Source organism: Pseudopodoces humilis, chromosome 5 (assembly GCF_049639895.1).
Source record: "Pseudopodoces humilis isolate 2021_Gansu_Grassland_sample_001 chromosome 5, ASM4963989v1, whole genome shotgun sequence".
Taxonomy (NCBI): domain Eukaryota; kingdom Metazoa; phylum Chordata; class Aves; order Passeriformes; family Paridae; genus Pseudopodoces; species Pseudopodoces humilis.
Window position 1 is genome coordinate 14289722 of NC_142204.1, and position 283973 is coordinate 14573694.

A 283973-nucleotide genomic window follows, 5' to 3' on the forward strand; every position below is an offset into this window, starting at 1 on the left:
AGGTGGAAGGCGGCCGACTCAACCAGGGGTGAGCAGAGTTGCTACAAAACAGTTTTCAAAACCAACAAACAAACAAAACAAAGTAAAAAAAGTTAGAGTTTTAAAACCCCCCACGTTTCAGAGTACAAGAATTTCTTTGTTTTGTTGAAAATCCTTTTTGTCTTCTTTCTGTGAGGAGTACCTGTGCCAGACCACAAATGGAAAGCATCTGGATTCAGGCATTGCAACTTGATCACAGCCACACACATCTAATTCTAGAGAACTCCATGTTTGCATCTCAGGTTTGCTTTCATTTGGAAACTATTTACAGTGTTCCTTTCAGGGAAAATAAAGGTTCAAGTGAACACCCAGATATAATTTCTTAATCTCTTTGAAGATTCTGTTGCATGCTTTACCCTTTCTATAGGCCCAATCTGGGGTCAGTCGTGAAACCTCCACATGTGAATACACAGACACTCAAACTCGAGTTGTGCAAGTTCTTTTTTCCAACCTCTTGATTTCCTGACTCTTCCCTGGGAGCTGGATGTTTGATTTTACTTACTATCAGCTGCATGATTCATTGTAATTCAGAATATTTTACTTATGGCTGTACTAAAAAATACCGTTAAATACTCAGATGTTGGGAAAGCATTGCTACATGTTAAATATCATTCCAAAATCCTATTTTACTTCTTAGGTTCTGTAGCAAAAGGTATAGAAATTGTGGGGTTTGTCCATGAAACTAGTGATATATACAATTTTCTATTATTATTGCCATAATAACTAAGTTGTGCAGTATGTATTGATGTTGCAATGCTTAGTTTTCTCCAAAGTACTTTACACTTTTTTATAAATACATAAATAAAAATGTATGAGAATATGAATATATATATGTAGATAATATGAATAAATATACCTATATACACACAAATATATAGAAGAACAAGAATAATCAGGCTATGCACATCAGGTAGAGATAAAGAAGAAAAAGGGAACTGGTGGATTGTTGCTTGTGCCTGTCTGTTCACTTTGCCCAGGTACAGACTTATACATCAGTGCTACAGCTTTGCCTTATATAAAATGATAGTAATAACACTTCTCTGCTAGGGGCAGTGTGAGTCAGCAGTGTTTGCAAAAACCTTTTCTTTCTTTAGCTGAGAGGCACTTCAGAAGTGCAATGAATTGGTGTTTTTCTCAGTGACACTAGATTAAATGCTTTTTGATTAAGAATTCCACAGTTCCTGAGGAAGTTGCTGAATTAAAATGACCTCCAGAAAACCATGACCAAGTAATTTGCTTTCTAATCTCTAGGTTTGTTACCTAATAGTCAGGGTTTAGTGGAAGGATTGCAACAGCCAAAGACAACTATGTGACATTTTACAGCTTTATGGGGAGGAGGCCCTTAGCACTTGATGCTGGTTCACACTGTGGACATTTCAGAACACAAAAAACAAACTCATCCTGTGACTTGTAGTGTTATCAGCAGTAACTGACTCTATACACAGTTGTCTCAGAGCAAATGAAAACATGGATATTTGTTTTGTTTCAGCAAAAGAGATTTAAAAGTATGCTTCAGACTACAGGATGTTAAAAATTCAGCTTGACGCTGACCTAGCTGTCCTGTAGCAAGTCATTAAATTCTGGTGTCACAGCTGTGCTGCAGAACCCTAAAAATACATCTGCTTCTCAGCCAAGTCAGGCATTCATTCAGATGCTCCTTAAAAATCCTTTCACATGATAGCATTCTGCTCTCAGTCAAGCCAGAGTATCAAGAACACTGCCTTCAGTCCCAAGAGGAGCTCTCACAAGGGCTGGCCACTTGCCCTCTTTGCCATGAAGAGTGGTCCAAAGTAACTGGGATGGATCTGGAAGTTGTTGCACAGGGTCAGAAATAGCAAAGCAGCTGATGGTGCTGAGGCTGAAAGGACTGTGGGATGTGCTGCTGGAAGTGAGGTGTGCGCAGCCCCCACGAGGACACAGAACTCAAGTGCGGCTTCGCTCTTGTGCCCAAGCAAATCCACTTGCTAATTGCCTTATAGAATAAAGATAATTTTTTATATTTTACTGCTAATGATGGCTATAGACAGTTTTTAATGATTTTCCCAAACTCTGTGTACATTTGGAGTGCTGTAACAATGATGACGATTAAGGCAACATTTGTGTATAAGGTCTTTTGGCTCACTATGACCTTATTTTCTTAGAGAAACAATCAGAATGTTTGTGTAGTCCTAAATTCTGTCCTAAAACCACATAGTAGACAGGAGATTCTGAGAGACACCAGAAACTCAGAAGCACAAAAGCCTTCATGCTATTTAAAGGTAGTTTCAGTGTGGGAAACAGGAACAGGTAAAATTCAATCACTAAATTCAATCATTATAGGGATAGTCTTATTCCCAATTAGAACTCCATTTTCTTGACTTTCACTTTCAAAACTATATAAACTAAAACAGAAAAAACTCAAAAAAGCAAAATCCTCAACTCTTATTTTGAATGGAATATCTATAAGGGCAGTCCAATCCCTGTGAACCCAGTGGTACAATTATACAAGTAAGTTTTCCCTTACAGATCACCTTAATAAATACCTTCACTAAGTATAGATAACATGTTCTTTCCTGTATAATAATGGTAGAGGAATACCTGTGAATATGCACTGGGCTCAGATGACTTAATAATGGCTTCCTGAGTGATTTCTGTTGTTCTTGAATTGGGTTTTTCACAGCATCTAATGCAAGGAAAATCTGATTGCAATAATCAAGAGGCTTTACCCCTGAAGCCAACTGGCCTAAGAGTGGTTTTATTTCTGGGTGGGAGTTGGACCTTTTCCATACTAAATAGACATTGGGAAAGCTTAGAATATTTGAAAAGAAAAATTTGATTCCATGACAGGGCCAGATCAGAAGTGTTGCTGTCCATCCCAGTGCAAGGCTCTGTTTTGTGGGTGAGGAAAAGCAGGATAGAGAGGACAAGGCTGGCTGCCTCCCAAACTCTTCTGTGGGGCTTCATGGCAGCTGCAGGATGGGAAAAGGGGTTGACTCATCTGTTCTTTCTCATGAAGAGCTCTAGCATTTAAAACACAAGGATTTAAAAATCCAAAATGCAGATTTCAAATCAGCAAGGTCCTGTGGTTGGTGAACCATACTTCTTCCATTCAGTTTGGTTCTTCTGCCGTGGCTGTTGCTGTGTCACAAGGTATTTTTTTTTTAAAGCAATGAATTAGAAGCAGTACAAACAAGCTATGTTCAGGCACACAGTCAGCTGTCAGAATAGCAGTGCAGAATTCATGTTGATATCCTCCCCACTGCATTTCAGGTCATTGGGAATAGCTCAGGAACAAGTGACACTCTGGATTACTGTTAGAGGAGAGATGGAACAGGCAGCCTCTCCTGGTAAACTTTTGTTCTCTCATCCTCTTCCACTGCACTCTGAGTCGTTTGGCAGTCAGGCCCAGTGCTGAGCCTGAGCAGTGGGGATGCTAAAGACAGGGATTTAATTCCAAAGGCTCTCTCACCTGGTGTCAGCAGTGTGGGTTATTATGTCCCAGCTGCTGTCACAAGCAGATTGCAAATGTGTGGGACGTGTCTGTGGGTGTCAGCTGAGCCTCTGGTAGAGAAGCCACCCCTCTGTGTGCTGCTGGTAGCAATCCCAACAGAGAAGGCAGAGACTGCACAGGCAGAGAGCAGAAGCAAAGCTGTGGGACAATTTTAAGACAAAATAGATGGATAGCATAAGAACACAGTTTCTACTGCTTACCCTGTGTTGTGGATTTATGAATTAATGACATTTACTCTCCAAGGCTAGCTGTATGGCTTCTTTTACAAGCTAAGACAATGTCAAGCACCCAAAATAGATCCAGATATTTCTAGACATCTGTGAAGACAGGCTCGGTGTAACTTTATGCCATTCAGTTCTTCACACACACCTGAGGCTGCTTTGGACACTGTAGGATAAAACAGGATATTTCAAAAGAAGGAAATTAAATCTGCACCTTATCTCTGATCCCTGTATTCCCTAAAGTTTACAGTTCTCCTGATATGGAACTCCTCTATCTAGACTTACCCCACTTAAGTAATATGGGGCAAGGTCACTCTATATTCTGTCTTACTCTTTAATCACAGAATCATGGAATGGTTTGGGTTGGAAGCGACCTTAAAGATCATCCAGTTCCAACCCCTAACAAGGGCAGAGACACCTTCCACTATCCCAGCTGTCTCCAAGCCCCTCCAACCTGGCCTTGGACACTTCCAGGGATGGGGCAGCCACAGCTTCTCTGGGCAACCTGTGCCAGGGCCTCAGCACCCTCAAGGGAACAATTTCTTCCTCATATCCAATCTAAACCCACTCTCTGTCAGTGTGAAGCCATTGCCCCTCATCCTGTTACTCCAGGCCCTTGTCAAGAGTCTCTCTCCATCTTTCCTGTGGGTTCCCTTCAGGCACTGCAAGGCCACAATGAGGTCACCCCAAAGCCTTCTCTTCCCCAGGCTGAACAATCCCAATTGTTCCCTCAGCCTTTCCTCCCAGCAGAGCTGCTCCATCCCTCTGATGCCCTTGGTGGCCTCCTGTGGACTCACTCCAACAGCTCCATGTCCTTCCTCACATGCAGCAGCCACGTTTGCCCACAGGTCTGGCCCTCAGCACTTCATTTTTGCAGGAATATCTGGTACAAGTTCCAAGCAATCAAAGGACATCCATGCCATCCTTTCTGGAATGATTGCACAATCACAAGGCAGGGCACGGTTTTTGGAGAGTGCCCTGTTTTCTTTCAGTCTGCCTCTTCCCTGTTAAACAAAACACTTGGTGAATCACAATTTTGCTGCCTGCTCCACCCAGGAGACACTATAACACAGAGTGAACTCCCCCACGGGCTGGAGATGAATGTTAAACATTTATTGTCCAATCTGTAGGCTGATATTACTGTGCGTAATCCCAGGCAGTTGGGACATGTCTGGGTGTCATGGCACATCTTCTTTAGACACAGCTCTGAAGGCAGTCTGGAATCACATGCTATTTTTATCACAGTTATTAGAAAGACAGGGAATGTAATAGAGCTTAGGAAGACAACAGGGGCTCCTGTGAATTTCAGGGTATTGTAGAAGCCTGGTTTGCAACCTTGCTAAGAGAAAATGCATTCCCAAAACCTCGTGAGAGGTCTCTGCTTTTGACAGGTTCCCTTTTCTTCTCCACGGTGCTGAGAGAAACTTTCATAACAAAACTTTAAGCCAAAAGAAATCAGTCACTGTGCACATCTTTGCAGTTTCAAAGATTAAGTCATCCTGCTGAAGTGATGTCCACATGTATTTTTTGACTTCACCTGTTCAACTCAGGGCCCATTTTTAGTTTTCAGTGGCAGTTTCAAGTGGGACGTAGCCAATGAAGGAAAGAAGGATTCTACTCTAAATTTTATTGCCAAAATATCTCAATGCATTCTACCAGTGAAGTCCAGGCCTTCGCAGTGTTACAGTGGAAGGTTACTTAGGACAGTGAGGTAAACATGCATAAAACTTCTTGTGAAAGAGCTTCAAAGGAAGATATGTTCTCTGAGTTCAGTAGGGGTAAATTAGGCTTCACTCCTCACTTAAATGAAAAATGACAGTATACAGAAAAAGCAACAGCAAGAGATTGTTCATGATGCAAAACTCTGTGAAAAAAAACTGACCAATGCCAGAATTAGGATTTCCTGTACAACCTCAGTTTAGATCCCTGAGGAGTTAGAGCTCTGCCCTCCATCCTGTCTCACTCAACTCTCAATGTGTGCAGGTTATGCCTGGACCAAGCTTTTCTGGCAAGTTCCAGTATCCTCCAAGTGTTTAATCAGGGAGTTCCTACCTCTGCTAGCTGGATCCTGTACTGGATTCCCAGCTGGCTCCCTTGTTTCTTATCAAAACTTTATCCAGCTACTCAATCCTTCCATCCTCCTGTGGGAAATTACTGACTCCCTCCAACGTGTGTGGATCTTGGTCTCTTCCAGCTCTGTGTTGCCATCTCTGCCTTCAAAATATTTTGATTTGCATCACATTTCTCACCAGAATATTATTTGGAAATGGTTTATGGAGAGGTAAGGTGTAAAGCTGGTACCTGTGTGCACACTGGAAATCCCATGGATGGAAGATTCATTGCAACCACTCTGAGGTCACTGTGCTGGCTATTGATAAAGACAGAGGAGTCCTCTGAAATCATTGATCCACTCTATATTTATGGTGATTGAGTGAATTAATGGCAAAAAAAAAATTGTTATTTTTCATAGTCCCTTGACTCAATCAATCAGTCAACCAATATGACTCAAACATTAGGAAGTTGGTTAGGGTTTTTTTTTTTTTTCATGCCTCTTTTGGCTTTCAACACATGGGATTGGGTCCATTTGCCCTTTGGCTGCATCCTTTTCTGTCTTACTTGGGCATCCATTTGCAATAGGATGACATTAGTGCCTTCTTTCATCACAAAGAAACTTTATTTTTGGTGTCCCTTTATCTTGAAGAAACTGAAGTGCAGCCTGTGGAACAGCTGGCAGGTGAACACACCACATAAATGGCTTTGATTCCTTTGCTGACATTGGGGTTTAAGGGTGGGTGCTGTGTTCTCCTTGCCTTCCTTTCTGCTGTTGTAGTGTGTGCTGAGTACAAGCATATCAGATGGCTGCAGAATAGAAACTAGACAGAAAGGAGGCTTTTTTCCATTTCTCTAATTGCAAAATACACTTTGGAAAGGTAGGTTCAGTCTATCTTGACCTTGGAAAGAGTTCTTTTGGAGTTGTACAAGATTGCCATATTTTAAACTACAACCTTGCAGCCCTGCCCTAGTGATCATGGGGAGGTGATTGTGCTGGCTTTAATGGTGATTAAAGAGATTATGTTTCCTCAGTCTATGGAATCACTAGAACAACAGCAAGAGGTGCTGGCTGCAAACCAGAGGCAGCCTGGCATGACATGAGGCAGGAGGTGTAAAGGCTGCAGGATGTTCTCTACACACACAGGAACAGAGCCTGAGAGCTGGGCTTGAAAATCATTGATTTATTTCCTCCTATTGACAACACTTCATTTTGTGTTCTTTAATTTCTCTCACTTAGGAGATTTTTGTTTTACTGTCTTACAATCTCTAAATAGAGCTCATCTGGCAGCAAGAAAAATCTTGATCATTCTCCATTAGCTGTGCTGCAGACAGAGTGATTTCCCTCTGGAAGGGCAGTCAGTGCTGTGGTCACATGTCCTGTCATTTCATTGCTTTCACAACAGCCTGCTACACAAGATTTAATGACCCTCTATGAAGTGTTAGTACAAATCACAGAACCACAGAATCTCAGAATTGTTTGAGTTGGAAGGAACCTCTGGAGATCACCCAGTCCAGTGCCTCTGCCAAGGCAGGGCCCCTGGAGCAGGTGACACAGGAGCGTGTCCAGGTGAGTTTGGAATGTCTCCAGAGACAGAGACTCCAGGCCCTCCCTGGGCAGCTGTTCCAGGGCTCTGCCACCCTCAGTGTAAGAAGTTCTTCCTTATGTTCAGGTGGAACTTCTCATATTTTTGTTTATGGCCATATACTTAATGCATAAACCTAACCTTACAATTCAAAATAAATGATGCTGTGATACCATCAACTCTTTTAATCATGGGGGTTTGCCCTCCTAGTTTGCAAAATCGGTTAAACTTCAGTATGTGCAAAACCTGTGGCTCCTCAGAGTTTCCAGACTGGTCTTCCTTGAGACTGCTTTTATCCACAAATCAAAGGGAAGCCTGAGAAGTGACAGGATGAGTTTCCTCTGAAAACTGATGATGGTACTTGAGTCTCTGTGCCCTTTCATTTGTAAGTGCCTCTGCAGAGAATGTCCAAAGAGATAACAAATAATACCAGATGTGTAGTAATTCTACTGAGGATAAACAATGTCTCAGTGAGGGTGGGGTGAAGGGCAACTAATTCACAGAGGTCACCAAATAAGCAGGTTACATCGCATTTCCGAAGCACTGGGTGAGTTGTTTGTTTTGGGTGAATTATCCAGTAAACTTTGGCCCTGGCTGATTTCCATGCAGGCCCAAATTTCCATAAATATGTCAGTCATACAGATGAGTTTGCAATGTTTGTTATGAAGAGAATATTACAAATGCACTCGGTACAAATGCACTGGTATGATTCACAGATAGTCTGTGGACCTGCCCCTTTTATTCCTTATTCTAGCAGTGATGAAGCACTGGGGAGCCTAGGTAATATTTCAGTCTGTAGGGCAGCCAGTCAAACTTGGGGTAACTTAGACAGACTCCCTGACCCTGATTTGTCCCACTTCCCCATAAATCATGACTGGGGCTTTTCCATCTCCCAGGCAGTTCTGAATTGAGGTGTTATGCAGGCTGGAAGAGACAACGTAGAGTGCTGGGGACTGGCCAGCAGTAGAGGTGGGAAGTTGTGTATGATCTGAGTTCTGGTCTGGAGGTCTGTGGGGAGCTTGACAAGGTGCCTTCATCTCATCCTTCCACTCCTCACTTCTGTTAATGGTTGTAAATCCTGCCCTGCCCTGGCAGTGTGAAGGGGCTGTGTACTGATCTCATCAGGACACACATCTCAAGGGTGGGTGTCAGGGGAGGTGCCAGATTCTTTTCAGTGGTGCCCAGGGACAGGACAAGGAGCAATGGACAAACTAAACATGAGAAGTTCCACCTCGGTAAGAGGAAGAACTTCTGTACACTGAGGGTGGCAGAGCCCTGGAACAGCTGCCCAGGGAGGGCCTGGAGTCTTCCTCTCTGGGGCCATTCCAAACCCACCTGGACACGCTCCTCTGTCACCTGCTCCAGGTGACCCCGCCTTGGCACGGGGGGTTGGACTCAATAATCTCCAGAGGTCCCTTCCAATCCAAGCCGTTCTGTGATTCTGTGGTGCAGTTGCCAAAGCAGGGTGAAGAAAAGCCCAGACCAAAGGCACTAACAGTGCAACAGAAATAGAGTAGCTTGATTTTCGTTCAGTCCAAATCTGATTTTTCACACCTGAAGCCAGCTCCAGCTGATCAAGCAGCAGCAGATACAGCACTTGCCACAACTTCAAACCAACCCTTTCTTGATCCATCCTGTGAGTGAGTGGTGCTCCATCAGACACAGCAGAAGGAACCCTTCCCATGTGGTGTGTGCCATCACCTTTACCAGACCTCATGTCTCCTGGTCCTCACTTTGTGCTTTTCCTGCAAAGCCTGGGCAAAAAGCAGGATTATTGATCTATTATGAATATATTCCCTCTGAGGAAAATATCTTGATCTCAGGCTTTATTGCTGGAACTTTGGAGGATAATTGGGTAAATATTGGCCGTGGATGGTTAAACATTTGAAAGCAGCTAAAAAAAATCTGCTACTTTCCATTCTTTCTCTTCCATAGACCCCAGCAATTGCCAGGGTGACCATCCAGATAGACAACACAATGGCTTCCCTTGCCATGTGATGTTTTCCAGCCCCTCCTCATGGGCAGCGTATTTCAGGCAGTGACTGTGTGGCTCTAAAGCAGCTCTCGGTGCTAGAAAGCACCAGTTTGTACACAAAAGTGTAAATTCAAATCCAGTGTAATGAGATCTTGTCCTCTTGTGATGTTCTGTTGGCTTTAGAGGACAGACTCTGTTTTACTTTGCTTGAGGAGTAGCCATAGAGACCAGCAGAGTTTGAAGATTTGTAATTTATAACCTAAGAAAATAAAACAGTAATTTCATAGAAACTGCCAAACTCTTTTTTTATCTCCTAATAGAACAAATATATATATTTATTGTCATAAAAGTAAACATATCCTTCAAAATTGGTGAGAGAGAGTAATTCTACTTAATATTGTATTAGATTTTTGTTCTTTTACAGACACTATCTTTTCAGATATGAAGTGCACCTCATTTCCCAATTGCTACTTTCTCTTTCCTATGACAGTTTGTTTTTGAAAAAGGGAAGGACAGCTGAATGATCTCCCAACATTTCCTTGCTCTGCTTTAATACATGTTATTTACCTTTGCTGCCCCTGTTCTTTCATTTAAGGTGTACATGGAATAATCTGTCACTTCTTGCACTTGAGAAATATCTGCACAAAACAGAGACTAGGCCCTAATCCAGGCTTTATTTAAGCTAGGGCGAGATTTCAGTAGAAGACTGTGCATAAGGTCCTAAATGTCCCTTACACAAAGGTTCTCCACAGCTGGGAAACCACTTAATTGAAGACGTGCCTCTGATATTTTAAAATCTTTGTTTTCCTTTCCCCCTGTCCATGGTGGGGGCCACAGGGCTCAAGGTGGAGAGTCAGGAAGGGCAGGGTGCCAGAGATTGGTGAGGGCAAAGATGGGCAAAAGTGTCAAGAGACAGTGGGGAACCCTGGGGTCAAGGCAGGCAAGGGAACAGGTAACCCAAGGCAGGAGAGATGTGGGTAAAGCAGGGCAAGGGTTGTGGAGGGTGAGCTCAGCCTCTCAGAGAAATTACTTATCTTTCCATTTGCCTCAGTGGACCCATTTGAATACAGGGCATAATGTCTTTGTGAAGTTTAGATGGTGCTTGTTTTTAAAGCACCTGAAGCAAAGGGAATTAAGTGATACCAAAAAAAAAAAATTGTTTAGAAAGATAAATAAAGTTCCATAGCATTTTCATAAGTCTGAGGAATAACAGAAAAGGTTTTGCTAAACACAAGCTTAACGCCAACCTTGGAAATGTCCTTTTACTCTTTCTTTGGCATCTCATAACAAACATGCCAGGTTCATCATTTCAAAGAAATTATGTAATGAATGAGGATCTCACCCCTACTCTAATCATGCTTCATGGTACATAAATCAAGTAGATTGCCTATTAGGCTCATGTCTCCCCAGAAGAGCAGATGCAGTCTTACTCTAAATGTCTTGTCAGATGCATCCTTTTGGGCCAGAACATTGTGTCCTCAGTCAGAGCCTGAGCCTATGAAAACCCCATTGCAAATGGGGAAGTGCAGCACAGAGAAACATCATGTTCATCCTGTAAAATTAGGGATTGCTGCAGGAACCTGAAGAAGGAGTGAATTGATTCAGCAGCAGGACACCATGCTGCAGAGAAGCCTGAGAGCACAAGAAGAGGGGTGATTGCTTCAGCCTTCACCTGCTGAATGACATTTCACTAAATCAAGTGCAGTGTGGCTTGCTCTGGTGGAAGCACGGGGAATTGACTTTGCCTCCGTGACTGACAAACTCTCCATGAGTTTGGTAATACCCATACCCTTTGGCACCCAAGGCTGAGCTGGATACATCACAGAACATTCCTATAAATGTTTACTCCCAAATTTACAACATTTCTGTCAAGGGCAAACCCTCCTGTGAATGCACCTCAGGCAGCTCCCTCCTGCTCTTCCCAAGTGGTGGCATTGGACTCCAGGTCACCTAGAACTAAAACAACACATGCTTTGGTGGCAGTCACAGGCCAGCTCTTCTAGCTGCACATTTAAATGTGCTTGTGGCCAGTGGTGTGACTGAAGGTGATGCTCAGCCTGTTGTGTCACCTTGATAACTACAGTTGAAGCACATGATAAAGGCACTGTGAGATGAGTTGGCAGGAGGAGGTGAAGGACAGGAAAGTTGGCCCACTTTAGATGGCACAAGACTAAGACTGGAGGTCAAACACCCAGTGCTTGTTGTGGGCTTCTCTGGATTTCAGTGAAAGTGTCTGATCTTTCATTCCTCCAGTCCCAGGGTAACAGCCTCTCCTTTCTTAGTCTTGATGCTTCTTTAGGACGTTGCATGTGCCCAGGGGGCTGGAAAAGAAGCTCTCAAATCATTATTGCAGTGGGCATGGGCAGAATCTCCCAGCACTTGAAAGCTCTTACAAAACAATATTGACCATCTGCAGGGCTGCAGTATTTCCTAAGGACAGCTGGTTCTTCTCCAGCTAGGATAGTGGAGAATGAGCCAATAGACTATTTGAGGTTATAGAAATGCAGTGGGTTGTGTAGGGAAGCACTTTAGAAAGACACCTGAGTGGTGCAGGAGGGAGTCTGCTGGGATTGTTCAGAATTACAAAATCATTTAGGTGGGAAAAGACCTCCAAGATCACCAAGTCCAGCCTGTGACTGATCCCCACCTTGTCACCCAGCCCAGAGCACTGAGTGCCACATCCAATCTTTCCTTAAAAACCTCCAGAGATTGTGATTCCAGCACCTGCCTGGGCAGTCTCTTCCAATGCTTAACCACCCTTTCCATGAAGAAATTCTTCCTGAGAGCGATGCTGTGCTTCGTTAGAGTGCACGAGCTCTGCCAGTCTCAGGAAGGCTTTTCTCCTGGTATTCCTGCACCTGCATCCTGCCCTCTTCCACTGGGTACTTATGGCAGAGCCACCCACAGTAACACTGAGTGCTGCCAGCTCAGGTTTGTGGAGACAAAACAGCTCAGCCTCAGCTCTTGGCACAGCTGTTTCTTCCAGTTTTTGCACAGTTCTCTTCCAGAGAAACCAGTGCAGCTTCATCATGAGGGCTGTGCTCTGCAGTGTCCCAGAAACTGCTTGGATTAAGGGAATCCACGGCACAACATGTGCCATGAGAGGCTGCCTACAGAAAAGGGAGAGGTGGCTGTCGTGCTGTCTCTGTGCAGGAGTGGCACAGTCTCATTGCAAGGATGGGGATACCTTGCCTTTTCTTGATTAGTTCTGTGGGAGAACAGGGGAACTTGAGATTCAAGCAATGTTTTTCCAGCACGTTTTAATAGTGCTGAGATTTCTCCTAAATGATGGAGGAATGGGATGAGGTACAGTGAAATATGATTTGTTCTAGGCAGCTGTGGCATCACTAGCTGGATTAGTTTTCATGTCATCCAACTGCACTGTTTCAATAAATTAGATAATTTTTATGGTTGAATTGAGCACTGTGGTGCATAGTCTAACTAGAGATAATTCCACATATATCTCCTGCCAAGTAGAGAGTATCTACACCCAGCTTGAGTATCTCTGTGTTCCTATTGTAATCTGTCAGCAAAATAGCATGATTTATTTTATCCTAATGATATGGAGTATATTTGGCTCTTCTGAGTATCCTCTGGGATTTTTCATCCATACATACACACACACATCCTTCCCCACAGTGAGATGCTCCCCCTTACTGTGGGATTGTACTAAAAGTGTGAAGCACATAATTCTTCCCAGTCCTAGGATATCCTGCTAGAAAGAAATCCTTGGCTAGAAACAAGCCTGTATATGGTGTTTTTTCAAAGTAGCAGTGTTCATGTCCAATTAGATAAATAAATCAGAGGCCAGATTCTTATTTGAACCTCCTCTGTTTGCAAATTTAGTTAAAAAGAAGCAGGAGAGTCATTGTACAGTGATTTCCTCTTTTTCTCCTAGAATTCAGCAGTCTCCTTAAGCATCTGGAAGAAATGGATGGACATTGTCACTAATCTGGTCCAATTTCAGAGCTGCTTTAATTTCAGAGAAAAATCATCCATCTTTAGACCTGCTGAGTCTCCTGATAAGTATTATTAAATACTGAGTTCTTACCATGGGCACCTATTTTCTACTAACTCATTGCTCTCTATTTTTGTGTCATTATTGCTGAATCAACAAGATCTGTCAATTTCTGCTTCAAAAATAACAATTCTTAGTTATGGAGAAGCTAATGAGAGTACAAGACTCCCCAAGGATTCCCCTCTCTGTACCACCAGTGGGACTGGACTCTGTTGGGAAGGGAAGAAAGTGGGATTGTCTTCCACCTCTCTGTCAGGAACAGAAGGCTGCAGCTGCACGACCTGGTAATGTCATTATTTTTTGGAAGTTCAGCATTCACTTGGTAAGCAAAGGCAGGATGAAACTTTCAGTTGGTATCAACCAGCACACACCTTTGTTGTCAGAAATGAACCCTGCCAGATCACTCCATCTAAAGAATTGACCTAAAGTCATGGGAATTTGCTACTGGAATATACACTGAATATTTTTTCACTGTAGTCCTTCTCTTGAAAACTCACTTTAAGGTTGGTGATACTCCAGAGGCATTCACAAAGACTGTTTCTTGAATTAGTCTGAGATCTGAGTTCTGTCTGAGACAGAAAAAAGATCACTGGAGATGGCTGGAATTTCAGCAAGGAAAGGACTTATTTAGAGGGAAGGGAAGGGAAGGTGCGGGAAGGTGCGGCAAGGCAAGGGAAGGTGCGGGAAGGGAAGGGAAGGTGCGGGAAGGGAAGGGAAGGGAAGGGAAGGGAAGGTGCGGGAAGGTGCGGGAAGGGAAGGGAAGGTGCGGGAAGGGAAGGTGCGGGAAGGGAAGGTGCGGGAAGGGAAGGTGCGGGAAGGGAAGGGAAGGGAAGGGAAGGGAAGGAAGGGAAGGGAAGGGAAGGGAAGGGAAGGGAAGGGAAGGGAAGGGAAGGGAAGGGAAGGGAAGGGAAGGGAGGGAAGGGAAGGGAAGGGAAGGGAAGGGAAGGGAAGGGAAGGGAAGGGAAGGGAAGGGAAGGGAAGGGAAAGGGAAGGGAAGGGAAGGGAAGGGAAGGGAAGGGAAGGGAAGGGAAGGGAAGGGAAGGGAAGGGAAGGGAAGGGAAGGGAAGGGAAGGGAAGGGAAGGGAAGGGAAGGGAAGGGAAGGGAAGGGAAGGGAAGGGAAGGGAAGGGAAGGGAAGGGAAGGGAAGGGAAGGGAAGGGAAGGGAAGGGAAGGGAAGGGAAGGGAAGGGAAGGGAAGGGAAGGGAAGGGAAATGCTGCTCCATTTAACATCCCTTTACCTGCCTGGAAGGGAGGGCAGGAGGCTGTGAAATGAATGATTGGAGCCAAGATGTTTTACTCCAGTTCTGTGGGGTTTTAGTCATTGGCATCACTTTTGTGGAGCACCACGAGGTTTTAAGGCAGCTCACGCAGCCCCTCCAAGGCAGAGGGAGGCAGAGGGGCTCTGTAGAGCTGGAGACAGAAATACAGCCTCACCCACAGGCTGAGAGCTATGTGCAGATGGGCTCCTGCCAAGAAGGGTGTAGCAGCCTTGGAAAGCTTCTAAAATCCAGCTCAAGACACATGGAGTGGGTGTGTTGATTCCCTAACCCAGCAGTGATCAGTTCTTGGGCTGTTCCTTTTCCCAACCCCTCTGTGCACAGAGTTCTGTGTTCTGGCTGCAGTATCCATGAAGCACAGAGCCTTCTGATGGGATGTGCCAAGTTATAAAAGCTGTGTGCACTGACTACATTCCCCACATCTTTTTGGGATGCTCAACTCAAAGCTGACAAGTATTTTTTTTGAAAAAACAATACTTCTTTTGCATAAGGCAGCAAATCAGAGGGTAGCCAAAAGCTCACAGGACTGATTTATTGATTCAAGATCCCAAAGGGGCACCAAGAAGTTATATACATGTGACATATCAGGAACTTTATCTTGTATGCAAAGATCACTTTTGTTTACCATACTAGGTACCAAGCCAGAGGAATAGCAAGGAAATGCAGGAGGTAGACCCAGAGCTTTTACTGTATTTGCAATGAGGGAATGAGAGCACAGCACCAACATCTGGCTTCTTTTACTGAGGTTAGAGATTGGCACGTATCTTTCCTGAGGAGGTCCTAAGCCTTGATCATTCCTACTTTTTAACTGGCATTTCTAGAAGAAATTATACCCCCTATTTTATTATCAGGATCATTACAATTTTCTCTGTTTGATTGTGTGACAAATTGTTGGGTTTACTCCATGAAGATTTAACAATAAACTGTTTAGATTGAAGCATAATAATACTGTGATTTAGAGTAAGACTTCCTTCATTTAACATCAGGCATAAAAAAATCAGTTTTAGTCTCAGTCTGGGCTCTATTGGCAGCCTGTGAAGAGAGAGGTGCTTCTAGAAGATGATTCATCCTGCCCAAAAATAGGTGCCTAGGGCTGACTGGATGATTTTCCCAGTGGAGTTATCTTTCTCCATACAGCCAGGGAAAATCTGTATGACCAGCTTGCATGGGCTAGCTATCTTTTAGCTGGTTACATATTTGTGAGAAGGGTGTGCAGAAAGCTATTTGGTTACAGTCCTATGGGGCTTCTCTATTTCAGTTGAGGCTTTGGACCCACCTAGAGGCCGAGTAAGGTCATGGCAAAGTGGACAGAAGTCGATAGTAAAGATAATTTCATTCCCAAAGTAAAAAAACAGTTCATGAAAGACCTGGTTTTGCAATGAAGTGCGCACTGATTGATGACACATCCTTTGTGTGGATGAAAGGGAGCAGAAGGGCCCTAATACATCTCTCCTCTCGAGATGCTGAATGTTTTGTGGGAGCTGGGCTATCACACAGCATGACTGGATATCGTGGGAGACTCTGAAAGATGTGGTTTCCCACTGGAGCTTCTGAGATGACAAATTATGACTGTAAATTGTTATCTTCCACATCCAATTTATTAGACCAACTTGTTGACATCTGGAGGTTCATTAAAATATTCTGATTTCTCCCCTTTTATTAGTAATTAAAAACTAAAGCAGTACAACCCTCCTTCTAAGTGTGCTGCTTAATAATTACCCCTGCAAGAGTCCCTTTGCTGTCATTAACAGATGGTTCTTGGCTAGGCTTAAGCTGATCCATGTATTAGGTTGGTGTTGACATTTTTCTGATTCATCCCTGTTTCTGTCCTTTTAATGTGGCCATAAGCCAGGCCACAAGAGCACATGGCCATTTCCCTTGGGTGACCACCCAACCCCTCTGTTGACACCAGGAGCAAGAATGGGGCAAATGACAGAGAAATTGGTGATGGGGAGATCAGTCATGCAGGTTGGAACGCCTCCAAAATTAAGCATTGGCACCCTTCTTGAATGAGGGAGCTTTTCTGACTTGGTGGAGCATCACTGCAGCTCTGGGAGCTGCCTGCCTGGGGACACTCAGCTGCAGTGGCTGCTGCTGCTGCTGCTGCTGCAGGGAGTCACTGTGCTGCAGACATTCCCAGAATCTCACTGGCACAGCTGAGGGGATCCACTGCCTCTGCTGCATTTGCCAGAGGGAAGAATTTGTAAATTTTTCATTGTAATCATTAGCCACACCCTTCCTCCCCCTAAGAATCACAATCCCAGCAGAGTGGTGATTTTATCTCGGGCTAATCGCTCCAGATTTAGAGATGCCCTCGTTCTTCCAGAGCCAAAGCATCAGCACAGAGGGTTGTTCTGGGCAGTGTCCCATGCAGGACAGCTCTGTGTCACATGGGGCTACATTGATCACAGATAACCCCAGCTGAAACCAGCCTGGATGAACATCAGCTGTCCTTTTACTGCCCTCTTTCTTCTGCCTGCAAACTTCTCTGCTGCATGAGTTAGTTTAGTCACTTCCACTTTCACCCAAGGGACTCAACACTTAATGAATTGATTTGCTTAAAATCAGATTATTTCAGAAAGATTCACTGAAGTCAAAGCCTCTTGAATTTGCAGCACTACTAAACACCAGAGAGCAGCAGTTTGGGGTTTTTTTTGCAGGCAGCTTTGAAAGGTGGTTTCATGAATGTACAGAAATGATCTGTTCGGAATATCAGTCCCAGCAGATTCCTAGAATAGATCTCCTTCTTTAATAGGTAAAGATAATTGTGTTTTCCCTTGTTGTACACAATGGAATTTATTTTCCATCAAAATCCTGTCATTCTTCCCCGGTACATACTTAAGATTGCTATTTTAATAAAGAAAAAATAACTGAACTGTTTGGATGGGCGCATTGTGCTGAAATACAGAGATCAAAAATACCAGCAGGCTGTCTTTATGTTCCAAAATTTTGTCATTTTAAGGTCTAATGCAATTTGGCATTAGGAGCATAAGGAGAATAGACAATATTAACATAAGATGAGAATCATCTGAGACTTTTCATGCAGCACTCCTTATTCAAAGTACTTTTTATTTAATCTCACAGTGCCAATATCTGAGACTTATTTATCGGGTTCCTTGTAAGCACCTTAAACAAAAGTCAAATTACTACTCAGTCTTAGAAATTAGATAAAACAGAGAAAATAATGTGTGAGAAAATTAGACATTTTCACTTTGGCAAAGGATTAGAAGCAGGTGTTTTAATGATCCACGTTGTCAGATGTATTATTTGCTGTTTTTATGAATGGTCTGGAAAACTGAGTGAGCAGCAAAGTCAGAAATTTTGGAGATTACACAAAGTGGTTGAAAGTCACTGAGGACCAGGGATGGCAGTGAAAACTTTTAGAAGACTCTAGGAAAGCAAGATGAGATAGAAATATAAGAGCAGGCAAAATCTTCTGTTTGGAATAAATACAAAATAATCAGAGTTTAGTGGAGGAAAAAAAAGAAGCAACACCACAAGTCAGCTATTCATAAAAGCTGAAAATTACTCAGGAAAAAGAAAAAAGAGTGGGTCATCATTGATGACAGTGAAAATCCTTACTTAAAATGCAGAGACATCCAAGAACCAAGCTGTGTGAGTACTGCACAGCCCAGGATGCAAAACAGGCTCTGCAAATATTACAACACTCTTTGATAAACCAAGCTTATTGGCATATCTGAAATGCTGTATTAATTCTTGGTTATCTTCTTAATTGAAAGTATTTGGAAGAAATAGAAAAGGTCTAGAAATGGGACATTGAAATTACCAGATAAAAGCGTTCATGGGAAGTGAAGCTCAAAAGATTGAAGCTGTCATTTAGCAATGAATAAAAGGAAAAACACTGGAGAGAAGGTAACTCTTTTAGTTAAGCTTATTCTTTCTTCTCAAGAAGAATAAAAGGAATTTAATTAAACTGAGCATTTAGAACAGATCAAAGAGGACTCTCCTCCACAATGCACAGTTAATGATGAGATCTTCTCACTGCAAAGGATAATTTTGCCTAGGAGTTACCCTGTGGCTGCTCCATCCACTCCCACCTCTGCCCCCATTTCCTCTTCTCCAGGAACTTTTGGTGCTGTCCACTCTCCATGGCTGGCAACTTGCACAGTTCTGCTGCTAAATTCCACAGCAGCTCCCCATGCCACAGCCTGGGAGATCTTTGAATTATACTGTGGGTTCATTTACAGCTAAAAATACCTGCACCCAGCAGGGAATTGGCACAGGCCAGCTGCAGGGCACCTGCCAACACATCCTTCTTAAATCACTCTGCCTATCTGATCCTGAACACAATCAGCTAGAGGGCCCAAATTATTGAAATAACACTGATTTTCACCTCCTTTGTCTGGGTTTGGAAATTCAAGGCTGTGATTAATTAAGCCTCTCTACTACCCCTACATCCTAGGTATCACCAGCCTGATGCCTCCCGTAACCTTTTGAAGGTCACAGTGCAAAGAGCCACCAGGGACAAATCTCTGAGTCTCTCCTGAAAACCACACTGTTCCTTTAGCCACTAGCCCACATCCTTCCACAGCAAAGCCCCTTCCTTAGCCTTCTATGAGTTCCCAGGCAGGACACTGCAGTTGCTGCAAGCATAAAAAAAAAATCTTGCAATCTCATATTTGGCAGTGACTCTTGGCCAAGACATTTTGACAAATGTGTCAACTTAGCTGTGTCTTACACCTTTTCTTCTGACTAAATGGACAATTGCAGCTGGGTTGGACAAAGTATTGGAGGGACTCAGTGTGATTTAACATTGTTTTCAATCTTACAAGGCCTTATGGAAGCTAAATTAGAAGGAGAGCACAGCATTTTTGTATTCAACCAGGAGCATTGCTAAGGTGCAAAAGCCCACAGGAAGCAGTGGAAAGTTGTGTTGACCTTGACCACTCCAAAGTTTGGATGTTCCCTTTGTGAGTGCTTTGGCAGTAATTGCATCACTGAGTTTCTCCTCAGTGGTTCAGGAATTACATTTTTTGCTTCCTTGGTGCTTCTTTATGCAGCTGTCTAAAATTCCTGTTACAGAATCACAGAATAGCCTGGGTTGGAAGGAACTTTAAACATCACCTCACTCCAACCCCCTGCCATGGGCAGGGCCACCTGCCACTATCCCAGCTTGCTCAGGACCACATCCAACCTGGCCTTGGACACTGCCAGGGATCCAGGGGCAGCCACAGCTTCTCTGGGAAACCTGTGCCAGAGCCTTGCCATCCTCACAGGGAACACTTTTTTTCTAATATCTCTTGTTTTCAGCTGCTTGCATGCTACCAGAAGCACAGCTAAAGACTGCAAGGTAATGAAAATGTCAATTTGTTGGCACGTGTTCTTGGGTGCAGTGGCTAAATTCGGGATACACTTTTTTTTTTCTTTTTTCCCACTGAAGAGAGAAAAATGTAAAGTCTTGAACTTCAGAATGTTACCTGAATGCCATTTTTTTAAACAGTTTAGGTCCTTTCTGTGTAGAAAAATACCACTGATCTACAATGCTTTGGTATTCTGCCCAGAGATGCTGTGGCTGTCCCATCCCTGGAAGTGTCCAAGGCCAGGTTGGATGGGGCTCTGAGCAAGCTGGGACAGTGAAAGGTGTCCCTGCCCATGGCAGGGGGTTGGAAATGGATGGGCTTTAAGGTCCCTTCCAACCCAAACCATTTTATGATTTAGGTGATCACCTTGAGTAGCCATTGATTTTTCTAAAAGTGAGTGAATGTTTGTACTCAGGGAAAACCAGGCCCTTTTGCAATACCATCATCATTCTCCAATATCAGCAGCACACTTGGAAAATCTCAATTTCTCTTTTTGCTCCTTCTCTTTTGCTCTGATGAAATTCCAGAAAAGAGGGCAGGGACAATATGGGTCATAGAACAGGGAAAGACAGGGATGTTTATACTACCAGGGTCCTCACCTGACTATTTTTTTCAATAGAATTTACTGGTAATGATCATTTTACAGCTTGGAAAGTTAAATACACAATCCTGTGCAGTCCAATGCCCAGAAAATGAATGCAAAAAAATAACACCATGATCTTCTCTAACACCAGTTATCCTCCCATAGAAGTCTCAGGAAAAGGACCCAGAAACAGAGTGGGCATCTCTTGCCAGGGCCAAGGCAGCAGGAATGGCACAAGGAATATTTTTGTTATTGCTCTGCATGCCAAATACTGAATAAATAATCAGAGACATTGGTGAGCAGTTAGATGATTACTAAGAGGAGAAAAAAAAAAAGTTAAACTATATCAGCAGGGATCAAGTTAAAATTATTGATTGTGTGCACTGCCAGTACTTACAAGACTTTCTTGGGTTTTTTTTCTTCCAGCATAGTTTTGGTAATTTTTGTAGGGTGTCACCCCATCTGTCACAGCTCTCTGGGAGTACTGTCACTCCATCTTACATCTCCATGCTGAAAATACTTGCTTTAGCTTCCAGAACCACTTCTATGAACAGGAAGAGATTGTCTGGGCTTGAGTTTTTGACTTTTTTTTTTTTTTAATCCTTTGCAAAACAATAATTTCCTCAAGAAAGGAAGAAATTTGGCTCTGTGGTGACACCAGAGGTTGTCAAACTTATCAGCACAGACTGATAAGTGTATTTTAACAATAAAGTTTATTTTAATTCTTCTCATTACTAGCATTGCTCAGTAATTCCACATTTGTATTGATGCACACTGAGGAGTGTATGATTTATAAATTTTCTAAGTACATATGCCTGTATGCAATATTTAAGAGAAAAAAACCCCATTGCATCATAGGTCAGTGATTTTACCTCCAGAGCTCTTCAGAAGCAACGTCCATTTTGCATATGGAAGGAAGGGGTATTGAAAAGATTTTGCAGGATGCTTTCCCTCTCTTGATCTGCTTTCTTCTTTAGCTTTATAAGCCACTGGCAAGTCACCTGCTGGATGGGAGCTGCTGGGATATTCCAAGGGGTCAGCAGAGCTGGTCAGATAGGGTGACCTGTAGGCCAGCAGGAGGTAATGATCAGATTAGCTGAGTCAGAAAGGCCAACCACAGCTCTATTTATACCATGGCTCCTCTTCAGAGGAGCTCACCTAATCAGATCTGTCCCCAGGAATATGTTTATCCTGTCTAGAGCCTGGCTTTCAAAGCAATTTTTTTTTAGATCCCAGTTCCCTGTAAACCCAGGAGTGCCAAGATCCCAAAGGCCCTTTGATTTCCCTCATTATGAGAGTGTTATGAAATTTAAATCCAGACTCTAAATGCCTAGTTTTAATCCAGGTATGGAAAGCTGTGCTTCTGCCTCAATCCTGCTGTCAGCAAGAAAACCTCGCTCCAGTTCTTTCTGCAGACCTGTTTTTTCCACAGACTTTCATAAATTAGTCCCTCAGCTTTGAGCATCTTCCTTGGACAGAGATTTGTTGCCCTGCAGGAGGCCAGGAGGTGTGTGATTTCTGCCGCCAGGAGAAATGCCTGTGCTTCCCCTCAGTGCTGAAGGATGCAGGCAGCATTCCTGGCCTTGCAGTCTGCATCCCCAGAGGTGTGTGGTGACCTCGCTGATTTTTACATTCTACTGAACAACCCAGATGGCAGCAACAAAGCCAAAGCAGCCCAAAGCTTTCAATGACCCCAAAATCTGAGGAGAAAGTCCACTGAAGTCACATACAAAGAGACAAAACAATTCCCATTTCCTGCCTCTGAGGTGCAGCTTTCTCCCAGGCTGATTACATTTGTATCTTTTGCTAGAATTAACCTATTCTGGTGACCTGATTTGATGCTTTAAGGCATTATGTGCAGAAACGTTCATGAATAGGTGTTTCTGGAGCTTTTCCTCCAAAATCTGTGTTTGTGGGTTGCACCAGCACATCAGGTGAGTTCTGTCCTCCTTCCCTGCCCATCCCAGTTCTGCAGGTGATGCTTTTTACAGGGAATATCACAGCACAGCAGTGTCAGGCCAATGAACTTCTCTTTGCTGCTTCTTTGCCAAAAACAAAGTCAATCTTTTTGTTTGCATTTTGAGCAGTGCCTTTAAATCCTAGGTCTGTCACATAAGGAAGCCAAAAGAACTGGGAAGGGTGAGGGTTTACCCCAAAACTTAGAGATATTCAAAGCACAGCTTTGGAAGCAACTTTAATTGGTAAGCCAAAAATCTCTGCTGCACTTCAGTAGCACAGAGGGAGCTCCACAATTGCTATAAACCAGGAAGGAAAAGTGCATCTCTCATCAGTAAAGCTGTTTGCTGTGCTTCGCTTTGCACTGCATTTGTATCCATGCATTTGTCAGCTTTTCTTGCCTTTTGCCAGGCTGTTACTGCAGCAGAGAAGTCAATAAACACAAGTTTCAAGTACTTTTCAGATTATGATTATGATATAACATTGCCATTAAATCCTTTTTTTCCATATGCTGTCTCATCCAGAGAGATCTTTTAGCTTCTGTTACACTCAATTTTTACAGTGAACCACAGGCTCACTAAAAAGAGCAAGGACCACAAGACCCAGTTCCCAGAGGTGGTGGTGGCACCTGAAGGGAATGGACAGCAGGTGGAAGATGGTTAAATCCTTAAGACAACCCTGATGCCATTCTACCCCGCCTGTCCTCATTCTTTGTCCAAAAGATGATGGGTAAGTACTAATCTGTGACAACTCTGGCTGGAAATTATTCTGCGGGATGGACTGAAAACATGTTTCTGTGTCAATCACCCCTCCTTTTCTGATATGCACAGTATCAACACAAGGAGGGGAAAAGGAATTGTTTAGGCTGGGACGAGGAGTAACCAGGGGCAATGGGAGGAAACGGAGCAAAGCAATGTCTAGGCTGACTATCAAGAAAAACATCCCAACACTGAAGCTCAAAAGGGCTGTTAAGTATCTCCCAAAGGAAGCGGTGGGAACCTTTATCAATGAGTCATTTCAAACTTTGAAGGACAAAGCCTGAGTGTGGGGAACAGTTCTGTGCTGGCAGGGCATAAAGGGTCTTTCCCATTCCTCCTCGCTGACTCCCTGCCCTCACCCTCCTGAGAGAAACAGAGCCTGAAAAACACGAGACCGGTGGTTTCCTAAATACAGGCACACAGAAAGAAAAACAACATCCTTTGGGATTGGGAGCCTGGGAAGTGTTTTTTAAATTAGCTTCAATAACATGACAGATGATAATAAGTTTTAGAGTAATTTTCTTTCTTTTTTTCAGCCACATGTGTCTGTTCTGGCAGGAGCTTTCTTGTGAATTAATGAAACATCAAGGCTGTACAGTCAGCCAGATTGGAGTGGTGTGTTTCCAGGAGAGAGCCTGAGCTGGCAGACCCTCAGCTGCTACAAATCAATTAACTCCCTCTGATTCCAGCAGAGAGGGCCACCAACTTACAGCTGCAGAGGATCTGGCCCATTCCACATTGGAATAGAAAGACTGCTTTCATTTTGCCGAGAGCTGGACTATTTAAAATTTAAATGCCGTTAAATTTTAAAATCCCAATTTAATTTAAAATTCCCTTTGCAGTCTCTTTTAGTGACAGCATTCATTTCTGCTCCAAAGAGCTGAGACCTTACCTTTGCCTGAGACTGCCACATCAGGGTTTGCAGGGCTTCACTGTCCTGTGGCCAGCAGGTGTGATACGTCTTGCCCTCAGATTTTTGATGAGCCTAGTTTCTTGCTTCTCTTGGTCAAATAACTGTAATAAGAATAATCATGGAACCACAGAATCATGGAATCAAAGAATGGGTTGGGTTGGAAAGACCTTAAAGATTCTCCAGTTCCAACCCCGTCCCACAGGCAGGGACACCTTCCCCTACACCAGGCTTCTCACAGCTCCATCCAGCCTGCCCTAAATAGCCCAGCACTCCCCAAATTGCCTGAATCCCTGGAAAGCAGCAGTGTGCCTCGGTGCTGGAAGGAGTGGAAGCACGATGGAGAAGGAGCCCCTTGTCCATGGCAAAGCCCTGATGCTCAGGCAGGCTGCAAAGACATAAAGTGCTTCTAACAAGTACAGCTCAGCACTGACTGCACTGCGTGTGTGCTGGAGGCTTCAGTTTTGGGAAGAGAGGATTCTCCCAGCTCCCTGGACAGACTTCTGGACATGTTGCAGGGCTGTTGCAGTGCTTGTATTTGTGGGGAGTGAGTTTGACCACAATGTGAAGAGAAGCCCAGTGTCTGAGTGTGTGACCCTGGCCATATTTTGCTATGCCAGCTTGACAGGTGAGTGTTTTGCCTTATTAAAAGTTATTTCATGGAGTCTGGTCCCCAGTTAGTTGGGAAGCAGTGAAGAAGAAAATCCTCTTTTCCCTCAGCTCATGGCCATGAGGGAAGGGGCTGTCCTGGAAAGCTGCAGAAAAAAGCAATAGAGAAGAGGTGACAGTGTTGGGAGAAGAGAAGGAGGCCAGGGGTTAAAGCAAGAGGAATGAGGGTTAAAAGGACTTTGGAGGGGCTGAGGAGGTGTTGTTAGACCTGGGAGAGCAGTGCCTGTGCCCACAGGGAGAGCTGCACCCAAGAAGGCAGCACCACATCCCAGGCTGGGAGACATCTGTTCAGCTCACCCCTTTTTTTTTTGTAAAGATGGGCAATTTTGAGCTTCCAAACAGCAACTGGGTTTGTAATTTGGCAAAGAAACCTGAAAAACACCAAACCAACAACTCAAAGCACGTCATCACAAAGTGTTACAGCATATGCATTTAGCACCTCGCTGCAAAGCCCAGCTGAGAGCCAACTTTCCAGTGTAATTTTCCTGCACATCTGCCAAGCAGTGCATGGAAAGAGCCATCTGCGTTGTCTTATGGGGGCATTTCCCGGTCACAGCTTCCAAAGGATAACTAAAAACACGGAGTTCTGTACATGTCATTGCTCCAAAGGGCTTGAGTTTTCACAAGAATATAAGTTAAAGCTGAGAGAACAACTGATGACTCCTGCTGTTTGCTCTGTCTGGATCTGGAGCTAATCAGACCACTTGGTAAAATTAACATCTCCTAAGTACTTCATAATCCAATTTATATTTTAAAAATTTTGCTTTAAGGAATTAATAGCATGCCCATCAGGCACAGTTCATGAAACATTTTTGGGTCAGGCGGTATCTTGGATGACCAAGATCCTGATGGTGTTTACATTTCAATCTCCAAATGATTGCCCATGGGAAAAAGTGATTAAGGGAAATGGTGCAGTACCTGGGAACACTGGTCCAGCTTGAACTCCTTTTTGGGATGCAGGCTTTCGCCAGGCACATCTTGTGTAGCTCAGAACGTCTGGAGGAAAGTCCATATGCAAGAGGCCAAGACTACATGATCTAATGGTCCTTTTGGCCTCAGAAGCTTGAATCACTGAATTGGAATCTGTGAAAAAAGTGTCCCCAGCTGTAGGAATGAACTGGCTCGGTTGCAAATGGGTCAATTAAATTCAAACCGACAACCCTCTGGGGTCATCTTAAAAGTTACAAATTGGATTGAAAGGCATGTAAGTACAATTAAACTTCTGTAGTTTCAAGCTAATGCAAAATGTCTCATTTCCTGTCCAGCACTCCTGTGTGATGTTCCTGTGCTTGCCCAAAAATCTGATGCATTATTTTCATATCTGTCTACAAAGGTCTCTAGTTGGGATGCAGTGTGAGCGTGAGGCTGGAGCTGGACTGACCAAATGGAAGGCCCATCCTGCTCTGGGCAGTCACAGATGTCCCCTCCAGGTGTTAAGCCAGATGATTCTTGTGGTGAGCAAAGGAGGGACCCTGTCACCTTCCTTCCTTCCTTTGCTTTCCTCTCCTCTCCCACTGCTGACACAAGTCCTACTCCTGGTCCTCCCATCTGCTCCTCCTCACAACTTCTCATCCCCTCTCCCCCTCATCCCCCTCCTGTTTCCCATCTCACTTTAAAATACAAAGCTTCTCCAAAACCTGAGTGATTGGATTTTACAGGAAACAAACACTGTCTGAACCAAGCCAGGCTCTGATTTGCTCTTTTTTCTGGGACAAGGATAATCAGCTATGGAAAATGCTGTAAAAAGCCGGGTGCCACAGCAGGGTGGGCTGCGAGATCAGCCCCCAAGAGCTGAGCAGGGCCAGACCCAGGCAGGAGCAGAGTGTGGCTGCAGTGTTCACAGTGCCATCTTTTGGATAAGGTGGAAAACTGTAATAAGTTCCCAGATCCATCCAAAAACTCTCCAGACAACCCTCCCACAGAAAAAGATGCTTTTTATCCTGGCTGTTGCCAAAATTGCTGCCTTGATTCCCCTTGGAGTTTTTATGGGGAGAAGTTATTCTTTCCTTCAAATTCAGAGCTGCTCTGTGGTGTGTCTGCACTGCATCCAGCCTCTCTCCAGTCAGCTGCATTTCAGCAGTGCAGCACAGGGAAAGATACTTTGGAAAGGATTTTTCTGCAGGAACTCGGGTGCCTGATGGAAGCCTCTGTGGCTCCTGATGCTGGAAAGCCTGACCACCGGCAAGAGCAGCATGGATGCAGAGGAGGCATCAGTTCCAAATTTGCCTGGGCTGATTCAGCTTTAAGGCTGAAATAAAGAAAAACTCTAAAACCCCAGTATACCCTGGATGTAATCTTATACTTCCCCATGTAGCACACCAATGATGCTGTGGTAGAAATGAATGCTGCACCTCCACTAGGCTTTTGAAATTCCATGAAAAGACCTGATTCCTGAAGGGGCCTTAACTGAGAATACACTCATCCTCAGCAGTCATGCTAATGCTAACTATGTCTGAGCCAAGATTCTGTAAATCCAAGTCAGCTCTGTCTCTTGTGCCTAATAATATGAAGCAAGAAATAGCCTAGCCTTAGAAAAGCTGTGGGGTTTGGCCCCAGCACATATTGATTATCTAGCTCAGTAAATGGAGCCCAAACTTCTGGTTCTTGCCAAAACAACAATCATTTTAAAACTCCTGCCTACAACTCAGACTGGCTGATACTGGCTATGCTGGGCTTGTTCAGACTCACATCTCCCAGTTTTAGCTGAGCTCCCTTTTGTTTACAGACACTTTTCTTGAGCAAAGTATTTTTCTAGTTGCATGGAATCAAAATACTCGAAGACTTGTAGAGATCAGATCCTACTGCCATGAAATTAATGGCAAGATGCTGCTGATTTTATTGTGATCAACTTTTCCCCACTGGGAAACTCTCATCTTTGCAGTAGCTGCCAGAAAGCAGTGCTGTATGAAACCAGGACTAACTAAGCAATGTGATGAAGCATAGGGTGTTCAGCCAAACCATCCCATAAATGGGAGCTTAGCAGAGACATCTGAGCTACTTCTATCAGCTCAGTGAGGAGAAATTGTAACTCTCTGGTCAACCCTGTGTGCCAGACTCTGTCATGGACCTGCAGCAAGTATTGCTCCAGCCCCTGACTGTTCCCATTGAAATCAGGTTAAATAAAGCTGGCAGAACATAGCCTGGTTACCCTGAGCAGAAGGTTAGGACAGCTTCCCCACATTTACATTACTGAAAATTGCCATCACCAATTGTCTGCACCCATCTGATTTTCCCTCTCCCATTTGGCAACTGCTGTCTTTTGCTGGGTGTTGATAAGAGCATTTTGGCCACACAGGTTTGTGAAGTCTGCCAAGAGAAACTATGCCTGCCTAATCCTGGAAGTGTCCAAGGAGCTGGATGGAGCTGTAAGCAACCTGGGATAGTGGAAGGTGCCCCTGCCCATGGCAAGGGGTGGAACTGCATGATCTTTAAGGTCCCTTCCAAGCCAGGTTACTCTATGGCTCTATGATAGCCCTGTAGCACTAGGGCCCCTCTCTCAGCACACCTGTGCCAGCAGAACAACCCTGTCTGGAGGGCTGCTTCCTTCACCTTCTCATCCCTATTTCCCTGCCACACTGAGCTGGAGATGAGGGCTAAGGGGTGGAAATACCCTCACTTGATGTGGTGGCATGGAATAGAAAGCTCTTGAACACAGCTCTTTCCATGCAGATGGAAAGCCCTTGGATTTGGAGAAGGCTGGATTAGTTTTCTCAGGACTGAATGCCGGAGAAAGGACAACATGTTCACCAAGTGGGGAATCAGTCAGAAGAGGGTACAGGTGCCTTTGAAATAAAGTTGCTCTATCTGGGCAACTGAGACCCCCAAAAACCCCTTGTGAGTAAAGGAGTACATTGAGCTCTTTAGTGGACTTTGAGGGAAGCCCTCAAACAGGTGGGGGCATGCCTGTGCTGTTCTATGTGCACAGTAACCCTCTCTCAGCTGTTTCCTTGGTGTGCTGGCTGAAGTACTCTTTGATGCCTTGGGAAAATGTGTGCATCCCTCCAGCCTCACAGGTCCCTGCAGACATGGGTTGTACACTGGGACACCAGAGATGATGTTCTGAAGCCATGTCATGTGAGCAGGTGAGAGAGAAAACCCTCCTGGGTTTCATGAGGATGATTTTGTCGGGAAATACCATGTCCTGAGTGTGGATGCTCTTTGTGCACAGCAAATGTGTCAGGAAAAGCAACCCTAGAGACCTGTTCAGATGAAGGGAAGCCTTAAAGAAAACCAGTCCAGCAAAAGGAGTTTTATTAGGTCTCTGTGGCAGATGGATTGAATTATTTGAGCTTAAGCTCATACAAACTTTCCATGTCAGACACTCTGAGTTTCACTTCATGAGGACTGAAGTGTTTTGGGCAGTGTCTCTTTAACGTGCTGCTGAAGTTTGCACAAGCAGATACACATATTTGGGGCTGCTAAAATAATCCTGTGTGTGAGGGAAACTGTGAGAAACTGAGGAAGAAAATGACACTTTTGAAAACTAAAAGATGCTTCAGAATCCGATGCATGCTTTGAAAAATAAAAACATTTTATCACTGAAGGTTCCTGGCTTTTGACCAGGTGCCAATCTGAATCTGGTGTTTTGCAATTTCCATTCTGCCATCTCAGCTCTCGCTCTCAGTGGGATTTTTGCCTGAGTGGGAGCAGGAGAGCTGGGCCCTTGGACAGCAGAGCTGTTCCTCCCCCAGGGACAGCCTGAAGGGCAGGGTACAGCAGTGATTTTTCCTACAAATGTGACATTACAAACATCCACATCCTTTTAGGAAATCAACTCACCCTGGCAAAGCACCCCATGTATTTTTGACCATGTTTCTTCAAGATCCCTGCTTAACTTTACTCTTACTCCTTGAAACAAAGCTTTGCACCTGCTTGTGTGGTTTGCAGGACAAGGGACAATGCTTTTTTATCACCCAGAACCCAAATAACAACTTTTTGCTCTATAAGTCTCTGTGCTCTTGAGCTAAACGCTATCAATTCAGCTGATGGAGTTAACAGCAAAAATGTAGAAGGAAACAGAGCTGGCGAAATAGCTTGTGATTATTATCTGAGGGCTGGGTGGAGTAGCTGTTGGAGAGGCAGCAGCTGGGAGCTGGCTCTCCAGAATAGAGAAGCTGACATTACAGAACTTCTTTCTTTCTTAAATGCTTTCGTTTTCTCTGAACTTTCCAACTTTCCGGGAGGGGTGGCAGCTATGTGACCTGCAAACCCCAGGGAAACTGATCCCAACTTTTAGATCAAGGAACTCAAAGTGACAGTGGGAACAGAGAGGAAAAACAAATGCTTCTTTTAAGGAATGCTCTTTGAATTATTTATCTGCCTGTTACTGAAGTCTGTTTTGTTCCTCACTGTATAAGGCAGTCTAATTACAAGTATTTAAGACACAAATAAATTACCTTGCCAGCCATGATAAATGCTGCTTGTAAAGCCCAGAAGTACTGTTTCTGCAACTGCAGCCAAGAAACCTTAATAGACCACCTGTTAGGTGAGATGCAAAATTATCACTAGCATGCTATGAGTAATCTGAATTCCAGGGAAAATAGGTGGTACTTCTTTAGTGTCCTGGAAACTTGTAGCCCTCCTTATCTGTTTGCTACATACCTACTGCCAGTTCCTCAGGGATGTAGCAGGGCTCATCTTTAACTGGATGCTTTGAGAACCAGCAAGGTACTGTGAGGACAACGACCTGACTTTGGGTGAGTGTCCAAAGCTTTGCTGCTCAAATGCCGTGGGAGCTTTGTACCTGTTTTTTCCTGGCACCCCAACCCTTCATTCTTTTTTTCCAGCCTTCAGAAAGCATTTTGTGACATCCCCACTGATAGACGGTGGTTGTGCTGGGGAAAAATGACAACGTAGAACATAAGCACCGACACAAAGCGACTCCATGGGTAGAGATAATGTTGATAGAGGCAGACTTCTGAAAATACCTGACAGACTTCAAATGTCAGGCTGCTTTTTGAGCCCTAAATAAACCTGCTTAGACTGCTGCTTTTGTTTTTTCATGGCTGCAAATTTAATTCCTTGCAAAGATGTCCTGTGATCTTTCAGCTCAAGATACGGCTGTCTTCCAAAAGCATCAAAATGGCCTGGAGCAAAGGTCTGTGGTGGCAGAGGAGAAAGACCAGTCACAAAGTGATGCCAAAAACCATCTCCCTGCAGCTGCAATTGGATGCTGAGCCATCAGCCCAGGCTGCAGCCAGGAGCTCTCTGGCTATGAGCAGCTAGGAGGAAACAAAGTTCAGATGCAGCCAGAGCCACAGGTCCTGAATCTAAAAGTGCCTCTCTCTGGGAGGAAAAACATTTTTGGCCCACACATGTCTGCTTGGTCATACAAGGCAATGCTCTAGGCTTCAAACTAGGCTTACACAGGGCAAGAATGGAGCCTAGACTTGGTGTGAGATATATGAAAGGACTGGACCTGCTTAGCTTGTGTAGGGTGCCAAGGGATGGTCACCTGCTCCCTAGAGTGATACCTCAATCCCTGAGCTAAAGCCTGGAATGTGGGCTGGAGGAGGAGCTCAGGCCAGCATGGGGTGTGTTAATTATCCTCTGTTTGCACTGGGACCTCAGGGAGGTGGGCAGGGCTGTCCCTCCATCAGCCATGAGCAGGACTTTGCAATTTAAAGTGTTAAGCCAGACTTTCACAGAAGTTTCTGAGGACTTTTTTCTGGGGCACACTGTGCTTCCTCAGCAGTTTTGGGATGCCGACGAGCTGACAGCGCTGAGCAGCTGGAAGCACCACTTGAAAGCTCTGTTCTGCTCTGTATTAGCACTTCAGTGGGAAAAGGCTACAGGAGAGGTTTACCTGCTGCAGCTCCCTGGGCCCAGCACAAGCTCCATCTCTCTCGTCTGCCTGTCTGCAGCTCTGTACCTTGCCTTCAGAAGCCACTTCACGCACCAGCACAACGAGGGCTTTCTAAGGATGCAGTAATGTCCTGTGGAACCATCTGCATGGAGCATTTGCCAAAGCAGAGGTCAGGGGTGCTCTGCTTCCCGCAGAACACCTGCAGATTGAGTGGCAGCCCCTGAGATCACCTCAGCAGTCAAAAGGATGGCATCAGACTGTTAACTCCTGTGGCACCACTGCTACGGTTTCCTGAGTAAAAGAGCCCATTCTTGCTGGCACAATCTGCAGCAGTGAGCAATTGGCCAGGGCCTGTTCTCTTCCCTGAGGTCAGACAAGCATGCCCAGAGCCCAGCTCATGTCCTCAGGGCTGACCTCATTTTCTCCCCAGGACAGGGTGAGCTCACCCATTCTGCGGTCAGCACCAGCCCCAGAGCTGCCAGCTGGGACATCCCAGGGCACCATGGGCCAAAACAGTGGCAGAGAATGTGCTAACACTTAAAAACCACATAGGGCCCTGTGTTGCTGCTTGAGGCCATACCTGTACTCTGGTGCAGATATCATCACTGGAAATAAGAGGAGAGACTGAAGTTATGCTCTGCTCAATTATAAACGAGGCAAAAGCTTAAATTATTGTCCCTTCCCCCAGGAAACAGGCTGCCTGGGGAGAGCCTTCTGTGCTACAGGGATGTGTGGTCTCTCCTCCGTGACTGATCACGAATTGATGGGAAATGTGGCAGGGGCATTGGGCACGGCAAGACTCATCTCTCCAAGCCCAGAAAAGATGGGAAATTTACAGCTCTACCCTGTTTCCGGAGGAGCTTGCAGTGGAGTTGTGTGGTGTGGCTGAATCCAACCCCTCCGGTGAGCTGCCTTTCCACGTACAATCCTGCCGGGCAGCCAGAGTTCAGAGCCTGGCGGAGCTGCTTCCCTGGGATGACAGCAGCATGAGTCAGTGATGAGCTTGGTGTAACCTACTTATTTATAAAGACTGTGTACAAAGACGATTTTTTTCCCTCCTTGGCTGCGGCAGACACTTCCAGCAGGGAGAAGCCTCCTTGCTCTGAGCTCACGACGAGTTCCCCCAGCGCTGATGAGGCCTCACTTCTCTTTTCCTTTGCAGGATCCCCTCGGACATTTGGAACCAGCAGTGAAGAACACAACCCATCTGCACATTCCAGCTTCCAGGGAATGGCTGCAGGGGTTGGCCGTGGGCAGGATCCTACTGCAGGTGTGTGTAGGTACCTCAGGCACGACCTAGAGGTAACCAAAACCTTCAAGCACAAAGTTGTGACCCCTCCAAAAGGCCACACCCTTCCAGTTTCCACCTGACTAATCATTCCTTCCCCACCTTGTTTTTTTCTGAGCACTGCATCAGTGTGATGTGTGTAGCCCAAGGGACCAAGTCTCCCCCCTGCCTTGTGTCAGGTACCAGAATGACAGCACAGGGCAGGGTTTCAGATGTGCCAAGGCAACGTTCATTTGCCTAAATGTAGTCATGCAGTGCTATTTTAAGCACATTTGTTTACCCTGCCCAGCCTCTGACTGGCTGTTTTATACATCCCACAGTGCCCCACACACCCGTATGGGCCTGACATGTCTGACTCGCAGCCCCTGAGAGTCCTGTGCCCTTCTGGACTGGCAGGGTTGGACATGACACACACACACATGACTAAAATAGCACAAGACACATCTGCTTCAAGCAGCTAAATCTTTCCCACCAGAAGCTTCAGTGTTTCCCTGGATGGTCTGCAAAGTCCTACTAGTCCAGCTGCTGAAGTCTTGCTATCCAGGGCTAATTTTCCACGTCAGTGCAATTTTAATTTTCCAGAGTTGTGCCTAGTTAGGACTGGTTATTTATTGTTCCAGCAAGAGAAGGACTTGATGTAATGTTCAAAACCATATATAATAAAGTTCAAGATAACCTGGCACTCACAAGAGCATTGAACAGCGTAGAAATGCCAACAGCAATATAGGATTTGATAGGACTTGGCTGGCTGCACGGTGTGAATACTTATAGATCACAGGTCTGAGGCTTTATGGCACTGCCTCTTGTGTGGTCATTTATTATGCCTTAAAATGGGTGAGCAGTCAGCCTTTGAAGCACTTCATAGCAACTTTGCAGTGGAATGGGTGACTAAAATGCATTATCATTTGGTGCTTTAAATCTATTAATGTAACAAGACCTTCCTGCCCTAATGCTTGCATTTTCTCATGACCAGGTTCTGGTTCTATCTGCCTTTTGGAGGAAAACTGGCATCTCTGGATGTGCATGTAGACACAGGCAAAGCGATAAGCTTGCCTTGCTGGTGGCACCACCTAAGTAGGTTTTGATTACAACACAAGAAGTGTTTCATTACACAAACCAACTGCTGTTGTGGTAGAAAGAGCAAACAGAGCTGTGGTCAGAGTAGGTTTCAGCTGGTAAGGCAGTGCAACTCCATGGGTACCATGATGATGCTGCTCCAAAAGGTTTCAGCTTCTGGAGCTCTTTGACATCAGCTGGAAGCAAAGCAGGAAAAGGGCAGCTACACAAGAGTAGCTCCCCCTTCTTAACCTGCTCTGCTCATCCAGATTGGCTTTTACTTCTGGGGTAGAGGGTCAGTGCTCAAGATGCAAAAACGCACCCCCTTGTTACACACAGGGAGCACTGGGACACAGGGATTCAAATCCAGCCACAGCACCACCACCCTTAGGCATGTGGGACTTCTCTGAGGTCAAGGAGACTCCAGAGCCAGTGCAAGCTGGCCCATGGTAGTGGGACTTTGTGGGGCAGGGGGGTGGGAAGGTCCCTGTGCTGAGCAGATTTTTCCATCCAGCCCTCCCTCAGAGCTGTGCCTACTGGGACCTACCCAATCTTTGGCTGCATAAGGAACTAAGATTGGTGGTTTGGAAGCAGAGAGATGGGCAGGGTTAGAGGGGTACTGAGAGTGAGTCTGACAGGGGTTATGGCACATTGCCAGAGCAGGACTGGCCTGCAGCCCTTTACAAAGTCCCGTCTGCAGATGTGTCTGAGTCCCTTACAAATCGATGTCACTTCTTTGGGATAGAGATCAGAAACGGCTCATTCTTGCAAGCAAGGGGGAAAAAAATAATAAAAAAAAAGTGGTTTTAAAAGCCTGGACTCTTTGCCAGCTGAAATGGGAAAATCAGGAGAGAGGGAGAAACATGAACTGCCCATTTTAACTGTTATTTATACAGGAACCCAGCTACATGTTGGTCTGTGAACTCATTCCCTGCTTTTCTCTGGCGCAAATGCAACACAGCCATGAAACATGAGTTAACATGACAACTGAGACCTGCAGCCTGTGGGTCTTGGCATTTTCACTCTGTATTCCCTTCCCTTGCCCTCAGCACACAAGCTCTGTGAGAGCCCATCAGGCTCAGACAAGTCCCTGGGGCTGCAGCAGAAACAGAACCCCAAGGTTCCACCAGCAGCAATCAGGGATGCAGGAGCAGCTGCCATTCACTCTCACTTATGGCCCAGCTCTTCTTGTGAAAGTCTTCACACTGAAGGCCAAATACCAAGGGAGCTCTGGATGTGTTTAAACAAAGCTAAGCTTAATTACAGCTGCTCAAAAATTAAATGCAGAAACAGAGTGTATTTATGTTTGCACTCAGGAATATATAAGGCTCTCAGGCAGATCTAGGTCACCTCAGCTCAAGCGGAATTACTGAGGAACGCAGCGTGTGGGCAAACATTGTTCTACCTGTTCAGTGGGAACAGGGGAACTCCTACAGGAGCTGCAATTCCCCCACTCACAGCACTGGCCTTCGGAGCTCGATGAGGCACAGCCGATGCCAAGAACTCAAAAACCTTGAGTGATTGTTCATATAATAGATTCTGGCTCCTTTTGTCTTTTGGCTTGTCTTTTCTCTCTCCCCCCTACTATGTGTGTCTCCTTTACAGCTACCACAATGCATCTTCCTGCACAGTCATGAGATGAAGAAACTCTTCTGTAATTAAAGCTGAGAGTCTGTTATAATCAGATAACTCAGAGTACCATCGGTCTAAGAAAAACACCCCACATATGAGCCTTGAGATCAATCCCCATATATTTCCATCTCCAAGTTGCGCTGCTGAGCTGTTACTAAACAAAAAGGGTATTTTGTATTCTAAGGAATACTCAGGCTTCTGATTTTGTCTGCTGCCTTTCAAGCAGCAGTCTGCAGGTCTAGGCTCTGCCTAAGGAAGCTGCTTGCCCCTGAGTCACTATCTGTGTGGATCTCCTTGCTCAGGGGAGGTTGGGATGTGGTGTGGTGGGTGTAGCACAAATCTGGAGGCACAGCAGGAATTTGAAGACCCTCAGATCAAAGGTTTGGGAAAGGTCGATTATTTAGCATGGGTGGGCTTTGGGGTCAGCTGGGCTTGAAGGAAGGCCCTGTGACTGCTGCAGGGCATGGGAAATCTCTCTCCTCTTTGCCCAAGAGATTCCTCCTCCTGCTGGTAAAGCAGAGAAGGTCTGTGTCTTGCTGAAGAATCAGGGCAACTCTGTAAATTCCAGGAGCTGTCAAAATTCCAGATTTTCATGCCAAGAAATATGAACATTTTCTAATATTATTTCAGGGTGAGTCAGCAAAAACTCAACAGCACTCCTTGTTCTTAATTTGGCCTCATTTGAAAGATATTCAGCTTGCAGCAATGATGACAGACCTAAAGGAGCTCTCTGAACAGCCCCTTGGGATATGAGAATGCAAAATCCTGCTTCCATAAAGCACCTTGCATTTTTTTTTTTGCCTGGAAACTCTTTTTGGAAGGGGAGCTGTGTTCCCAAAAATTTTTGGGCAATTCCAGTGAATACATATCACTCAGTTCTTCAAAGGGCAACTCTACAAGAAGCAGGTGCTCAGAGCATCCCGCTATCCTATTTTTTTTAATAATGGATTTGGGCCAGAAGGGACCATAAAGATCAACTCATTCCATCCCCCTGCCATGGGCAGGGACACCTTCCACTATCCCAGGTTGCTTAGAGCCCATCCAGCCTGGCCTGGAACTGGCCTCCAGTCTTCCACACAGCTGGTCCAGCCCCAAGCTGGCTTGGAGTGACCTCCCCTGAGGTCTGTCTGCTCCACTGCTTTGTGCCCAGCTATGGTTTGCATGGGCATTATTGACTGTGGTGTGACATGCTCTTGACACCCACAGTTCCAAGGGTCTTTTTTGTCTTTCCCACCGCTCCTAATTCCAGAAACACATCACTGGGACATGCTGCTTGTGGTCCAGATCTGATTCCTCTCTCAGGCAGGGGGACAGCACTGTGCTGAGCATCAGCATAAGGGTGGGGAGGTAAAGTCTAACAATTTATCCTCTGTTTTGCTCCAGACACTCACAGATTTAGTCTCCTTTCCCACACCCTTTTTTCAGCACATAAAACCACGGTTAATTTCCATGACACTCTTATGACCTGCACCTGAAATGCAGATAACATTTTCTAGCCTACAGGGTAAAGGCTTTGCTTGTCAAAAGTAGAAACTCAAATTCCCATGCTGAGGCTCACATTTTTACAGTAAACCCTTCACACCCTTTATTACCTCCTTACTAAACGATTTGGTGCATTAATTATGATTATCATCCAATACATGGAATGTATTTCAACAGCACTTTTGGGTGAAGAAGCAAAACACAATATACCAATGTAGGAGTAATTTTCATGCAATTTGCCTGCACCCGGGTCCCATGAGGTGGGGGGTACTACTTTAGCTTTAGAGCCTACTCATTCAGTTGTCACTGATAACATTTCGGAGGCTCTGAGGGGCGGCCCCGGGAACACGACACGGACCGAGGGGTGGAGAGCAGTGCAAGGCAGGGCAGGGTAAGGCACGGCCTGGCCAGCGCTGGCCCGGGATGGGCGATCGGGGCTCCCTGGCCGCTGGGGGGCGCTGCGGCCCCGCCGGGCAAACCGCACCGCTCGCCCCGCCCCTCGCCCTTTGGCCACGCCTCTTTATGCAAATCTAGCGAGCGGCTCGGCCAATGGGAGCGCGCGGCCGGCGTTGTATTTATAGCCGCTATTTAAGGAGCCGCGTGAGGCGCTGGCGGCCGCGGGGCCGGGCCCGATCGGCGGCGCCGGGGGCGCTCCGGCCGCCCGGGCTCGGCTCCAGCTCCAGCTCCAGCTCCAGCCCCAGCCCCAGCCCCAGCCCCAGCCCCAGCCCCAGCCCCAGCCCTAGCCCTAGCCCTCGCCCTCCGCGCTCCCAGAGCCTCGCCAGCCGCTCTGCCGAGCGCTGCTGCTCTCACTTCCACCCCGTTTCATTCTCCTCCCCTCAGGACCGGAGCTCAGCGCTGTGAAAAGGCTTTTGTGACACGCGCCCCCCCCCGATTCCCCCCCGCCCGATAAAGGTTCAGCGGTGAGGGTTGGAAGGGAGACTCGGTGATGCTCCAGGGCTGGCGGAGGTGGCCCGGCATCTGTAGGTGTGTCAGATGGCATAATCCCCGGCACTGCCGGGGCAGCAGGGTTTTGGATCTGTTCCGCCCCGAGAGCGGCTCTGATGATCAAAGCCCGACTCGCCAGCTCGGTCTCAGGCCTCTACAGAACAGGCACCCAGGGGTTTTCTATCACGAACAGCAGCTTTGTGTCTCCATAAGCTACACTTGTCATTTGTCATACAGCTTGCAGTGCTACTGAAATCAGCAGCGTTTCCCCCTTCATTTGGAAGCCCAGCCTGCTGTTTCTGGGTGTATTATGTGTTTGCATACGTAGCCTTTCATCTGGTTGATACCTGTGCTTGTCTCTCCTTCCGGTAGCACAGCTGAGCGCTGATTCTGTGAGTAAGAATTGCAAATGTCTTTACTCCAGTTTTAAAGAAAAACGTCACATTAAAGTATCACAGAGTGTGCAGAGCTGTAAGGGACCCACAGGGATCATCAAGTCCAACCCCTGGCCCCACACAGGACGCCCCACAAATTCCTCCCCATCCCTGAGAGTGTTGTCCCAATGTTCCTGGAGCTCTGGCAGCCTTGGGGCTGTGACCATTCCCTGGGGGAGCCTGTTCAGTGCCCCAGCACCCTCTGGGGGAAGAACCTTCTCCTAAGAACCAACCTAAACCTCCCTAAGCTGTTGGCAAGGCAGCCTGGATACTTTCCTAAGGTATCACAGAATAGCCTGGGTTGGAAGGGACTTTAAAGCCCATCTCTTTCCAGCCCCACAGCTTGGATTGATCCTGGGAGTTTTCCTGACCCAGGTGCAGCAGCAGCACTTGCTCTTGTTAAATCCCGTGGGATTCCCATGGCCCAGAGCTCAACGTTGTCCGGGTCCCTCTGGATGCCCTCCCATCCTTCAGGTGTGGCAGCTCACCACACTGCATGCAATTAAGAGGAGGATGTGAATGTGAATGGGGACAGGAACTGCTCTAACTCTTACTGCTTGACACAGCAGAGGCAGACTGAAGTTTTCCTACAGCTTTTATCAAGATTTCCTTCAAACCAAGAAGAGAAGAAAACCCCACAGCAACCCCAAACCCTATGTATGTATTGAGAGCTGGCTGCCAGCAGGGCTCTGGGTAGCCTCATGTCCCTGCTGCCAGTTTCTTGCCAGCACTCTGCCTTCATGGTGCTTCAGGGGCACAGATTGACTTGACCCCTGTTCTATTAGAGCAGGACAGTGGTTTCCAGGATGAAACTGTAATGGATCTGGGCCAGATGTTGGGAGTAAATCAGGAAAAAAGGCAACAAATGACTCATTCTTGTTGAGCATTTAAAATTATGACCAATGCCTATTCAATCAGTGCAGAGACTTATTAGAATAGTAATTTTAAGATCATGGGGGTCAGGCCCTTGAAGGAACTGTGTGCTAAAGTATTGTGATGGGTAAGTGCATTTTACAAAGGCTTTCTAGAATTGTTAAGCAGCCACAGTAGGAGAGAGGGAGAAGTGTATTTCATAGCTGGAGTGTGCTTCAAGTGACCTGGTTTTGTTTGGTTGGTGTTTTTCTGTTTTTCTAACTGCACTTTTGTAGACATCTGCTTGAGAATTGATTGCAAATATCACATGCAATTTTAAAGCTGTAGGTTTTACTACCTTCGGTGGATAAATCAATAGGGAATCCCTGAATATAGGGAAGTTTATGTAGCAATGCATCACCAGTGCATGAAATAGATGCCAGTAATTCTGCACTTTTTTCATGCTCTGGATTATATTCCATAATAAATGAAAACAAAAACCAGCCAGATCCACAAAGAGTGGAGTTAGGCTGGGTGTGAAGTTTCACCAGCAAATATCATCTGCATGCTCACATTGGGCAGGAATATAAAGGATTCCCAAATCCCCGCCTCTCTACTCACTGTGTACAAAGAAAGGGACTGCTTTCAAATTGAAAACGACCAGATATCAGCAGGGAGCAAAGCAAGGAAGGAGGTTTATGCACATCCCAGCTGAAATGGGATGGAGCTGGGCAGCAAGGCATGCACAGCAGTCCCCCACGGCTGCTGAGCAGGAGGCTTTTGTTCTGCAGGGCAGGATCAGGTGGAGAGGCAGGGCCCGTGCTGGCACAGAGAAATCGAGCTCCATCTGTGACCAAGCAGCCTGTGAGGGTGACGGGCTTTCTGAAAGGCTTGGCAATTTAGCAGCCCCTGGTGTGTTCTGGCAGGGACTTGTACTTGTTGGTGAGCTGCCTGAACCCAGGAGTGATTCTGAGGTCCCCTTGTCCCTCTCCCAGGCACTCGCCTGCGTGTGTTTGCCTACCTGTTGTCCTACTAAAGTCTCATTCTAGTTGTAACCTCTGATAGACTTGTGATTTGTTTGTTTGTTTGTTTGTTTTTAAATCACTACCCCTGATGAAAATTGAATAGCTTAGTGAATGCCTCAGGCTGCTAATGGCTTTGGCAGCAGCACAACCTTGCTTTCCGTAATTGTGTCCACACTGGGACTTGTGCCAATAAAGATCTTTTACTAGATATATTGGATAGTAATCAATGTAGTTATACGAGTGTAGAGGTGCATATACAGAGATGTATGTGTGTGTATATACATATATAAAGGGAAAAATCCTTTGGGTTTTGCTTCTTCGACAAAGGTTGAAATTTGTGACTGTCTAAACGTTGTCTGCTATGAGCAGTGTTGGTAGAATTAAGCACTCTGGGGCCATGGCAGGGATACCATTACATTGATGTTTCCAATTAATATTGACTGGCTTAGATCACAACAAAATAAATGCAGTTCTCTGGAGTTTGTAGCTATCTGGTGGGGACTGTGCAGATCTAAGGGCTTGCTGGCAGCAGAAGGGAGGTGATCTGCTCTCAGCCATCCCCATGAGGGCTCCAGGGTAAGTGCTACCAGTCTGTCCCACACATTCACTCTCTCTGTTGCTTGTCAGTCCACAGGCAGAGCTGGCTGAAGTCACTCGTGCAGCACAAGGCTACTAATGTTGAGCCAAATCACTGAAAAAAGTCACTCCTATGCTTGATGAATGAGCTGAATTAATTCCCACGTGGTTTTGGTGAGCAATAGAGGAAGTGAAAGACCAGACAGGGCACCCTGGGGAGAGAAAAGGGGACACACTGCCTGTTTAGGTGGCCAAAAGCATCTGGCTAAGGTGCAGCATCAGAGAATCACAGAATGGCCTGCACTGGAAGGGACCTTAAAGACTACCTAATGCCACTCCCCTGCCATGGGCACCTTCCACTAGACCACATTGTTCAAAGTCCCATCCAATCTTGCCTTGAATACTTCTAGGGATGGGGATGAGGCTGAGCAGCACAAATAAGGTATTTTTTGTCCCAGAATTGCCACATTTGCTTTCCCAGACTGATTATTTCAACAAGGCTGTAGAAAGATGCCACTTTTCACATACAGCTTTCTGGCTGTCTGTAATTGTCTCCTGGCTGAAAACTGCCATTCCCAGCAAGCTGCCAGTCTGTGGGAGCACATCCTAATTCTTTTCAGGCAAAAATCAGGCAGGCTGGCTTGAATAGTTGCAATAGTCGGTCTGAGCTCATCTGAAGGGAAAGGAGGAGTGCTCACTGGAACTGCTCCACAGGCAGTTGGAAGAGGCCAACATCCAGCAGAGGGGCTTGGGGTGGTAACAGATTTTACCAGCAGAGCCAGATTCACAAGATGACATAAGTTCACAGGCAAAAGAAAGAAAACAACACCTCTAGATCTAAAATGCACCATACCCTTACAAAAAGCAGTATTCGAGCCTTATTTTTATTTTTTTTTTGAGTAGCACTCACACTACTTTAATGTACATTTTGATGAATTTTTTCCACCTGTAAATTGCACTAATCTTTGGAGCCTTCCAGCAGCTTGAGACTTCCATATCAGTATGAGAAAGAACATTAAAGCCTGTGAGCCAGAGTCAGAGTACAAAACCTGGACTTTGTGTGGTGGAGTTTGCCTTGCCATCTGCCTGACAGTGCCAAGGAAGCACAGCAGTGAGGGCATGCTGAGTAGGATCCCACAGGAAACACAAACCCAGGGGAGTTGCTCAGGAAGGTGGTTGCCTTTTTCACGTTGGCTAGGAACCCAGACAGGGTGGGTGTCCCGCTCAGTGGACAGTTCTCCACAGCAATATTGCAAGAGTGGCTTTGGGCCTTCTGGAAATGTGGCTCTCAATGAGTTCATTCTTTTCTCTTCTTTTTTTTTTTCTTTTCCTGTCCTTCTGTCTGTCTTGTTAATTATTAATTCAGTGTGTTGAGAGCCACATTCTTCTGAGCGGCTCCTCCCATGTTTCCAACCTGGGCAACTTGTCTTGCCTTATTAGTCTGTGGACTAAAATTGCTCCTTCATAAAGGTCTGTACTCTGGAAAGGAACCCAGGTGTCAGAGTGTACAGAAGGTGTGTCATCCCAGCCTTGTGGCATGTTATGAGAGCTGCCTGCCTTACCCATTATGCAGCTTTTTTACATGACCTCAGCAGCGCTCAGTAAAACGGCCTCAGGTTGTCGGGGACTCTGCGGTCTTTTCAGCACATGCAATTAATCAGGAGGGGAAAATAAACCCAGCATCAGAATGAGCATTTTACTGGAATGGAATCGCCATTTCTGTGCATAATTTAACACTTTGGGGAGGAAGCGTTCTCTGCTTGCCTGAAATAATTTAGAGGCGGTTTTGAAATAGAACACGTTTGTGTAAATATGTCTTGGGATTAAAGAGCTCACATTTAGTTTCTGCAGCATTACATTTCTGTCTGTGGAATACGCCATACAGTAATCTCTAGACCCTGTTCTGCAAACTGTTTCTTATATGAAGAGATTCAAAATAGTTCTTTTGGCATAGTTTCATTTTTTCCCTCCTAAATACGGGTCTGTAGCATAAAACCCAGTGCAAGGTAACTCTGTGCCTGTTTTATACATGGGAAAACTGAGGTGAGGTTTGGCTGAAAGCGGCCTCAAGCTAGTGGTTCACATTTTTCAGTACTTAACAAGGAAAGGAGCTGTTTTGACATGTGGGTTTCCCCAAACAGCAGCCCTTGGAGTTACAGCTTGCTTTTTAAAGCTGTCCCAAAGTTACCTGATTAATCTGCTTTAGACCGCAGTGTATAGTTCAAAGGCCACATCTGTAGTTCATCCTGTGTCCTGTATTAGTAACACAGACCAATTTATGGACCCTCAGTGAGAAATCCCGCAGTGACATAGTGGATAATGCTTTTTTGTATGGAATTTGTAAATATGTTGGAGCCCACTGACATGTCCTATTTACAAACACTTTTGCATTGCCCTTCTTTCTCATTTCCCCTGAGACTGGGGAGCTTGTTTGGGATCAGGTGGTGTTGGCTTTACTCTTTGAAAAGTTCACCAACTCTATGTTCAAGGCCTAAAGGATCTCTGGGCATGTGCCAGCGCAACAGGATCAGAATCTCAGGCAACAAGCCTTAGTGATGGCATTTAGAGATCCCTTTTTGCTGTGACAATGCTGTGACGTTTGCTCAGCTAAGAATAGGCACTTGTAATAAGTTTCCCATACGGTGCTTTCAACACCAGTAAACAAAAGCTCTCTCAAGTAAGTGAGGAGTAGTGGTTTGGGTTAGTATTTTTAAAGTCAGGGCTCATTTATTTTACAATTAACCAAAACCTGTTGGGTAGGTTGGGGTGTAGGTTGCCACACTTCAGACTCCAGTCATTTGTACTCCTTGGACTCAGCATTTTACCTTCATGCATGTTATCTATAGGAGGGCAGAAGAGTTTGGTTTCTTGGGATGAGGAACCTCCTTGGTTAGTACAAAAAAAGCATTTTCAGATATCTGGGTCAGGCCTATTTCATGCAGTGTCAGGTCCCCTTGCAGGGGACTTGTATTTGGGACTTGGAGACCTGCAGAGGGCAGAAAGAAAGAGCCAGGGAGTCCATTCTCCTGGAGAGACTAGGGTTCCAGATGGTTTAGGGGCCACAACAGTGTTTAAGTGGAACTGAAGGGTCACCTAAAAGTCCCTTGTTCAGCTGTCACTGAGCTCCAGAGTTGTCCATGCTCATGTCACACTGCCCTGTTCTGCTGGACTGTTCTGGAGTTTTGTTTTCTATGAGTTCCATTTTTTTCACTCCAAGTTTCCTAATGTTCCTCTTGCAGACAGGTAATCAGCCCAGCTGTTGGGCTTGGCATTCCTTATCCCATTCCAGGAACAGGCCCCTGGAGGGGAGGCATGTGAGGCTTCCTCTGAACCAAGCTCAGTGCATTTTTGTTTGATGCATTGAAGCTGAATTGCTGCTGCTCCATGGAAAGCTGCAGCTATGAACCTGACCCCAACAGCTTCCTTGGGGGTTATGCAGTCAGGTCCCTGCTGCATCAGATAAGGCTTACCTTATTTTCCTATCCATCAGCTAAACAAGAACTTGCAGTCTGTTCAGTTCAGGGTATGGGATATTTGGGCTTGCAGTGAGGCATGCTCCTGTTTGGGGCAGGATGAGGAATTCGGTTCTCCCCTGTTTGTCTCCCACTGATGTCCAAATCTACGAGGAGCTGTTTTGTTTTGTTCTTTTCCCCATTTCGTGCCTCTGTTGGAGGAACATCCAGAGCTGGCTCGATTTCTGCCCCACCCTTGGTACAGCCCAGAATACATTAGTGGCTCCTGCAGAGCCCCAGAAGGGAACCACAGGATTGATTTTGGCTGCAAGTGATCAAAACAGGGATTTTTAAACAGGTGTCAGAACTGCTACCAGTAACAGGATTTGGAGGGGGGTGATTGCATCATTGTAGAGCAAGTCATAATTTTGCCAGGAATTAATTTGGCCAAGGGTTCTTACTAAAACTCATAGCCAACAGCAAAACCCCACCAGCACAAACCCCAGCTTAACCTGGTGAGCTGTTGTCAGTAGTCAAGGGAAAGGCAGATCTGCAGAGCAGACAAAAGCTGCATTAAACCACCTGCATGTCCTGGCACACCAAGGACAGAGAAGGTTTTACATGCTTGGGAAATGTTTTGTTCAAAACACTGTCTGATTTTTGTGATTGATTGAACACCTTGAGCGCTCTTCCCTTTGCCTGGCTGGATTGTGTGCATGCATTTGGTGCATGGATTCTTGCACAAGGTAATCTGAAATTAATTTTCAGCAAAGGCTTACATGTATGATGGAGGAAGTGCGCTGGCTGAATGTTTTTTTTGCCCAGGCAGCTCCAGTGCATGCAGAAACCTACCACAAAAAAAGCTGTGAAGAGTGACAAAAAGATTAACTGAAAAAGCTGAGTGTGTCTTAATGTATGTATTTTGCCCTCAGCCTTCACTATGACAACACCTTGTAGCTGGCATTTGCAAGAAGAATACACAGGCATGGGACTCAGAAACAAAACTCAGCACTTTCCAACTGCTTCAGTAAAGTGTTCACACATCCAAAAAGTGAAGGCTAACAATATGACAGGGACAGCTGCTGTTCTGTAATGTGTTATCCCTCATCAAACTGTGAAAAAATTAGAAAATGACAGTTCCTATCACTATCTCATAACTCGTGGGCTTTATTGCTGGGCTCTTGCAGCTTTACTGTGTTGTTGTTGTGGGCAAGTGATTTGTGGTGCCTCGGTTTCCCCCGCTGCACAATGTGGGGAACACCCACTGCACAGGACTGACAGGACAAGGGGGAATGGCTTCACACTGACAGAGAGCAGGTTTAGATTGGGTTTGGGGAAGGAATTGTTCCCTGTGAGGGTGCTGATGCCCTGGCACAGGTTGCCCAGAGAAGCTGTGGCTGCCCCATCCCTGGCAGTGTTCCAGGCCAGGCTGGAAGGGGCTTGGAGCAACCTGGGATAGTGGAAAGTGTCCCTGCCCACAGCAGATGGAATGTGATGAACTTTAAGGCCCCATTCCAGCCCAGGCCATTCCGTGATCTGCCCCTGGGAAGCAGTTCGGGTAAGCAGCACCTCACGAGTCTTTGCTGGAAGAGCCCACCTGTGAGGATGCAAAATGTTATTCTGCAGGATTTTTTCTCAAGAGATTGCAACAAAAAATCAGCCTCATTGAGTCTGGACACCATCCCAAGGTGCTGGACAGTGCCAGTTCTGTTCTCCCTGTGAAGGGTGCAGTGAGAGAAGTGAGGTGCTGCTGGAAACACCGCTGATGTCCCCCTTTCTGCCCATTAACAGCTCGTTCATCAGCACAGAGGCTCTCACAGCTATAGAATCAGACTCAGTTCTTCTGCTTGGTTTGCTTTGTATCACAGGAAAAGCCGAGCTGACTTTTCCTTCCTTCCTCTCTTCCTTCCTTCCTCCCTCCGTTCCACCCTTCCAACGAAGTGGTGGGGGCAGGGCCTGGTTTCTGAGCTCACCAGAAAAAATTTCAACATGTGTAAAAATTTAAATGTCTCAGGTCATTTAGAAATACTGCTTTTTGTTTCATGATGTACCAAACTAAAATAATTGCTAGACTTAGCTAGACTTAGGACTCTGGAAGCAAAAGCCTGTTCTCTCTCTCTTTTTTTTTTTTTCTTTTAATGAGACATTTCCTTGATCTCAATTGAAGGTTTAGGGTTTGAGTGTTTTTTCATATCCATACAATATGAACAAATTAAAAAAATCAAAAATGTGTGCTAATCATTATCAGGTGTTTCAAAAAATGTACTTACACCAATGGTAAGGGAAAACAGAGCCTGAAAATAAGAGTTAATTCAAACCAGAACCTGAGATCCAAACACTGAATGTTTTTGAGGACTTCTGAAATCTAAACATTGGTACTGCAGACTTTTAAAAAATAAGGCAGAACTATGTGAAATGTCAAAAGTTGAGATTGTTTCTTCACATTTGTCTCTCTGTTCTTCGACCTTTTGTCCTTTTTAGTCTAACTCTTTTTCAGTAGCTACAGTGGCCACTTGGGCAGTTTTTTCTTTCCAAAGAGATGATACAGAAGCACAAAAAAAAAAAAAAAAGGTGGGGACTGTTCTGTCAGAAGGAAATTTCTCCAGGATTTCTGTCACATGATGACAGTGCTACTTCAGTCAGCAGTCTTCATCATCTGCTGCATCACAGGGGTTTTGCACAGTTACTATTTCAGAGTATTCCATATAATACCAAAAACACCCTACTATCTTAAGTTATGGAAAACCTGCTGTGCTTCTGAGGTTTTGGAGCATTGTAGGGATGATTTCTCATTTATTAAATGCTTTTTTGCTTATGATGTTACCTGTGATTTTAAAGATAGCCCAATGTCGTGGTTCAACCCCAGCTGGCAATTCCTTTTATTTATGTCAGACCTTAACTACAGCTTTTCACAGGCTTCAGTTTTAAATGGAGATGAAGCAAAAAGAGGTTATGGCTTATCTTTCTTATGCTGTTGTTTTTTTAGAAGCATAATTTAGGCATGATAAGGGAGGGAACATCACAGAAAAGTTCTCTCATGGGGACTTCAAAGTCTTTCTAGCACCCTGTGGCATCCTCTTGTGTGGTTTATTTGGGGGTGAAGGTTGGGAAAATGCCTTTGGAGATTTTGTTATAGTTTGGATGGCTAAAAAAGAGAATGGATGTTTGACTGCAGGGTGGAAGTAAGAAACAAAGAGAGCAGTTCACCCCTCCCCAGCACCGTGACCCCTTGGAGACTGTGCAGCTGTTCAAAGGGGACATCACATGACAGAACTGGCTTTCCTTGGGGTTTGTGCTGGAAGCGAAGGTAAAGCAGCCTGTGGAACTTCTGTCTTGCTCCCAACATGGGCACATGCCAAGCCTGGGGAGGGCAGAGGTTACCCTGAGATGGTTTCCCTGCTCCTTTGGATGCAATCCTCCAGCTGCTTTAATTTATGCTGAACACAGGGCTGGTCCTGCAAAGAGCCAAACATGAGAGGCCACCATGGTGGTCTAGAACAAGGGAGGTGCCTTGATGTAGGGTCTGATACAAGCCTGGAACAAATCATATGAAATCCTTTCAGCTCTTTGAGCTTAATGTGAGGGTATTGAGGGTGAAACTGATGGCATTAAAACCCTCTCTGCTTCCTTAGTTGCAGAGCAGGCTGTTTACAGCAAAGATTATAGACCATGGAAAATCGATTCAGGGGGTGCTGAGCTCAAATCACGCTGCAGTGCTCTGCTGAAATCATCCCAGGGCCATTAGAATGAGTGCTAAGTGCTTGTGTTTTCAGTGCTGCACAGGACCTAGGGGGACTTTGCCTATCCAGAGGGAATTGCCCAGATGGAGACATTACAGAGCTGAATTTCCCCAAATTTGCAGAGGGTTTGCAGTCACACCCGTATTTCTGACAGATATCTTAGTGCTTCCAAGTTACATAATAAACACCAGTGGATGGGTTCTCCTTTGGTGATGTAGCAGAAAGTGGTTTTCTCCCAGGGCCAGCCGTACTGGAAATAAGTGGTTTGTTCCCACATATCCACACAGAAACTCCTGCTCTCCTGTAACTGTACTGGTTTCATTTTTAATTGCAGTCCAGGACAAACACTTGGCACTTTCACAGTTGGCAGCTGTGAACAGATATGATGCAAAGACTTATACTCATTTAAAGTTCTGGTTTATGCCTAATTTACATATACTGGCTGAGAAAATAAAAGAACACGTGCTTCCTAAAATCCATAAGGTAAATTTTCTTTGGAATGAGAGTCTGAACCTCCTCAGTGAGACTAAAGTAGGACATGCCTGAGCCCTCAGAGTTTAGCACCAAAGCTGCTAATGTTTCCCAGAGAGCTTGATGCAGTTGGAGGGGAAGGTTGTAGAGATCAGGGATGCTCTGTGGTGACTCTCACATTCCATAGAGGAGCTGCCAAAACTGTGGAGGTTCTGGTGTTACACTAATGGTGAACTAATCTGTGACCTTTACTTTGAGGCAAAGTCATGTCAGTTCTTTGGACATCCACAAGGTTGGATAAGTCCAATTGGTTTTTAGCTCTGGCTGCTCTTGTTACTGTTGCTTTGCAGAGGTCATCTCAGCTGCAGGTCTAGATTTCAACTTCCCTAGGTTTTTTGGTGTTTTTTTTTTTTTTTTAATTGAGAGTCAGGTGCATTGTTCAGCCCATCACCACAATGGTGGAAGAGTAGAGAACAAAATGGGACAAAGTGTTTAAGCACTGGAGGTGAAATACTTGATTCTCTGCCTGTGGGATGTTCCATGATAGGAGAAATCCTGCTGTTTGGCATGAAAGATGGTAGTAATGAAGGTGGGGGTGATGCTGTAGGGCAAGAGACCGGTGTGGTCTCTAGATAATCTCCAAGTATTTAGCAGGACTGTGGAAACAGCAATAGATGCAGGAGGGGACTGGATGAAAACCAGCAAGGAGGGAGTTCTGTGAGACAATTAGATGAATGCACAAAGCCAAGGAAAGCAAGGGAAAGGAAAACAGGGAGCAGTCATTCTTGAGGAAGACCTCATTAGGAGATACTAGGAAGGTGCCTCCTGTTCTGCCAAGGGCACACACAGTTCAGGTGGGGCTGGAATACAAGTGCATGGTGTGAAACCTGCCCCTAGAGCCTTCCCATTTCCTTGGGAATCCGTCCATGGCTGGGAGGTACAGCCTTTGGCTCAGCTTCATGACGGGGAGCTCATGGGCAAGAACTGTCAAAGAAAGCACAAAGTTTCACTTCAATCAGCAGTGGCTTGTAGGTGTAGGAGGTTGCTTGCCTGCTTCTGATTGTAGGATCTGGGCCTTTGCTGTTAGAAGTTCTTCTGAATTGTTGCTACTGGAATCTGTTATTTCTTAATCTTTCAAACATGCCAGAACTTGGCTGGCAATAAAACTGTTCTCGCCAGACAGGAGCATATAAAACTTTCATAGAAACTTCTGATCAAACTGATCACTTGATTAGATTGTCTCCCAGGGAACTGATCCAGTGTAACCATCGTAGTGAGAGGAAGTGTTTCTTGCTACACCAGAACTGTATTGTTCTGCTGCAGATGTGCTCCCTGGCAGGACTCATTGATCCCTTTTGGGAAATTACCTGGTGTGTAACCAGGTGGGGAGTAGATATTGCCCTCTCAAGTGCATTTTTGATGAGGTAATGAAGAGGGAATGTGACTTTGTATTTTTGCTCCTGTCTTCTGAGTAATCATGGTGCTCTTCTGCAACATTTAGAAAATCTAGCCTCTGAAATTATTTGTCTGTGAAATATCTGAAGTAACACACCCAGCAGAGAGAAACAAAAGGTTACAGCAGTGACCTGGGTCCTGACTGCAGCTCTAACAGAGATGTTTATGTCCATTTAAGAAGTTTACATACAACTTCCTGTGCCTGATATTTCTATACAATGGGGATAGTTTTATTTCCTTTATTTAAAAATAGTGATTGATAATTGGATAATGTGCTATGTAAGAGTACTGTGCATGCACATTAGCTTGTAAAGCTCCCTTAGGACTGGTCATAAACTCTTCCCTGCATTTTGGATGGGCCAAAAGCATAAAATCATAGAAAGACTTCTGTTGAAAGGACCTTAAAGCCCAGTTCCAACCCCTCCTGCCATGGGCAGGGACACCTTCCACTATCTCAGCTGGTTCAGAGCCCATCCAGCCTGGCCATGGACACTTCCAGGGATGGGGCAGCCACAGCATCTCTGGGAAACCTGTGCCAGGGCCTCAGCATCCTTACAGGGAACAATTTTTTCCTCATATCCAATCTAAACCTGCTCTCTGTCAGTGTGAAGCCATTCCCCCTCATCCTGTCACTCCAGGCCCTTGCCAAGAGTCTCTCTCCATCTTTCCTGTGGGTTCCCTTCAGGCACTGCAAGGCCACAATGAGGTCACCCCAAAGCCTTCTCTTCCCCAGGCTGAACAATCCCAATTGTTCCCTCAGCCTTTCCTCCCAGCAGAGCTGCTCCATCCCTCTGATGCCCTTGGTGTCCCTGCTCTGGCCTGGCTGCAGCAGCTCCCTATCCTTCCTGTGCAGGGCCCAGGGCTGGATGCAGCCTTGCAGGTGGTCATTTAGAACTCCTCCACCAAATTAGAGTCAGAAATCCCCAGTCTTTCGCCAGAGTACAGTGAGATACTCCCAGTCCAGGATCCCCTCGGTCTGAAGGGCAGGAAATCAGCCCGGCAGGGGTTAATGCAGCGATGACCTTTCCAGCTGGACTCCAGCTGCCGGTCCCAGCTGCAGAGAAGGGAAAGGGGTGGAGAGAAGTGCTGCTAGTCCAAAGGTAGGAAAGGCCTCATGTTGCAGAAATTAAAGGTCTCTCATTTTGCCAAGTTCATTTGCCTCCTGAGAAGTCCATTCTACTTTGTTTCCCTCCTCGCTCACTAGTAAAGAAAGAATCTTTTCTAAATTTGGGAGACCATCCTCAGTAATGAAAGCAAACAGGGCACACACTCTGCAGAAGTGCCTGAACATGAACTACTGAAACATATTGAAAACTCACCTGTGCCTGACAGCTTGGGATCAGCTCTGACTTCAATCTAAGCTAAAAGGGGTGGTCTTTGTGCCTGTTCTGTTCCATTCACTTAAATGCAAATTTTTTTCCCCTGAGGACAACTGAGAGACTTCCTCCATAAATGTGTATTTTTTAGATGTGTTTCTGTAGCGGCTGCGTAGAAAAGCCTAATTGATTTCTGTAAAGTCTAGGAGTCAAAAACTCTAAAAAATGTTTCAGAAATTATATCATTATCCATTTTCACTGTCAAACCCTGTTTCCTTAGAGACAAAGAGGGCTGACAGCCTCTCTTTAACGTGACAATCAGTTTTCACATCTCTCCCCAAAGCTCTGAAAGCAGACTCTACCTTCACTGAAATTATGAGTCAGCTTTTATACCGAGGGTGACTCAAACACACAACCCTGGCACCTGCTCCCTGCCTGCCTGGCTTTGGGGAGCGCTGGTGGTGGCACACAGAGCAAAGGTAAACAGGAGTGTGTCCCTTCCCAGAAGCTGTTTGCCTTGGGTGATAAAGAACAAAAGCTGCTACTCAGAGGTGCTTAGGACACTGAGCTGGAGGAGTGGGGCCTTGTAGGGAGGTCTTGTGTCACTTCTCTTGAAGAGGGAGCGGCCTCAGGGATGGATGCCAGGGCCTCTCACACTTCCTTTGACACTTCATTTTGCCTGCTCTGTGCACGTTCAGGGGGAAGGAGGAGAGAAAATTAAGTTAGCTAGTTGTATTAACATTACTGAGGAACCTCATGGATGAAAAGCACTATTCAAGTTGTTGTTGTTGTTATTATTATTATTATTATTATTATTATTATTATTATTATTATTAAAAATTCCTCAAGAGAGGAAGCTGCTCTGCATCTTGCCCTGTCATGCCACTGCAGACGTGTGAAGGGGGGGAAAAACAAGGCTTCACTTTACACGAACAAGGAGGTACCAATGTTAAATTTAGGATGTGTAACACTAGTTTTGATTTGTCCTGGCAAATTTACGATGTGAAGCTGCAAACAATATCCCCAAACCGAGAACTGGTTGCTCAGCTTTCCCATGTATGTTATTGTCTGAAATAATTAATCACTGTCACGTGAAATCTCAGCCAGGATGCCTCTCAAACAGGTATCTGCCCTCAGTGTGGCTGCCATGTGCGTATTCCTGTGAAAAATAAGTGCAAGTGTAGGGAAATGCTGCTCACTGACTATTTGCATTTGGTCCTGTCAGGTAGAAAAGGTGTTTTACATATCCTCAGAGACAGCTCTGACACATCAGGCCTTGCACAGGGATTGGTATTTCCAAAAAAAAAAAAAGGTACAGTTTCAGGAGGTGAGGTTTGAAACCAGGAGGCAGGGCCAAGTTGGGAGAAGCATGAGATCTGAATCTGAGTAATTCCCACACAAATTCCACACAAAGGTGAAACTACAGAGCTGGTGTGGTTCCACCAACTGTAAATGCTGCCTGAAGGCAGGAGTGTGTACAGGGATCCAGTCTGACCATGTGGGTTAAGAGTGGATCTACAGCTTATCAGCTTAAGGGGGAAGGAGGAGAGGAGGAGGAATTAAGGATTTCATCACATGATAAATGTTTTTTTTCTGTCTTTTTTGTCACCTCTGTCTTCATAAATCTTTACAAAATGTTATGGATTTTGGATTGCTTATGTTTTGAGCTTATTTGGCTCTTATTTGCTTTTACCTTACTCTGGCTTATGCTAAAGACAATTGGACAATTGCAAGGTAAGGGTGTCCCATAAAGAGACATGCTACCTGCATGAGTGGAAGTGTTGAAATGAGGGTACTGGAATGCTGTCACTGTGGCCAGCAGCTCAAAACCTTTCTGCAGGACAGCCAGAAGCTTTCCAGTATAACTCCAGTGATCCACATGAGGCTGTTTACATCTCATAATTCAGGAGCCCTGGTACGGGTGTTTTCTGGTGGCTGGTGTTAATCATGATAGTCAGAACAGTGCCAGCAGCCCAGAGCCATGGAAGGGATTTTCTGATTGTGGCAGAATCACGTAGGATTTGTGTGTGTTTGCCAGTGGGCATGAATCACAGTCTATTCCTGATAAGTCCAGTGACAACCATAGTGCTTCAGTGACAGGAAGGGAAAATTACAGTAGTTTCATTTTTCCAGTGTATTTTGGGTGTACACCTTTGCTAGCAGAAAACAGTCTCAAAGAGAAGCATTCTGCCAGGACAAGGAAGGCAAGAGCCTCCCCGGATGCTTTCAAAAAGCACTACCAGCAGGTTCAAAGGGGTGATCTTTCCTCTCTGTTCAGCACTGCTGAGGTGTGTGTGGAGAGCCAAATCCAGTCCTGGGGTCTCCCAGCATTAGGGAGACATGGAAATACAGAGTGAATCCAGCAAAAGGCCAGTAAGGTGGTTAAGGGATTGGTGTATCTGTCCCACAAGGAGAGGCTGAGAGTGTTGGGCTGATGAGGCCTGCTGGATTCCATCCATGCATATAGAGAACTGACAAGAGGATATAAAGGAGATGGAGCCAAGCTTTTCCCCAGGAACATGGCAAGGGCAAATATGGGAGAATCTACCATAAGCAGAAAAAGTCTTTTTTACTGGAAGGGTGATCAAATGCTGGAACAAGTTGCCCAAAGAGGTTGTGGAGTCTCTGACCTTGGAGATATTCAAAATCTAGCTGGACATGGTCCTGAGCAGCCTGATCCTGCCTTGCGCAGAAGGTAGGATTAGTTGATTAGTGAATCTCTGGAGGTGCCTGGAGAAATGATTAAGAAATGTAAGAGAAATGTAAGACCAGGTAGCCAAACCTTGATGTACCACACTGGAATATGTGCGGGGGCAATAAACCATACTAGGAAAATGGTAGGAAGCTCTTCAGAGAGCCACTGACAGTATGAGGAAAAGCTCTAATGAGCTCAGAGTGCTGCAGGTTGCACGTGACCCTACAGAGGCTGCCGGGTCAGATTCATCCCTGGCTGCTCAGCCACGATTTGGGACACACAAAAGCACCTTCAGCTCACCCGTCTGGTTGTGTGGCAAAAGGGTACCAAAGGAGGCAACATGGGAGGCTTAAACTATTTTAGGTCAGGTGTGGGAATGCAGACAACCCACCGGGAAACCTCAGGTTTGGGTTTTGGGGAGGTCAGTGGAGCTGCGGCAACAGGGAGGAGGAGCTAGACAGGCCGAGTGGGACAGGTTGCAACAGAGGCAAATTAACATCCAACATCCCAGGAGCAGCTCAGCTGTTGCATCACCTGTCTGTAGGGTACTGTGTTACAAGGAACACTCCTGTGGGGTGGCACCCCACACCTTTCCAAAGGCTGGGAGATGGCTCCACACCACCTAAATTAACTCACACTGAGTAGGAGCAGGTTTGGCTTTTTCAGGCCTCTAAGTCCAGAACAGGCATTACTTACAGACCTCCTTCTGCCAAAGTTTTGCATTATTTCAGGGACATTTCACAAGAAAATCTGAAGCTTCAAGAACTAAAACAATGCCAGTATCATGGCAGTGTATGTTAAATTCCATATATTTGTTGATAAATTAGTTAATAACAAGACAACAATAGGAAACAATGCCTTTCATTTTTGCCTAAACAAGGGACAGAAAGGAAAGAAATATAAGGTTATCTACTCTCTTCAAGGACACATCCAGACAGAAAAAGCCCCTTGCTCTTTATCCTTTTCCAGCTGAGAAACTTCCTGATAAATACATCCAGACACTCAGTCCTGGAGTACATCCTATATCTTTAGATTGTGTTCAGAGAGTAAAAAAATCTCAGAGAAGAGATTCCAGCTTTCCTATTTCTCCTCACATCTATTTATGCCCACCATATTTACCTCCAGTTTATATTTATGGCAGGCAACAGGATTGAATTCTTCCATTTCCACCCTTTCCCTCCCCTCCCAATATCGATCTGTGAGCAATTTCATCGTTTCCCATTGATTCTCCAGGCTCAGTCACCTTCTGGGCTTGATCCCTGCTAAGCTGGTAACCCTTGAAGGTTCAAGCTGTATTTCTCAGCAGCGTGCTGACCTCATTCTGAGGTGTGTCCTCCCTCAGTGTACAGATGTGTGAGCTGATGAGTACACGTCGTGTACAGTCATATCTGGGATCCAGGCAGCGAGCTCCTGATAGGAACTGCATCCCAGGGCAGTCGGCCCTGTCTCGGTGACAGAGGGCGTGGGGTGAAGAATGTTCCATTAGAGAGACTTGTCCAAACAAACAATTGGTGTTTGTGCCACGTGGGTGGGCTGCTCGGCCCTTTCAAAAGGCTTTCCAGAGCACAGAAGTGTTTCCAAAGCATCGCTGTGGCTTTCTCTGGAAGCAAGAAAGGAAGGGACAGAAAGACCTTCATGCTGGGGGCACCCCATTAGCTAATTAACAAGAACGATGAGCTCCAGATCGTTGCCTTGGCCACACCTTTGCCCTCTGGGCAAAACCTGGGGAACACAAGGGGACACTCATTGAGCTGCACTGTGCGTACGTGGAAAACTGCCTCTGAAGTCATGTTTCCTTATGCTAAAATATTTTCAGCTTACTGAGATTTAATTCTTCCCATATACACATCAACAAATAACTTTATCCCACCCACCAATATGCAAACAAATGCATAAGTTACGCCAAGTATTTCTCCCTCTCGCTGCCAAGTAAGAAAGGGAGATTGTTACTGCGACTTCTGTTTCCAAATACTTGGGAGGTGCTCCAATTCTGCAGCGAGGGGGACTATATAATACCTAGTCTGGAGCTGAAAGAGCTCCAGCAGCAGCTCAAAGCCCGGCTGAAATAGCTGACTGGTGAGATTCTCCCCCTAAATGATGTTAGCAGAGCCCTACCTTTAAGTGAAAGCACACATCCACCTCCTCGAGCACAGCTACCTTGCTAATTGCAAACAGGCTGCGAACATCCCAGCTGCTGCCCCACGGCTTTGTTGTGAAAAAACACCCCACGGTGTGAAACTGAGCCCAGCATGGCCCAAACCTGGCCCAGCCACCCCCCTCCTTGCTCTATTCTATTTTGGGCTGTGGCGAGGTGCTGGGACCGAGCCGCTGAACAGCAGCTGGAAGAAAAGGCCGGTTGTTCGGCAGGGGAGGTGCGCGCTGTGACACGCTGTAGGAAGGATGTGTGCTTGGAAGATGTGCAGAAATCATTAGGAGGGTGTGTGCAGCCCAAAGGGGGGGACCCAGCCACAGGAGGAAGGAGGCAGGGAAGGGAGAGCAAGGAAGGATGAGGGTGGAAGGAGCAGGGGTGGAGGGACAGAGACTAAGGTAGTAATTGGGACTACAAAAGTCACCGCTGGATGTGAAACATCTGAGGATAAACTCAAAGACCTCCTTTGGGATGAGAATTGCTTTTAAATGTTGATTTGGTCACCTCAGAAGAACTAGATCTTCTGGCCCAGATGGGCTGAACTGAAAACAGACCCTGTGGTCAGAGTAAAATCTGTCAAAGTGGTCTTTCTGGTCCCTCCAAACTTTGCAGGGCTGGGATCAGTTTGGCTCCAGAGTATTTAAAGCCATAACTTCTCTAAAATGGTCTCATAGGGGTTGTTCCATTGCGGGGGGTGCCTTAGGTCTGGCCCAGACAATGTCCTAAAGAGTTTCCTGGTCTGAGCTGGGAGCAGGTGGATGAATCATCTTTATACCGAGTCTGGATTTCTCTTCGTGTCAACTAAACAGCAGCTGCTCTTTTAGGACACCCCTTTGCCATACAGGGATAGCACAAAGAGGTGAACCCCAGCAGCCAGAGCTGCATTTGGCCCACAGTGTTAAAGGGAGCCTAAATCACAGTAGAGAGACTGTGCAACACAAAACACACAAGAGGGTGTGAGTGAAAGGCCAGAAATGAACCTTCCTGTTTGCTCTGTCTGCTCCACACCTTCTCTGCCCCCCAGCTTAGCTGTACCAGTGGCACAGCTCCTGCTCTCCCTGGAACCACTAACTCAGATCCTGGCAGGATTGACTCAGCCTCTCTGTAATTTTGAGGCTGAAGGAAACTGTGAAACGAAGGATTCTGCGGCGAGGTGTTTGCCCCAGAACATGTGGCCAAAATTGTCCTGATGCTTTTTGTACGTGGCATGCTGAGCTGACTGGTCTCTTCTCATTGGGTCTTCATTCCTTCCGGTGTATCAATTACCTTAATTACTGCCTCAGTATTGCTGGATTAGTCACGTGTTTGGAGGGAGGGAGGGTAGTGTATATTTACCACCCACATCTCCAGCGAGTGCTGGTTGATGTAGTGCTGTTGCCATTCCCAGAGTTACAACGATCTGCACAAGCTGAAGATCTGCTAATTAAACCCAGCCATTAAAATTCACAGTAGTCCCTTGATTTCAGCTTTTTATGGGTTATTAGTTGAGATGGACTGTTTACTCTTGGATATGAAAAAAGCCTGTGGGCAGTTTTTAAAAGGATCAATCTGAAATGTCTTTTATTATCTATCAGGGTGGAAGCGTGTTGGATGGGATTTTTGTTTCTTTTCTTTAAGGGAAAATAAAACAAACACGGGTGTCAAAATGTGACCCAACCCATACTTTTTAAAACTCTCCCTTTAACTTTCTAGACTTAAAAACAACATTTTATGGTTTTCTTTTTTTTTTTTTTAATGAAATGTTGCTAAAAATAATCTCCTGACCTGAAAGTTTTGACTGCCAATATTCAAGGCTTCAAATATGCTTTTATAGCCAAGTTACAAATCTAGAAAAATAGATTTATCACCTAAGTAGAAATTAACTTGAACTAAGCCAAGATCCACATGATTCCTTTATGTTTCAGGATGAATTTTCTGTTGTTCTTCCTTTTTCCTCCCAACTCTTGTAAAGGCTTGATACACAGACAAATGCTTTTAAAAAAATATGTCATAACTTAGGTTCTTAAAAGATAAAGCTCTCAACATAAAACAAACTCAAAGGACCTTATCATTCAGTTCTTTCTCTAAAGGTTTTCCATGCTCTAAATGAAATTATGATAAATAATTTAAGATGTTGCCAAATACAGTGATGAGTAAGTGGACTCCTGATCAGTCACAGCAGCAGCAGCATTTAACTTGTTGCTCAGAAGTCCCTATAGTTTCTGCAAATACAATTCCAATCCTGTGGGACAGAGATTTCGCTCTTTGGGTCTGTGGACAGAAACATCTGCATCACTCTTTTGACATTGTCTATAGAGGGAGTGTCCTGGGGAATCTCACAGCCTGAATCCCCTTGGATTGCTGTGGTTTCCCAGCACATAAAGCTCTCCTTTTGCTCCTTTTAGAGTGTCCCAGCTGAACTCATGTTCAATTCTGAATTCAAAAGTCATTCACAAGCAGGTCTGTGACTCACACAGCTCTGGGGGAGGCCCTGAACCCCTCAAGGCTCCCCAGGACCTGCAGCAGCCAGGGTAGTCAGCTCTGCTGCCAAAATCCTCCGAGTTCAAAGAGGCCCCAGCAGCAGCAAGCACAGAGCTTTAAGCTTTAAGGGCTCCTGCCTTCCTCACAGCAAATGTGAAGATGAGGAAGGTGAAGGTAATTGACCCCTGTTAGACTGCAGGTGTAACTGGGAATGCCTGTGAAGGAGTACATCCATGGTGAATCCAGCTGTCCAAGACATCCCTGCTCCCACTCACCTCATCTCAGAGCTCTCCTGCACCCCCCAGCCACAAGTACTTCTGTTCTGCTTGTCTGCCACAAGGTTTGTCCCTGCTCTACCCCTCCAGAGCCTTTCAGCCCTCCAGCTCCCCACTTCCCACTCCCTTCTGCTGGGACTGTCTTCGCTCCAAAGCCCTTTTCCCCAGAGCACACTCCACTCCTTCCTAAGCCCAAACCCCTTCCTCTGACCATGCCCCAGAAGCTCCAGGCTCTCACTAACTATGCACTCCCTCTGCCTTGGCTCCTCCAGCTCTGCCTGATGAAATGCTGTTGCCTCACACCTTGGCTCTCCTTACCTGCTACCTGCTCCTGTCACCCCACTGCTTCCAGGCTTAGCCTGAAGTGCCAAAACACCTGGAAGTTTCTGTCTTTTTTTTTTCTCCATCACAATAGCTGAAGTTATTTATTAAATTAAGGCCATTTATATTTTAAGTATTTATATAGCAACACCTCATCAGCATGATCTTTTCTTAAAAAGATCTGTGTCTTATCTGTGGTATTCCAGTAAAATCTATAAAATATCACTCACTGAGGGCATTTCAAAATGCTCGTGAAAAAGGGTAATCAGGGAAGTTCTCATTTTATATAGCTGGGTAGGGCTGCTTGCAGTTGGTAGTATAAAAGAGATAATAGAAACAATTTCTTATATAAAACTACCCAAGGTTTCAGTAGGCAATTCCAAAGGGTAATTAGGGTGGGAATAACCATCCCTACATTGGAAGAATACAAGCTCTTACAAGCTATTTCAAGCTACTTTTCCATGTAGATATGTCCATGTGGCTTTAGCATAGGTTCGTTTGGAACTGGATCAAATCAAACCACAAAAAAAAAAAAAAAAAAAGGCAGAATAAGGGTGTCCACGTGGGCAGTTCAACCACAATAACTCCGCTGACACCCTGGCAAGTGTCACAACAGCTTCCCCAAAGAGCAATGCGGAATTCCTGCGAGCTGCAGCCGGGCAGGGACACTTGGAGGGCTCCCCTGATGGAGAGATGGCTGCTGTCAGTTGTAGCTGAAAGAGCTCCAGGCGACGGAAGAGGAAATGACTCAGGCTACAAGAGGAAAATCATCCTGTGGCCCTGTTTGTTAAAGGAGGTGGAGGGAAACTGTAACATCATCAGCCCCATGCAAAATATTTTCAAGGTATCAAATTGCTGGTATGAATGACATATCAGTAGATCAGAGGATTCTGTATTTAGAATATAGATAGACAACAGCTGAATTGGTTTTTTTCCCCTCAGCCTCCCCTCCCTTTTCCTCTTCTCCCACCCACTCTTTTCCTTCTCTGTAAACTTTGGTGGTTCAGATAAACTGAAACAGGGGTCTTCCCTCGCCTCCCTTTAGATGCAAAAGGAAATATCTGCAAGCAAGATGTTATAAACCCAAGGCTTAGCCATGTGCATCCTTCCCTTACAGTATTCCTGGGTTCAACCTTCAAGTTATACATTCTCAGTGCCAGTAGGATGTGAAATTTGAAAATGAAAGTATAAACAGTTTAATTGTTATTTATTCATAGCCCAATTTGTAAATGCACAATGGTGGCATAACTGCTTACATTAGCCTGAGACAATAAGCCACCAGAAGAAATGCCTTTAAATGAACAAAAATAGGTTTATACATAATTTATAGAAATTCCTTCACACAAAGACATTTCAGAGCCATCAGTGTGTGCCATTCACTGAGCAATTTCCCCTCCTCACTTTTGTGGCTGTGTCAGAAGTAGGGCACATTTTGGCAAAGACTTGGTACATTTACATTGTAAAAACTTTATAAAACACAGCAATACGGAACCTGCAGCATGATTTTTTCCTACTGAAACTAAGTAGGAGAGCTGGGTAGGCAGAGTACATTTATTTGATGAAGTTTGGGTAGGGTTTTGAGGCTGAGATTACTCCTGCTAGGTTAGGGAAAGCTAGGAACAGGCTGGGAGGTAGGATTTGGGTAAAAGGTACAGCGACCTTTCTGTAGGAGTCAGCATCCTCCATAAGGGACCAAAGGGCAATTGGGGAGTAAGCATTCACAAATAAAAGCTAAATCTAAGCCAAAAAAACCCTGTGACTGGAAGTTCTCATGGACAGGAGCATTTCACACTGGGTTCAGTCAATCTTTTTGAAGGAGAGTACCCACCTTCCTTCAGCATCATTTAAAACTTGTCCCCTGTTCATGAGACTTTGTGGCACTGGTTTCTATCCTCAAGTTTCACACAAATGGAATGTTTCATGTATTGAAAATTCTCTGTGCCTTTCACACTGGTTTTTATCATGAGTTTAGCAGCAAAGGAGTATGCTTTGAAAAAGCGTGTTTGAAAAAGACAATAGCATCTCTTAAGGGCTGAGGAGGGAGTCTTGATGTGGCTTCACTAAATGCTGCACAAAATATTTCAAAAATTTGTGAGAACTGGTTCTTGAAATACTGTGGGAGAAAAGATGCATTCTTACCCTGCCCCCACATTGCTAAAACTGTGCTTTACTAGGTTTAACCTTTGTAGCTCATGCCTTCAGTGTGGGATTTTAGTACCTCAGCTTACACTAAACCCCAGAAAATTCAAATAGTGAAATTCCTTCTCCTCCTCATAGAACAGCTTATTTGGATGAAAATATACATTGCTATTCTACATTGTTATTATACATTTTTCTAAAATGTAATCCTCTATTTCTGCTCGAGATAGATCCTCCCTCATTCCCTGTTTCTGTCACAGTACAACTGTTAAGACACCAACCCATTCCAGGAGAGTGGCAGCAATTAAACACAGCAGGGGTTGATTTCATTGCCAGGAGAAATGTGGATTCTTTTTTCAGTACAGTCAGGGTTGAAGTGCACCCTCAGCAAATTGCAGATGCCACCAAGCTGAGCGGTCTATTACCACACCTGAAGGATGGGATGGCATCCAGAGGGACTTGGACAAGCTTGAGCAGTGGCCTGTGGACATTTCATGAGGTTCAACAAGACCAAGTGATCCCTGGGATCAGTCCAAGGGGGATAAACAGATCCAGAGCAGCCCTGGGAGAAGGACCTGGGGGTGCTGTGGGTGAGAGCTGGACATGCCCCAACTCAGAACCCCCCTGGCTGCACCCAGAGCCCCAGGGCAGCAGGGGAGGGAGATTCTGCCCCTCTGCCCGCCCCCTGCAGGGCTGCATCCAGCCCTGGGCCCTGCACAGGAAGGACAGGGAGCTGCTGCAGCCAGGCCAGAGCAGGGACACCAAGGGCATCAGAGGGATGGAGCAGCTCTGCTGGGAGGAAAGGCTGAGGGAACAATTGGGATTGTTCAGCCTGGGGAAGAGAAGGCTTTGGGGTGACCTCATTGTGGCCTTGCAGTGCCTGAAGAGAACCCACAGGAAAGATGGAGAGAGACTCTTGACAAGGGCCTGGAGTAACAGGATGAGGGGGAATGGCTTCACACTGACAGAGAGCAGGTTTAGATTCGATACTGTGAAAAAATTGTTCCCTGTGAGGATACTGAGGCCCTGGCACAGGTTTCCCAGAGAAGCTGTGGCTGCCCCAACCCTGGAAGTGTCCATGGCCAGGCTGGATGGGGCTCTGAACCAGCTGAGATAGTGGAAGGTGTCCCTGCCCATGGCAGGGGGTTGGAACTGGATGATCGCTATGGTCCCTTCCAACAGAAACCATTCTCTGAGTTTATGACCTTGTGCACTGCTGTACGTATGAAGTGCCACTGCAAGACTTGCATCTCAGTTAAATGTGCGCATCTACAAACACAGGCAGGACATACATGTACACATGTGCAGCTGGGATCTGCAGTCAAGGGAAGTCCATGGAAAGACCAGCACTGACTTTACTTTGCTTTGTAATCTAATCTTCTGTTAAAGAGATTCATTCTCCCTTTTGCCTTTATGGAGCTGCCAGGCAGGAACTCTGTCTTTGTACCATGTCTTGCACAATAGGCTTTTTGAATAAGATTTTACTATCTGATTACTGTATATTAATGTCTGTGATATAAGTTTATTACTCACCTAACCAGTCTTTATCTTGTTTTGCCTTGAAACAAAGGAACTGCAGAGCAGGCTTAAAGAGAGTCAGTTGAGTTAGATTTCTGTAATGTATTCTAATAGTACTGTTCGGCCACACACAACCTCCTTTTCTGCCTGTGATGTCAGATGATACTAATTATTTCTCTGCCTTCACTAAGTATTTTATTAATGCACACTTAAAGGAATGGTTGAGCACAAGCTGCAAAGTTCAGCTTAATGTTAAATGAGTTTATGTTTTCAAAAAGTAGCATTAATTTTAGCCCAAACCAAGTTTTCTTTTAAATAAAAAAAAATAAAAAATAAAATAAAAAATAGAACCCAGAACACTGACTTGAACATCATATAAAAAAAATAAATAAAAAAAAATCAGGGTGATTCCTCTCACAAAGCTCAGGGAGACTTTTATTTGAACTTTTGCTACAGAGCATCTCTCTGTTAAAAAGAAGGCTTTGATAAAAATGGAAGAGTGAGGTAAGATGAAACTGGCCCATAAGGAGCACAGGCTGTAGAAATATCTGTGAGACACGTGCAGACTAAAGAAGAAAATCAAAAGGCAAGCAAGTCAGAAATTGCTCTTTCATTTAGGACTGTATGTGCCAAGAAGGAATTTTCATCTCAAAGAGAACTATTGAGGAAAATAGCAAGGTAAGCTCATTCCCTGCTGCCTTCTGTCAGTCTGGCAACAGGCTCTCAAAACCAGTTTGAAATGGTAAGATCTTCCAGCTTTAAGACGATACAGCAAGAATCAAATGGAAGGATGGTAGGCAAAAGGGAAGGTAGCAAAAAAGTCTTGCACAGCATGTGCTGTAACTGGATAAGGTGATGTTTGATTTGATTTTGTGATAGAAAAAACATAGAGAGAAAAAACATAGAAAACAGAGAAATTATTTTACTGCCTTCATTATTGCCCTTCCCCCGCCCCAGCCCCCAGATTGCTATGTTCTATTTTTCACAACCACAAGCCCTAAATAAACACCAGCATCCTCACTAATTACGTATGACAAGGTGCTCTGAGAACTGCTTGGAGGTCAAATATATTCCATGGTGTTCTAAAAGCTGTGTTCCACGGTCACTCCCTCCCCATAATTGTAGGGTGATGACAGGGGTAAGTCTTCAGGGTCTTACTTTTGGTGAACTACACCATATGTACAATGGGATCTCACAGTCCTCTGTCTTCTTCCTTTCCTGGGTCCCAAAGAGATTTCTAAGCTTTACCAGCAGTGCTGCTTCATGGAAATTTCAGAGAAATTCCCCAAAAGTGTGTGGGTGACATTGCTTGTCACAGAATCACAGAACAGCTGGGGTTGGAAGGGACCTCTGGAGATCCCCCAGTCTACCCTCCTACCCAGGCAGGTTCCCCTAGAGCAGGTGACACAGGAGCGTGTCCAGGTGGGTTTGGAATGTCTCCAGAGAGGGAGGCTCCAGGCCCTCCCTGGGCAGCTGTTCCAGGGCTCTGCCACCCCCAGTGTACAGAAGTTCTTCCTCATGTTGAGGTGGAACTTCTCGTGTTTAGTTTATGGCCACTGCTCCTCATCCTGTCTCAGGGCACCACTAGAAAGAGCCTGGCATGGTCCCATTGGCACCCTTTGAGATATTTGTATACATTGATGAGGTCCCCTCTCAGGCTTCTCTCTTTGAAACACATCAGTTTAGCAAACTGTGGTAGAGAACTTTCCTCTGCAGGCACTGAGGAAGAAGGAAGACCATCTTCTCCGTTCTTCTGATCAGCTGCAACTCTATCCTCACTTTGCTTAACACACTCTCTGGTGACTTGTCTTGTCTAGTTTTGAATTATTCATACAGTCAGACTTCAGCATCAGATAAAAGAGCAGCAATTTCCTGGGACAAAATTTTGGAAATATGTCCATATTAAACAGCAATTAGTGAGAATAAATGAGGATCTATAAACTGATCAATTACTCGATCATATCCTTTGCTTTACTTAGGAAGCAGTTCCTTGAGGCTTCGTTCTTTTCTCACTGCCAATTGTGTAATTATTGAGCAACTCTAACTGGAGTCACCCCAGAGTAAAACTGACTTCCGTGAGAGCTGAAGGAAGCAAACTCTCCAAGAAAAGCAAGCAGCAGTCAGGCCTTAGCTAGAATATTTCTGCCCCTAGCCAAGAGACAGCAAATCTTGGTGCCTTGTAGGTCAGGTTTCCTCTCTCACAGCAGGATACAGAGATGCTGACTTGGGTGTTTCCTTAGGGTAATGTGTCTATTTAAAGAACATACAGACACTTGCTGATCACCACAAGGGTGGTTATAAACAGCACACAGTCAATTCCCCTTTGCAGAAACACCACAGCCTTGTCCCAAGGAACAGATGCTTTGGTATCCTTTTCTTTGGGCCACTCACAAAACCAAGAGGCAGCTGTTTGGACACATCCAGCACCCCTTTCTGTCCCCCACCCCTGACTGTGAATGGGGGGAACCTTTGCCCGAGGCTCTGACCCCATGGTGTGGAAAAGCATCTGGATCATTAAGCTTGGCTTTTATAAATCTGGGCTCAGTTTCACAAAGGCTGCTCAGAAAGCTCAGACAGAGGCAAGAGCTTCAAGCCACAGAGCATCCTTAATGATTTTGTGTGTGTGGTTACTGCTTGGGATTTTTAACTTTTCAATGAAGAATTTTGTCATGGGTGTGATGCATCATGTGCAAACCATTAACTCCTCTCACCATAGCTGTACATTTTCAAATACAATGGAGCTCTTTATTAAAGCACTTAAAAATAGCGTTGTGGTGCCAAAGGTTATCCAGTTTTCTGCTGCAGAGCATGTCAGCAACTCTTTGACAGTTTGCAGTGCATGGTAGTGATTTATTTGTGGAATTCCTAGAGAGCAGGGGCAAGCTGTGCAGAAGCCCTGATGCATCAAATTCAATGATGTGTGATAAAAGATGTAATAGCTGATAATGCAAACGTATTGAGGAGGTCACAAAGAACATGCTCTCAGTCTGCAGAGCTGGTGAGAGCTGGGACCTAAGGACAAGAGAATGAGAATCATTGCTGCAAAGCTCACATGGTGCTTTAATGTGGTCAGGGAGGGTCTTGACAGATTGGTGGGAGGAAGAAGATGCTGGCACATGACATGGGACATGTTTATTGACACATAATAAGGGACAAGGACCCCCCACCTGTCTGCACAGTTCCACTCTGGTTGACAGCTGGAGCTGATCCTAACACAGAACCCTGGGCAGACTCTGATGCAGGATTCTGGTAGTGCCAGCTCCTCAGGGCCTCAAGTCACCACTGCCCTATTGCCTTCTATTGGTACAGAACATGAGCTGCTTCCAATAATTTCAGCCTAGCCTCAGATTTACACCAGCTGAAAACCTGGCTCCAAGCAGGCTGTGAGGGAATTTCCTTAACTTTTCTCCCCTTTCCCTTTAGAAATAAATTACTGCTGCAAGTTTTCCATTTTCCTATAGGTTTTCTATCCAATAATCCAAACACTCCAAAATAAATACATACATTTCCTTCCCTGGTACTCTATGTCAGGATCTGTTTAGCTGCCTCTACAGGAGCAAGCAATCCTAAAAATCCCAACATTGGTATTAAACAGAAGTTTAACATCTAAAGGTATTACACCTCAGCAATACTTCTTGCTGTGCTCACATCCCCCATCCCTAGCAGTGGTCCAGGCCAGGTTGGATGGGGCTCTGAGCAACCTGGTCTGGTGGAAGGTATCTCTGCCCATGACATGGGGTGGAACTGGATGAGCCTTAAAGTCCATTCCAACCCAAACCATTCAGTGATTTTAAGATTCTAGGATGATTCTTGCAGTGCTTCCGGATGCATTTCCTAGGGCTGCACACTGTTGTGGACTTATTAACCCCCACTAGACATATTTTGCTGTAACTTATTCTAATTCAAGTTTGGAGTAAATGCAGCCACTCCCAGAAAATTCTGCATGTGTAAGCTGCTGAATGGACAGTGGAGTCTCCTGAAACGAAGCCAAATGAAAACTGAATTACTGCACAGCAAAGCAGGACCTGCAACCTCGAGTACAGTGAGCTTTTCTTGACATGAAATTCTAGCCCTGGCGTGTGTGTGTATGAGGAAGCAGGTAACCAAACTGCTGCTGCTGCAGACAGATATTGTTTCTTCCTGTGTTTGTTTAGTTATTATGGTAGTAACAACCAGAGGCATAAACTAAGAACAAAAAAAAATAAATTAGATTGATATAAAATTATGTAATATATATATTAACACATATCATTTATTTAGGCTGGCCCCAGGGGTAGAGTGAGGACAGCAGAACAGGATGGGAAGAGGCAGGAGTAGTGTGGGCCCTCTTTTTTTTTGCCTATGGCTCTGGCAGAGTGTAGAAGCTGCTGTGCCAAGAAGAGCTTTGGGATACAGATGATTAATCTGGTTGGCACTGGCCATACTCAGAAGCAACCACTGTCCTATGCCTCCTTGTGCCTGGGCAGCAACAGGAATGAAAAGTTTAGCTCACCAGAGGTTTCTATCCTAGTCACATGTCTCTGTCTCCCACTGTAGGGATGGAAGTGTCCTCTCTGCCTCTGGCCACACATTTAAGTTGCAAAACTTCATTCCAAATATAACCTTGTGAAGCCCAAACCTGGCTGCAAGAGGTTTCATACGTATCACTCTACTCACACTTCACTCCTTTATGCTGGTGGAGGATCTGGCTGCAGGGGCTGTCCTAGACCATCTACCACCTACCAGAATGTGCTTTGTAATCAAGAGGAATGACCAGAAAATTTGAATATTCATGCTTAGTTTCAGTTCACAGAATGATCTGCTCAGAGACCAGATGTGTTTTAAGCTCATGCCCAGGAATGTGGGTGTGTGCTTGCCCTTCTCCCCATGTAATATCCCACCGCTTCCATGTAGTGGCCTTGTGTATGTGCCCTGCGCACACAGATTCTGACACTGTGCATGAACACAGAAGTCACAGGGCACAGGGAATACAGTCTTGCATTACTTTGACAGGCCAAAAATGCCACTCCATATTTTAGCTTTCAGGATAGCAGTGAATGAGAATCATTGACAGTCATGAAAGTACCGTAGCAAGAGACGTACATCTCCATGGAAGGGGCAGCACCCCATTTTCCATGGGAAAGGCCATGTAAGATGAGCCCAGCATGCTCTTTGCCCTCTGCATTCAGGGCTCCCTGAATTAACACAGCCCTGTGCTAAACAGCCTTCTGATGGCAAATGACTGCACTCAGATGATGGCCCTGATGGAGAAACACAGATTTGCCACCTGGAATTTTCTGTGTCTATCTGTGTGGAACTGGTGATTTCAATTTAAACTACTTGCTTGCTTCATCAAAGCCACCAGGCAGCTCCCTGAACTGCAAGCCTGGGTGCCTTTGGCTTTTCAGGCTCCAAGCTTTGAGAGGTCTGTGGATCCTGAGGTCAGAAGCTTCCAGCCTTCCCTAAGTCTTCCAGTTGTCCAGCATCTCCAGAGGCTGATTTTCCCAGTCTGGCTCATACTCCCCAAACAGCTGACGCCCAAGCACAGCAGTCAGTGAGAAGGGCTACCCTGGGATTCTGCCTCAAGTTTCCCAGGGGAGCTGGGGAAATACATCCTGTCCAAGAAAAACGTGAGCTGCTACTGCTGCTGGAACGTTTTTTATTTCTTTGAAAAATATTAGCTCTCCATGCCTTGTCCTGAGCTGTAGCAACATACTCAGCTTAACAGGTCTAGGCAAAATAGGCAAAGGACTGCTGAGGTGGAAAAAGGAACATAGTTTCTGAAGTGCTGACAAGCACCTTCTTTTTTCCCCCCTGAAGTAAAAATCCAGCAGTAAAAGTCTTGGAAAGAAAATATTTCTTTTTTTTTTTTTTTCTCTTTATGAACCATTTTAATATTTTTCCATGTGTTTTTGATCATCTCAGGGCGATGTATAGTTTTTCCAAACTCCAGAGAGGTGAAGCTCTTGGTGAGGTAGAAATCAGCTTGATCCCAAAGACTTTAATAACAGCAAGGGATGCCTGCAGAGGCCAGCGATGCTGAAGGGCAGACAGTGCTGACGTGTAGGGCCAGGCACAAACAAGTGGCAGCAATGCCATTCACTGATAGCAGGACTGAGCTCTAGGCCATGCCAAAAGGCAAAATCAAACCAGTGTTTTACTCTGGGCTTGGCCTCAGCCTGGATCAGCCTCACACACGGATTCCTCTTGCCCACAGACAGGGTGCTTTGAGGCAGGATGGACTTAGCTGGAACCCAAGGCTTTGTTCACAGCCTCTGAGCCCTCGCTGCCTGAGAACACACACTCTGCCAAGGCACCAGTTCTCCTCCACAGCCCTCCCCACTGGAAGAAAAAGACACAAAACTCACGAGGAGAGCATCAGGGGGCAGCTGATCAAGGTGTGACACGGAAACCTAGGATGGAAGCAGGTTATGCTGCAACCCTCCTGCTCTTCCATGCTGTCTTAGGTAGCAGAGGTCTATCTAAGTCCTTCTTCCTTGTGTTCCTTTTAGGGAGCAGAGGGATGGTGGACTTCTACTATGCTTATGCCCTCTTTTCCTCTGCACAGGAGGGTCCTCACTCCCCTGAGGAAGCCACCAGCCCTGCACCCTCAGTTTTGGGTGCTGAGCTGCTGGTACCAACAACAGAAAAGAGGCATAGAATCAGTTTAGAGAGGCAATTTGGACACCCCACTGATTTTTTCCAAAAATTTCTGGGCCTCATTGGATGAAACCCATTAACTTCAGTGGGCTTTGGATGGTTTCCTACATACACAAAAGTTGAAAAATCGTGCTTTAAAAGAAATGTTGAAGTTAAATTGGGAAATTTTAATGATTCTCTTTTTATTTTAATTTGGTGGCTGTATGCTGACAATATAATTAGAGAGATGCTATGTTAATTAATGCCAGATGACATTAGTGGGATGGCAAAAGCATCCAGTTTTGTAAAGAATAGTTCGCAGTGGAACTGTTCTTTTCTCCCCACCCATTTTTAGTAGAGAACTATATTCAAAAAGTCAGGGACAGCTGAATTAAACCAAAAATCAAACCATTCACAAATACCATGTATCTTAACACGTTATTTCCAAGCCAAATCTAATGTTATTGCAGAAAAAATACATTAGCCATGTTTCCTTTAGTGCCTACATGTTTAAAAAAGAAAGAAGGCTTGCAAGACCTCATGCTATTCTTATGCTTAAAGTGGGTAGTGGCCAACCAAGTTGCAACTGAAGCCGAAGGAGCAGGACCTAGACTCGTGCTTTACATAGCTGAGGGTTTGAAATGTAATTTTTGGTTTAGTGTCTGTGGATTTCTTGTGGTCCATCAGATAATTTGAAAGAGATTTGCAATGATGGGACAATACATGTTCCCATTCAGTGTTAGCCCATACGTGCTGTATTCATATTCTGGGTGAGTTCAGCTTTGTTAGACTTCAACCTATACTGTAAAATTACTGGAGCCCCCCAGACCACTCCAGGAAATTTGACAGGGTGTAAAAGTCACCATCTCATGAGAACTATAGCCTTTATTTTAATATAAACTCACGTATTTCAAATTGCACATGGCGCAATATTTATCTATAGATGCAAATATTTATATATTTAAGTTCACTGTACACTGTTGTATAAATGTCTTGTAGATCCTGTCTTGAGTAGAGTGAGTTAAAAGTCTTGGGGAATATAATTGTATCCTGCTGTGTCAGCAGACAAAAAATTGCAAGCACATTTGTACTATTCTAAATAGAATTTAAAATGAAAAATCTTCTGTAGGTGATCTCAGCAAGACAGCAGCAGAAGGAAGTTGGCAGGACTTCCTTAAAAGTCTTGATTTTCCTGGGGGAAGAAGAGACAAAGGTAAAACCTGAGGGCTGTCAGATCCCAAATAACCTCTGGCTAAACCCAGGGAAGCATCACTATGTGACCAGGACCGAATCCATTGCTGTCCGGCAATGTAGGTATCACTGCCATTCTTGGCCTATCTAAAAAAATAATGCCCTTTACTAATATTCCTAATTCACAGCAGGCAAACCTGAAGTTGCACAAAGCTCACTTACCTTTCTGTGTTAACACTACACTGGATTTGCATCTGCTTTGCATAGAGTTCAATGCCAGGAAAAGCCACAGGAAAATGAACTCTTGTCCCAGCTTGTCCGATGCTCTGTTAACAGGGAAAGCTTACTATTCATCCCCAGGCTGGAGCTGAATCTTACATGTCCTGCTCCCCCAGCCTGCAACTCCTGACAGGTCAAGAATGCTCCTATATTCTCAAAGCGAAAATGTCATTGAATTTATTGTATCACGTTTAGGAATGGGCAAATCTGACTACTGTAAATGTGCCATTATACTTGGCCTAGTGCTTGTTACCATAAGGGAGGCATCTTGTTGGGGTAAGGAGCTGTGACTGGTGTTGCCCTCAATGTTCCATACCCATGGAGGATCCAGAAGACAGGGACTGGAGTATTTTATTGCCATTGTGAAGAAGGCACTTTGAATTGAAAATATGCTTTAACTTAACAGAAGTATTTAGCTGCAGCACACTGGTCTGGGATCTGAGGGTGTGCATCATCTTTGCACATGTTCAGAATTCTCTGTGCAAATTACACCAAGGAAACAATCACTAAAATGAAGATGGTAACTTACAGAGAAAAACTTCCACAGAATCTGTTTTCCATCACTTGTACTGACTATCACCAGCTTTCATATCAATGCAGTGAGTGGGCTTGCACTTAATGTTCTTGATCAGCTCATTTATTTGATCTCATTTCCAAACCACTCCACACATAAGCACGAGAAGATATTTCTAAATTAAATGCAAATACAGCAAAAAGCAATTTCATAATAGATGTTTATAAACAAAACCTGTGCACAAAAAAAAGCAGCTTTGCATTTTGCTTTTTCCAGAATCCTAACAAATCATTTTCCCTCCACATGACATGCAAAAGGATTGTTTGCACATTTTGCTGAGATCCTATGGAGATAGGACAGCACAAGCTGTCATCAGGACCTGAAGTTTTCATGGAGAAGGTTCTGCCAACAGCAGCTGCTCTCCGGATACTCTTGTGATCCCAGCTGTGGGTTCAGGGTTTCCCACATCCCAAGCTTGTGGTTTTACCACCAGGCTACTTGCTCTTTGAAAGCAAGTCTGACTTTTGGGTTTTACATCTGCTCATGTGAGGCAGCCTAATTAATAACCCTGATTTGCAAGATGATCTCATGTTACTCTGTCACATGGATTTTTGTGAGGTTTTTTTTTTTATTGTGGCTGTTGGGAACCAAACCAATAACCTTCAACACAAAAATTACTAGGTTACTGACACCTAAATTTGCAGGAGAGGTGAAATGGGGATCATACAGTTTCCTATCCCTCGAAGTGTCCAAGGCCAGGTTGGACAGGGCTTGGAGCACCCTAGGATAGTGAAAGGTGTCCCTGCCCATGGCAGAGGGTGGGACTGGATGATCTTTAAGGAGCCTTCCAACTCAGGCCATTCTATGATTCCGTATTTCAGTTACACAGAGTTACAGTTTTAGCCTTTTTATAAGAAATCATGGTTTACTATGCATCTGTTAACTTGTTTAAAAGTCCTAAACACTGTTTATTAACTGTTATTCACAGCTAATAATCAAACCTTGCATTTTTTTTTTTTTTGAAAGCTAACCAACTTTATTTGGTTTATAAGTGTCGCAGCAGTTCCACAAAGCTTCTGCTGTCATTTCCAAGATGGATAAAATCGCTCTGTATGTGTAACCGGGCACTGCCTGTCCGGACACTCCACGTGTCCCCTCAGGACAAGCCTGTCCCGAGCCTTACGGTGACTCTTGTGCCTCTTCCCCTCCAGGGTCCCCAACGGGCAGTGAGGGAAGGGGGAAACGATGAGGAAATGCTGGAATTGTATACATTTCCCTTCACCGCCCTCGAGCGCGCACTTCCCGCACGGACTCTTCCCAAATGTCTCCTCCAAGTCTCTCCCTGGTCCCAAACTCACATCCTCTGGCCCCACGGAATCCCACAATGGGTCAGGTTGGACGGGACCTCAGTGGGGAACCTGGTGCCACCTCCCTGCTTCAGCGGGGCCATCCCAGAGCACAGCGCACAGGATCGTGTCCAGATGCCCCTGGAATATCCCCAGTGAAGGAAATTCCCGGTCTCTCAGGGCAATCTGTGGGAGTCGCTTTTCCTCCTGCCCGGGTGGACCTTCCTGGGATCAGTCCCTGCCCGTTCCTCTGGTGCCATTGCTGGGCCCCCCGGAGCAGAGCCTGGGCCCTGCTCTGAGCCCTCCTTGCAGACAGCGACAGACCGGGCTGAGCGTGCCTCTCGAGGCTGAAAAGCCCCACCCCGTCAGCCTTTCCAGTCACTAAATAAACTCCGCAGCCTCTGCTCCAGGAGCTCCATGTCTCCCTCATCGTGAGTATCCCAGGGCTGGACACGGGAGTGGCCGGATGCGGTCTCGAACCCGCGGCCCCCCGCTCGGCAGCAGGAGGGAGGTGCCGGCGCTGCCGCAAGGGGCGCTGGAGCGCCGAGCGCATCGATCCCCGCCGTCCATCCGTGCATCGGTGCTCGGCTCCCTGGGCAGCGCCCGCCCAGCCCTGCCCGTCCCCCGCCATTTCGCACCGGGACGGGAAGGGAAGGGACGGGACGCGACGCCAGGCGGAGAGGGAAGGGAAAGGAGAAAAAAGGAAGGGACGCGACGCGACCCGGGCACGGTGGGTGCCGGGAGCTCCCGTGGCACGGCCAGCCAGGTACCGCCTATCCCCACCCCGCCGAGTCGGGGCGACCCTCTTCCTTCCTTCTCTCCTTCCCCGTTTTCCCTTCGAGGTGGGAAGTGCAGCCGGCGCCCCTTTTCTCCCCCATCGCCGTTCCCCCTCCCGTCCCCCTTTCCCTCTCCTATCCCGCACCCCCGCTGCTCCCGCCGGCATCCCCCTGAGCCGCATTCCCGGTCCTTCCCGGCGGGAGGGGACAGGTGGCCAACGCCCTGCGGGACCCGGCGCTCGCCCGAGACATCCCCCACCCCTCCCTGAGCCCTCATGGATTTATTTTCCCCCCCCCCCTCCCACCTTTTCTCCCAGATCCTTAAACCCGAAAAGTTGGGGCGGCGCGGGCGCGGCGCTGGCAGGGGCAGAGAGAGCCGGGGCGGGGCGGGCGATGCCCCGGAGCCGCGGGGGTCCCGCAGGCACGGCTCGCCCTGCAATTAAAAATTAATAAAGCCCACCCTAAACTGTGTAGAGGAAGCTGTGCTCGCCCTGTCTCCTGTCCGGGCACTGGAGGCGCGTTCCCGGCTGTGAGCCCCATCCCGAGGGGAGCTGGGACGCTCCGGGAAACCCGGACGGGTTCTGCGAGGCACCGGGAGGAAGCAGCGAGGAACTAAATCCCTGCACGGATTAATTCCTTGCACGAAATACTCTTTTGGCCTTTCCCGGAATTCAGTGCTTTTTACATTTATTTAGTGTATTTTAAAAAAAATATTTTTTAAAACTTATTTCGTGTTCTTTAAATCTTTGTGTGACCGCTGCCTGTCGGCCGAGTGCCCGCTCCACATTCCCTGTGTGTGTGATATTTGAGGAACAGCATTCCCTCATCCCTTTTTGTCTTGTCTTGCAGGGAGGGAGCTGCTTCCCGGTAATAGTAGAGGATCCTGACGCTGAATGAGAAGGCACCGGCAGCATCCTCGTTAGTGGGAGCCCAGCTCTGCTTAATGTTGGTTTCTTTGTCATCAGGTCTGCTAAAAAATGACAGAGTATAAACTTGTGGTGGTTGGAGCTGGTGGTGTAGGCAAGAGCGCCTTGACAATACAGCTAATCCAGAATCACTTTGTGGATGAATATGACCCCACAATAGAGGTAAACACTTTCATCTCATACTTTTTGTGAGGGGAGATTATCAGTTAATAATGGTTCTTGTTTGCTTTTGGACACTTACCACAAGGACAGGGCTTTATAGTAGAAAGAGTTCAGAGATAGATAATGGTCTGCATTGGAGACACAACTGCTGTCTTACTTCTTGATCTGGCTGTGGAACAGCAGCTGCAGTAAAAAATTACCAGTTTTGATTAGTTAAAAGCGTGGTGTTAATTGCCATGTATCCTTGGGCAGTTTGGATGCTTGTGTTTAGGATCTCCATGACAAAGTATTTGCAAACTCCCTTGAAAACGGTTGGTGAAACTCTTCATAGCTTTGTGCAACCTCTTAGATGGGACATTTTTCCTTTGATAAGAAGGAATTAAGAAGATAAATTAGTGGTTGTGAAACGCGGGTGCCAGTCTTTCTCAGCTCCTATCACTGGGATCTGTTTCACACAGGGAGAAATGTGTCTTAGAATGTTACAGTGAATGAAGCAAAAATTGGAGCCTGTTTTGTTTTATTTTTTCTCTGTTGAAACACACCAGTGTGTGTTTTCCTATCTAGAGAAAATGTTACAGCATACCTTCTGGAATGGGTTCTTTGAAATACATGTCTCAGTACCTCAAAGTTTGAAATTGTATTTAAGCTTTAAAAGTTGTGCTGTTTTAAAGGTTTATAATGAGCAGGCAAGCTCTGCTTTTTAAATACAAGAAAAATATCAGTGTTGTCTGCAATCTCCTGTGGATCATTGCATTTAACAACCTCCGACTCTATATAAAGGAGAAATGACACTATAACTTACCCCAGGTTTTTTTATGTTCCCAGCACTGAAGCTCTGCATCTCATGACTTCATTTATATGTTTATCCAGCAAGGCACTTCCAGGCTCACTTGAAGGAATCACAAGGGTTTAAATCTGGGCTTAAAATGGAGACTTGGGAAGTGTGTAGGTAGTGATTTTCAGGGAGACGCAAGCAAGAGGAGCCAGTGCCCCGAGGTGGCACAAATTTAGCGAGGGCCTGAGCACAAACATAGATGTGTTGACTTGAGGTTGTATCATGTGCCTGTGTGTCTTATTGTCTGTCTCTTGCATGGCTAGATAACGTCTTGCTTGCAGTGGATTTTGTGACTAGACCTGTACAGAAAACTGACTTACAGCAGCAGAGCAGCTCTTTCAATTACTAAGATATGAAGTCTTACAATGACAACCCCAAACACTCTATAAAATCACACAAAACTTGCTGAGAGGAGCAAGCCAAATGGGATTTTACCTTTTGCTGTGAAAGGATCTTTGGAGGCTGTTGGTCTTTGATGCTTGTTCATAATTACCTGAGTTTCTCTTAGGTTAGAGGTGTGTTTAAGCACTGCAGAAAGTGCTGTGCAGGTTCCATCTTGTAAGTTGTCATTGTGTAAACAGTTTAGGAACAGAGAAACTTAAATGCCAGTATTCCTGGAGCGCTTGAGGGATTTTGCTATTCAACCAGCTGAGTGATCTGAAGGCCATTAAATACATTTTTAATGTAAAATAATAAATTGGAAATACAGTTCCTTATAGAATGAACCTGAAAATCCCAGAGCTGTGTCTTTAATTCATGGAATCATAAAAGGGTTTGGGTTGGAGGGGACCTTAAAGATCATCTTGTTCCCATGAACAAGGACACCTTCCAGTAGACCAGGGTGCTCCAGGTGCATCTGGCCTCGGCCATTTCCAGGGATGGGGCAGCCACAAAGGCAGTGCTGTGGTCCAGAATCCCTGTGTTCTTCTTTAAAAATGACACCAAATTAACTGGTTATTAAGCAACCCAATAGATTTTGCCAGCGTTCACAGCGTGTCACATGCAGCAGTGTTTATTTCTGCTCCCTTAACAAGTTCTTGTCTACTAGATCCTGTTCTTATCTTGTAAATTCTGAGACCTCGAGGATGGAAACTGTATCTTCCTCCTCCTGGTAACTGGCCTTGTGTGTGCTCACATGTGGGTAAGATATAATTCAGGGCCAACAAGGGCAGGCTGTGATTCGGAGTGGCAAACAAAAATAAAAATTTGGTTTAAATGCTCCAGTTCATGCTTGGGCAGAATCCCACTTGGTTGAGGAGGGTTGGTGATGGTGCTTTCTGTTAGGTGCAGTTGTGATGCTGATCAAAAAACAATAGCTGTGGAGTGGGTTTTAGGCAGTATGAGGAGATAAGGCTAAAATTGCCCTGACTGTTAAATAATTAGGATAGTTAAGTAGTGTCACTACTGTTGTTTGCCACTTACTACTGTTTCTTTTATTGCCATACAGCAAAATACTCCTTTTCCCTGCAGATAGTTAAGCTAAATAGTTTGGGGTAAGATAGAGAAGATAGTTTAATGTTTGTTGTCCATGATATATTTCGTAACTACACAGTTACTGAATAATTCTAAATATTTCCTGTGATTAACAGAATAAAACTACACTTCTAAAATTCTCATGTTGTGAAGACATGATATGGTGCAGCAGAGGAAAAACCACACTAATTACTTAATCACAGGTGCCTTTACAATGTTAATTTTGCTCCTGTTTTTTTGGTGGAATAAACCTAATGATTCAACAGATAACCTGTTTGGAAAATGTCAAATTTCAGGGCCTGCTTGAGTGTTTTATTACTTAAATCTGAGCACAGCAGATGGCAGGGCAGGGGGAGGACTGAAAATGAGTGTTTGGGTGGCTGCAGTTGCTCAGATATCCATGCTTTATGTGTGTTTCACAGTCCAGTGCTTTATTTGAAGGGGATGTCCGAGCAAGGATTTATAGCCAAGTAATTTTAAGTGTTTTATTTTAAATTAAATGGGCAGCAACCACTGTAAATTTGGCGTGAGCAGTTGGGGCAGTGCCCTCTACTGGCCGAGGCTGAGTAAATCTTACTTGTGCTCTGTTGAATTTCTTTCATTTATTAGCTTTTTTTACACTTTCAGGACATTTCAGCTCTAAATATGTGTCGTCTTTTAAATGTCCCAGAGAAAGAGCAGCTCTCATAGCTGCTTGTCAGAGGTTTTGAAATTGGATTAGCCAAATCCCTTGGCTGATGTAGGAATACTGATATTTAAGTCCGTGTTCTTAAATGACCTGTGCCCTCCTGAAACAAGCACCAATATTTAGTAATAGCTTAGTCTCAGGAGCTGCGATATTTTAGCATTAAATCTCTGGTATAATGGAGTTTTGTGGAGTAATAATTACTTGCCTAGATGGGATTTATTAAGCACTGTGGTTTTTTTTAGCTAAATTCCGTACATAGTGCAAAGCTGAGATTTCAGATCACATTTTCTTATCAGTGCTTGTGAGCAGATAGAATTATTACTACTTTAACGTAATTCTTACTGTTTTTTTTGATTTACAAAAGGCCAGTAAAAGCAGGTTAAGCGATCAATGAAATTGTTGGTAGTTACGTACTGTATACTGGGGAGAAACTGGAATTTCACATATGAAGCTGAGTAGGAATCAGGAATTAATTTTCTAGTTTGCATTATTTCTAGTTTGCATTTTGTTTTTACTTAATAGCATCAAATGTGATTTAAGGTTTGATGTTTTGGAAGGGGGAGCGGAAAAAAGGCCAAAAATCAAAGTATTTATTTTTTCACTTGTCTGGAAATCATAAGCTTCAATTTTCTCTCCCACATCTTTCTTTTTCTTCTGCTTTAAATCCCCTCACTAGGTAGTCATAAAGATTTTCTCCCCAGAAGTGGCAAGGCAACTTACCACCTCAAAATAGTAATTTTTGTATCTGTGCTGTGTTTTATGCTGGTGTGTCTTTGCTGCTACTGCTAACATGGTAGGCAGTTCTTAAAATCAATTCTTTTCTCTTAAAAATTATTTTCTTTGATGAAAATTACTTAAAGCTTTTGTTTAGAGCTCAGTTGAGCTCTAAAAGGACTTCCCTTTGAAGTCCTTAAGATGGAAAGGAATAATGCAGGCTTTTCAAGAACTGCTTTTCATATTTTTGAACTAGCAGTCAAATTGCAAGAAGAGAAAATGCAAGCTTTGTAAATATGTCTGGTATGATAAAAGTTCTGCTAGTACAGTGATAAAGGTATCCTGGGACATGGGGGATCTGCTCTTGAATAGCAGTATTGGAATGAAGGTGAATCCTTAGGTTTGAGAATTTTTTGGCCTTGTTTTTTTTCCTTTAAGCAGCAAGATAGAATGTTAACTTTATTTTAAAACACGTCGGAGCTTGTGTGTTTCTCAGCTGTATCAATATTTGAATATGGTTTATACGTTTCTGAAGTAACTTACCTGCTTCTTACCTGAACACTGAATTTGCCCTTCTGTGAAATAAATAGTCCCAAAATCATGTTGGAGGCAAACTTTTATCTTTAAGGTAGACAGTAAGTATTGTTTTACCTGATATTGTGAGCCTTAATGACATTTAACAGTAAATGTGAGATTACAGAGTTGGTTTAGTTTAAAATACTGTCTTTTTACAATTCTCTCCTGATTTTTTCTTAGCATGAGCAACAGGAAAGAATAGAGTCTTTTATAAAATTACAGATGGATAGAGTATCCTAAGAGTAGGTGTACTGTGCCCAAAAATGAGTAGAAAGGTTGTTCTGAATTCACCTTTGCAGCTGGCTAGAATTGCAGTTTTAATTCTTTAATTCCCTTCCCAGTAGCTTAGTTTCACTCCTGTAAAGTGTCAGAACAGCAGCAATATTGTGTTAATCTCTGGCTAAGGAAGCTGAAAGGTGATACCAGGAGCTTGTGTTCGTACCTGTTATTTGTTACAAGAGCTGCTTACTGGGAATAATTCATGGTGCTGGTTGATGACACCTTTTCTAAACTCACTGCCATGGCTTTATTTCAAACACAGAGTTATAGAAGTTATTGGCCATGTAATGCTCACCTTCTCACTGCTAAAGCTGTGTACTCAGAGGCCTGGCACCAAAACAGGGATGTAATAAAATCTAGCTGGTGGGACTTTGTACAGATTTTAGCTACTTGAGTCAGTGACCTGAAAGCTTTGATTTGGTAGCATTGAAATAATTTGTTCTGACATCTCTGTGAACCAGCCCATCAGGGTTTTAATATGGCTTTGTTGGTCTGTCCTGGCTGAAAAGCTTGAATTTCAAATATATCAGCTCAGCTTTGATAACTTAATAACAGATACCATTATACACACCTGCTAAGGCATGCAAAACAGATTTCCTGCCCCAACTGAAGGCTTTGTATTCTTCGCTTCCTTTTCAGTGGCAAAGGTTTTTTTGGAGTTGTCTTACTTGTGCATTCTTTCTGGATTATTATTTTGTGCATTCTTGTAGCATAGAATGAGGGGCAAATTGTAGTTTAAAAAAGAAATTAGTAGACTGAGTGAATTTAAGCACAGTCAAACTTTTTCAGTCCTTCTTCTTGCTAGTAAATAATATGATTCTCTCTGGATTTACTGATGTTCAAAACCTTACCTGCTTGTGGTTAACCAAGGTTTATTTTTTATTTTCCTAGGATTCCTACAGGAAGCAAGTAGTAATTGATGGAGAAACTTGTCTCTTGGATATTCTTGATACAGCAGGTCAAGAAGAGTACAGTGCAATGAGGGACCAATATATGAGAACAGGGGAAGGCTTCCTGTGTGTGTTTGCCATAAACAATACAAAGTCTTTTGAAGATATTCACCATTATAGGTGTGTATGTGAAGAGATAATCCACCAGTTTTTGTATTAGGTGGGCAGGGGGATTGCTCTTCCTCTGAATAATACAGTGGTCTCTCATGAAATAGGAAAAGTCTGAAAATTAACAATATTGCAATTTATTTGTGCATCTGCTATCTAGAATTTTGGGTAATCTGAAAATCTGCTTTGCTCATAAATAAGGTGTAAATTATTGTGACTTAGTATTCTGAGTCAAGACAAAGATAAATTCTGTCCATTCCATTGATAAAATTGTTTGCTAAGATGGAAAAACAGTAGCTGTTGTAATTGTACAGAGAATAATGTCAATTGCTAGTTTTGTTTGGGGCTGGAAGGGAAAATACCTGGAGAAGAATAACCTGTGTGAGCCCTGATGCCTGAGAAGGACGGACACAAAAAAAACAAAGCTCCAATATGACAGGAAATACCAACCTGTTACTATTTTTTTCATATTATCTTCTTTTAAATAATTAGTTAAGAACTCCGCACACACTTTCTTTCTCAGCTACACTAATTTAGAAATAGCTTTGGTGATTACCATAGCAGATTATTTATAACTTAGTTCCTTACTGTTACCCTGTATTCTCCCTGGGTATTCTATTAGAAGCCAATGAAATTCCCACCAAAGATCACTAAGTGCACCAGCATCAGCCTAAGGTTAGTCCCAAACATGTGTTAATCTACCCACAGTTAGGTAATAATAATATTATTAATAATAATAGTATAATATCACAGATGGGTTTCCTGTGGGTTTAGAGGAGGAAGGGAAAAAGGAAAGAAAGATGTTGGTGTAAGGGGAAGAAGGAGCATAGAAGTTTTCATGAGGAATTTTTGTTTTCAAGGAGAGTTGTAGATTTGCATAAGACCTTCACAGTTTCTTTCAGAGAGTGTTGGGTGTTGAGTGCTGGAATCTCTTCTGTGCATTGACAGACCTGTGGGTGACCTTCCTTGGGGTCTCAAGCCTCAACTGGCTTGAGGCTGAACGATCATAAAGAGCTGGAAACAGTGTCTATATTAATTAAGGAGCATATTTGGGAAGGCAGAAGTAATGAAATCAATGATTTTTATTCAACATTCTTCACAAGTGCATCTAGCATCTTTCAAGATGCTTTCTAACTAGTGCTTGAAAGGACTCCTACCAAATTTCTTACTGTAGAGAGCCAGACTAGTGGTCTATTTTAAACCTCCTAAGTGCAGAATTTTTAATGCTGTCTTTTATTAAAGAACAAAATAAAATTACTACCTCCCCCAAAACCAAAACAAAATCAAGACAGCAGGCATAGAGCTTTTGGCAGTGTTTTGGCAAATGGATTGATTATTATGAGTGTTGAATATAAGAGGTAAGTAGCAGGATTAATAGCAGAGCTTCTTAAGCTTATTCTGGTATTAGCTGTTAAAAAGTTAAAAAAAAAAATTAAAAATTTAAAAACCCCAGTGAAATGACATTAATATCTATAGTAGTTTGTAAAATGTCAGGCTTTTGGTTGGTTGGTTTGTTTTTGTTTAGAAAGATGATAAACTTGATGGTGACAGGATTGATCAGTTTATTTTTCAGTGTCTTCCAATAGTGCATGTACACTAGATTAACATAAGGACTGATGTTTGATTCTGTTAATTTAATGTTATAACTGTTTTTAAATCTACCATATAAACTATTAATACTTATTAAACACAATCTTCTCTTTTTCTTTGTTTTTAGGGAACAAATAAAGAGAGTTAAAGACTCAGAAGATGTCCCAATGGTGCTAGTAGGAAACAAATGTGATTTGCCTTCCAGAACAGTAGACACAAAACAAGCTCAGGATTTAGCAAGAAGTTATGGAATTCCTTTCATTGAAACATCAGCAAAGACAAGACAGGTAAAGCTCAAAACTTCCCAGATGCAAAGGCAGAGCTCTCACCTGAATTACCATAATGTTAATTATTCTAAGCATTGACATTTGTTTGGTCATATCAATGGATGCATTTCTGCAGATTTGAAATTCTTGGGGTGTTGCTTTTTTCTGTCAACTTGCTTCTAATTGGTAATTGTCTATTGATGAGTGAGTGATTGATTGGCTTCAAGTGGGCAGACTCGAAGTGAGACCTGGCCTGCTGTTGCTCTCCTCTGTCAGGTTGTTGAAGCATTCTTAACCATATGAGAGGTTTTAGTAGAATAAAAGCACTTCTGCTTAGAGGTGAAATGCTTTTTTTTTCCCTCAGCAAGAGGATTAAACAGACAAACAGTTAATTAGTTTATTCTGCTTTAAGTGTTTTCATTAATAACAAAGGAATAACAAGGAAATAAACTTCCTTGAGGCATTGATTCTCTAATTAGGGGGACATACTTGATACACCTAAGCAATTGACCTTCAGGCTATGTCTGAAATTCCTGAATTAGTTATTTGTGTAAAATGATACTTTTCCTAAGACTTCTCAGCTAACTGTTGGTTTGTTGTAGCTCACTGGTCCTTTCAGTGCCTCTCTTGGGCTGAGAGAGGACGTAGGTGCCAGAGTGGCACATCTGAGTTTTCAGGAGAAGAGAAACTCTGGATAGAGGTGGAACTGGTTCAGTACTTCTGGAAGAAAGCAATCTTGAAAAATAGTGGTTGGTGGTTTGTCTTCTAAGAGCTGAGATTGTACTGTCAGTACAAATTAGATCAGGCCTGAGTGGCTCCTACTCTGCATAATCGGAAGTGTTATGTGCAGGAGTTCAGAAGGTAAATAAGGGCAGAATGCTGCAGTTTGAGTAACTGCTAAGAGTTTCTGTAGAGATTCAGCTACATCACTTGGCAGAATTTCCTCATAGTTTGTAAGGTGTTTTTGGATCTGAGAAGAGAATATTTTATTAGTGCAAATTTGCTCCACCCACCCACCCAAGGTTTTGACAAGTTGAAACATGGGCTAATTAGTAAAACTTCACAAAGCAGCGCTAACTTCTGGTAACAAAGAAAGTCTCTATTAGGTAGGATTTAAAAAACCAAAGCAGAATTGCCAAATTTGAATGACTGACAATAAATTAGGCCACACGACTGTGCTTAAGAAGGGGGCATACAAATGGACTGAATAATGACAGTGGCTTTGTTTGGAAGGTGCTGTATTAGTGGCTGTCATGGAGATAGGAGGGTGAAAAAATAACTCTGAAATTATATTTAAAGTTTGAAACAAAAGAAGTGCTGCACCAACATCTAGGTTTTACTTTGTTCTGTCTGTCTTATACAGCAACAGGTTTTGCTGGGGAAATACTCTTTTGCATAGCCACTTCTGTTAAAAGGGGTATTTTAAAATAAAGATGCCCAATAGGCTGTTTAGAGCCTGTTGGATTTGAAAAGTTGGCACCACTAGTGGTAGCTGCTGATTCTTTCCCAATGTAGAGCATGTTGTGCTATGAAATTCCTTCATAGGATGCCGTGTAAATAAAATATTTTTGGGAAGATAAAAGGGCGTTGGAGAAAGAACTGCAATTTAATTATAGCAGGAGGATCTAAATTTTAGTGTATGTGGTTGTATATACATGTGTGTGTATGTGCATGGAATGATTTTTCAGTCACTCTTGCATATTTATAAATATGTATATATATATATACACACACCTTCTTCAAAATTAATTTTAAATTAGGGGATTCGGACTGTTTTGTGACCTGCATATGGCCCATGGGCTATAGTTTTATTCTCTCTTTGTTTAAAAGTCAATATATAAATAAAACTCGGGTCCTCTCTGTCCTCATGGAGAACTTCCAGATGTGAACAGGTGCAGCTGGTGGTCTTCTAGAGCCCGTGGGAAGTCTTCTATGAATCTTTTGAAGTAGGAACCTTCTTTTCCATTCCTGTCCTCATCTTCCATCACATGGAAATACCATCACTATTGCCCTGCTGAAAGGCACCATTTTCCTGCCTCTGCCCTTTCCTGTGCACAGTTCTGCCGGAGCTCAGAGGGAATCAGAAATGTTTCTGCAGGAGAAAACTATGAAGGTGGAAATGGGAGGGAGTTGACGGAATAGACTTTTTTGATTGCCAAGACACTTTTCTAAAAGGATGGCACTGCATGCTCGTGCAGGGTGATATCTCAGCTCAACTAAGTCTTTAAGATTTTCAAAACTTTTCAGGCAAGGACAGAAAATAGAAGAATATTGAAATGAAGTACAGAAATAAGTTGTTCCAGAGGTTAGGGTGTTTGGGTTCTGACTGGGAATAAAAATGCAAACTTCAAGTCACAGCAAGAAGAGTGTGTTTTAAGCCAGATCCCTCTGTGAATTTTCAAACAAAATACTGAATTCATCAGTGAAACCTCACTTCAGAGGGCCCTACAACTTGAATAGAAATCTACAGATTATTAATATTTTCAGTAAGACCACTGACTGAAATCAGTACAATGTAATTTATGAAAAATTGTGATACTCCTGTTTCTGAATGTATGCAAGTGGCAGTACTGGTGGTTTTGTAAGGCCATGAGCATTTACTCATCCTTTCACAGTCCTTATGGAGAAGTGGATGAATGGCTTAGGTTTATTTTGATTGCTGATTTTGCTTTTCTCTGTTTGGCATAAGCTTTATATTCAAGTTCTTCCCCGTCTACGTGAGCATGTAGTTCCCAGTATTATCTATTATTGATAATCTCAATGAGAGATGAGCGACAAACTTGATTTATCCCCACCAAAGCTGCACCTGCCATTCTTTATTGGGCTTCCCCTTGCCTGGGAGTTACGCAGGGAAATGCTGTAGGGCCAAACCACCCCAATGTGGTTTGACTGTTGGGCTTTGTTTCCCTTGGAACATTTCAGCTTTCTTGCTGGTATTGGATTCACAGGAAAAGCAGATGAATGAGAATTATTGCAAGCATAGTAAAGTGTTTCCCAGAGCTTGAGGTCTCATTATTTAGAATATGCTTAAACACACTTTTGAAGTGTGTAATGAAGAAGTTGACCTAAATCACCAGAACACTGTTAAAAAAAACCTTTTGGTTATTTCAGCTGTCTGATATACAGTAGGTTAGGTCCAGCCTTGTGCTCAAACTAAGTTGAGAACCTGTGCCTGATCTGGTGAAGTAACTGTGGCAATATTTACAGAAATTAATTTCTACATCTCTACATCACTTAAAATTCATGGCTAACTGTTTGCTTGAACCATTTTTAGGGGTTTGTCATATCTGTTTCATGACACTGTATTACTCCAAGCCATTTTTAATCCAGTTCTTCTGTACAGGTTTTATCTTAAAGCATTGTTTTCAATGAGTTTTAACTTGGTCAGACTTTTTACACAGTTTTTTCATGTACCTTGTCTGTTGTAAGGTAGAACATTTCTGGAAAAGCTTAGTCCTCCCCCAGGGACAAAACTCCAAGGGAAGAAAGTTTTGGTTGCTTTTAGGAGATCAGCTGTGATCAAGTGTTTAAGGATGGGAACAAAACAGTTTTGGGTTGTCAGGGATAATTTTCATTGGGTTCCTTTAGGCACTACAGAAGTGGAACTTGTGAAAATTCCTGTTTGGGTCCGTGTTTGAAACAGCCTTCCTTTGCACATGGTCATATTTTAAATTGAGTGTTTGGCTGTCATTCAGGAGGCAAAAGCACCTCGAAAACATTGCCTCAAGGTCCTGGGTTCCTCAGGCTGTTTAGAAGTTTTGAAGTTTTTAATAACTGCCAAAGGCTATTTTTGCTTCCAGCTCTGACAGCTAGAATAACTGGTTAGTCCCCCTTTATATATATGGTCATTGCTTATTGAAGGAAAAAATACTAGAGAGTCTTGAATTGGTATTAAAATGACTTAAGTTTGTAGGATTGGTATCTGTCTCTTTAAAATGTTACCTTGTGCTAATGATATAAGCAAATATGTGTCTGTACAGATTTTCTTTCAGAATAATCTCTTTCAGCAGGGTTCATAAGTCTATTCTTGGTGGTGGCAGTAATAGCAATTTCTTTTCTCACTCTGTATCTCTCCATCTCTCTGCATTGCTAAAGCAAATTACAGCTCCTACTGGTGATGGGAAAGTTGGCAATAAATGTTGACTCAACAATTGTTACCTAATTTTTCATGTGAAAGCTCCATAATCAAATTACATTTTTCTACTGCAAAACAGTAGATTTGCAAAAATGTTGATCCTTGTACAGCCTGTGCTTTGGCACATAGCAGCTGATGAATGTTTGCTGTTCCCACTTCAGAAAGAGACTTCCATTCCTTCCAGAAAAACATGGAAGTATGAGCTTTACTTGGATTTTGCCTGTTTTAGTGGCTTTCCTTACATTTTGCAACCTGTCAGACCTGGAATGTAAGACTTGGCCATACTTGACTGCATCCTAAGAGGGCACATTATGTCTATACAGGGAAGTACAATCCAAAAAATAAATCTAATTCATTTAATCTTCGAATTGAAGAGGCTGTAGTTTAGAAGAACCCTCAGATAAGCAACAATATGTTAAAAGTAAATGTTCCATATGATAACCTGTGGCACAGGTCATGCAAAATGACCCAGTAATTGTGGCAGTAAATGCTGGCTGGCTTTTCAGTTATTCAGTGCATAATACGAAAATGGAGAGAGAATTTATGGAAAATCTGCCAAATAAAAGCCCAGACTGCCCATTGGTAGTAATAAAGTTTTGGGGCTTAAGCAGTTGTACTGCTTACCACAATCATCAGTGTGTCCTGGCTTTATTTCCAAATGATGAGTTTGTTATTAAATTAACAGCCCTGTTGATCTGATCGAGGAGACAAGTACTGAGATTGATAGTAAGGCACAGGAGAGATTTGCTCTCCCCTTCAAAAGCTGCAGTGGAACATTTTTCATCTTGTTCTAATAAGAACATCCTCAGAGATTGATATAAATCATGAAATTTATTCACAGGTATGCTAATTTTGAACTATTATAACTTAGAGCTGGTGCTGTTTCTCTTTATATTGTATTTGGTTAAAGATGTCTTCAGTCTCCATACGTTTTTTTGTTGTTGTTTTTTTTAATGCTTGTGGTGTCATATCCAAGTGGCCGAAATGCAGAGCTGCAGAAAAGTAAGGTGTGGGACTGGAGAAGTAAAACATGTAGCTCTGTGTCATCCCTAGAACCCATGAGGAACATTTCTGCAGCAAATTAAAATCTGAGCAGCAGAACTTCACAGATTGTTTGCATTTAGTTATTGTTATGGGACCCTCGTGGTTGCTGAGTCTGGCCCAGAGGAACAGATCAGGTGTGTCTCGTTGATGTAACAAAGATCTTAAAGATTACAATACTGAACATTTGCTGCCATGGCTCAGATACCACTTTTCTTAAATTAAATGACACAGTGCTTGTTTCACAAAGTTAGTAGCTTTAAAAACAACACTACCCCAAACTTAGGATTCTTAGAAAATTCTATTTCCTTATAACCACTTAAGAAATCACCTGGATGGACTTCTTTAATACTTTGTTAGCTTGATCCATGCATTTTTGCAAAGTTCCCCTTCTTGCCTAAAGAAGAGGCTTGCTTTTCTTCGCCCAAACAGTAATGTGTTCTCAGTTTTCCTCAAAACTGCAAGTGGGTGCTTTAACTATGTGTGTTCATAAGTAGCCCCTAGTTCACAATCTGTTAAGGTTTTGTGCCTCCTGCATACATCCATGCCCACAGAAATGTGGGAATAGTTCAGTAACAAAAGCAGTATCATTTTCAGCAATGGAAGAAAATAAGTCTTACTCTTTTTTTGGCCCAGCGTTACTATGCACAAAAGAAAAGCAGTGCTTGAAATGTAGATATTAACAATAATTGGTAATCAATAAATGTTGAATTAAGCTTGAATTAAGTATTTATCAAGCAGCAGATGAGCAATCCCAGCATTTTAAATACATAAACCCATTTACTTTTCTCAAGTAAAGCTCATAATTTCAGTGATTTTGTTGTGATTTATTGCCCTTCCATGGGTGTCCCATCTTGTCTCAGTCATTAACAAAGCGATTTTTAAGGAGTTGTGTTTTACAATGCAGAGAGTGGAGGATGCTTTTTATACATTGGTGCGAGAGATCCGACAGTATAGAGTGAAAAAAATCAGCAAAGAAGAAAAGACTCCAGGGTGCGTGAAAATTAAAAAATGCCTTGTAATGTAACAGGGTAAGTTTGTAATGTACCAGGGTAAGGGTTGCAAATCACTTGCCAAAATAAAACTGATTGAGGGTATCTTGCCAATCAGATGTTTTGTGGCTAATCAATGACAATTTCAGATATAAAACCAATCACATTTCAGTGTCCTGAATATGGATTTGCTTTGTTTTGTGGGGTTTTGATAAATGGAATAACAAAAAGTCTTTGCCGCATGTTGAATTCTCCAGCTGGGAAATGGAGGGACCATTCTGAGTGGGAAGAAGTTAGGAGGAAGTTTTATTAGGAATATATTGCAGATGCTGTTGAAGTGAATATTGGCTGAAGCTTCAGGCTGATGAACTGGGAGGAAATGATTATAGCACTTAGAAGTCCTCCTCAGATTCAGAAATAGGAGGTTCCTAATCCAGCAAAACAGTATTTGACTGGTGTACAGGATTTCTTAATTCTCAGGCCCTTTTTTATGCCATGCTTTTTTTTCCTTGTTCTTCCCCAGCTTAAAAAATGTAACCTTACAATTTCCAGGATTTTTTGTGCAATTACAATGCCGTGAGTGATCCAGATTTGGACAAAGTAGGGTTTTACCTTTTTTTGAGAGCCTTTACAAGAGGTGGGGGTTGAGCAACAGTGAAGGAACACTGGAGGAGAGAGGGGGCTAAGCCAAAACCAACAAGAATGCAAGAAAAAAACCCAGTACCCAAATTCTCACAAAATCTTTTTTTTAATCTATATATTGCACTGTTAGAAAAAGGGGAGGAGGTGAGGACAGAAGAAACTGGTATGGAGGAAGTACATGTCTAAATCACTTCCAGGGTTTTTTGAACAAACTATTGGAGCAGCTCCTTGCAGATATTCCTATCCCATTAATTTTCTACCTTCTATTGCACCATTCCAGAGAGTAAGTTGTTACTCCTTATATGCTTGTCCAACTGGAGGATGACCTGAAATTTCCCATTTTGTAAAAGAAAAACTGTTCATTTTTCAAGGTATGTGTTTGTACTTCAGAATATGTGGCAGAGAAGTAGTAGAATTTGGCTTGTGTCCTCCAGAGACTGTCGCACTGTGGGAATATTCTTCTCAGTGAGGGAGTTTTGTTCTCTTTGTGGGGAAGAAATTTTGATTCATATCAGTTTTTACTAGATCTGCTCAGGCTTGTTAGTCTCAGCTTTTAAATGATGAATAACTGTTCAGAGGTAATTATTTAGTTGGTTTTTTTTTCCTAAAGAAAATGATGGAGTCCACTTTCCTGGAGATGTACAGGAAATGATTGTATGTCACTTAACATCGTGACGTAGTTGACAAGTTGCTGATCAGTTAGACATTGGACTTGGTGCTCTAGGAGGTCTTTTCTGACCTTAATTATATTATTCAATCACTTTGTGGTACTCTTTGCATCACAGGTTTCCTTTGCAAGCAACTGGAAGCTTCAGTCATGAAGCTCCCTAGTCTTGCATCCAAATATTACTAAAATTGATGCCATCAAAACACCTTGTGTTATCCTTCCCCGCCTATCAAAAACAACAGAAGCTGGGCAAGATGACTTTTGATGAGAGCATTAGAAATTAAATTGCTTAAGACCTGTAGCCTTCTGGAAACCAACTTTTTAGATACTTGATGTGTTACTGTTATAACCATACCACAGAGTAGAATTATTTTTTTTTATACTGGGACTTTAAAGATCCTGAGATCTGTCTGCTTTCCCTTCCTGTTGGGAGAATGAGAATAGGATGGGAGGAATTGTGGTTTTCAGTGGAAGGATTTTTGCAGATTGCAGAGTTCTTGTTTATGTCTCAGTGAACACATGTTTTCTTTCTACCAGCTTCCTACTTTCTGATGATGATGTCCAAGAGAAGTATTTTTGGGGGATTTTGCATCTTTTTTTCCAGTGAGGGAAATCTTTTGTCAGCAGTGGACATTGTTGACTTTTGGATGTTTGTTGTGTTTTCTTTTTTTCCCTGCACCCTGTTTAGAAAATAGTATTGGATTTAAGGCTCTTGAACTTCAGGAGTCTGCTTAGAAAAGGAATGATTTGCCTTTATTCCGAAGTGAATTCTACATGGTATTGATATGCTTTTTCAGCAATTTTGTATTTAGAGAGTTAAGCTGGAGGAAGCACACTCCGAAATTACTATGGCACAGCTGTAGTTCAGTAGTGATTTGAGTGAAATGAGAAGTCTGATGTTTAACCCAGCCTGGTTTGTTTTACTTTCCAGTCAGTAAAAGAATGTATTGTTTCAGTGTGATGTGTAGTAGGTGATTAAGGAGAGCAGCACCTCATGGTGTGAACCTTACAGCTGGGATTTTAGACTTCAGAAATATTCATTGTAACACAGACTGCAATGATAGTATTCCATGAATAATCAAGTTGGACTGTTCAGAGTGTTTTTCTCCCTTTTGGAATAGTGTTTATCTTCTTCCTGCCTGTGGGATGCCTTCTTAAGTTATATTAATCTTCCACAAGGAAACTGAAAACTTTGACTACCCAGACTGCCATGAACTGCTGATGCTTTCCAAGAGTTTCATTCCTTTGGCTGTTATTCAGTAAAGCAGAAAGGACAGAACATCTTTTGCTCAGCTAGCAGGGAGAAATCTCTGAAACTCCATGTGAAATCCTCAAAATAACTCTTTTTTTTTGAAAGCATCAGATCTTTAAAATAAAAAGCATGCTACATGCAGACGTCTAGATTATATAATCTGGGTTGAGCTGGGTTAATAGGGAAAAGTTTGAGTTAGAAAAGTTCTAGATTTGAATTTAAAAATGCCTAAGTTCTTGATTAAACTGCAATTTAATGGCTTCCTTCCATAGTACTGCAGAGGTGTACAAATAACTTCTATTCCTCGCAGCTGACGCATGTGTATGTATATATGCATTATATATTAAAAAAATACAAGAAAGAACTACAAATTAGAAATTGTGTAAGGCTTATTTTTGGGACTGGGATTTTAAGGAATTCCAAATTCCTTATGAATTTGGTGTTTGTTATTGCCAGCCAGGTTCATTGCTCAGTCTCATGTATGCTTGTGGTGGTGCAGCCACATCTCCAGACTTTTCTGCAGCCATGGGACCATGTGGGGCTCCAAAAGCAAACTTGTAGCCACGAGCAGGCTGTTCCTGTGCGATCAGTTCTGTTGTTTCTGTTCCCTCTGCCCTTTGGAAGAACAAGGGCCAGGAGCAAGGCCTGTCAGTGCACTTTTAGTGAGGCTCTGGGGTTTAGTTCTGAGTCTGCACAGGGAATTGTGAGTTTCTAATCTAAGCCTGAATTTAAAACTCTCATTCAGTACCTCTTAACTTCCCCGAAGGCTTGCACACAATAAGTGCATTGTCAGAGGGAGGAAGGTCAGCTGCCTGCAGTCCCTTCCTACTGAAAGAGCTGACTGGAAAGGTTGGCAGTCTTTGATCTCACAGCATTGATGCCTTTAGGGACCTTCTGGAGACAGAGTATCCACTACTTACATTTAAAATTTAATGGGCAGGCTGAAAAGTGAAAGACCTCCCTTTACCTTGTGTTCTCCACTTCCGACTCACAATTGGTCTAAGCACAGTTTTGTATGTCATGTTCTGTTAATGACCTGAATTGAAGATGAATTGTGGCAGGACCAAACATAATCAATAATTAGTGAGGCTTAGTCTACAAAGGTGTAAATGAAAGGATGAAAGCCAGGTCAGTTCTGTAACCTGATCTGGTGAGAGGTGTCCCTGCCCACAGCAAGGGCTTGGAATAAGATGATCTTTAAGATCCCTTCCAACCCAAACCATTCTATGATTCTGTGTTGCAGCATGTGCTGTATTTAAAAGATACTCATCTTACTAGGTAGAAAAAAAATTTCAGCCTTGATTGGGAAGTTGTGTGTTTAAAGGATCATGATTGTATCTAGGTATTACTTTGTACAAGTTATTTTCTCTGCATATATTTTAAAACAAGTTTAATGAGGGAGGATTTCTTGTTTGAAGACTTAAATTGAAGGTTTTAGGTGTGTCTGATTTGAAGGCACCAACTGAAAGCCAGTTCTGAAAGGTGGTTCTATAAGGCAGTGTGAACAGTCTTGGGCAGAGGTTGTTCTTACATGGTTCTTGTGTTTGAAGTATGAAACTGTTGTTTTGTCTGTTGTGATTGATTCTTAGTGCTGTCCTCCCCCTTCTTAATACTGAGACCTGCAGTGGAATCATGAACTGTTGTTCTATACCATTTTCCTATTTGAACATTGCTACATATTGTCTGTGTGCATTAATGCTGAAGCTGTAAACAAAATACACTAGTTCTCTCCAAAGTAATACGAGGTATTTTTAATTTTCCAAAAACTAATGAGTGACCTGACCTTTTGCAGCAGTAAGGCTATTTTCCCACTAGGCATCCATTTTACATTGGCCAGTAATGCCTCAAAATGTAGAACAAGTTGTTTGCATGGTCTTGTAATATGCAAAAGTGTGCTATTAATATTGAGAGATACACTGCCAAGGACTTTGAACATCAGTTGTGTGTAAATCTTTTATGAACTTGAAGGTTTTAAATAAATTTAGCTTATACTGAGTGCTGCTTTTTAAGTGAAGCTATTTCACACTTCCCTGTTGTTTGGACTTGTCATATTAAGTTTCATCACCACTTGGAGTTTGGCTGAACCAGTAACAAATTAGGTGATTTTTGGCTTTTTGTTTTTTCAGAGTTCATTTTCAGTTCTTTACTGAAATAGGAATAGAGGAGGAAATGCAATGTAATTTTGTTTTTGGCAGCTTGAAGGCAAACTCATGGCTGAATTTCTAGATCTAGTTCTATAGTGATGCATTTGGCTGCTGTAAAACAGGAATATTTCTCATCTATCTAAAAGATATAAAGAGTAAGGCAGGAAAGAATCAAGAAAATTTTTATTTTAAAGCTTTTATAACTGTATGTACTCAAATTATTAGATGTAAAGGCAGACTGACAACATGAGTATTTTAGTGGGATTTGAAGCAACATGATAGCAAGGCCATAAATTGTTTCCCATAAGTAAGTTGTAACAAAGTACATTGTACAAAGTTGTACTTGATAGTGGTTCATATCGGGCTTTTGGATATGCTGGTCTCTTTAGATCAGAGTTAATTTTGGTCAGCTGTAATTACCTCTGAAAATAATGAGAAACTACTCAGTGTGAACAAACATCAGCTTTTGTGACTGTAGCTTAAGTCTTGGAGCCATGGAGATTTTATGTGATTGTCAATCAATGTGTTTCAAGTGTCCTTAACTTTTGAAGTTGAATAGAATGACGTATCAAATAACTTGTCACTGGGACGTGGGATTGATTTGATTGATTTGCATGTGTAAAGATTTATAAAACTGGTGTGATTATTGTACCAATGTGCCTCTGATAAATCATCAGAATATGTGGATAAAGCATATCTGTGTCTTTGGTATTGAATTATTGGTACAAATATTAGAATTCATATTCCAAAATTGTATATAGATTATTAAAGCATAAATAAAGATAGTTAATGCCTCACAACTTCCCTGTGAGGGTGCTGAGGCCATAGTACACATTGCCCAGAGAAGCTGTGGCTGGTGCATATCCCTGGAAATGTCCTAGGCTATATGGGGCTTGGAGCAAGCTGGGGTAGTGAAAGGTGTTTGGGTTGGAATGGAAGATCTTTAAGGTACCTTCCAATCCAGGCCATTCTATGATTCTGTGATAACATATACTTATAACCCAATTGTGAGGTGCTATTATATAAATACACACTCTGTATGATACTTTTCTAGCTTGAGGTGGAGCAAGGTGTGCTCTTGGAGACGGAAGTGAGGGCAGGATACACTTCATTACCTTCCCTCCCACATCAACAATGGAATTTCACCTGTGGAGCACCTGTGAGTAACCTGCAGGCTGCCCTAAGCCTGGTTTAGGAGCAGCTGAGGGACAGGGCAGCAGGTGTCAGCTCCTGCTGGTACCGAAGCAGCTCCCTCAGGTGATTGTGTCAGTGCTGCTCAGAATTCCAGAGAGGAACAGGATTAGTCCTGCAGCCAGGATTCATTGTTCAAAGGATGCCAGGCAGGAAAATGTGTGGATGGAATCCCCGTCTGAACCTGATCTTAATTTGTGTCTTTCTGTATCTTTTCAGGGTGTTGATGATGCCTTCTACACATTAGTTCGAGAAATCAGAAAACACAAAGAGAAGATGAGCAAAGATGGTAAAAAGAAGAAAAAGAAGACAAAGACAAAGTGTATAATTATGTAAATACAATTTATCCTTATTCTTAAGAAGTACTGAAGTAATTTTGTACATTACACTAAATTATTAGCATTTGTTTTAGCATTACTTTACTTTCTGCTTCATGATCCTGTTAGCTTTACCTGAATGCTTGTTTTAAATGACAGTGGAAACTTCATTCCTCTTAAAGTGCCAGTATTCTTTGACTGTTGGTTCTTGAACTAGCAATGCCTGTGAAAATAAAAAAAAAACCAACAAAAAAAAAACAACAAAAACCCAAAACAAACAAAAAAATACCCACAGAAAGCCTGAGAACTGTCTTAGGACTCTTTGGTGCATGCACAGTTGCTAACTTCCTATTTTTCTTACTGATTGTGAACTTCTGTTCTGTGTGCAAAGCAAACAAATGATGCTCTACACATTTTAACATCCCCTCAAAATTTTTGGGTTTATAAATTTGGTTGGGAAAAAGGACTAGTTAGCAAAAGAAGCTTTCATTTCAGCCTTTCCTTTATTTTAGACTGATTGCAATAGAGAGAGACCAGAAGCCTTTATAGTCTTCCTGTAGATTTTGCTTCTAGGCATCTAGTCTTGTAGCATTTCAGATCAACTTTAATGAATGTAAAAAGAAAACTTTCAAAAAAAAATTTCACTGCAATTTGTCACGGTCACTCCTTAAATACTCTATTTTTTCTATAAAAAATTAAAAATAAAAAAAATTTTTAGAAAGACAACAATGCACACCTGGCAATGGAAAAAGTAAAAGTTCTAATTAGGTTGATTTGCTATTGTTAATGCATTGCTTTAAGAGCTTCACTGAGTTTTTGTGTCTGAAGAGCAAGGTGAAATCCCCCTGTGTCAGAGCTTTGAATAGCTTTGTTCGGTAGAGTCAAGATTTCACCCTGAGTGTCCCTAGGAAATACTAGAATGCCTTAACAGAGAAATTGATTCAAATTCTTAGGTTAATTCATACATGGACCCAGAATTTACCATAAGAATTAAATCAGAATCAATCCTAAATTACACAGTGGAGTAAAACCATTCTTTTTTTTCCCCCCCAAGAGTGGCATTAAATACTTCCAGATGCCCATTTTGTGAAAAATAGGGGAGAAATTCTAAATTCTAGTAACATCAAATGAGTGAATGAAAGAGTTGAATTTAGCTGCTTCATGCAAATAATTTTGAAATCCACTATGCCATGGAAATGGTGTGGAATTTGCACAATCTGTCAGCATAGAACATGATTTCCAGAGTCAGTGTTGTTTGTGTGATGTCTGTGAAGTATAGATTCAGTGGTTGGTGAGTGGCATTCCAGTGTCTAGGCTGTCATGAAGCTGCACCAAGAGTTTAATGTTGTCTTTCTCTGTGATTGTCTTGTGATTTTTGTTCTTTTCTCCCACCACTTTTTTTTTATTATTATTATTTTTAATTTTTTTTATTCTTCTGATTGGAATTAATGCAGGATTTTTGCAGGAGCTTTCACTTTTTGGTACTGCAGTAGACCTAGTTATTCACTGAAGTATGAGCCAGTAGTTCCAGTGTTTCCAGTTCCTAGTGTCTCCCTGTAAATGTGGAGTTGTTTGTTTCAGGAGAGCTTTGGTTCCTGAAGGTGCACTTCTTCACAGGAGCTAACTCAGCTGCAGAGTGACACTGGAAGGTGTGACTGGTGTACCCAAAAAATAGATCACAAGACATTGAAGTAGGACAGTTCAGGACACTGGAAAACTTGGAACAGGGTATAGTAGCATTGCCCTAACCTAAGGTATTCCATGGAAATTTTACACAGGTATGTAAAAATTGCACTGTGTAACTCGGACCATTTCTGTGAGAAGTATTATTTTGCTTCTATAAAAAAAAAATCCCAGAGTGACTGTTGTAGGTGGGGACCTGCAAAGCTGTCAGGGAACAGAGTATCTGGATTGCTCCATATTCTTTAATTCCATTGTGTCTGGGAGAAATCAGGCCTTTTCCTGCCTGTGCCCACCATTCCCACCCTTCACCAAAATCCAGACCCCTCCACTCCTCTCAGCTTCAGTGTGAAATGTAGGTTAAGAAATATTCTGAAAAACATTAGCAGGAGAACCTAACTTTATACTGTAAGGACCAGTAAGGAGTAAGAACAGATTCTTAACGTCACAAAATATTTCAGAGCTTCCAAGGTTAAAATGTGTCAGAGACAGTTATTTGCACATTTTATATACTCTTGATAATACATGAAGAACATAGCAAAAGTGGGTTGTAAGTCTTGAGCAAATGAAAGTAATCTTAAGGTTACTTTAATTTTGGTAACTGAGTCACACTGCATGTGAAATTAGGGCTGGTCTAAAATTCTGATATTAATTTAACAAAGAGCTGTTAGGAGAATTTGTAGCTGAAATGTCTTCATCAAAAGTGGATTTCGGTAGCTCTACTATAAAGCTATATATGAACCAGTGTTGGAGTTTTTCAGCAAAAGTGAGCTGTGGCTGCCAGTCTAATTAAACTAGTACAAAATCCATTTAGATTAGCCCTTATTTACTTGAAAAAAAAACCCAACCCAACCCCATCCTTGCCACTGTCATGCAGTTTTGTCTTCCTGTTAAGATTTGGTGAAGCAGGTTGGATTGTAGCTTGCACAAGTTGCTCCATCATCACTGCCCTGTTTGAGATGCTTCCACAGAACATCCTTGGGTGCTGTGTGTCCTGAGAGCAGCTCCTGAGCCTGGGAGTCACTGCCCACGTCACCATGTCAAACTGCCATGTGTCAGGGAGTAACACCTTCTTACAGTAGCTTTATGTAACTCTGCTAAATACCTGGATTCTTGGTTTGCTCCAAAAGGAATTACTCTGACCAGTTTCTGTGCCCTGAAAGTTTCTGCTACTTTTTTGCTGTGTGGGCCTTGTTACAGTAACAGGATAATGGGTAAATACTGACACACACAATCTTCTGCTCTTGTCTAGACTATGAAGCAATACAATTATTACCTTCAAAGACCATCAAACTGTAAAACAAATCATTGTGTCTCAAGTTTACATAAAGCTACATAGACGGTAAATCTTTCCTAACATTTCTTTATTCCACTGTCTTGTGTTTTCATGTTGAAAATACTTCTGCTTTTTCCTCTTGAGTGCCAACTTCTTACTAGAATGACTTCTTAATGTAATATGTTTACCTGGAATGTATTTTAACTATTTTTGTATAGTGTAAACTGAAACATGCACATTTTGTACATTGTGCTTTATTTGATGTGGAACATATGCAGTGTGATCCAGTTTTTCCATAATTTGGTTGTGTGACCTAGGAATGTTGGTCATGCCAGACATTAAGTTAAAAAAGGAAAAAAAAAAAGACCACTGTTTGTTTTAAAATTTTTAATGTTTTTAGGAGTATGTGCTGTGAGGTGATCTGGAATTTGTCATTTTTTTGTCAAACTGTACTGCTCCTATTTATTGTAATGTAATAAAAAATAGTTATTGTGAATGTCTGTCCCAGCTTCCTTTTCTTGTGCAAGAATTTCAGGTAACAGGGCATCCCACAAATTCCATGTGCTTGGCAGTTGTTCTCCATTCTGTCTTGTACTTCTGCTGGTGCTGCCTGTCCCAGAGCTGCTGTCCTTGCCCCCCTTGGTGTCCCTGTCTCTGAGAGGGGTGGCTGCTCAGAGCAGGTAGAAGTGCAGAGAAGCTCAGTTGATGTTGAAGGAGTTTTTCACATCAGTGTGGTGGCAGAAACTGGAGCATGTGCGTTTCATCACAAGCTACTGTAATCTGCCATCACTTCTTAAATTCTGTCCTAGAATTCTGTGAGGATGCTGCTGCATTCCCTGCTCCCTCCTCAGGCAGCTGTAATCTCAGAAATGCTCATTCAGCACCTGGGCTGAGGTTGTCTGGAGCTCTTCAGGAACAGTTTCCAGGAATTGGTGCTGTCTGAAGAGCTCCTGCTTTGTAACCAACAGCTTTGGAAACTTATTTTGCCTGCCCGAAGAACACCCTTAGTGGAACAGCGTTTTTGCTTTTGAAATTCCAAAGGACGTTACTGACCTGGATTGTGGTCAGGATGGAAAACTGCTGTGGTTTTACATAATCACACATACATACATAATAGTATGTATACATACATACATAAACCCACCTCTCTTGTGACCCTATAAAGAGTGGGCCTGAGTGAGGCCCTCAGAGCTCTCCTGGACAGCAGTGACCAGAAATCTCCCTCTGTGTGGCACCTCAGAGCCACTGAACTCCTGTTTACTGTATTTGGAGGACCAGCAGTGACAACAGAGCATGGAATGATGATGCCGCCTTTCCTTGAGGCTCAACCCTTCAGCCACTGACAAGATGCAAAGGTATCCAACCTAAGTGCTTCAGTGAATTCCAGGGGAATTGTATACCTTGTACATACTCCTTCAGGACTGTTTGTGTGGATATGCTATAGAAAAATGTACAATGGATAGTGCTCTCAGAGATTCTAAGTACTGTAGATCTGCAAGTAACTCAGGCCTACAAGTGAGTTGCTATTGTGCATATGAGAAATTCTGTATGTTTTAAATTAAACTATGGACTAAGTGCTGTTAAAGCTTCAGGCATAAACCACTGGTCAGATCTGGGGTTCAGTTTTGCATGGGGGTCCACTCTGAACTTTGTGATTCAACAGGAGCATCTCCCTTATTCCTTTATTCCTCTGATCCATACCCTTTTCCATCCTTACCCTTTTTTATATCCTCAGCATCCTCAGAGATACATTTTGGTTGATTTTGGTTTTAGATCAATAGATTGTAGATTCTAGTTTGCTTTTTCTTTGGGCTTTAACTATCTAGTAAATAGTGGAGTGAACCTTGTTGAATGGACTTTGTCACACTTTTGCTTTTATATTAAATCTGGTTTTGCTGATGCCTTTGCTGGCAATTCTTTGAGTGATCTTAAAACACTCCTTATTGCCAGTGTGAAGACTTGCTGCTGCCAACAGCTCTACTGCAGTGATTCCTTACCTATATTTCAAAGACTATTTCTCTCTCCAATGTCATTTAGTTGGTGGAAACACCAACCAACACAACAGTATCAGCTCTGATACAATTGTGAGTCAAGCCAAGGCCAACAGAGACAGCCTGGAGCAAACAGCTATGGCCAAACTTCTCTTCCAGGGGCAAAGATCAAGTTTTCTATTCCTGCTGCAGCAATTACACAACAGCAGAAATCAGCAGTAGCAGGAACTGTCTTCAGGGCCCAAGTGCTTAAAGCACTATTGTTCAAATGCTCCCTTTCCTAACCCTGCAGTTGTCTCCCTGACACAGCAAGGTGGTGCAAGTTCAGCAGATGAGGCTAAAAGCTTCAAGAATTTACTTTCACAGAACAGTCAGGGTTGGAAGGGACCTAGAGAGCATTTAATCCAACCCCTCTACCCAGGCAGGTTCACCTGGAGCAGGTGACACAGGAGCGTGTCCAGGTGAGTTTGGAATGTCTCCAGAGATGGAGGCTCCAGGCCCTCCCTGGGCAGCTGTTCCAGGGCTCTGCCACCCTCAGTGTACAGAAATTCTTCCTCATGCTGAGGTGGAACTTCTTGCATTATGTTTACTGCCATTGCTCCTTGTCCTGTTGCTGGGCACCACTGAAAAGAGGCTGGCACTGTCCTCTTGGCACCCACCCTTGAGATATTTATACGCATTGATGAGAGCCCTTCTCAGTCTTCTCTTCTCTGGACTAAACAGGCCCAGTTCCTGCAGTCCCTCCTCATAAGAGATGCTCAAGACCCCTCATGTTTATGGCCTCTGCTTGATCCTCTCCAGTAGCTCCTTGTCTTTCCTTGAACTGAGGAGACAAGAACTGAGCACAGCACTCCCTCTCCAGGGCTGGGAACTTCACTTTTGAGAGGGTGCTCATTTCCAGGGGAAATGGATCATTCAATGTCGAGGATTTTTCAAATCAGGTTCATCTTTTAGGTAACAAAGCATAGCACCTTGAACTGACAGCGAAACACACAGGTATGGGGTAAGAAGAGTTTCTGTTCAACACATACATTGAAGTGAAACAGAACAGGGCTGTGCAACCACTCCTTCCTGCAACTTTGTTTCATACCTGAAGTTTTGGTTGAGGAGGTCAAAAGCAGCAGAGGAAAACCTATTACTCATAACCTGCACACCCCAAACCCTTCAAGTGACTCCTGGCAGGGAAGCAGCTCCCCGATTTGGGTCCTAGAGGACCATGAAGGATTTACATTTCACTTCTTTTGCAGTTAGAGCTCTTTTATTGTTACCTTTCCTGGGTGTGTGATTACAGGCAGAGTCAGGGCTTGTCATCACTGTAGTAGCGCTGCTTCATGGCTCGGTATTTCCTCAGGAAGTACAAAGCCTCCAGCTCCTTTATAACAAATTCTCCCCGGGCAATCAGTTGCTTAATTTTTTCAGGGTCTGTCTCATCTTTGTTTTTTAGAAAAGCTGCTTTCAAACGGCTTCTGAAGTAGTCTGCTCCTTTGGGATACTCTCTTCCAAGGTACAGCAGCTTAAAGAGAAAAGAATAATGTGTTTTTAATTAACTGAGTGCACACTGAGAGGGGGTTAATTTTCTGGTTAAGTGCTGGTGGCATTTAAGACACTTACATTTTTGTACAGTTTTATCACTTCACTTCTTAAAGAATTGGCCATTCTCACATTTCAATGAACTCTCCTTGTGTGACTTTTTGGGTTGTTTGGGCTTTGTTACCTGAAGGATAATCAATTTGAAATTAGCCTTCTCTGGAAGTCAGTAAACCACCTCGGCCTTCCTAAAACTTCTGTATCCTACTGAGCCCCATTCACTCTAATTCTGGTTCTATTCTGTCTCTTTTTTTTCTTTCTTCCTTTTTATTATATTTAGCTTTTCATTGTCTTTTCCCCTCCACCCTCAAACAGAAAATAAGAAACTTCTAAATAATTTTCAACAGCTGCAACACTCTGTGCTGTTCATTGACTGCTTTCTCACACCCTTAAAATTCTGTACCAGCTGGCCTAGCTGCTTCTATTGTCTGCTAAAAAACTGTATCTTCATATATATACATATAAAGTGGTAAAGATATATAAATAGAATACATTGTTATGTGTTTTATATGTTCATATAGCAATGTTTATAATACCATATTTTCATGCATTTATTTTTATCTCCATATATATTTATGTATTACAAATTGCTGTATTATATATATATATAAACTTTATACATATACATGTATATTCCTGCAACTGTCGCATTCATAAATTTTACTTTTTGAAGGACTCTTGAACTCTTTAAGTGCATTACAAATTGAGTCCAGCGTGCACCGGCAAAACCTAAGGAAAAGTGACAAAGTAACCGATTTTTAGTTCTGTAAGCACAAAATTACAGAATGGCCTGGCTTGGAAAGGACCTTAAAGATGATCTCGTCCCAAACCCTGCCGTGGGCAGGGACACCTTCCACTATCCCAGCTTGCCCAGACCCCTGTCCAGCCCGGCCTTGGACGCTGCGCAGCCAAAACCAAATCACAAGCGACCGGAATCCAATCCAGCTCCCGCTGCGGGGCTCCTCGGGCCGCCACCTCGCCCTGGCTCTGCCTGCCGCCCCGCTCCCCCGGAGCCATCCCCGCTTCCCCGCGGGTCCCGGCAAGGCCGCACCGGGACCTCACCCGCTGCTCCCGGAGCCGCCGCGGCGCCGCTTTCCGGCAGCGCCGGGAGCGCGTCCGGCCCGAGCCGCGCCTGCGCCGGGGCCTGGCGGGCTCGGCGGCCTGAGGGGCAGCGCCGCCGCTGCGGGACATGGTGCGGCGGGGAGGGGGCTGCGGGCGGGATACATGCCGGACAGGGGAAGGGTGAGGGGGTGGAGGAAAGCGGGGTGTTCCTCGTTAGCTACCGGAGTCCCGGGAGGTGGAATAAAGGCTTTAATCTCAATGTAGCACCTGAAGGACGCGTTATCTTTTGTAAGCCCCGGCGTTAAGTCCTTGTGCGGTGGTTTTGCTGCTGTGGTTGCTCCGTGTGGAAGCAGCCGGGAGGTGGCTCTGACTTCGTTGTCAGAATGGGTCTGTGGTAACAAAGTTCATTCCGAGAGTCGTGTGTGAGTGGCTAATTTTCTGCAGTATTGAAATTACTGTCATTAGAGTTTTTCAATAGCTGATCGCGTCCAATTTTAACAGAATAATTGTGTATTTCTAATTGTTCCTTTCAGGCTGATATGTTGTTGACTGATGTTCCCTTTCCTTTTTTTTCCCCTTCTAATCTTTTAGGGTCCAAAAAAAAAGGTAGGTAGACAGAAACACACCGTTCACTGTTGTGTTTATTTTTTTAATCTGATTTTTTTTTATTTTTCCTGAGGCAACTGGCCAGGGTTAATTGAATCTGAAGGAGGAAGAGGCGTCTCCAGGACACCGAGCTTTTGTGCTCTTTGCAAGGAGGCCAAATGTTCCTGTAGCGCTGCTGGAGAGAGCGTGGCCAGTGCAGCTTGTTTGGCTTGGCAACAGGTGTCCAGGCAAAGCGGCCGTGTTCTGGCTCTGTCCCAGCCACGGGGTGGCCAGCAGGACCAGGGCAGTCACTGTGCCCCTGTCGCGGGCACTGGTGAGGCCTCACCTCCAGTGCTGTGTCCAGCTGTGGGCCTGTCACTGCAAGATGGACATTGAGGGGCTGGAGCATGTCCAGAGAAGGGAGCAGAGGTGGACAAGGGGCTGGAGCATCAGTAGCAGCTGAGGGGTCTCAGCCTGCAGAAAACGAGGCTCAGGGGGGACCTTCTGGCTCTCCACAATTCCCTGACAGGAGAGGGCAGCCAGGGTGGGTTGGGCTCTGCTCCCAGGGAGCAAGGGGCAGGACAAGAGTGAATGGTCTCAAACTGTGCCAGGTGAAGCTTAGGTTGGACGTCAGCAGGAATTTCATCATTAAAGGTTTGTCAAGTACTGGAAGGGGCTGCCCAGGGAGGTTTGGAGTCCCCATCCCTGGAGGTGCCCAGGGAATGACTGGACGTGGCACTCAGTGCTCTGGGCTGGGTGACAAGACAGGGATTGGGCCCAGCTTGGACTTGATGATCTTGGAGGTCTTTTCCAACCTGAGTGTTTCTGGGACTCTGTTATCTGAGCCATAGGCTGAACACAGAATTGGGAGGGGTGAAGGGACAACAGGCAGAAGTCTGTGGGAAACTGGGTTGCATATATTTATCTTTTGGGTTATTCTTAATTCTGTGATAATTAATTTATCTACCCCTCCCCAGCTGTGCATCACTCTTCTCAGTGCTCTGTTAAGTCATTGGAATGTGAAAATAAGTTGACTAAAACGTGATTGCAAGTAGTTGAAACAAGCAGATTTTCCATTTCCAGTTTAATTATTTATTTATCAAAGTGAAAAGAACAAATTCTTTCTTGAAATCCTAATGGGTAGAAGTGTGAATTTTACTGACTGTATTTTGGAATAATTTTGCAAATGAATGCTTTGGTAACAAATCCAAGAAGATGCACTCAGACTCTGGAGACACGTAATTGTCACCATTGTATTTGTCCCAGCTTCATGGCAATCTCTGTACTCAGAGTTGCATTCATATATATATATATTTATGCCAATAGATTTATTGCCATGCCAAGTAGTGTGACCAAGTAGTTATTTATATCTGAATGTGTGATAGTCGGAATCAAAGTGTGAAATAAGTGTGTGTGAAGAAGGACCAGTAGTCAGATAATTTCTGAGAACCACAAATTTAAAATATAGTTATTCTAGAATTATGCTGGAGGTGAACAATGAACTGTCGGGAGTTGCAGTGAGATTTTATAACAGAAAAGAGAACTCTTTGCTATTTTGTCTTGTGAATTAGATGCTTCTAAATGCCAGGCTTGTCCCAAAATACATTTTCAAGTATTTCCTAAAATATTTAAAATTGTAGCATCTACTTTCTTAGCAGATTTGCCTGTTATTCAATTTCTACATTAAACCAAAAGATTTTAATAGTCTTGTGTTGTGGCTGTGCTTGGGAATGTCTAGCACAGAAAAATACATTAATTGTAAGATCTTGTCATAAAAAAGAGAAGAAAATTGAGTCCAGAATGTGCATTACTGTTCTGGGAGCTTCTTTGGCTGTCTAGGGAGTCTAAAATCTTAATTGAGGGATCACATTGAAGGGCAAAGTTACAGAGTTTTGGAACTGCCAAATTGTATTAAAATAACACTGACATTTGTTTTCTTCTCCCTTACTGCAAACATGAAGTCCAATGGCAAAAGTAAAAAATCGAAGAAAGAAGCAAAGCTGAGAGGTACTGTGCACTTCATTTAGAGGGGATATGATGGACAAATCGTTTATTTTAAATTAACAGGCAGAAAGTAATGTCGTGAAATAGATGTGAATTGCTGTCTCTTTCACAAATACAAATGATTCCTTCCTCTTTTCTTGTGTGGGCCAAATTCCCTCTTCCTTGGTGCTGCATCTCATTTCCCTGTCAGAGCAATACTCTCTTCTCTAGTTGTTCCTACTGCAATTAGGAAGTTGGGAAGAATTAACTTACTGTTAATCCATCCCGGTGGGAGTTTGGGCATGCTGTGACTGCCAGTGACTGCTAATCACTGGTAAGCTTTTGTGGTGGGAGTGGCAGCTCAGGTGGGCCCAGGCCTATTTGGGAACTGCTGCTACTCTTGCCTCAGTGCAGCACACAGCCTTGGTATGATTTACTTGGAAGTGATGACATCAAGTCACTGTTTGGGAACATCTGGATTGAGGCACAGGCTGTGCCATCTTAGACTGAAGGTGTAGAGGTTGAATCAGTTCTAGTTTTCACATCCTCTCTAATTTTCTAGACCCTATGGCAGCAAAGAGAAGCCAGAACTGTGGAGTAGCAGATCCTGAAGAGGATTTCAGTGAACGAACAGATGTAAAATTTAAATTGTAGGAAACCAGCGGTTGTAGTAAAGAAGAAGAGGAGTTTGGGATTCAAGCACCGAATTTCACTTGAGCCTTTGGATTGAGAACCTGTGTCCATTGAAGCTGCAGATGGAGAGAGCAGTCCTGTTTCCACTTTTATCCTCACAGACTGAGGGGGCAGTACCAGAAACAGTGTGTTTTAGAAGTATTCAAATTAATTTGGATCAATCTTCATATGGGAGATTTCTGTGCAGTGAAAGATAAACATTTATGTTGCTCATTTTATAGTGGTTTTATCATTACAGCTGGTAACCAAATAATTTTTTAGATTTCATTTAGGAAAGCATAGTTATGCCCTTCATCTCTTTCCCAATCCTCAGCTGAAGCCCAGTTAAGAGCTGAACAAGAAGAAGCAGAAAGACTTGAAAGGGAGAGACTATATCAAGAGCACTTGGAAAAGCTTGAAGCAAAGGTTAGTTTTTTACTCAATGAAAAAATCTAATCCTATTTCTAAACTTAAGACAAGGACTGTAAAACACCAGTAATTTATAGGAATTAATTTCCTTTTGTACTTACTGTTGGGAACAATACTGAGGAAATTTTCCAGTTTTTATAAATTTAAATGCATTACCTCTTGTGATATGCGTTTCTTTAGTTTGATGAAATGCATTTTTTTTTCCCCATTTCCACTGTGCTTTCAACTGAATGTTTTTCTCATGTTCCCCATGAGGATATTTGGTACAAATTCCTTAATTAGTTCCCTGCTCGGGCAGATACAGTGATTTGTATTTGAGATTATGTATATTTATTTTTCTCAACAGTCTGGCATTCAGAACAAAAACAGATTGGTAATAGATAAATATTTTTGTGTTTAAAAAGAAAAAATAAAAAGAGATTTACAATAAACTAATTTTTTTTGAAAGAGTCACTCTTTTCTACTCCTCTTGTACTTCACAGAATATTTTTTTCCTCCTAGGGAGAAGATGACTTTAAAATAATAGAAATGAAAAGGGAAGAAATAAAACAATCTTGCACCCTTTTTTCCAAATTATGCTTACATTTTTTAGCAGCTCCCATTAGAGCTGTCTTCAGGATGCTGACATGGAAACTGTTCAAATGAGAGGTTACAATCATATGTCACATTATGTTTATCATATGGCTCAGTAGCTACTGAGATGACAGTAGCATATTGCAAACTACTGCAGACTTCTCAATTGGATGTTTCATAAAGAAAAAATAATAACTCATTCAAATATCCCAAATTTGTTTATTCTGTGTAAAATAATTGTAAGAAATAAGCCAAATATTTAACTGTCCTGTTTGATATATATATATATATATTTTAACAGTATCAAGGAGAGAAGGAGTCTGAACTAGCAGAACTTAATTCACTGGAACAGAAGTTTCTTTCTGCACAGCAGTGGAAAATGGATTACAGAGAACAAGCCAAGGTAAGCTTTCTTGCCAAAATCTGCCCATAGGTTTGGCAAGGAAGAGAGTTTAGGAGCTTCCAGTTCTTGAGTGTAGGAGTGTGCTATGACAGCATTTTGAGCTCCATCTCAAAGCAGTGACAGGCCATGCTCACCCTCTTCTTTACTGTGGAGCACAGAAAAGAAATGTGGGCAAAGAGGAGCCTGTTTGGTGATCAAAGTATCAGTGCCTCACACCTTACCCCAACAGTCACAAGGAATTGTAATTTCAGATGTTCTGGTATCTGTTCTTCCTCTTTGTTTCTTTAAATCATTGTGCTATTAACCTTTTCACCAAGAAAGTTCTGCCAGGGCTTAAAAAGAAATTCTGTAGAACATTTGTTTCAGTGGTTCCTGGGTATCATTCAGAGAGAGAGATGTGCCAGATTTTTGAAGGATGTGGTGCAAACCCAGGTCGGGGCTGAAAATGTATGAAAATGCAGCTAAAAGTTGGTGTCTGCAGTTTGGGATGACATCCAAGGTGGTTGGATTATTATTATTACTAAGGTGGTATTATCACCCAATGGTATTATGTACCTGTCAAGTTCAATTTTAAGTGATAAGGTGTGGAAAAACAGTAGATTTCACTTTTGTGAATCTTGCTGACACATCAGTCAGTAACAGTCTGATAATGAGATTTGGTCAGGTAAGGAACCTAAGGTTTAATACCCTACAGTCTTGAGGACACAAGGATTTTCTCTTTGTCTTGTGTATTGCTTACTCCTTTTAAAGTCTCTGCAGAATAACTTCACAATCGTAGGATAAATCATGTTAGAGAGGACTTGTGAAATTCCTGTAGTTCAACCTCCTGCACCAAGCAGGGTAAAGTCTGAAGTTAAATCAAGGTTTTCAGTTGGGTTTTGAAATGTTTAAAAGCTGGAGGTACCACAGCATCTTTGACAGCTTTACCACTCTCACTATAACAATTTTTCTCTGAATGCAATTGGCATTTCCCTGTTACAGTTTGTGATCATTGCCAGCTGTTGCATATGGATGTTTTTGGCAAACTAGAACTAGTGATTTTAAAGTAAATCTGATAAAACACTGGTAGATGGTGGGAAATACCAGAGTTTCTGTTAGTCTGTTGTTAAGATTATTTAGGGCAAAATAAATATATAATATCAAGTACTGAGTTTCCACATCTATTTCTGAACAATTTCAGTTTAGATGAAGACATGTGTTTACAATTTACCATGAAATTTATCCTTTTTCTCCAAAAAAGTGCTGTTACTTCCAAGAATGTGGTTATAAAAGTGAAGCTCTCTTTTAAGTGCAAAGATTTAAAAAAAAAGAAATCAGATGTCTTATTACTGAAAATTGATCAGTCTTTTATACAGGAATTTCCAGTGCACTCGGCACTCCCCTATTGTTGCTTTGTTTGAAGTCAGTGGGAATGCTGATGGAAGTGGTTGGGAATGCAATCCTGTAAGTGCTTTTGCTTTAAAAGATACATTTTCCTTTGTAATGCAACTTTCAGTAACATGGGGTTATTAATCTTCACAGCAAACAGGAGGGCAGTGTTTCCTTGATATTCTATTTTATGGATGACAAAAATTCCATTATGGGTGATAAATTGATTCCAGGAGCCAATGTTAGGCTTACTTTTGGCATTAAGTGGCATTAGTCTGCCACAGATTTTTTCTTTACAGCACTTGTAGGAATGGCCAAGTGTTGATTTGAAAATAAAATTATTTTAAAAAATCCACTAATCTAGGATTTCACATTCCTACCAGGGGTTTCTGCAGCAGGAGAATTGATGCTAGTAAGGGAGAGGAAATCCTCAGAGGCAGAGAAAGGAGGAGTAAATATGTTGCAGTAGAGGCTCTTAATCAGCTTTATTGCCAGTGTAGGAGTTTTCAGTTTTCTTGGCAGAATCTGATCTGAGACCCACCTGCCTCTTCCCATCTGCACCTTCCTCGTTTCTGTTCGCAGTCATTTTATTCTTCCACCCCTCTCTTGTTGCAGGTAATGAATTCATTGCTTTTGTGGAGCACCCACTGATAAATGGGTATAAACAGCAAGTGTGAGGTGGGCAGAAGCATCTTAACACATGAATATCAAAGTAAACTTTTTTTTCCTGGCATAAGGATAATAAACCAGGTGGTGTTAGAATCCTGTTTAGATGAAGGTGTGAATTTGTCACTATATTTGTCTTTCAGAATCCTCCTTTTTCTTGTAATAGCACTGTGCAGTATACCTCTATCCACTTTTCTTTGAACTCTTCTTTAGTGGGAGCATTACCTCAAATGTGATGGGACTCCTGACCCCACTATACCTCAGGAGATCAACACTTTCATGAGCTTGTGGCGCGACGACCAAGATGTGGACGTTCAGCTTGTGATGGAGAAAGAGGAAGTGGTCCTAAATGTAAATGTTAAAATTATGTATTTCAGTTTAAGCTTAACATATCCTTAACAGCCTCCTCTATTTTCCCTTTTTTCATGGCCAAATGACTGAAAGACCTTCAGCACCTAAAGGTTTTTCTTCAATTTTTCCATTTTTCTTTAATTACAGATTTATTGTTAACCCTGTAGAAGATGTGTATTGACTTTCAATATGCATTTAAGGGATTTGTGTGCTGTGTTTCTACACTGAGGACTAGCATTCCAACACCCATATTCCTTTCCATTTTAAACCACAGCATACAATCTCCTGTCAGATATAAATGCTTTGGTGGACAACAGCCTCATTTTGTAACACTTGAGCCAGTAAAATGCCATGTAAGAGCAAAAGTTCCCAGAACTGATTTTTACCAACAAAAGTCACCAGCCATTCATAGCTTGTGAAGCGATTTTAAGCAATCTTTGTCTGCTCTGTAAATTTGGGATTTTATTTTCAATTATGCTGACTTTCTGTGGCTTTTCAGAAAGGTAAATGGGGTCTTCTAGAAAGTGGTGTTGGGGGGGAAGTTTAATGTGTAATACAAGTTTTACTGAGCTGGTTAGGTTGTAAGTTAGATTTCCTATCTGTCTATAAAAAAATAAAAAAGGTTATTTTTGTGACCAAAATCTGTTTAGGTACAAGGGAAGTAGGTTTGCCTCATTTTTTGTGACAGAACACACAGTATATTAAGGATGGTGTCAAAGCAGATACTTTTCCCATGTAAATGTCTTCCAGTTGATTGAGAAGTTGGAGTTTCTTCTATTGGAAGCATCACCAGATGAGATCACAGAAAAACAACGAGACCAGTACCAGGAATTTATTTTGCAATTGCAGGATCTGCTTCATCAGAAGTACAATGAGGCTACTCAGAACCTGCTCAAAGTGAGTGAGCAAACTTCTGCTTCAAGATCGTGATATGTGCACATAAGTTTAACTCCAAGTGTCCTTTAATGATAGTTTGCTTTGTTTGATCCTAAACTGTCACAGAGATGAGTCTATGAGTTTTCAAACCATGCTTATAGCACTCGACAGACTTTGTAATTATTCAAAACTCCTGAAAATCTGAACTTTACAGTGGAAAATCTGATCATTAAGTCAGACAAGAATAAACTACTGGGAAATTTTGTAAGATTTGGAGATAATGGAAACAAGAGGTGCTGTATGAAATTTGTTGACCAAAAATGTAGATGTGAAAAGCAGCTCATAAGGTTGCCGTGTACACATTTTTTTAATGCAAGTTCATGTGATTGAAGTATTTTTTTAAACTAAGATCCGGGGAAAGGTGAAGAGTACTCAAACAAGGAAATGAAATTGTTCTGGGGAGTCGTTTTTTGAGCTGCATGTGTAGGTAGGGACCTTCCTATTTCAAGGATATTAATCATTTATATAAAATATGTTTAGCAAGGGAATATTAGTGAAATAGTGAACCAGTTGTGTGTGCACAGTCAGAACCCCCTGCAAATTAAGAAACGTTGAATTCTTGTTTAGTGAATTTAGGATTAAGCTCCCAATGTAATTATTATTTCACAAGTTTGATGTTGCCTAAATGATAAAATAATCCGTGCAGTGACTCTGGGGTAAGAGTCCATTATTGCTCAGTAAATCCTTTGTTTGTTGGTTTTTTATAATTTATCCTGAGAATTTGGGAAATAATGGAAGAATTCCTATTTGGCAGTACATGGCTCAGAATTTATGAAGTCAGAGGGAAAAAAGGGAATGTAGTTCAAATTTTAAGAAACAGATTTGAGTTGGACTTGGTCTGGTGTATTTTCATTCTTACATGTATTTATTTATTTATTTATTTATTCAAGATAAATCAAAGTGAAGTAAATAGAACATTATTTAATTGGCTTTTTTCTTTGTAGGCAGCTAGTATGTATGAAGATTTTGAAACTGGGAATATGCACACAGTCATAAAGGATAAAAATACTACTTTCTGTATTTGGGCCAATCTGAAGAAGAAAGCAAGGTACAGCACACAAATTATTACTTTGAAATGAGGCCTGGCTTTGTTGAATAAACACCAAGAATCAGTTTCTCACCATATTTCTTTTTGTTGAATAGCATTCATTCTGCAGACTCTCAGTGCTGGCTGTTGCTAAGGAGTGGTTTAGAGATATATAAATTTCTTAAAATGCAACAGCAGAACCCTGTCACTGCCAGAAGAAATTTGGAAGAAAAACAACGCTCATGCAGAGATTTGAAATTCCTCTGGAAGCAGTGTTTCTTGCTGATGCATTTCATATTTTCTAAGTTGTTCCAGTTGCTTGCAAAGCAGTGAGTGATACTTTGTGCTCAGTTAAGAGAAAATATTTTAGAGCTTGGGATGCACTTTCATTCATGAAGTTTTGTGTTTTTATTGGATTACCATTTAAATGGTACATTTTCAAAATGAGATTTTTGAGCAGACTTCCTACTCCCACTCCATAAATATAAGAAATAAGTTATTAAAAGGACTTTAGCTTGACTAAGGACCTGTTGCTGTGAGTTTTGTTAAGTAAAAGGGTGGGTGCTGAGCAATGTCAGACTGACCTGCAGGAAGAGCCCATGTGAGTTAAGTGTTAAAGCCTTTTGGCCAGTAGAGAGATGCACTTAAAATACTCAACTAACAATTAAAAGCTAAGTGTTGCTTTACTAGAAGATTTTTAGAACTTGTGACCAGCCTATCTTATCCAAAAATAAGTATTATTTGAATTCTTTTGAAAGGCGCTGAGAGTGATGTAACACAGACAGCTGTGCAGGGATTTTCCCAGTAAATTAGTCCATTTTACCAGGAATGTAATTCCTAGAAGAGCTGCCATTTGATCCTGCCTCATTGTCATCCTGCCAAGGCTTATTTTTGAAACTTCTGATCCCCTTGATGCAACTGTGGCTTTGCTGGAGGCTCTTACAGAGACCTGCCAGCACAAGCACGGTGACATCCCACATTTCTCAGGAGGTGCAACAAATCCCAAAAGAGACTTGAACCTTTTGTGAGGAAACACCAAATGAAGTGCTGCCAATCTTACCAGTGCCTGTTGTTGCTGTTGTTGTCACTGCCCTTCCCAGGTTCAAGAACCACATGTTCCAGGAGGTGGGGCATGGCTTTGACCTGCCCAAATCCCTGGCTCTGAGCAGTGTGGCCATTCGCGTCTTGCACACCTGCTACGACCACGTGTCTCCCTTGTGGGTGCACTGCCAAGGGCTGCCGAGGCCAGAGGCCTCAGACAGCGAGGAGTTAGCTGAGCATCCAGAAGACACTGGGCAAGAACCAGGAGAAGAGGAGAAAGGCATTAAAGAGCCCAGTGTGCCTGCTGCAGAAGAAATATGTTCTACAGGGAGGAAGGTGGGTAAAAATCCTCAAAGGATATCCCACACTGCTCTTGTTAACTTGAAGCTAAGTCACAGTGTCCTGTGCAGGACAGCCAAATCCTTAAATGTTTCTTTGGAAAAGACAACTTCTGTCAACAGTGTAATAGATCTTCTCAAGGGAATGGAAAAATGGAAAGTAGAAAGGGAAGTTTGGACAGGGTGTGCAATTGGCATTTGGTTGGTGGTTTAAAAGTAGAATCAAGCATGAAGTGCCATTGCAAAATATTTCTATAAATTTCTGGCATATGTACAGATGAATGGATTCTGCTTCTTCAAAGCAGACATCCCCACAAAATTCCTTGCAGGAATCCAATTTCAGGAAAATTTGCAGTGTGCAGAGTAGGATTCAGAGTTCAGCAGGTGTTGGCTGTGCAGGTGTGTGGCTGCTCCATGTCTGTATGCTGACCCTTTGTTTTTCAAAGGGCTTTTCCAATGCTGTTTCTGGCTGCCTGTGCTCTTCCTCAGCTCTCTTCCAGGGAATATGTTTGCTTTAGGCGTGATGGAGGTAGCTTGGTTTTGTGTTGTCCGTACTGCATTTGGGGTTTTCACTTTGTGTATCATGTGTGACTTTCAAGTAAATGCCCTGTGTTCACTACCTAAAATTTCTGCAGAAATAAACATCAAGTTTCTTCTTAGTATGTTTGGAGCAATTTCATAGGATGTTCTGAGTGAAAAGGGGCCCACAAGCATCCTCGAATCCAACTCTTAGGTGAAGAAATTCTGGAATCCATATAGGGAACAAATGGGGATCAAACCTCTGTTCATGATCACGGTTTTTCTCCTTTTCAGTCCCCAGCACCTTTGTAATGAATCAGTGCTTGAAATCCTACTTCTCTTGGTTCCTTTTTTTCTTTTTTTTTTTATGACAAATCTTATCTTTTGGCACTTTTCACCTATATTTCTCAGACTTCCTTTAGGCTCCTTCATTTTATTCCTTCTCTTCTTCTTTCCCAGGTCTTGCACTCTTTCTCTCAATCCATTCTGTGACTTCTTTTCTAAAGGCTCCACTTGTCTCAGCTTCTGTCCTCTCACCTCCTGTCCTGTTTGAGGAGATGTGTGTTATTCCCACGTGCTGGCCTGCAGAGCCAGGGCACAGAAGGTGGTGTGCCTCCAGAGGAGTCTGCTGTGGCATGGATGAATCCCTGTCTGGGTTGGATATTTGTCTGGAAATACAAGGGAATGTGTTTCTCGGCATCCTCCTGTCTGGCTGTGCCTTGAGCTCCCCCACATTTATGTGTGGAAATACAGTGAAATACAGTGTGAAAGGGAATAAATATTATGGGCCAGGCATGGGCCAAAGCTACTGGTGTGTTCTGGCACAGTTTCAGTGTTGGCTTGCATTCAGCCTCAACTTGCATTTTACTTTGTGCCACTCTGCTGGCTGTAAAATGAGCAAAACCACAACTTTTGAGTGCACACTCTGCTGATAAAGTATTGGATGCTTGTTTGGTACTCAGGGACATCAAGATGGAATTTGCTGTGGAAATTAAGTAATTACTTTGTCACTATTTATAAATCCAGTTCCAAATTAGAGAGTACCTTTAATCAAAATATTTTTGCTAGCTAGGTAGAAATTATTTCTCTTAAAACCTTGACCCTGTAGCAAGATTGGTACAACTGTTTCTGTATCCCTTCTCCTTGGGCGTCCTTGAAGGAGGTGATACTTTCTTCTCTCTGACTAATGGAAAAATGTTTCTTGCTTTTTGTCTAGGAGAGTGCTGCCTCACTGAAAGAAAATAGCAATAACACAGATGATATAAAAGAGACAGAGGAGGAAACTGAGATGAATGCAGACGTCTTGGATGTAACATCACAAGGTATTTGTTTATTTTTTACATGCAGCACTACAAAAGTACTTATTAGTATTTTATGTATTAAAAATTGTTCCCTATGAGGGTGGGGAGGCCCTGGCACAGGCTGCCCAGAGAAGCTGTGACTGCCCCACCCCTGGAAGTGTCCAAGGTCAGGATGGATGCGGCTCTGGAGCAACCAGGGATAGTGGAAAGTGTTCAGGGGGCTGGAACTGGACTTTAAGGTCCCTTCCAACCCAGGCCATTCCCTGATCTGTGGAAACACTGCAATATCTCCATGTGAATGTACTGAAGTTTATAAATATAGGAATGTTTTGATAACACTTGAGTTTTGTTGACATTTCTATTAATGATTGGGGTTTTTTTCTAATAATTTCTATACATTTCTATTTTTTCAGTCATTTCTATACATGATTGTATCATGTGGGATGATAACAGGACAGGAAAATGGAGTTCATCCCCACACTTATTTTATTTATTATTTATGCTTATGTACATGTTTATCATGTTTATATAGATATGTGTATTATTATACATATGTTTATGGGTGGGACACACAATCTTTATGAATCTGCCAGGCTCTGGGGAGATTTACTGCCTCAGAAAATGATGATTCAAATGCATATTATGGTATGCATTGGTGTAGTGTGGGGTGTTACTGAGCATTACCTAAATGGCTGCTTAAAGTGAGAGGGCCTAATTCTAGGAAATACAACTGTTTGTCTGTCCACATAAGTTACACATTTCTCCAGTGTTGTGGTGTGGTGCTTTGGTTTAATAAGAGTGAATTTTCTTGTGGCACTGACTTAAATAAAACAACTGCAAACAACTATTAGCATAATTTAGCTCTACTTTACAGCCTTTTTCTTCTGGTAAAAATACCAAAGCCCAGCCCACAACACTTTGGACTGAGCATGTAGTCCAGAGAACCAGTTGTCAGATTAGACCCTAAAAGCAAGGTTTTCAAGAGAATATAAAGGACTTGGGCCTCATGTGGAGGAATTTGTATTTTATTTCTGCCACAGTATTAGGTGAAGTGGGTGTGCACAGATACCAATTATACCTGAGTATTTTCCAGCTTGTTCATCTGTTTTAATAAGGAAAAAACTGTTTTTTCTGGCATGCTCATGATTTGCAAACCCTTTCAATCACTTTTGAGAATAGCAGTGAAAGATTGCTCAGTTACCTTAAGTTCAAAACAAGGAGCCAGGTAAATGAGGGTTAAAAAACAGAAATGCAACAACAGACAAGAGTGACAGTTTCTTTGGATTTACCCTTATTGTACCATTGTTAAAGAGATAAATTACCTGGGGACAATAAATAGTTTCTTTAGAGGATACTTACATATTTTTGTATCATTATTTTAAAAAACAAGTTAAAGTGTAAGCTACCACTGTAAAATGCAGTAAAATGTTTTTACTTCTGGTAAGTTTGTTGTTCAGAATAACTGCAAAAGGACATTATGATGGTGTGTGATACAGTAGAGTCAAACCTCTGCAGAATGTAACTAAATCTGACATAAAATTAAGACTAAAATACAAAATTTTCACTTTTTTTTTTTAAGCTTGAAGAGAATTTATAAAGAGAGTTGTCATTTTTTTATATGGTCTAATTCTCTCAGAGCAAATTTTGTAACAATTTCAGTAGCTGTTTTTACAGTACTGAACGCTTTATCTTGATTCCTGTTGACAGTAGCTTCTCTCCTCCTGTACCATCTTGTGTGATGTTTGATGTGGGCTGGTTTGTTTTTTTCTTAAAGAAAATATTTGTGGTCATTTTTGTCCACAGTGTTTCTGCCTTTTACTATCATTTTCCAGCTAATTAAACCTTAAGTTCATACATATGTGAAATATATGTAATTATACACAAAAAAGGAATTATCTTTGTTATCTGAAAATTGTGTTTAATGTTAAATCCCTCTTGCTCTTCATAATTACCATGTCTTTCACCTTCAGCACATGACCTTTTAGCACCTTATTTTTAGATACCTTTTTATCTGCTTAGTTTCTTTTAATATCAATATAATCTTACAAAACCTGCCCAGAATCTACTGTATTACTGTGCTTGTGAAACTCTTGTGCATGTAACAATGGACTCATTTTGTCAGTAAAACCTTATTCCTATAGAAAACATTTGGCACTGGCCACAAATTCAAAAGCCCCAAATCAAGAAGCGCTTTTCATTGCCCAGCTCTCTGCCTTTCCCCACATTTCAGTGATTATTGAAGAGCACCAGCAGATGGGGCTGAAATGCTGCCTCCTGGAGCACTTCCAGCACACAGAGTGAAGATGAAGAGAGGTGGGAAATGCTGAGTTTGAGCACCAGGTTAACTCCTGCTGTCCGGTGAATTTTTCAGAAGCGGATGCGCTGCTGCAGGAGGAGGCAGGAGGCAGAGAAGAGGCACCCAGAGCTGTTGATTTGCAGCAGCTGCTGCCCCTGGGGGGTGTGTACCACATCCATGCCCTGCAGCTGCCGCCCCAGGCCCGGGACGTCGGGGACTGGAGCATGGTGGAGGTGAGGGAGGAAAGGGATCAGCCCCTGGTGCCTGGCACCCCTGAGGAGCCGCTCCTGAGGTTTGTCACTGCTGGCACACGCACTGGACACGACTTCTGAGCGGCAAACCAATGAGACGAGGTTTGCAAAGCATCAGATTTTCACGTGTGAAAGGTAAAAGCTGGTACTAAAAGCACTGCTGGTTCAGCTGCAGGCTCTTCAGGCTGGCTGAGGGCTGCAATCGCTGTGTTCTGGTTTCCTCTAGTGCTGAGCTACCCCACAGGTTGCACTGTGACGCTGGAAACTTTCAGTAATCGCAATTCCCAATAAGCCAAACTCAGAGAGCAGCACTGTGGGCAGGGGAGCAGCCCAGGATGTTCATTCCCAGCCCCCTGGGACCTTCCCTCTGACACTGGGAGTGGAATTACACCTGCTTTTGCCTCCCAGCTGCTCCTGGTTTCTGAGGCTGTGCTCTGTTAAAAAGGGCTGTGCCCACACGGGGGCACTGGAAGGGTTCCAAAGCCTCGTGGTAGCTACTCTTCTACTGCCTTCAAAGTTGTACTTGGAAATTTGCAATATTAGTAAACTCTTTAAATGGTGCATTAAAAAACTCTGCAGTAGTTAGATGAACTCATATAAAAAATCCTGCATTTTCTGATAAACCCCTTATCCGTCCTTTTCCTGTCTTGCCGAAGCTGCTGGATGTTGGATTGGAGGTGCATCCATATTCCCCAGGAGAGGCTGAAGATGGCACACAATTTGCTGTACAGATAACCCTGAAGCTCCCTGATAATGTGATTTATTTTAAAGTGCCTGTGGTAGCCCGATGGGATGCTGCAGGTACGAACTTAGGACATAAATTTATTTTAAATTTGAAGAGTGGAATTTATACCCAAGTTGGACTGTTGTCACAATCCAGCTGTAAAGATAAGGCTCCAGTTTGGAGCCCAGAAATAGTTGGGGGACTTCAATGTTAATTGATTTGGGGATTTTACATTTTTTTTGTTATTAGTTTTTTTGGTTTGTTTTACTTCAGCATTGCTGCCAGAAGCCTTCCATGTACATCAGTGTATCATTGCTTCCTTTTTGTCCAGGCCAGCAGTGGAGAACTGATGGCATCAGCGAGATAACATATGAAGCAGAAGAAAAGAGCATCACTTTTGGGATGGGTGCCTTTTATACAGTAGCCCTTTTCCAGGATGCTCACCTGAACCTGCCCTATCAGGCCTGGGAATTGCACCCCACTGGGGTGGATGAAGGACTCTTCACAGTTACTGCAGCCTTTGCAACCATTCAGATCCAAATTAAGGTACTATCAATATTTTTTAAAATCAAACATTTGCAGTTCAAAAATCCCATAATTATTACAGTGTCCCTGAGTAAGAATTAGGGATGTTTCCACAAGAGTAATTTGAATCTCTCTTCCTTTCCAAGCACTGTGCTGGTTATTTAATTTCAGTTATTTACTATGAGAAAGCATCTGTGCATTTGCTCTGAAAAGTTTCAGTCAGTGCTTTGCTGCTGGTGCTGCCTTGCTGCATTCAAGCCTGTTCTACCTGTTAGAGACCTAAAAATTGTTCCTCTCCTCTCAGCTCTACCAGGAGAAGTTAAAGCATTTCTAGCAGCCTACTACTAATGTTCCTTATTGCTTCTCAAACTTCAAGCTACTCATGATTACCCATCTGTTCACTGCTGTACAAATCAGTACACCAGTCTAATTTCTGAATTCCTACACAAAGCTGGCTCTCTTCAGGATCTGTAAATGAAAGGTCACAGCCCAGAGTAGCAGATGATGTGGGTAATAGCCAGCAAAGATATCAATATTTGAAGCCTAAACCAGAAAGCTATTTCCATGACTAGTAAGTTGCTTTCACTGGTTTGTACAACAGGATAATCAGTGTATGTTGTCTTCAGTAGTGGTGGAAGAGGAGGAGGTGCTTTCCCACATGACAGGAAAATGGATGAGTCCTTTTGCCCTCAGAGCAGCTTTGAAAAGAGCTGGAGTGAACATTTTCCCAGCAGAGTACTCTCCCAAGTATGTCCCTGTGCCCAGGAAGGTGAGTGCCAGAGTTTCCTGGTGGTTTTCCCTCCCATTTTTCACTCAGGTCACCCTTTCCTGCACTGGGAGCTGCTGTGCTGCCAGCTGAGCCAGGGACTGAGTACAGCAGGCCCTGACATTGCTGTAACACAGGGAAATAGAGCAAGTTCTGTTTTGTCTGATTGCTACTTGTGCACTGCAGGCTGCCCTGGCAGAAGTGAAGGCCTATGAGCAGATGGCTCTGCTTGCAGCTGCTTTTGCTTTTGCTCACAGCAAGTGGAATGGAGAAGCAGGGCCAGAGCGAGTCGTGTTCAAGGTTTGTGGAGTCAGACCAAACTTCCAGAGCAGGCCAGCACTGACCCCTTCCCCAGCCAGACAGAAACAATGAACTCACCTGTGGTGGCTTCAGCCCCTGCAGTGTCACAGACTGCACCTGAGAGAGCTCTCAGGAGACACAAGTCTCAGCAGCAAAGACACTTGCTAAGGAAAACAGAGCTGATAAATCACCAAGGGAGGCTTTAGCCAGAGCTGGGGTGACAGAGCTTCATGCTCTTCAGAGGCCTCTTGAAAATCAGCAATCTGCTTTGCCACCTTTTTAAAGAACAGCTGGAAATTCCTTCCTGCCTGTAGGGTTTCTTTTGCTCCCTACTGCAGAGGAGGGAATAAGCAACCTCAGTGTTGATTTGTCTCCACCTGTGAACTAAAACACATGGTTAAAACTTCTCCCAGCCAGACAAACACTCCCACGTGTGGCTGGAGAAAGGTAACACACCCCACTGCTGAAAGCTGGAGTGGCTTTCTCACTCTCAGGCTAAATGCATGTGGCACACAAATATTAGAATTTGTTCTCTGACAGTGGCACAGGCTTCACCTCACAGTGCATTTTTTCCTGCCATAGGCAAGTGAACATCTTACAGTGGGTTCTGCCAAAGACAACAACTGGTCTCTTTATATGTTCAATGGTGAGAAAGTACAAAACCTCAAGCTCACTGAAACCAGTGAAGCTTTTACAGAAGAGCTGAAAGAAGAGTCTGAATTTCACTCCACACTCCACCATATGCTCAAGGCTTCTGCCAGCAATGAAGCCATGGATAAAGTGGAAAGAGCTGGCTTCCTGTTTATTGATTCTGTGTATCAGCTGCTCCTTGCTACCAGAGTTTTAGCATACTCTTAGATACAGCAAGCTTTCCTTCAAAACTTTATTATCACAAGCTTTCAAAAAAGTTACATTTCAAGTCTTAAATCCTTTTCTGTTCAAATCACTGAAACAGGTTCTAAAATGCAAACATTTTATCTTTGTTCAAGCAAAATAAATTCTTTATTCTCTTGTGGCTAGACCACCTAGACGTGTTTATTGTTAACAATGTTAAAAATTGCTGTTCTATTGTAAACCTCAACAGAACTGAGACCTTTTTAGCTACTTTTAAAGATAACTTTTGCCAGAATGAGAAGAAAAATACTTTTTTTTTAAAATTTCAAGTCATGCTTTAAAGAAAAAAAAACTAATCTCCTCCCCAAAACCCAACCCACAACCCAACAAAAGAAACCCAGACACGTAACCTTAAATCAAGGGCAGCCTCAGCTCCTGTCCGGCAGAGCGTGGCAGCGCAGCTCCGGCAGCGGAGCCGGGGTTATACCGGGGGAGGGCCGTTGTGTTGCAGTCCTGTGTAGGGCCACAGCAGCTGCTGCACCAGTGTCCAGGAATCCCCAGTGCCCACAGGGGCTGCATCTGCTGGCCTCTGCAGGGACAGCCCCATCAGGAAGCTCGTGAGAGCAGCCAGCAGGACCAGCATGGACACAGACACCCAGAAGGTTTTGTTAGCGTTGCTGAAGGAAGCCTTGAAGTGGGATGCCCACGCTGCCATCAAATTGTACCTGGGCAGGGCAGGAAAGCACAGAGCCCTTCAGTGTTTCTTCAAAACATGAAACTCATCCCATCCCACCCCCAAAAGCCCTACAGCAAACTAGATCCCACGAACATCAAAAGTGACAGGTTGTTACTGTTTTGGGAGCTGTGCAGGGGGAACTTTGGTTCTGGGTTTAAAACACAGTCAAGGAAGCAAATTCTTGATAAGCTGACCCCTGTCAGCAGTCCACCCGTGCTCCTCACACTGGGTTCCCAGAGAGCATTTCCCAGTCACTGGTCACTGCCCACAGTGGTCAAAGGAGAAAAGATCCTAGGGAAGCCATAAAGTCTCCACTTGCTCCTTTTTTTCCTGCCAAGTACCCTGGAGTGAGTGCAGCGATCCCTGAGGATGGAGAAAGGTTTTGGATGAGCCCATTTTCCAGAATGATCCTTGTTTGAAGGTTTGTCCAGTATTTGGTGCTTTTGTCCATTTCATGTGTGTTTCTCTTTTTAATGGATGTTTGAGTTCTAGGACACTAAGCTTAAAATTAAAAAGGCAGTTCCTAGTGTATGGCATTATTTTTTATTATATTTTTTTAAATTTTGTTTTGTGGAAAAAATTAATTTTCTTTTCATGCTTTGTACTTCAAGATAGACAGAAGCTCTATTGACCCTCCCACACCAAGTATTTCAAGTGTACAGTAGTTAATTGGATTAGTTGTTGTGTGAAGAATAATACTTAAATCTGTTGTTACTTCTATTGGTACACTTAAAATTTGGTGTTCCTGTGTACCTGGGGCTTTGGCCACACTTGTGGAGATGTAAAATAAGCACTTGGATTGCTCTGGACACATTATGGGAAATGTGTGTTAGGAGAAACCCCCTGTGAATAAACTGCTCTTCTGTTGTAGAGATCTGCAGCAGTGCTGGGTTTGGGAGAGTGGTTGAAGGGTTTGGGAGAGCAGGGAATGGACAAGTCAGCTCTAGTAGGTTGATGTCTGTCTCCTTTTATTTACAGAATATAATAGAAATGTAACCCAACTGTGAACCCAAAATCTGTGGCAATAATTAATAGCAATAGCTGTACCTTTTTCTCTTGAGGTCACTGGCAAGCATGGAACAAGAACTGACCCAGAACTTCTTGCTGGTGCCCTGGCAGAGAGAGAAGCAGCAATTGGTGTTGGGAGAATTTCTGTTAGTCCTGTGAGATCATGACTTCCTGAAAAACTTCAAAATTAGTCTGAATAGGAAAACATGGATTTTTGACACATAAACCTCACATGGAAAGTGACACAAAGATGATTTGATGAGAGATTTGTTGAAGCACAGAAACGTGCTGATGTATTCTCAAACCTTTCCCCTTTTGTGCCCCACTGTGTGGGACAAGACTGAAGAGAGCCAGAGGAGTGGCCTCTGGCTGGAGAGAAGGGCACTGTGGGCACCTCCCTGGTGTCACCAGGGCACCTGTAGGGAACAAAATGGACACTGGGAGGGCAAGTGGAGGTGAGTTTGGGGACAGTTGGGGGCAAAATCCAAGTTCATCTGCAGGGAAAGAAGTAGGGGATATTTTGGAGGGAAAAGCTGAGGTGATCATCCAGCTCAGCCCAAGTTGTGTTTGCACAAAGTGGGACCAGAGGTGAAGGTCAGTCCAAAGCCAGCCCTGTTCAACCTCTAGGTCCCAGAATAAATTCTACAAGCTGCCCATTGAGGGACTAAAAATACATAAAAATGGAACCAAGATTATTAAGAAGGCTCATGGGAATCCCATTACTGCGTTGTCATAGCCTTTTTAACAGATCTTTAAGCTTTTTATGACAACACTGCATTTCTCCGTTGGGATTATTCACTCCGTGGGCTGTGGGGTTTATTTGGATTTAAACTCCCTCACAGTGGCCCTACACTGCTCAGGAGCTGGGAGGAAAAGCAGTCAGAGCTCCTGGCAGGGGCAAGGTGTTTTCCCCCAGAGCAGATCCAGCTGCTGCCCACAGCCTGGCCAGGAGGGATCTGCTTTGGCTCCTGTCTTCTGCAAGGAAAGAATGTTCTCAGTCGATTCAGCTGAGATTCCAGCAGCCTCATCTCCCAGCAATTCCTGGGCAGCCAATCCACCCTCCCTCCTCTCATCTCCCACCCAGCCAGGGCCAACTGTGTGGAGGGAATTTGTCCCACCAGCAGCAGGGGAAGGACACCAGCTCCCACCCTTGGACTTGGAATGTCCCTCTGGGGGATGCTGTGGGCTGGGATTTAGATCATTCCATACATTTGGCTGCTGAAATTTCCCAGCCCATGGGCTTCAGCTGACAGGACAGCACAAAGATTGTTCTCTGTGTGGTGTCCAGATCTGGGGTTCAGTATCAGCTTTGCTAGTTCAGATGAATTATACCTGTAGCCCCAAATTCCTGCTGGAATAACCTGACAGTGCCTCATGGAATGTGGATATTCCTATGCAGAGCTGCCATTTTAACACCAGCTGTGTAAGGAACCAGCAGAGTTTCCAGGGAAGCTCAGTGGGATCAGGACAAAGACAGGTTTATAATCCATAGAATTTGCTATTTATATCACTCATTCCCCAGCCCCACCAATGTCCCTGGGGGACACTTGACAGAGTCCCCTGGAATTCAGCCAATTTCACCTCCCTGAGGTCAGGCTCCAGTTGATATTTTAAAGCAGGAGACAGCAGTGGCCACACACACTCCTGGCCAGTGCTGAGGCAGCTCCTGGGCCCAGGGGAGGTCATCTCTTCCTGCAGAAGCTGAGTTCATTTCAGAGCCTCGGGAGTGGCCTCTAGAAGTTCTTTACCCTGAGGAAATGGATGCACATCCCTTCTTTCAGCACACCTCCAGTGGTACCCTCCTGTGAAAGCTCTCCATCAGTTCTGTAGTTCCAGCTGGCTCCCTCAAAAATTCCAAATTTCATCCAAACAAAAGTTCATCCCACTGTAACCTTTTATTTTAAGGCATCTCTGAGGACTATTGCTCGGAGTTTAATTTCTGTATGAGGGAAGGTTCCCTTGGCTTTAATGCTGCTGATGGATGGTGTCCCTGGGCTGGAAGGGAAGGGATTTGGGGTGGGTGGCTCATACCTGGGGGTGTGTGGGAGCTCCAGGAGGTCGGCACTGGGAATTGCTGTCTGAGCCTCTCCACAAATGCACCGTGCCGACATTCCCAGGTAATGCCAGCTTGGGGTATTTTTGGGGTGTGGGTGGGGTCTGTCCGGGCTGAAGCATCTCCAGGTGCCCGTTTGGAGCAGCCCCTGGCTGAGGAGCCACTGGCAGCCCTTTATCCACGTCCATCCGAGCACTGCCCAGGAATCCCAGTGCCCATCCCCGGGATGTGCGCTTGGCACGCTGCGTGCCGCAGGTGGGACACTGCAGGCACAGCTCCTGCCCTGCAAACACCGAGGACAAGAGGTGCTGGTTCCCTTTCTGGGGCTGCCAGCCCCCTCCCAGACAGCTGGGACACACGGAGGAAACACCACGGAACTTTCCTGGCAGTGAGTGGGAGTCACCGAGGCCTCCGTGCAGCTCCGGGCCAGAAAAGCTGCCCCAGCACCTGCTGTGATTTTTGGGCTGTGAACACTCACCTGCAGGAAGCACCCCTCTGCAGGCAGGACCAGCCCTGACACTGTCCAGAAGAACTCTGGCCATGGACCAAATAAACCCTCAGGACTTGTCTTGCTCATTTCTTCCTGGAAAGGGACATGGAGTGAGTGCCTTTACAGCTGTTGGGTAAATCCGGGAAAGGGCAGGAAACCAGGATTACTGGAAGAGTTTTGTGCTGTCATGCCAAGTGCTGGTGTAGAAAGCAGCTTCAGCAGGAAAGAAGGAGCTGCATTTGAATAGGAATTCCCTTGCTGGTAGCAGCTATTCTCATCCCAGGCAGGACCTTCCTCATGACCCCGAGATTAGCTCAGGTGCTTGCAGCAGGGTGCTGAGAAAGCCAAGATTCTGAATTCAGTCCCTACAAGGGGCAGTCACTCATCACCGTTTGACTTGATGATCCTCATGGCTCTTTCCAAGTCAGAACCTCCTGTGCTCTGGAAATAAAGAGCAAACAGGTTTCACCAGCTTTTTAAACCCACAGGTTTTTCCGTGGGAGAGTGCGAGGCACAGAGAAAGTGGAGGAGAGCAGGGATAGCGTGCTGTCTCACCCAACAGGTGTCGGATGAGCGGCTGGAGCAGGACCGAGCCCCGGCGGGCTCTGGTGTCACAGCGGGCGCGGCCGGAGCAGGAGCGGCAGCGCCGGACTCAGCCCCAGCCCCGGAGCGGCTCCTGCCGCCTGTGACGATCCAGCCCCGCTCAGTCGGCCCGGGGGTGCGGGTACCGGGGAGGGGGAGGCGGGCGCTGCCCGGTCCGGAGGGCGCGGTGGCCTCGGGGGTGCTGGGGCGGGGGTGGCTCCGGGCGGAGCTGGGCCCAGAGCACTCCGGGGCTGCGCCCGCCGCTCCCGCCCGCCAGGGGGCGCTGCGCCCGCCGCTCCCGCCCGCCAGGGGGCGCTGCGCCCGCCGCTCCCGCCCGCCAGGGGGCGCTGCGCCCGCCGCTCCCGCCCGCCAGGGGGCGCTGCGCCCGCCGCTCCCGCCCGCCAGGGGGCGCTGCGCCCGCCGCTCCCGCCCGCCAGGGGGCGCCGCGCCCGCCGCCCCCGCCCGGCAGGGGGCGCGGCGCCCCCCCCTCCGGCCCGCCAGGGGCCCCCGCGCCCGCCCCTCCCGCCCGCCAGGGGGCGCTGCGCCCGCCGCTCCCGCCCGCCAGGGGGCGCTGCGCCCGCCGCTCCCGCCCGCCAGGGGGCGCTGCGCCCGCCGCTCCCGCCCGCCAGGGGGCGCTGCGCCCGCCGCTCCCGCCCGCCAGGGGGCGCTGCGCCCGCCGCTCCCGCCCGCCAGGGGGCGCTGCGCCCGCCGCTCCCGCCCGCCAGGGGGCGCTGCGCCCGCCGCTCCCGCCCGCCAGGGGGCGCTGCGCCCGCCGCTCCCGCCCGCCAGGGGGCGCTGCGCCCGCCGCTCCCGCCCGCCAGCGGGCGCTGCGCCCGCCGCTCCCGCCGCCCAGGGGGCCCTGCGCCCGCCGCTCCCGCCCGCCAGGGGGCGCTGCGCCCGCCGCTCCCGCCCGCCAGGGGGCGCCGCGCCAGGGGCGGGAGGCGCTGGGGCGGCGGCGGGGCCGGGCCCGGCCGGGGCGGTCCCCCCCCCCCGCCCGCTTCCAGCCGCGATCCTGGGCCGGCTCCGGGGAGCCGCCGCTCTCCTCCCGGCACCGGCACAGCCCCGGCTCCCCGCGGCCGCGGCGGGACCTCAGCCCCGCGCCAGCCGAAGCAGGAGCGGCAGCGCCGGGCTCAGCCCCAGCGCCCGTCCCGGAGCGGCTCCTCCCGCCCGCAGCGGTCCCGGGGCCCATCCCAGCGCCAATCCCGCACCCCGCCCGCCGAGGGAGAAGCGGCTCCACCCGGGACCCCCAGCGGACACCAGCGGGACCCGGATGCCGGTGCCGGCCCCATCTCAGCGCCTCGGGCTCCGCACGGCGCTCCGAGTGACGGTCCCGCCGCACCCCGGGCTGAGCCCCCACCGCGGAGCCGCCGGGATTTATGGGCGGGGCGGGCCCGGCTCAGGTGTGAAGGGCGGGGCCGGCTCAGGTGCGCGGGGCCCCAGAGCGGCTGCGCGGGGCGAGGCCGAGGGGATTTAAGCCCCGGGAATGGGTTTTGGAGCCATTTGTCCCTCGGCGTTCGGTGCGGGCGGCTGTGGCAGGGCCGGGCTCTATATCTCCCATTCTCTTTTTTTCTACGCTTCTGTTTTTCTGTACTTCTTTTCCTCTATCCTCCTTTCTCCCCTCCCTTTCTCCTCTCTGCCCCCCTCTACTGCCTCCCCCCACCCTCCCTCCCCAGACTGAGATTCCTGGGAGATTGGTGCAGCTTCTGCCAGCCAGAACAATCTTTGGTCTGAACACACAGGAACCTGGGACATCATCAATATCCTCCTGGGCCTCTTGCCAACAGCTCCGGCTGTGTTCCTTGTGTCCCACGGTTCCCACGCTGAGACACCACAGCTTCCTCCCCCTGCTGCCTTGGGGAGTATCCCTGAGGTGCCACCAGCAAAGGAGCCTCTTATGGACACAGAGTCTGGGCATTCAGGGCAAGAAAAGGAGTTTTCAGCATCTCACACTCTGTTAGCACTGACAGCAAACATGGCTTCAGCCTCGGCAAGAAACAGAGGGTCAGAGGTTTTACAGATCCTGGTCTCACCTCAGCCTTGCCACAGGTACAACCTGACAGGGAGAGGGAAGGAAAAAGGTCAGGATGGGTTAAAGCTCCAGAACATCCTTACTGGGATTTTGTCAGCTTTGGTTGATGTCTTTAATATTCAGCAGCTCCTTCTCTGCTGCATAAGCCACGGCCTCCACTGTGTGAAATCCAACTTCTTCCCCATCATTGGCATCTGTGCTACATTGCTGAGGGGGAGGAGGGGAAAATGACAGGTTGTTTTGGGATTTTGACAGAACATAAGCAAGAATTTAGCAAAGTTGTTTTCAGATGTACCTTCCTTTGAAGGAAAAAAATAAGGTTGGATATTAGGAAGGAATACTTCCCTGTGAGGGTGCTGAGGCCCTGGCAAAGGCTGCCCAGAGCAGCTGTGGCTGCCTCATCCCTGGCAGTGTCCAAGGCCAGGCTGGAGAGGCTTGGAGCAAGCTGGGATAGTGGAAGGTGTCCCTGCCCATGGCAGGAGGTGGATCAGGATGAGCTTTTAAGGTCCCTTCGAATCTAAACCATTCCGGCATTCCACTGTTCCATCCATTCAGGGGGCAGGGATTTCCTTCTGCCAGGTTTGGGAGAAGCTGCTGCTTTATGAAATGAGACCTGAGTTTTGCTGAGCTGAGTTTTGCTCCTCTCTTAAGCTGTGTATCACATGTGCTTCCTATACGAAGTCCCAGCAGCTTCACATATTGAGGAAAGGAAGCAGAATGCTGTAGCTGTGACAAAAAGCTTTGCAGAAGTACTTTAAAGCCTCAGAGCCACCCCCAAACCCAAATTAAAATAGTGAGCCAGTGCTGTTTAGTCAGCAGACTTGCAAGCCCACAAGCTTTCCCAATCATGTTCCTGAAAAAACCCACCTGAGCAGCCTCTGCCTGTGGCTGACCCTGGGTTTTGGAGCAGGAGAGGCCCCTGGGAGCCTCCTGTCCCTCCCAGCAGCCCAAGCCACAGCACTTGGGCCTCAGGGCAGGTGTCTCTGTGGTTGTGGTGGGGTCTGACCCCTGGGTCCAGGGATCCTTTCCCTGCAGGCACCCGGGCTCGGGCACAGCTTCCCATTGTGCTTTGGCTGTGCCACCACCTTCTGCCTGGAATTGCTCCCTTGGTGCGGCTGTCACCCACCTGGGGACACAGTGCTGAACTCCATGGCTGGAGAGGCCAAAAATCACACCAGGAACCACTGATGGACTTTCCAGGACACCCTTCTGCTGGCAGGACAAATCACAGTGGCTGTGCTCCTGCAGTGCGTGTCAGAGGGCCAAAGCTTGTTTCATTTTACCTGGAGAGCCTTGTGTCAGGGAGATGAGGAAGAAGTTTTAGATCACCCTCGCTCTGACAATCCTGCTGAGGGAAATTGAAGCAAAAGGGAGGAAACCCAACCAGGCAGCTGCTGTGTGAGTGGCTGATCACCACATCTCGCCTCACTTTTCCTCTGGGACCCCTCTGTGTGGGTCTCCTGGTTGTGGCCATCACAGAGGAGAGATCAGTGCACCACTGGAACAGTGGGAAAGGCTGTGGGGAATCACTACATGAACCATGCTGCTGCAGGTTTTGTAGAGGCTCAAGCAGAAGTAATTCCTACTTACATTAAGTTATTTCCTCAACTATGACAATTTTTTAAAAGAATTCATTTTAGTGAAAACTTGGATTTTGCATAACATGAATACTCTCATGTGAGCAGGAATCTCCCTAAAGATACTTTACTGGACGCTTTTTTGCTGTAGCTTCCTTGGTCCCCCCTTCATCCCTAGGGAAGGGATCTCTCCTTTCCTGTGCCAGTGGAGAAGGAAGACTGGAAGGAATTTGGGAAATGGGCTGTAATTCATCCTGTTCACACATTGAGGGAGAGAATGAGGGAAAACAGAACAAAAAATCCCAAGCTTCATTGAATCAAGAAGCTTTTTCCAACACAAAGTGAGGACTTGATGTTGACAAAAACCTTTGTGGATTCCAGTCTGCTCATGCCAAAAAAAAAAAAAAAAAAATGTGGGCAAATGAAAGAGTCAGAGAACAGAGAATTTCTTCCTGGTGTTTTTGCTCAGTCTGGTTAGTTTTCTCTTGTCCTTCACCTGAAAGGTCTCCGATTTGAAAGAAAAAAATCACCTCTTAGGCTGAATGTGGCAAACCCCAGCCTGCTTGCTTAGCCTGGCAAAGGTGAGCAGTTCTGCTGCCTTTGCTGCTACAGGACACCCACCTCCCAGACTGCAGGAACCCCCTGCAACCCAGGAGAGGTCCTCAGATCCTGCTGCCAGATCCTGCAAAAGCTAGAGTGTCACAGCTTCCACCAAGTGAAAAGGGGGGGTAAAAGTATTAAACTGTATTTCCATGGATGCTTAGAAAATTAGGAAAACAAGCCAGAGAATGTGATGTCTGAGACAAGACCAAAAGCCACTTGCTATTGATTAGCTGCATCAGCTCCTCCATCAACCAAATTCGATCAGAGTAGCAGTTAAAACTTAGTTATGCAGCCATATATGAATTCTACACTTCAGCAATGCCTTACTTGACATTTCTGCCCACTCCCCATTTTCCCTAGCCTCAGGGGTTTGTGCTCCTGCCTCCCTGGCCCCTCACCCCTCGTTTCAAACAAGCACATTTTACTTGAAGCCTGCAGACTGGGAACCTCAAACACTGACCTGAGGTGTTGATCCCAAACTTCTTACCTTTCTGTCCGGTCCTGGAAAATGAAGAGAAACTGAGCACAGAAGTGTAACTGGCATTAGTAAGTGGTATTAATGTCGTTAAGGAAGTGGAGAAAACCCACCAAGCTGGCTTCATCATGCTAAAAATAACTGCACATGAGGGAAGGAAATAAGACAGAGGAGGGTGGGTGATACAAGTGCTGAGAGCACGAGGTCAGAGGCTACAAAAAACAGTGTCTCCTAGCTGGGAAAAGGGATTGCTCAGACATGAGCACAGGTAACTCCAGACAGGAAATAAGGAGAAGGCAAAATGACCAAACATGACAGAGAAAGTCAAATTTCTGAGGGAGAAAGGACTTGGTTAATACTGTCCTGCTTAGGAATGACAAAGAGCCTGTGAAGAGGATGAGCAGGCAAGTTTGTGGAAGCTGTCTTCTGACCATGATGCTGTTTCTGCTCCTGGAGGGGGGGGTTCAGTTCAGCAGTCTGATTCTCTCCCCTTGATTCTGCCCATCCATGCCCCTCCCAGGTTTGCTTGGACACCCCTCTGGCAGCTTCTGGCAGAAGCCAGTTCAAGTCTGGAGGCTCTTGAACCCCCATAGCCTGTGTTTCCCAGGCCAGGCTGGTGAGCCATCAGTCCTTCCCTGCCTTGATGCCTTGATGACTGGGTTTCCAGTCATGGTCTGTCTTCTTGCTGTGCCAGAACACACAAAGCCAGGGGCCGGGGGCACACGAGCCTGAGGTGGCTGGGTGAGGTGCCAGAAAGGCTGAAAATGACTGCCAGAGCACAAAGCCTTTCATTAGAGTCACAGAATCATTCAGGCTGGAAAGACCTCTGAGCTCATTGAGTCCAGCCTGTGACCAAACACTACTTTATCAACCGGGCATTGAGTACCACATCCGGCTTTTCTTTAAACACCACCTGATGCCCAGTCAGCCTTTCTGTGAAGGATTTCTTCCTGCTGTTCAACCTGAGCCTCCCCTGGCACAGCTTGAAACCATTTCCCCTTATCCTGCCCCTTGTTCCCTGGGAGCAAAGCCTGACTTCCCCTGGCTGCACCCTCCTGTCAGGGAGTTGTGCAGAGCCAGAAGGTCTCCCCTAAGCCTCCTTTTCTCCAGGCTGAGCCTCCCCACCCACTCCTTGGAGCACTCCAGTCTCTTCCCCAGCTCTGTTCCCTTCTCTGGAGAATAAAAGTGATCACTGACAGTTGCAGCTGATCTTGCAGGGAGACAAAGGCAGTGCAACAAAGAATGGCCTCAACTTTTTTGCTTTGTACCCCCCTCCAAGTCTGCTTTATCATTACTCATCAAGAGAATCCATCCTCATGTATGGATATGCAAAAAGTCCTGACTTCTGTAGAAGCACAGAGTGTTTTAGGTGGCACTCAGCTCCAGCCCTGATTCAGAGCAACAGCTGGACTCCTCTGGCTTGAGCAGGACAGCAGCAATGTGAAAATACAGGCAGCTACACCAACACTTACAGTCTCCTGTGCTGGGGAGCCACCCAGCTCATTCTTACACTGCAAAAATATCTTGAATGGCTCTAGAATTACTTCTCCCAGCAGTGGGACAAACTGATGTGGAGCAGACCAGAATGACAGCATTAAATCAAGAGTTCAACAAGATTCCGTTCACAGCTTCCTTGGGGCAGGAGAATACAGGACACAGAATTAATTGTCGTTCAGATGTTTAAACATTTTTTTAGCTCTGACAATTTAACCATCAAAAATAAACTCCCTGAAATATAAAGTATTAAATAACCCTCTTTCCCCTTTACAGGATTTTAAGAGGGAAGCTTAACTTGCATGGTTCACATTTGCTGCTTCTGTTTTTGGGGAAAGCATGATGTGGAATGGTGGGAAGAGGGAATTAAGGGAAGAAGAGGTGCAACAAAACACAACTGGTGACCAATGCCAAGTCTCCCTTAGAAGATTGTCACAAAAGCATTTATAGATATATATAAATATTTGTATTTTTCCATCTAGGAGTGATATGCAAGAATGCATAAAACCAGGATACAATTACTGCAGTGTATTTGTCACAAATTGTTACAAACGAGGAGCCATGAGAGGGGACAGAAATACACCTCCTTACCCTCCCCTGTTCTAATTTAAGCATCTGCATGCATCCTTAGATGTCTGAATATGCAGCCCAGACACTGGAGGAGCATCTCTTCTGCAAGTCTGGATGCTGTTTGTGTATCACAACTCCAAGAAGTAGATCATAATCACTGATTATTTGCAATAAATTCATGTGGACACTCAAATGAAAAATGCTTTGAAGGCCAAAAATTGCTACCTGTAATTAGGGAAAACCAAAACATGCCCTGAGCACTATTTTTTTTTTTTTTAATGTTACCAAAATAATCTCTGTAAGGTGGGAAAGGAGGTAGGAAAGCAAATCTGTTATTGCAAAGCTGTACCATTAGGCAGCACAAATGCTCATCTTGGAACTCTCTTAAAAAAGAAAGGTAATTTTTGATGAATAAATTTAATCAATAAATCTAAACCTAACAGCCACAAGAACAGAAGTTATCAGAAGTGGGAATTAGATAGGAGGCAGGTAAAAGTTAATCCCAAATACGGCTACACTGTTAACGGTATCTAACACAATATCTCAGTTCAGTAGTTTATTTTCTACCCCAACTTTAGTATTTAGATTTCTAAATCACTACAACAATTTAGTAAGATTGCAAGTTTGACTACCTGAAACTAAAGGCTAATTTTACCAGACCACTGTATAGACAAAATACAGATGACAGTGTTTAGAAAGCTGGATACTGATGAAAACACATAGAAATTGGATTCAAAACTGAGTTTATATCAATTGTTTTTATTAGATATCAGCAGTTTACAAATCTGAATTAAGAAAATTACAGAACAGAATTAACTTGAATTCATTCTTGGTTGTAAAGTTTTTCCTTTAAGGTCATAATAATTTTTATGCAGGATGTCATCAGCAATAAATTCTAGACTGTCTAAAACACAGCCCCACTATTTCCTTATTCAATAATTGATAATTTATCAAAAATCTAAGATTGTGCTAAACATTTTAACAAGTATTTAACTACTCTATTAGGCCCTTAGTAGATTTCAAGTTTTTATTTTTTATTTTTTATACAATACAGAATTTTTAAAAGCACTTAAGGATTCTATATTGCAATTTTTTTTGTAACTTTCAAAACTAGGTATAAATAGACTGTTCCCACAACAAGGTGAAATCCACTATTCAGTATTACCACGTTTTGACTTCTCCACATTCACATCTAAGCACAGAACCTTCTAGCTGGAATACTGTTTTAAACCACTAATTCCCCACCATTTTAATGCACATCAATTAATGACTTCAAGAGCTTTTAGTTCCTGGCAAGCACAGGTTTAATTTAAATGTATATTTTGCTACAGTCTACTAAACAGCACATCTCCTTTCTCCTTCCTGCCTCACAGACAGAGCCAGTAATAAAATAAAGCTCTCAGCTTACCTAACAGTAAGGTTGTTAAGAAATAAAGACTGGAAAGGAAGAAAAAAAAAGTATATGCAATGTAACAAGTTGCTGCAAGATTTCTGCAAAGATGCAACAGCACTAAGAAGAGGCTGAGTCAGAAATCTGCACTAAAACAGGTAAAAACATCATCAGTCTTAAGGCAACCTTCATTTGAATCAGCAGTGATTACTTGTGTGCCTGAAGAGGAATCCTTTAGCTTCAGTTAGGAGCCATATCGATCCTAGAAAAGTAAAAACAAATAACAAACCAAATATGAGTAGGTTTTACATGGAAAGAAATCAGTTTTACTTCCATTTGTGCAATAAATAGCAGCTGAATTCTTCAAGACTTTCAGAAAATTGACCAGTGCTTTGGCATCTACTTTAAGAAGTCTACGGAACTCAAAACCAAATTTATTCTTTTCTCCCTAAAGGCAATTCAGTGGCAGGATCCATATAGAAATACTTCAACTGATGGTTAATAGATTGTGACATTTTTACTCACCTGTATAGATGTCATAACTCCATTAGCAAGGACAGAAAGTTTGCCAGCCACAGATTTCACCCCTTGTTTAAACTGAGCTATATCAGGAGCTGAAGGCAAGACATTGGTAATATTGTAGCTTCCTAAAAGGAGAACACACACATGGAGGAAACAGAATTTTGTATTAAAATTAACCTTTTTTTTCTCTCCCTGAAGCACAATGTATGACTAGGAGCACTACACAGAGATCTTGATGTCTTAAATGCATCTTCCTTTGGATTGTTTGCAGGTTTTCATAATTCCACCCAAGTGTCATCCTCTACACTCTGTATTCCCAGCAAAGCAATTCATGTTTGGATAGTAGATGACTTATTCTGTTTTTCCAGGCTGTGACAAGGCTGTTTTGTATCCTCAACAGCTGTTATCCCCTTGCATTTTGAAAATTAATGCACTTCAGAGGTGGCTGAAGTGATGAACCCTATTCGTGTGCTTGCAGAGTGGTGATTTCCATGCTGTATAAACACATATATTTTGCCTTACTACATCTGAGGCTTTGAAAAATCCATAGAAATTACAGTAAATGCAAATAAATTAGGTTTTAAAACTCCAGAATAATGCTGGCAATCCAGCTTTCCTTAAAGTCAATATATTTTGGACAGAATTAGGTGTGCTGTTATTATGGAAAGTGCAGGTCTAAAGGTAACAGAAATCAAAGATAATTAATTAATTACTCTAATTATACTCAAAACTAACTCCATGCTAAGTATTAACATGACAACAATTACCATCACCCACTCACTGGTGAAAATAATTACTGGCATACCTTAATATCAAATATGGGATAGTGTCAAGGGCACAAATCCAACTAAACCAGAATCACAGAACCATGATCACAGAGTCAATTACAGAATGGCCAGAGTTGGAAAGAATCTCAAATATCATCACATTCCGACCCCCCTGTGACAAGCAGGGAAACCTTCCACTATCCCAGGTTGTTCCAAGCCCTCTCCAACCTGGCCTTGGACCCCTTCCAGGGTTGGGGCAGCCACAGCTTCTCTGGGTAAACAGAGGTCAGAGCATCACCACCCTCACAGGGAACAATTTCTTCCTCATATCCAATCTAAACCCACTCTCTGTCAGTGTGAAGCCATTGCCCCTCATCCTGTTACTCCAGGCCCTTGTCAAGAGTCTCTCTCCATCTTTCCTGTGGGTTCCCTTCAGGCACTGCAAGGCCACAATGAGGTCATCCCAAAGATCTCAGGAATTAATAGGGCTCCAGGAAGTAACCATCCCAAACCAGACCATTTTCCAAATGGAGACTCCTTTTAGTCTTTTGAATGGGGGGGGGAGGAGGAAGAGAGAGAAAGAGAGGGACCATGAAGCTCCTGTGTCCTGGGAAGTCAAAGGCCTCATCAACAGGTTGAGACAGACAACCCTGGAGATAATTTGTTTTACCTAAGACAAGAGGCTGGTTTGTAGCACAGATGCCTTGTAACATTCAGAGAACTTACCACTACAATATTTCAACCCAGCATGGGTTTATAGATATTATAGATCCTCTTTATAAATTATCTTCAAGATTTCCCTCATACAGCCCTATTTCCGAGCTGTAATTTGGACTTCCTCACTATCTGTTCCACTCATCAAATGCTTCAGGCATTTTTGTTACTAAAATCAGTCACAGAAATAAAATCTGCAGATATAAATAACCTGAGAAGCTCTAATCACTTCTCAGCCACAAGAATTCCCTATCATTTGCTGGCTAAGTTTGGTTGGTCTGAACAAGGCAGAAAAGCAACTCCTTTTTTTGTGGTTTCCTTGCAAACTGGCACCAAGTCTGCCACTTGCCTTTCAAAAGCATCAGCTTTGAAATAATACAAAAAGGCTTTTTCTTGCAGCCCTTTCTTTGGTTAAAAACCTCCCTACAGCATTCTGTACAAAAACAAGGAGCCCTACACTGTTCTACCCTGACATCTCATAAATGCTCATAAAAACAACCTTAGGTACAAAGGATGTTTTATCCCAGCAAGGACTCCAAAACTACAGTAGTGTTTTTGTTGACAGTGCTGTTATTAAGTTTATTTTACGGAACTAACAATATTCTGGGCATTAATTCCACACCAGACAAACTGTCAGTGCTGTAGCATTTCTCCAAGAATGGCCACCCCTCAGTTTTTGGGGTGAGGGGTGTCGCAGAGACATGCAGGAAAGGAAGTTTCTGTACATTTGATAAAATGTTCATTTATGACACCATGCTGCAAAGACTCTTTCAAGTAGCTAAAGCAACTTACTGGGATTTTTGCTTCATATCTTCTTCCCTCAATTTTTTTTTCACATTTCAAATTCCTAAACCCCGGTCTTAAGCAACTGGTAACAGGAGTTATTTCTCTGCTAGTCAGGGTATTCAAACTTGCTTTGGGCATCAAAACTAAACAGTCACGTGTTTTGGGGATTTTCCCTCCTACTTTTCCAAAGTGAAATCAGATGCTGCACACTGTTTGTTTTTCCAGCCTATTTGAATAATTACTCACAGATTTCAAGTTCTTCAGTAACTCTTCTTTTTCCAATTCCTTCAAAAGCTAAGGAATGAAACTCAACTGATTAAACCTATAGAATGTTCCAGTATTTGCCACCTTTTCCATTGCACATCACTGCACAATCCAAGAAGCATTGGAAAGAAAACAGACATTTTCAATAACCTAATGGACTTCTTTTCACTCAATCTAATCTTTCTCCCTTTCTGATTTGATGAACTACACTCTCCAGTGTGAAGTGTTCCAACAAATCTTTGAAACAGACAATCCAAGTGAAGATCTTCCTTAATAATTTTGCAAGGCCAGAGGTAGAAGCAAATATCCCACTGAATGGATATGCCATGCAACAGTTTACATGGGAATTTCAAGTCCACTAACATTTTATTAATGATTTTTCCTAGATCCAGTATAATTATGACAGCCAATGAGCTATTCATGGTAACTGATCAAAAAACTACCTGAGACTACTCAAACTACTGAAACTACATTTAGATGTTACCTCATTGGAAAATATTACAGTTTTCCTTTGATACATGTTATTTACAAAATAGTCTGTTATAGGCAACACACGCCCCCAGTATAAAATACTGAACTTACAGAATCAAAAACTGAGAACTTGAGATTTAAGGGGTTAATTTTTAAACAATGACTACACTTGCTGTCCCTGTTGGAGCTATTAGCATTTTGCTTGCACAACACAATGATTGTGATTAGAAGCAGTCAGGGCCTGCACTCCCCACATGCTCCAGTTTCTCACTCTGTTTGATATGTACCTGTTGGTTGTTTTCTCTGGTCTTCAAATAAGTCAGCTGAACTTATGGATGTGCTTCCAGAAAGCCTTTCTAGCCGAGACCTTGCTTCATACTGGAAAAGAATTGAGAATAAAAAGGATTTTATCAGCTTGCTGCCACCTTTTGAGGTCACATCAGATAATCAGAGACTACAGACACTTAGAACTGGACTATACTGAAAGTCGTGCCAGTTTCAATCTTCACACCCCTTACACTGAGTTTGCCACCATCTCATTTCTGAGTTGTCACCCAAGAGTGGCATTTATCATTGCAACCCCAAGGGTCCCACTCACTGTTAGATACCCTACAATTCCTGAAAAACCATTAAAAACAACTACAAAGAGTGAAATGGAGGGGAAAGCACTGAAGTTAACATCCTGCTGACTCTTCCAACCACATGACACTTTTAAGTCATCTTTTTCCAAGTGCCCTGCAAACAGTAATTATACTTTTAATTAGTATTTACACTGTTAGATTTTCATTAAAAATCTGTATCCCACCTCCAAAATGCAGCACAATACTAATCTCTTTTTTCTAGGCTGATTCAGCTCCTTGCAATTCACTCAACCATTTATTTACTTGGTTAGCTTTACAACATTAATGATGTTTTCATGTAACAAATACACAGCAGGAAGAGGCTTCAGCAGTGGTTTGTTGGCATCAGTTTGGGTATTTAGAACAAATTAAGCCTGATTCTATCAAGAATCGGGAGTGCTAAATCACAGTCTACCACTTCTGCCAGGAAAGAAGAATGATGGAGGTATGGTTCTATGTGTAACTGCAATTACTTAAATTCTAAATTATCAGAAATTTGTACATTTATATCAAACAAATAATCAAGGGGACATAATTCTATAAGCTCACTAATTCTACAAATTTTAACTATTGATTGCCTTCTCTCTTACAAGAACACCATTTTTATAGCCATAGAATATTTTAACACTTAAAAATACTTATCACTGTTTCCTACATACATCAGCCTGATCTTGCCTTCCAAAGTACATGTCTGATGAAATGGCTTTGACATTGCCAAATTTTTTCTGTGCCTCATCTGTGTTTGCAGGAGGTTCATATTCAGGCTTACGCCGAGATGCAGGCCTGGAAGGACAACAAACTGCTTCAGGGAGAGAAACCTCATTCACATCGTGACAGAATGAAAGGAATCAAGAAGTACTTAAGTGCTCCAACTCTATTGTACAGGTAAATGAAAAATATGATTTAAAGTAGAAAGAAGACAGGCAGAAAACACCAACCAAGCACATAATCTTCCCCTTTTCTACATTTTCTACTTGGTTACAAAGATTGTCAGAGAAAGTTGTCATAGAGAAAATATACTTTTTTTATCATCACAATCGAACTTGGTTTTTGTGTCTCCAGTACCTCCATCCTCAGAACTGAGCACCCCAAATTTTCATTTGTTAACAAGGTTTCCTTTGATTCATCACACAATAAACAAAGCAGGTATGTGCTCAGAACGGGGCAAATATTTGAGTTTCTCCCCACATCTTTTGTCTACTTCCTTTTTTGCTGAAAGTGTTTGGGAATTACCTCCAGTACATGCACTGAACAGCTCTGAGCAGAACAGACAGTGCTTAAAATGTGAGAAATTCAGCTTACAAAAGAAATTCAGGCAGGAGATCTCTTGACTGCTGATGGAAGTTCTGGCCAAATTTTTCTTTTATAGACTGAAGAAAATCCCACTACTATGACCATGACCCAAATCACATTAAAACTTGGGCTTTCTGGACAAAAATCAGTTTGGTTTTCTTGGGGTACCTGTCTGAAAATCCTGTGCCTTTTGAAGTTAACAATATATCAATGTCTTTACTATTATTTTCTTTCTTCCAAAAAGCATCTGAATTGTCATCCCATTTAGAGAAGGTGCTGCTCCTCAAATCTGAAGAATCATAGTACCTAGAACAAAAGAAAGAAAAACCTGTTGAAAAGTCAGAACTTTGTTATTTATTGAAAAGTGGGAATATATTTATTTGTTGTTAGATAATGACTGCTATAAGTATTCATTAGCAAGTATGTTTTCACCAAAATTACAGCTGTCAGTTGTGAGAGTAATTTGGATTTCACAATATTGCTTTAGAAGCTTTGTACAGTTTAATCCAATGGCTCAGAACAGGCAGGAAAGCCTTTATTTCTGGTTCTGTATTTTTTTTAATCCAAATACTAAGAACTCATGAGTTTTGCAGCACAATTCATTAAAATTAAATGCTAAAAACGTATTTCTTGAAAGCGAGTCTGAATTTAATAAGTCAATCTTCTCTTGCACATCAAAACCACAAGGAAAACACAAAATAAAAGGAAAAAAATTAAGCATGTTTGTCAGTTCTGGTACATGATTTGATCTTTTCCTCTTTTTATTACCTACACATATCTCAGCATATATGGAAAGTATTTGAAAAAATAAAAATACACCACCAAAAACCTATTAAAATGCTGAAGATTAAGATTTTGTGCTTGAAGAAATTTACCTGAAGTTTGGCTATGACCAGAATGGAGAGAAAGATGACCAAAACCACAGGGGGATAGGAGAATGGAACCATTTAGCACAACAAGATAGGATATTAAAACCTGCCCCTGCATTTTGTGAAAAATACTCTTAAAAAAGAAAGTTCTCGATGTTTGCACTATGAATGGTCAGGCCATTCGATTTTGCAGTTTATGAGAAATGTGACACCTGCAGCAGCAAAGTCTCAGCACCAAGCACGGAAAATATGAGGGACAGATTTGGAATGAACATCTCCAAAAAGCAGGAGCCTTTCTCCTGACAGGCAAAAATAACCCACAGCAATTTTTTTTAATTCCATAATAAACAATCAAGGTGTTTTTATGGATTTGAAGCTTTCCAGTCTCACAATGGCCACCAAAACCATGACACATTGGGCAGGGGCTGCATGAGCTGATTTGAGTAAAAGTATTTATTTTCTCTAACCTTCCCTCTCACATTTTTGTAGCTTTGCAAAATACTTCTTCAGTATTTGGGGTGGGGGAAGAGAGAAAAACTGCATTTAACAGATTAAATAAAGTTTTACATTGTGATGTTAATAAGATTGCATTAACTGTAGCAAAAGCAGAACATCAAAATTCAGGATTTTTAGAGGCTTGAATTTTATGTAAAAACCTTGAGACTTTTAGCTTGCTTAATTCATTTATCAGCACTCTAATATCCAGTATAACTATTTTGCTTTTGGGCAAAATATACTAAGATGATGCTAAAGCTACTTTGCCTCTATTTCAAAGTCTCAACTTGAAATAAAGGATAATAATACCCTTAACAAGTCCAAATCTGACTGTTCTTTCTTTAAAGAGAATGAACTTGTGTACCAACTCCAACTGCATTCTCCCAGCTCGAACCAGAACAACAACAGCAGGGTTACAATTACAGCCAGGTTACAACTTATCCTCTAATCACTGAACCACAGCACATTAAAAAGCCTCCTCCATAATTCATCCTTTGCCTGCTGGTAGCTGATGAATAATTTGAAAGCAGTAACAGTTCTTTTCAGGGAGCAAACAAGGCAAGCACTGAAATGCTACATCTTATTTTACAAGACTGCTGCCACTTTCCTTGGGCCCACATTTGTATTTCTGCTGCAGTGACTGCACTACAAAATAGTGACACAAAAGCCTTTGTGCTTTTATTTGCCTGTCTACAAGCAATTAGGTACAATTTCTCATGTTTCTGTGGCATGGATGCAATAAAGGCAGTTTATGAAAGCAACACCTGTTTATGTCTCTCAGTCCAGAAAAAGCTGGTTCATTGTAATTAGTGCCTGCAAGATTAAATTATTTTTCTTCTCCCAAGAGCAATATTTTATAGTGTGCATTGCATTCATCCTCTGATAACAAACATTACAATTATTTTTCACTTAACATTTTATGTTTTACATAAAGTCTCTGAAATAGGACTGCAGACATCCACTCAACACACCCAGCACAATACCTCAAAAAGATTGAAGTTTTTGCATTTGGCATGCAGAGAATGATGCAACTGTGGTACATCTAATATCAGACTTCAATGCTTGTTTAATTTGAAGTTGAAGACATTAGAAAGAAAGAGAAAAGGAATAAACACAAGTCATTCTGACAAAAAATTCACTGGATTTGGAATACAGCAAATAAAAGTTTACATGGCAACTGTGTGTGCAAGCAGAGACTAGACTGGACAAGACAAAATCTACAAACACAAAGTTCAGACCACTTTCCCAACAAAGCTGCCTCCCCTCTTTCACAAATCCATCTGTCACTGAGGCAAAGTCAACTTTTCCACAACTCTTCTGATTCAGATGTCCCCTGAAAACATGCTGGGTGTGTACACAGGTTCAAACTGCCTTCATCTCAGCTTTCAAAAATACTGTGCATATTATTATGGCATTTGCACATCCTTCTGGGCCCATCCAAAATCAAAAGCTTACAGAATACCTTGAGCTAGAAGAGAAGTAAGAGTCTTCCACATCATCCATGTACTTCTTCTTTGGCTTTGCAATTGTAGGTGTTTCCTGCTCTATTGTTTGCATATCTGAGGTGACTGAGTGAGAAATGCCACTGGGGACAGGAAGAAAACAAGCATGTAAAGAGATGACAAAACTCACACCATAAAAGAAAAAAAAAATCAAAGCCCAAATCTAGTTTCTGAAGCTTGCTGAGAAAGTCCGAGCTATACAAACATTTAAGGAAAGAGGAATTAAAATAAAGGACCCTTGGAAAACTGTCATTCTCTCAAGTAGGGACAGGACTTCTGAGCACAAAGTCTGTTCTAACACCTGGAAAACACAATCTAGGTTGACCTCTGTCTGGCAGGCTAGAACTTAAATCTACCAGAAGCTTCCCTTTGACAAAGAGAAGATTTTTTGCTGATATTGTCAAGTTTCCATAACATGTTCTAGTCCATTTCTTCATTTCCTGAGTAAAATAAGGGTAAGTGCATAAAACCACAGAGTATTTCAAAGTCAGTTTCCAGAACTTCACATACCTCCTGTTGATGCCCAATCCCATGCCAAGCCTCTCCAGTTCTGTTTTCTTCTTACCAGATAGGTTTAAGGTTTCTTCTCTTGCTTTAATATCAAGATCTCTGTAGGCCAACCTTAAAGATGATACACTGGAAAAAAAAACCACAGTTACCAGAGAAATGTCCAATGCTACACTGAATGATCAGCAGAAAATTAACAATAATTATTGTAGCACTGTATTTTCTAACGTCTTCCCTTAAGGCACATTTGGGCCCAGCTAAGTCTCTATCCCTTACCTCTAAACCATCTTAGTATTTTCCAGTCACACCAGTGCAGCAGAGACTGAGGTTTTTCATCTTGATTACAGAATTGCAGAAATACTGCTCAAATTTAATTTGTCAGGTCAAAAGGGATATAATTTTGATTTTAATGAGCAACACAGCAATATTTTAATTCGTAAGTCTCAACTGGCATGAAGTACAGATGAACTATCAGAAGAAAGGCAAATGAAATTCAGGATGCTGCTGGCAGATGTGGTGCAAAACTAAAAGGAATAACTGAAAACATCTACCCAGAATTTTAAGCAGTAAGATTAGCAACCCTTCTCAGGAAATCTGTTTTATTTTTTCATTTTATTTTTATTTTTATTTTATTTTTATTTTATTTTTATTTTATTCAAAACTGTATTTGCTGTTGATTAAAACAAATGGGAATACGGATCAAGTTTTTAGAAGTAATTTCAGCTCCCTATTATTTTCACTGCTCAGCAGAAGCTAAGGAAATTGTGTACAAATTTAAAAATCACATTTAAAGTTTCAAGTCTCAGAACTCTTCCTCCCTCTAAATACTAAACTACAAAAGAGTCATTTCCATTCCTGCCACAAAACAAAGTCTTATTGAATTAATTTAGTAAAGCTTATTACTCAAGCTTTTAAAATTAAAACCACCACACAAATTAGTTTGAATCAAATGCAGTTTTAGCAGACTTCACCCTTCCTTTCATTTTGGCATCTGCTGCCACCTACAGTTAAAATTCCCAAATGATAATCTCAGGGAAATACAGATCTCTTGCCTCCACTGGGACTGGATCCATAAACTTGGTGTATGTGCATCCTTCATGTTTACAAGCATTTTTAGAGAGTTTTGGCTACTGCAGAAAGGTTGCAGAACTTACAATAAAAGTTGGCTTGGATCTTTAGATTTATACATTTCTGACACAAAACCCAAGACACTACTTGGGACTTTCCTCCAAACTAAATTATACAATCAAAGACAATATTGATAAAGAATAATAATACATGAACAATCCTTTTTTTTATTATTTAGTTTTTACTTCAGAGTCTCTCCACTGGTATTTTTTGGCATTCACCAAGAACCATGATGTTGTGCTTAAAACACTTCAAATGATCCCCTTGTGATTGTCATTTTTAATGCAACCAAAACATCCATCTCTGCAAGGACAACATAAAAGTGAGCAAAAGAAATGGGGCGGAGATTATAGACCTAACACCTTGGTATCACAAGCAAAAAGTGATCTTGCAATTTTGTAATAATTCAGAAAACTTAAAAGGTTATACAAAGGATTCCCTAGCACCTGACAGGCTGTTAAGCTGTTAACAGCAAACTAACCAACTATTTAGTAGTCTAATGTTGATGACAAGTAGTGAAATATTAGAAACCAAAAGCACATAGCAGAGGAATGTGGAAGGAATCAGGAACAGCATCCTCTGAGCTTTAGGGCTGAGTATTTATTAATTAAGGTGGACCAACAGATTCAAGGCCTCAGACAGAATTATTCAAAGGGTTTTGGCAAAAATGAGGGCAGTTCCAGTATAAATCAGCTGAAAACCTCATCAGGCAATTAGAGACATATTTAAACTTCCTCTGCTCTTACCCACTAAGTACAAGTTAAGCTGAATATTCCCTATGCTCTTAGAAGCATTTTTCAATATTACTGAGTTCACTGCACCAAACCAAAATAAACTAGGTAACTAGCATGAGATAAAAAAAATGTCAAGAGCCAAGAGTCTTCTTAACACTTAATTTTCTACAGTAACTCATCAACTGTATAAACATATATTTAATAGCCAAAAAAAGGGCACTGGGAGAATTACTGCTTGGCTCACCTTAAACAAGTCTGGGCATTTTTAAGGACTGAAGTTTTACTGGCATATGCTAATCTATGGTAGTATTTAAAATGCTGTCAATTAGCTCATTAAATTAGGCTTCATGGCTTACCATAATATAATTAATTCATACTCACAGTGGTTCTTCCTTCTCAGTTTTCTTACTACTGTGAAGATCCTCTTGTTCCTTCATTTTATCTACAGCTTGTGCTTGTTTTTCAATCTCATTAAAGCTTTGGCTACTCACTTTTTGGGCTCCCAAACCACCTTTTTTGGCACCAAGCTGGAATTATTGAAAAACAAAAAACCAAAAGCCCCAATATTATAACTGAGACAGCCACCTCAGCTGACTCAACAGCCAGATGTGAAAGCAATAGCAAACACTACACCCTGTCTCGGAGTAGTCCTTGCAGACAGCAAGGACAATCTGGAGCAGAGAAAATACTTCTTTCCATATTCTGGACTTCAAAATTCTGCTTCTGCTAATTGTACTTACAAATGTAGTTAGCTTTGCAGTGAAGTCTCACAGAAAAAAATAGAAGTATTCGAGTTTTAGTTGTTCAGAGATTGTCAGGCTCAAATAAATATAGCACACAGAACAACTTTGTTTTCTTTTGCTGTATAGGAATAATAAATTTCGTTGCAATGGAGTCATTATCAGATTTATAAAACACTTAATACTGCAATACAATGCAGTATTACTGCATTGTATGGATACAATGTGCTGACTCAGATGGTGGCCCAGCCCTCAAACTGCTGCTATTAGTCTCCTCTGTGTTTAATTCCTCACCTGCAACAGTGCAGCAACAAAAAAATTCACAATGCATTTATCTTCACCTTTTATTACTTTAAAGTCTTAATGTAAAAGCTCCAGGCCATGCACACACAGATCACAAACTGTACCTGCACCTGTCAGCCCAGTTCTGTTGTTCTCACTGGAAAGGACCAGATCTGCACAAATCACCCAGAATAAAAAATTCCTCTCGGGTATTAGGGTCTTCTAGTGGGAGCACAAAATCATGGGATTTAATCTAAATTATCTGCTCCAATAAACCTTCAAAATCTTCTGTTCTACAGTGGCCCAGACTTAAAAGGAATGACTCCCTGTAAAAAGCTGCCACCCTGATAGCCCACAATTAGCGTGGCATTAGGGTGACTATTAGTGCTGTTCCTTGAGTTGCAACAGTTGCACATTCAAAACTTGGGCTGCCTTCCTCAGTCTTCCTGTGCCCTGAACCATCATTTGGAGACACTAAACTCTCTTCCTGCCTTTTTACAGAGACCAGATGCTAAGAAAGTGCTAAGACCCCATGCAGAATCAAGTCTGTAAACTATCTTTAAACTATCTTGAAATAAATGACCTAAAATACAGTTAAAAATTCTCATGGGTATACTTACCCCCTTCTTAGCTTGATTTGGCTTCTTTTTTATGAAGGTGGTGTTCTCTGCAAGAATTAAATGTACATTAGTTAACAGACAATTTAAATTTATTCCAGAACTGCAGAAGAAAATTTTCGTAACATCAACCTCAAAATAGTTTTTGCCATTTATTTTAATGTCTTTCTACACTGAGGGGCTGAGATACTAAACCAAGTGACACAACAGAGCTGTGAATATCTCCAAGAAAATGTGGGGAGCTACCTTTGATTGGCATCTCTTGAAAATATGCAATAAGAATGCAACTACTGCTCAGTTGTCTGTTGCAGATTCCTGCTAATAAACAGAACAGGAAAGCAGGACTTATTCTTCTGAATCAGACTTGAGATCCACCTGACCTCATATCACTTCCAAGATGAGGTTTTTCCTGTCTAGAAAGGCATTGGCTGTGTTCAAACCCACCAGGGATACACATAAAACATATCTACATCTCACCCAAAACATCACAAGCATTTTAAATGGCTCCTACTGGATGCCTGTGCACACAGAAAAACTACTCTGAGCTGAAATTTGTGTGGAAAGGGGCATAAACAGAACAGAGATTCTTCCCTTAAGACAGAACTTGTCATGTCCAAACCAACCAAGAAAAGCACTTGTTTTAGGAGAACGTGTTAGAGATACAAATGAGAAAAGCAGGAAGTACATCCAGTGAACTTTTTTGCAGTCCTCAGCTCTAAAACAACCAAACCAAATTAAAACAGTGATGATGACCATACCTGCCTGAAGTATCAAAACAGGCCCAGACAGCACTTCTTTACCACCTCTGTGCTGCTGAGAATCAACACTTCATTCTCAGAAACCTGGTCCGCCAGGACAAGCCTCAAAGTGACAAATCACTGAGGTATTTTACTCTATTCTATTTCCATCAGCTTTTTTCCTTACTCACAGTATGATAAACTGCTCACTGTTAAGTATAAGAGTCTGGTGATTGAAGGTATTGCATTATCAACACAGGATTTTTCCAGTCCAAGTTTTTATGTTCAGATTTCTGAAAAGAGAGCAAAATCTATTTCCACAGCTCTTCCCAGGCAGGCATTCTCTGTCCAAAGGGATATTTGGGTTTCCTACATTTGCTGCTCTCTTTTGCTGCTTGCACTCATTACCTAATGCAGGCTGTGGGGAGGTGTTAAGGCCATCAACACTTGGTCCATGCTCTGGTCCTAAAAGATAAGGAATAACAAGGGTAAGAATATCAGAAGGCTCCGATATTCTGATAGAGACACCATAATGTGGTATTTCCATCACAGCTTTCCCAGTCACTAAGAGAGCAGCAGCTACCCCAAATTCTTGTGTTATTAAGGTTGGTTAGGTTATTTAACTATTAAAGCAGGGAAAAAAGAGGCTAAATTAAGATAATATTAAAAAAAATGCAACTTATTATTAACAAAGAACCAATCATACCTTCACAGGATTCTGAAATGTTTTCTGAAGTTTTCTGCTGGAGAGAAACTGGTTCTGGTAACACCCACTCTGTATCCTTTGCCTTGAAAAAAAAAACACCCACAAAATCAAAAGTGCACAGAAAATACAGCAAATAAATATGAGCACTTAGCTAAAGACTGCATAAGCATCACTGGTTTATTAATATTGAATTTTTATGATTACAGCTTTTAGGATTAAAACCTGTACTCAGAAGGGCAGCTCTTAAAATTAAAAGAAATGCCTACCTTTACTAAAAACAAGTGGTTTCAATCCACTCCTGAACACTTTTATTTCTCCTCTCAGGAATTTTGTTTACCTTATGTTTATCATCAAAACCAATAATATGCATTTATAACTGTGCTTTAGATTTATTTATTATACGCTGGATGATTTACTTAAATATAATCACCACACCTTCTCCCTAGAAGCTCTTGCATTTCCTGTTTTCATCTTTCACTTCATTTTTGATTGTGAGCAACATTCCTGGTGCATCCTCCCACTCACTTCAAACACATTCCCCTCAACAGGCAGGTTTGTGACCAGGTCACAACAAATGTTGTAAGAACTGTTACACTTTGCTGATCAAAAACCCAAGGTACAACACAGTATATTTATATCAGAGCACTTCCAAGTAAGAAACCCTGGCTCCAAGTGGAATTGTTATGTCTACAAAAAAATAGAATTTCATTCCACATTTAGCTACTATCTGGGTAATTTAAAATGATCATCTTAGAAAGTGGTTCACATCCAGGAAGAATTCTGAGACTCACAGAAGGAAAAGCAGATAAATACCAACTCCTTGACCTACCTTTTCTCTATAAAGTTCTCTTTCAGGGTTTAATCTCCACCACAGAGCTCACAGTCAACCAAAGTGTTTAGAAAGCAAACAAGAATTAGACAAGTAATTTGTACCTTGGTAGAAGCATGGGATGCAAAAAAATCTTCCTCCTCTTTGTTTTGAGGTGATGCTGGTGGCATTCCACATCCATCTGTCCACAGCTGAAATTAAGAGACAAAATTTTACAGGTTAATTGCATGAATGTATTTTTTCCCAATGCACTAATCTTAAAAGAATTCTGTTTTGTTTTCAGGTTAAAAACATATTGAATTTTCTTCTTGTCTGTGTTTTTTCCATACAAATTTACCCAATGTTCAATAGATTACATTCCTTTTTTTATTAAATCCACACATATTTCTTGTGCTTCTGGTGGACCAGCCAAGATCTTTGAGCACAGGCAGATCTCAGGACTGGGGTCCCCAGAGTGCCACAGGACTGCAGGACAGGACTCCAACCTGTGACCTGCACTCCAAGATTACTCACAGACAAATCTTTTCTCACAGCTCTTCTTACTCCATGCAGGAATAATGATCTCTGTCAGAAAGGATACTGAAGGTACAACAAGCTCACTTCACCATTCAACAATCAGTGTCATCAGTAAGTCAGAAAAGGAATTTTTTACCATGTGACATGGGAGAGGATGGTTGGTACTAAATGCAACCATCTGAATAATTTACTTCAGTAATTTAAGTAGCACATAATTACTTAAGTTTGCAGTGCACAGCTAAAAATATTCACTAAATATTTAGTGAATTTAGTAAATATTTTAGTGAATATCAAACAATTGGATGGAATCTGTAATTGAAGCAAGATAATCACAGTTCCTCAAAGAGTCATTTGGGAAATTTGCCACAAACTTAGATACACACAGTATATTATATTTAATAAACAGCTTAAGATGTAAAATGTGTTTAAGTCAAAAGAAATATTCTCTAAACTTAGTGGTGTGAATTATATTGTCCATACTATGAATACTTGAGAATGATCCATTAAATTTCATGGTGTTTGATGCAGTGATAAGAGAAAAAAAATCAAGCCCTCTTGCTTTTAATTTCCACTCATCTGATCAACTTCAAATGAACCAGTCCCAAACTTCAACAACCTGAATTAAACAATCAAAACGTGTTTTCTGTGTATGAAGAAGAGAAATGTTGTCAAAACTTAATCTAACACTTCAGAAATCAATTCTGGATACTTTGCTTGACTTCTGTCAGCAACCTAACAATGTTTTGACAGCTTGCATGAACTGCCTCAGCATTTCTGATAGAGAACAGCAAGTTCTTCACAACTCACTAATTTCCCAAATATTATTTTTGTAGGGAAAAAACAAAAAAATACATTATCTACCTGTTCAAAACAAACTCCACTTAAATCACACACAGTGTGTAGTTAATTCCATTACAATTTTTCATGCTATACTCCTCTAGATATCCAATTTCAGAGAAGTAAAGATAAAACCACTACATGGTTCATGGAGAAATGGCCACGTTATCTGAAGACTGATAACCTTTTGTATTACTGATCAGAAATGTAAAGTGACTTTAGAGAGAAAAAAAAGTGATTTTTTTCAGGAATCTCCTGGCCTCAGGACACACACTACTCACATCAGTCCCATGCTTTCTCGTGGCCTGTGTTGCAAGAGATTTGATCTTCTCCTTGTAGAGCTGAGCAGCACGACTGTTGTACTTGGCATTGGTGTCATTGGTTGTGCACCCATGTTGGTGGAAAAAAGCAGACTGGGAAGCAGAACACAGAAAATGCTTTCAGAACAGACTTAAAAGCTAATGTCATTTGACACAAAGATACATTGCAATGCAGAAAACTAGTCTGCTTCCCTGCCTAAATCTAATAATTTAAGTTATGGAGTCTAAGAAATCTGCAAAGTACAAAGGAAACTCCACTCTGGGAACTTCTTTACATATAAATAAAAACAGAAAAAACCCCAATATATCAGTGTGATGCTTTAAGAGCACATACAAATGCAAGCTTCCACCATATACAAAAAAATCCTTGATCTGAAATTAAGTGATTAAGTGGAAGGAAGAGGTAAAATTAATTGCCAGTAGTTGTGCTCCACAGGACATTCCTAATATTCTAAAAGGCATTGCTTGGATTAATCTCTGTCAAGCTGGGGAGATCAATTTCAATAGTATCAAAATGAGTGTACAAAAGTGGTCCTCCTTCAAAAGTAAGGGTTGTTTATGCACATATCTATGTGCCCAGATATGTTTATAGGCTTGTGTGTTTATATAAAATGAATAAATGAAGACTGTGCATTTCTGCATGTTAATATATACACTATTAACTTGGCACTTAGAGAAGCTTCTTAGAAACCCTAATTCCAATTACCATAGAGCTGTGATCTGAAAGCACAAGGAGCTAAGGACACTTTGGATTTTCTAGCTATCTAAAATTCACTAGGAAGCTCAGGATCCACTGTTAGCCAGGATTCAGTATCATCAGGCAATTACAGAACACAAATGATTGATGTTAATCTAGCAATGCTTCTAGCCAATAGTTAGTAAAACTAGAATTTGGTATTTGACTGGAACCAAAATGGAATGGCTTTTTAGTGCCATCAAAAAAAAAGTGTTAATTTTACTTCAATGTACAGACAATTTAACAATCTGTTTTTTCAAGTTTCAGGTATTAATCTTCTGAAGTAACCCAAACCAGACCATTGAGAACCTAAGGTATTTGGGGAATTGCTGAGGGTGTATTGCACCTCTTGGTACAACATATGATAGCAAACAGTGACATCCAAGCAGGAAGACAAAACCCAACAAAATTAAACAGTTAAGGTTTATTGTAATTCCTCCACTAATAGACTTCTAAGATTAACTGAAGACTTTTTCAGACTTTGCCATCTCTCCTTTCCAACTGCCTCAAACCCTTTACATAGCAAAATTGATATAATTGAATCAAAGTTTTTAATAATTTGGCTAAAAAGGAAACTGTTCTTAACATGAAATCTCCCTATTCTCATTAGTCAAAACAGTGATTTTTTATGTACTCGGTGGTATAACAGAAACTTGATGAGGACATTCATATAACAGCAGTACTAACATGGAAAGGAATAACTTAGCAAGGACAGGCAGAAGAAAAAGAGGAAGAAGAGACCATGTAACTGCACAGATCTGTAAGCCCGAGATAGTGACTTGCTGCATGCCAAATTCAAAGAAAAATATTTGACTGGAAAATACAGAAGCGGAAGATAAGTAACAATGATCCTGAACTCAGCATTTTTTGTATGTAAATAAGAAAAAAATTATAAAAACCCTAAAGACTTAAGGAAAGATGATTAAAACTGTCATGGAAAAGACCACGGAAAACAAGCTTGGGTAAAGCTTCTTATAGAAACAACATTAAGGACCAAGCACAAATGAAAAAATATACGGGATAAGCATCCAGGGAATTAGAAGAAAAATAGAAATTGCTTTTGGAAGTTGCATGTTCCCACACTGGGTGGGCCACCTTAAGGGAGCACTCCCAGTTATTTGTGGAAAAAGTTGTGAAAAGATTGCCAAAGAGCTTACAAAAGAAAACAAAAAGGGAGATTGAGAACTAGACAGCTGTCAACAGAACTTCAATTTACAAACACATTGTGTATGTACATAAAAAATCAAGTTGAAAATAACAGCCAACATGAATTGGCCCAAACCATGACACTGCTAGTCCAAACAACAATGCAGCACATCTTATCTTCAGCGCTAACTCAGGTGAAGTTAGATCTTGACTCCAGGGTGACTTTTGGCAGTTCCATGGGTTCTGGCATGGTTTTTTCACAAGACATGGAAGGAATGATGGTCACAGGAAGGGGCCCATAAGCTTCCTTTACAAGCCATCTTTGAGCAGCTGTCTAAATTAGATATTGACAAGGAATCTGATCTGGCCTTTTCAATGATTTTCATCACTGACTTCTAAGAAAAAAAACCAAAACATTATCAGACTACAAGAAAGGAGGATTAAATCAGCATCCAGAGGGACAGAGAAATTCTTAAAAAGAAGAGATGGGTGTGTGTGTGTGTGTGCTGTAACAAAAAAAAAGGACTGGAAAAATAAAAATAATTCCAGAAAGAGAGGCAGTAAGGACAGAGAACATTTTCCAAGCTTACATTACAACATTACCAAGCTTCAACATGCAAAGCAAACACCAGGGAGTACGTACAGCATTTGCATTTCCTCCAACCTGCATGCATCTCAGCTGGAACCAGGACCAATTGGAATCCAGCTCTGTAGACCTAAACGCAAAGAAATGTTTTTAGTGTTACCACCAAGGCCATTTAAAAAACCTCTCCGTTTCTGTTGTTTTGCCAAGTGTTTCTCTCCCCCACCCCACCCCTTTTTTTGTAATCTGTAGTTATTTATCAGACCCCAAAAGGTCCTGAGTCAGCAGCTGGGACACTCACCTGGAATAGGACAAACTCAGGGTGCAGATTTATTGCACCAGCTGACTATCTGAGCACTATCCAAGTACTAGAACCACAGAATAGTTTGGGTTTGGAAGGGTAGAACTCAGGTGCCACCACAATGAGCTGCTTCAGGAAGCTAAGCTGGCAACTGAACACAATTCCAAAGAAGCTATCAGATGAGAAGCTATCAGCAAAGCCAACACAAACATTAAGAAGGTTTGAATCAGAAGCTGAAGGAAGAATGGGTTTCCCTCTCTGAGCAGGTCTGTGAACAAACAAAACTATTAAAAGATGAATTTTACTGTCAAAACACACCAATACTTACCGAATGAAACTCAAGTGAACACCAAGGGACCGGTGGGTCCCTGAGCAATCGATACAGAGAAACACTCCATAGGTGATGCTTGCCCAGCTGGGGTTCTTTGCTCCACAGTCAAAACATACCTTAAAGAAAGCAAACATCAGTAACAGGACTTGAGCATAACCAGGCCTTAGAGCTGTATTACAAGTCAATGTAACACCCCTGCAGTGATCTAACTTTGTTAACTCATTCTTACAGCATTTGTTGACATGACAACTCCATGTATCCTAATTTTAGGCATCTAAAGAGGAGTTACACAATCTGCCCACACAACTACAGCCTCCCCATTTCCAAAATTAACCACTGTACACAGGTTAAGAAATCAGGTCAGAGAACTCACATCAGCCTAGTTCAAACACACATTTAACACAGTGCTTCCAGCACTGCTGGAATAGGAAAGTGGTTAAGAAATATTTCCCCGAAGGCAGGCTCTCCTCATGTTGCACCTGTGAGTCCCCAGAAGGTTATCAGCAGGACTAATGCCATCATTATCAACTTTCCTATATTGAAACCTTGACCTTCAGGGCAAGCCATGGCAATCCAGCTGTGTCAGGAAGGCCTCTGAGCACTGCTTATCCAGGCAGCCTCTGCAGATATTTGCATGATTCATCACTCACCAATTGCCACATCAGCCTTCCCACTGTCTGGGCCACACTGGTTAAAAAGCAACCAGGTCCACAATTACTGCATGGACAAACCCAGGAATTTCGTTCCCTCTGACACCGCGTTGTGCCTCTAACATTCAGCCAAAACAGCAAGAGCTGTATCTGTGTGTGTCTCATACACTTTGCAGGTCAGCAGAACATGACCTTCAAGCCCTTTTTCAGCTGTTCTGAATTCTGTGCTGCTTTGATCAAGGAAAGCAAGAACCAGAAAAAAATTATCTGATACAAATCAATTATCAAATGCAAGAAACACAACAACTTTAAACATAAACAGCTATTCAGAGTTAATGCCATGTGCACACATCTATTCCTGTATGACAGGTCTTTATCTGATCAATGTTTTTTCAGAGGTAAAAGGAAAAGGCTGCAGAGAAGCGTTTTTACAGCAAAAGCATCCACCCAGTGGCACCTAATAAGAAGTAACTCCACAGAGAGATAAGCTTTTAAACACAAACTGACAGCATTCCAATTTGCAACTTTATCCTTCAACATCCTCATATAAACTTAATGCATCCTCAGATCGCAATGGAAGTTCTAGCTATATGCAGATATGAAAAATAAAGTTTATTCCAAGCCAGGTGGGAACATATGGAACATCATAAACAGGCTACAGAGCTTCCAGCACCTCCTTGCCAAGCTGAACAACAAAATAAAAATAAAATTAAGAAGTCTTGCCAGAAACTCCCTCTGTAAACCTGGAGAGAGATTTTTGTCTCTATTTTTTTGTACATACACAGTCAAACAAGCCCTGAGTCTGGGATCAAGTCATGTCACCCATCATCCATCCAAATTAATTTCAGGTGCATGCCTAGGAGTAGTTTGAGGCTAAACTCCTCAGCTTAATGTGGGTGTATTTAGCTTGGGCACTCCAAATGTATCAAGCATAAGCACAGCTCACCAGCAGATTCAGCATTAACTCTTCCAACAACTGAACACTTTAAGGGTGAGCTGCAGTTAGGTAATGACTAGTAACACACACAGAAATCATGGAGATCACAGCTCGTGCAAGTCCTGCCTTTCCCTCTCAACAGGGACCTAATGCTTATTAATGTTATTTACATGTCCCACTCCTGCATGTGGAAATCGGGCATTCACTGGCATACAGCAGAAATGAAAGCAACACAGAATGGGTGGCAAAAGGAGGGGTTAGAGGGAGTCCCTGAAACAAGCTCAGGTGGAATGGCACACAGGGGGTGCGGGAAAAAAGAATGAGTAAGACTTCATGCATGCCATATTCTAAGACAACACACAGCTTGAGTAGTCAGAACTTGTTTCATTTTGGTTTTTTTCCCCAAATTCTTTGAAGCAGCTCCTTAAAATACAAGAGACTCATCTTCATTTTAAATTGACAATTTTCAGGCTTTTTCTTACAAGGCCAAAGGAGGATGGGGACAACAAAAGAGAAGATTCTGCTTTAAACTAAAGCAAACAGAGCAACCGTGGTCTCACTTCTGATACAGGAGAGCAAAGCTGACTTACAGGTGGAAGTCTTGTGGAAATTCCCTGGAGTACAAATGGGAAACTAGAATCTGGAGTGGGTGGTTAAAAAAAAACACTCATGTTTTTAAAAGTTCAGTCATAAACATGCCTGAAGGTTCTCTTCCTTTCCCTTTCCTTTCCTCCAATTATGAGCACTTTGTAATTTTAACATCTGAAATTCAATTGCATCACCTTGGAGTTGGCTTCCACAGCTCAGTATCTTCAGTGTTACACAGGAGACCCTAACAGATACCTGTGAGATTATTCAGGTGGCATAAAAATGTACCGTTCAGGACTGAGATGAAAGCAGGACTATCCAATTTTCTTCTGAAAGTAAAGGAGGAGATGCTATTTCCATCAATGTTATGCCAATATAAATAGATGCATGTTTCATTAACATTTAGATTAATTTTGCTTCATTTTCTCAATTTTTAAAGTGCTTCCCATCACATAATTTTTAAGAAACAGGGGGAAGAAACTAAAATCAATTTCAGAGCCACACTATGAAATTGTTTCCATTTTAAAAACACACAAATTGTATTTTCTGTACAGCTTTAGGTGCAACTAAAATATTAAAATATTGATTAAAAATAAATTTGAAGTATAGGCTTAAATAATCTAGTGCTTTCAAAATACATTTGCATGATTTTTGTTTATTTTGTGTTGAGACACTCCACAGTGTAGATTCACTTTGAATTCACAGTAAGAGTCACTTTGGAAAAACACAGCCAAAGACCTAACTGAGATGTCTGTACAAGAGCAAACACAGAGATTTGGGTATAACCCACAGCAAGCAGTTAATAAATCATAAAACATCCACCTTGCGCAAAACACCTACATTAATAAATAAACTAATTAAATATTGACATTGGCTATGGAAATGCAGTAATAAATAGCTGATAGAAATGCTATTTTTGACATGAGCAGAAGAGGTGAGTGGGTTCAGCAAGACCACTTATCCCTGAGGTCAGGGTTACACAGAAACTTTCAGCCTCTACACTCTGAACCTCCACTGGAACAGGGTTCCAGCCCCAGGGCAGATCCACACCTTGCCATTCCCAGGCTGTGGATCCAGCTGCCTGAACACCAACCTGGCTGAGGTCAGTAGTGCCACACTCAGCCAAGCTGATCTGAACCCAAGCAGCTCCTCCTAGTCACCAGCCACTGTCCCCAGATACGCTTTCCTTCTTCTCTTGCATCAGCACTAATAATGCCAGCTGCTGATCCCGCTGGGAAGCAGCTCTGCACGGGCACACGGACTCAGAGCAAAGGCAGGGCCAACTCAGAGTGCAGCCACCTGGTCAGGAATGCCAGCATAAGCGAGGGAACTGCAATGATGGCCACGGGAAGGCAAGAGGACTGCCCGTTTTGGAAGTGTCATCATCTCAACATGACTTAAGGGACACAAGATAGCGGAGCCCATCCTGGGGCAAAACCCAACACAAACCACTCCCAAACACACGCTGTAATAACAGAACTAAGCTACTGATAAACCACCGGCACAACATGCTGGGAGTCCAAGCAAAGACAGGAATACCATCATCAACCAAAGAAAAGAACTAGGTGGAAAAGAATGAAAAAACAACATTTTCAGAGGAACAGATCTATGACAGAATAGAAGAGACTTTCAGCACAGCCTGAGTGCGCAAGTCTTTGAAAGGGTTGAGCTGTAGAGCTCAAACACTCAAGTAAACAGTATCAAGTATCTTAAGGACTATGATCATTTTTATGGGTACAAAATACATCCTATTTAATAAGTGTAACATGTTGATTAAGTCATCAGGCAGCTGATCAGTCTGCTGTCATCAGGCAGTTCTACATTATGTAACACTCAAAGACACCAAGAACTCAAACCTCATCATAAAGGGAACTAACATGAAATTACAGATGTTAATTTCAAGACAATTATTCAAGCATCACTTTCAACACACTATCACCCACAAATTAAACTACACGCTTATTTAAATGAGAATTCTTTTCCTTAGCTCACATATACTAAGAACTACCACAGAGCACCCAGAACAGAGTAAATGCACATGCCTGCCTAGAGCAGGCAGTTCTTCCCAAACTCTACCCATAAACCACACAGTTAAAGCAAATTACTAAGCTTTTAATTCAGAACCCTTTTCATTATTTGCATTTTCCCATGTCTTTCTTCCCCACCAAAAAAAAACCCTTACATATAAAAAGGGCAGACAGGCTGCTTGAGAAGAACACAACAGAACGGGAACAAACATAAAGATAAAAAACACGAGAGGAGAAACTGATGGAAGAAACAACTTTTACTTTAGGAGAACTGTCAGACAGACAGGCATGGGAGAGTTGTGAGACCTTAGCTGATGTTTTCCACTCTCCCTCTCTCCCTTCTTAGGTCAACCAGACCGGGCACCACTGCATTGTTATCGAGTTCTCTGTGCCTGAGCCACTTCTTTGCCACTTGCCCACAGTGAGTGGCAGCACACATTGTGCCAATATTGCTGTGTCAACACAGAATTTCTATGTGGCGTCTGACACGGGGAGACAGATACACCTGAGCAACCACAGGTACCACATCCACCTGATTAAATCTACACAGTAACAAGGAGTCCAGCACAGGGGAACTGCCCGAGGCACCCCATGCTTGCCAGGCAGGGGCAGTACTTTCTATTTCTCCTGTGATCCCAATATAGAAAAAGTATCACAATGGCCCTAAACTACTAAATTTTCAGGTAGAGTGCCAGGGAATTTCAGGAGCTTGTAAGAGATCTCTTCTCGTCCTCGTTGTTGGGACTAGGACCTTTCCTTGATAAACTTTTCACCCCATTGCAAAGGCAAGTTTTAAGAATACTTTTGTTAGAAACTGAGTGTTCATCTCTGAGCTCTGCTTTGAGAAACCAGACCTGTGCAGTCTTAATGAACTGCGTTCAAAGAGTGGAAGTCAGTTTTGGACCAGAGACAGACATCCGGATTCCTAGTCTCAGAAAACAAACCCAACATGTTTCTCCGTAACGCTAATCCGAAGTTTCCTGGTGGGTGTATATTTCACGTATGCTCTCAGCGTACATCGCAAAGCCAACACAAACAAGCGACACAGAGCAGCTGCAGGCACTTGTCACCTGGCCAGCCACCTTTCCCAGCCCACACCTCCACACTCAATGGACACTAGAGCAACACCTTCGCACCACGGAGAAAGCCACCTGAGCACGGGACAAGCCCAGCAAGATTGAAAACCAACAAACTTTTATCACTGCCTAAATGTCTGTACCACCTTGTTGGATAATAAAAACAGGAGGGGAAAAAAACAAAAAGGCAACACACACTCAACGTTGCAGCTGTTTGGGAACTTGTTTTTATGCTCAGCGGACCTGAAGCACTCGGTGGGCGCCGCACCTCCCTCCCCAAGGGCGGATCCCTTCGGGATGCGGGATGCCGGCCGGAGGGACGGGGGCAGGCTAGGAAGAGCCACCCCGCTCCCGGGACTGCCACCCCGGGGAGCCGCCGGGCCTTTCCCTGCTGTCCCGGGCGGGACGCGCCGGGCTGCGGGCCCCGCGCCTCCCCCGCCCCGCCGGCTGTGCGACGTGTCACCGCGGCGGAGCGCTGCCCGCCGGCCCGGCCCGGCCCCTTACCTTGTTGGTGGGCACGGAGCGGAGCCGCTTGAAGATGGCGGCGATATCCTGCTTGCTGGGTTCGCACATGGCGCCGGGGGAGCCGGCGGGGCCGCCGGGGGAACCGCGGGGGAGAAGGGCCGGAGCTGCCGGGGCTGCCCGCGCCGCCGCTCCCGGGACGCTCCGCCCGCCGCGGCCAGGCCGGCCCCGCGCCTGGCGCTGAGGGGCGGCGCGGCCCCGCCCGGCCCGCCCGGTTGCCGCGGAGACGGGAGCGGAGCGAGGCGGCGCCGGGGTGCGCGGGGCGAGGGGTGGGAAACCCGCCCCCACGGAGTCACAGGAGCTTTGGGCCTGGAAAAGACTTCGGAGATGAGCGAGCCCAACCTTTGAACGCTCGCCACCGCGTCAGTCGCACCGTGGCACTGGGCGCCACCTGCATCTTAACAGCCCCAGGGACCTGGACTCCACCGCCTGCCTGAGCAGCCCGTTCCGATATCTGATCGCCCTTTTCCGTGAAAAAATCCGCCTTATGTCCAAACTGAACCTTCCCTGGCACCGCTTAAGACTCTGTCCTCTCATCCTGTCCCTTGTTCCCTGGGAGCAGAGCCTCATCTTCACCTGGCTGCACCCTCTTGTCAGGGAGTTTTGGAGAGCAATAAGGCTCCCCTGAGCCTCCTTTTCCTCCAAGTTAAACACCCCCAGCTCCCTCAGCCGCTTCTCATCAGACTCGTGCTCCAGCCCCTTGCCCATTTCCGTTCCCTTCTCTGGACACGCTCCAGCCCCTCAGTGTCCATCTTGCAGTGACAGGCCCACAACTGGACACAGCACTGGACACACCTCACATTGGTGAGGCCTCGCCAGTGCCCACAACAGGGGGACGGTCACTGCCCTGGTCCTGCTGGCCACACCACTGCTGACCCAGCCCAGATGCCACTGGCCTTCTTGCCTGGGCACGCACTATGGACCAGCAGGCCCAGGTCCTTTCCTGCTGGGCTCTTCCCAGCCACTCTTCCCCAGCCTGGAGCTGCTGGGAGTTGTGACCCAGGGGCAGGACCCGGCACTTGGCCTTGTTGAGTCTCATTCCTTTGATCTCAGGCCCTTTGTCCAGCCTGTCCAGATCACACATCACAGGATGTAGGAATGGTAATCAGCCCCTCTCAGACCTGCAAGAATTTTTTCGACTAAACTAGGAGGCCTGACATGAAATTTAAGATATTTGTAGGATGATGAAAAGGCCAGAAACGATAATTATTTATTTTTTTTTTCCCTGTCTCTCCTTATACTTCACAAAGGAATAGGCTACAAAGCCAGTATCCAGGAAATTATCATAAAATCAATTAATTTTTCCTCCTCTCTACAGGTCATCACACACTGTAGAAATCTGAGGGATGTATGACCCAGGGTACTTGTGAGGCTGTTGGCTGAAGACATTTGCGAGCAGAAAAGAAATGAACCTCCCTGGCAATACCAGTCAGGTAGCCTTCCTCTGAGAGAGTTGTATTCAACTATTAAAAAAATACAAGATTATTAAAAGTGATATTGGCATATTTGGTTCTGACACCTCAGTGACTGCCTTGTGTTACTCTCACCTTGCACTGTCTTCTACTGCTCATCTAGTAATTCTAATATTCTAATATTAACCAATGTCCAGTCTCATGATTTTGCCTGTATTTTTGGTCTAGTTTCTGGCTTTTTTTGGTTTTATGTACTACATTTTTATCTTGAAGAGGGGAGGGCAAGGGTAAGTCTGAAAAAAGAAAAAAAAAGAGGCTAAGTAGCAAGATCTGTAAAAGAGGTGTGCCATAAATGGGCTACCCCAAAAAACTGACACTCATACTAATAGTAAATACTAAATAAATACTAAAATAATACAAATACTAAAACTGACTAGCAGAAGACTGGAGGAAAACAAACCAACCAAACACCAGCAAAAGTGCTTTACTAAATCCCTTTATTGACTTCTGTGCATATATATATATATATTATAAAGATGGGGTACAGCAACAGCAACAGCAGCTAAAGTACAGGTAAGTTTAGATACAATAAATATTCTAGAAGTATTTGCTGTACAGACTCCTCCTACTCGGGGTCTGCAAATCTTCTGCAGCCTGCCATGAAGATGTTATAATGGATAAGATCCTAAAACAATATAAAAACAGACAATAAGGTCATAATTACAAACAAATGCATTTGAACCTCAGGTGCCCCAGTTCCAGTGGAGGACTCAATTTTAACTGAAGCAGATGAGGAAAAGGAACCCCAAACAAATACAAAAATCAAATTACTGCCCCAAGACAGAAACAGTGTATTGTGAGATGCTGTTCTGGACAAGTGGAACAGAATAATTTAATTCAAGCCAATGAGGAGATGAAACTGAGACTTCTCTACTAACAGCATTTAGTTTCTCAAACCTTCAATATCCCTTTCATACAAATCCAACTAACAGCTGTCAGAAGAAGAAAAATCAAGTCCTAGCCTAGGCTTTATAAAAAAATCTCAGTGCGACATTCCACATTCACTTTTTAGTACATGAGTTTTTCCACTTGCATATAACCAAAAGCTTATCTGTACTGCACATCAAGTGATTGCAGAATCAAGTCAGATGTGAATTAAATGTATGTCTCCACCTGGTCATTTTTGTTGTCTAAACTAGGCCAAACTCCACCTTTCGATGCAGGAGTTTGACCCCATGTCTTGATGCATGCACTGATATAGTTGGATGGTTGCTGGAATGACAGGATTAAGAAAATTCCAAATAAAATGGATATATGTCTTGTCCACATATGGAGAGTTTAGAGATTTAACAGAGATCTGGGATGACATAACTGGAGAGTGATCAGACTGATGGCACATCTTCATCCTCAGCCAAAATAATGTAAAATAAAACAAGCACTACATCCTGTTGAAGAAGCAGAACGTTCCTGCGCTGACTTATCTGGAAATAAAATGTTATAAATGAAATTAGAATTTTGACAACTAGGTCCCTTGGGTTAATGGCAGTTTAATTAAAAATAAATACAATCTAATAAATTTAATAGTAATTTGGTATAAAAAATACAGTTTAGTAAAAGAATACAATTTAGTAAAAAATTACAATTTATATATATAATTTGCCGGTAATTAAGTATGATTAAAGCATAAGCAAAACCGACCGGGGTACTGGGAAGGCTTATCACCCCACCTCACGTACAAAACAAAGCACTTCAAGCTAAACTTCTATACTGTAAGCTTATACATATTCATTAATGTTTCCTGTAAGTTTCTTCTTATTTCCAATTTTTCTGACTTTACGTCACTTTTCTTCACGGCACATGCCTCACTTGTTGCTAAGGGGATTGTCAGGTTTCTTTTGGTGGTCTTTTGGTGAAGGCTTCTCTTCCTCATTGTCCTTTGGATAACCTTACAGGTTTGCACGTGTGCACTAAGCGTTGTGTTACGTAAATTTACTAATAAGTCTTATATTTACTGATTTTTAGGCCCAATGCCTGAAGTCATTCTAATTTTTTCCATCTCAAGGCCGTTTTTGTCTTGGGACATCACTTATCTTCCAAACTACATCCTGTACCTCAATTTTAACATGTAACATCTGTAAAGGGGTGCATCTGCCTTGTAACACTGATTCTTTTGACTGCTTCTAATAATAACATTAATAACAGTTACAGTTTAGTTAGCACAAATCAATTCCATTTATTACAAAAAGAGAGAAGACTGCTAGAATTAGAGTACCTCACTGAAGCGCAACCTGCGCTGTTACCTTGTCTGCATAAAAATACCAGCCTTTGGTTTGGGAGCGTCCTTGCGCGTCCTGCGCTGAATACCAAGGTATTGCACGGAAATAGGGAAGGGAAGGGAAGGGAAGGGAAGGGAAGGGAAGGGAAGGGAAGGGAAGGGAAGGGAAGGGAAGGGAAGGGAAGGGAAGGGAAGGGAAGGGAAGGGAAGGGAAGGGAAGGGAAGGGAAGGGAAGGGAAGGGAAGGGAAGGGAAGGGAAGGGAAGGGAAGGGAAGGGAAGGGAAGGGAAGGGAAGGGAAGGGAAGGGAAGGGAAGGGAAGGGAAGGGAAGGGAAGGGAAGGGAAGGGAAGGGAAGGGAAGGGAAGGGAAGGGAAGGGAAGGGAAGGGAAGGGAAGGGAAGGGAAGGGAAGGGAAGGGAAGGGAAGGGAAGGGAAGGGAAGGGAAGGGAAGGGAAGGGAAGGGAAGGGAAGGGAAGGGAAGGGAAGGGAAGGGAAGGGAAGGGAAGGGAAGGGAAGGGAAGGGAAGGGAAGGGAAGGGAAGGGAAGGGAAGGGAAGGGAAGGGGAAGACAAGGCGAAGGGAAGGGGAAGGGAAGGGGAAGGGAAGGGAAGGGAAGGGCTTACCCTGCATGGCAGCAGGGTCAGCGGCTGTAACATTTCACTGCCAGCAGGATGACCGTGACCAGCAGAAGCACGGCGCAGAAGAGCAGGGTGAAGACAATGTAGCAGCAGGGGGAGTTCTCCGAGCAGGTCACTGCCAAAGGGACAAGGGACAGGGGTGTCACCGCGGGCAGAAGCAAGGCAACTTTTGTTCTGAGTTACGGGAGTATGAAAAATCATTGTCCCTCTTGCTATAGACACCGCACCTGTATATCTGTACAGGTTTATATGTATACAAACCTGTGTGTAGCTATTAAAATCACACTTTCAGGGTCAGGAAAAAACCTTTTGCTGGCCACTCCTAAATTTTATCATCACAGCCACTGAGAAGAAACCTAAAAATTCAACCTCTTGCCTTTAGTGGCAGAGCAAAGCTTTGCCAGCACTGCTGTGCCTGCGTTTTGCCGTGGGCACGCACAGCACTGCCAGTATTTCCCACTCTGGAATATGCCCTGTCTTTTCCTTGGAAAATGGCTTGCAGTGCTTGTGCTACGCTGTGTTGATTATCTGAGGTTACTCAACTGAAGACTCACAAGGAAAGCTTGAAGGTCCCATTCAGGCTTTTGAAAAAAGATTTTATAGGTAATTTGAAATTCTAGAGACCCTTCCCAGATTACCATAATTTTTAAGTACATCAAAGACACTCTTGTTTAATTGGTCTTTAAATCCCTGCCTCCATCATTTTTTTTCCTCCAGCTTTAATCCTGACTAGGATCACTGTGTTCATTTGATCCCCATTCCTTAATGCTTTCCATTTAAGCTGCTCCAATATCTAAACAAGAATCAGAACAAACATTTGGCTTCTGTGGTTTTGAAGAGGTTCCAGTTAAGAATGTAAAGGGACAGAGCTCTCCTAGTAGCATTTATCCATATGTAGAACATATATGGATTTTGATATTCCTTGAACACAATTTTAAAAATCTGAACAATGTAGCTAGAATCAGAGAAAGGAAGGGAGGAATTTTGGTCTGGGATGTAAAAAGCCCAAAAGCAGACAGGTCAGTGGCCCTATATCAAAACTGCATTACTGACAACACTTTCCATGCTGCATTCCAAGCCTGGTTTCACTGGGATAAAATCATTGGACATTTCAATGAAGCCAGTAAATTAGTTTTTTCTTTGTAACAGGGTCTCCACCTGGGCCACTCTCTTGTCTGCCTGACTGCCAGTTTTATTCAGAAAAAACATCTGAAGCTTTCGGTTTCTTTTTCCTTGTTGTGAGGCCAAATTAAACCCCAATGGAAATGTTTGTTTGCACTAGTATTTCTCACAGCTAGCATTTTTTCCATACTTATATCAGTTGTTCCTATGCCTCACATAAATGCAATATTCTGTTCTTCATTTTCACCTCATACACAAGAGTCAAAACCCGTATCCAATCTATTGTTTCACTTTGAAGAAAAAAAAAATTCTTTCAGAGCTGGTTACACATTTTGAGACAATTTAAAGTATCTTAAAATTTAACTTGAGACCATTTTCTGGAATTGTCAAAGAGCTGTTCAGAATTTTTGCTTTTTGGCTATTACTTTCCTAAAGTAACTCAGTTTTGCTTTAAATACTATTGTTGGCCTGTTAATTCACCCAAAATTCGTTTGTAAGTGAAAAGCAACACATAGAAATTGTTGCTAAAATGAACAGAAGAATTTTCAAATTACTCCAAAAATTACTGCAAACTGAATTTTTAGCAGGTTCTGGGCATCCTTCAGGAGCGGGAAGCAGGGAAAAATGGGTTGAAATCACCTGTAGCAAAGAGAGGAAGTGACTCTCTCCCATACTCTGGGAAAATATCATGTTTGGCTGCTGAAATATAATAAGAAAACATGAAGTGTCCTGCGGTGTTGCTGTACCTGATTGTGTAATTTTGGGTGTGCTGTCAGGTCTCTCAGATCTCCATTTCACATTCACCTCAGCATATGTGACTGGATCACCTGGAGGGATAAAAAGGGCTGAAAGTATTAGAAGAGGTCCTGCAACAATGGTTCTTCAGTGCAGTATTCCAAACAAACAAACAAACAAACAAACAAACAAATAAAATTAATTTATTAAATTTTAGACAGTTTTACAAATCCTTCTAGGTGACTCTCAGTTACCACACACTGAGCTACTCTATTAATAATTCCGTTTTTTCCTTGTCATCCCATATCTTATACACACATTTATATATTCTGTCAGTCTTTAAGCAGAAGTTAGTCATCTGACAACATTTCTTTCAACATTTTTTTTTTCTGTTTACTTCTTAATAAACCACAAGTGTGGCTGTGACACTCATGGTCACAACCATTATAAAAAGTTCTTCATCCTGTGTTACAAGATTTTTGCAACCAACAGAGAGCATAAAAAGTGTTGTCAGGGTGGGCTTCTCCAAAGGTGTGGAATGTGTCACTGACCCCAGCAGTTTTTGGTGGGTGTGGCAGCAGAAGGAAGGAAGGAGCTCTATTTTTATATCAACTGCAGCACACCACAACCTCCAGATTTGCCTGCTTTGCATGTTTTGCCTCATTCTCCAGGAGCTACTTTCAAAAACTTTGCTCACTGCTAGTGTATTAAATAAGATTTTTTTTTTGCCTGAAGAAAAGCAACCTCCTAAAGGTGCCAGAGCTGCTGAGATCAACCTTAGATTTACAAAAAATATCAAATCCAACCCATTTTCAGAACTAAGCATCTTTCACAGGCAACAGCCGAGTGGTCAGAACAATTTCACAGCATCTGGCAGAAGATGAAGGCTCCGTTTTCTGCACTTGTGGTGTACAAAAATACAAGTTTTGTACAAGTACAAAAGCAATGGAATACACAAAGAAATTGAAGATTGTGAAAATGTATAGATATGATTTTATATCAATAAGAACATGAAAAGATATGAATTCTATAGATAGGTGATTTTTTTTTTCTGCTATATCTCACTAGGACACACTGGTGCTATTAATAGGTGCCAAACTCAAGATTGATTTAAAATATTTCTTCACGCAAGGTGTTACAATCAGCCTGTGGAAGTCCTTGTTTTAGGATGCTATTTAAGTAAAGCATTTTTCGGGACACCAACAGGGATGCAAGATTCACAGAAGTGACAAGAGTATAGATATTGCAATTGAAAATATTAAAAAAAATATTGTGACAGGCTAAACACCATGCTGGTATACTCTAAAAATAAGAATAGCATTTTGTGTGAAATTTGGTTACTTAATTAGCCTCATAATTGGCCATTAGAATTTTTTAGAGTCTGAATTTCCAAGCACCTTATATTGGCAAATTTCAGAAGTATGATCTTGGCTTAGGGGCTCACAGAATAATTTATACAGCAATTTCTAAACGTGATTCACGGAAGTGAATTAAAAGCTGTGTGGAAGCACTTAAAACTAACATATAACTGGAAAATTAAGGGACAGGTGAGGAAAAAAAGAAAAAGAGATGGAACAGACTTTTACACTCTCCAAGTCTGAGACATTTTCACAGTGAGTTGTACTGGGCATGAAGGTGGATCCCAAATAAATCCTTAGGGGACAGTTCTACACTGGAGTGCCAAGGATGGTCCTGTCAGTGCAGCTCCTCTGCAGAGAGCTGATCACGTAATTTAAGGGGCAAGCTGAGTTAACAATGAAAGACAAAGAGTTCATACCCATACAGGTGCTTTTTGTACTCTTTTCCAATGAGTGAATATACATACCTAATTTCTAAAATTAAATATTGCTTTAATGACATACTCAGGACATTTTTTTCTTTCCTGTTGGTAACTCTGAATATTTTCCATGCTCAATACTCTTACAACAAGAAAATATTATTTTTGATCAGAATTAAAAAAGTAAAACCTGATACTTTTGTTTTAAAACCATGAATTATTTCCTACCTAAATCCATTAATGGCTATATTTTGCACATTATTTTTTGAAAATAATTTTTTAAGCAGTACAATTTTATAGTTGAAGGCGTCAGTAGGTTATACACAAATTGCAGTACTAAGAGTTTTCAAAATTACAGGAAGTGCTATTAAATCTTGACTTGTATTTTTCTCAACACAGAACTTTTAGAAGAGGAGGGACAGAGAGAGAGAAAGAGAGGAAAAAGAAAAAATATGAAAAAAGAGAAACAGACCTATCACTTTAGAATTTAAAAGTATTTCTGGTCTCTAAGAAACTGTATCAAATTAAAATACAAAATGTAAGTGGACTACAGGAGAGAGAAGTCCATTCAGTGAACTTCAACTCCCAATGGGTTTCCAATAATCTGTATAAAGCTCTTCAATCTGTCAGAACATTAATGTATTTAAGAATGATCCTATTTCAGCCATCTTACTGAAAGCCAGAATGGGATTTTAAAGGTCAATCTTCACTTTTGCTAGAATTCAGCAAAATTCAGCATTCATTCTACCAATAAACATGAATTTGCCACGCCAATAGATATATATAAAATAAACAGAGTGGGGTATTAATAGTTATAAAAGGTTTCCACATTACTTCAGCTGCTTGCGAACTATTTAAGAGAGTGCAAGTTTTAAGAATATGTCAATGAACAAAGTAGGTAATATTAAGATAAGCTTTTTTTTTACCTGTATCTGAAGCTTCTGAAATAAAATTCACTCTTTCCTTGGGTGACACCTTGGCGTAGAACACCTCACTTGACATTTGAAAAGTTGCTTTCAGCTCTCAGGTCTGCCATCAAAATGGACTCACTGAAAAAAACACAGCCCCTATTTCTGACCTCCCCCCATCACACCACATTTGGTCAAAGAAGTGTTTAGATGGCTGCAAAACGGAAGGAAACCAGAACCGTTTTTTTCAAATGTAAATTCTCACCTTGTGGCTTTTGACAAACCATGCTTAATTCTTGTTCCCTTCTCTTGATGTATGTTCTGTTAAAAACTGAGATTTTGATCAATTTTCTCATAAACTGTGACTTTCAGACCACATCATTTTCATTTAGAACCTGAGCTGGCAACGTGCTGAGTGTGTTCATATTCTCCTCAAACCAACTGGACATTAAAATATGTTTCAACAGAAAACTCAGTTCATTATTATTAGATTGCTTAAGTTTTCGTTATTACATTGCTTTCATTTGTGATTATCAGATCACTTCCTCCTAAACTTCCATAGTTTAGGGTTGAAACAAGAAAGCAATGATATGGGGAGGAACAGACAGAAGATCTGATATTGCTGAAAAAACGAATTTAATTATTTTTGAAATAATGCTTTTCTGAATTTTATTTTTTTAAATATTTCATACAGAATTAAATTCTTTTTAAAAGTTAGTTTTAAAAATGTTTCTATAAGGTCCACTTCCCTTTTTTTTGTTGGATTTTCCTCCCCATAGAAATTTCTAAAGTTGGTTTGTTTTTTTTTTTTAAATTTTTGGGTTTTCTGGTAACTTAGAATGATACCAAAAATTTGAATTCTTCTCACAGAGGAACTTCTGCTCTTCAACCAGCTCTACACGATATGCTAATGCCCATATCCCTGGGGCACTGCTGAGCTCAGAATTAAACCAGGGCTGAGTCTGACCTATGCTTCCTTTGCATGTTGATCTTCAAATTTTCTCAATAAAGGCAGAAAACGGGGTTCTTTGGGGTTATCATGGTGGTAAGTCAAGGAGTGTGATGTTTTTTCCTCTTGGGAACAGCCATAGAAGAAGGATGAACGCTTTGGCATTTTCAGCTTATATCAGAGATGTTTTTAGAATGGGCCTTCACAATCCTGGTGACTAAAAGGTTCTGCATTAATCATGGAATGGTTTGGATTAGAACAGACTTTAAAGACTATGTAATTCCAACCAGACCAAGCTGATCCAAGTCCTGTCCAAACTGACCTTGAGGGATGAGGCAGCCACACCTTCTCCAGGAAACCTGGGCCAGGGCCTCACCACCCTCAGAGGGAACAATTCCTTCCTAATATCCAACCTAAACCTTCTCTCTGTCACTTTGAAGCCATTTCCCCTTGTCCTGTCACTCCAGGCCCTTGCCAAGAGTCTCTCTCCATCTTTCCTGTGGGTTCCCTTCAGGCACTGCAAGGCCACAATGAGGTCACCCCAAAGCCTTCTCTTCCCCAGGCTGAACAATCCCAATTGTTCCCTCAGCCTTTCCTCCCAGCAGAGCTGCTCCATCCCTCTGATGCCCTTGGTGTCCCTGCTCTGGCCTGGCTGCAGCAGCTCCCTGTCCTTCCTGTGCTGGATGCAGCCCTGCAGGGGGACCCTCACCAGAGAGGAGAATAACCACAATGTCTTCTTTCATGAAAAGGAGGACAGCAAAGAGAGAAAGTGATAGTCTCCCATACTCTGGAATGATGTGTTCTTTGGCTGCTGAAACAGAATGAGAAAATCTGAAGGGTCCCACAGTGTTGCAGTACCTCACAGACCTTTCAGGAGAAAGTGGGAGGACTGTGGAGGTATCAACTGGAAAAGCAGAATTTTGTAAACAGCTGAGATTTAGGCATCTAAGTGGTTGAGCAGAAGATTATGGGGTTAAAGCTTTTCTGTCCAAAGCAGCATGGAATCAATCTCAGGATGTTTTGGGTTGGAAGAGCCCTTAAAGACCATCTAATTCCAGCCTGCTTCCAGTTCCAACATCTCTCCCCTTCTAAGTCCAGCGTCTTCCCCTTCCCTTAGCAGCCAGGTGATGGTTCAGTGGAAAAAGACATTTTTTGCTTGAGATTGCAGCCAAGTTGTTCTGAGGAAGATTCTTTAACAAAGTAGCATGAGGAAGGGATTTGTGTTAGTACTTGGGCACTAAACTGTCCTCAGTGCCAGTAATGCAAAGCCAGACTAAATTTATTTTGGATATAAAGATGTACTTATTGTTAGAAGGATATTAAAGAATTTGGAAGAAGTTTTTTTTTCCCCTCCTACATTAATCCTTTGCATTTGAATCACACAAAATAGTCACTAGATGTCTCTACTTCACCATAAAACGTATCAGAATTTCTATTCAATTTAAACTGATGGAAATTTGAAGTGCTTATGTATCCTTTTTTTTTTTTTTTTCAGAAGTATGAGTTACATAACACTGACCTGTTTGATTCCTTGAGTTCTGCAGATAAACTTGCTCTGTCCCAGCACCTAAAGCTCTGCTATAGCTCCCAGTTAAAGGAAATCCTCTGGCTTAGGCTAAAAAACCCCAGTGTTTTCCCTCCCTGAAATAGATAATAGCAGGTTGTTCCTGCACTGGGCAGAGTAGGAAGGGAAGAAGCTTTATTTACTTCATGGTTTTGAATTCTTCACTATGGAGAATAAATTCATAACAAACATATGCAAAACAAGCACATTTATGGATATAAATCTCCCTGGATATAGACCATTGTTTCACTTTAAGTCTTCAGCTTTTGAGTATAAACTGAGGAGCTGACTAAAGCTGAACAAGCAGAATGAAAGCCACTGAGAATAGTATTTAAAAAGTATTTTCTTCCCCCCCCCCCTTCATGCAATCTGTATGAGTCAGAAGATGCAAACTTAGTTAATAAGTTTAATTTTAATTAATTAAATAATTTAATATAGCTGGATTTTCAAATCCTGTATTTTCAGGAGGGTGAAGGCCTTCCCATCTGATAATCGACCAACTTTTCCCTTATATGTTTTCCTAGAAGAGGTATAGAAAAATACTTCGAATTCAATAGTACTGGATGCTGTATCTTCAAGATTTCCTCTGATAACCTTATTTCAAATATTTGAAGATCTTCCTGAGCAGATCAATTTACAATGTATATTATAAACAACACTAACAATAAAGATATGATGCTGAGTGGAAATTAATAATCATCTACCTTCTGCCAAAAAGTGCAATTTGCAAAAAATGCAGAATTTTTTGCACAATGTTCAATAAGTCTTGATCTTAAAGATTTTATGATGCATTAAGATAAACTCTGAATGGTTGTGAAATCCCACTGGAAGCATTGATACTTGAGGCATATTTCCTGTAAAAATAGGTTAATGAAATCTTGGATAGGTTACCTGGAAGTTCTAATACTGCAGGAAATACCATATTCTTGCAGGATATATCGCAGCAGTTTGCTTTTATTCTCATTCCATGCTGTCCTAATTTGAGTATGGGCTTAAAAAGCTAAACTACTGAATTCAGGTCCATCCCTTGCACAGCTGACCTAAACTGACATTTACAAGTTTTTTTTTGTTTGCATAATAATCATCATAATAATAAAACTTTGAACTAGTATTATTTGCACATTAAGGAATGAAAATATATAAAAATTATAACTCTACAATGAATAAAGTCCCCTATTTTTTCTGGAGTTTTTCTGTGTCAAGTCAAAGCCTGATTGGCTCCAATAGCTTGCAGGAAAGCTCTCAGATAAGGGTGGTGGGTGTTCCATTAGTGACAAGAAACACTGGAGGTGGACCTGCTGAGAAAGTCCTGAAGGTCCCACTGATGCCAACTTCACACCCAGGAATTTCCACAGTCAACTTCCCTAAGGTTATCCCTGCTTTACTCTGGTGCTGCTGAAATAAGAGCTCATGCTCTGCATTTCAGCAGCTGTGCAGGTGGTTTGTGACTTATGTAAATAATTAATTTTGATGCAAACAGAATGCTAAGAGGAATGCAATGAGCCTCAAACTTACAATGTGGAAAGCTCCCTCCCTGAGTTCCTGGGTAGAGGCTCTTTGAGAGAGTTGTCAGGCAGTTTGGGGATTTTAGCTGTTGCACCTTTGATGTTCCCTCTGGGATTCTGAGACAAAAAGAGAATCAAAAACTGTCTTGAATGGACTGCACTGAAGTACAACTACATATTTTGTTTTGTGTTTGTCTGGGCCAAACTGAGCTATTTTCTGTTACCAAAGACATTCCCCATGCTGGCATTTTTCAGGGATCATTTTTATTGTTTCAAGAAAGGTTTCACTGGAGCTCAGCAGCTTTCAGGCAGCACAAGCAGCTGTTTGGTCATCAGTGATATTTGCACACACTGTCCTTCTGCTTGAGTTTTCTGTTCAGGTGCTGAGGATGCAGAATACTGCACACAAAAAGCTGCAAAGGGAGTGAATTATGCAAGAGTGACTGATACAGCAGCAGTGACACATTCACACAAGCCCGTGTTACATATCAAACATTTCAACAACTGATCAAAACATTTCTAAAGGGTGATGGGGAGGTCTAAATGCCTGGTCATGCATGATTCCTTGAAGTCCAGCAGAATTGTCATTTTTCTTATTTGCCTAAGAACTTATCAAACAGATCCCTTTCTTCTTGCAAGCGCCCCATTTCAGCTATTTTCCAGCCATGCAAGGTAAACCTAAAAAACAGAACATACTCCTCAGATATATCAATCTCAAAGCCCACAGTTATTAAAATTAAGTCTTTAGTTGCCAGTTATTTCTCTTCAAAGGTTGTTGGACATAGTCCTGTTCCTGCTGGCAGTAACTGAAAACTCTCTACAAGCTTGCTTAAAGGGATCTACTGTGTCTGGAGGTTTTAGGGCTTAGAAACTGCAGTGACTGTAGTGCCCAGCAATGCTGCCCACAACCTCTGAGGTTTTGATGTTCTCAGATCCAAAAAGGTGAACCTCACAGCCCTCCTGATCAGGCAGGGCTCCCAGCCCCTCTCATTCAAAGAGGGGAAGGGGAGGTGGTAAAGTAGAAGCTGTCTCATGGGTACCACCACAGCAGCCAGGCAGCTGGGCTGCCCCATGGCAGGACACACTGATGGTGGCTGCTGGGGCAGGGCTCTGACAAAAACAGCAGCAACTTTTTTCCCCTGTGTCAGGGCTATTTGCACCCACAGACACCTTTCTTCCATCCCTTGTTAACCCAAACACCCCTGACAATCCTCTGGGGTGGGGGGCTCACGTAACATTTAGTGCAGGAACAAACACATGTGAGAACTGTGCCCAAGGTCTCACATTCCAACTTCCTATCCCATTTGTAAGGATTCCTCCTGCAAAAAAAGAGAGCACCAACTGGACATAAATATCAAGTTAAAGAATTTGTGCTGACTGACATGGAAGGTGCTGCAAATGGAAAGCCCGAGTATAGAGAAGAGGTGGGTATTTGTCAAGACTAGAGACGATTTTTTACCTCCACTCTCAAGGCTTCACCTCTGACTTTGTACCTGTGGATGTGCCACCCAGCCTTGATACAGCTGGAAGGTCATGGATGAGACAGGCAGGGCTCACCCCAGCTCTGGCAAGGAAAGAAGAGAAGCTGCCCATGTGTAGAAGTTACCTCCACTTCCTGCAGCAACCATTTTCATATTACTCAGAGGCTTAAAGGCTGCTGAAACTACAGAACCACTTGCTGGTGGCTCAAATCAGGTCATCCAAGAGCTTCCTCACACTCTTATTTGCATTCTCTTTCTTAAAATCGGCCACAAATAAGAGGTGGCTGCAGAATGGGGACCTATTTCCCAGGAAGAAAGATTTAGGAGGTGGTTAGGAAATGAGCCTGTGTGCGGCTCTGGGGATCTGCACAGGACAGGGACCTGTTGGGATGGGTGTGCAGGAGGTCACAGAGATGATCTGAAGAATGGAGCATCTCTCCTACAAGGACAGACTGAGACAATTGGGGCTGCTCAGCCTGGAGAAGAGAGCGTGTGGACACCTCAGAGCTGAGATACCTTCCAGTGCCTGAAGGAGGTCTGTACAAAAACAGGAGAGGGAAAGTTAGTGACAGCACAAGGGAGAACGGCTTTAAACTGAAAGGGAGTTGATTTAGGTTGGATATCAGGAAGAAATTGTTCCCTGTGAGGGTGGTGAGGCTGTGGCACAGGTTGCCCAGAGAAGCTGTGGCTGCCCCATCCCTGGCAGTGTCCAAGGCCAGGTTGGATGGGGCTCTGTGCAAACTGGGACAGTGGAAGGTGTCCCTGCCCACGGCTGTGGGGTGGAGCAAGGTCCCTTCCAACACAAACCATTCCATGACTCTATAATGCAAGACATTGCTCCAGGCTGCTCTGCAGAAGGCAAAATTAAGATAGAAGTTGCAGAAGAAATCCAGAGGCAGATTACAGGACGGAAAAAGAGGGTAGTGCCAGCTTTGTGACAACAGTGCTACCAGATAAGAATGGTTTTGAACTTGTGAACATCCATAGCATGATAAGAGCATCCATGGGAATTAGTAAAGTGAAAGACTTGAAAAATTTAGTTCCTCTTATTTTTGTTCTGACTGTATGAGAGCATCTACATTCTATTAAAGCACCTTTAGTGTCCTTTGATCTGTATCATTAAACCCCTAGGCAGCTTCCTGCTTCTTTAGATGGTGCCAAAGCCACTTACAGGAATTTTGATCTTCATTTACATGAAACATCTTTTGAAGTGGAATTTTGAGAAGCGGGGTTTTATTACATATTGCACTGTAAGGATGTTCACAAAAGCAAATGTTACTATGTGTCAGAGGTAAACAGGTTGATTTTCCCAACATAACTGAGTGATAATGAACCACTGAGACCTGCTAAAACTCTGGCTGCTTTTAGGCATGTAAAGAGATTTCTCAGACATAAAGCCCAAACATTACAAAAAGTCTTAACCAGTTGTGTAATCAGAAACTCTGAGTTCTTGTGGTTCAGGATTTTCATAGCATTTTTATATTTTATGGGCAACATTACTGACTTAACAGAATATTAGAGCATTTAGGAATTGGATGCTTCCTAGCTAGAAGAACAAAAGAGGATATCAAAAGCAATAATGCATTTGCACATTGTACTAACTCTTTCCAATTTAGGATCATCTGCAAATTTACTTAGTCCTGTGTCCAGGTCATTCACAAAGATGTGGAAGAGAACAGGGCCAAGGAAATAGCCCTGTGGGACCCCGCTAGTGACAGGTTTTCAGCCCAGTAGAAATTATAGTTCTCTCGTCTTGCTTCCTTTCAACACCTGCCTTTTTGTAGGCTGGCTTCTTGCTGTTCTTGCCTGGTTGCTTATCTCTGCCATTATTTGCTGGATCTATCATCTCAGTAAAAGGAATACGAATATCCTTCTGAAATAAAGGAAAAATCCCAATGTTTTTGCCTTGGATTCACAACACCACGTTGCCAAGAAAGGATTTGTGTTTCTCAGAATTGCTCTTTGTTCATTCAGTTAAAGCATGTGCTGCACTTTACAAAAGAAAAGGAAGTGCCACTACATTTTATGTATGTGTGAGAGTGGCTTTGAAATGTTCTTTCTGGTGAAATAAAACCCGAAGCGTGAAACCTGTCTGAGTAACAAGAAGCCAGTTCTTTGAATGTGCAGAAGAAGAACAAGATTTGTGATCTTTAAAAACACTGCACACCATCTGCAGGTACACAGCTACTCAGAAAATTCCAGGGGAACCTTATGTTTAAATGTAGACATGCCTGAGTTTCCCTGCATTGCTCCCCTTTGGGACCTTCATCCTTCTGTTGAGGCAGTGCTCTGGATTTTGAAGGCTTGGCACTGTCTCTGACCTTCATCCTTGCAATGCTGCTATCAATTTCTGCTGCTAACCTGTGAATAGCCCTGAGCTTAACTTGGATGGAGATGAGAGGGGTGTTACTCTTGTCAGACTAAAAGACTGGTTTTCCTTTCCCTGGGTGGGCTTTCTGCTATCTTTATGTGTCATTACATGAACATAATTTCACTTCCACTCCAAATTTTCAAAAACTAATTTGAGAATGTAAAGGGGATTTAGTGCAAGTGAAACAAAAGACTGAAATATTTGAACAGCTTATTTAGCAGGTTCCTGACTTTTAAAACTGGTTTGTTCCTGTTCAGGAGGATAATTCACTTAGGAGTCAATTTCTGTCAATATTCCCATGGGTGGTCTCTTGCTAATATTTTTAAGAGCTTCTTGAGATAACCACAGGATCCACTGCTTTTGTTTTATTAAAACTTTACACAGCTTAGCAAATAGATATAAGAAAAAAAGAAAATTTTAAAGTAGTATAGGCTGGTAAGATGGTTATGATGGATTGACCTTAGCTGGCAGCCAGACACCCATCCAACCTCTCTCTCATTCCTGCTCTTTAGCAGGATAGGGGAGAAAATAAAAGAAACTTTTGTGGAAAAGACCTTGCCTGTGAATTTCAAAGTTAACAAATCTTTGCTGTTACAAAAAGCCGAGGCTTGTCCTTTGGAAGTGCAACAGAAACCTTACAGTGAAAACTGTAAGGTTTCAACAGAGCTGCTTCCATAGTTCCAGGCCTCACAAGTCTCCATTTAAATAATGGTGTCAAGCTGCTCAAATGGAGCAACAGTTCCCCAGCTGGACAGGAGCAAAGCAGAACTAAGGATCAATACATATATTTAAATGTCCTTTCCAGCTATTTAATGAGACATGTGCACACCATCTTCTTTTGGTAAAGTAATAAGCAATTTCCAGCATTTGAAAAAAACCCAGAAGTTAAGACAGCTGATTTTAATGAAAGATAAATGAAATTAAGTCCACCAATCCAGTAAAAGGGGCCTGAGGGGCTCAAATCTGTTCTCCCTGCAGGAAGGAGTGTGTGTGCATTGCAAGAGTGGGTTTGTTGACTGTGAGATTGCACAGAGGAAAGTGCAGTGTTAGAACTACCTGTTAGAAGGGTCTGGAGTTTGTCAGAGACAGAGGAAGAGCAAGGGGAGAGAGAAAGAGTTCACTTGGCTGTGTAATTTACACTGTACAATTCCTTTCCTAGTTTCCATGCTACTGAGTGGCTGCAGTTCAAAGTACAATGGCCATCTGCTGCTCCCTTCTTGTTCTGCACACTTAGAACCCTTGGGGTGGAAGGGTCCTCAGAGATCATCTCAGTTTGGGTGTTTTTTGTAGGTTTTGGGGGATTTTCTGTGTGCGTGTGTGTTTTCGTTTTGCTTTTTGTTTGGTTGGTTTGTTTCACTTTGGTTTGTTTGCAGGAACAACACCTAAGGAAAATTTAAGAATAACTGAAATTAACACTGCAAGACAGTAATTTACTGTCCCCTAAGGTCTTTTCAAGAACTTCTGGGGATTTTGTCAAAAGCACCAGAAGCAGCAAGGGGCAAAGTACAAGGATTTCTGCTGGAAAGCTTTCAAGCTTCTCTTTTTAAACTTTATTTCTTTGAAGTGTCCCAGGGAAGAGCCTCTGAGATCATAAAATCCCAACCCTCAGAGAACTTAGACATCTAGATTCCAAACATGAACTGCTTAGTTACTTAGCTCTGATATTCGGTTCACGACCAATACTTCATGTAAGAACAATTTTTAACAGAAGAAAAATCAAGAGCCAACATCAATTACTCAGCATAGCTGGATAAATTGTGTGCTGTGTTATTGATATAAATTGTTCCAGTTTGTCCATTATTACAACTTAACTGAGATCTCCTGGAGCAGGACCAGCAGAGGCTGCAGAGATGATTTAGGGCCTGGAGCATCTCTGACAGGGAAAAGCTGAGGGAGCTGGGGCTGTCCAGCCTCGAGAGGAGCCCCAGCTGAGAGGGGCCCTCAGCCCTGGGTGTCCCTGTGAGCAGGGAGGGCTCAGAGCAGGGCCCAGGCTCTGCTCCGGGGGCCCAGCAATGGCACCAGAGGAACGGGCAGGGACTGATCCCAGGAAGTTCCGCCTGGACATGAGGCAGAACTTCTGTGCTGGGCAGTGACTGAGCCCCGAACAGATTGTCCAGAGAGGGTGGAGAGTCTCCTCACTGGGGATATTCCAGTCTGGACACAATCCTGTGCCTTGGGATGGCCCTGCTTGGAGGGAGGTGGGAGCAGATGACCCTTTTAGCCTGACCCATGCTGGAATTCTTTACTGAAATCTCTCAGTGGTGATACATTTAAGATTGAAAAGGATTTCTTGTTCTTCTGTACTGCTCTTGTTTCTAATTCCTTGTTTTTCCATATTCAAGATCCACACAACCCTAGGCACTCCTGTTAAAACCCTGCTTCACACTTAGCCTCCTTCTCTAGTTCCACTGCTGCAGCTCACTGGCAGCAAATATTACTGGAGTAATTCCAATGTGTTAATTCCATCCAAGCAATACATGATCTTACTGCTCACTCTGACTCACTCTTTGTTGCTTAAGCTGGATTCTTACACATCAAACTTTTCTTAAATTTAACCCCCCCTCCAATGCAAACATAATTTAAGAGCTGTATCATCTGCATTGTTATACTAATGTGTTCTGAGGCCAATGTGGTAAGGGTTTTTAAATCTTGAAATTATCAAGAAAAATTCATTCAATAGTTCCATTTCTGCCTCCTGGTGAAAAATGTAAAGATGTCACGTACTTGCAAAGAAACAAGGCTAGAGAGCACTGGAAGTTTTGTGGAAGGGAGGGCTCTTTGTTCTTCATTCCTGCCACTGGGTATTAATGCCAATAACTTCTGGAAGGATTGTAAGCTGTGTGTGCTTACAAGCACCATTTGTCCATTCAATCTACAGAATTTATAGATGGTCCTGCTTTTACAACAGCTTTGCTTCCAATTTCACAAGCAGAAAGAAGCTTTTTACCCAAACACACTTTGACATAAAATAAATGTATTAACGGCTAAGGGATTTCTACATCAACATGGGTATGTATTTCCAGAAAGAGCTCTGGAGTGCATGGAAAGAAGGGAAGTGATGAAACTGGATTCAGGTTTTACAGTTTTGAAGCAACAACCCACAAACCTATGAGGTATCAGCAATCAGCCTGGCCTGCTGTCATGGTTAACCCCATCAGCAGCTCAGCCCCACAGAGCCACTCTGGTTCCTTCACACCTGGGGAATGGGGAGGAGAACCAGAAGAATAAAAGTGAGAAAGTTGGTGGGCTGAGATAACACTCTAATAGATAAAGCAAAAGCTGCACGCACAAGAAAAGTCAAAAGAAGGATTTAACTTACAGCTTCCCATGGGCAGCAGGTGCTCAGACATCCTCAGGAGAGCAGGGCTCCACCACACATAACCTAGGAAACCTAGGAAACACCAGCACTCCAAACATCCCCCCCTTCCTTCTTCCCTCAGCTTTAAATACTGATCATGATTCCATATAGGAAATCCCTTTGGTCAGCTGGGGTCAGCTGTCCCAGCTGTGTCCCCTCCCAACTCCTGTGCAGCCTCCTGGCTGCTGGGGTGGGGTGAGGAGCAGAAAAGATGCTGTGCAATCACTGCGATAGCTAAAACACCCCTGTGTTACCCACACTGCTTCCAGCACAAATCCATGGCAGCTCCTGTGAATGAAATGAGCTCTGTCCCAGCCCAAACCAGCACACTTTCAGAAAAGGGTGTTGTGCTGAGGAATAGAAGTGCTGAGCAGTCTTTTACCCCTACCTCTGGCCTGCTGATAGGCTCAGGCAAGTCCTTTTATTTTTGTCCTTCCAACTGCATCCTGGAATTGATTCTCTTCTTTGCTAAGTGCTCTCAGACCCACAGGTTAAAGTGACACCCAGAACCCAGACTTTTTCAGACATGGGGCTAAGAGACAGGAGCTCTACTGGACCTGAAGCAAGGTAGACTGTGTCTGTATGGCAGAATAGAGCACAGCAGGGAACATTTTGTTTTTCTAACAAAATTTTGGTTTTGTAACAAAATAGATTAAAAAAATACAGCCTGTGAGTTCAAAAGTTTAAATGACATCTTTTTTTCCTGCTGCAGTGTGGGATAACCACACTCAGACATTCCTTTATGGCAATAGGTGTCTTTGTTTCGGCCCTAGCTCTGATCATGCCTTCTGGGTGCTCATTATGCAAACAGGCTCTGCTGTGACACAGCAGAGGCTTAGAATTGAGACCTAAACTGGACATTTACTCACGGTACTCTTTCAATTTAGCCTGAAAACCTCTGTGTTGCAGCTCAGCCTTTGGGAACTGCATTTTATTGTCAGACTGGCAGTTCAAATTCTTTCAAATGTGCATTATGAGGCAGCTGGAGTCCTGGGCTGAGCTGCCTGTTCTGTGGCAGGAGGGGCTGAATTCTGCTTTGCTGGATTCTGCTTGGCAGCCCACGTCACTGTTTTCAGTCTGCCTTTGCCTCCACAGGCAAAGAAGGTGACGCTGTCACACCCACAAGACAGGGAGGCATCTGCAGTTGTCACCACGTTTGTTCTGTGCATAGCTGGAGCTGGTAACTGTGCTGACACCAGAACATCACTCAGTGACATCACTCAGGCTTGGCACTTGGAAAGGGGGAGTCTGTGTGCACCCAGGATGGGGAATGACACGAGCTCACATCCTTTGCCTACCCCCACAGTGCCTCTGGAGCTCCAGGCTGTCAAGCTCTACATAATGTGCAGAGAAATCCTACACAACAATCCCACCATCTTTCCTTGCAGGTGCTGCAAGAGAGTCTGGGCCTTCAGATATCTCCCTGTTTTGCCAAAAAGAGTGAAAATACAAGGCTAAAACACCACTCCCCCCTTCCCAGACATGTGGATGTTTGATACACAGCCCTTGGTATTTTAGGGGCGGTAACTAATATAATAGGGTTCTGTAACCTCCGCATATTAATCCAGATTCATGTCCTGGGAGGGAAGAAGAGGCTGAGGCAAGGCTCTACCTGGAGAACCCCAAAAACACAAGGTGAAGGTGGATCATGCGATAAATTAAACAACCCAGATTACAGCTTGTGAAGATGCAGCTGAAGGAGCTGGGGAGGCTCAGCCTGGAGAAAAGGAGGCTCAGGGGGAACCTTCTGGCTCTGCACACCTCCCTGAGAGGAGGGGGCAGCCAGGGGATGTCAGGCTGTGCTCCCAGGGAACAAGGGACAGGACAAGAGGAAACGGTGTCAAGACTACAGTGTTACCTCTGGATGCTTGTGACTGGTTTAGGAGGCAGTCATGAGAGAAGAGACTGCTGAAGAGTATGTGCAGTGATGGAAAGGGACTGAGAGTTCAAACAACCCACTTGGCCTTCTAACTTTCCTTTATGGACCAAAGTTTGAAATAAAACCCAAATAAGGAAATTTGGTTTAGTTCAGGGTTGGGCTTTGTTTTTTGGGTTTTTTTTTTTTCCATTTCAGAGCCTAACTATCCTGCTGTAAAGGATGCCAAGAAGTTCAGGGAAAAACTGATTCAGAGGACGAAGTTCTGTTTCATGTGAGGTCTGGTGATATGGCTGCTATGTATGTGTCTGTGAAACAAACCTTATCAGGCTCCAGCACACAGTATTGATTTATCAGTTATTATCAGATTATAAACCCATAATGATTTAGATACGTTGCTTATAAGTCATACTCAGGCAGCACTTCTGACTAATCTGTTCCATGACTATCAAAGGTTCCTCTTTCCCCCCCAAAGCTTTTTTGTTTCTGCACTTAACACCATTACCAGTGTTTAACATCGTAAGGGAAAAGATCAGTAGTGTAAGATTACAGTCCCAAACTTTGTTTTTTTTAGGTGCCTTTGAATGTAACAAATCCCTGCAAACAGCCTGTATAAAAATTATTTTCCACAGACCCGTGTAGGTTTGCATACCCCTTCTGTGTTGAACTTGGGGGGAATTTTCTAAGTGGGAATAAGGCACAAGACCAAGAGCATAACTCTTAGAAGGAAATGTCATGCACAGAACTCTGTGTGTGAGTGTTCTAAATGTATTTTTAGGTTTTAGAACCTTGTTTACATTTCAATTAAAATCTGTGAGGCTTCCCCCAACCTGAAATAGAGGACAAAAACACTGTCATCCAAATATACTGCAGCAAACACATGGGTAATGAAAAAGGAGTTTAAGATAATAAAGGCAACTCAGGTTTTCCATCTGTGGAATTGCTGGCTCAAGCAGGGAATAGTTCAAGCAATGTAGGAATAGCAGCTCCTTAACTACTGTTACAATAAAGTATGGAAACATTCTTGTAAAAATCATTGATCATATTTTTTTAGATTTTATTTTGAGTTCATGTTCATGCATTGTCAATATCACCAAAATTTAACCATTAAAGTTAAGCCATTAAAGTACTATGTGGGTGGAGCAGGTTAGAATTTGAGTTACATTTTTGAAGCTGTGTGGTTGCAGTTACATTAACCCCAAAACATCTTATACTGATACATGTACTTCTTGTTTATCTTCCTTTCAGGTGAATAGGCTGTGTAAGATCATGCAGAGGAGCACAAAACAGCCACAGCACAAATTGTACCCTCTATTCTCATGAGAACCACCAAACCTTTCATACCTGTGTAAGTCCATTTTTGGGCATTCCTTAGTAAATTCCCTCTGCTTTGACCAATAAGGTTTTTTAATATCTATTAGTTAAAAAAATGGCAGGGTTTAATCTTCATTTTCTCGCTTATTCTGAAAGGCAAGAAGAACAGTGGCTGAAAACAGTCTTTGAAGCTGCACTGAAAGAGGTGACTTAGTGACTTCCTTTTAGTGTTTCTCAGCCTTCCTCAGAGCCATAGCACAGCGTGTGACTGTTCTGGAGGCAGGCAAAGCTGAGACAGCATGCAAATGATTGTGGTGAAGCTGCTCTTTCCATAGCTCCGAGGGACAGGCTCACGGATGGCAGGGGATGTCACTTACGCGGCCGTGGCAATGCTGCCGAGGGAAAGGCCACACACTCCTTCAGGAACATCAAACCCAGGTAAAACATCTTGGGCATGCACTGTTTGCTCTCTTGTGCGCTCTCTCTCTTTATCTCTTTCTCTCTTTCTGTCTCACATTTTAAATTGGGTAAAACTAGAAGAAGGCCATAGGATGCTGCATGGGAAGGGCGAGAAGTTGGAATAGTGGATGAGATCCTCGCAGTACAAATCAGCCAAGCTGCTCCCAAATCACAGTCACCAAGGAGCAGCAGCTCAGGTCTGGTCCCAGGCTTTAAGTAACAGAATGAGAAAGAAAAAGTGTTCATTGTTTGAATAATGAGCGTAATGTTTCTTTTTAAATGAGTAATATGATCAAGACAATGCTCCACTGAATTACTACCTAGCCCACAAATCAGATCAGTGTTTATGTTCATGGAAAAGGAACAGTAAATTAACCAGTAAATCAGGAAACTAGTGGCAGTCAAAAGTGCAGTCACTGTCACTGAAGGAAGTACTGAATGTCCCCTAAAAACTTCCTGCTCTTTCTCTTCAGTTTTCCAGTGGCGATTCTCCAGAACCAAATTATCAATCTGTGATCACTTCCTATATTTGTAAAAACAACCCAAAAGATTGAGCCAATATTCAGGGTAAGGAGATGTTCTAAACTAAATTTTCTAAAGAAGTAACATTTCTACTACTTGGAAAAAAATTCATTCATGAAAGCATTTGGACAAAATTCTGTATCACATCTAATATGAATGACAGCTTATTATGAGCAAATAGGAAATGCTTGTGGCATCAACTAAGGATATCTTCATGCTTTCATTAGTAATTAATGTATTTAATCCCTTAAGGAAATAACATTGTGTAATGAACATTTTTAGATGTTCTACTTAGAATGGAGATTAATAGTGATGATGGTGCTCTGAATACCTGCACTTAAATGACAGAAAAGAATACCTTTTATATATATTTTACAAGACTGGTATCGAAAAGATAAAAATAAGTTCACTTTATTATATTTATGATATGAAATACTACCTTAGACTGTGTGTCCATGCACCCATGGATGTTTGCACTGCTGTAACCTGTGCAACACAAAGAGGGCTTGCCTGTAATTTTACCCAGTATCCAAAGTGATAAAACTTACTTGTGAAGGGAGACAGACATCAAATCTTGATTAGAAGACATCCAAAACTATTCCTAAATCATGCTGCCTAAAGGAAAAGCTCAATTTTGGACAGGCCAGTTCCAATGAAATTTATCATTAACATGTGGATGACTCTTAGGAAACTTTTGTTGAACTGATTTTAACTCTTGATATTTTCTCACACGAAGTTACTGGCCATGGTAATTAAGTGATTTCTCAATGCCCTTTTCCCTTTAAATATTTAACTTCTCAAAAATGCTTATGATTTTTGTGGATGTTCTTCTGTTCATAGTCCAGTGCTTCCATCTCCTTTAACAAACAGGCACTAGAGATCCACCCAATATTTCTACAAGTCTTGGTTATGCTGTCTCAATTATACAGAGACAAAAATCTCTTACATATTTTCTTCACTGTTTATAGCTCCCAGTCTCACCTTCCCCACTCTTATGTCTGAGTATACTCAAATATATTTTGTTTGACTGGGCTTGGACTTACAATTGGACTTCAGCTGTCACTCAGGTGCTCTGAATGACAAGGACGAGGGGATTCTTGGCTGCTCTGCCAGAGGGGATTTAGCAATGGCACTATGGTAGGTGCAGGTGCTGTTACTGTGAAGGTGCTTCAAAACAGGTGTTCAAAAGTAGAAAAGTGTTCCCAAATCCCAGCAAGGATAAAGACACCTGGGAATCCATTTTCCAGTGAAAGACTCCAGTAGTTTTTGTGTCCTGGTTCCCTCACAGGTAATTTGAGAGTTGACTGATTATGAATTATGAGTGGCTACACATAACTTTCCTTGGGAGAAGAACAAGCCAAGGAAAGTTCGAATCCATCACCAAACTAACCCACAAGTAGTTGTAGCATGCTATTGGTTTTGCCCTTAACTTCTTATTCCCTTTCTTAACCTCCTGGGCTGCTCCAGGTGTTGACGAGGTCCACCTGGAGCCTCTCCAGCTTCCCCCAGACCCCTGGAGGTGCTGGCCCACATCTGGACACAACATTCTCTAATCACAGAATCACTGGGTTGGAAGAGACCTTCAAGATCGTCGAGTCCAACCCAGCCCTAACACCTCAACTAAACCATGGCACCGAGTGCCATATCCAGCCTTTCTTTAAACACATCCAGGGATGGTGACTCCACCATCTCCCCAGGCAGAACATTCCAGTATTTTATCACCCTTTCCATGAAGAACTTTTTCCTACTGTCCAACCTAAATTTCCCTTGGCTCAGCTTAAGGCTGTGTCCTCTCATTCTATCAGCTGCTGCCTGGAGAAAGAGACTGACCCCCACCTGACTACACCCACCTCTCAGGAGGTTTTAGAGAGTGATAAGGTCACCTCTGAGTCTCCTTTTCTCCAGGCTGAACAACCCCAGCTCCCTCAGCCATTCCTCACAGGGTTTGTGTTCCCAGCCCCTCACCAGCCTCATTGCCTCCTCTGGACGCGCTCAAGCGTCTCAACATCCTTCCTGAACTGAGAGGCCAGAACTGGACACAGCACTCATGGAGCGGCCTCACCAGTGCTGAGTACAGGGGAAGAACGATCTCCCTGCTCCTGATGGACACACTACTGCTGACACCCCTCCAGCAGCACTCACTGTCTGCACTTTCACCAAACAGAAGCTTCCAATAAACAGAGATGTTTTTCTGCACCTGACAACAGGCACAGGGAAGTGAAATTTCAGTTTTAGTGACTGACGGAGATCTCCACCTTGTTGTTGAATTAGGTGAGGGTGTGGAAGCATCCGGCAGAATGAAGCTTATGTGGTAATTTAAAACCCCCTGCTGACTTCTGAGGATTCACATTCAAATAATCGTGTGCCCATACACACTGTAATAGAAGGAATAACTGTTTAAATATTCAGCTTGCATTGATAATTATTTTTTTTACAGACTTAGAGACTTAGAGATTTTTTAAAGGAATAAATGTTCATTTGAGAGACAAATTATTTACTAATAATAGAAGAATGTCTAAAGTACTTATTTTAGAAGTACCTCTGTTTACATGGCTAGTGCATTTAAAAGTTTAGAAGTCCTGAGTGTTTTTGGAAAATTATTTACATTCTAAGAAGAAAAACTTTTAAGGCATTTGATTTGAGAACAATTACATTTAATTTACAAATTTTCTGTAGTTCATTGAACTAATAAATTGAAATAAAGCAAAAAACCAAACGTGTTAGGTCAGATTCTCTAAAGTGTAGACTGTCTCCCCTACATGAATTACCCTTATTTGCCAATCAGGTTCTCACAGTTTTTGTTTTTGTTTTTGTGTTACTGTAAAACCTCTCCACACTTCAGCAATTCTCATATGAAATACTGCCTCATTTTAAGCTAATGAGACTCTCTTCTTCTGCCAAGGTTTTCCCTGATCAGTGAAGTTTAATACAACACTTCTTTTTAAAAGCCCCAGTGGTCACAAACTAGGGTGGTAGCACAGAAGCTTATTCTTGATTCAGATGGATAAAATCTCTCCATTTACAGAAGCAAAAGCAGCGTCCCAAAGGTCCAGATACCTTCCATAAGACTAACCAGTAGCTCTGCAAAATACCCAGGTAAATGATACTGAAAACATGTTCAGAAAGAATCCATCTGCCTTGAACCCACACTGTGAGATTTTAATGCCCTTTTTGGTTCTGTTTTGGCAATGTGCTTTTGGAAAAGGATGGCTTCAGCCATCAGGTCCACTCCTCTGCTGCTACAGGCACCACCTGTAATATCCTTGGATAAACAGTCACGAGTCAGGAATGCCCACAGGAGTTACCTTGCTGCAGCAGCATTTCTCTAAATGCTGGTTTTCCTTTCGGCATCTCTCTGCCCCACAAAGCAGTCACGGGTCTGGTGCCCCTCCAGCCCCTGTGGTACCTTCTGAGATGGCTTAGCAACAGATGGGATGCTTGCCATGGATAGGATCCAGGTCTTTCCCATCCTTCAGCCTGTTTGTCTGGCTCCTGCTCCAGCCACACAGCACCCAACAGTTCAAAGCATATGGAGGAGGCTTTTCCTGCCTGACAGCAGGAGGAAGTGGTAAATCATCATCTTGCCTGTTGTTGCCTAGGAGAAGGAAAATGCTGAACAGGCAGCCCTGCAAACACACACCCCTTTTCATAGAGGCTCAGCCTTTATTGTTCCTCTATTTGGCGATTTGCACAGCCACAAATGTGAGCGTTGCCCTCTCCTTACAGGAAGCACGATCACATACGCTGAGCTGCACGTGAAGAGACCCCATGGAAACAGCAGAGCAGAGACTTCCGCTCCTGGTACTGTACAATTTGGTTACTAATTATAGATCTAGTTTTTCCTATTGCCCAACAGTGAAACCTGTTATCAAGAGCCTTTATGTACACTCTCTCAATGAAGGACTGATCTATCATTTCATCCGCTGCTTTTTTTTTCTTCTGAGTTCTCAGATTCTTCACTTTCCTAAATATTGATAGACGTGTTTTAAAAATAATTTCTAAAAATGCCTTTGTGCCCTGCATGGAAAATGCAGTAAAGCAAAGTAGAATTCCATGGTTTTTTAGAGCCCTCCTTCAGGAAGAGTCCCAGGGATGCATTTGGCTTTGGAAGCAGGGTAATGCAGGTCTGTGTGCCATTAGTGCCCTGGTGATTCTCACCCTCCCTGGACTGAAGGACCTGCCTGCCAGGGAAAGAGAACATTATACCAGATAGCTCACGTAGCCAGAGGATGGAGCAGTTGCTCATCTCATACAGGCAAGGTCAGGGAAACACAGGTTATGACAGTGCAAGGCTGTGTCTCATGGAACCTTTACCCCAAATTTCCTCAGGTTCTGAAGCTTCCTGAGTGTTTCCCTCCAACACAGGATGAATGCCAAACAGCTGCAGAGATGTTTTCTTTGATGCATTTCCCTGTGCCAGGGAGTGTCAGCATGGGGCTTTTTTTTCTGATGCATTTAGGGAAGTTATCTTTGAGGTGCAGGACAGTAACAGCAACATTTGGAAACAGAGAGGAGGAACACTCCACAGCCTATCCCTGACACCCCAGCCCATCCTTGATACTTTCCCTGAATTGCTCTGCAAGGTCCTGCAGGGTGTGTGTGGGTAGGTGGGTAGGAGGAGGCAATGCTTGAGAAAAATAAGTCAAAGGAGAAAAGGCAAATTCTTAATGGTTGACAATCACTTGCTCTATGCGACCAAATGTTTTGATTTCACTTCCATGTATGCAAAATGGATGCAGATTTTTAATAAGTAAAATGCCACTGCATCCTCCTGGCAGCAGACTGATTTTAGGCAGATGAGTTCTCTGTTGTTTACCCAGTGATAATTTTCAGAGTGCCAGAACATTAAGCTGCTCTTCCTCCTGCCTCCCTCCAGACTGTCGGCACAGGTGCTCAGCCTGGTTCTATGTGGCGCTGGTCCTGGCAGTCCTCGTGCTCATCCTACTGGGAGTCGTGGCCATACAGGCCAAGCAATGTGAGTAGATCCTTCCTCCTGCTTTATCCCTTCATTGCAGACATGCTTAAACCTCTGAACGAGCTGAGAGAAAAATTCCCTTAGTGTTGCACTAAAAGGTGTCAACTTGTACGCAAATACAGGAAATACTTGACAAGGGCCTGGAGTGACAGGACGAGGGACAATGGCTTCACACTGACAGAGAACAGATGTAGGTTGGATATTAGGAAGAAATTCTTCCCTGCAAGGGTGGTGAGGCCCTGGCACAGGATCCTTGGAGAAGCTGTGGCCGCCCCATCCCTGGCAGTGTCCAAGGCCAGGCTGGAGGGGGCTCTGAGCAACCTGGGATAGTGGAAGGTGTCACTGCCCATAGCAGGGGTTTGGAATGAAATGATCTTTAAAGTCTTTCCAAGCCAGGCCATTTCATGAACATCTTCTCAGGGAGGGCTTTGCTCACTGAGCTTTACTCACTGAGTTTGCTCACAGCTGTTTCTGTACCAGGCAATGTACGCAGAAACATCCTCACATTCACTGTACAGCACTGGGTACAAAGACTGAATTTCTTCATTTCTTTATCTTTGTTGTTAACACATGATCTCTCTCTCTCTCTCTTTTTTTTTTTTTTTTGCTTTTTTTTTTTTTTTTTGCTTACTTTGGGCCATTCAAGTTTTGAAGGGCAGAGCGGGAAAATCAGAAAGTTTGCCCCAGTATGGTCTGAACAACAGCAGCAGTGACATTTCTTCAGAGAGGACTGACTCAGCAGCACTCCTGAAATGGCTCATGGTGGAGCTGTGTGAAAATGGACAGGGTAAGGCACGTTAGTCCTTCCCAGCATAGGGGACATGTGGTGTGCAAAGCTCTGTTGTCTCTGTTCCCATTTCTCTGACTCCCTGCAGTTTATGGGAAGTCACTGGTGCTACCCAGGAAGCATGATGTTCCTGCAGAGCAGTGATAGCAAAATCTAAACTAACATTTTAACCATGATAGTCTCGCTCCTTTTTTGGTATAGTTTCCAGTATTTTCATTACATTTCTTTCTGCCAGGAGCTGCTGTCAGAAATTCCATATATCCTCCTCTTGTCCTGGAGAACACTTCCCAGACAATGGTTCATAAACAGGGGGAGGAATTCCATTAATTGTAGGAGCTAAAGGTTGCCCCTGCCCACCCACAGGGACAACATGTGAGCTGTGTCCCGCCGGGTGGCAGCTGCACAGGAGCAGATGTTACTTCTTCTCTGAGGAGGCCAGGAGCTGGGAGGACAGCCAGAAAAACTGCCTGGCCAGGAAATCCCAGCTGCTTGTCATTGAGGATGAAATTGAGATGGTGAGTCTTGCAGCAGCCCTAAAAGCATGTGACAGGCCTCAGCCAAACGTTTGTCCAAGAGAAAATGGCCTGGATGTCAAAAGTACAGGTAGACAAGCAAGAGCCCCACCAGGGAAAGGATCTGACCCTCCCTGCACAGGAGCTGGGTTTGGGAATGTCAGCAGAGCAGAGCTGAAGAGGAGAAGCACAAAAGGTGCCAAGTGTGGAAGCCAGAGTAGTTTTGACTGGGAGGAGGAAATGCTGGTGACTTTCCACTCGTTTCTACCATTTGGCTCTGGGAAGAGAGGAGCCTGGTCATGTGTATGGGCCGATGTAAGAGGCTGCTCTGCCGTAGCTGCATCCCTGTCCTTGCTCTTCAAGAGGAAAAAAAAAGCTGTGCATGAGGCACGACAGTGACCTGGGCACAGCAGGAAAGCTCTTCTGTCAGGTAACATCCTTCTAATCATTCCACAGGAATTTATAGACAACAAAGACAAAGATACCAAATATATTTGGATTGGCTTGGACACTGAAGACATGGAGAAAACATGGAGTTCAGTGGAAGATCACACAGTAAAAAAACAGAGGTGATGATTTGTGGAGGGGAGGATATCTTTGGGAAAAGCAAAGTGTGGTATCCCTGCTTGGGAATACAGCTCTGAATCTGAGCTAATTACCCAAAGCACAGATCTAACCCTGCAGCCTCAGGTATGTATTCAGAGTCTATTTCATGCCCAGTTCCAGGTAAACAGGTTCCTGCTGGGCACTTTTGGAAACTGATTTCTGCCTCCAGGACCAACCACAGCCACAGCTCATACATTTATTAATGCAGAGATATTATTACACACTTCTGCTGAAATCCCTGTCAACAAACTCTCACTTTACAGACCACGCCTCTGTTGAAGGTGATGCCTGTCACATAGCATTGGCTGGGATCCGAGCAGCTTTCTTCAGCATTGTGGCTGCATGGGGAGGATCCTTATCCTTGTAACACAAATAATCCCAAGCATCCATCCCTCAGAAGCCAGCAGTCCCTGCTGGGGGTGCCCAACCCACCTCTGCACAGCTGCTGTGCTTCAAGGGGCTGCTGGAGTGGGCATCATCCCCCCTCTCACTCAGAGCACCACCAGAATGAGTTTAAAGCTGAGTTTAAAGCTGACAACTGCATTCCTTTTGGTCTCTCAGCAGGACAGCTCTAAGAAGCATCAAGGCTGACAAGAACTGTGCTGTTTACAGAAGGAAAAATGTGATCCAGGCAGATAACTGCCAGACATTAAAGGAATGGATCTGTAAGAAGAACGCAACTTTGCTGGTGCTCTGAGCTGCATTTCCAGACAACAGGCAGAGCTTCTTGTCAGAAGACCCATTTTACAGACAAACCAACTTGTGGTGTAAATAGTTTTGATCAGACTTGCAGGGAAATTTGCACTTTGCTGTGCTCTCTAAGAAGTCAGAAGACAGGCCCTGTAACAGGGCTGTAAGCTGGCACATGAGGATTTTGGAGCGCTGAGCCTTCACACAGACAGATTTTGGCAGCAGCTGCCTCAGGAAAGGTCAGAGGAGAAGAGATACTTGTGAGGAGGAGCCCTGTGCACATGAACTGTGTGATGTGCAGGAATTACAGCCCCTGTGGGGGATGAAGAGTGTGCTGGGCCCACTGCTGTCACCCCTGCCCGCAGACAGCTGCTGAGCTGAGGACTTCTTAGTTGGGTTTCAGGATTTTAGTGTTTTCTGAAGTCTGTGGGTTTGTTTTCTTTTCCTTGGGGTCTAACTGTGACTCACAGAAGCCACTTGAGGGCTGGAAAAAAATGCATTTATTGGACAGTGTTTTATTTAAAGCTGCTGCAGAGCTACTGGGTGTAGACAGCAGACCAGGCATGGAGTGACTTGTAACAATCATGGTTAATCTGCTGACTGCTCCCATCTTCTTCTGGTGCTGAGCCTTGGAATCTGAAGAGATTAACTAGGGAAGGGGCTTGGACTGTAAGACAACATTGCAGTGCAAGGAAATGAAGTTTATAACCTTCCTCTCCACCTATATTTTGTCCCGTTACATTGTAAATTCCAACCACAGTTATGCTATAATGAGCCGTAAGACTGGTGAAATGAATGCCTGGGAGTGCATTCAGTAAATGCATTACTTAGGCATTGAAGTGTCATGAATAAATACTATTTCTGGGTCTAGAACACAAAAATGCACTCTGACCCAGTGCTTTTATTAGATTCAGATTATTTGACAAAATTAAAGAAATGTCATGAATTGAAGGTGTTACTCTAACAAAAATGGCACCGACTGGAATTTAAGTCCTTAAAGCAATGAGAAACAAATGTAACATGGCTTTTGAGATGGTGAGCCTTTACCTCATCTTTGTTGTGATGCACACAAATAAAAGCAGCTGCAGTTTCACAGAGATGTTTTTTCACGCCTGCACATGCCTGGGGAGGGTTAATGTTCATCACTTTAGGGCTGCAGATTAAAAAGTGAACTGTCCCCTCAGGGACTTCCCTTCAAACAATAACAACAAAAAAATCCCAACACAGATTTACCCCACAGAATGCAGCATCAGGAGCTCAAGACTGATGAGAAACTGCTGTTATGTAAGAGGAAACAACAAAAATCCCCCAAATTCACAGCATGTGGGGGGAAGAGGATTGGTTTGCTCATTCTAGAGAGAAGCAAAGAAAAGGAAAGAGTCTAAAATGAGTAAGATAATAGTCTATACCTATATAATACATGCTTTATAGAGAGATAATTTCTCTTTGCTGAGAAATTTTGAGGGTACTCACAGCACACCCTTCTCCATGCAGTAGAGTTGACAATTGCTGGTTTTATGGCAGATCTTTCTTGATTCATGCTGAATTTAACAAGAAAAACTAACTCCTGCATGCTGGATTTTCTCAAATTAGTTGTGGTGTTTAGGTTTTAACAATATTCACAAAACATCTACTATTTGGACCTTCTTGCTATTATTCATGTAATTAAACAAGTTTTTGCAGGGCCTTACTGAAGCTCTCACCTACAATTTAAGCAGTCACTTATTTAAAAAGAAAAAAGAAATTACCATTGAAGTACTTCATCAAACTCCACTCTGAGTAAAGCAAGTTGTCAGAGTTTGCAGCTTGACCATTCTTTTCTTAACATCACTGAAGAAGATGCTATCCCTGAGGAGTCAGATTTCAGAAGAGCTTTCACTGTAACCTCTTTTATAAAGTCTGACCCATTATGAGGCGTTAGAAAGGGAAAAGCATTCTTTTTTGGATCAAATGTCCTGTTTCATGTCAGCCCCAACATTATGATTAAATACTTTTTTCATGTTCAAAACCTGAATATTTTACTTTGCTTCAAATTTTTTTTTCACCAAAATGGTGCCTGAGATGAAAAAGACTTTTAATGTCTCAATATTTAGATACAAACCACTGTAATTCAAGGGCTCTGTAAAGACATTTATTAAGTATCTTTTCAGGACTATTGCACATTCCATATCCTTCAGAATCAAGCTAATTTAAAAACATTTCAGAATAACACTCTCCCCCCAACATATAAATTAATAGATAATTAGGCTTTTCATACTGTAGAGGTCCTGTTACTGTGCCTATAAAGAATACAAGCAATTAAGAAAAGTGTAATCCAGCAAAATTAGTGGTTATATTTAAATAAACATCTGAAACATGTGTGCGGTCCATGTGCTACAGAAAAGTCCTTCTGTCACAGAAAATGATGAAGGTGAACTTCCCATTTTTCCTTCTCTAGAAACTTGATAGTTATATTCCTTCCAGGAAAATTTTCTTCCTCTGGGTCAAATGACACTTTTAATCTTTAGATAACCTGCTAGACATGAGTGGGACTCAGACAATCAAAGGGATTGTGCCCTAATTCTGTTCAGGCTCCCAGCAATCCTAGAGTACTGGAGGCTGCTGCTGAAAATGTCCCCTACACAAGGAATCACTGACTGTCCATCTGGAAATGTCATATATATTCTATTGCTCAGAAGCCTCACAGTGTGACAGGCACAGGGCATGAGGAAAACACAGAGAAACATCTCTTGCTGGTAATTCTCTCATTCACTTCTCCTGACTTTGCCTCCTTGCACTACTTTACACATTAATGCCTGCAGCTTCACTATCACTCTTCCAGTTCTAACTCTTCACCCCCCACCCCCATCAGTGCAGATGCTCACGCAAATAAATATTCACAATCTATTGTGACCTTTTTTTGGCTAAAGAAAGTGTTGTGAGGATCACTTCAGGTGCAGTGCACCTATAAATTAGCTTGACAGCGTTATCACCAGGATTTAACAAGATTAATGTAACATAACATTAACAAAACATGGAATACAATGCAAGGTGCATCCCATCAAACATGGAGAGAAGAATCTACTGTGATCCTGTCTAAAACAAGTGTTCACTTCTGCATTACCCTGTAGCCACAAGGCACTGGCAGTCCTCCAGACAGACCCACTCCACCCCCCATCCCTGCACAGAGGCTGGCAAAAGGAAAAGCAGAGCAAAAACCTCCAACTGCACACCCAAAAGGGAAAGAAAGAACAGCTGCTCCTACAAGAGAAGAGTAAATGGAAGAAATATTGATGGCCCAACAAAAAGGAAACTACAGCTGGGCAGTAGCTGGAAAAATGGGGCAAGGAAATGACTCATCGAGATGCTGAAGAGAGCCTTTTAAATGGTGTCTTTAAAGCCTTCCTCCATGGGTGGAGAATTCTGGCTACCAGAAAAGCCATTCACCTCTGGGTAGGATCTGGCACACACTCCCAGGTCCCAAAGTATAGACATATCCTGTGTAGGCATCATATCAGAGCTCTGAGGTGTCAGGGGTGGTGGCTTGGCCCACCTTTATTGAGCTGAGTTGATATTCAAGCTACACACCCACTTCCTGGTTAAATAACATCCCGAGGCTGAGACTCCTTTGGACTCCAGATAGGCACAGCTTCCAGAGCCTTTTACTTCAAACCTGTCAGGGAGAAGGGAAGACAGGATTACTTGGACACCCACAGTCAAATATTGCAATAGAGCAAAGACAGCTATGGGCATCTCAGGTTCTCTTTGAATAAAGCCTGATTTATCTCAGGCAGGGTACCACAGGAGGATGATGTTTTGTGCCTTGAAGAGAAGACCGTGGAGATTGTCTTTTCTTAATGGTATCTTGTGATAAGAAGACAAAATCCAGGACTTGTACTTCTGCATCTTGTTTGGTGGTCACTTAATGTGAAATACACCCTTAGGGCAGAGACTGAAACACAGGTTTGCTCTTCTCAGGGATGCCACACCATCAAGATGGGCACCACCACTTTGCATTTCCACATCCTCTTATACAGCTAAAAGGCTCCAGCAGGAGCTGTGAAGCAAACGTATCTCTCATTTCTCCCTTGCTCAGAATCTAAAAGGCACCATGGTTAAGGGATTGGGGAAAAACAAGAAGCAAACCTCAGTTTCCACACTATAGGTGTCCCTACATAAGAGGTAAGGGACTCCTTTAGCAACTCTGTTTTCAAACAAAGTGCTATAAAATTCTGTGGATAGACCAAGAAAACTGGAATGGTCTCTGGAAAAGCCAAGGGACAAACCCCCACCAGTGTAGTAACACCTGAGCTTAGATATCAAGGTGTTTGCCCTCCCCTTCAGGAGGGGCAGTTTGAGGCAAGCAGTGAGGCAGAAGTCCAAGAATGGGAAGAAACTCACTGAAAATGAAAGCATCAGTGGATGTCTTATTGCAGACAGGGGATAAAAGAGTGGGAAGGACTGCAGTTTTCAATTTAAGGTGCCCACGTGTTCCTCATATCTCACATTAAATGCCTTTGTCAGATCAAGCCTTTAGGGCTTGGGGATGAAGTGAATATAGTCACACATCATCAGTAATGTCACAGACTTGAAAGTATTTAAATTTTCCACTTCTTAAGGTAATTTCAGACTTGTGAAATCTCAGTGCTTATGCCTATTAATGGCAATTCTCCCAACTCCTGCCAGCAGCTGCTCCAGGATGAGCTGCAGCAGCCTCTGAGGAGATGCGATGGCTGCCAGGGAGAGGAACAAAGTGCCCCACGCCTGGCACTGGTGGCACAGAACACAGGGCACAGAGCAGCTCATGCAACACAAATTCACATCTTCCTTTCCCTCCAGCAGTCTCTTTCAGAAGAACATTCTATAAAAATGAAAACAATTTTATATGGAGTTTACATGGAGTCTTAGCAGTCTCCCTTAGCAGTCTTTGCTATAAACCTCACACAACTTACATGCAGGTTTGTACTTTTGCAAAATATATTCTATAATGAGGAACTGGTATTACTGTAATCTTCCCTTCCTACCCCCAATGCCTTTGGTATTTTGGTGTGTCTTGGTTTCACTTTCTCTAATGTCTGTTACCATGAGCCTGCCTCATGTTGCTTCTCAACATTACAAATTTATCCCCTAACTTCATCTGCCAGGTTTTACAATGCCATGTGAAATCTTCATTGCATTCCATACCCTCTCCATAATCATCCCTTCAACATAATAACAGATATTTCCTACAAGTCATTATTTCTGTATTATTTTTCTTATTCCCCTATAATCGAATATCACCAGCAAAACCCCTCCATATCAACTTACAGTTCGTTGTCTAATGCTTTTCCATTTACCCAAAAGAACTCTTCATTTCTTTTATAGAGTCCAATCCATGGGTTTTGCTTTGTTATCTTCATCATAAAGCTCTGTAGGAATAAACCCGCATGAGAAAAGAAGTTCTGCATGTTCAGTCCAGCTATCAAAATACAAAGTCCTTGATCCAGAGCCAAAGCAAAACAACATTTTAGCCTTGCAGAAGAAACAACATTAAAACCTAAATATAGAGAGACTGGTGACTGGGATAGGGTTGACTGACCTAAAGAGAGGCTATTCTAAAATATCAAAAATATATCTAAAATATCTGCTTTCAAGGTCTGCAACAGGTACAGAAGAATATATTCTCCTACATATATATATATATATATATATATATATACCCCTTTGTGCAGGGTGGAATCTTTCCTAATATTGTGGTATAATATAGGAAAAAAAAAAATGCTGCAAGCTGCACTTTGGGTAACTATTTCCTAACACCAAAGGTCACAATTAACGTATTTACCAACTTGTGTGTCGTGTTTACCCTGATAGATGCCTTCAATTTGAGTGTTTATAACTGTTAGCAGCACCAAGTTTAATTCAGACAAGCACTCGGACATTTTCTAAAACATCAACTGCTCAAGCTGATGTTTCCTGTTTTTAGGGAGAAGAGGCACAGTTTTCTGCAGGCTGTGACTCATTGTGGTCTTTCATCAGCTTCCTAACTGTTCAGCTGAGGAGGCTGGGAAAGCGGTTCCCTGGAAGTGAACTGGGGGGGGAAACAGGATCTCCCTTTGGTTCCCTTACCAGCTCCTGAAGATTTTCGATGACCAGGAGGGAAGAGTTGTGGGAAGAGCAGTGGCTCTGGCTGGAGTTCCAGTCAGCTTCACTCTCTGAGAGGTTGTAACACTTCCTCTGGAAGTACAGCCAGCCTGATGGACACAGGTCCAGGGGAGGGCACGCAGGAGGGTCTTTGCCCAGAGAACGATTTACTGGGAAAAGACAAAAAACAATCTACCCATTTCTTCCAGCTGGGAAAGGTTTTACTTTCTGACTGCATCATCTAAAATAATACCAGTCTAGCCACAGCATTGTTACTTCTGTCCAGCTGAAACAATTACTGTAAACTAATGATACAGTCTGGATCCTGCACCCTTCTGCCCCTTGATATATCCTTAAAAAGATAGTCAGGGACAAGTTGTAGAAGTAGCTGAGGAGGTGATAATAAAGTATCACCCAAGGACTCTTCTACAGCTTAAAAATTCCAACAACTCCAGTTTTTGAACGCATGGCTTCCTCGCAGCTGAATTAGTAACTTTGTTTATTATAGTGTCATTTTTGAAGGACTGCAGATCCGTAGGACAATCTTTCTGTTGTTATTTGTTTTCTTGAACTTGGATTAAGACCAACAGTGATGTGACAAACTTGATACAAAAGAACAGTAAAACTAAACTGAGCCCTCCCTAACCCCACTGAAGCATGTGGAGTTGTTTCCGCAACTCTGGCCCTGGTCTACAGTTTCAAACAACACAGAATCACAGAGGGGCTTGGGTTGAGAGTGACTTCAAAGATCTTTTTTTTTTCCACCCCCTGCCAAGGGAAGGTACAGATTCCATGAGATCAGGTTGTTCCAAGCCCCATCCAACCTGGCCTTGGATGCTTCCAGGTGATGCCTTAAGTTTTAGCTTTCATATTTCTCAGATTCTGTACTGCAGTAATGTATAACTCCGAACTTCATATGAAGTGTTAGCAAGTTCTCTTCACAGTTTAGTTAGACAAAACAATCCTTCTCCAGCCTGAGAAACAAGGATACTGTTGCAGCTTTGAGCCCAAAAAGGTATAAATAATGGTGAATTGAGGAGAGCAATCTGGGAGGATGGGACTTCATAACCTGAAGCCGTAATTGGACAATTAACCCCAATGTGTAAATGGACCAAAACTTATAAAAGTGGGGAAAGTCGTGAGTGGTCATCCATTTTGGGTGGATCTTGGGTGTACCCGCAGCCAGGATCTTCAACTGCCCAAGGTGTATCCTTTGAAGGCCTTTTAATAAACACCTACTTAATTCCATTAACTCTGTCTAGCATCTGTTCCAGGTAGCCTTTCTAGGCATCACAGGGATGGGGCAGCCACAGCTTTGGGCAGCCTGTGCCAGGGCCTCACCACTCTCTGAGTATAGAACCCCAAACTCTGGTAATTTCTCTGCTAATTATATTTCCTTTTAAAATTCCTTACTTACCAAAATGAATACATGAAATCAAAATGACAGCAGCAGTAAGGACTCCAGCGACAGCTCGCCACAGCCAGATGTTTGAAAACAGACCTGAAAAAATAAATGTAATGAGTTAAAAAAACAAAATAAAACAAACAAACAAACACACCCCCCCCCCCCCCCAAAAAAAAAAACCAAAACAAAACGAAAAAGAAATCCAACACCAAAAAAACCCAGAACAACAAATGAGGACCAGCTGGGTGGGGAGTAGAGCCCAGGAGGCACAAAGCTGTTAAAAAAACCCAAAAACATAGCTGTGGAGAGCAGGCTGGGAGCAGAGACATTTAACTTATCTTCACAAGGCTACTTAGCTAACAAGAACTCCGAGTTACTGTAAATTTTACTTACATCATCCAGAACCTGAAGCGATCAAAAGAGAAAGAAACGAGCATGGGAAAAATTATTGTGGACAGCAAGTTTGATACTGACCTGGCGCCTAAACATGGCATGGATAAGTGAAATAAAAAAAGCCATTAGTTCTGGAGCCCAAAACGTCTGAGCAATATCCAGCCTTATCCCACAGCCATAACTTTTTAGTCTCCTTTTGTTTCCCTGTCCGCTCCAGGGCTTTGGAAGCGCACACGGCCCTGCCACTGTCCGGGGAGGGGCGGGGACCGGCCGTCCCGGGAGGCTCCAGAGGAGCTCCCCTCTCCTGGCAGCCTCTGCCCGTCCCCAGCCCGGCATCCCCGGCCAGCTGCGGAGGGATGTCCCGGCTCCCCGCCCTTACGACAGCCCCTGGCTGTCCCCCGGCCGTCACCTTTGCCGCTGAGGGCCGTGCCGCGGCCCGCCGAGCCGCCGCGCGCGCCGCCCGCCATGGGCGCCCAGCTGCCGGGGCCCGGGGTGGGCCCGGCCCGGGGGGCATGGCCACGGAGCGTGGGCTCGGAGCCGGCCTCGGCGCCGGGAACAGTCACTCCGCAACTCCCCAGAAACAGGAAACGGCCGCGCTTTCAAGGAGAAGTCGGCTCCCACAAGATCTCGCTCGATCCTCTGACATAAGCAAATTCCAGGAACTAATACAAGGAGAGAAGGCTCTGTTTGGTTTGGTTTTGTCTGCTGGGGATTTTTTGGGGGGGTTTGTTTGGTTTTGGTTTGTTTGGGGTTTTTTTTTGTGTAGGGTTTTGCTTATTTATTTGTTTGGGTTTTTTAAATTTATTTAATATTTATTTTTTTCTTTTGTACAGAGGAGGAGGAGAATAAAATCAAGTATTTAAACATTGATTACTTAACCCTTTTTGGGAAACCTGGCCAGTGATTTGCTTTACCTAGAAGAACATAAAGCCTGATGGTGCTGGCTTGCCAGCTGTGGGGATGAAGGTGCAATAGAAATTTCAGCATTGCTTGGAAGACAGGGCCAGACATACCATCCATTTCATCTGGTGGTTTTGCACAATAACTGCTGTTCTTACGACAGATGTGTTGCATGTTCAAACAGCCTGAGGAACACAGCTCTCTCCCAGTCGTCATGTGGGCTCTGTGTGAGGAATTCAGTCGTGGTTTATCCAAAATAAGCATCCTTCAACCTGGGCAGGAAACTTCAAACAGAAAACCATGGGAATGGGGGGGGGGGGTTACACCTTAAGCTTTCACTGCAGTCTTCAATTACTTTCATTGACAAGGATTCTGAACTGTGCTGAGCTGCTGAAAATCATCTCCAGGTCTTTATGTTTACACCTTATAAAGAATCATATAAACTTTATACTTCCACAAGTATAATTTGAATTGCAATTGATTTTAGCCTTTGCCTGCAGCGGGAGTTAATTTAAGCTTTGAACTGAGAGAGTTGGACTGGTCAAAATTCCCAGGAAGTCACTGAGGAAAGAAAGGAAAAATAAAGGGATGGAGACAAGCCCAAAAGATATGTGTAACAAGGCTTAAGGCGTGGTGGCTTCAGGAAGGTTAGAGAACTACAGATCCCCAGGAGATAGAAGAGGTGATGGATCCAGAGACCACAAGCTGGAGACCAGAGGCTTTGCAAGATATGAATCCAGAGGGGCAGAGGATGAGAGTGGAGTGTGGAATTAGGGCAGCAGGGAGATGATGCAGAGCATGTTTTACACACAAGGAGACAGTGGAACATGGGTGTGTGCACAGCTGGCATTCTAAGAACAGCTTATTCAGCATTTATTCACTCTGAAGGAGTGGCTTGGGCTCCTGCCACTCAGTCCTGCCTGTCATTGAGGTAAAAAATAGCACTGTGGCTTTTAACCACAGATCATTGAGAAGTGAGCACTCTCTTCATGTTCACCCACGAGGTAATTCTCTACCACAGAAGGTAATTCTGACAGCTGCAGGAGATTCTCCAGGCTGGCAAAAAAACCCTGAGAAATGCTGTAAACATAGCTGTGAATCATCTGATCCTCCAGAACTACTGTTATTAATCCCAGATGCTTGTAACTGAGACACTCACCTTCACCTTCACTGGTCAGTTTGACTAAGAAGCCTCCAGACAATTCCTAAAATGAAAGTTTAACAAGATAGGAATTTCTTGAAGCCTAAAGGCAGAAATACCCTCCAAACTGAATCACTGGAAAATTACTTTAAAATATTGCCATGATGAAGGGAGAAAACTACAAGCATTTTAAGGAAAAAGCATGACATTTTACAAAAGGGCTCTCATGGGACTGACTTGAAAAGTCACAGTTGGATCCTGTTGTGCTGCCTCCTGCCTGCTGCTACCCCAAATAATCTTTGATTACCTTTTATTACTCACTGATTATAGAATCATGGAATGGTTTGGATTGGAATAGACTTTTTATCTATTTCCAAAACCTCTGCCATGAGCAGGGATACTTTCCACTATCCCAAGTTTCTCCAAGCCCCATCCAGCCTGGCCTTGGACACTGCCAGGGAAAGGACAGCCACAGCTTCTCTGGGCAACCTGTGCCAGGGCCTTACCACCCCACAAGTATAGAACTTTTTCCTAATATCTGCTCTAAGTATTTTCTCTTTTAGCTCAAAACTGTTCACACTTGTTCTGTCACTATCTGCTCATGTAAAAAGTCACTCACCCTCTTTTTTTATAAGCTCCCTTCAGGCACTGCAAGGCCACAATGAAGTCACCCCAAAGCCTTCTCTTCCCCAGGCTGAACAATCCCAATTGTTCCCTCAGCCTTTCCTCCCAGCAGAGCTGTTCCATCCCTCTGATGCCCTTGGTGTCCCTGCTCTGGCCTGGCTGCAGCAGCTCCCTGTCCTTCCTGTGCAGGGCCCAGGGCTGGATGCAGCCCTGCAGGGGGGGCTCAGCAGAGCCGGGCAGAGGGGCAGAATCTCCCTCCCCTGCTGCCCTGGGGCTCTGGGTGCAGCCAGGGGGGTTTTGAGTTGGAGCATGTCCAGCTCTCACCCACAGCACCCATTCCCAGCCTGGATTGATCCCAGGGGTTGTCCTGACCCTGGTGCAGCACCAGCACTTGGCCTGGTTAAACCCCATGAGATTCCCATGGACTACTTCCCAAGAAAGAAAAGAATTTCTCTACAGAGAATATGTGACTCACCACAGAGCAGACATAACATTTAGCACCTTGAAACATCACTCACCATTTGAAGCCTTTGCAGTCACAAAACCAAAACAGTTCCAGAAAGTCCAGTGTGTGCTAAAAAGGAACCCAATCTGCCAGTGATTGCTGCGAGCTCTGTAGCACTCTCAGTGCCTTTAAGGTGTTCTTTGTGTGTCCTGAACCCTGCTTGCTGTTCTGACACCAAATCTGCATTGGCAGTGCATCCTCCCTGAACTGCCCATTTGGCAGTGAGGTCCTTTTCTTGCATTTGTCATTTAGAACCAGATAAAATTGTTCGCATGTGCAATACTGCATGAATTAATTTTGTTTACATAAAATATCACTCATCTTTGAAATGTCTATTCATGCTTGTCTCTGCTTAGTTTACTTCTATGCACCAGTTCCTGGGCTTTTTAATGGTTTGGGGTGATTTCTTTTAAGAACCTTGCCTTCATTCACTGTTTTATCCCAAAATAAAATCAAAATCCCTTGGTTGAGGTTTCTACCAAGATATTCCGAGTATTTTTTTCCACCAAGTGTATCCTGAATACCACAGCTTGAGATACTGGTGGGATACAGGTCCATAGAAATAGGACTAGCCCAGAGGATCAGCTCTTGGAGGTGTCCCTGTCACAGGTTCTCCTCAATAAGGTTACTAATGGAGCCAGTCCTGTCCATGATGTGCCCCTCTGGGGCTGGTGCTGCCAGCCTGGCCTGTCCCAGGGAATGTCACCCATTGCCCAGCTGCAGCAAGAATTAAACCAGCCTGGCATTCTCTGAGGCACTGAGCACAGAAGCAGTGGGAGGTCAGGTTGGGATTGTTTAGGGATTGCCTGGCCTTGGCATCAGGATTAGACCCTGACCACACCAGAGTGAGGAGGAAATGTTTCACCATTCTCTTGCAGTAGCGATGTCAGAGGTAATCCAAGAAACACACACTGTAAAGGGAAAGTTTATTGTAAAACTTAGATCACAGGATCAGAGAACTGTGAACAAGAACAACACAAGAGGCAGAGGAAACAAAGCACTTTCAGTTGAACTTCTGCCCTTGGGGATTTCCTTGCAAGCCGTAGTTGCTCCTGAGTCCTGAGTCTTCCTGTGGCTTTTTGGGTTTGATGGGGTTTGTGCAGTTCTGCAGTGGCCCCAGGGTGGCTTCCCCTTCCCACCCCTCTGGTGCACAGCCCCTGCCTCTGCTGCCTGCTGAAAGCTCCAGCTGAGGGCCAGTGGATCCCAGGGAAGAGGCTTTTCCCTGGCCCTTCAGGAGAGCCCACTTGATCCAAGGGGGTACATTCCAGCAGCTGGAATATGAAAATAGAAGGGCAGAAATCTATAACACAATGTAGAATGCTCTCCCACCCTCTCCAGTAAAGTGAATACAAGCAAAGAGCTCCTTCAGCTCAGCTTTCTTTTGGAATAACAGTGCAGATCCTGGGGTCTGAGACTGAGATTGTTCTGCTACAGCTCTGTGTTCTAACTCTGTTCTTTGTGGATTGAAAGTCAGGTAAAGAACTGCAAATGTTTCCAAAGCATCTTGATGAGAGCAGTTTGTGAGTACGGCTGGTGTGAGGGATGTCAAAATGTGCTTTCTATTTAGAAAGAGACAGTTTCACCTGCAGGATTCAATTTTCCCTTGCAATGGCCACAACATGTTGTGTATAGATTTTTTGACTGAGCAATTTTTTTCTCAGTGACAAACCAGGCCATCAGTGTCACTTCCTCAAGGACTTCACAGAGCTTTTTCCATCCTGCAGCTGAAGGAGAGAGCCATGAAAGGCACCAATAAAGGAGGAATGATATTGCCTGAAAGGACGCAGTAAGAAGGATAATTCTTGGAGTCAGACAGGGTCCCAAGAGCCACTGAAGCACATGGGCAGAGCTCTGGTGGCATTCCCTGTTTACTCATCACAGCTCTGTTTTCCTGTGTCGTGGTTTTAAACCAATAACTAAGAAAATTACTTATTTCTTGCTGTGAGATATGGATTAGAACAAGAGCAAAACAGGCATAAAACTTAAAAGGGAAAAAAAAGAAAGTTTATTGACAAACTACAATAAGAACACCAGAATAAACTTCCAGAAAAACCTTTTCATCCCCTGTCTACCCACTATTCCCTTGTTCACATGACAAAAGAGACAAAACCTTTGGAACTTTGATGGTTAAAACAGTCCCAATTCTTGCTACAGTCTTTTCACCAGTCTTTGTAGAGAAACAGAAGTTTCTTCCTGTTAATTTATGGAGTTTCTCACAAGAAAAACTATTTTTGTTATAGTTTTCCATTGCTCTAATGTTAGCTGCCCAGAGCTGCTGTTATTAGAGCCCACTCCTCCCATTTTTCACATCACTCTGAAGTGTGTATGGGCCATGAGTCTAGAGATGGGATTTTTGAGGATAAGTTATTCAAAGGCAAAAAGTCTTCTTCATCTGTTTCCGTGAGCTTCACCAGAAAACAGTTTTCTCATTGCCTCTCAAGGCTTCAAATCTTCCAGCACTTCACTGTACCATAATTACTCTACTTTTTACTCAAAATTTACACTTTGAACACTCTATTCCTCCCTATATACTGTCATAAATTAAAGGAGTGTTTTCAAGACCTTATTGTCCATTTCCATAGTTTTAACAGAAAGATATTTCAGCTTAATTAAAGCATCTTCTTAATTCTCTACCTTTTCTGAAGCTTCTTTTCTTTCCTGTCACTGGTAGTTTATAAAGTCTCTTTTCATGTTGATCACTCTCTTTTCTCTGTCTGGATAAAAAGATTAATCCGCAAGTCTCATCTGGGTAATGAAAGAGTTAAAATCTTGCCCAGGCTGTTGTAGGTAGTTCTGTGGCCTCGGCCGGTGCAGGAGCTGGAGCCGTCTGCGATGGAAAGTTCCTCATGGCTGCTCTGGAGAGTGTAGGCGCCACACCCAGCCCGCTGCAGGCCCAGAGCCCCTCTCCTTCTTCACTCAGCAGTTTCTAGTGAATTTAGTTACAGCAAAAAACCTGCAGCCGAGCCAGAGATCGGCTCGGCTCGGCCCGGCCGGAGAAAACCCCCTCCACAGGACCCGCATCCCCCGGCCGGGAGACGCTGAGCCCAGCCCAGTCCCCGCCCGGCCGCATGGCCTGGGCAGGGAACGGGAGGCCTGGAGCTCTGCCACCCTTCCCAGCCAGGAAACAAAGAGAACCAAGAGAGCTCTGGTTTTACACTTTAAGGTAGGGTTCACAAGTTGATCCCACTTTTCAATGGCCTAAACTGCTGTCAATTCTCAGCAATGACCGATAATTGGTCAGGAGAAAAGACGCCAGGCAGATCCCAGCAACTTAAACTTTCTTAAAGGTAAAGTAACTCCATGACATCCTGGTACCACCTGTTTCTGTGTTGGCTTGAACTTTTCTGAGCAGGAAAAGCCCTCAGGCATCATTTCCACCTGTGATCAATCCCCAAGGAAAAGAGGGCAGAGCATGGTGTTGCCACTCCCTGCAGGTCACTCTCATACTTCTCACCAGCTCCTTCACAGGTCACTGTGGGTTTCATTGTTCTGTTTTTTGCCCAGTTCAGCCTCTGTTGGGACCCTGTTCTTCAGGCCTTGCTGGTCTCTGCTGGCCTCCTTCCTGTGCCCTTCCTCAGCAGATCCTAAATCTGACACTCCTTCCCTTCCTTACACAGGAATGGGGCTGATTTTATGCCCAGAGCTGTGCTGCTGTAGGATCCTTTCCCTTGTGCTGATTCCCATTTGCCTCACAGGCTCTGGGATGCCATGGAACAGACAGTCTGGGACAAGGGAAGGTTTATCCACACCCACACCTGACTTTATTCTGTCCATCCTGGCCATGGGACCTGGCAAGGAGAGGGGTTGCCCTTCCCTGTCGGATCCCAGCCAAAAATCTGTGCTGCCCTTCGCCTGTGGCTGGAGGCAAGACCAGGCTGTGGCCAGGTGGGGAAGGGTCTCCTTGTGCCCAGGCAGGGCTGTGGATGGATGTGACTTGCAAAGTCAGGATCTGTTTGGGATCACCCCTGTCCCCAGCCTGGACTCCTTTCCTCTGGCAGTGTCTGCCTGGAAGTGCCACCTCTGGCACCAGACAGTCCCAGACCCCTCCTGTGCTCCAGTGCCAGCTCTTCCAGAGGGGATCCATCCAAGCTCAGACACCATCAAAGAAAAAAGGGTGGGCTGAGCTCAGCCACGAGTCTCAAGGGAGGCTGCAGGAGTCCCTGGGAGAAGAGATTGGGTAGCTAAAGAGAAATGAGTCACATCCCATCCACATTTCCTACAGGAAGCTGGGGATAACATAGCCTGGACCTCTTGTTTTTAGCTCTCTTTCTGATGTCTTTTTAAAATTGTCGCATCTTTTTCACACATATTTCGTGTTGTTTGGGATCCACCACAAGGTGCAGTTCCTACTTCACCAAATCCAATGGTTGTGCATTCATAGTCGCTAAAATGTCTGGTTATATTGAACCTAAACAGGGGGAAAAAGTCAAATTTGATTACATTCCTGACATGCAGAGAAAGGCAGAGTGGCACCTGGCCTGGCTGCTAAGCTGTGTTACTGTCACTGGGATCAGGAACTGCCTTGCTGGAATCTCCCTCCTATTCCTCATTTTTGTTCCCCACATCTCCACAAGAATTTCTGGGCAGTGCTTTCCCATCCAGACCTTCCCCTGCTTTGGTCCCCTCCAACCAATGGTGCTGACATCACCCTCTCTCTTGTCCCTGCCTCCTGTCTCCTTCCTTCCCCCAGGAAACTGCATCCAGTCAGATTCTTCCTTTGCCAGAAGAAATACAGCTGTGTCCCCTCCTGCCACCCTGATGGGACAGGCCTGTGCTCCCTGGCACTGAAAGGCTCCCTTCCCTTGGCACAGGCATGTGCTGAAGCATCTGGATCTCAAGGAATCAGGTTCCCCTCAGCTACAGTTCCTGATCTCCCTTGCACTCCCTGCCCTTTGCTCTGGCTTTGGGATTTTCCTGTTCCCAGACATTGCATGGCAGGGACTTGCTGGATTGAACTCACATGGCTGGGTCATGTTTCATGTCGTTGATCCACTTCCACTCCTTCTTCTTTTCAAAGTATTTGAGACCAAGTAAGTAGTAGTCATATTTTGATACTGAGAGAAGGTAACTCTGGAAAGGAAGCCAACAATGGGAACACATGAAAATGACATTTTCTTCACCAGAGGCACAAGTCTCAGTGTTAAATAGCCAGCACAGAGAGTGCAGTATGCCTCCAGCCACAGCACCTCTTCCCACAGCTCCAGAGGATGAGTTTCTCCATTTTGGAGGCCCCTTATGAATATAACAAATGCAATAATACACCTGTGGTGCTATTATAGGTGTAGTTTGAAGTTTAATAGCCGTGACTTGATACCTGGGGACACTTTTCCCTTCTGCTGGGGGTGGCAAAGCCTTTTCAGGTTTTGTCACAGCCATGGATCTCATAAAGTGTCTGTTCAATCTCCATGGCCTGTGTGCTAAATCCCTGTAAAACCCCAGCCAGCTGGGCAGGGAGTTTGCTTCTTACCAGGGCATCAGGCCTGGGCACAGAAGCTTCCAGGGGCAGGACTCCAAGCCCCAGGAGACCTCTCCCTGTGCAGAGCTTTGCTCCCACTGCCTGGGCTGGGGTGTCCATGGCTGGCAGCACGTCCCAGAGCCCAAGGACATGTGACAGGAGCTGGCACAAATGTCACTGCTCAGCCCTTGGCCAGGCAGCTCCCGCCTCTGAGCAGCTGCCCCAGGAGTTGGAGCTCACCATCTCTTCCCTGCTGTCAATGACCACCAGGTCTGACTCCATGGTAATGCATTCTCCACGGGAGGCTTCCCAGTCCTTCTCTTTATTCTCTGAAGAAAAGAAGTAGCATTTTCTCCAATGTTTTCTCCATAGTGGGGGGCACCCTGCAGAAGGGAAGAAGAGGTGTGGAAAATCCATGCTCATGCTGACCAAAGGATGCCACGATGAAAGAGAGGTCAGAGAGGAAATTCCAGCCACAGAAATCCCCATGTGCTCCTGCTGGGAATTGTCAATTGTCATCACGGATCCCCCACAGCCTCTGGAGCTGATATCAGCCCAGAATCACCAGGCAAGAGCCAGACATGGAGCAGCACGGCAAACATTATCCAGCCTTTCCCATCTTTGATCAGGACATACAGAGAAATGCTCAGGGCACAGAAGCAGCTCTCAGATTCCTGAAGTCTGTTTTGCCTGATGCAGAATTGGGCAGCAGAGGTGCTACTGAAAGCACCAACATTTGTGTGCATTGCCAGGCAGGGCAGTGGGAGGATCTGGGGGGGGAGCTGGGATTCAGGGAGACAGGGCCTGCAGGAGACACTTTGATTGGGGATCCAGCAGCTCCTAAAGAGCAGCATGGAATTACACTGAGGTCAAAGGCTGGCAATGGAGGGGCCTTGAGAAAGCAACAGAAGCACATTGTCCATCCTGCTCCCTGCAGGGCTGGGGTACCAGAGGTTCCTGTCCCTTCCCTGCCTCAGACTGCTCTGCTCTGGCAGCAGAGAGGCATCAGTTCTTTCCTGTGGAACAGGAATCCAGAACTGGCTCAGCACTGGTTCCAAAGGAGGTGCAAATGCAAACCCTCCATGGGCTCCAAAGCTCATCCTGGGAGTGTTCAGGGTAAGGTTTGTATCCCTGACATGGCAGAGGGGTTGTTTTCCTTCTGAACAAAATGCTGACACAGCCCCCTTTCTGTCCTCCTTAGCATTCAATCCAACAGGCTTCTGGCAACTCCCTTTGGAATGACAGAAGATTGCCTACCTAATTCCTCTTCGGGGATGTGGGACAAGGTTGTTGAGCTGTTTTGGCTGCTTGCAGTTGGACCATCTGGAAGTAAGAACACAGTTTCTGCTTGCAAGGAATGACCACTGTCAGAGCTCTGCTGGAGCTCTCTGACTCCCCCCATCACCCAACACAGAATTCAGATTCTGTCTCTTTGCTCATGATTCTACTATAAAAGATCATAAAATGGTCAGGTCAGGTTCCACTAAGCAAAAGGCAACACTTTAGTTCATTTAAATAACTTATATCTTAATAACAGTGTAGCTGGCATAACCCTACAAGACCCTATGGAAAATAAATAAAAGACTAAAACTTAGAATAAACTCAAAATGCAACAGTTTTTATTTGGAGCACAAGTGAAACATCTGTGCTCTTGAACTTATAAACTACTTTGATTTCATTTCTTGAGTTTGATCTAGATCTCAAGTTTCTTAGGAGTATTTTTTCAGGTCTGTAGCTGTTCTGAGCCAGTACTGAGCCTCACAAAGGAACTATAACTAAAGCCAGTGCTGGATCTAAGTCTAAGGACTCCTCTTTCCATGTTAGACTTAAAGCTGCATTAAATGCAAATTACACTTTTTTATTTTCTGTTGGTTTATTATTTGTTTTTAATTTGCCTCACCCTTTGCTGTTTGACATTTTATAAATATCAGGGCACTGTCACATATCAATCCTGAACTCTTTGCCTTGAAAAACAAGAATAAATTGCCTCCCCTAGCCCTATTTTTTAAGTTCCAAGGATCAAAGGCTTTGCCATGTCTTCCCCATGTGCATCTCTGAGCTAGTGGCAAACTCTGGGACTTGAGAGCGATTGGTTGTGGAAGCTTCTCAAGCTTTCTCAGCTGTGAAAGGATGGAATGAAACAAGCAAAACCATCTGAAATTTAAAAATGGTTCTTTGAAAACAAGGAAATACCAAATGGATCTATTAATTTTTTTTCTGATGTAAGTAAGATTTTTTTTTTGGTCCAAAATATTATTTATCTTTTTATGTAGCTCAAAATATGTTATGATCTTAAGCAAACTCCTTTAAGATGTGGTTTATTTGCCTCCTTCAAATGAACTTTAATTCATAATTATTTTAAGATTTTTTGTTTTATGGACATCTTGGTCTCATGATACAACCTCACCACCTTGTGGGATTCTCACAGTTAGCAATGATATTACTGGTAAGCATTATCAAATCTTAACTTGTTTCTTCAAAACATTTCTATAATAAATTCTTTGTCATTTGAGTGTTATCAGTTTTTCATTTGGATTTTGGCTTTTCCATCTGTTGGAATTTTAATCTTTCAAACCACCTGACTCTTACAGATTTCCTTTCACATGGTTGGCAAAAAACTGCTGTCCTTTGCCTTCAAAGCAAACTTCTATTCCCACTGGATTTATATGTCATGGCCTGAACATCAGTCAGTGGGAGAGAGACACAAATTAATTGCTGTTATGACTAACAAAAGAACTTACATGCGATTATTAAATATACTGCCAGGACCAGTATGAGGATTATCACCACCAATATAGCAACATGTTTTCTGGAACAATAGCTTTTACCTACAGAGAGAAATAAAGATTAGGGGACCAGCTGGACAGAAGCAACTTTCCCCTGCATTCCAAGGTGCCCTTTTCAGGCCCACACTGGGAATCTGGGGCCTTCCAGATCTGCAAGCTGGAGCCAGGCTGAATGTCCCAGTGCTTCCCCACTAGCTCTGGTCACCTGTGCTCAGGGAACTGAATAGATCCCAACTTGCAGTGGGTTTGAGGAGAGGTGAAAAGGAGGAGAGTCCTAGCAATCAGTGGTCACCCTCTGCTTCCTCATCTCCTTTATTCACTTTTCACTGCTGCTGGGGGCAGGAGCCGGGGCTCGGGGGTGGCTGTGTATGGCCCATCTTACCCTTCTATTCCTTTGCCAGGGAAAGCCAACAAGTGTTTAGGGGCACAGAATGCAACGCCTCAGCTGCCCCTGCTCTGAGTGTGGAAAGCAGATAATTGTGTCCTCATGGTTTTGTGTCACTGCATGTTTGGGGCATCAGAACCAGCCCCTCTCCCCTTCTTGTTTAAATTCCCATCACTTTATCAGACAGTTAAACTCACCAGATGATTTGCAGTCTGCTGCAGCATTTGTGTCTTGGGATTTTACTTTAACTTCTGCGTAGGTACAATCTGAGTCTGGGAATAAGAACAGAGCACAGAGAGAGCTGTGAATCAACTTAAATTAAACAAAAATGACTGAAATTGTGAGAAATGCTGAACACAGGACAGCAACTGGTTGATGTGACTGTGGCTAACTATGCACAAATTATATTTTTCTCCATTATAGGCACTGATCTGTGCTGATGCTCTGTGCTGGCCAGGGACAGGACCCAAGGGATACAGCTGGAGCTGTATCAGGACAGGGTCAGGTTGGATATCAGGGAAAGGTTCTTCCCCCAGAGGGTGCTGGGGCACTGAACAGGCTCCCAGGAAATGGTCACAGCCCCAAGGCTGCCAGAGCTCCAGGAGAGTTTGGACAGAGCTCTCAGAAATGCACAGGGTGGGATTGTTGGGGTGTCTGTGCAGGGCCAGGAGTTGGACTGGATGATCCTTGTGGATCCCTTCCAGCTCAGGATATTGTGAGTCCATGTTCCATGATGACACTTTCACCCTTGGAGCACTTGCTATGGGCAGGAACAGATCTGGTTTCTCTTCAAGGCAGACAATATCAGAGGGGACAGGGGCACACACCCACATGGTCAACCTTGACAAAAGGGGAGGAAAGTGCCAAAGGTGGCCTAAGGTTGTTCATCCAGACAGGAATGGTGAGAATGACTAAAACATCAAAGCCTGAAAACTGCAGATTGTGCTAAATTTGGAGGGGCTTGAGATCTTATCAAAATTAACAAGATAACATGGAGAATAGTGAAATCTTTTCTATCATCTGCAGGTAATAAATACAAACCAGCAGGAAAGAAAACATATGGAGAGGAAAGAAAGATCAGAGGGAGATAAAAAGTGGGTAGAAAGTAAAAAAAAATAGATGTTGCAATGTTATGAAGCTCTCAAAGTCATCGTGATACACAACACTGAGCCTCCTGGGTTTTATCACTGTACAGAGCTAAGACAGAAGCCAGGGTTTTGAGCTCTTTCCAGAAGATGGAGACAATATCTGGGAAATCTTGTACATAAACTCAGTGAAGAAGTTCTTCTTTAAACAGAAGAGCTGGTAGGGATTTCCCCAAAAGGCACAAGCAGAAAAACATAAAAATGTTACTAGAAATCTATCAAAATTTTGAATAGGACCACATGGGTTAAATTATAAAGAAAATGGAACTTGTAATGAGGTGGCATCTATTGTGGGCAATTGAACCCTGAATTAATGTGTTGAAAGGGGTAGTAAAACCCTGTTTCCTGGGGTGTTAACTCCACCCATCTGAAAATAGATGCAGAGGGTCCACCCTTTGTGCAAAAGACAAACACTGGATGTCAAGAAATAATTTCTGTCAGAGTGAAAGGAGGGTTAGAAAGGAAGGAAAGAAAAAAGAAAATTAAATACAGAGACAAACTGTATGAAGTCATATTTTTTAGGATGTACTTTTATGCAGATGTTGCAAAAAAGATGTTAAATTTTACATAAAATTTATGTAAAAATTTTAAACTCATTAAAGATAAATCATAGGTTAGAGTTTTTCAGTCTTTGATCCTAAATCAGACTAAACCTGTCCATGAAACATTTACAGTTGTGCATTAAACAAGCAGTTTGTACAGCCAGAGCAGGAAGAGAAGCCCCCAGGCAATGCCTGCTGTGCTCAGGGAGCAGGAACAGCTGTGCAGGAGACTGCTGCAAACACCAGCAACAGCAGCCACTCCATCCTGAGCAGTTTGCTGCAGGAATCCCTGTCTGCTGGGGGACAACAAGCCTAGGGCAGGAATAGTGGATGTTCAGCTCTGGAATGGTCTTCCAAATGGATAAAAAACTACTCTGAATATCACACCAGAGATGCTCCCTCACACTTGCACCTTAGCAAGAGAAAAGTAGATCTTTTAACAACTGGCCTTTGTAAATATAAACAATCCTCCCTGGACACTCCATCTGCAGTTTTCCAGCACTTGCCCTCATGTTTTCCTTGTGCTCTTTGAGACTTTGGTACTCCAAGGAACTCTCTCAATATATGCAGGAGAGAGACTGGAGAATGCAAAAAAAAGCTGAGTGCTCAGCACTGGACCTACCTTGGACATCAGGGACCGTCAGGGTTCTGGGTCTGGTTGATTGAGGCAAGTTCAAGTCAGCATAGAGGACATTTTCTGCCATTCTTGTTCCTACTTCTCCTTTTTCCCTCCCTCAGCTGTTCTGAGAGTGATCCTCTAGGCTGGGTACAACTCAGAGATCCCTCCCCTTTTTAAACTTCAGGAGGAAGTTCTTGACTCTTCCAGTCATGCATAAACTTCTGATGAAAAGTCTATTTCTGCTTAATCTTTTGATGGCACAGGGTTCTATGTCAGTAACATGAGGAAATATAAGTTTATGGCTGCTCTGAGGTCACCTGTGCTGGGAAGTGGTTCTGGCATTGAAGTGTCTTAAGTTCCTGAAGCTTCATACACCCACACGCAAAACACTTTGCCCTGCTGTGTCCTGAGCACTGTGGGCTCTGTGCAGCTCACAGACTGCTTCTCTACAAGGGAATCCTGGGGGCAAATGGAGATTCAGAAAGGGGGATTGGTCCAGCCTGTTTTGGGAAGTGCAAAAGGTACTTAATATGCAAAGGCAGCAGCTGGAATAGTGCAGCCTAAACAAAACAATTCCTTGGCTTTCCAGGTTTGTTGTATGCCTCTGGGCAGTTGGGGTCAGCTGTGTCCCCTCTCAACTCCTTGTGCACCCTCAGCCCCCTCAGTGGTGGGGTGGGATGACAAACTGAGGACTCCTACTCTGTTTAATCTCTTCTCAGCAATCCCCGTTCTCAACACTGTTCCAGCACAAATCCAAAACGTAGCCCATACCAGTTGCTGTGAAGGAAATTAACTCTATCCCAGCCAGAACCAGCCCAGGGCCCTAGAATTTAAGAAGGGTGTGAAGGTCCTTGAATGGAGGATCAGAGGAAGAGAACAAAGTTGGTGGAAGGGTTGGAAGGAATGTCCTGTGCAGAGCAGCTGAGGATTTCATGTTTTTTCCAGTCTGGAGAAAAGGAGGCTGAGGGGTGGCCTCTTTTCTCTCTGGAGTCCCAGCACAGGAAGGACATGGAGCTGTTGGAGAGAGTCCACATGACTCAACAAAGTTGAGTTGAGTTGAGTTGAGAAGCTGGAGCACCTCTGCCATGATGAAAGTCAGAGAATTTTTCAACCTGGACAAGAGAAGCTTTGGGGTGACCTCATTGTGGCCTTCCAGTGACTGAAGAAAGATGCTTCTAGTGCTATAAGAAAGAAGGAGAGAGACTCTTGACAAGGGTCTGGGGTGACCAGCAAGAGGCAATGGCTTCACAGTGACAGAGAGGAGGTTTAAATTGGATATTAGGAAGAAATTCCTCCCTGTGAGGGTGCTGAGGCCCTGGCACAGGTTGCCCAGAGAGGCTGTAGGTGCCCCATCCCTGGAAGTGTCCAAGGTCAGGTTGGAGAGGGCTCTGAGCAACCTGGGGTAGTGGAAGGTGTCCCTGCCCATGGCAGGAAAGGAGGAATGAGAGCATCTTAAGGTCCCTTCCAACCCCAACCATTCCATAATTCTATGATTACTGTATTTCTGTCTTTACAGAACTATAAGACATTGCTTTTCTGATTTAGAACAAACTATAGGAAAAAGTTGAGTGATTATTGTTAATAAAATAAATATCAATTCTGATTGAACCTTTTTCTTCTACAGAAAGACAATTTTCTATTACGGAAGTATTCTCTCAGAGCCATCAGATGTGGAACACCCTCTGCTGCCAGTGGTAATGGCAGAGGTTTCTTCAAAGGGCCAGGGATGTGTTCTGGTATTCTGTGCCTCATGTCCCATAATCAGAGGCCCAGAAAAGCCAAGCAATCACCAACTGTGTGAGAGAAAGAGGAGGAAGTGAAGCAGTTTCTGTGGTAGTTGATGACTCAGAAGTTTGTACTGCGGTCAAATGAAGGTTTGCAGTGGCCCTCAGACCTGACAGGGAGACGTGTCCAGAAATTCTGTGACAGGCAGATGAAGTACTGGGGCCTGAACAACAGACCCTGACTGAGACAAACAGTCTCAGAACAACAGACATTGAGCCAAAGTTGCCTCTAAATGAACCTTCCAGCCAAATGTTATTTATATGTGGATATAGACATAGATATGGATATAGATATAGCAATAGAGATAGATATATTAAATTATGAATGAAGTATTGTTGTATGTGTTTGTTTATTGGCAAAACAAGTGTTTACTTTGCATATCCAGAAACCGGATAAGGCCACAACTGGCCTAATTAGAGGGGTACACAATCAAAGACAACTCCCTTGGTTCACCCTTGAGCCCTGGCCAGGCTTTGAGAGAAATCTAACAGAAGAATGAAACTAGAAATTACGTCAGCTTGTTTGTTTAAGAGTATAAAAGCTGGGCTACTGTCACAACAAAGTCAGTTGGAAGCCGTTCCACATCTCCAGAAAGGTGGAATGGGTTGGAAAGAATCTTAAAGATCATCTTGTTCCAACCCCCTGCCATGGGTAGGGACACCTTCCACTATCTCAGTTTGCTCAGAGCCACATCCAACCTGGCCTTGGACACTTCCAGGCATGAGGAATCCACAGCTTCTCTGGGCAATCCAAAGTATTCTGTGATTTTTCAGCTCCACCAAGCCTTAATTCATTTTTCATTCAGAATTTTTTTTCTATTAGGGAATTGCATTACTAATTTGCCAATTGTAACACAGAGTGTAGGAAACATCCATTGAGTTCAATCAACTTTTTTGGTTTTCACTGCTGTTTTTCTGGAGTGACAAGCACATGATAGCCCCAATCCCACAAATTTTGCCATAAAAATAGTGCCCCTCTTTCCTGTGGAATATTGCCTACGCTGATCAGCAGGTTCTGCTGCATCTTGAGGGAGTGCTGACTGTGTGGGCCGGTGCTGTTTGAAGAAGGAAGGTGCAACACCCCACTGAGTTGGTGCTTTTGAACTCAATTTGACAAGCATGGTGCAAATACCATGGAGGGGAAGTTAAAAGGGGGCTCCATCTCCCCTTGCAAACCCTTTCATGTGATACTGAGATGCTGCATAACTTAATACTGGAGATAGCACACAGGGTAGTTTGTATTGTATTTCTGAGCACTCAGCCACACTTTTCAGCATTTAAATGTATACTTATTATTTCTCTGTGGTATTGTGTATTTCCCACAAAACTATGATGGGGAGTGGTAATATCTTCAGTAAATTAATTTATGTGGGCCTGTATGGGTGGGACAATGGCCCTGTATGTCTGTGTTAATAATGAGATGTCTGTGTTAATAATTCTGTTGCAATTCATTAGCACCTAATGAATTTGGCTTCCTAAACTCTAGCTAAGGGCATGGGCAACATCTGACAGCATTTTCCTAACAAATAACCCTTCACACTCCCACTTCACTCCTACTACTCTTGCCAGCTTTATTTCCATGTTTCCAAGACCAGTCATGTCCATCTTTTGGCCTGTGCAATCACAAACTCAGTGTGGCCATGATCAAGAAAGACAGGAGGAGGGGAGATTTTTAACATACCAGGCTCTTGTCCAGTACTTACATTGTGCAGCCTCAGGTCAGAGGTGAAGAATCTTCTGAGATCACTTGAGTTGAATGGGTCTCTGTACCTCATCAAGAGAACAGATTTGGTAAAGATGTCATTACAAGGTCCAAATTCAAAGATAAATAGTCTGCAAATCAGCTACTGTGAAATAGATAAAATATTTTAAATTAAATATACATTATGAATGGAGAATGTAGTAAACACTTGGAAAAACAAGTGTTTTCCTTTGTGAAAGTAAACCTTTGGGCTGGTTTTTCACCCCTTGACAATACTCAGATAATGACTTTTTGGTTGTAGTAAAAAGGAAAATTAAAAACCAAGGATGTGAGAGAGGCTTAGAAGGAAGATTTCAAATAGAAAACCTCACTTAATTCCACTTACAGTAACTAGGATGTCTTTCCCTCAAACTGTCTGTTCCTTGGGGTCAGTAGATGTGTTTGACAACTGAGCAGATGTGGATTTGTCTGGATTTCATGTGCGTGCTTACTGTATCCAGACCTAAATTAATTGGGAGATATTTTCTGATACATAAAAGATTTGAAAAAAAACGGTAACTTTTTGGGACCAAAATGATTTTCTAATATAAACAAAGACTTTCCACTATCAAGAAGGAAAATATCATTGTTAACATTAAATATATTTTCTGAAAATAATGAAATGTTTAATACTTTGGAAATCAAATATTTCAATTTTTCCTTTCAGGATGTTCTTTTAGGAGAAATTAAATGCTTTGGGTTTATCCCCAAACCCTTTTTAAAAATCATTATTGAACAAATAAGAACAAGTGTTTCTTCTATTTTTTCCTGCAGTGACTCACAGCCAAAAGGTCCCCATCTGGGTCACAATCCAAAAAATATTTAAAAAGTGGTTATGACAAGAATCATTTTGCAACCAGCTGATGACAATAAGGAAGGTTGCCTACCTCACTCCCTCCAAAGTCTACCCATTTTTAGATAACATTGCAAAATATTTTGTGCAAAATATATTTTACTCTTGTATGAAAGAGGAATTGGAAACAGCTGAATAAGTAAAACTGCTGCAACTGGCAAATACTTCACTGTTCATCAGTTTTTTTTCTCTGTATCTGGACAAAATTAAGCTGCCTGTTTCTCTTTTGTAATTAAAGCAAAACAAAACAGCAGCCTGGTTTTTATTTAGCAGCCTTGGTGGCATTTTTCCCTCTCTAAACTCCAGCTGCTTTAACATCAAGCGTCTATCCTTAGTGGTTGCCTGACAATGGAAAAAACAAGAATTCCCAAGGATATCCTCTCCTATGCCTGACATACTTAAGTGTGCCAGGGCCTCACCACCCTCACAAGGAACAATTTCTTCCTCATATCCAATCTAAACCTGCTCTCTGTCGGTGTGAAGACATTGCCCCCTTGTCTATCGCTCCAGGTGCTTGTCAAGAGTCTCTCTCCGTCTTTCCTGTGGGTTCCCTTCAGGCATTGCAAGGCCACAGTGAGGTCACCCCACAGCCTTCTCTTTTCCAGGCTGAACAATCCCAATTCCCTAAGTTTTTCCAGGCTGAAGTTTCCCAATCCTCTTAGCCTTTCAATATACCTTTTTTTTTCAACATACTTGGAGCATTAGCAAAGGGGGACCCTTAGCAAAGGGGGTTGAAGAGGAAATCTGTTCAGCTTACAGGGAAGCAGATGCTGCCACTCCGGTAGGCATCTCCTGACACAGTGTCAGATCCAGGCAGCTCTCCATGAGGGCTCTCCATGTGCCACCCAGCCAATTGTGTGGATGTGCAGCTCAACCCCATCAGCTCCTGTTCCTTATAGTGCCAGCGGAGGTAGAACATGCTGGAAGGATCCAGGAAGGTGGGGAAACTCAGCAGCAGAGATGCAAGCTGGCCAGAACAAGAGCATGGGAGGAACAAGAGGAAGAGCATTCTCTTGATTCCTGAAAAGAACATCACTATCATCTCTGCAGTCTCTGGTACCTCTAAGTCTTGCTGATACCTTGGGCAGCTATGAGACGACCAGTTTATATGGAAGTGCCCGAGGCTGGGCCTGTTGCCAGGAAGGAGGGCTGGAACCCAACTGATCTATATTCAATTTAAAATGTAAGAAAGATCAACGCTTTACATAACATGCCCTGGCACCTTGCCTGAGTGAAACTGTACTAAGCCATCTCATATACATCTTTTAACATTTTTAACAGCTGTTTTGTACTACACGACGAAAACAAGGCAGCCAAATGTTTACCTCCTACCCAGAACTCCTCAGGGTGGGTGAATGTTGGCTCTCCTCACGAAGGAAAAGGGGCTCTTCTGACAAAATTGTCTTGCTGTTGTAGATTCTGTAATGAGCCCTGATCATGCCACTGTGGCAGGATGGTTATGGGTAAATTTCTTGGAAAGAAGCTCAGTCTTAATGCCGTGGGCTTATCAGAGGAAACTGTTGTGGCACATGGAAAGGGCTCCTGTGACAGCAATCTGGAAGAGTAGAATAAGAAAAATGCCTCTGTTCCATGTGCTATACCTTGGTGGGAGTGAGTCAAAGGAGAAAAGTGCATCATCTCTTGTGCTGCCTGAGACCTTTCAGTGTAATGACATAAAAACAAAAACTCTCAGCAGATTTTTGACCAGTTCTGCCAGGAAGTGCCTTGTCCATCATCTCCAATTTCCCCAGTTGCATGATCCGCTACAAAACTTATCCCACATCTGTGGGTTTTGGAGGATGTGGTCGTTTATTCCTATTAACTTGCAGGGAAAATGTAGAAAAAGCATTTGTATTATTTTTCTGGGGCAAGCATTGGAAGAACAGATGAACAACGGAGAAGGCGAGTTACCTGATCTGATCCTCAGGGAGAGGGTTTAAAAAGACTGAATTGCATACAGATTGCTTGAATCCCAGGTCATGTTGTTGACAGTCCTGCTTTAGACAGCAAGTATATTTATGGTTTCTTATTTCAGTTCTCTAATCAAATGCTGACATTTTTTGTACTGTCCACTCCAGAGAGCCGCAAGACTCTTTTTTTGGGGGGAACCAGGACTGAGGGATACAAGAATGCAAACTGAGAATTTGAAGGTTAGGACAGCACAGGGATATCAAAACTGAGACACTTTGGCCCCTCTGGGATATGAACCAAAGACAGAATTAATCATGAACTGGGGAGGGGAAAAGGCAAGGGAATCTGCATCTTGCAGAGCTGCCCGTGTGAGAAATTTTCACTATGGCTTGTTCTCCACTTTTCGGCAGAAAATCCCTTCCTCACATGGAGAAAAGTGTGAGATTGGAGGATGCAACTGAGATGCTGCTGGAATGTGCAACTCTTCTGGAATTACAAGGAGAAGGGGTTTAGCTGTGTGACAAGGATTGGAGTTGCGTGGTCTCTGGGGTGGAACAGGATGTGGTGGTGTTTGCACGGCACTGCTGAGGGGCGTGGGAGAGATGTGCAGAAGCAGGAAGATACCACAGATTGGCAGTGAGCAGCATGCCAAGGAAGATTTTAAAATTATAGATGACCTGAGAAGAGGGAGGAAGATAAAATCTGCTTCCTTTAGAAAACTAAATGCTCGTACAGTAGCCAAGTGTGAAAAGAAAGAGGAGAGTCAGAACCACAGGATGTGATGGCACCTCTGAGTATCTGCCTCAGGCAACAGACAGAGACAGACAGGAGAGGAAAGCAGTGAAGTTTCCCCCAGTTTTCTCTCTGGCGATTATGATGGCGTGCAACAAACTCAGGAGGTGAAGAAGAAGGAAAATGCTATGCCCAGTACTCTCAAAACAGCCCTGATTGTTCCACTGCTGAAATCCTTTGCAGGCAGCACACACATCCCTGACTCACAGCCGGCTTCCACCCCACACCTCCCCAGCGCATCCTGCTGCAGTGCAGGAAGTAGCAGAAACCTGCTATATAGAGCCAGGTGAAGCAATGCCAGTAGCATTTCACAGTATTTGCATTCTGGTGAGGTTATTGACACCTCTGTTCTTTTAGGACAAATGTTAACAAAAAATTCAACTTAAAAAGAAATTTGGTTTAAAAATGTCTGAAGGCTGATGCCCAAATAGGTATTTAACAGAATGGTAACTTGAACCTATTGTAACTAGGCTAAAACATTCAGCTACTCATTACTTTGAGAGTCCTATTTCCCATGTCTGAATCCATCCCAGATTCTCTTTATTTCAAAAAACTATAGCCCTTGTGGAAGATGGTGCCAAACTGACTCACCTTTTGCCGCACATCTGCAGGACTACTTCTTCCAAATCCTATGGATCATATGGAAGCAGCAGAGGAGATATAAAGCTCTTTGTTGAGTAATACATGCAATCCTGAAGGAAGAGGGGTGGCATAAGGGAGATTTTTTCACAAGCTGCCTCGTGAAAGGACTTTACTTTTGCTTAATGTAATTTCTCAGCTCTTTCACTGCTCTGGGCTTGTTTATCCAGAGCTGTGTAGTACTGTTGCAGGAGTTGTCCCACTGCAGCTGTGAAAAGCCCTTTCCTTCTTCACAGGCTGAAAATCCTGGATGCCCAAAAAACCCAAGGATAGAGAGGTGGAGATTCTCTTTATAATAAGTAATTTGCAAAGTGCGTTAGCAGGGCCAGATACATCAGCACGTGAGGGATATTTACAGAGTGGGGAATTGTAGGACTGCAGTTCTTTTTTCCCCCTTTCCCTTTTCAAGTTTTAAAGTGGTGCCAAAAATACTGTTGAAGGCAGGGGTATCCCAGGTTATGGCTAAAGGTATTTTGGAACAGATATAAACAGTGTCTACATATCCATTTTCTGGACAGATTTGTCACCTGAAAGCTCAGAGCAGTGGAAGCACAGTGAGGGTCAAAGACAAGCAGTTCCCAGGCTGACAAACTGGCTTTACTTGTCTCACATAGCAAATAGGAGGGCACAAGCACACCCAGAGCTGCAGAAATTGATGCCTGCTGGTAAATCCTTGCATGGTAGATCTGGTGTAATCAGGAGAGTCTCTGCTTTTGAAGGCCACCGATGTGGGCTCTGCAATGACTGTGAGTTTGATGTATTGCGGTGATAGCCATGCAGCCTCCCAAGTGCAGTGGTGAAGTGTAATGATACAGAAAGCATTCAATTCCAGAAAGGTTGTTATTGACAACAGTTTTGTAATGAGGTTTCAGAGACAGAAGTGTCTCTGACAGAAGAGACAGACTGAGCCTTTGTGTCCTCACAGTTTGATTACCTCAAGATTTGTATCTGACATCCTGCAAATATCCACTGCTGCAACAGTGCTGGTCCTGCACATTCTCTTCAACTCAGTGACGTGGATTCCTAGAACTTCTTCATACTGTGATACCCCTCCCAGCCTTACACCCCAAATCACTTATCTGTGCTGTAAAAATGCCCAACAACTGGAAGACCGAATCATAAAATCAGAATGGTTTGGGTTGGAGGGGACCTTAAAGATTATCTCATGTCAACCCTCCTGCCATGAGCAGGGACACCTTCCACTGGACCAGAGAGACAGGCCAACGTGCAGAGATGGACAAGAAAGCAGACACTCAATTTTCTTGGCAAATGTGGTTAAAAAATGGCAATACATAGAGAAACAAAACATGATGTATGGACTGGGCTTTCCAAGGAAGCAAATTATCAGTACTTGTTTTCTCTGTGAGTCTGCGTCATGAAAAGTCTGAGGGTGGCTCAAGCTGAGCATGAGTCAGAGGATTCTTCTCAGCATTTTGTAGGTTGTCCTCTTACACAGAGAATTTTCTCATTATCTCCTTTCTACCCTCCACTGAAATGAGGATGCTACTTGTGTCTGATGATCTACTTGCTTCTGCAGAGGAATGTGAAAGCAGTGATGATATCTCAGGGCTAGATATTTCTGCTAAGTAATTTATATTAATTTCTGTCATCTCTGGAAAAAAATTCAAGTTATCCAAAAGAACCCTTATTAGGAAAGATTTTGAAGATGAAGATTACTATAAAGACTGCAGGAATTAAAGCAGAACAGCAGGCCAGCAAGGAAAGGAAGACAGCAAATTCATGGCAACTCCAGTGAAATACCATCCATCTGCCTTCTGTATAGAAGCATGATCAAACTGAATTACAGGCTCAGGTGACTTTGCCACTTTTCCTGGAACACAGAATGCCTTGGAAAACCCATCAGCATATGGGATGAGAAATAATATGATGATACTTACTATAGAGAGCTACTGAAACATACTAATTGTGAAGAAAACACAGCTCCAGCACAGAAGCCCATTTATCAAATGAGGTTTACACCTTCATTAGGGTGACATCCATTGCAGGTGTCACAGATACCTCAATATAATTGCCCCCAAATTTTGCCCTTGAGGTAGAGCAGACAAAACACCAAGTACACAATTGTGAGAATCCGATATTTTAACTTGGGGCAGCCTAAGCAGTGAAGGGAATGTGACACGGCAGATGAAGAATGACCAGCAACTGCACCAAACTAGTAAATTATTGTTCCAAGGGTCTAAGAAATATGATGAGGCCCACACTCTACAGTGCACCCACCCTGGCTGTGCTGTTCCGTGCCACAACATGGTGCAGAACAGAACCCATTTTTCCCAGCACATCATTCTGCTGAAGAATGGGATTGGGAGCATTTTATAGTCTCCAGGAGGCTTCAGCTCCAAAAGAGCCTCTCTGAAACCAGAGGTACAAATAATTCCGGCATTGCAAGCTGGTCTGATTGTCAGGAATGTTCTGCATCACAGCAGGATGGTATTTGTCTGCCAAAATATCCTTGTAATTCTCTGCTCAATTACCCTCAATAATGGGCTATTGCTCTTCTTGGGTCACTCATTTTCCAGGTGTTTCCTCAGGAGTCCCAGGATTTGCCTGAAGCTGAGGGGACAATCATAGCAGTCCATTTTCCCTGAGGTGACTTCTACCATTAAGTGATTCAGCTGTACCTGTCAGGTGGCTTGTTTACTCCTGTAACTCTGGAACTGCTTGAGGACCATTTCCATATCCTTTGGATTTTACTTTTGCAAAAGAGCCTGTGGGAGTTTGCTGCTATGGTGACTCTAAACACCTCTGAACACCTCTTTCCCTTAGGGCTGCTGCAGTGTCACTGCTAAAGTAGCAGCTGCTTTTAAAAGGACAATTTTCTCATTATTCCTTTTCAACTGAATTTCTAGCTATAAGCTCCAGTAAATGTAAAATGTGTAATAAGATGGGTGCTTTACAAATGCAGTGAGGAGCCAAATACCTAAATTAAACACATAAGCCATAGGGATCACAGAAATTAATTTGGTTTTTCTGGGGGGGGTTTTCAGAGTATTAACTTAAACTTGCCATGAAGGACAATTTTCCCAAATCAAACCAGCTTGCTTTAATCCATTCTTCCTGTTGAGTCCCTGCAGAAATGGGCCCAGAGTACCACTCCGCTTTGTTGTTGCTGGAGAGCTAAAGAGCATAATTTACATTTCTAAATCTGCTAGGAAGGTGTGACAATGGTTTCCATCTAGCAGCTTCACTATAGAAAGAGGAAGATAGAGAAGAAGGAAAATAAGGATACTGGGTTTGATTGCTCTTATTTTTTTATATACATAAGTAAATCCAGTAACCTTATCCATGAATTATTCCTGACTTATGCTGCTTTAAGTAAAAGAATTCAGATTCTTCAGTCAACACATCTGTTCTTTTATATCCAGGAAAATATAAAATTCAAAAGTCTGTTATAACACCAAGAATAAGCCACTCTCCACCTCTACAGTCTCCATTTTATTGCTGCTGGTTGTGAAGAATCTCTGATCACAAGGATGTAGATGAGGAAAATGAATGGTTCTCAAATTCCGTTTTGGTTGACTAGATGATTTCAGGGTAAAAAGAACATTAAATATACTTACAATGTGCACAGCCCATGAACAGACAGATATAGCTTATATTCCTGAGTACAATTAATACCTACAAAATATACTAGGTATGCAACCGAGCCAATCATAGCTTGTGCTCTTTGTTACTTAATTGGTGGGAAAAAAAGAGAAGTTTTTGGAAGAGCTCTTTCGCCACTGTCTTCTGCTTGATCGTATTTAATAGGCTTTTCCATGTGGTTTTCAAAATATTTGTCTGGAATAGCATGCTTCCTTGTGTTCTGCACATCACTTTCTGCTGTGCCTGTGAAGGGAGTCAGTCTGTCAGCCAATTCACTTCTCACTTTGTCAGCTGCATTTTTCCAGAGATTCTCTGCAACAATAAATCATTAAAAAAAGAGGGTTAAGACTGCAGACTTTTAACAGCAGGTAAAACACAGGATTGACACAAACTCCCAGCAAATCAGGTGAAAGTTTTCTCTGGGTTCTTACAACCCCCACTGCTGCATTCTTTTGCTCTGGAAGTGACAGGCACTGTAGTGTGGGGTCAGATACTGTTTTGCTCTCAGCAGGGAAAAGGACTTTCCATGAGACTCTTCAGCACTTTCAGTCTTTTTGCAGGCAGCTGAACTAAAACATGAGGCATGCAGCTCTACACAGCTGAGGAATGGTGCCTTTACCCACCCCATTTCAGTGGCCATCCACTATCTCCACACTTTCACCTCCCCTTACATCCAGGCAGATGACACTAAGCACAAAGAAACACCAAACACTGATATAAATGCACTTAGTTCTGAAGTAGAACATGCTTACGAATGGTCTCTCTTCTATTTTCCAGAGCAGAGAACGAGCCATCACTCATCTTCCTTGGAGCCTGTGTTTTCCGGAATATTTTTGGCTCCTGGATCCACGCGTGTTTCATCGCTTCATCGGGAGTCATGCGCAGAGAAGGCTCCCACCTTAAATCCACAGAGACAAATCATTATTCAACTATTTCTGTCTGAAAATTAGTACAAGGTAAAAAAGGTTTAGCCTTGTCTTTTGAAAGTCATGAGGACATTTTTTTGAAAAAAAATAATTTTTATATTTTTATCACAAAACCATGGAAAAATCTTATGTGATCTTCTCCATCCTTCAAAACCTATTTATGTCAGCACTGTGCTGAACAAACCCTATGGAGCATCAAACCATTTTTAATATGCAGTTCCTGGTTCTATTAGGGTGGAGAACCAAAATTTCTTGTTTAAGGTTTGGTTTCTTGCTCCACTGAAATTATTTTCTGAAAATTCTGATTCAACCAGCAAACCAAAATGGATCAATGATTCACACAGACTTGGCAAACAGAGAACACTGAAAGCAACCTTCTTGTGAAACAGAGTGGGATGATTTTTTTCTTCCCTCCCCATGTAACCACAAGTTAGCAGTTTCTTTAGAATTTCTTTAGGAAAGCTCTACTGAACTGCTAGAAACAAATTTGAAGTCACTGCTAAAGAAGACATAGTAAAATGTCAGTAATAACAGTTATACAAATGATGCCATGAGGAAAACAAAACAAACCAAACCCAAAGCACACCACCAAACAATAAAAAACCAAATATAACAAAGCTTTAAAAGGCACAAAAGAATGAAAGCAAAGTCAAAACTAGCTTATTGCATACAATATGAACTCACATTAAGCATCCTTTCAAAAAGTCCAAGAAACCAGCATCATGAGTGTTCAGCACTGTGCTTAGATCCTTGGAGTCTGGGCATCTCTTTTTCCCCTTGCTGTTAGTTATGGATTTAGGAAAACCCTTGGAATCTTTAAAAAAAAAAAATACATCCTCAAAAAATTACATTAAAAACCTTCACTAAATACTTTAAGAAGTTGCATAAACAGTATCCATGTCCATCCCACTAAAACTCCAGTTTTGCCCTGTTGGATTGATAATCTGCCAGAATTGTGGTGGATTGGTTACTTCCTAGAGACCACACCCTACACTTTGTTGGTTTGTTCGCTTTAAGCAATTTCCAAACCCAAATTATACACAGAGAAATGAATAATGTAAATTAGTTCCCAGAGCCCACTGCATTCCTTTCAGCAGCAACATTTTTAAGGAGCAACTTCTCTATAACTTTGGCAATTAGAGGCCCATAAGACATGAAGAACAGAGCTCCAGGTTCGTTTATAGGCCTCATTTTATCCTTTTGCTTTTCTTCCATACCTCTTCCTGGAAGTATTTTTATCAGCTAGGAATTAGCTAAAGATCTCTGACTCTACTCTCTACCAGAGCTATTAATTAGTGATTGACTACCAAGGAGGGATCTAGCAAGGACAAATAATCAGAAGAAATTACCAAAGAACGTTCTCCTCCTTGATGCAGCCTGGATAAAATCAGCTGGTGGAAGACCCAATACCTTCATAGAAAATTAATTCAAAGAGTTACACCTCATTTCATATGATACACAACAACCAACAAGTGAGATGTGGCATTTTGCCCTCCTTATGAAAAGAAGCTGAATGTTGCAATTTACTGTGAAATGCCTGCAAAATATTACCTTTTATTGCTGAGGGAATTAAGGGATTCCTTAGTGCTGCTGGTACACATCTTCGTATCAAAAATAGCATGGCCAGCAGAACCAGGGCAGTGATTGTCCCTCTCTCTGTGGCACTGGTGAGGCCACACCTCAAATCTGTGTCCAGTTGTGGGCCTGTCACTGCAAGATGGACATTGAGGGGCTGGAGCGTGTTCCGAGAAGGGAACGGAGCTGGACAAGGGGCTGGAGCACAGTTCTGATGAGGGGAAGCTGAGGGAGCTGGAGGGACTCAGCCTGGAGGAAAAGAGGCTCAGGGGGAACCTTCTGGCTCAATTTGGCTGCATTAAACCTCCCTCTGAAAGGCCAGGCTGTAGCCAGTTATATTTCATTATTGCTTGAGGTTCCTCTTTGTTTCTGGTGGTGCAGTTTATCAAATGGGTATGCAAACCAATCCCAAAGGTTACCTCCATGATGCAGGCAAGTTGATCAGCTTCATTTTCCCCTGGGAACAGTGGGTAGCCTGTGTAAAGCTCTGCTATGATACAGCCTAAGCTCCACATATCAACAGCCATAGCATAAGGATGACCAAGAATCACCTCAGGGGAGCGATAAAAGCGGCTCTGAACATAGGTGTACACTGGATCAAAAATCAGACAAGAAGCAAAATATCACAGTTGGGACTGAAATGTCAATTGCAGATTTCACAGAAAAGTGGCATATGTTCAGGAATCATAAATCTGTCTATCCATGGATTGCTCACATAGGCTCTGGAAATATTTTCTTTTCCCATCCTAAAAGTAATGGGTGATACACTTTCCACTGTTCTATTTAGAAACTGTTTTTCAACAGGTTTCACTGAAGGAAATTGTTCTACTAATGCTGTGATTCAGTTTATCCATGTTCATTTTCCTATTTGAAGGTGTTCCATTTGCATCAATCAACAGCTCCTAAATTAAATGCACAGTTCCCACTTCCCTCCCTGTGATACTCATACAAAAAGTACCAATTATAATTTAACCATTTCACAGAGAAAGGCTCTCTGGACCTGACAAACTTCTTGATAAGTGAAATATTTGGATTTTCCTCTTAAGTTTGTTCCAGATAAGCATTCCTGAAAGTGCAATTCTGATTTCAACAGGAGTAGAGAAGCTGATCAGGCCTGGGACAAAGAAAAAGAATGGTAATATCTTACTAGTCTCTACTAGTCTCTACCAGTATTTGCTCCACCACCAGTGGCTGAACAGTTCACCAGGTTCTAATTAGGGGCATAGGTCAATATATTAGCCCAATCCAAGAAATAGTTTTTGCACATTATTTAAAATTAAGAAAGCTTATTAAGAAAATTACATCAACTTGACTTTTCTGCAAACCTCTTTGGTCTTCATAGCAGCTTGATCCAAAATCAATAACTTTGACCGAACCTTGCCCATTGTGGTATAATAGTATGTTCTCCTAAAAAGAAAAAAAAAAAAAAAAAATCACAGGGAAAAGAGGGATTCAGCACAATATTAAGTTAGTGAACACTTGGGAAAATCAGAATGCAAATCACATTTACACTTGTCAGCATAATGAGAGCTTCAAAATTCGACCTCCTTTGGAATGCATTTGCTAAAATGAGGAGGCAGCCAATAATGTGCAATTGTGCAAAGCAGAGGGGAGATGCAGATGGCTGCAGGTGAGCCAGACAGGGCACCAGCAAGCTCCCCAAAACTCAGGGTTGCTTATCTAGTAAAAGCCAAACTGCACTTGGCTTTGTGCTGTGCTGAATTAACCAGAACCATCCTTTTCTAAGCACAGAAAGCCCCTGGCCCATGAAGGACCCACACTCCATAGTTCTTCCCTGCACACCTTGCTCCAGACTCCATGCCAGCTCACCCCTCCCCACCTGTGTGATGCACAGGTCTCAAGGGAGGGATAAATGGACAGGGCAGGATCCTATGGATTCTTAGCTGGGTGCAGGTGGGTACAGCACTGGGTTCCTGCAATTCCAGCTGGAGAAGTGATTCTTAAACAGCCAGCTCAGGGATATGTGCGCTGATAAGCAAATACAGCCTTCAGCTCTCTTCTGCACAGCTGAGTTTTATCCTCATTAAAAGTCTGTCTAAATGAAGGATTTCCTTCTCCACTCCTCAGCAGACAGATGGTTACCTTTATCAACCAGTTTTACAGTGATTATATGTCAGGGCTTTGAAGGACTGAACACTTCCCAGGTGGATGCCAAATAAAGATGAAGTGGTTTCCTGGGTAATTAACTCATAAGGAAATGCTTCATGTACCAAGAAGGAGAAGTGCTACTGGTGAAAGTCAAGGCAATGACTGGATCCCACAGTCCAGGTGCTCTTGGCTGTGGTAAGGGAAGTAGCATCCCCTCTCTGCAGCTAGATATCCCTTTGTGCTCATGGTAGGACTCTGTCTCTTATACTGAATGCCTCACAATGCAAGGGAGCTGATCAAAGCTGGAAAACCAGGATTGACTGGAAAACCAGGCTTTGGAGGCAGTGATTACCTAGCATAAAGGCCAGAGAAACTCCATATTCTACTTTATGCTGTGAAGTATCATAAGGAGGCAGATGGGATAACAGATGTGAGTTTCAAGCAACATATATTAATGAAACCGTACAATTGTCGAATGAGAACAAAACTGTCCTTTAATTAACTCACTACATTTTCACTAATATGTTGCTCTATTTAAATACAGACTACACTTATTGATGCTGCCAACGTCATTCCTTGTCAGTGGCTTCCTGGAAACAGATTTCCCATTGACTAATTGTTTTTGGCTAATTGTTTTTGATTCAGATATTTGAGTTATCTTGCAAGCCTCTCTTCTCACTACAAATTGGTCTGGCAAAGATATTGGCAAAACAACAGGGTACAGTATGTGACTTCTCAGAATTCTAAATCAAGACACATTTAGCAAAGTGAGAACAGAATTTTATCCTTTTTATCCTAGCATTTTTACCTTTGAACTTATTTCTTTATTGGTTCATTTTCCCTTTTGAAAAGGAAACAAAGAGAAACTTTCACCTGAACTGAAAATATAATTAAAATCCTTCAGAAATCTCTGAAAATTGCAAAAATTTAAATTTGGGGCTTAAGGAGAATGGAAATGTTTCACCTAGCATGAATGCTTAGCAGATACAACAGAGGGAATTGGATGACGGACGTTCCTCCAGAAACAAGTGAACACCCTAAATACTGTTCCACAGAATTTCTTTGCCATTTACTAGGCTACTTAATTTTATAGTTATGCTTAAGAAATTAAATAGACTTAACAGGATAACCTGAAACAGGCTGCCTTATGAATACTCCTCGCATTACAATGTCCCTCATCTTGAAATACTTAATTTTACAAGTACTTATTTTCTTTAAGCAAAAAGTCATTACCTATTACCTGCATTTGATTCATATTTGCATACATTTTGTCAACCAAATAATCTCATTGAATGCTTTGGTGAATGAACTGTATCAATAGTAATAATCAGTTGATTATTACAGTTGACTGTAGCATGAACATAATCTGAAATAAATTACAGCTTCTGTACAAACATCATACTGGGTTTTAGGGTTTCTCCTGACAGTTCCTCTCAATCAATAAAGAAAAGGACAAGATCATTTATTCTGTACAGGATACCAGGTGATGAAATGATTGTACTTACAGGCTTCAGATCACAGTGAATGATTCTTTCCTGGTAGAGCACTTGTAAACACCTCAGCACACAGCGAGTGAAGTGGCGAATCAAAGACAGACTGAAGCCTTGGAAATTGTTCTTTTTGATCAGCTCATACAAATTTATTCTGTGGGGGAGGGAGATGCAGCAGACAGAGAGCAGATAAGAGATTGGGGAAATTATTTTTAAAGGCATTATTAGTTTCCAGCGAATTAAGAGCTTGTCTTCCCACGTGGAGGACTCATGCAGAGGAAAATGACAGCTATTTTCCTCCCTGAGAATGCTGCTCTGCATGTGATACGCACAAACACCTCCCAGATCTAAAGCACATGTAAAATCAGTGAACTTGCTTGCTAAACTCACTGCTGTTAAGCAGCTGTGCTGATTTTCACAGAGAACAATAATCATTCAGGAACCAAAATAAATTTTCTTCTGTCTCCTTTTGCTGTCATTTCTCTTTGCTTTGGCATCTTGAGTAAATCATTTCTGTCTAAAGGTTTTTAACCAGCAGTGTTTCTAGATAACCACCCGCTCAATTCAGTTTTCATTAGGTTTTTTATATCCCTCCTGTGACCCTCACATCTTACCCCCTTCCAGTAGCCCTGCCCAGTAGCCTGGAGAAGGCAAGGCTCTGGAAGATCTCACTGCAGCTTTCCAGTGCCATAAGGGGCTTATAAAAAGGAGGGAGAGAGATTCTTGATAGTGATAGGACAAGGGGCAATGATTTCAAACTGAAAAAGGAGAAGGTTTAGATCGGATATTAGGAACAAATTCTTCCCTGGGAGAGGTGTCCTCAACACTAGCACATGTCTGCAAGGACATGACCAACTGGAGCTTTCTGCCTTCCCCACTGGAGTGTCCACTGGTGGCAGGCATGGCCCATTCCTTTGGAATTAAATTTGCCAAGACTTAATGGAAAAGATCACAAATCAAAGGCTTTTCATGGCATTTTAAAGGCAATGAAAATTTTACCAGACAAACATTTTTCTATGACAACCAATCTTCAACTCCTCTGTAAACAGCTAAAGATAGTGGCTATCCCATTTCCTTGTGTGTTTCCATAGCAGCTTTCAGAAAAGATTGGTCTGTGTCTTCCCTGGAGAGGAGTCACCTCTTACCCTGTGTGCCTGTAAGTGACAGACTCACATGCAGCAACAAAGGGATTTAGGTTTCTTTGGGATCAAGCTGCCCATATGATGCCAAATCTTCAGCAGGGGCTGTAGCACATGCAGCGATGGGGGTTTTACTCTAAGGGCTGGGGAAGTACGGGTAGACTGGATAATTCCAGTTTGACTCCCTGATTACAAGAAGGCTGATGAATAAAATGATCTGACTTCTCCAAAATTCTTCCAGAATTCCTCCTAAGATGCCCTGCAGCAAAGATGCATAAAAAGCAAGACGCAGTTTTATTTTTAAATTATTTTATATTATTCATATTTATATACCCTGAAGTTTACCAGTCCTGAATTTACTCTTTTCCTCACAGGTCTTTCGGGGAAGAAGACTTCAATACCCAGCACAGAAAATAAGGGTTGGATCATGTCATTGCCCGTGTGAAGTCTGAACGTGGCCTTTTTCAGTTCACCTTTGGTGATCAAAGGCTCAGTTATGCAGTCTGTATTTAGACAGTGTTCCTTTCTAGCTGCCAATTCTTCTGAAGAAGACATAAAAATTAAATCTTGTAAGGAACAAGATCTACAATTCTCCTCAAGGTGTGTGTAAAGGAAAATGTACTTTACCCCAGCAGTTCAAAGGAGATACAGAAGTGATTGCGAAAGTAGAAGTATTCCTTCATGTGGATGATATTGTGAGTGTCATCTTTGTCTTTCTTCAGCAGAGCATCAAGGATCTTCACTTCTACCAAAGCCTGGCTGTGAAATCTGAAATATCATGACATGGGAATGGTGACATCAGCTCAGGGTAGCATTTCTATTTCTGCAAATGCTACAAACACCATGAGCTTCCTGTAAGCTCAGCAGGTGGGGAAATTATTAAAATGTTTCAATCAACCTTGTAACCACTGTAATTTTGATTTCTTACAGTTGAATCCTAGTCTAAATACACTGGCCTTACAGAACACTTCAAGATAATCTGACTTGTCTGAAAAAATCTTTAAATGAAAAGGTTTCCAATGAGCATCCAGACTAAAATCCTGGTGCTCTCAAGTCTATAGGAATGCTTCACTTTCCTTGAGCAGTGCTGTGTTTCACACCTACCACAGTCAGACAGGTTTTGAAAAGCATCTTTACACTTACTGTTCACTGAGGGGGAAAATGGAACAGCTGAACATCTGCTTCACTGACTCTGCTTCAAGCTCACAAATTTGTAACCAGACACTTAACAGGAACAGGTTGCTTAGGACCACAGTACAGAATTTTTCATGTTCAAGCAAGTGATGGGTGCCTTCCAGCATATTCCTGTGGTTTTAGAGTCTTGTGGGGATGTTCCCTGCTCTCAGTCCTCTGCAGCTGGTTACCCTGGGTTGTGTATTCACTGTTATAGAGAGACCTCCTTGTGAGCCTGGAGAAACTGTGCTTTCTTTCCTAGGCTGTCTCTCCTCTGTGTCCAGGCCAGGTCCTGACATCTTGTTTCCTCACTCTGCCCTCACTGTGTTTAATGAATGTACAGGAGGTTTGATTTTGGTTTGTTCACCTTGTCACAGTTTGCCTCTATATAACAGGGATGATTGTACTGGTTTAAGGTCAGCAGGTATCTCACCTTTTCTTATTCCTTATTATTTTCAATGCCACTAACTCATTGGTTTTGTGATCCAGACATTTGGCCACCTGCCCAAACGACCCTTTCCCAATGACCTCCAAGACTTCGTAGCGGTAGGCAATGTGGTCATGTAAAACCTTCAAAAGAACACAGAGTTCAGATTCAAAGAGTACAGCAAAGACCAGGCTTCCTTGTAGCTCATGTGTGTGTGAGTCTGCTGTCCATGACAGATGGTGGGTTAGCTGCAGGTGAAGTCTACATCAAATAAGGGTAACAAAGACAATCCAAAGTGATGCTTCCAGAGCTCACCTACCTTGCATCAGCCCTGCATAACATGCAAAGTGACTTCTCCTCTGAGCTTTAAAAGGCATGTTTTCACTATGTGAATATTTATCTTCTGGAAACAACATTTATCTCACAGACAACACTTAAGAGTTGGCATAAAATCACTACAAACTTACTGAGCTCAAAACGAGTACCATAATTTTTCCACTTACCTTTAAGTAGGAACCATGCTCATCATCATAACAATTATTATTCTGGGTTTCAGGCAAACCTTCAATCTTTTTAGCTTCCAGGCCAAGAAACCAGAGCTCTGTATAATTGAAAATTTCTTTTTGCTCATAGACTGTTAACTGGTTTCTAAAATTTTTCAAGGCTTCTAAATCAGAAAACAAGAATGTAAAACCAAAAATCAATAAAATGTCAGAAACCTGATGGCAAAGTGCTTTTACAATGGAACATTTCACAGTAGAGCACACCACTTTGAGCAGGATGCTGAGAAATGCTGTTAGAGTTCCCTTCCAACTAAGATTCTTCTGCTTCTACAATTTCATACAAATTTCTGTTTATTTTCTTATTTTTTCTTAATACTTGTAGTATTAAGTTCAATAAAGCATTCATCATCTCTCAGCAAGACTTTTAAGAGAACTTAGGTAAAAATTATTTAATTGTGAGGGAAGTTATGTATATAGATGTTTTTGAAAATCCCATCTGTTTTCTATCTGCTCCCTCAGGCTCCACAACTCACATGAAAAGCTAAATTTTTATTGGTTTGATTGCCATATTTATAAAATATCAATACTATCTAGTAAACCAAAGCTTTCAAGTACCTGTTTTTCTGATAAAAATCATCAAGCTCAGATGCCTGACATTAGGAATTCAATAGAGCCCAAATCTGCTTTTCTCCTAGTCCTGATTCTTCCTGCATAGAATTTCAGCTGCCCTAACACCTCCACTCCCATCATTTAAATGTGGATATATATTCAGACAGAAGCATTATAAATCAATGTGTTGCATGCATATGTGGGTGTTTTGTTAAACAGTGGCAGATCTTCATCCAGCAATGCAAGGATGCTAAATCATTTCAAAGCAAAAGGCCACTACTTTTTTTCCCTATACTCCTTCTAGAAATAGATTAACTCTGTCAGAAACTTTCTAGATCCGAGAACTCCCAAAATGCAATGTAGCCCACATCAGTAAAATGGGACACAGCCACAAGGAAGTGGGAAAGGGTTTTATCCCTGTAATGGGATATTGCTGTCAGCTACCCCACCTAAGTCTTAGATAAATAAATACACATTCTTTTTCATACTGCATGTTTCTCTTCTGTATTTGTATTAGTCAAATCATTCTCCTGTTAGGTACCTCCCCAAGCTGGATAATTAAAAATCACTGAGTCCTATCCATATTGCTGTGCTCTAAATTGTTAAATATTTCAGCAGCCATTTAGCATGGCACCTCTGGTCCCTGAGAGTCCTGACTGTACACACTCCTCATCTGTGCAGGCAGCCTGTCACTCTAGACCTGTCAGTTTATCCAGGGATATTCTACCTGAAGCTGTCATAGGCAGTTTGACCCCAATGCTGGTGTTCTCCAGTTCAGATGGTTTTGTATGGACTCTGGTATCACTCTCAGGAAGACTGTCTGGAAGGTTAAATTGGGGAAAATTGCCTTGAGTTCCATTTTCCTGCCAAGCAGAAAAAAAAATTAAAAATTAAAACCTGCTGTATTCACAGAGACAAAGCTGCAATATATTTTAGATTAGTTGAGTAATCTCTATGTCAATTTTGTGCTGAGACAGAACAAGCAAGCTTGGGCACTAGAACACCCTGCTTATTCAGACAGCAAATTCTGTCAAAAGCACTAAAGGCTGTTGAACCATGGAAAGACAAATCTTTATAAACAAGAGAAGAAAGTTCATCTTCCAGATTCATTCAGTATATGGACTCTCTAGAAATTCTATTTATACCCATGCTGGTCAGCCTTGGAGGTCTGTGGAAAAACTCCTCTTGGAAACCATGTCAAACTAAGTGAAATACAGGAAATTGATTTGGAATAACCAGTATGGATATGCCAACAAATGGTGTCTGAATGACTTGGTTGTCTTCTCGGATGAAGTGATTGGCTTGACTAGTGGGAAAAAAGCAGTGAGCATCATGGACATTGCCTTGAGCAGGGCCTGTGACACTGGAGTCCAGTGAGTGGGAGATTAACTGGATAAATAGATAGTAATGTGAGCAGCCTGCTCCAAGTTTGCTCTGCTTGAATTGAGAGGTTGGGCCAGATGTCCTTCAGAGGTCTCTTCCAGCCTAAATGATTCATTAATTTATTTCTTTCTCATCCTTTGAGAAAGTTCTCATAGAAGTGGGGCTGGATGGAGACAAAATAATCTACTTCGGTGTATGAAGGGTACCAAAGCCATATTCAAAACCCAGCACATGGTTGCCAAGACAAGGAGAACCCAGGTGATGGGATATGAACTAACAAGTGGGCAAGCTGGGTCCACCATGCCCTTGCAAGAAGTCCTGACCACTTCAATACAAGCATCTTGGTGCTTGTGGGGTTTGAGTTAAGGATGTGTTCAAGTAAAAATGGGTTATTTTCAAAATGATGCATCTGTCCATACTTGTCTCTAATTCTGACACTTTATCTCTCTTCCCCCACACTTACACACTTGTGACACTTTGCCACTGACACTCTCTCACTGGTACTTAAGAGAGACGCTGGTTCACCGGGCAAATGAGATGTCCAGGAGCTTTACAACTCACCTGAAGAGAGGGGAGGACACTCTGCAAGCTCTTATTTGCTATTTGAGGCAGGCTGCTCTCAAAGGGGGGAGGGTTTGAAGTGTCTGCAGCCAGACCATGCTTCACTTGACCTTCCAGATGTGGGAGGGAAAGGACACCACAACTGACTCTCTAAATAGAAAGCACAAGGAAATGTCACTTAACGACCTAGCAAGCAGTTCTGTGCCACAGCTATGAACACCAGAGGGATTTGAATCCTTGGAAAAGGTGTGTGGTTCACTTCCGACACCTAAAGGCAAAGGGGAAATGAGCAGATGCTAAGGCAGCTCCAGCTGTACTCATGGGCAGCAGGAGGTTGTCTGGGCAATCCAGCACGATTTTGGGAATGAGATTCCTCACAAGAACACTTCCATCCAGCATCAGAGCAGCTACAGCTGCTTCAGCTGCGAAGGGTGGTTGGGTTTGGAAGCCCAGCAGCCATTCCAGGCAGCAGGACTCCTGCAAGCAGGGAAAATAAAGCCCACATAAGGTAATAAGTAGGCATGAAGTGTCAATGGCAGAAAATATCATTTTCTATTCCCAGTGGCAGAAGAGAAACTAGGATTAGACTGCTGCCAAACACCAGGGGTGGACACAGTGGAAGTCTTCCCTGCACTGGTTTCTCCATATTTCTTTCCCCCTCATTTCCTATGGAGCTCAACCCTTTGTTGCACTCCTTATTAGTGAGGAAAAGGCAAGCTCTCAGCAAACTTTGCTTAAAAATAAATGCTTATGCTCATTTAAATAATTCAGGATTACTAGTCCTTCCTGACTTCTCCCATTTATTATTTGCAAAACACTTCTATATCATTTGTTTATTACAGTCAGTCATTTAAGGGTTCAGTTTTACGAATGTCTTGTATGTCTTTTATCAATGTCTTGAATATTTCAAGTCAGAGAAGTCACACTTGTAGCAGCAAAGCAAACTATTTCAGGTAGACTATTTCTTTGGCAAATAATAAGAAAATTATTTTAAGTGGTTCTGAAATAGATCAACTGTGCACTGTGAAATGCAGAATAAGGTCCAGAGAGCTAAAGCTACAACCCACATAAACCTGTGAAATTTTTCTCTTCAGAGAAGCATAGAAACATATTTGGCAACAAAGATGAGGTTTGATATTTTCTCAAAAAGCAAAGGAGCAATGCTCTCAAGCCAATCAACTTCAATAAGTAAGTTTTTTATTCTAATACTGTGGAATAGCCTTTAAAACCTTAGAACTGGGACTGCAGTGGAGTTTTCCTGAAAGCTTCAAGAAACAAGTGGTCTGGCAGAAGAAACGCCTCAAATGATACTGAAAACAGCAAAACCAAAATACTTGCAGGCATTTGGGACAGTCATACAGCCACAGGGGAAATGGAAGAGGACAGGGAATAGAGGACTAGCCTCTGCCCATATTCATTTATTATAACAGATCACTTAAAAAACAAGCATTCAGGTATTTTTGAAGTCAGCTGAAGAGTCACGTACCTGATGGAAAACTCTGTTAGAGCCCAGATGATCCCTCTCTTGAACAGTCAGCTGAGACTGAGAAAAAGCATCCACATGGGAAGACTGCAAACATGAAGTGAAGCTTTAATAAAAATTATTCTGGAGGAAAAAAAATATGGAATCCCTGCATGGTTTCTGTTTTCCTCCTTTGTGGCAATGCCTGTGCCAACACAGGGTGTGAGAGAGGGCCACAAAAGCTGCTGAAAACACGTTACACTCTGGCAATGCCTCTCTCAGTTGAGCAGCTGTTTTGTGGGCTGGGGCAGAGACAGTTTATTTTGTTATTATGCCTCTCAGATGCTTGGTGTGCCCCTGTGCTCAGCCATGGCAAAGGGGGCCCTCTGCCATCCTTAAATATGTAGTGGAAGCTGGTAGTGAGTCTGCTTGGAAGGACAAGGTAGAATGTGAGCCCATACATTGCTAAAAGCGACATTAAACTGATTCATCTTGTGGTACAGATTTTATAAAAACAAAATCAGGGTTTAAGTTTACTGAAATATATAAAAATCCCCATTGAATCCAATGGGCAGATAGTATTAGCAAAAAACCCCATGGGGAAAGTGCTAAGCAGCTTACCATTTTAAAGAATTTGCTGATGCTTTCAGCAGTTTTTAATAAACATGCTAAGTAGAATCGTACATTTCTGCCCAATAACAAACTGCAATGAAATGAAGAAATCTCTAGGATAATTTAGACTGTGAAAACTCCGTGGCTAAAGCAGATTGGAACCCTCCTCTATGGACTGGAGTGAACCCGACTGGGTTGGTTCAAAAAAGGGCTCCTTAAAGAGAGCTCTGTCTGAGCCTGGAAGAAGCAGGGACAACTCAGATTAGATGCTGCACCTGTGCCACTACACTGCAGATATCCATATATAGACATAGATATAGACATAGATATATATATAAGCTGTAGTGGGTGAGGGATGCTTGCGTGCAAACTGATCCACACACACTGTGACCTTGATATATGCAAGGTACATTAGCATTGCCACAAACAAGGAGATCAAACTGAACATACCTTGACAATGGCTCTGGCACATCCCGCCCTGAACAGAATCACAGACTGGTTTTGGTTGGAAGGGACCTTAAAAACCAAGCAGTTCCAACCCCTACAGGGACACCTTCCACCACACCAGTTGCTCAGAGCCCCAGGCTCCAGTCATACACAGTTTCTCTTGGACAACCTATACCAGGGCCTCACCACCCTCACAGGGAGCAATTTCTTCCTCATATCCCAATCTAAACCTGCTCTCTGTCAGTGTGAAGCCATTGCCCCTTGTCCTGTCACTCCAGCCCTTGTCAAGAGTTTCTCTCCATCTTTCCTGTGGGTTCCCTTCAGGTACTGCAAGGCCACAATGAGGTCACCCCAAAGCCTCTTCTCCAGGCTGAACAATCCCAATTCCCTCAGCCTTTGCTCACAGCAGAGCTGCTCCATCCCTCTGATCACCTTGATGGCCTCCTCTCAACTGACTCCAAAGGCTGTGGCACATCCATCCTTTCATATGCATTTAGATTAGAGACTCTAAAAGACTTTTCCAAAATAAATATGGAGATAAAACTCTGTGTACAGATCTACCTGACCACACGGAGGAAATTCTGCCATATGACAGGTTCAGCTGTCTCACCATCAGCCAAAAAGACACCACTCAGGCTGGGCAGACCAGCTGGAAATTGCCCTTGAGGTAACGGTGCTCGGTGTGTTCTCTTCCTGCTCACAAATGAATAAACAAACCCTTCTGCAAGGGAAAACTTCAGATTTGGGACAAACTGTGAACAGCTCTGGCTTGAGATGAAGGGTCATGGGTGGCTGTGAAGCACAGGAGAATGGCAGGAAAGGGATAAGTACTAAAACATGTTTTTGTTGGACATGGTAATTTCCATCTTTGGAACTGGAACATCTTTTATCCCTTATCCTGGCCAGGGAAAAGGGATGATGTGCTGTAAATCCAAAATATTCCCAGTGCCATCACAGCAAATGCCACAGAAGAGAGCCGCTAGACTACTGCATCCTAAACAGAAGTGTCCTAGAGAACAACAGTTTGCCCAGAGCACCAAATATCCTTGTATGAATTTCTTTAGATGATGATTCCATGGAAAACTCAGCACCAGAGTATTTCTACAGACAATCTACAGACAATCTTCTCATGCAATCTATGTATCTTGCATTTCAAGGGACAGTCACATTTGTTACAAAGATGAATCTGGGACACACATTCAAAACTCTACTAATTATATCAGCCCAGCTCTTTGTAAGACTATTCATTTTAGTGCATGTTATACTTTCCCTCACACTTCATCCATACTTCATTCACAGCAAGCTATAATGTTCAGTTTCTGGAGCTGTTGTTTACATTCCATTTAAAGGTAGTTTCTTAACTGCTTCATGCTTTTCTAACTACAAGTCAATGCAAAGTCAGGATTTTATAGAGAAAAAGCTATTACTGAAAACTAAAGAAACAATGACTTCACATACCTGTGCAGACTGCAGAATCTTCACTCCAAAATGGCATTTTATTTCTTAGAAATACTTTTATAAAGCTAGGCAGTTGTGTCTATATTACTACATTTATTTTTTTTAAAGTAGATTTACTAACAGAGCATGAAAAATTAAAAAAGTGTCTTTAAAACTGAGCAAGAGCTAAGGAAGAAGGTGAGTGGGCTCCAAGATGTGCTGACAGAATTTGGAATCCATTTAATTTCTATTCACTGGGGAAAGATTAACAGGATTTTGAGGTGGACATTTCCCCACTTACAGTGAAAAATCAAAACCAGTATACACCTTTTTTAACCATGGAAATCTGTGATCCTCTTTGTCCCCCTTTCTCAAAACCTACTTACTAAGGATTTATTGCTCTTTAGACAATTTATTCAATAAAACCAGTAAGTGACCAACCTTCATAAAATTCCCCCAAATGGGTAAATAACATGAACTTTTATTTGTAGAAAAATTCATCTGTGCCTACACCAGTCCTGCTGGTGGCTGAATGGGGAGCAGGTGGATTTATTGGACAACCCACACAGTGGCTTTATTTGATGGTCTTGATCCAGGTGACCCAGCAGAGCTTCTCTAGCAAAAGCCTGGAGTTGCCCTATGGGCTCTGCAGCTGAGCTGCTGTGGCTGGGTTTGTTGTGGGAGATGCACTCCAAAGGAAAACTGCAGCAACTGTTACTATTCCACTCCATTTCATTCCTGGTTTCTCTGCTCCTGTGGAACTCAGCCTTGTCCTACAGCTCCAATGCTGCAATCCCAGACTATCACCTCTTGCTATTTCAGCCATTCAAATCCTGGATCACCTTGCTCATTCCAGTTACCACCAAAGAAACAGAACAAGGTCCTTATCCACCACCTAGCCCGCAGTCACAAAGTTTTAGGTTTACAGCATTCTGTAAAATCAGACATCATGACACATGATGTCTGATTTTTCCATAATTCTCAAAATATCAGAGTATTTTTTTCAGTACCATGTTAACCATAGAAATCAGAAATGCATTAAAATTTTGGAAATTTTTAAATACACAACTACATAAAATAAAGACCCCATTGTCTCCTCATTCACATAGACATTCTCTTCCCCTGTTCTCAGAACTGAATGAAGCCTGTAGAATACATGGAGACGATACAATACAGGTGCTAAATCATGCAACACATTAAAAAGCCATAGCAAATACACTCTCTCACTCAAAATACAGTAGGAACACAAACATTTTCCCCACCTTGTCAACTATTTCTGTCAGCATTACTGCGAGAGCTGTAAAGTGCGGGATAGGAGCTGTTTATTCCATTCGGAGAAGGCATTTCAGGAAGCCCACCTTCATCTAGTCAGAGCATAGCAGGAGCAGTTCCATGCACAGTGCCCTGAGCAGAAAAAAATGGATAATGCTTCTGCTTGGCTTCAGATTTAAGTTTTTCTCCCGGAAATATGCCAGTGACTATTAGCTGCTCTAGTATTCTTTTGGTGGCCATCTGTTCCCTTTCTCAGCCTCCTTCTAGCCAAATATAATTTTCCATATTTATCATGGCAAGTCAGTAATAAGAAAGACAAATATAACAGGATTGGCTGTTCTCCTTGTCATCTCAGTCTGTTCTTTCTCACTGAGCTCATGTGCTTGCGAAACCAAAAAACACTTGAACTTGGATTTTGTCAAAATTTGTCACAGGGACCTTGCTATACAGTGAGCAAAACCTCTTCAACAAGACTGACAGACTGGAAAATGAAAATTAATTAATTTCTCAAGGGTTGGTTTCTCGTTGGGCATTATATGTCAATTAATGACGACCAAACTGTGGTACCTTGGTCCGTGGTTCTTGAGGGCATTGGTACAGAGCTGCTCTGCTCTGTGGGATAATGAGAGTGTGGGTTATTTTGGTGCAGATAATGAGACAGAGCTTAGCTGCCCTCCTGTCTTTCCTCTTCCATCTTTAGATGCTGTGTATTTGTGATGGGGCACTGATGGAGGCGTCCCTATTCCCCAGCTGTCTTAAGGGAATATCTAAAGTGAAAATACAGTGTGGTCTCCTCCTTCATACAGCCAAAGAATGACATGTTCCCTGCTGGTCTGAAATCTGTCAACAACCCAGCATAATTCTACTTTCACTCCGAAACCAGGGTTTTCAAGGAGGAAATACATGCTCCTCCACTGAAGGCTGCTGCTTTTACAGATGCTGTTGGAATGGTCAAAGGACAAACAGTTATTCCTTTGCACTCATGGTTATCTTCAAAGCCTTTCCTCATGTAATTATTGGGCTGAACCTTCCTTAAAGCCACATTGCTCCCACTTCCATCACTCCCACTTTTCCATTCATCCAAGCTTGGCAACCCTCTAAGCAACAAATCCGCCCCAGTATTATAAACCTCACGTTCAAGAGAAAGTTCTCATTTTCTCACCAAACAACCACTCAGGCTGTTGTGCCAGCTGGGTAGATATGCTGATCATAGAGTCCTAGAATGGCTGGAGTTGGCAGGGACCTTAAAGATCATCTCATTCCAATCCCCTGCCATGACCAGGGATACCTTCCACTATCCCAGGTTTCTCCAAGCCTTGGCCAGCCTGGCCTTGGACTCTTCCAGGGATGGGGCAGCCACAGCTTCTCTGGGCAACCTGTGCCAGGGCCTCAGCACCCTCACAGGGAACAATTTCTTCCCAAAATCCCACCTAAACCCTCAGTGGGAATCCATTCCCCCTTGTCCTGTCACTCCAGGCCCTTGTCAATTAGCAGTTCCAGAATGGCCTCCATAGAAAAGAGTGAAATACAGATTTACCCATGTTTCAGCCATCCCCCATTTAGAAGAACATCCTTTACTTTATTTTCTTTATTTTCTTTCTTGGCAATGTTTTCTCTCCTCATTTTAAACATATTCAAATTTGCTGTGATAAGTCACACAGGAATAAAAACAGCCTTCAGAATCATTCTTTTGTATTATCTGAAGAGGACCAACTAATTTTTGGTGACATAAGACATTGAATACAGTTTTCTCCTCCATTTCTCAACAATACTCTCAGAGCAAGAGAAACTGGCCAGTGTTCTTACTAAGTTTCAGTCATGCTACATTGAAGTAAAAAGTAGTACGTAAAATGTTTCAGCTATAAATTTCAAAGCAGTGTTTTTTAAGTTTGAAGGAAAGATCCGTGATCTTTGTAACTAATTTTTTAAAATTACCCACTTCTGAAAGACATTTAATTAAAGGAGTTAAGTGCAATAGTACATAAATTCCTTATGGATATTGTCACTGGCTGTGATCATCACACAGACAACATCTTTAACAAATTTTTAAGTTTGGCAACATCTCTGTGAAGAAGAATAGTATTAGTGGTAAAGGAAATTAAAGAGGTTTACCTGTAAAGAAAACCCCCTGCATCGTAGAGTCAGAAGAGAATTCATTCCATTTTAGCTAAACATTCAAGGTAAACAAACTTCCCTGTGGAATCCCCCTGTCTTTTTATTGGCTTGCCTTGAGAAAGAGCCTGTTCCAATAATGTAGACTAGATATCCCAAACTTTTACATCCCTAGAATTAGATTAATTCTAGTCTTTATAGCATTTACTCTGCTTCTCCTGCACTTCAGTCTTCCATTTACTCTGCTCTCCTGCACTTCTTCTGAGTGAGGGCAAAAAACAGAGGGACAATGAACTGAGCCCTGTCTCAGTGCTTGGCTGTGACATCCATCCGAGCTTGAGTAGCGCCACAGGGAACATCCAAAGCTGCCACTGCAGGCTGAACCAGGAAAGATAAATACCAAATTCCCAATGTGAGTGGCGTTGACAGAAAACTTCTTAAACCACTCCTGCTCTATTTGCTCTACTAAAGCATAGGAAGTATGCTTTTTGCCTTTTGCAAAATCAGTGCAAAGGGAGTGGGTGATTTAAGGTTTTGCATACATTTACTTGGGCAAAGAACCCACCAGATGAACCCATCTGTCCAAGTCTGATAGAAATAGAAAAGCCAGTCATGGGTTCTGGCTCCTTCAGAATGTTTCTTCCACAGAGGAGTGCAAAAGCCTGGGATATGATAAAGTCAATATTCTAAATAAATTTAAATAAGTTGCTAGCATATTGGCTCTTTAAAGTTTGTTAACAATTCTTATCAAAGATCTGCTCTTTCTCCTAGCAAACAAGGAAAAAAAATTACAACGTTGTTTGTTCTAAATGTTCTCAGGAGGTGGATAAGAGTCGTGAATGCAATTTTACATAGGAGGGAATTAAGGCACTGTGTTGCTAAGGATGTAATTGCCAGAACCTTTTGAGATAATTCCTAACATCTGAGTAAGTGTCCTTGAGTGAATTCAAATAGAATTTGGGGACATGGGGATTTTCCAAGCAGCTCTCTGACTGTATAAAGCCAAATGGACCCCAGCAACATCATAATTTCTAGAAAACAGACTGGGCAAAGAAATGACAGCCCAGAAATCAGTGCTCCAACTGATTTTTCTAATGCATCAATCTGTTCTCAGGACTATTCCAAGAACAGAAAATATGGTTATTCCTGGACTCACAAACTGAAGAGGAATCACATGAGAAGCAGGAATTGGATATGAACCAGATAAGCTGACTTAAATCAAGTGGGGTGCACAGATGAAATGTAGGTCTAAGATATGTTGAAAAGTCATAGGCAAAAAAAAAACCCACAAAATTTGATAGGCAAATATATCATATTTGATATCATATCTCCTGAGTTGGAAGGGACCCACATGCATCTTCCAGTCCAGCTCCTGGCTCTGCACAGACACCCCAACAATCCCACCCTGTGCCTGAGAGCTCTGTCCAAACACTCCTGGAGCTCTGGCAGCCTTGGGGCTGTGACCATTCCCTGGGGAGCCTGTTCAGTGCCCCAGCACCCTCTGGGGGAAAAACCTTTTCGTGATACCCACCCTAACCCTCCCCTGACAGAGCTCTCACCATTCCCTCAGGTCCTGTCCGTGGTCACACAGAGCAGAGATCAGGGCCTGTCCCTCCTCTTCCCCTCGTGAGGAAGCTGCAGAACTGCTGTGAGCTCTGACCTCAGTCTGCTCTTCCCCAGATGAACAGACCAAGTGCCCTCAGCTGCTCCTTGTGTGGCTTCACCTCCAGGCCCTTCACCCTCTCCATGTCCCTCCTTTGGGCATCCTCTAACAACTTCAGATTATTCTTATATTGCAGCACCTAAAACCACACAGAATATTCAAGGTGAGGCCAACCCAGCCCAGAGCAGAGCAGGACAATCCCCTCGCTGGCCCCACCAGTGATGCTGGGTTTGGTAAGATCGTGATCATGATGGAAAGGATTTTTGGCTTTTTTTTTTGTCAAGCCCTGAAAGCTTTGCAAGAACAAGCTTCAAGAAAGACCTCCATGCTTCTACCCATTTGCAGGTGAAACGTGGGGAGAGCCTGTGTTATCCCTGTGCTGCCTGGAAGTGGAAGCTGGAGGCTGATCCAGGAGAACCCAGGCCTCTCAGTCCTTGTGTAGTTCATAATTGCAATTGCTAAATACCTCCCCAAATCCTACTGATATCACACATTCACCTGTGTATTCAGATATGCTTCCTTAATAATGCCCTCTGAAGAGAAAAAACAGTGAAATAATTTCTCAACTTCATCACTTCAGAGGGGTTACACTGTATGAAATCAGTACCTCAGCAATGAGCAACCATTCACAGTGATTTTTCTCCAGAAAGTCACTTTAAACAAAAGCATCAAATGTCAGTTTTAAACTTAGAAACACACTTTTTAAAAATAATGTAGGACTTCTGATTTCAGAGTAATGCAGCTCACTGTATTTCTATAAAGCATCTTTCTTTTCCTCTAAAATAAAAAATAGACCAACTGTCTACAGTATACATATATTTTTTAATATATCACAAAGGCTTTCACTTAAACCTAAAGGTCAATCTGAAATCTTTTGCAGAACCCTAGGTACTCTGAGAATCTATAAATTAATTATTTGCTTACTATTTATGCAGAAACCTGTAAGATACCCCTGTAATTTAAAAATGTTGATTTCTTATCTTTGCAGCAATAGTAATGATACTGCTTTCATTAAAAATTGCCATCATAAAATCATTGATTCATAGAGTATCCTGAACTGGAAGGGACCCACAAGGATCACTGAAGCTCTGCACAGGATAGTCTCAAGAATCACACATCTTAATTCTACTTCTCCAAATAAATTTAAATAATGATTAATGTAATAAAAATATCATACGGAATTGATGTCAGATGATACAACGGACCAAACTATCTCCTTTCTGTTTATTTTCAGTTCCTCACAACAGGTATGTCACAACCTAATACAAACATTTGTACATCAAACAATAAAACAAAAATGCCAACCATGATTACCTTAGGCTGGACTCTTTTATTTCTTCTCACTTGTAGACAAGAGTTACTGAAGAAGCTGAAATCACAGCAGCTCTCACTGCTCCTTTCTTGCTTTTCCCATAATGACAAAGCTCCGTGTTTAAAATTGGTCTCCATTAAATTGTTCTCTATGTGATTTAAACCTGACACTGCAGTTAATCTGATCCAAACTGTGCCCCTCTGTGAATAAAAGCTTGGGCTGACTGATGACTTTCAGGGTGAGCTGGGTGGAATCAAGTCCCAGGTTGTTTTACCATGTTCCCCTGCAATGCCACAAACCAAATTGAGCTGAACTGGGCAGCTGATGCTCTATGAAATCTTGGAGGACTTTACACCAGCACAGCATGTTTGTCAGTTAGGCTCAGCAGCACTGCAAACCCATCCCTTGGGGAGCCTCGTTTGCTTTGCTTTCCTTCCTTCTGTTTTTTAATTCTTTTTCAAAGACACAGCTGCAGCTTCAGGTCACCTGCCCTGAACAAGAACTGTCTAATGAGAGTAAATCCAAGGTAATTCCCAGTGCTATTGAGAATCCCAGCAGTGCCCCTGAGCACCACACTCCCTCTTAGCACTCAGAACTCTTGACAATCTTGGAATGAGTGTTTCTAGGTAGTCCTGTCTCTGTTTACACCCTAATCCTCTATGGACCCCGTAGATATTCCATCACCAAAATGCCTGCAGCTGGAGCAGCTTCAGCTGGAATATTAAAGGAACTGACCTTGATGGTGTTTTATTCAAGTATTCCTGACAGATTCCATGGGGAAATATCTAATGCTTAGTCTCAATTTTATTACTTTTCTTATGAAAATGACAAAGCAATTAATATTAAAAATTGAAAAAAAAAAAAAAAGGCAGAAAAAAGGCAGACACAAATTTTACTAAAGTGAAAGAAAAATATTTTAAAAACAGAGGACCAATACCAACCCTAAAACTGTAAAGCCACAGTGGGCATGGAATTAAAAAAAAAAGAGAAATCTTTAAATCATATTTTCTTTTTTAATCATGCTCTGGGTTGGAAGGGACCTTAAAGAACATCCAGTTCCACCCCCCTGCAATGGGCAGGGACGCCTTCCACTATCCCAGCTTGCTCAGAGCCGATACAGCCTGGCCTTGGACACTGCCAGGGATGGGGCAGCCACAGCTTCTCTGGGCAACCTGTACCAGGGCCTCACCACCCTCACAGGGAACAATTTCTTCCTCATATCCAATCTAAACCCACTCTCTGTCAGGGTGAAGCCATTGCCCCTTGTCCTGTCACTCCAGGCCCTTGCCAAGAGTCTCTCTCCATCTTTCCTGTGGGTTCCCTTCAGGCACTGCAAGGCCACAATGAGGTCATCCCAAAGCCTTCTCTTCCCTACATTTAACAATCCAAATTCCCTCAGCTTTTTCCCCCAGGAGGAAAACCAGTTTGACTAAAAGTTCCAGTGAACCATTTAATAGAGAAGGCATATGACAAATATAATCAGAATGAGTGGATAAATAAAGGAATGAAGTTTGGCTCTGTAAGTGAACTGCCTAATTGTCACCAGAAAAAGGAAAAAAAAAATCAACTAAACAAAACAAACAATAATAGCAACTAAAACAAAGAAGTAAGTCTGTGGCTTCCCAAAAGTTTGAATTAGGCTCATGAAAGAAATCACCTCTCTCTCCAAACCTCACTTCACTTTTAACCTCAGTTATCACAACGGCAATTACATGGCTCCTACTAAAAAAAAAATATAAGGACAGTATATATATAGGTTTTTGAACAGAATTAAAAACAGATCTATTGATTACATGCAAATCTGCAAAGGCAGGATGCAATTTCCAGGCACATCCCTGTGCCTACATTTTTCTCTAGACCAGCTCTGAGTATTTTGGATGGTTCTGTCTTGTTGCAAGGGCTGTATGTGAAGCCCAGGTTATTGTTTAGGGAGGCTGGACAGCCTTCTGCTGGAATCCACTTTTAGCCCTTGTATGATGTCTACATTTAGCTGCACAGGCCAAAAGCCAGTTTTCAGAAATGCTGCAGGCACTTGGGCACATCAGGAATGCAGGTGCATGCCTGGTGCATTGGTTCACTGTCCACTTCTTCCTGCCCCCAGCAGTGGAGAGCACTGGAAACCCCTGGGATTCAGGCTGCTGTCTGCATTTCATATGCTGTGTACTCAGATATGTCTTGAATAACGTGCTTCACCTCCTTTTCTCCAGGCTAAACACCCCCAGCCACTCCTCACAGGACTTACTCTTTAGGTATCTATGTTAGTATCTACATATGCTGAATTTGAATACAGTAATCTCAATATATTGACGATAAATGGGCAAAAAAGTCTATGCCTGGCACATGTGTATTGCTGTCATTAATTAAATAGTAGATATATTTTGCCTCACTTTCTCTTCAGGAGGAGGAATTTGTCAGAAATCATCTCCCAGTGGTGTTTCAGGAGAAATATGTATTTATTAAAAGAGCTTTCCTATAATTTGTAGAAAATATTTTAATAGTACTCTGCTAATGTGCATTATAAATTCTCAGAATATTAGGGAGATTTCAAAAGAGAACTGTTTCATACCCATTACTGTACAAAGAATAATTAGAATTTAAGTAACAAATATAAACAATTCTGTGACAGTGATATTTCAGTATCGCTCACCACACCAGCCCTGTGTTTTCAGGTGTGTTATCACAGCCTTGTCTCACTCTTTGTGCAACACCACTCACTTTACACCCTGTGTAAGACCTCCCTACAGGTTCAGCTACAGAGTGGAAACTAATGTCATCATCAGGACAGTAACAAATCATATCACGTGTTAGCAAATGCAAAATTTGCTCAGATATCCATTTTTTCCTTTGCACAGAAGAAATGAAGGAGTACAGAGGAGCTGCTGCATTATGTGCTGGGTAATGTGTCTCAGGAATGATATGGATGAAAGTTTGGGAGTTAGGCAGTATTCCCACTTAGGAACAGGCTGTGATGTGTGGAGGACAGAATGCTTCCCATCAACTTCAATAACACACTTCCCCACTCTTTTGGGAGCAGCTGGAAAAATCTGCCTCCAAATTTCTTTGGCAAGAAAGATGAATCAAAGCAAATGAAGAAAGTGGAAGGAGGACCTGATCTCAGACAAGCTCCAAAGAGGACACAGCTCAGCAGGGAATGTGTTCTCCATTATCACTTACTACTGCAGCCTCACTGGGGCTAATGAAAATACAGGGCACAAAGGTGATGGATGAGGAGAATCAGACTTTATTCCATACACAACCACCCATCCAAATCAGAGGTAGAAAACACATCTCCTACTGGCCATGATTCTTCTTTAAATGATCATTTCCAAACTATTCAGTGCTACATATCTCTCTTGCTGGTTTGAATGTTCCCAGGATCTTTGGCAGCTCTCCACATTTGCAGTTCCTCTGCAGGTAGCCTAACTGCAGCCAACTCTGGGTAAATATATCTCATCTGACTTTGATTTATGGGCAAGATTCAGCCTTCCTAGAACAGGCTTTGTGCAGGTGGAAGTGCAGGTGGAATGGGTGGGAACACCGGAACCCATCCACGTGGTAAGAAAATGAGCTTATAAGAGTTCCACTTCATGATCTTTCTCTTAAGCAAAACAGCTGGCCTGCCTTCCCAAAACCTGTCAGTAGCTTCTTGGTTACATCTCCACAGCCATGTGTACACAGCCAGGAGGAACATTTTTTACAAGGGAATTGAGTTCTACCTAAAATCACTGCAGGACTTCTAGATGTTATCAGAGATTATTTACAAGGGCATGGAGTGACAAGACAAGGGGAAAGGTTTAAAATTGAAAGAGAGTAGGTTTAGATTGCATATTACAAAGAAACTTTCCTGTGATGATAGTGATGTGTACTTAAACTCTGTATCCATGTGTGTGAGGATACAGCAGGTTCATCATAATACTCAAAGAATCACAGAATCATGGAATGGTTTGGGTTGGAAGGGACCTTAAACCCCATCCAGTTCCATTCCCCTGCCATGGGCAGGGACACCTTCCACTATCCCAGATTGCTCAGAGCCAACCTGGCCTTGGACACTGTCAGGGGTGGGGCACCACAGCTTCTCTGGGCAATCTGTGCCAGGGCCTCAGCATCCTCACAGGGACAGTGACTCCACCACCTTCTTGTACCATTCTAGAATCCATTCTAATGTTCAATTGTGCTTTCTGTAAAGAAATTCTTCCTGAAAACTGGCCAATTGCTGCCTATTTTCAATGCAAGGAAGCACAATAGAATTCTAAGTTTCTGGGGAGTTCCATTTATGCCTCCATCTTCTGAGGTCCATGGAGTTCTCCTAACTTTGTTGTTCTGAATGCATCCCTTTTCCTGTCTTAGATATGGTAGGGAAGATCACAGACTCCTGAAAAAAGCGTCAGGCTGGAAAGGACCAGAGGATCATTTTGTCCCACCTCCCTGTTCCAGCAGGACCATCCTAGAGCACACGGTACAGGATTGCGTCCAGATGGTTCTGGAATATCCTGAGTGAGGAAGCCTCCACACCCTCTCTGGACAATCTGTTCAGGGCTCGGTCACTGCCCAGCACAGAAGTTCTGCCTCATGTCCAGGTGGAACTTCCTGGGATCAGTCCCTGCCCGTTCCTCTGGTGCCATTGCTGGGCCCCCCGGAGCAGAGCCTGGGCCCTGCTCTGAGCCCTCCCTGCTCACAGGGACACCCAGGGCTGAGGGCCCCTCTCAGCTGGGGCTCCTCTCGACGCTGGACAGCCCCAGCTCCCTCAGCCTTTCCCTGTCAGAGATGCTCCAGGCCCTAAATCATCTCTGCAGCCTCTGCTGGCCCTGCTCCAGGAGCTCCCTGTCCCTCCTGTGCTGAGGAGCCCAGGGCTGGACACAGCTCTCCAGATGTGCCTGGCAGGGCTGAGTAAGATTTTCCTATTCTTACATTTCTTGACTTACAGGCAACTCTGTTCCTATTAAATTGTGACAGAGACTCTGAAGCAGCCGAACCCCACTCACAAATTGTATCAACATGACCTTTACCCAGGGAGGAGCTAACTTATGCTTGAGAGAAATAGTAGCAAACATCTGGTAAAGAACTGTATGTTAAAGTTTATAACTGAATTAAATAATGCAAGAAATACCTACTAACATTGTAAGTCACTGATCTGCGAAAATGTGTTAGAGTGTGGCTGTGCTGTTGATAATACTTGACAAAAAGATGGTTAAGGCTTATTAAATTCCTTTTTTCTCTTCTTGATATTTTGCTCACACTTGTCATGTGACTGTTTGATATGCAAACAGTTTGCAAATACAAGTGATAGCCACATAGCTCTACTGCACTGGAATGATAACTTGATGTTATTATGCCCTCTAATGTTGACTTCCTACATAGTTACAGACTTTTAACATCCTAAAAAATATGCACCTATCTACTAACCTTTATGCTGGGATGGGGTTCACAAGGTATTTGTGGAAGAGCTGCCTGATTATAACTCTTTAGAATCCTAAATGAAGCCTGCAAAGATAATAAAATGAAAGCAAGATTTACACAGACTTACTGGAAGTAAAAAAAATATGTAACAGCCAAGTAAATCTCTCATCTGTTCAAGGAGGCAAACAGAAAGAGAATCTGTCATCTTTGGCTCTACAAGATGGTCTATCACAATATCATCTGGATTTCAATCAGTTCTATTTCTCATAATTTCTTTGTACATTGGAGTATTATAAGTGTCTCCCAGAGCTGTCAGTATGGAAAAGAATTTGGTGAAGGAATTGAGATGCCTGAGCATTAAATAGAGCTTTAATATACTAAGGACCATGTAGATTGTTTTACACTCAACGCCAGTTAAGTCCTTCCATGCTTTTATTCAGTTGAGGCTAGAAAAAACCAACCTTTAACTTTAGAGTTACATTCAAAAACAATTTAAAAAACCCCAACAATGGGGAAAAATACAAAATGCAAGAAAAAGAAATTTCAGTTTTTTAATATCCCAAATGTACAGGAACAACTCATACTCCAAGTCTTCATTTAAATGTACACAAATGTTGTAAATATTGGGGGTGAGGACAGATTCAGCACAGCAGAAATAGCCTCAACCCAAAAAAGTTCTTTTTTTTTAATCACAGCTTTTCGGCTTCCTCTCAAGAGAACAATGTCACACCTGAGTGGAGACAGACCAGAAATTCTTTGTAAGCAGCAGGACAAAGTGTTTTAAATGCAAAGAGCAGGGTTTTGTACAGAGGGTTACCAGAAGTGCTAACATCCTGTTTTCATCTTTGTGGTTTGCACTGATATGCTTCGAGTCTGTTGGGTTAACAAAAGGTGGGACAACAAAAGTGATAAATTTACCTACTTAGAGAAAATTACACCCAACCCCTCTGTTGAAAATTAAAGAGTAGTTTATGGAATTCCTGATACAACTGATCTCAGGAAATGGCATTTGGGCATTTTTGTTTCTGTTAGAAAAATAATGGGAAAATATTTGTTTCCCTTATTAAATCCCATGTCTCTGAATAAGCATTAAGACACATCTTTATTATTTAGCCACTTTTAAAAACACAGATTTTCATATTAACAGTATATCTGAGAATAACCATTCTGAGACCTGGGAAATGAAAGTTTTGGACCTTTTGAATTACAGAAGGAAATAATCACACACTCAAGAGTTTCAGAAACAAAACTAAACTCTGTTTTCTTCAAAAATAATGAAAGCTGGAACAGTGATCTTTGCCTTATGATAACCTGATTGATAATGCATCAAGAGCAAATAGACAACAAATCTGCAAGGAATCAGTGAAACCATTAACAGAAGGCTTTGCAGAAGCACAGATAGCACCTGAAGGACGAGATGTCATCCAGAGGGACCTGGACAGGTTCCATGGGCCATGGGAACCAGGTGCTGGTGCTGCACCTGGGTCAGGACAACCCCTGGGATCAATCCAGGCTGGGATGGGCAGAAGGAGCAGCCCTGGGAGAAGGATCTGGAGGTGCTGTGGGTGAGAGCTGGACATGCTCCAACTCAAAACCCCCCTGGCTGCACCCAGAGCCCCAGGGCAGCAGAGGAGGGTGATTCTGCCCCTCTGCCCGGCTCTGCTGAGCCCCCCCTGCAGGGCTGCATCCAGCCCTGGGCCCAGCACAGGAAGGATAGGGAGCTGCTGCAGCCAGGCCAGAGCAGGGACACCAAGGGCATCAGAGGGATGGAGCAGCTCTGCTGGGAGGAAAGGCTGAGGGAACAATTGGGATTGTTCAGCCTGGGGAAGAGAAGGCTTTGGGGTGACCTCATTGTGGCCTTGCAGTGCCTGAAGGGAACCCACAGGAAAGATGGAGAGAGACTCTTGGCAAGGGCCTGGAGTGACAGGACAAGGGGCAATGGCTTCACACTGACAGAGAGCAGGTTGAGATTGGATCCTGTGAGGGTGGTGAGGCCCTGGCACAGGTTGCCTAGAGAAGCTGTGGCTGCCCCAACCCTGGCAATGTCCAAGGCAGATGGGGCTCTGAGCAAGCTGGGACAGTGGAAGGCGTCCCTGCCCATGGTGGGGGGGTTGGAACTGGACAATCTTTAAGGTCCCTTCCAACCCCAACCATACCATGGTTCTGTGATATTCCTTGTCAATGCCATTCCTTCAGTCACAAGTAATACAGGGAGAAATGGACCTGCTGCCATCCATTGTAATCAATAGGCTTAGATAGGAAATTACTGACACTGTGGATTAGTAAAAGCTCAGTTTCATTAATCAGTAACAATCACTTCACTGCTTTACAAAACTCCCTACCTTATCATGGTATCATGCTCCTCAGTGAAGCCCCAGGAGCTCCAAGGAAGTTCTTCATTGTCTGAGCCTGACTAATGCTGCTGACTTCCAGTAAGAGCACACACAGGCAAAAATATTTGCCAGACTGCAACCAACATTTAAAGTGACCTTCAAAATTAATAAATTCAAGGAATACAGTTAGATATTATAAAGTATTTTATTTTACACTTTTTTTTAAAAATACAAAATTCTAAAAAACATTTGCCCATCATTCATGCTGCCATAGTGTTGTCTAGACTATGCTAATGCCAGGAGTTTAGGTATTAAAGAATTAAGATTATCACAAACCAACATCTCTGAATATAATATATCAAAAAGCTGGTGGCCCAGATTAATCACTTTGATTAAATAATGTTATTATTCAGTAGCACTTAAAGATACCTAGTAATTTGCAGAATAAAAACTCATCCTAACATCAGACACATCTGTTAACACGTCCTCCAAAATGGGTGATTCCAGGATGCTGCCCACCCTCTGTTTATCGGCAAAACCCTTTCCACAGTCTTTTCCTCTGTGTGGCACTTTTTCACTGGCCATTTGTGCTGGTAGCACTGGGATGGAGAGGTTTGACTCTTGCCAGTCTGGAGAGGCCAAGTCTAAGGCAGTGAGTAGGTGACTTAACAGGAACACATTTCACATTACTGCTTCCTGATGGAGCTGGAGATGATTTTAAAACAGAAATAAGGTATTAGAAGTTAAAAGGGGAAATAATATCATATGACTGTTGTCTTGTAATACTTTCCCTAGCAGAACAAAAGAAGCATTCTGAAGAGAGTGCAAAAAGGTCCAAACTACAGAGGCACATGGAAATCACTCACCAGGGATTCCTCCCTCTGGGAGCCAATGCAGCAGGAATGGTGCACAGGTTAATTACCCAGCCACACACTGCAGCTACACTGGGAAACTGTTCCCAGTGTCCTGGGCACTTTCAGGCACACCACAGAGAAACACTGAGCCCAACTCCCATGGGGAAAGGAGGACTTGACAGAAAGGAGCCAAACAGAAAGAATGATGTACAGAAAATAAGAGTAAATATAAAGAAAAATCAAAGAATCAGATGTCAGCAGCAGGATGCTCAAACACCTTGAGAAAATAAAACTTTTAAGCATTTGCTTTATTAGAGCAGCTAAAATACTCCAACATTTTTAATTTTTTGTTTTTGTTTAGAACAGAAAATAATGTAGCTCATACCAGAGATAAAGAAAGCTCTAAATAAGAGTTAAATAGACATGAAAGGATCTTTTGATTAAGGTCTGATCCACAGTTTGGAAAACACTCTATAAGCCTCAGGCAGATAAAGGAGTTAATGATAATGCTGTAAAAGAAGCATAGATACAGCTTTTCTTCCTTTCTCTCTTTTTTGTTTTAAATCTGTCCAAAGAAAAATCTCTATAAAATATACATTAAGGGTAGGCATTTTCCAGGAATAGTTTATTTTTTGTTTGCTTTTAGGAGAGATTGCTAAAAGCTTAAGTCAACTCATGCCTGTGTCTATAGCTGCACCCATACCTGGTGGTGTCCATTTAGGCTTTTTGTCTGTGACAGGACTTGATGCATGTAGAGGTCTCCCAGCTGCTTCTGAGGGACTGGACATCACCTTCTGCCTTGGCTCAGAGTTCTGTTCTGTTATCCAGGAAGGAGAAACTATAGGTGATGCTGGGATGGAAAAAAAATTGCTTTAGAAAGATGCTCTTTAGAAGAGAAATCATCACTTCAGATGACAGACCACTGCACAGCAGAAATAATGAGGATGTACTAGACTGTTCCATCCTGAAGCAGTAAATATTTACACAGACACCTTACCTGTTAGGGAGTAACAGAGACATGGATGCAGCTTGCTCTTCCAAAAGATGACAGTCACAGGAAGAAAAGAAGGGAGGGTACTTGCTTTTTAAAATAAGCTTAAACAAAGCCAACAGTGAAAGCTCCAACACTGATAATACTCCAGAGTCACTGTTTTGACACAAACCCCAGAAAACTAGAAAAATCTAGAGGATCTTTAAAGAGATGAAACTTCCCTGGGCAAGGAGGGCAGAAGGAATTTCTCCTGACATACAAATGCAGAGAAGAAGTGACATTTTGCTGGTTTGGAAGTGAATAAGATCCAGTGTGTAAATTTAGTGTGAAAGTGCAAATGAGATGTCACAAGTATAAGGGGATAATGCTTCATTAAGGGGGGGAGTAAGTGAAAATGTAGTCAAAGCAGCCTGAATTTCACTAAAAATCCAAACTAAATCCACAACCAAAGCACATCTGAGGAGAGGGTTTTGGTGGAGAAGAACTTACTGGGTACAGACTCTGGCTCAGAGTCAAGATCATGGGCTCTGTCATCACTGTCAACTACCAATGACTTGTGACGTACTGGAACTTTGTCTGCTGCTATCCTTTGCCTCCCATCACTGTCAGGTGTGTCACCATCCATAACCTGATTGAGACCTACAAAACAGAAAGTGTTCAATCAGCTCAAATTCACAGTAAATCTGTTCTCTTCCTCTAAAATAAGTTGGTATTTGAGTCCCCAGAATTCATTTTGGTGATATGAAGCTATACTATTCAGAAACATATCACTGACACTGGTTTTCATGTGCTTCTCATTTTATTTTCTCATTGTCAAATTTATTAACATTTATCCATAATCAGGCTAACAAAAAGAAGATCAAAAATTCACCAATCCACAGGTTTGCTTATTTTAAGACTGGGACCAAATTTTCAATGAAAGAATTGACACCTCCTTCAACCTTAAATATATTTAAGATAAAGACTCTTTATTCCACACCAATAAAAAAAAAAAAGAAACCAATGGAAACAAAGAAGAGATAAGCTACTTAAATGCTTTTTGTGAAAGGAGTGTAAAAACAACTTACCTAAAAGTTCACTGTCTACACTGCAGTTGGAAAAAGGGGATCTCGCCTGTGTATTTTCTGATTCAATAGTCTTACCTGTTTTAAGACCCAGGAAAAAAAAAATATAAAATATTACTATACAAAAAAACATTAAAAAAAGTAAAAATATGAAGAAATTAAAATAGCTGAAATTTTTATCTGTCTCTAATCCAAGCATATATTTGGAAGATCTTATAGAAGAGTTACTTCTCTCATAGAAAAAAACCCCAAGAACATAAGAAAAGAAGCAACACCTAGAAACCCTCTCTTGTCATGACATCTTGAAATAAAATACAATTTTCAATCTATTTCAGCGTAAAATAAATTGCCATGTTCAAATTCACTGCATATAAATAAAGAGTGTTGCATGGAACTGTAAAGTAACCTTGTTCTTCTGAATTTTTCACCTCCTGGGGATTTGTAGATTTTTCTTTCACAGATAAGGCTAAGGCAACTTCCAAATCTCTTTTATAAAGTTTGTCATCCAAGGATAACCTGTGGAAAAAATGCCAACATGTTAAACAATAAAGCAATTATATGAATGATACAGAACTATTTCTGGCTCAGTGAGCTGTTTAAAATTTAGATACTTGTGAAGAGATTAATATTTCAATACATATTTATAGCATATTCTGTTACAAATATTATATTTTGAAATTACTTAGACAAAACACACTAATTTTTAAAGCACTCTATACTTTAAAGCATTATGACTGCAAAACAGTATATGTGTGCATATATATAGATATATATATCTATATATATGAACTATTAACAGGCATTACTGCAGGAAAAAAAATAAATTATTGCTTTTGCTTGAAATTCCACACCAGAATGTAATTAAACACAACTCTACTAATAAAAATTAGATTTCTCTTTTTCATTTACATTGACTTTTTCTCCTCCTTTACATATGTTCTTTTAGAAGGAATGAAACTTGTCTTTATATTTCTCTGGCTTAGGAGCCCCTAAGAAACTCAGAATTTTTAGTTATATGAATGTGCATCAATAAGACTCAAAATCTTTATTATGGTCATGTATTAGCTGTTTGTTCTCAGTTCCTTAAAACTCTAGGGAGAAAGAAACTAAACCCAAATATTCTTATCGAAATCCAGTTTTACACAGAGTTGACCACAACATTTCTTACCTCTTATTAAGTGTCTGTGATGGAGTCACTTCTCTGGGCTTTTTTGGCTTCTCTTTTTTCTCCTTCTTTGACTCCTTGAGCTGTGTTCTAGATTTTTTGCTTGAAGGTGCAAAGTCTTCATCTGTTGGAAAACAGCAACAAGCTCTCATGAGTTTTTCTATATTCTTAAACTTCATAATTTTCATTGCATGCTGAAAATATATTGAGATAACCTTTTCTGGAAACTAATCCTACTTTAAAAGAACACAATTCTAAATGCACAATCCTTAAACGTATTTAAAAGGAAAATTCAACATAGCCTCTTTTACATGTGCTTTTATGTAAGAGGCAATGGTTTCAAATTCTTGATGTACGAGAACATCCCACTTACCATCATCTTCCAAATCCCCAAACTGAGAATAATCAACAACTTTCTTGTTCCTGTGGCCAAAAAAAATATAAAATATACACTATTAATCCTTTCCAACCGACCATCTTGATTTGGTAACACTTTTGGATAAATCATGTTTTACAGGAAAAAAAAGCAGTATGTGCTCAGGTGGACAGAATCTCAGAATCATGGATTATCCATGAGTTGGAAGGGGCTCACAAAGATCATCCAGTCCAGCTCCTGGCCCTGTTCAGGACACCCCACCAGTCCTACCCTGGGCATCCCAGAGAGTGCTGTCCCAACACTCCTGGAGCTCTGGGAGCCTTGGGGCCATGCCCATTCCCTGTTCCAGTGCTCCACCACCCCCTGGGGCAAGAACCTTTTCCTCTTTTCCTGATATCCAACTTAACCCTCCCCTGGCAAAGCTCCAGCTGTTCCCTGGGTCCTGTCCCTAGGCACAGAGAGCAAAGATAAACCTATAACCAATGCAACTGTACACAATGGCTTATTAGGAATAGCTTGTTGTTTTTTTTTTAAAAGACTCTCCACCCTCTCTGGACAATCTGTTCAGGGCTCAGTCACTGCCCAGCACAGAAGTTCTGCCTCATGTCCAGGCGGAACTTCCTGGGATCAGTCCCTGCCCGTTCCTCTGGTGCCATTGCTGGGCCCCCCGGAGCAGAGCCTGGGCCCTGCTCTGAGCCCTCCCTGCTCACAGGGACACCCAGGGCTGAGGGCCCCTCTCAGCTGGGGCTCCTCTCGAGGCTGGACAGCCCCAGCTCCCTCAGCTTTTCCCTGTCAGAGATGCTCCAGGCCCTAAATCATCTCTGCAGCCTCTGCTGGACCTGCTCCAGGAGCTCCCTGTCCCTCCTGTGCTGAGGAGCCCAGGGCTGGACACAGCTCTCCAGATGTGCCTGGCAGGGCTGGGCAGAGGGGCAGGATCATTCCCTGATCTGCTGACACTGCTCTTCCCATTGCAGCCCAGGCCATCATTGCCCTTCTTGTCCCCCTGGGCACTGCTGGCTCATGGACAGCCTGCTGTCCACCAGGACCCCCAGGTCCTTCTCAGCAGAGCTGCTGGCCAGCAGGTCACCCCCAGCCTGTGCTGGTGCATGGGGCTATTCCTTCCCATGTGCAGAATACTGCACTTGCCTTTGTTGAATTTTAGACACTTCTTCTCTGCCCATCACTGCAACCTGTCCAGGTCCAGGTCCCTTTGAAGAGCTGCACAGCACTCCGTGGTATCAGCCACTCCTCCCATTTTTGTGTCATCTGTGAGCTGCTGAGGAGACATCAACCCCTTCATCCAAATCATAGATGAGCAATTTAAAGAACACGGGGCCCAATATTATCCCTCCTGCAGGGCTGCATCCAGCCTTGGGCCCTGCACAGGAAGGACAGGGAGCTGCTGGAGCCAGGCCAGAGCAGGGACACCAAGGGCATCAGAGGGATGGAGCAGCTCTGCTGGGAGGAAAGGCTGAGGGAACAATTGGGATTGTTCAGCCTGGGGAAGAGAAGGCTTTGGGGTGACCTCATTGTGGCCTTGCAGTGCCTGAAGGGAACCCACAGGAAAGATGGAGAGAGACTCTTGGCAAGGGCCTGGAGTGACAGGACAAGGGGCAATGGCTTCACACTGACAGAGAGCAGGTTTAGATTGGATATGAAGAAAACATTGTTCCCTTGAGGGTGCTGAGGCCCTGGCCCAGGTTGCCCAGAGAAGCTGTCACTGTCCCATCCCTGGCAGTGTCCAAGGCCAGGTTGGATGGGGCTCTGAGCAAGCTGGGATAGTGGAAGGTGTCCCTGCCCATGGCAGGGGGTTGGAACTGGATGGGTTTTAAGGTCCCTTCCAACCCAAACCATTCTACGACAGAATCCCGGGGAACACCACTAATGCCGGGCCTCCAACACGGCCCTGTCACTGATCACGACCGCTCTGCTGGAAGAGAAAGGGGCCACCCTGGAATGTCCCAGAGGCCCCGAGGGGATCGGGGGAGCCCCTCGTCCCCCAGCCCCGCACACGCACCTCCTGGCCGGCCGCGCCATTCCCGCCGCCGCCGCCGCGCGTCCTGCGGCCCCAGGAGCAGCGCCGAAAGTGCCGCTGCGGACGCGCAGCTGCGATGACGGGACGGGGTAGGCGGAACATCCCGGCTCCCCCTTCCCCGCGGCCCGCTTAACCCGCGGCTGCCCGCCTGGAGACAGGTGAGCCGGGCCGGGCCGGGCCGGGAGGCTCCCGGTGCCCGCGGGCGCTTCCGCTTCCAGCGGAGGGAATGCGGACAGCGGGAGCTCCCCGCGGCGGGGAGGGGGCGGATGGGGTCCCGCAGGCCGTGTGTCCTGCCGGCTTTGAGCCTGCGATTTCAGGAGCAGGAGGTCCTCTTTGGAACAGGGGGTTTGTCCCCCGCTCCCTCTCCATCAGCTTCCTCCCCACCTCCTCGCTGCATCGGGGAGCAGCAGAAAGAGCGTGGTCGGGCTTGTGTTCCCCAGGATTTCCCTTTGAATCCCACTCCCAGAGAGGCCGGGACACCGCCTAGCATCGATAATGGTTGTCCTGAGATGTTTGTCTTTGAAACGGACCTGTTTCCTTTGTGTCTAGCACGTACGTTTGTTCACAGAGAAACCCACCCAAACTCTAAGCCCTTGAATTCTGCTGTAGAATTTTTTACTTTTGTTGTTTTTTCTTCTCCTCGGGGCGTGGCTTTTAGTACTGGGGAAGCTTCGGCTGAAGCAATGTGTCCAGCTTTGCGGGTGATATTCAAAACAGAGGGATGAGAATGAGCATTTTAAGGAGGGCAAAAATACCAGCACAGTTATACCAGCCTGTATTTTCACACTGTACATAGCCCCTTTGCATCTCTATTGACTTATTTTTAATACAGGGTACAGAAAGACAAAATCAGCTCTATCTAAAAATCGTTGCAGACACCTGCTCCCCCACTCCCCAGGCCTTGCACCTGCAGAAAGGAGGAAATAAAATCTCTATGCACTCTGCAGGATTTCAGCTTTTGAGGCATCCATGACAGAGGTCAGGGCGTTTCAGTTAATTTTCTGTTGATCAGCATTCCCATCTGCCCTGGTTCTGCTTTTAAGTCAGGAGATCTATGCTGTAATTTTTAAGAGCAATTACCCAAATTTATATATTGACACACTCATATACTTTTTAGAAGCATTTGATATTTTGGAAACTAGAATTTATGCTTCAGTTCCAGATGCATGTATTTGGAAGTCAGATATAGATATACATATATTAGACATATAGATATATAATTCTATAGGTTATATTAGATAATATCTATTAGATAATAGATATTATCTAATATCTAATTATCTGATTATCTATGAGAATTTTCAGAGGTTAAGTAATTTTGACTGTTAATTATTAGCAAAGCCATGGCTTTTCGTTACCATTTTTTACTTCTGAGTTTACAAAAATATAATTCTTGTTACTTGCATTTCTACTGCAGGAAATAAACTCAAGAGGATGAAGCCCAATAAAGGAAAGACTTTAACTAGAGAGAGAGACTATGTGTACAAATTCAGTGCTGGAAATGAACATTTGGTGCTTACAGTGCCTCTCAAATTCCCTGTGCAAGAGAATATCAGTCATTTGCATGGACGTCTGATGGTTCTGCACAACCTGCCATGCTTTATAGAAAATGGTATGAATTGATTTCTTAAATTGATCTCATGTATCCTTGTCCACAAGTGTCTTACAGCTTGCTTTAACAAACCAAAACACTGGAACGGTGTTTACAAAATTGGTTTTTAAACAGCAAAACATCAGAGAAAATTACTGTCAGTGCTAGCAAGTGCTATCAAGAAAAAGGTGAAAAACTTTACTTACAGGTTTCCTGGGTGATTACTGATGTGTTCTGTTGATGGACCATTTTCTTCTTGTTGTAATAGACCTGAAGGATTCTCTCAGTAAATTTGTAGAAGAGGAAACTATAAAAGATTATGACAGAGAAGCTGAAGTGGCTCTGGAAGCAGTGAAATCGGGAAAAGTAGACATCAATCAGCTGGCAGAAACTTGGGCTAAAGCTTATAAAGAGGTAAGATTAAGGCTGGAAACTTAATATTCAAGGCTTGCTTTGTGAGAATATGTGTGTGTGTGCAATCACAATTGTGAGGTTGAAATATTACACTAAAATTCACTGCAATTCTTGCAGTTTTTTTCTTTTTATCTGAAAGTAAGCATCGAGTCTTCATCCTCGAAGTTCTTAGGTTTTTCTTGAGTTTAATAGAGTAAGATAGAAAATGGAAAGGCAAACAGTTTGTTCATTTAATAGTTGATACTCAAACAAAAAATAGGCATAAGGCTTGTAGTGGCTTAGAATTAAAGCAAGAGGTAATGAATCCTATACTAATCCTATCCTAAATATCAGTAACAGCAATTAAGGCTGGAAGGAGAAAGTGTACAGTTGAGAGAGACTTTTCAGTTCATATGACTATTTCCCATTATTTATGAAAGATAAGTCTTTAGTTGGAATATTGTCTCCAGTTTCACATGGGATCTTAAAAATAGTGGAGTGCAAAAGAGCTGGAGGAGTCCTAGTGAAGAGAAAAAAAGAATGACAAACCTGCAGTATTTGAGGAAAAATTTATAGGAATGAATTTGCTTCTCATGAAATACAGAAAAATGTGAAAAATTCCATAAAAAGCTTTCAAAATTTGTGTTCTTGGGCCATTCTTTGTTCAATAAAAATAGCTTTTCTTAAATCAGTGTTGTTGATCAAATTCTTAGTGACATCAGAGGTTAGTTATCCTTACTAGCAAAGCATTTTTGTTTGCACAGCTGATGTTTTGGGCCTTATTTAAAATTCATCAGGTGCAAATATTATTGTGGATATTGCTGTTCTTTCCAAGCTGGTGTTGTGTGAAAATTGGTAATTCCTCATTGTAGTCCAAGCCTTAATGATTCTGACTTTAGTTGCTTTGAAAGAGGAAAAATGGGAAAGGAGAAAATTGAAAGCTAAAGTAGAATGCAGAAAGCTTAAATGAGGGAAGATGCTTTATGTATGGTAAAGGCTGTGTGTGGACCCCATGGTTTTACCCCACCATTATGTCCTAAGAGGTATCTTATCCTTTAAAATCTCCTACATTTTCTTTAGACAACGTTAGAACATGCCAAACCTGAAGAAACCAGCTGGGATGAAGATTTTGCAGATGTTTATCATGATCTGATCCATTCTCCAGCTTCTGAAATGCTGTTAAACCTGGAACACAATTATTTTGTTAGCATCTCAGAATTAATAAGTGAAAGGGACGTGGAACTGAAAAAACTACGTGAAAGGTATTACTTTTTCTTATTATTTAGGTTTTCTTCTCTCTTATTAAATAGGGATGCCTGCCACTGGGTGTGTAAACTCATAGAACAACGTGTGTAGCTTGTATTTGTGTAAACCCAAAGTCATGCAACACTTGGCTGGCACAAGAGTATGTAGAGATTCAGCAAGGGGGAATGGCTTGAAGTGGAAATTTAGGTTGGATATTAGGAAAAAATGCTATACTCAGGGTGTGGTGAGGCCCTGGCACAGGTTGCCTGGCCACAGGTGGCTGCCTCATCCCTAGAAGTGTCCAAGGCCAGTTTGGATGGGGCTCTGAGCAATCTGGTCCGGTGGAAGGTGTCCTGGCCCATGGCAGGGAATTCTCATGGGTTGGAATGAAATGAACATTCATGTCCTCTCCAGCCCAAACAGTTCCGTAATTCTATGATGTCATTAGGGTCACCTACCTTATATTACTTTGGTGGCCTTCTATTATTTTCAGTGACTGAGGAGAATATAAGTTTTAATTTCCAGGAAGTGTTGAGTTTGAGTCCCAAGTTCTGGAATAAGCTTGCATAGCTGCAGGTGGCTCTTTTATCCACAAGAGGGAACATGCTGAATGTGGATTTTTCTTTCTGTGTCTGAGTAATTTCAGTAGCTCTGGTTTAGCATTCTGGATGGCAGTATTCCTCTTGAGCTGTGTGTGTTTAAGCTTAAGTTAGACAGTGCCTAATCAGTTCATACTATGGTTTCTTCTGGACTGAATTGTACATATTTCTAGTTTGGGGGGTCAATTTTGCCAGTAAGGTGTTAGCAAATCTTTTTGCTGCTCATTTCCTCTTCTCAAGCATGCATAAAGAAGCAAGAGCAGTATTGTTGTAGAGCTCAGGTGCGATGTAGTTGTGTATAGACTCTGCTGGAATTTACATCTCTATCACATTTATCTATTTATCACATCCCTGTGTTGGTGGCAGTTGAGACTGTCCCAAATGAGGGTAAGTGGTGTTCTGGTTAAACACAGGACCTGACTTGAATCCCTGACTTTTACCTTCAGTTTGTTTGGTGGATTTTTGTTGCTAAATCTGTGACTGTTCATTCTGTCAGTAACAAACAACCAAGTTTGTTGTTGTATCACAGCAAAGGGTGTTCTGCTATCAGTCTTCTGAAATCTGTGTTTTCTTCTCTTTCAGGCAAGGAGCTGAAATGGATAAGGTGATGCAGGAGCTTGGGAAGTCACTGACTGACCAGGATGTGAATTCCTTAGCAGCTCAGCATTTTGAGTCCCAGCAGGTAAATAAAATATGTCATGCATGTGCACATCACCTTATAAAGACCACCCACACCACTCAAATTATCACTCCTCTTCTGTCAGGATCTGGAGAACAAATGGACCAATGAATTAAAACAGACTACTGCTATCCAGAAGCAGGAATATCAGGAGTGGGTGATAAAGCTTCATCAGGACCTAAAGAATCCCAACAACAGCTCAGTCAGGTATTTAATTCCTCTGTGATGCTTAATTCCATCTGAAATAGTTCAAAGAATTTGAATTTACATAATCTTTTAAATATGATACTTTAGTCCTATTTACTATGATAATATCTATAAATAATTTACACTGGATAATCAAAGCATATCAAAGGCAAATAGACCATCATATATACACCAAATATGTATAATTTTAGGAGTTTCTTCATTGTGTGATGTTACAACCTCTGTGTACCAGAAGGTGTCGTAGTGCACTGAAGTACAGCTTGACATGAGTGGAATTTCCTCCTATTTTTCCTTTCTTTCCTATGTCTGTCTTTAACACTGTTTCACAAGGCTTTCTATTTCTGTTACCACCTAAGTATGTTCAGGAAAATAATGGTACTCTGAAAAATGGTAACAATGGTTTGAATTAACAAGCCTCTTTTCTTTTTCTATGTGTATGTCACCGGATGGCTAAAAAATTGAATTTTTTTAAGTGTGAATGCTTGTGGAGAGAGCTGAATGAGAAGCTTTCCTCTGTTTGAGGAAATGGCAGGGAAATTAGAATTTGTAAATTGGTTTGGATCCTTATTCTTTATCACTAGTACATTGCTACTTGGCAGTTGAAATCAGTAGAATTGCTTGCAAGTTTATAAGATTTTTGGAGGTGAGGTACTTTGAAAACAGGTAAACTTCTCACTAATGCTGAAACAATTTGGAGAAATGCTGGTGTTCTTTCATGTATTAGGAACAGTATTTGCTGTATCAACCAGACAGTTGAATTTAGGGAAGAAAAGTAAAACTGATACCTGAAATGTTTCCTGGTAGTTTGAACACTGTGGAACATTTGATAAGGTGGTTTTTAATCTCCCATTTTGTGTGGGAAGAAGAAAATAAATGCTTATCTAATGACTTCATAAATAAGGTTTTGGCTGCTATAAATAGGCTGAGGAGAATTATTTTTGTTTTCTTTTTATTCCTACATTCTTACTATATTATAACTAGGTGTTGTGAGTTGTTTTTATTCCTCAGTCTTGGAATGCTTTACAAATGGGCCAAGTAATGTAAATCTAACGGTGGAGTTTCTTCTTCCTGCTGCCAGGAAGGTAAAGGTGGAACCTCACAAGTGGAGCTCGTGCTCATAGGTTTGGTCTCCTGTTTTCCACAGATCAGCTGAGAAAACTTGGGATAACTTTCCCAAAGTTGTTGGTCTTGAATAAAAGTTAGGATTAACTTTTTGGTACTTTTCTCATTATTTCAGTGATGAAATTAAAGTTCAGCCGAGCCAGCTGAGGGAATCTGTGGAAGGAAATGGAAGAATCTATGAAGAGCAAAGGCTATTAGAAGAAAGCTTTACTATTCACTTAGGTAAGTGGAGTAAACCAAATAACAGCTGATAATAAGTAATGTATCCAAGGCATGTATTATTTACAGTATTTAACTCTCAGTGTGTATAATCCATAGTTTGGAATTGTTTTGTGTTTGTTCTTTACATGTGTAAGAGAACAGCATAAACGGTATCAAGCAATATCTGAAATAGGTGGAAATCTTAATGGTAACCATTCTGGAAACAAATTTCTATCCATTTTGATTGGGTGACTCATATGAAAAAGCACAGCAACAGCAAAACATGTTGCCTAAAAATGATGCTTCAACTTTTCTTACATTTGGTAGAAAAATGTGTTCATGAAATTTTCTTCATTGATCAGTTGAAAGCAGAATAGATACTTGCAATTTGTATTTTTTGTTTGTGCAGTAGAGTCTTCTTGTGCTGTTTTGACCGTGTTATGTTGTGCAGGAGTGGTTTAGGTTACTTAAAAAATTACCAGCAAAGGCATTAGCCAAAGCAGGTTTGATACAAATTTGGAAAAGGGCAGAAAAATTCAAAGGCAATGTTCACTCTAGGTAGATAAAACACAGAGGAAAATTGGATTTTAACCAGATCTGAAATGATTTAGGCAGAGATGAGCAGGCAGCAACAATCCTCCCAGTATCACAAGCTTGGGAGTTTGCAAGCTCTGAGAGGCATCTCTGTCAGAGGGAGATGCTGGTGCAGCCTGCTGTGGCACAGGAAAGCTCCAAGGACATCTCTTAGGACCACTGTCCATAGGGTCATTAGATGGTTGCCTTGAGTCATTTGGAAAATGTTCATCCTCAGGTTGAACTGCTGGAGTTTCTAAAACTCCAAAACCCTCGGGCCATGGGTCAGGTAGGGGATGTTTCCAGGCTGTCAGGATCTGACTGATGATCCCTTCCCCTCCATGCAGCTCCCACTTCAGCCGTGCAGCAGTTCCTGGGATGGCCAAGGGATTCCTCAGTATTCCTCAGATTCCTCAGCTCATTGCACAAATGCTAAGGCTTAGCAGGAGTTCCTGAGCTTGTGGAGTGGTTCTGGGGAGGGTGGAGAAGGATATATCACCACACATCAATATTTGATCCCTAGCCCTGCAATATTCCTCAGGAAGAATTTCTTCACAGAAAGGGTTGGAAGGGGCTGCCCAGGGAGGTTTGGAGTCCCCATCCCTGGAGAGGTCCAAGGAATGCTCTGGACTGGTGACAAGATGGGGATTGGGCACAGGTTGAACTTGATTTTGGAAGTCTTTTCCAGCCTTAATAATTCTGTGATTCTGCAACGGGAACAAGACTCATTTCAGGCATGGACAAGCATCACTTTGTGAAAACACCGCGTTTTTATTGCTACTTTTCAAATTGCTGATGTGTCTGTAAAACTGAATGTGTGGCTAGGAACTTCCTCTGGGTGTTACACCCTTACAGACCTTTAGGGAAGCACTTTGTGCCCTTGCATTTCAATCCCAGTCCTGAGTTTAGTCTTCCACTGGGATTAAGCCACGTGTGCTCTGTGCAGGAGCTCAGCTGAAGACCATGCACAACCTGAGGCTGCTGAGAGCTGATATGTTGGATTTCTGCAAACACAAGCGCAATCACCGCAGTGGGGTGAAGCTGCATAGGCTTCAGACTGCAATGTCCCTCTACTCAACTTCCCTCTGTGGCCTGGTGTTACTGGTGGATAACAGGATCAGCTCATACAGCGGAATCAAAAGAGGTGAGCCTTCTAATGGGAGGTATCATGTCAGGGAAAATGAATAAAATAATAAATTAGAATAAAATCTTGCTGTTTTCTCTCACAAAAAAAATACGTCCAGTTAAAATTCAGTGGAGGCACTCATGCTTTGGATATGGTATTGCAAAAGGGTAACAAATGCAAAAATATATTATCAGTGAGGATGGGGGATAGTGTTGTGCTGTTATCTCTCAACTCTTCCCTACATTTTGTGTCTGTGTAGCAAACAATATTGAAGAGGACCCCTGAATACTCATTTAGACAAATTTATTATAGGAGTTTCTAACTCTTTAATACCAGATTATCACACTGAAACCTATACCTATTTGCAAAAATGAATAAGAAATATGTCTAGATTTTAAAGTTATAGTAAGTATATAAAAATACCGTGTGCTTTTGATACTCTGAATTCCATTAAAAATAAGCAATAGGAATATGACTTCCCTACTCCTGGAAAGTTTGATTAATTGCCATTTTAAGTGCACGTCTTTTGAGTAAGTGGGCACTGTGATGGTGTTTTCTATCAAGGTTAACCGATGAAAATTCTGTTTATTCCTGTTTGACTTTCCCACCTCCATCTTGAAGTTTAATACCAAAATACTCACACTTGCAATGTTGGGGTTTTTTTTGACTATTACTTGTCATTATTCTTGCATGCCATAAAAAAAAATGTACTGTGGTTGGTTGATATTTCCTGGAAACAGTTGGAATCAGGCTTGTAGCAAGGAGAGGGAAATGTACCGGGAAAAACTGCAGTTGAATTTGTGCTGTTGATGGTTTCCAATATGTTTAATTGAAATAGTATTATTCTGTACTTGTACTTATCTTGCAGGTACTTTTTCAACTGTTTAAATATTTAAATGAATAACAAAAGGAGAAGATCTGGTTTTATGCTAAATTTTATGTGATGAGAGAAGGCAGACATTTAAATAATGCTGTTAAACACAAAATTGCATCTTCTAGCCACCAACTAGATCCTGCAGCCACAGTAGAGGGGAAAGTATGGGACCATGTCACAGTCTGTCAAATATAATCCTCAAGAAAATAAAATAAATTTTGGAAGAGGAGTCCCGTAGGGCTTTATCTGCTTTTGGAGAGTTTGCCTTTATAGCTGGATTTACTTGATCGGTAGAGTAGAATTACATAATGTTACTGAACACAACCTCAGGACATGCATTTCAATCTTATTTTTTTCCTAGATTTCGCAACCATTTGCCAAGAATGCACGGATTTCCATTTTCCTGGAATCCAAGAACAACTTGAAATTGTCCAGAAGGTTGTACTTAAGGCCAGAGCACAGCGTAGCAGCAAGACAAAAAGACACCACGGTCAGTGACAACCAAAATTACCTTCCTTGAAATAGAACAGTGGTCAGCTGGATGTTTGTGGGCAGGGCAGAGTTGATGCCACTCTTCTGCAGTTATTTCATCTGTTAAATGGAATGTTTGCATTCATCAAGAAACTCTGCATGAAATTCACAGAGAGAATGTGATGTTCGGGTGGTGTCTTTGCTGCTCCTTTAAAAGAAATCAACATATAAAAATCACATTTTAACAGCATGGGAAGTACATCAGGCCATTCTGCTTTCCTAAACTGCCTGTAGCAGCACAAACTTTATCTGTCTTTAACTTTTTATTGCCGTTTACATTTAAATCTTTAACAATTGCAGAAAAGGAGTTTACGACTTTTCCCCCTTCCTTTAAATTGAATGCTGGAAACCAAATAGCAAATTGCCTAAACGTGTATTTAGCTTTTTAGTGCTGACCAAAGCTTTGGGAATGGTTTTCCTTGCCAGTTGTGTTTGCAAATGGCTGGGCAATGCTCTGACCACATGGTGTTTAGGCAGTGCAGTTGTACATCTTGAAACTTTGTTTTCCCTGCAAAGAGCTACTTACGTCATTTAAATGCATCAGGAGTATGAACAAATATGAGTACCCAGAAAAACAAGTTCCTGCATATTGCTGCATCTCAAGGGAAATGGTGAAAGCTGGTTTTTTGCCACTGATATATGTAAATCTCTTTGGAACAAATTCATTTTAATTTATTACATTATTAAAAAAGTAAGAGCAAGATACTGTGTGGCTGTGGGGGCAATTTCCAAAGTTTCATTTTATGTCTGAGAATATCGTGCTTGTTTTTGTCCAAACGAAGAAATAGCAGAGAATGGTATGTAAGAAGGGCAGTAATTTGAGGTAGGATTCAGTTTGGGGTGTGTTGAAGACAGCAAAAACACTTCTACCGATCCCCCTTGCATTTTGGGGATTTTATGGTAAGTTCAGTGCAAAATTCAAGCCAAATATCAGTACATGAACCTTTTTATGCCCAAGTGTAATTAATAGAGGATATGATTAATACTTGTTCCTTGTGTTGATATACAGAAAACAAAATCAGTGGGAATGAAGATAAATTAAAGAATATCGAACGAAACCAGTCAAACATTTTGCCGGGTGAGTTGTGTGGCATTGACCCCCTGTTCCTGAAGCAAATTGTGTTTCATACATCCATATTTTTAGCTCTAAAGTCAGAATATAAATTATAAACTGAACCCAAGCTGACCTCAATCAGAGGAGAAGGATGTTTCTGTGGCTGAGGCAGAGAACTGGGTGTCAGGACATCTGGTTTCTATTCCCAGCTTTGCCACTCCATCATATGGCATGGGGCAAATCACTTCTCTTTGCCTAAAATTTCCTTTTGGAATTTGAGGGTGAAAAAAAAAATCTCAGATCATCTTGGGGAAAAGGTGAAACTACAGTACTAGCAGCTAATTTTATTTTTGAAAATGGCTCTATGTATATCACTGCTGTGGTACATAAAAGCATTTTTGGGTGGACTTTTTAGCTTTGAGAAGTCCCTCTCTCAGGGAAAGTATCTTCTATGTACATTGTGATGTTTAGTAAGGAAAGCTGCTGTGAAATTTGAAGATTAATATGCAGTTGGAAGGGGGAGAAATTAAGTCCATACAACCCATGGTTGAGTGAGGGCTTATTAAAATTGATTTCATGACTGTCTTAAATATTGTTAGTGGGAGTGGATTAGAAATCAACTTGGACCACATAAATCCAGGTGTGTCTTGCAGCAGTGGCCTGTCTGTTACTGCTCGTAGATGGTCACTGCTGGGGATTCCTGCCTCCTTGGCAGTCATCCAGAAGGAGTACAGACCCATTCTGCAGCTGTTCCAGTTCAAAGAAAGGATCTTAACTTCAGTGGCCAGTGGGAATAGGTGTGACAGAATTTGTTGACTGAAATTTATTCGTTGACTGAAACAGTAGGGGCATTGCACACCTGCTCTTCCCTTGACTGTAGACTTTAGATCTCCAGTGCAAAGGAATGATAGAAAGACCTGGATTTCACTGCCTCTCACCTTTGCTAAATGAATATCAAGTCTAAAAAGACACTCAACAAGATGTCTTGGTTAATTTTTTCAAGCAACTCTGTAACTCACCTTCTCAGTACTCTGAATTATTTTAAATTCTAATGGTCACTGATCCCTTTGTGTTCCAGTGCCATATCTCAGTTGTTACATAACCCACTATCTTTTTCCACAGGCTCTGTGCATCCTTTATTTGAACCCATCCTTTTTTTGGCCTTTCCGCCTCCCACATCTGTCTGCAATTCCGTGCTTGCATTGTGTATTTTGAGTATTTTACCTCCTCTGGGTTTGTTTTTCTGTTTCGTGCTATATAGAGATCATATCCTGTACTGGCACTGTTATGGTTTATTACACACATGTGGCCATGATGCCAGTGGAACCCATCAAAGCAGTGGAGAGATGGAGTGTGGGATGGATGAAAAACAGTGACAGTCCAAGAGACTTTAGATCTCCTGTGTTTGTTCTCATCTCTGCTCTCCTCATCTCTGTATACTTGTATTTGCCTTTTATCTTTCTTACATTGCCAAACAATTGGATTTCAGTGCAGATCACTACCATGATTTCTTGCCTTCCTCATTTGCCTTATTGTGCAGGAGAGTTCTACATCACACGGCACTCAAACCTGTCAGAAATCCACGTTGCCTTTCACCTGTGCGTGGATGACAACGTCAGGTCTGTGAACGTGACCGCTCGGGACCCGGCCATCATGGGGCTCAGGAACATCCTCAAGGTCTGCTGCACACACGACATCACCACCATCAGCATTCCCCTCCTGCTGGTGCATGAAATGTCAGAAGTAAGTAAATGGAAACATTTAGGCTGATTTTATATCCTTGGATTTTTTGCAAAGGATGTGTTTCATGCTGATTAAGGCCAAATGGGATGGTTTTTCTTACTCACAGGCTTCGGCCATACCACATGGCACTTGTATCTACATGGTGACCCAAATTAAGGAGCTGGACCAATTAAAAACATCTCAGCCAGCTGAATCACTTGAAGTTTTTACTCCCACCCCTCCTTTTGGACAATTCCTGGATCCAGCTCACTGCAGTTGTACAAGTATTAATAAAAGATGGGGCTACACAGCTGGAAGCTCTTGCTTAGAAACTCTGCCTTCAGAGTTGCTGATGCAGTAGTGATACTTGATCCCCACTTTTAATTATCGTTAGCTGTAAAACATTAAGTTTTGGGAGCAACAGCACTGGCAAAGCTTGGCTTAGAGTTCTGTAAATCTAAGCGTCACCTTTACCTTCTGTAAATCTCCTACCACTTCAGCCCTACACAGGAGCAACCAAATTTCACCTTCACTTTGAACTGTCTCCTCCTTCAATGCCTAATTTCTGTCCGTTTCCTCTCTTAAGTCCCCTCAAATACTGGCTGGGCAAGAGGCAGCATATTGCTGATGCTCTTTGTGTTCTTCCTTAGTGTGCTGAGTTTTGTATTTTCTTCTGTAGTGGGACTCTGATGTAGGGCTTGTCTCTCAATCAGTTGTAACATTCCTCAGTGCACAGAAATTTAAAACAATTGGCAGCCTCTTCTCTCTGTCACACCTGGATCACAGAGAAGGGGTGGGAAGGCAGGGAAAGAAGCAATGGGCAGGGAGTACAGCCATATGCCTCATATTCTGAAGAGCTGGAAGGTCTGTAAACCTAAAGAAATGAGAAAAAGAAGGTAATTCTGTCATTCCTGCAAGGATATCAGTAATAATTACAGTCTGTTTGAGGTTTTTTGTTTTTAAATAACCCTTTGATTTTTCACTTGTAAATTCAGTATTGCCTTTCCTTCATGGAAAGTGGCTGACTCACAGGAAGATAAATGCTCACCAGTGGATTACCTTTAACAGTGACTGGTTTTATAACAGAATTTGACTGGAACACAGAGTAGAAGTGATCCATTTTTGCAGGATCAGGGTCTATTATCATGAAAAGCAAGCAATTATAAAGGTAAAAACACCCAATAATAAAGCCTCTAAATGATGTATTTCCATACATAAAAGCAGACTTTTAGGAACAGATGAGATTATTTCTCAAATTTTTCATCTCTTGTACTGGGACCTCTTTTTGAGCAATGCAAATACAAATGCAAGTAACCAACATGCAGGACAGCAGCCTGGGTCACTCATGGGACCCAGTTACTGTGTTCCAGAAACTTGTTGAATATATTGACCTTTTTCTTAATCAGGGTGCCACCTGATTATATTCTTCTGGTTCTTGTTTCCTTTAAACCTGGTTAGTTTTAGCTTCTTTTTGCACATCTGTTTACTACAAATAAAGCACTTGACCAGGTGTTCAACATGCCTTGAGATGTGTGAAACTGAAGAATTATCTTCTTGTCTAGTGCTGGATTCTTAAAAAGTCCTGGTAGAACAATTTACCTTTTCCAGTAAGCTGCAAGTCTTTGCAGAATAAGCAGAAGGTGAGCTGGATGATAAGTGTGTGTTTAGGCACAGCTGCTTTGTGTGACTTGCATTAGCAGCTTGCTTATTACAGTGCTTGGCAGCTGGCTGACCTGATTTGAAACACACAAATCTGTAACTCCTTGTTGAGGGAGAAGTGAATAATGACAGATTTCTGAAAGTTACCCTGAACTCTGTGCCTTTGGCAGCCACAGTTCTGACTCTGCATTTACCACCTACAGAAGAACATTTTTGTGAGGTGGTTAACCAGGAGCCCAGCTGCAGAGATGTTTCCATGCTTCCTGAGACAGGCATTCATTAGCAGTGTTCTCTGTGCTTTTCCCAAAGGTTTTCTCCTAATGCAGATGGAAGAGTGTTTATAACCTCACAAAAGTAATCACAGTATTACAGACTGCTTTGGGTTGGAAGGGACACATAAAGCTCATCCTGTCCCATCACCTGCCATGGGCAGGGACACCTTCCACTATTCCAGCTTGCTCAGAGCCCCATCCAGCCTTTCCTGGAATATTTCCAAGGATGGAGCAGCCAGAGCTTCTCTGGGCAACCTGTGCCAGGGCCTCACCACCCTCACAGGGAACAATTTCTTCCTCATATCCAATCTAAACCCACTCTTTGTCAGTTTGACTGTATTGATATCAATGAAGACATTAGATTGCATTATTATTTCTATGATGAGAAAAAAAAAATCAAGAATTCTGTTTTCCTTTGTTTTATATGGCAAGAACAACCAAAACAGATTTCTCTGGTCTGATCATTAAGTTAAATGAAGCAAAGAAACTGGATTTGATACCTGAGAAGGGCAAAAGCAGGCAAGTTTGATTTCAGGACAAGTGAGGTGTTACTGTGTGATCTCTGGAATCTGCTGTAAACTGGGGAATGAAATGGCTCTAACAGCATGGCATTGCTAAAAATGCCAGAGCTGGCACTCTCCCTTGGTAGTTTCAACATTGTTGTTGTCCACACAGCAACAGTGACAAAAATGTGAGTCTTCAGTGATCTCAGTCCAGTTATTTTTATTACCATAACTTAAGAAAAAATTGTTTTTATAAAAAATAGAGATGAAAAGAGTGTAAGCTGGGTAACAAATATTTATGAACATATTTTATGTCCATAGAGAGGTTACTGATGGGTGTATTGACCTCAAATGTTTCTCATCTGAGTTTCCTGCCTTTAAATTTATATCTGCTCATCCAATGTTTAGGATTTGCACAGATGCACTGTGAGTTAAAGACCTTGCTAATTCTTACTGAAATTACCCATTGAAATTTGGTTTGAAATATTTTTCCCACGTGATGTATGTGAACTTTACTGTCTTAATTACCTGATTATGACATGGTTCTGCAAAGGCCTAAGCCCTAAGCAGCCCCATGTAGTAAGCCTGTCACAAATTAAATGAAAATAAAATCAAAAGGATTGCAGCATATCTTTCTAATCAGTGAAGCTAGTCTCCCCTCCCTCCCCTTTTTTTCTAAATGGGTAGAAGAAATCTTAATTTGACTAAACAATTGCATCCTAAAAAGGGTTGAAGTATCTCTGCTAGTGAAAAACACCCAAAGTTCCAGGTGGGAGTTTTTTTTAACTTTCTTGAATGCTATTACCCAAAACTCCCTCTAGGAGGTTGGCTATTTGCTTTTTTGCTTTCTTACGTCCTTCTCTGTATTTGAATTGGTTCTTAGCTGATCCGCCATCATTTCCACATCAGAGAAAATTGTTAACATGGTGTGAATTCATGAGAACTTACATTTGAAAAGCTAGATTAGAATTGTATCATTACTATGTCATTTTCAGATCTTGTGGTTTGCATGGAGCAACGTTCTGTTATTTCCCTGAGTGCCCAAAAAATCTAACCTCTCTGTTCCTCTAAAATAGTCCAAGGAATGGTGTCATATCCTGCTGTGTTGATCAGTCCTTGTATGGCTCAGTTCCCATCACTGATTGCTCAAGGTGCTCCTGAGAGAGAACTTCCCAGTCACTTGTTTTTTACTAAGCCAAAGCAGTAACCAAAATCAACAATAAACCTTACTTGTGACACAAAGCACACATGGGCAGACAAGTTATAATAAACACCAAGTGTTGCTTCCAGAATGCTTAAAATTTAAAAAGTCAAAAAGCAACCACCAAAAAAAAGTACAAACCCAGACTTGTCCAGCACTGTTCTGTCTGATTAATGTGGTGTATACCCTAAAAGCAGCACATAGGGATGCAGTGATTTACATAATGAAAGCTTTATGAAAAGATACTTCAAACTTACCCTGTTTTTAACATACAGTGTATTTTGGGGGGATGGCAGGACATCCTCCCACCTAGGGAGAAACTTTGGCTTTCAGTGGTTGTTTAATGAAGCCAGACATTTAGTTTATCAGTTGTGTTATCAATTGGCATTCTTAGATCACCTTGCCTCTCAAATGTCTTTTTCTAATCCTGAAATAAAGCTTTTTGATAAGAACAGATTGCACTGTGTGTTTGACATTGCAAAACAGAGACTGGCTGTAGTGAATAGAAAACTATGTCAAGCTTAAGTTTGATAAGGTACTTAGAATGATAAATTGGTTTCCACATCTATATTCCTGTATTCAGAGTAGAAAGTGCTCATCTTCATGATGAGGAGTACAGCAAAAACAGACACTGTTTTCTTCTTTCTGAGAAGTGTTTGCAGTGAGTCATTTTGTCTCTGAGAGAATTACACCATTATGGTGTAATTCTAAATCAATCAAAAGATATTTCATGAACTTTAAACTTAAATTATTTAGCTCAGTGGTTGTAGCCATATCTTAAACCACTATGGTTTTCATGTCATGTTTTGCTATTTAACTTTAGTTACGGATTTTCTGGCTGTTGCTATCTGAAACACCCTCATCACATGAAAATTAATTTTGCTTGTTCTCGCTTTTACTATAAATGCATCTTGAGGAAGAAGGGCTTCTTCCAGTTCCAGTATTAGAGAGGTTTTCCTGAAGGTTGTGGGTATGCCAAGAAACTTTAAACAAAACCAAGAACAGGTAAGAGTCATCATTGTGCTCCACGATGCACATAAGATGTGGTCAGGAGCCTGCCTTTGATTTGCTGATGCATGAACCTGACAATTACCAGTTGAATATTAGATGTTTTCTGGAGCTCCACCAGGGAATTCAACAGCCCAGTTTCCAGTGACATTGACAGCATTTTTGTTTAACATCTCTACTTAAAAATGTATAATATTGTTCTGACACTGGCTCTCCTAGCAATTAGGAGTGGTGGTGCTTTTATGGTCACTTGTAAGGTGTGTACACCTTCCTAGAATGTTATGAAAACCAGGTCCCAAATGCTGCTTGAAAATCATGTACTAGGGCAAAAAATATATTGCTTTTAATAATTTCCCTGCTATTATTGCTGGTTAGATCTGTGGGGCATTGAGGCTTTTTATTTCTTCCTTTTAGGAAATGACCATTCCATGGTGCCTGAAGAGGGCAGAGCTCGTGTTCAAGTGTGTCAAAGGTATGGGAGTGGAGCTCCAGTGGGATCTGGGGAGCCAAGCCAGAGCAGGGACACCAAGGGCATCAGAGGGATGGAGCAGCTCTGCTGGGAGGAAAGGCTGAGGGAACAATTGGGATTGTTCAGCCTGGGGAAGAGAAGGCTTTGGGGTGACCTCATTGTGGCCTTGCAGTGCCTGAAGGGAACCCACAGGAAAGATGGAGAGAGACTCTTGGCAAGGGCCTGGAGTGACAGGACAAGGGGCAATGGCTTCACACTGACAGCAGGTTTAGGCTGTCATGACTCAACATGGTTTTCTGTCTTTCCGAGTGGTGTTTTTACTTTCTGCATTTTTGTGTGCTGCACTTAAATAGTTGGACCAGTCACTTTCAACCACCTGCTTGAGGAATCTCTTCCTATAGCAATTGACTTTCAGCAGTTCACAATGGATATGTCATCTACCTCATCCACTTCTAGTAAACAGTTATTTTTCTGAGTGTCCTTATATGCCGTAAGAGGATTCCTGTGGCCTTTGGTAGTTCATCACTTGAGCAATAAGTGAGTGCTGAGGTTTATCCCTATAGAATCATCATAGAATCATAACATTGTGTGGGTTAGAAGGCACCTTAAAGATTCCAACCCCCTGCCATGGGTAGAGACACATTCCACTGCTTGCTCACTTACAGGTATGGGGCAGCCACAGCTTCTCTAAGCAACCCATTTCAGGGCCTCACCACCCTCACAGGGAACAATTTCTTCCTTATATCCCAATCTAAACCTGTTCTCTGTCAGTGTGAAGCCATTCCCCCCATGTCCTGTCACTCCAGGCCCTTATCAAGAGTCTCTCCATCTTTCCTGTGGGTTCCCTTCAGGCACTGGAAGGCCACAATGAGGTCACTCCTGTTTCTCAGTGAAAGGAAGCCATGGAAAGAACTCCTGACACATTATTTACCTCCTGACACACTTCTGCTGTGTATCACTCTGCTGCACAGTAGGACTAACTGTTCTGCAGAACTCCTCATAAGACTTTTCTGTGTTTCATTCAGATTGCCCAAGTCTGATTTAAATGCAGTTGAGGACATCCCTCATTAAGGCAGTTCAAACCCTACTTGTGTATGAAAACTCCCTCACTGCCTGCTCATGCTTTAACTGCTGGGGAGTACAGGTAATCCAGACAGTGTCAATGCTGGTTTTTTAGGTTTCATGATGGAAATGGCTTCGTGGGATGGAGGAATTTCTCGGACTGTACAATTCCTGGTACCACAGGTAGGTGAAACCAAAGTGATATCCAGCCTAGGAGACTGCTGGTAAAAAGTCACATGTCAGCAGATCTGGTGATGGTTTTTCTGCTATTGCCTGCCCCTTTTGAGTGAGTTTAAATTAATCAATTCGGTTTTGTTTCCTTTCCTATAAAAAAGGAGTAAGAATGGATTTATAATTTTTGAATACCCAGTGGCATTTTCTGAGAGGATGCTAAAATTTCAAACTGGGAAGTTCACCTTTACAAATGGTGAATGCCATTTTCAAAGGTGAAAACCTTTGAAAGAGAGACTTTTTTGATGTTAATTACTCTGGTGGGCTAACCTTGCGTTACATAACTTGAGTTGTTTTTTAGTCACATTGTCTTTAGTCATATTGTCTAACAACATGGGAAGCTGGAGTGCAGCAAGTTCAGTCATGCTTCCACAAAAACATTAATTACTTCAGGTATTTGAAGTTAGTTCTAACTTAGACTCTGAAATTATTTAATTTGGAGTTCTAGCTGATCTTCAGAAACAGGAAGATATCCAAAGATGGCCAGAACAAAGTTTGTTCTAAAAAGCAGTAGAGTTATGTTAGGAAAGGAGTAACATGTATTTCTTGACAAAGTAGAAAGCTGCTGAGCAGGGAGGAAGACAAAAATTCCTAAGCTGAATCTAGTCCTGAAATGCAAGAGAGCAGGAGTCCTGTAGATAACAAGCAGCACTGTCCTGCTTATGTTTGGCAGAAATAATCAATCCCTGGAACAAGAAATCTTCTGGAAATGGATATGTGGGTATGTCACATAAATACACAGCCAGTATTTTTAGGTCAATCAAAAGATTGACTGGATTCAGTAGAATTGTAACACACAGTTTGAAAATTATTTTTGTTGTCTTCTGAACAGCAGCAATTCTCTTAAATACCAAGAAATAAAGTTCAGAGAGACTTAATTCTTCCAAACTACAAAAAGCCAAAGCTTACCTGGTGTTGGGTTTTTCTTCCAGACAATTTCTGAGGAGATGTTTTACCAGCTGAGTAACATGCTGCCACAGATCTTCAGAGTATCCTCCACACTGACTCTGACCTCCAAGCACTGATTTCTGTGGGGCACTAACCTGTATCCTGTTGGCAGAGGATGAGATTAAGGAGATTCTGGACTAGAATGTCTCTTTCCTGTGGACTGATGACCCCAAAGTGGCATTTGTTTCAATTTCAAGAATTGTGTTGTAATAAAAGATAAATGTTGTCTGTACTTGGCTGGTAGCAGCTGATTTTTGCCTCTTGCTCTGTTTCAGCACAGGATTGATAATCAATTCCTCACCTTTATCTGAAAGACATTCAATATAACTTGTATGAAATTGACAGAAATATATATGGTTAATTCTCATACATTGGTAGTAGCAATAAGAGCTTATGCTAGGAATGGGGTCTTCTGGCTTCTACAAACATTTCCTGAATTTTCTCAGTGGCTTTTAAAATAATATGGAACACATCAGGTGTTTCCTTAGAATAAACAATGGAATTTGTCATAGTGACCATAGAATAAAATGTATTAGTGCCTTGTTTTACTGCTACAAAATGAAAGACCTGAATCAAACATTTACCCTGTTGCATTTTGTAGATTGTGGAAGTGTTTTTTTAAAAAAAATCTAAATAAGATACACTTGTGACAAAAATTAGAAATTTTAAAGAAGTATTTCTTCCTTTTTTTTTTTAATGTTTGGGTTTTGCTTTTTTTCCAGACTTCACATTGACAAGCTTATAATATGAACAACTTCATAGGAAAACTTGAACACTGAAAATGTTGAACTAGTGTTCAACTAAAAGGTGAACACTAAAACGCTCTGGACCCTGTTATGCAGATAAAATTTGCTGCTTATTAATTATTAACATTTTATGACTAATCAGAAATGCCAGGGAGACAGCTCAAGATGCAGCTATGAAATTTTTTGGGACAATCTTGAATCCAGTCCAAAAAAACCCAACCAAACCACCTCTGCATCCCAGTGATGGGGGATAAAGGGGACACTGGGAACTGCTTTTCCCCCATCATGGGCAATCTTGGAACTCAGCTGTGGACCCAGGAGCTGGAAGCAGCCCTTCCATGGCCACAGGGAAAGTCCTGTCTGGAACTGGGATTGCAATCTTGGGATTGCCAGAATCACTGGGCTCACAGCAAAGCAGCTGTGGGGGATGAGGGATCCAGTGATGGGATTTCCAAACCCACAGTTCTGCTGTGTGGGAATCTTGGGGATCCTGGCAGACCTGGCTTTGAATCAGAAACCTCTTCCTATGTGCTACTGAAATTCTGCACTGGAAACTGGAGAACCTGGAAGCCAGTTAAAACTCAAATTATTTTTTGTCTTCATAGTGATTTTTAAAAATGTTATTTAGCTTAATAAATGCAAAGATTGAAAAGCTCTGTTATGGGAAAGCTCTATAATTTAAAATTCTCATGGCGAACCAAAGGAATATTCACCATTTAATGATGATTATAAAGTCACAGTGTAATTGGCAGACTCAGCTTAGTATTTTTATCAAGTCTTGCATGCTGCAGGAAGCCATGTAAGTGACCCAGCAAACATCTCTTGCTGAACTGTCAAATACTTTCTTTTCCTCTGCCAGCAGCTTCTAAAGAAGAATCATGTAAGTAACGTGACCTAATTTGGTGTTCTAGAAAAGAAGGATGTAAATTCCTCTAGAAGGAGCTGGATTAATCCTGTTACTCAGCTCATTTTACATTGCTGGCCTTAAACTGAAATCAAACTCTGGTCCCAGAAAAGCAAGTGCTCTAACATTATTCTGTCTGGGAAAGGTCTGGTGGCAGAACTAATCCTTTTTAGAAGTTATAAGGTTTATTTGTGTGAGAAAGATCTGTGTTATCTACTTACATTAGTTTTATACTTTCCTTCAGTCAGTAAATCTACCAACAAGGAGCACCAACAATTCTTGAGCAAATATCTTGCTTATACTTCTTGATTCTTTGGTAATAAAAATTATGCCTGGTATTTTTGATAAAGCATGAAAACTAATTTAGTAGCACTTGGATGAAACTGCCACTAATTTATAGGAAAATAACTCAGCTTTTCCCTTTTATTTTTGAAATGTTTATTTTCAGTCCTCAGCAGATTGCACCTAAAGTTGTCATCAGAAGAACCAGCTGGTCTTTGATACTGAAATGAACAAACAAGCTCTAGTGATGAGGGTTTGGAAAATCAAAGTGGAAGGACTGTTACGGGAAAACTATTAATTCTGCTTGCTGAAGTGTGACCCTTGTGAATGCTGAATAAGCCTGCCAAAGGGAATCTTTGTCTGGAGGATCCGTGACAGAGCATTTAATATTCCCATTTTTCATACCTGTTCTCAAGGAAGTGGTGCTAACAGCAGATTTTTAGCTGTCTTTGGAGAAAAGCAGAATATGGAGATGGGCTGACCTAAACTGTACTTTCTGTTTGGTCTGTGCCTGGCAGCTGTAGAATACAAGGTGTGGTTTATGGTGTAAAGCTACCTTAGAAATTCTGCTTCAGTCATGAAAAGCTATTCAAGATTAAGAGGAAAATGACTTAATGGGCATGAGGTTTTCTATTTGTATATGCAGTGCAGATTGCTTGGAAGGGTGACAGTATTTAATGCCTTGAATATGTCATGTAAAATTATATGTGTGGCTTGAATCGAATTTAAAAAAACCCTGCCATGGGGAAAGGTGAGGAGTAAATACCATTGTTTAGCTTTTTTAACTGGCTCATGGTGACCACTGTAAACTGCAGGTGCCCTTTACAGAGTCTGAACTGAGGTTATTGCAAGGGAAAAAAAAAAGCCAAGAGACTGGATTTGTCAAGGATATAACTTAGTGCCCTTCGCCTCTTGTCACTGGTTCTGCAACCTGTGCCTGTTTTCTTCTGTGGGAACTGGTGACAAAGAGGAGGGGAAGAATGCAGACAGTTAAACACAGGTACAGACCTTGTCCTGGCCAGGTGCCTCTACCCTGCTGCAATGTCTGAAATGTCACTGTTAGAAGGTGGCACTGCCCAGTCAGGTGGCAGTCGTACCCGAGGTCCTTTCTTCTGCAATAGTTCACTCTGGACAGCAAAGTCTTAGTGATGAAAGAGTTATTTTATAACTTCCTGTTGTATGAGAGGTGAATGAAGCCACAGAAGGTGGTTATGGAGAGAGCATATAATGTAAGGGAGGAAATTACCTTACATTATGGAATGCTTTGGGTTGGAAGGGGCTTTAAAGGACATCCAGTTCCATCTGAGACGATTGAGATTGCATGTTCTAACCCAGTTCTGGTATTTCTGTGAGCTTAAAAGTTGATCAGATTATTGCATCTGTACCTCATTTTCCCCCCATTAGAGGAAAGTTTAATTTATGCTTGTGTAGTGTTTTGAGCATTAGTCTTTCATGCCTCATTTACTGTTATTTTTCGCCAGTGCTCTACCCAAAAATACAGAGCTATTCCCTGGTATTCACACCAGGTCAGCTGTGTAAAGGGATGCCTGTCCTCTTCTTGTATCCTCATGGAGCTCTCAGGACAGACCATCAGTGCCGCATAAAAATAAATTTATTACTTCATACTATATACTAGATGGGGTAGAAGTCAGTAGCAACCACAGGACTGTTGTCCTATGGGACCACAGAATTAGAAGACTATGTTATTATTATGTATAAGGACAAACAGTTTTATTTCTGGTTGCATAAGTTGAAGGGCTTGATTTTATGATATAATAGGATTTAAACACTAAGGTGTAATCATACCCCAACATCTAGAAGCAAGTTCTTTTGAAGATTATTCCTTGGAGGTTAGGCCAGATTCTGGGCAAAGAATGGTGGTTCATAGTTCTTTATTTCCTTCCCCACTTCTGTCAGAATAACCTGCAAAGGGAGAAAAACAACGTTCACCCTTTATAATAAAGGCTCCAAAAGAGAAAAGCCATGGAAATGAGTCAACTTAGGATGTGAAGTCAGTGTTGCAAGCTCTGCCAAGTGCAGCCTGGAAAGATGAGAGATCTTGAGCAAGCAAAACTTCCTCTGGGCACACACTTTCCACATGTTTTTTTCAGTTGGGAAATGGACTGTGGACTTCAGTTTTTGATGCTCAGCTCTGGTCTCATTGGCCTTTTTCTCTGCTTTCAGGACAGACATAGAGCAGTATTTTCAACCAGCCCTGTGAAGGGCTGAGAAAAGGTGGAGAAATGTTCTCTGCTGGAGTAATTATCAATACCCATAGGAAAAAAAAGTTACTGAACAAAACAAGGTTATTGTGTCATGTTTGTAACACACACAGAAATATGAAGTATCTAGTATCAAATATTCCGTGTAACATAGAAAAACCTCTTAAAATCAGTGTTAAATCATGCAAGCATTCTGCATGGACCTGCACACAATGATGTGCTGTATCTCACTTCTCAGAGGAGCCATGGTAAGTACTGACAACTTCCTGATGGCTGTTGCAGTTCACAGCTTCTTCTAAATCTTCTTTCTAGTCACTGAGAATGCAGCAAAAAATACTAGGATAGAAAAGGCACCAATCTTGTGCAGTCTGTGGCCCACAGGATGTGATGTTAGTTTTGACTGTCATCCTGTTTTTTATTTTGGCATTCACCTTCTGCTCTGTGTTTTGCTCTTGTGAATTCAATGTCTATCAAGTTTTCTGAGTTACTCCAAAATTACAGAGATGTAACTGAGAGCAGAATTTGGCCTTGTGTGCCCTTCCAAGGGTGCTAAGTTTGAAGAGATACACACAGGGCGGCACTGGCTAAATAGCAACTGAAGGGGAATATGAAAACCATCTGTAAATATTTAAAGGATGCAAAGGCTAAAGAGGAGGCGGGTTTGGACTGCATGTTCCATTAAGAATTTCCATTTAACTAACAGGGATAAAAC

General features: G+C 42.8%; 11 protein-coding genes and 1 long non-coding RNA gene across 33 annotated transcripts; 4 read left to right on the plus strand and 8 right to left on the minus strand.

Moving 5' to 3' along the window:
• Positions 1-73467: 73467 nt before the first annotated feature.
• On the plus strand, positions 73468-98062 carry KRAS (KRas proto-oncogene, GTPase). 3 transcript variants are annotated; one of them, XM_014260474.2, is made up of 6 exons: positions 73468-73652; positions 74512-74529; positions 74628-74750; positions 80207-80385; positions 82091-82250; positions 94513-98062. In XM_014260474.2, exons 3-6 carry the CDS (start codon positions 74640-74642, stop codon positions 94627-94629), a joined length of 567 nt encoding a protein of 188 aa, XP_014115949.1. In that variant the 5' UTR covers positions 73468-73652; positions 74512-74529; positions 74628-74639; the 3' UTR covers positions 94630-98062. The 3 variants fall into 3 exon arrangements, with proteins under 3 accessions (XP_014115949.1, XP_005531917.1, XP_014115948.1); XM_005531860.3 differs by having other exon boundaries at positions 74512-74750; XM_014260473.2 differs by lacking the exon at positions 74512-74529.
• Positions 98063-100793: 2731 nt separating this feature from the next.
• Positions 100794-102577, minus strand: ETFRF1 (electron transfer flavoprotein regulatory factor 1). Of its 3 annotated transcripts, none has more exons than XM_014260475.2 (3): positions 102474-102577; positions 101169-101271; positions 100794-101070 (listed from the first exon to the last, which is right to left on the minus strand). In XM_014260475.2, the coding sequence occupies exons 2-3, from the start codon at positions 101211-101213 to the stop codon at positions 100855-100857; spliced, it is 261 nt and encodes an 86-aa protein (XP_014115950.1). In that variant the 5' UTR covers positions 101214-101271; positions 102474-102577; the 3' UTR covers positions 100794-100854. The 3 variants fall into 3 exon arrangements, with proteins under 3 accessions (XP_014115950.1, XP_005531918.1, XP_014115951.1); XM_005531861.3 differs by lacking the exon at positions 102474-102577 and adding an exon at positions 102207-102270; XM_014260476.2 differs by lacking the exon at positions 102474-102577 and adding an exon at positions 101951-102157.
• Positions 102578-102802: 225 nt separating this feature from the next.
• On the plus strand, positions 102803-121030 carry DNAI7 (dynein axonemal intermediate chain 7). 7 transcript variants are annotated; one of them, XM_088055599.1, is made up of 15 exons: positions 102803-102812; positions 104753-104798; positions 105781-105872; positions 106750-106851; positions 109099-109236; positions 109987-110133; positions 111117-111220; positions 112300-112576; positions 114314-114419; positions 116770-116927; positions 117602-117746; positions 118001-118215; positions 118796-118963; positions 119147-119260; positions 119843-121030. In XM_088055599.1, exons 4-15 carry the CDS (start codon positions 106828-106830, stop codon positions 120116-120118), a joined length of 1872 nt encoding a protein of 623 aa, XP_087911725.1. In that variant the 5' UTR covers positions 102803-102812; positions 104753-104798; positions 105781-105872; positions 106750-106827; the 3' UTR covers positions 120119-121030. The 7 variants fall into 7 exon arrangements, 6 of the variants coding, with proteins under 6 accessions (XP_087911725.1, XP_005531929.3, XP_087911722.1 ...); XM_005531872.3 differs by lacking the exon at positions 102803-102812 and having other exon boundaries at positions 104745-104798; XR_015772561.1 differs by lacking the exons at positions 102803-102812; positions 119843-121030 and having other exon boundaries at positions 104745-104798; positions 118824-118963.
• IRAG2 (inositol 1,4,5-triphosphate receptor associated 2) lies at positions 120576-125063 on the minus strand. Its single transcript, XM_088055602.1, has 4 exons — positions 124937-125063; positions 124370-124822; positions 121878-121942; positions 120576-120819 (listed from the first exon to the last, which is right to left on the minus strand). Exons 2-4 carry the CDS (start codon positions 124466-124468, stop codon positions 120576-120578), a joined length of 408 nt encoding a protein of 135 aa, XP_087911728.1. The 5' UTR covers positions 124469-124822; positions 124937-125063.
• A 7385-nt stretch (positions 125064-132448) lies between these two features.
• On the minus strand, positions 132449-158389 carry ARFGAP3 (ARF GTPase activating protein 3). Its single transcript, XM_014260504.2, has 16 exons — positions 158237-158389; positions 152452-152570; positions 151883-151955; positions 149319-149450; positions 147789-147875; positions 146856-146937; positions 146558-146614; positions 145416-145462; positions 144155-144300; positions 141915-142040; positions 141365-141487; positions 138707-138844; positions 137905-138028; positions 136913-137003; positions 133627-133748; positions 132449-133363 (listed from the first exon to the last, which is right to left on the minus strand). The coding sequence occupies exons 1-16, from the start codon at positions 158303-158305 to the stop codon at positions 133346-133348; spliced, it is 1554 nt and encodes a 517-aa protein (XP_014115979.1). The 5' UTR covers positions 158306-158389; the 3' UTR covers positions 132449-133345.
• A 1760-nt stretch (positions 158390-160149) lies between these two features.
• LOC106628655 (uncharacterized) lies at positions 160150-167294 on the minus strand. Its single transcript, XR_001332076.2, has 4 exons — positions 167138-167294; positions 164446-164526; positions 162563-162692; positions 160150-161147 (listed from the first exon to the last, which is right to left on the minus strand). It is a non-coding gene; the product is annotated as an uncharacterized LOC106628655 (long non-coding RNA).
• A 14055-nt stretch (positions 167295-181349) lies between these two features.
• Positions 181350-192065, plus strand: LOC102099727 (natural killer cells antigen CD94-like). Of its 6 annotated transcripts, none has more exons than XM_088055571.1 (7): positions 181350-181975; positions 186245-186319; positions 187395-187493; positions 188140-188280; positions 188644-189107; positions 189249-189361; positions 189960-192065. In XM_088055571.1, the coding sequence occupies exons 1-7, from the start codon at positions 181894-181896 to the stop codon at positions 190093-190095; spliced, it is 1110 nt and encodes a 369-aa protein (XP_087911697.1). In that variant the 5' UTR covers positions 181350-181893; the 3' UTR covers positions 190096-192065. The 6 variants fall into 6 exon arrangements, with proteins under 6 accessions (XP_087911697.1, XP_087911698.1, XP_014115976.1 ...); XM_088055572.1 differs by having other exon boundaries at positions 189963-192065; XM_014260501.2 differs by having other exon boundaries at positions 188644-188795.
• Positions 192066-192197: 132 nt separating this feature from the next.
• Positions 192198-198476, minus strand: LOC102099913 (C-type lectin domain family 2 member B-like). The gene is made up of 5 exons (XM_014260462.2): positions 198395-198476; positions 197605-197688; positions 196173-196357; positions 195375-195475; positions 192198-193740 (listed from the first exon to the last, which is right to left on the minus strand). Exons 1-5 carry the CDS (start codon positions 198450-198452, stop codon positions 193623-193625), a joined length of 546 nt encoding a protein of 181 aa, XP_014115937.1. The 5' UTR covers positions 198453-198476; the 3' UTR covers positions 192198-193622.
• A 4746-nt stretch (positions 198477-203222) lies between these two features.
• Positions 203223-212228, minus strand: LOC102100093 (C-type lectin domain family 5 member A-like). 2 transcript variants are annotated; one of them, XM_005531875.3, is made up of 7 exons: positions 212091-212228; positions 209979-210053; positions 209352-209438; positions 207868-207933; positions 206851-206993; positions 206116-206225; positions 203223-205563 (listed from the first exon to the last, which is right to left on the minus strand). In XM_005531875.3, exons 1-7 carry the CDS (start codon positions 212170-212172, stop codon positions 205413-205415), a joined length of 714 nt encoding a protein of 237 aa, XP_005531932.2. In that variant the 5' UTR covers positions 212173-212228; the 3' UTR covers positions 203223-205412. The 2 variants fall into 2 exon arrangements, with proteins under 2 accessions (XP_005531932.2, XP_014115940.1); XM_014260465.2 differs by lacking the exon at positions 209352-209438.
• An 11017-nt stretch (positions 212229-223245) lies between these two features.
• DYRK4 (dual specificity tyrosine phosphorylation regulated kinase 4) lies at positions 223246-240785 on the minus strand. Of its 2 annotated transcripts, none has more exons than XM_088055778.1 (14): positions 240526-240785; positions 236792-236875; positions 235306-235455; positions 234089-234224; positions 232753-232850; positions 232256-232392; positions 231277-231417; positions 229526-229664; positions 227237-227318; positions 226331-226503; positions 225686-225746; positions 225021-225150; positions 224163-224308; positions 223246-223722 (listed from the first exon to the last, which is right to left on the minus strand). In XM_088055778.1, exons 1-14 carry the CDS (start codon positions 240547-240549, stop codon positions 223496-223498), a joined length of 1728 nt encoding a protein of 575 aa, XP_087911904.1. In that variant the 5' UTR covers positions 240550-240785; the 3' UTR covers positions 223246-223495. The 2 variants fall into 2 exon arrangements, with proteins under 2 accessions (XP_087911904.1, XP_005531920.1); XM_005531863.2 differs by having other exon boundaries at positions 232753-232916.
• Positions 240786-253538: 12753 nt separating this feature from the next.
• On the minus strand, positions 253539-259884 carry RAD51AP1 (RAD51 associated protein 1). Of its 3 annotated transcripts, XM_014260466.2 has the most exons (9): positions 259820-259875; positions 258949-259075; positions 257800-257849; positions 257430-257550; positions 256668-256777; positions 256265-256339; positions 255687-255836; positions 254910-255056; positions 253539-254057 (listed from the first exon to the last, which is right to left on the minus strand). In XM_014260466.2, the coding sequence occupies exons 2-9, from the start codon at positions 258981-258983 to the stop codon at positions 253927-253929; spliced, it is 819 nt and encodes a 272-aa protein (XP_014115941.1). In that variant the 5' UTR covers positions 258984-259075; positions 259820-259875; the 3' UTR covers positions 253539-253926. The 3 variants fall into 3 exon arrangements, with proteins under 3 accessions (XP_014115941.1, XP_014115942.1, XP_087911574.1); XM_014260467.2 differs by lacking the exon at positions 258949-259075 and having other exon boundaries at positions 259820-259884; XM_088055448.1 differs by lacking the exon at positions 259820-259875 and having other exon boundaries at positions 258949-259078.
• Positions 259885-259920: 36 nt separating this feature from the next.
• On the plus strand, positions 259921-279339 carry FERRY3 (FERRY endosomal RAB5 effector complex subunit 3). Of its 3 annotated transcripts, none has more exons than XM_014260464.2 (14): positions 259921-259995; positions 261255-261449; positions 261697-261842; positions 262902-263083; positions 264248-264347; positions 264430-264551; positions 265789-265895; positions 267394-267591; positions 268809-268937; positions 269988-270056; positions 271573-271775; positions 276812-276869; positions 278044-278111; positions 279092-279339. In XM_014260464.2, the coding sequence occupies exons 2-14, from the start codon at positions 261272-261274 to the stop codon at positions 279182-279184; spliced, it is 1653 nt and encodes a 550-aa protein (XP_014115939.1). In that variant the 5' UTR covers positions 259921-259995; positions 261255-261271; the 3' UTR covers positions 279185-279339. The 3 variants fall into 3 exon arrangements, with proteins under 3 accessions (XP_014115939.1, XP_014115938.2, XP_005531923.3); XM_005531866.3 differs by lacking the exon at positions 259921-259995 and adding an exon at positions 260074-260389; XM_014260463.2 differs by lacking the exons at positions 259921-259995; positions 278044-278111 and adding an exon at positions 260073-260389.
• Positions 279340-283973: the final 4634 nt, after the last annotated feature.

Coding starts and splice junctions, on each gene's coding strand:
- KRAS (XM_005531860.3), top strand. CDS start 74,640: ATGACAGAGTATAAACTTGTGGTGGTTGGAGCTGGTGGTGTAGGCAAG. Junction 80,386..82,090: donor GAAGATATTCACCATTATAG/GTGTGTATGTGA, acceptor CTTTGTTTTTAG/GGAACAAATAAAGAGAGTTA. Junction 82,251..94,512: donor CATCAGCAAAGACAAGACAG/GTAAAGCTCAAA, acceptor GTATCTTTTCAG/GGTGTTGATGATGCCTTCTA.
- ETFRF1 (XM_014260475.2), bottom strand. CDS start 101,213: ATGGCCAATTCTTTAAGAAGTGAAGTGATAAAACTGTACAAAAAT. Junction 101,071..101,168: donor TGATAAAACTGTACAAAAAT/GTAAGTGTCTTA, acceptor TTTCTCTTTAAG/CTGCTGTACCTTGGAAGAGA.
- DNAI7 (XM_005531872.3), top strand. CDS start 104,747: ATGAAGTCCAATGGCAAAAGTAAAAAATCGAAGAAAGAAGCAAAGCTG. Junction 106,852..109,098: donor ATTACAGAGAACAAGCCAAG/GTAAGCTTTCTT, acceptor ACTCTTCTTTAG/TGGGAGCATTACCTCAAATG. Junction 109,237..109,986: donor AAGAGGAAGTGGTCCTAAAT/GTAAATGTTAAA, acceptor AATGTCTTCCAG/TTGATTGAGAAGTTGGAGTT.
- IRAG2 (XM_088055602.1), bottom strand. CDS start 124,468: ATGAGCAAGACAAGTCCTGAGGGTTTATTTGGTCCATGGCCAGAGTTC. Junction 121,943..124,369: donor CAGAGGGGTGCTTCCTGCAG/GTGAGTGTTCAC, acceptor TCTCTCTGCCAG/GGCACCAGCAAGAAGTTCTG. Junction 120,820..121,877: donor AGTGACCTCAAGAGAAAAAG/GTACAGCTATTG, acceptor TGCCCTGCCCAG/GTACAATTTGATGGCAGCGT.
- ARFGAP3 (XM_014260504.2), bottom strand. CDS start 158,305: ATGTGCGAACCCAGCAAGCAGGATATCGCCGCCATCTTCAAGCGGCTC. Junction 145,463..146,557: donor CTCCCCACAGCCTGCATTAG/GTAATGAGTGCA, acceptor TAATTCTTGCAG/AGAACACCACCTTCATAAAA. Junction 138,845..141,364: donor TACTTCTCTTCTAGCTCAAG/GTATTCTGTAAG, acceptor CTTTTGTTCTAG/GTACTATGATTCTTCAGATT.
- LOC102099727 (XM_088055571.1), top strand. CDS start 181,894: ATGGCAGGGGATGTCACTTACGCGGCCGTGGCAATGCTGCCGAGGGAA. Junction 188,281..188,643: donor GCTGTGTGAAAATGGACAGG/GTAAGGCACGTT, acceptor GCCCACCCACAG/GGACAACATGTGAGCTGTGT. Junction 189,108..189,248: donor GGTCATGTGTATGGGCCGAT/GTAAGAGGCTGC, acceptor ATCATTCCACAG/GAATTTATAGACAACAAAGA.
- LOC102099913 (XM_014260462.2), bottom strand. CDS start 198,452: ATGGCGGGCGGCGCGCGCGGCGGCTCGGCGGGCCGCGGCACGGCCCTC. Junction 197,689..198,394: donor CACGGCCCTCAGCGGCAAAG/GTGACGGCCGGG, acceptor TTATTTTTTCAG/GTCTGTTTTCAAACATCTGG. Junction 193,741..195,374: donor AAAGCATTAGACAACGAACT/GTAAGTTGATAT, acceptor TCTCCCTGACAG/GTTTGAAGTAAAAGGCTCTG.
- LOC102100093 (XM_005531875.3), bottom strand. CDS start 212,172: ATGGCAGAAAATGTCCTCTATGCTGACTTGAACTTGCCTCAATCAACC. Junction 210,054..212,090: donor GACGGTCCCTGATGTCCAAG/GTAGGTCCAGTG, acceptor TCTTATTCCCAG/ACTCAGATTGTACCTACGCA. Junction 206,226..206,850: donor TTGACAGCAGGGAAGAGATG/GTGAGCTCCAAC, acceptor CTTCCTTTCCAG/AGTTACCTTCTCTCAGTATC.
- DYRK4 (XM_005531863.2), bottom strand. CDS start 240,549: ATGCTGACAGAAATAGTTGACAAG. Junction 235,456..236,791: donor CTAACAGAGTTTTCCATCAG/GTACGTGACTCT, acceptor CTTTCTATTTAG/AGAGTCAGTTGTGGTGTCCT. Junction 225,747..226,330: donor AACTTGCCTGCATCATGGAG/GTAACCTTTGGG, acceptor TTTTCTATGAAG/GTATTGGGTCTTCCACCAGC.
- RAD51AP1 (XM_014260466.2), bottom strand. CDS start 258,983: ATGGGCAGAGAAGAAGTGTCTAAAATTCAACAAAG. Junction 255,837..256,264: donor TGTAGACAGTGAACTTTTAG/GTAAGTTGTTTT, acceptor TCTGTTTTGTAG/GTCTCAATCAGGTTATGGAT. Junction 254,058..254,909: donor GCCTAAATGGACACCACCAG/GTATGGGTGCAG, acceptor AATCATCTCCAG/CTCCATCAGGAAGCAGTAAT.
- FERRY3 (XM_005531866.3), top strand. CDS start 260,104: ATGGGGTCCCGCAGGCCGTGTGTCCTGCCGGCTTTGAGCCTGCGATTT. Junction 264,552..265,788: donor CCCAACAACAGCTCAGTCAG/GTATTTAATTCC, acceptor TCATTATTTCAG/TGATGAAATTAAAGTTCAGC. Junction 270,057..271,572: donor CCAGTCAAACATTTTGCCGG/GTGAGTTGTGTG, acceptor CTTATTGTGCAG/GAGAGTTCTACATCACACGG.